General features: G+C 41.0%; 1 protein-coding gene and 1 pseudogene across 1 annotated transcript; both read left to right on the plus strand.

Annotated features, from left to right (window-relative positions):
• Positions 1-431: 431 nt before the first annotated feature.
• LOC124790709 lies at positions 432-549 on the plus strand (annotated as a pseudogene).
• Positions 550-21,406: 20,857 nt separating this feature from the next.
• On the plus strand, positions 21,407-191,890 carry LOC124789378 (sorting nexin-25). The gene is made up of 19 exons (XM_047256711.1): positions 21,407-21,767; positions 26,717-26,945; positions 27,031-27,194; positions 43,043-43,177; positions 43,250-43,419; positions 43,957-44,143; positions 62,561-62,690; positions 68,814-68,948; positions 72,485-72,694; positions 75,231-75,417; positions 109,466-109,602; positions 117,114-117,287; positions 124,903-125,042; positions 127,109-127,235; positions 156,459-156,592; positions 165,522-165,800; positions 188,399-188,542; positions 190,513-190,651; positions 191,628-191,890. Coding segments are annotated over exons 1-19 (2,877 nt in total). The 5' UTR covers positions 21,407-21,765; the 3' UTR covers positions 191,682-191,890.
• Positions 191,891-288,358: the final 96,468 nt, after the last annotated feature.

The raw sequence follows: 288,358 nt of genomic DNA on the forward strand, positions 1-288,358 counted from the left end.
AAGTAAAACACAAGAAAGTGCATCAGGAGGGCTGGGGCAATTTAGAGTCCATGGCGGAATCGGTTCTCAAACAGGCATTTGCCTTGGAAGGACAGAGTTCACATATGCACCGGTATTCCACATGCGTTTACTGCTTTGTTTGTGATGTCGAACGACAGCGCATGCAGGCCCGCCAGGAATATGATGAGAAAGAGCACATGTTTCGACAGGAATTTCACGGATGCTTTTGTTTCGGGATATTAGTGAAACATCCGGTCTGTCAGTCCCGGGATGAGAGTGGACACTTGTGTGTGGAGCCACTTCTCAGGCTCTCGCCGGTGCAACCTGACTCCTGACAGTACGTGCGGTGGCGTTCTGTGCAATCCAGTGGACAGGGGATGGCGGATGGTACGTGTTTCACTATCAAATGATTTTTAACTGTAATTACCTGTGGCAACGGCCTTGCCGCAGTGGATACACCGGTTCCCGTGAGATCACCGAAGTTAAGCGCTGTTGGGTGTAGTTGGCACTTGGATGGGTGACCATCCAGGACGCCGTGCGCTGTTGCCATTTTTCGTGGTGCGCTCAGCCTCGTGATGTCAATTGAGGAGCTACTCGACCGAATAGTAGCGGCTTCGGTCAAGAATGCCATAATAACGACTGGGAGAGTGGTGTGCTGACCTCACACTCCTCCTATCCGCATCCTCCATTGAGGATGACACGGCGGTCGGATGGTCCCGGTAGGCCACTCGTGGCCTGAAGACGGAGTAATTACCTGTGATGGGTGTTTCATGATGGTATTCCTTGCACGATCGGAATGAAAAAAAAGCGATCGATGTAATTACTTCTTACAAGGCGGGCATCTTCCCAAACAGCAGAAAATGATGAGCAAGAGAAATCCAAATCCTACAAAATGAATTTTTTTATAAATGAACACTGTTGTTGTGGTCTTCAGTCTAGGGCAGTTTGATCCAGCTCTCCATGCTACGCTATCCTGTTCAAGCCTCTTCATCTCTGAGTAACTACAGCAACATACATCCTTCTGAATCTGCTTAGTGTATTTATCTCTTGGTCTCCCTCTACGATTTCTACCCTCCACGCTTCCCTCCAATACCAAATTGGTGTTCCCTTGAAGCCTCAAAATGTGTCCTACCAACCGATCCCTTCTTCTAGTCAAGTTGTGCCAAAAATTCCTCTCCTCCCCAATTCTATTCAGTACCTCGTCAATAGTTACATGATCTACCCATCTAATCGCCAGCATTGTTCTGTAGCACCACATTTTGATAGCTTCTATTCTCTTTTTGTCTAAATTAGTTATCGACCATATTTCACTTCCATAAATGGCTACACTCCATAAAAATACTTTCAGAAAAGACTTCCTAATACTTAAATCTATACTTGATGTTAACAAATTTCTCTTCTTCAGAAACCCTTCCCTTGCCACAGGCAGCCTACATTTTATATCCTCCCTAATTCGACAGTCATCAGTTATTTTGCCTCCCAAATAGCAAAACTCATTTACTATTTTAAGTGTCTCATTTACTAATATAATTCCCCTAGCATCACCTGGTTTAATTCGACTACTTCCATTATCCTCGTTTTGCTAAAAATAAACGATATGCCCTTGAATTTCTTGTCTTGAGATCCTTCCTCTCCATCAATTTCCTGGTAGGGGTGGGGAGGGGGAGAGGGGAGGGGGAGAGGGGAGGGGTATGAATGGGGTTAATTAATTGTATGATTTAGTTAAGTAGTCAATCAAATTGATAGAGTGAGAAGTGGCTATTCCAATAACTCAGATCTGAAAGTGCACCATATTGCGAGGGGAGGGAAAGTGGCTTGGAGATTTGTTGAGTGGTTGGAAGGAGGGGGATGGGTGGGGGAACAATAGGTTAAGGATCTGTCAGTCTAAAGGAAATATTATCCCCAGGGGCTCATTATGTGTCAATTAAAAGAGAACAATACGCTTGCCCCTGAGTTCCTACTTGCGTCTGATGTAGGCAACTCACATTAACAAAATGCACTGATGCTCGCTTTGCCCTACTATTTACCGGGACAGTTAATGCTGTTGGTGGTTGATTCTGCAGTTATCGTCTGATAATGTCCATATGTGCTCGATTGGAGACAGACCTGTTCGTTGAGCAGGCCAAGGCAACATGTCAACTCAATGTAGAGCATGTTGAATTACAACAGCAGTATGAGAGCGAGCGTTATCCTGTTGGGAATATCTCTTGGAATGCTGTTCATGAATTGCAACACAACAGGTCAAATCAACAAACTGAAGTACAAATTTGCAGTCAGGGTGTGTGGGATAACCCACGAGGGTGCTGCTGCTGTCATACGAAATCCCACTCCGAACCTTACCTCCAGGTATATGTTCAGTTTGTCTAGCATGGAGGTAAGTTGGTTGCAGACCGCAACTGGTCTCCTTCTAACCAAAAACAACCATCACTGGCACCGAGGCAGAACCAGCTTTCATCAGAAAACACAACAGAATGCCGCCTTGTCCTTCAGTGACCCCTCGCTTGACACCATGAAGTCGCAAATGGTGATAGTTAGGGGTCAGTGGACTGTGCACTACAGGGCGTAACCGATTTATGACAGTTCATTGAGTCACTTTGGTGCCAGCTACTGCTCAAATTGCTGCTGAAGATGTAGTACAACGTGGCAGAGCCAAGCACTGAACACTACGGTCTCCCCTCCTGGCAGTGTCATGTGGCCATCTGGAAGCCAGTCTTCCTGTTACCATACACACTCGTGATCACCGTTGCCAGCGGTCATGTACAGTGTTAACATTTCTGCAAGTGTTTCTGCAATATCGCAAAAGGAACATCCAACTTCTCAGGGCCTTATTACATGAACTCGTTCAAACTCAGTGAAGTGTTGATAACGACGTCTTTGTTGCCTTAGAGGCATTCTTGACGAACATCACCTCACCACGTCCACTGGTGGTAATAAACGCTCATGACCATTACAGCGTGTATTTAATGTAAACCTGATTTGCATCCTCATATTAGCGCTACTATACTCAGTTCATCTTAAGAAAAACCTCATGTAAACATTACACTATGTATTCTTATGTTGTAAGACGTATGCTTTGCCGGCGATGGGCGAGGCATGACAGAATCTCTGATCAGAGAGTAGTTTATAGTTAGTTGTTGCTTGTCGCTAGTCTGCGCTTGTCTGCGCGAGTGGACAGTAGCGAGTGGGTAGTAGTGTGGAGTAGTCTGCGTGAGTCGGTGGGAGTCGGCATGCGTCGGCTGTGTGCTCTGCTCACGACTCTGGTCAGGACTCTGGAGGATGAGTATTGTTGTAGAAGGTAAAGAAGCAGCCTTGCGCATATTTAATAATGTGTGTTAATTGTAATTTAATTTGTTCAAAGAAATGCCCCAATAATAATTTTTATAATATAAAGCAACTCTTTTAAAGAAAAGCATTCATTTCAATTTAAAGAATTTCCAATGCATCATCATTGCATCCAAGAATTAAAAAAAAATATACGCCAGCATTGCACAAAGCTGTGTCGAAAAATTCCTATTTAAGAGCAGATATAATTGCAGTTTTATTGAGGTAAGAATTTTTGCTTTTGTTATTCAGAATACAGGGCCGAAGGTCAGCGCCGCTGTCCTCATAAAATTCATCAGGCTACAAACCTTTTTTTAATTATTTTTGGTGTTTAGGAATTTTTCTGTTTCGAACTTGACATTAAATGAGAAAAGAATTTTTGTGGTAACATTAAATGTGAATGCATTTCTGCACACAGACAATAAATCGGAGCCAATTTTGTTCAGAGGTTACAATATTTAAAATTCATTTAGTTATTATTCTTTGGGTAGGCTACACTTGGCTCACATTTTTATTTTTCATTTAACAATTCGTGTGGGGAGGTTACACTTGGCTCACATTTTCATTAACATTTTGTGTAGGGAGGTTGCACTTGGCGACATCCGGCCAGGATCGTATTTCTTTGTGAATCTTCTGAGAAGTAGTCATATATCTGCTCTTATTTACTTAAATGTAGTTTGCTTCTGGCCCAACGCATTTACTAATTTGTCACTCTTCATTTCACAGATCATCGGCAATTTGTTGCTCTTTGTTGTATTTGTGTTTGTTGCATTTTTGCATTGTGCTTGTTTCATTTGTGCTTAATTTTGTTTTGTGAAAAATGCCGCGAAAAACTGTTAACAGTACATCGCGATGTGTAATGAGTGAAATAACCGAGTCGAATAATTTGACCGATAGTACTTGCGACACGCAGTGTAGTGATGACAATTTACAGACAATCAGTACGTACCGACCGCTAGTAATGATTTTTATCCTAGTGATGAGCAAACAAATTCAATTGTGTCCTCTGTTAATTAAACGACAATTGATGACACGGGACGTTCTGTTACAATGAACGCTGCCCAGTTTGACACAACCGGTTTGCAAAGTTTACAGTAATGAACAGACAATTATTTCTAACGAAAATGAACAATGTACTCAAAGTACTACGGATTTATTTGATTCCGATTTTGTGACCAACATTACACATTTGATTGGCAAACCTTTTCAAGAATCACAGAATAACCAAATGGTTACACATAAAGTGACAAATGCAAATACACCATCGAACAGCACAGAGAATAGAGTGGGTAATTTTAGTTTGGATCAAATTATGGCATTGTTGCTACAAATTAATGAACGTAATAAAAAACAAGACGAAAATTCCAAACAACAGAATGAAAGACAAGAGAACAATTACAAACAACTTAATGAAAAACTAGATAACAATTCCAAACGACAGAATGAAAGACAAGACAACAATCACAAACAACTTAGTGAAAGCCTCAAACAACAAATTAATGAAATTAATGAAAAACTAGACAACAATTCCAGACAGCTTAGTGAACAGATTACAGCCGTTGCCGCGCAGTGTCATGATACTAAAGAACAATTACATGTGGAAATTGAGGCTTGTGCTAGGAAAAGTAGTGAAGAAATTAGATCTGTTGTTCAAGAATTAAGGGATATGCAAGCAGCCACAACAGAATCACTTAGACACGAAATTAGTGCAGTCGGTAAACAATGCTCAGAAAACACAACACAGTTACGCGAGGAGTTTAAATTAATGACAGCAGAACTTTCGCGCACACTGGATGCAAAAGTAGATGCGAAATTCGACCAACAGAACAGTCAAATTGACGAACGTTTTAATCACCACCTACAAAATAGTGAAACGCGTTACCGTAAATTTACACAGGAACAGAATAAAGTAAAGCGACAAGTCATGGAAACAATTACCGCACAGAGACAGGAAGATAAACGTAAATTGTTCACGAAAGCAAAAACATACGTAGACAACAATATTGCTACTGTATCAGACGAAATGAACACAATCAAACAGTTAAACACCGAATTGCGTGATGAAATTTCCGATCTTAAATCAAAAACAGACACGCACACAGTAGACTTTCAGACAGGGACCGACAGACTTGAACAATTAGAACTAATACAGGATCCCGATGTTATCAAAGCAGACGTTAAAAAATTGAACGAAACCACACGTAAAATACAAAAACAGATTAATGCTTGTGACACTAAAAACGATGATCAGGTAAAAATACTGACTGAAAAATATGATGAATTGGCCAGTCGTATTGACGTTATTGAAAGCAATAATGACAGCAAATCAGACGATACTTCACCTATTTCGTTTAATCAAACACCTGAATTCCAAAATCTACAGCAGACAATCAATGAGATAGATTCGTCCAATAATACTTTATGTAGAAAATTGTCAACTTTACAGCAAGAAGTGACAGAGATAAAAAATATTTCAGTTAATAACACGTCACAGCATATGGCACATTCCGAACGTTTCTCACACTCACACAGCCAGTATAATTTAGGTGATTTACAGAGAGTACGTGACTTAGATTCCGAACAGTCACAGACAAATAGATTCTCATACAATCGTGAACCTGTTCAGACATACAGAGACAATAATTTTGATTACAAACATTTTCTATCAGTGATAAAATTTAAAGTATTTAAAAATGACAGAACACAGATTCACCCCTTGGATTGGATACAACAATTTAGCTTTGCTTTTCCACCGACTTGGCCTGTAATGCACAGACTTGAATTTATTTGCAGTTTTTTGGAAGGCGAACCGGCAACTCGTATGAGACCGATCGCGAGACAATGCTACTCAGTAGAAGAATTTCAGAATGCTTTTCTGTCAGCGTATTGGTCGAAGACGACACAGCGCGGAATTAAGGATCAATTAATTAGCTTACCAAATTATGAGAACTCAAATTTTTCCACTGTCACGCAATTTTTTGAACACATGGTCCACCAAAACCAGTACTTAAGTGAACCATACATTGAATCTGCACTTATTCAATTATGCATTTCTAAATTACCACGATCATTAAGAGTGTCACTTTTAGCGGGTCAGCAGAAAGAAAATATTTCGGCATTCAGAGATCTGTTACAGCTTTTGGAAGTGCAGCAATCGGATTATTCCTTTATAAACAAAAATTTTTCATATAATAACCAAAGTCAACAAACATACAGAAATTACGATCAGCCACGCAATTTCAATAGTAAAGGTAACAGACGCTTCAGGAACGACAACCACTAGAACTTTAATAACAGACAAAATTTTAATTATCAGTATCGTCAAAATTATCAGCAACAGGAACCACATTTTGATAACAATAGAGGTTTTTCTCCGCAACAGCAACAAAACCAACCGGTTAGCATACCTAACCAACAATGTAATGCACAAGGTCAACCAAGCTTTAATGTTTCGCCGCGTACGCGTATAGCGTCGGCCCCAACAAATAGTAACGCACAGCAACAAGGAAATCAGTACGTTCAGAACACACTATTTCAATTTCTATCGCAATGCACCATATAGAAATGATTATCACGACAGACGTAAAAACAATGAGCACAATTTTCAGCGTACATTTAATAACAGTCGATCTTATCAGCAGCAAGAAGATCAGCAACAACATATTATCATGAATGAACCAGACAGTAGGTATCATCCAGAACGTAATACGTCTGGAAGAAATAACAGAACAGTTCAAATAGTCGAAATGCCACAGCATCCCCCTGAAAATAATAGCACATCAGATAGAATTTGACTAGATACTTTACAGGTCGCATCTTCCAGCAACGCAAGCACTACTTTTGACACACAGAATGTTGTTCATGAAAATGTTATTACTTTTGACGACATCCGAGACACTCTTTTGCAGGAAAAACCAGTTGTTCAAAAAACCATTTCACACCCTGTCATCGAAGTAAAAATAGGATCATCGAAATTTTCGACAGTAATCGATTCTGGATCACCTATGTCAGTTATAAATGAAGAAACTTTCAACGAGTGTAACAAAGAGAATACCTATCCTACGTTATCATTAGGCAAAACGAAAGTAAAAGGAGCAGTATCGAGTAAAGGAGTAGATGTAAAATTACAGACACATTTATCATTTTGTATTGCAGGTCATACATTTCACTCAAATTTTTGGATTACTCCCTTATTAACGACAGACATTATTTTAGGTACGAATTTTCTGGTACAACACAATGCCATTATTGACTTTCAAAATTCCTATTTAATGTTGAAGGATGAAAATGTACAACTGGCATTAGAATTTCAGCACTCTTTCTCTGCAGAAGAACAAACAATTAATCGTACAGAGGTCATTTCCGTATCACGGAACATAGACTGTAATTCGACATTGTTCACAGATACGTACGTACACAACCATAATACTCCAGACGAAGCCGACTATGACGTTATACAGATGATTTCTGATAAAGTTAAACAGAGCAGTGCAAATACAGACGACGAACGCACGCAACTACACAAAATTCTTTTACAGCAAGCTCCGGTTTTTGACAACGTTCCTGGTACTATGTCCGGTTTTATGTATGAATTTCAAGTTAAACAGCACGACACATTTAAAGCCAAGCATTATCGTATTCCGTATATTCATAGAGAACAAGTTAAGAAAGAATTGCAAGCTATGCTTGATCAAGGAATTATTGAACCGGCAGTTAGTCCGTACATAAACCCGCTCCATATTGTTAAGAAAAAGGATGGATCACTTCGTCTCGTACTTGATTCGCGTCACGTCAGTGACATTATTATTAACGAAACAGATCGCCCACAGACACTAGAAGAACTTCTACAAAAATTTCATGGTACTGCTATTTATTCCACATTAGATTTGAAATCGGGATTTTGGCAAATTCAGCTCCATCCGAACTGCAGAAAGTACACAGCATTTCTCTGTTTTGGTGACTGTTATCAATTTTGTAAATTGCCATTCGGTTTAACTATTTCTTCAGCAGCTTTTATTCGCGGTTTGAATAAAATAATTCCGACAGAACTTAAAGACAGAATCACAACGTACGTAGACGACATTATTATCGCAGAATCTAACTGGTCTGAACACAATCTGATTCTTGAACGACTGCTGCAAACTTTTCGTGCACAAGGACTCACGGTTAATCTCAGTAAATCGCACTTTGGTAAAACTTCTATAAAATTTCTTGGACATGTAATTTCAGCAGAGGGCATTACGCCTGATCCGGAAAAACTTCAAGCTTTGTGTGACATTACTGTTCCTACGACAAAGAAACAACTACGCAGTTTTTTGGGTTTAATTAACTTTTTTCGTAAATTTATTCATTACTCTGCTTTAGACACCCCTAGATTATGTCAATTGACAGGAAAAACACTATTTGGTCCTGGGATAGGCAAGCACATTCTGAATTTGTGAACCTGAAAGAAGCTTTGTTGAATGCACCAATTTTATCGCACCCACATCTTACCAGAAATTTTTCTATTACCACTGACATTTCTAACACCGCTTTAGGCGTACATATTTTTCAGAAAATTGAAGAAGATGGTTGTACAGTAATTAAAAACATCGCTTTTGCAAGTCGCATTCTGTCACCTGCTGAACGAAATTATTCTGTTACAGAACTTGAAACATTATGTGTTGTATGGGCTTTTACCAGATTTAGGCATTTTCTTTAAGGAAGACACACTACCGTTTACACAGACCATAGAGCGATACTGATTTTACTTTCCGCTAAATTTACACACGACAGATTAAGTAGATGGAAACTTTATTTGCAGGAATTTAATTTTACAATTGTTCGCATTCCCGGCACACAAAATATTGTAGCAGACGCACTATCCCATTCTCTCAGCAACAATCAGCAAGACATCGCAACCAACTTCTGGAGACCAAATTTCAGCGTCATGTACATTCAACAAGCTGCATTTGAAAATTTCATTTCGTCGTCATTACAAGACATAGCACAAGAGCAGAGTAAAGACAACGTGTGGAAAGAAATTAAACAACTTTGGCAAGATAAGAATAATGTTACCATTAGAAACCATTACACTGTACGCAATGACATTCTGTTTCGCCACTCTCATCCTGACAGCAACAATTGGTTACTATGCATTCCTGACGAACGTGTTAACAAATTAATCTGGTATATTCATTTAAGTTACGCACATTACGGAGCCAGAAAATGTTTTCTTATACTGAGACAGAACTGTTATTTTACCAACGTGGAGAAACGTATACGACGAGTTTTAGCGTCATGTAATATCTGCCAGAAAGCTAAATCAGACACGACTTCACATATTCCTCCATTACATCCCATTGTACCTGTTAAATTGAGACATATGGCCGCTGTAGACATTTTTGGTCCGATTCCCAGAACTAATAGAGGTTTTTGCTACATCTTTGTCGCTGTTGAGCTCCCTTCAAAATTTTTTACCTTCACTCCGTTACGCAAAGCTACTGCTAAAACTGTTTCGAAAGCATTTGTAAAACATTTTCTATTTCATGTAGGGCATGTGTTGAAAGTAATTTCCGACAATGGATCACAGTTTCGATCTGCTATATGGACACATATGTTACGAGCCAGAAACATTTTTCCGATCTATATATCCAGGTACCATACTTCTTCGAACCCTTGTGAACGATTAATGAAAGAAATTGGTAAACTGTGTAGAATGTACTGCCATAAAAAACATATTGAGTGGGACACACACATACTCTCATTCCAGGATGTAATTAATTCCATACCAAATGAATCTACTATGCTATCTCCGTCTGTTATACTGAAAACTGTTGAACCACCTAACAAAATTAAAGAATTAGTAATTTTTCCTACACCTCGTTGACTACGACACCATGAAATAATTGACATTGCACTGAACAACATCAAACGTGCCGCAGAGCGCCGGAGAAGACAGCAAAAACAGGTTTGTACACGCCGTGACTTTTACATTGGACAGAAGATATTTGTATGTACACACTATTTATCCAATAGAGGAAAAGGTAGGTGTAGTAAATTTGAGCTTTTATACGCAGGTCCATATCGAATTCACTGCATTCCTCACCCCAATGTAGTACACGTCGAAACTTTGAGAACCAGAAAAACCAAAGGGAACCACCACATGTCGAACATCAAACCTTTTATTGAATGAACATACTTTATGATTCATCACACTGTAATGCCATATCCTAATTTTTTTTATGACCGCTTATGCAATTATATTCACATGAACACCTACTGATGATTATCGTATTTTTTCTTGGCAAGTGCCCGGCAAGGTAAAGTTAGCAGGTCGCTCTTCTTGTCATTACACATCAGACCATGCATATTTTCCATTTTTTATGTATGTATGATTGTTTTCCTGTTTTGTTTATATGCACTATGAAATAGTTAAGACATAACAAGCACCAGTTGACTTTAACATTTTTGCCATATGATATCTCAACATCGTGACTACTTTACCTTTTTTTTTTTTTTTTTTTTTTTTGCTGCTACATTGTGATACACTGTGTACATTTTTACATCTGAACACTGTTGATGTATTTTGACATATTACGTTTTCTGTCATGCTATGCTGTATGCTCAATTATGTTACTATAAACTAGTTTTTATTTAATGGGTATATGCATTAAATGCAAGACATTAATCTTCGTTCATCTTTTTCAGAAAGAAATAACGTGTAAACGAAATAAATTAAACAAAAATGGGAATTTCACCTTCGGAATGAACGAAAGAAGATGCAATATCTCGTGTCGAAGAGTAAATGGATCAGAGTTAACAAGCATTAACAAGAATATACTATACATATCGTATGATAGCAGTCTTTGTTGTGGATTGGCCAGAGCGCCAACCCACAATGACTGGTAGCCGAAAGGGACGCGTTTAAGCTCACGCAGGCTGGCGTGAGGTCTGGAACAGGACAATGTCTTGAGACGAGCAAAAAAGGTACGTAGCTTCTGGAATACTTAACTTTAACCCATAATTGGTGAACATCGGTCTAACGGTACATGCATCACAAGATAAATAGCAAATGATAATGACGCCTTGCTAGGTCGTAGCAAATGACGTAGTATGCTAACTATCGTCTCGGCAATTGAGAGCGTAATATGTCAGTGAACCATCGCTAGCAAAGTCGGCTGTACAACTGGGAGGAGTGCTAGGACGTCTCTCTAGACCTGCCGTGTGGCGGCGCTCGGTCTGCAGTCACTGATAGTGGCGACACGCGGGTCCGACGTATACTAGCGGACCGCGGCCGATTTAAAGGCTACCACCTAGCAAGCGTGGTGTCGGGCGGTGACACCACAGTCTTAACTAATTTTTTCTTTCAGAATACGAGGCGATTGATGCAGGCTGTCAGACAGAACTACACATCTTAGTTTTAGTGATGAAATAAGCTAGAAATAAGGAATAGTTGTATAATGAGTAATGAAGTGACTTTTTTGCAGATGATAATGAATGGTGATGAATAATGATGAAGAGTATGCTACTATGGATAACGAAGTTTTTCTTTACAGGTGATGATAATAATGGAGTTATGATAATATGGATAATGAAGTTTTTCTTTGCAGATGAAAATAATGATAAAGTTTATATATTTACTGTTAGTTAAAGATGCTATGTAGTTATTTAAGTATTTGTTGCAGTTCGTTTTGACAGTATGTCTTATATCGCATCGTATGATGACTGAAGGTTTTGGAAAGGACAGCTAGAGAACTTATATTTTTTATACACATTTCACTACCTGTTAATTCGAAGTTCACTACTTTTCAGCATAATATGCGTTTCTTCTTTCAGTTTAATAATCCATTTTGTATATTTTTTGCAGGAGAAATTATTCATGAAATTAATGTGCTATAAGCAGTAGTTCATTAAACCTATATCATTTATGAATGTGATCACATATACTCTACTTATTTCATAATCTTGCTACAGCTGACTCATGACGAATGACGTTACACATCTTCATTTTCAGCAATAACTCAAAAGCATATATTGTTATTCCCCAGTAATTAATTATCGATCCCAACGCAATGCATTGCTAGCACAAAAAAAAAAATGCTTTGTAACTGGCCAATGAATGCCACTGATTACTGTAATAAGATGACCTATGATGCCAATGATTACTATAATTAGATTAATTATGTACAAATGCTATGCCAATAATTAACTCATTTTGAATGATGACTTCTGAGTAATGCATAAAAAAATGCTTTGTAGCTGGCCAATGGATGCCACTGATTACTGTAATAAGATGACCTATGATGCCAATGATTACTATAATTAGATTAGTTATGTACAAATGCTATGCCAATAATTAACTCATTTTGAATGATGACTTCTGAATAATGCATAAAAAATGCTTTGTAACTGGCCAATGAATGCCACTGATTACTGTAATAAGATGACCTATGATGCCAATGACTACTATAACTAAGTGAATTATGTTAATACTATGCCATTCATTAGCTCCTGTTTTAAATGATGACTTCTGATAGTTTGTAACTGGGCAATAAGTGCCAATGTTCTCTGTAAACAAATGATTAATGAACATTATTCTGTAATACTACATACATGGTACAGAAATGTTCAGTAACTGGGTGATGAGTGCCACCAATTACTCAAATCAGTTGTTAGACTAGTGTAATTCTCATTGAAGACTACTATGTGACTTAATGTCCTTTACCTTCTGACCTAATTACCAGAAATTACTGCAATATCCATTTGTCCTGTCTATCCTCAATGATCATGGAGCACTATGTTTGATTTTTGCACTAATTCTACGTTGGTGTACTTTACAAGAATGGTGTTGACACGACATGCTGTCCACCATCTTGAGCGATGGAAATGTTATTATGGTCCCACTGTTTGGTGTACCTAGTGTACTACCAAAATGATAGCATGGAATATTATTACGACATTTCAGTGTCTTAGCTACACTGATTAATACTTCAAGGAAAAGAACTACAGATTGTCTCATTTGGTGTTGTGCTTGTATAGAAAGATATGGACTAAAGTGCTACAACCATGACGCAATCCTTCCCATTCCTTTCCTAGTTCTTGTAAAATGGTAAACACTTATACAATGCATTTAAATTCTTGTAAAATGATAAAGACGTATACACTGCGTGTGCACTTCGTTTCACTTCATGATATGTTATGTAAAAATGTTAGAGAGTTTTACAGTGTGTGTGCACTTTATGCCATTTGTAATCATTACGTATACATTTTGTGATTCCCAGATATGTTCTGTACTACAGTGCGTGTGCACTTTCGTCATTTTGTCAACATGATTTGTATTCATTGCATATACATTTTTGTGATTTGCTGATATGTTCTGAACTACAGTGCGTGTGCACTTTTGTCATTTTTGTCATTTTTTAATATGATTTGCACTCATTGCCTATACAATTGTGATTTCCTGATATGTTCAGTACTACAGTGTGTGTGCACTTTATGCCATTTGTTAATATGTTTTGTACTCATTGTGTATATATTTTTTGTCATTGCCTGATATGTTCTGTACTCATTGCATGTGCACTATATTTTATTTCATGTTCTGCTCCTATATATATATATGTATATATTTTGTGATTGTCAACTTAGTTAATTAAGAAAAATTTGTTGCTCATGGCAAGTCCAATTGACTCACCATCGCTGCCAAATTTTTGCCCCCCCAGTGGAGGGTTATGTAAGACGTATGCTTTGCCGGCGATGGGCGAGGCATGACAGAATATCTGACCAGAGAGTAGTTTATAGTTAGTTGTTGCTTGTCGCTAGTCTGCGCTTGTCTGCGCGAGTCGACAGTAGCGAGTGGGTAGTAGTGTGGAGTAGTCTGCGTGAGTCGGTGGGAGTCAGCATGCATCGGCTGTGTGCTCTGCTCGCGACTCTGGTCAGGACTCTGGAGGATGAGTATTGTTGTAGAAGGTAAAGAAGCAGCCTTGCGCATATTTAATAATGTATGTTAATTGTAATTTAATTTGTTCAAAGAAATGCCCCAATAATAATTTTTATAATATAAAGCAACTCTTTTAAAGAAAAGCATTCATTTCAAGTTAAAGAATTTCCAATGCATAATCATTGCATCCAAGAATTTAAAAAAAATATACGCCAGCATTGCACAAAGCTGTGTCGAAAAATTCCTATTTAAGAGCAGATATAATTGCAGTTTTATTGAGGTAAGAATTTTTGCTTTTGTTATTCAGAATACAGGGCCGAAGGTCAGCGCCGCTGTCCTCATAAAATTCATCAGGTTACAAAACTTTTTTATTATTTTTGGTGTTTAGGAATTTTTCTGTTTCGAACTTGACATTAAATGAGAAAAGAATTTTTGTGGTCACATTAAATGTGAATGCATTTCTGCACACAGACAATAAATCGGAACCAATTTTGTTCAGAGGTTACAATATCTAAAATTCATTTAGTTATTATTCTTTGGGTAGGCTACACTTGGTTCACATTTTTATTTTTCATTTAACAATTCGTGTGGGGAGGTTACAACGTGTTTGCTGGAAGCTCATTGGATTTTGTTCCACATGGAGCAGAAGCCAGTCTGTCTCGAGTACAGTCAAGTACGATAATGAGGATACGTTTTATGCCGTGCGTTACATGTACATCGACTCAGAGATAATTCGGGACAACAGCTTTACTGACGCATTTAACTTGGAAAGCACTGGCCAGCCACCTGGTCCAAGTAACCTGCAGTGATGTGAACAGTTATAGTAAAGGTGTAAAAAGAGACGAGCAGAGAACAATAGAGTCTTGCATTCATTTAATTTTTGAACAGAAGGAAATAATGGTAAAAATCAGGCGATACGTTTCTTAGGTGATCTGAAGGAAAACATGCTTTCGATCTTAGCTAATGTAGTACTGTAATTAAAAACGAGAGACCAGAATGAGATTTTCACTCTGCAGCCGACTGTGCGCTGATATGAAACATACTGGCAGATTAAAACTGTGTGCTGGACCGAGACTCGAAATCGGGACCTTTGCCTTTCGCGGACAAGTGCTCTTCCAAGCACTTGCCTGCGAAAGGCAAAGGTCCCGAGTTCGAGTCTCGGTCCGGCACACAGTTTTAATCTGCCAGGAAGTTTCAAAAACGAGAGTGATGAAAATTCCTAGCTTGAACAAGGGTACTTTTTCTGCAGGAGTTATGTGCGACGTAAAAGGGCACTGCTGGGATTTCACCATGTAGTTAAATATTGAAGCTACTTAAGGCATTACAATCAGTCGTCTGGTAATCCCTGAACTTCTTCCATATTGGACTCCAGTACATTTCAGCACTCCTACGCTGATACCGAGGCGATCAACAACAGAATCCCAAGTTACTAAAAAGTCCACATTTCCTCCTCCTCCTGTTTTTATAGCGTGCTGTTCTGCATTTCGGCATCGTTCGGCGGTGACGTGTCATAAAGCTTCGTGCATTAGTTCCAGTAAGTTGGCAGCTTAAATGTCTTGTTATTTCTCGCAACGAATCCCTTAATTTGGCTCCAGATTAGTTCTATTGGGTTCAGATAGTTGTGGTCTGGTGACAACTAAAACTTCAGCTCTTGTACAATGAGCTCGACGCTTTGAAAATTGTTTTTGTGTTTCTACGACACTTATCACTCTGGCTTGGGTGAGACCAAAATTGGAAATTTGTGGTAGTTCTATGTGATCAAACTGCTGGGGTCATCGGTCCCTAGGCTTACACACTACTTAATCTAACTTAAACTAACTTACGCTAAGGATAACACACACACCCATGCCCAAGGAAGGACTCGAACCTCCAATGGGGGGAGCCGCGTGAACTGTGGCAAGGCACCTTAGACCACACGGCTACTCCGCACGGCGGATGAGACCACATCTGTCCTATAAAACACTAGGTATATTCAGACAGAGTATTTGATTTTTCATTTTTCTCCAAAAAAATTTAATTGTGTAAAGTTTTCTTAACTTCAAAATCTGTAACCATCTTTTACAAAATATCGATAATTAAGAATGTATATTTGCAATGAAAACCAGAATTCTGTGTGTGATATGAAATTAGAAACCAGAAGATGTGCATTTTTCTTTTAAAAATTGTTAAGTATGAGTTAATTACTACATATTGATATATTTCATGTTTAAATGATTTAGGTATTCAAAACAAACAAAATTGTTGAAGATAGAGGGTTTCGAAACAGTGCCCATCAAACAACGACTCAAGTGATTACACCAAGGATACAGTTATGTCTACATGTATTATATTCCTTACATCATGTTTCTCAATAAACATCAAAGGTCATTTTTCTCTGTAATTTTGTGAAAAACATTAAGAACAATTTGTTTCTAGCCATTAACAGTGCTCCGCAAGTGTGTGTCACTACGAAGCAGAAAACAGTGCCATCTATTTTCGCGCTACATATGAACAGTAGACAATCAGAGCACAAGTAGCGCTTACTGAGACTGTGACTGTACACGATTTTTAAAAATAAAAATTACTTAGCTAAAGTATGAATAAGAAAAACATCGATGGCTGTTAATACATCAGAATGTCTTAAAGTTTGATTCACAGTGACATAGTAATAAAATATCTAATACATAAGTTGGACCTACTTCCAAGAGCGGAACAACACCAGTGTTCCGGAACTACGGCTGCTGTCCAATCATCGCGTTTGTGTTTGTTTACATCAGATTTCTTCTTAAGATGAACGGAGTATAGCGCCTCTCTTATGCGACTGGCGTGAAATCTTTCAGATGCAGAAACACACTTGCTAGCTTTGGATTATGTCGCACCTCTCCTTCTTGGTGTTACAATTTTTTTCCATCAACGTATTTTTGCTTGTCAGAAAGGTTGTAGATGCTGATGTCGAAAACATGTTTTGTAGAAAAAAATTTTAAAGGAAAATAACAGATGATCTTGTAGTGCTAGGTTCACGAAATAATTGATCGTCAGTGTGTAAACTAGGACTAGCTAGACACTGCACTTTTTTTGAAACTTCAGTTGGTTCAATACGAAAGGATAACTTTTCAAATGTACTAAGAGTTCTATGTGTAGTGCTTGCATTTCAGGAATGCTGTGGACTCGTGGCATAAACGCTTCTGACATTTGAGCCTCTAAAATACGAACAAATTTCTCTAGCAGAGGGATTGGACAAAGTAAAGTTTATCGAACCTGTAAATAAATGTTTGACCTACGAAGAAGGTACTATAACATGACTACCACTTATTCAGTTTCATGTTTCAGCCAAACGACCACGTGAAATGTACATAGTGATGTGCTTATTCCCATAACATCTGTTTATTTTGATGGAAATAAATATATACCGACTTTCACTGATGATTATACCCGCTTTACAGTAGCTTATAGTCTTCAATCGAAGTATGAAGTGTTTCATTATTTCAAAGTATACTATGGAATGGGTACTGTCCTTTTTACCTAAAAATTCAAAGAAAACCCGATTTTGTGACTGATGTGAAATCTTTCAAATGTGGAAACACACCCTACTAGCTTTCGTTTATGTGGTGCCGCTGCCAACAAATAAAAGAGCCATTAGTAGTAAGCGGGTGTTCAAAGTAAAAAGTGATCCATCTGGAAATACTGGAAGGCAGTCATGTTTGGCAGTTAAAAATTGTGCTCAGGTGAAAGGATATGACTAGGAGGAGATATATGTTTCAGTAGGTTGATTCACAACATTGAGAATTTTCCTTGGTGTGGTGAAAGAATATGATTTGTTTATGGAACACACTTCGAAATCAGTTAGGGTCATAAGCGATATTGACAGACGTCTTTTTCATTACTTGTAGACATGCTTTAGCTTTAGCAGGAGGAATTTCAGCAATGCTGTGGTGCAGAAGGAAGCCAAATTTGAGTGAACTACATGTGTTTGGGTGTGTTGCACACTCCAAAGGAGCTATTGATAAGAAAGTCTGACACCAAGTCAATAAAACTTTTCCTCGCTGGATATTGTCCCAGTGAGTAGAGATTATGATGTCTCTAACAACACAAAATTGTATTTGGAAAAAATGGATCTTTTGATGAAGGTAAGTTTCTATTTCAAGGTGAAAGTAGTGATGATTCGATCTTGGAGACTTTTCAACTTGAAAGCACATCACAGAACACAGCAGGAGATCAAGAACATCAGAATGAAACTGTAGCATCGCGTTCTGTCTCTGCAAATGCGAGTGTACTGTGGTATATAAACACTCTGTGTGTCTAGTGTTTGTTATTATAGTTGCTCTTTGACGTGAGTGATATAGACCAGGGCTTCTCAACGTGTGGTCCGCAGACCCCTTAGGGGTCCGCCGGCTCTTTCTTATAGACGATTCTATGCCTGTCTTAACAGTTAATTGTTCAGCCTTCCAAGGTGACAACCTCTCCTTAATGTATGTGTTTTATGTGGAAATAAATGTTTGATTCTACCAGATACCATATATTTGGTGACCCCGACGATAACACAACACGACCGCGACGGCTTCAGCTTTCCGCACCGCATCGTAACGTGAACGTTCCTTACTTCCGCGTCAGCTGCGCCGAGGTCGTTCTCGCACGAAAATGGACAATCCACCAATCACCTTAGAGCCAGCTACAAGCATCATAGTTCACAGGGTTACAATTAAGCCCTAGGTGATCTGGCAACACAACCCGGTGTTGTGGTTTGCACAGCTTGAAAGACAGTTCGCCCTTGCACAAATATCAGCAGACGAAACGAAGTATAGCTACGCAGTCGCAGCACTAACAGAAGACTTACTTGTCGAGGTACAAGATATCCTTGCTGCACCACCCAACGCCGAACGGCATGCGTCAGTTAAGGACGCACTAGTGACGCGCCTATCACAATCGGAAGCTAAGCAACTAGAGATACTTTTACGGACTGAGGAGCTCGGCGAACGAACCCCATCACAACTTTTACGCTGTTTGCACACACTGGCAAGCAACACTGTGAGCGACGACGTGCTGCGCAATATTTGGTGTCCCGAATACCTTCTGACACTCAAAAAATTCTGACAGTGTGTGCGGGTGATTTAAATGCTCAGCGGACAGAATCGTCGACATGTATACCACAACAAAGGTGCCAACATTGACACCATGGCAAGAGAATACGTCTGCAGTGACACTATCAAAGTTCCAGATAGATGTGTTTTATGTGGAAATAAATTTTCAATTCTACCAGATACCACAAAACTAATTTGAAGGATACTGAACAAACTGTTGAAGGTAACTCAGACTTCAGAAGAAGTGAAGCCTCTGCAGAAAAGCAATAGAGTAACAACAACACCTAGATACTTGGAGGATTACGCAGTGTTAGCCTTGAATGAGAAGCATTTGTGGGAAACTTTCCTCAGAATTTTGAAGAAGTGAGGGGCTGGCGTGATGAAGAAGAATGGGCGAAAGAAATTAAGGAAGAACTGGACTCTCTGTCATCTAATGGATCTTGGATTTATGCACCACTTCCAGTAAATAAAAGAACCATCAGCAATAAATAAGAGTTCAAAATAAAAAGGATGCACCTGGAAATATTGAAAGGTATAAGGCAAGTTTAGTAGTTAAAGGTTGTACTCAGGTAAAAGGATAACTATGAGCTAAGATATTTTTCAGTTGTTTGACTCACAACACTATGAACTTTTCTTCGTGTGGTGAAAGAACGCGATTTCTCTATGGAACAGATGGATGTACAAAATGCATTCCTGCATGGAGAACTGACTGAAGAAATTTATATGAAATTTCCTCAATAAGTGATGATTAATGAAACACTTGTATGCAAACTCAATAAAGCTTTACATAGCTTAAAAGAGGTACCAAGAACTTGGAACTCAGTATTTGACTGTTTGATGAAGGATATTGGGTTTCGATGTCTCCAAACTGAAAGCACTGATGATTATAGTACTTATTTGGTAGTGCATGTAGATAATATTCTAATTGCTGGGAATCGTAAAAGCAAATTTTCTGATGTTGAAAACAAGGCAAAAGTAAAATTTCGAATATGAGAACTCTGAGAAGTAAATTATTTCTTGGAATAAATATATAGAGAATTGTGGCAAAATTTTTCCTAGTCAACGTTAAAAACTTGTTGAAAGGTTCAGCATGGAAGAATGTAAACCCTATAAACAGCTAATAAATGTCAAACCCAGTGGAGATGCTTGTGGTGACACAGCTGGAAATAGAACATACACAGAATTGATAGGTTGTTTATGTATGTGATGACAGCTACAAGACCAGACATAAGTACATTAGTTAACTATTTTGGTGGACATCAAAATAAACCAGCAGAAATCTACTGGAGATGTTTGAAATGAATTCTTCAGTATATTAAACAACACTTGTTGTTGGTCAGTGTGACAGAAAGGGAAATTCAAATGCTCTTTTATGCTATGTTGATTCAGACTGAGGAAATGAAGAAGACAGAAGCTACAACACGTTACAATCTCCAGGTTATTGGAAATATTGTTTGTTGGGCTACAAAGAGACAGACATATGTTCCACTATCTTCAACAGAATCATAATTATATTGATTTTATATATTGTTTACCTAAATACCTGGTAATTTCTAGCATTAACGTAATCAAAGTTTTTGGAAATATTGTTTGTGGCGTGCAAACAGACATGTGTTTCACTGTGTTCAGCAGAATCAGAATATGTTACTTTTCTATATCATTTATCTAAAAACCTGTTCATTTGTAGTATTAACAAGAATATTTATTAACAATATGTTTGGTTTGATTTTTTAATAATTTGATAAAAGGACTGTGAAATGCATATATACGTCATGTGTTACAGCTAATAAATCATGAGCGAGTGTCTTTCTCGTATCGATATTTCAATAAAATAAACACTTGACATGTCATCTGATGTTGGGTGTTAATTATTTGATGGCGAAAATTTGACCCTGTTTCCATCTCATGTCTTTCAATAAAGGCTGCCTTATCTGGAGTAGGATCATTTTGCTTTCCCGAGTAATGACAGAATATTCTTCTGTCGGCTATGCTACTCAGCAAATTCAGGGGACCTCTTCCAACGTGATTCTTCCACTTTTCGTTGACGATACAGTTTATCTCTGTTTAGAAGTTTGAATTTGACATTTGGGTCAAAGATGTTCATCGAAGTAACAAGTGTCTCTGAGTAACCTAGATACTTGCGAAGTGGAATTGTTGCGCGCTTGATGCAGCACTTGAATGTTGTTTATTAAATAGATTATGGAGATTCCCCTTATTTTTACCCCTGGAGTACTAAAAACGTTAAAAGATGCAGTACTGTGTTGTATTCTGTTATGTAGTAACCATTTGACATACTAATTCAATATTGTGCTTGGCAATGGGACCTTGTTGAGTTATACTTAAACCGGTGAAGTGAATGTCGTAATGGGTTCTGTACTAGCATATTTATATAGTAGGCCTGGATGGGTATACACTGTTAGAATTCTACATATGTAAAGTATTACATCAGCTTTCCGGCTGAGGAAACGCATGTAAGTGGTGGTACTGTTCAATGCCCAACTTTTTATTATATACGAAAGTTTTGAGGTGCAAAATTTTGCCAGCACGTTTTTCTGTAAAATGCGAAGTAAAGTGTTGTATGGTAGCAGGAAGCGAAGATTTTTTGTGGTGGTACTTAAGTGCTATGGCAATCGAAGCATTACTTTGAATATACAGTCAGGTGACAGCTCAAACTGCGGTGGTTTTCATAACGTGATTGTTTGTTTATCGTCTGATGTTACCTTTCGACAGTTTGCTTCCTATGTGACAGTCCTGATCCCACTTGTGATGATTTCATGCATTGTGTTCGCATTTGATGAAGGCCGGAGGGCGATAGTTTACGTACTCAATACACTTAACATTATGGTATTTCTTAACGACACAAGGACAACAACCATCATTATTAAAGAGGTGTGGAGGGATTTATTTCCTGTGGGCAAATTACGAAGACAGTTACAATGCTATGTGTATGTAACTGAGAAATTACTGATGTATTGGCCTTGTTGCATGAATTTTCTGTCAGCAGATACCAAATACAATTGGTTTTTGTGTGGTGTTACTTTGTGGAACTAGTCGAGTCGCTAAGCGGGTTTTTGTAGCAATGCTACATGGTATTGTATACTGTAGTGGTCCAGGTATTAGCATCATTGTAGGTTGTACAATTGCTATTAGGTATGTCAAATTAATGTGTGGTGTAAATTAAAAAGATAGTACACAGGCATTCTTACTCTTTTAGTTTGGTCGATTGTTCAACTTTTGAAGAAGAGTTGCTTCTTTTGCATTTTTAGAAATTCCTGTACAGAATAAAAATTGTGCTTTTATAAGGAATTCCTTTAGTTTGCTGTTAACTGGTAGCTCTGAAGCAATTTATTTCTTCTGGTGTCTTGTTCAGTATTATGTCACGATGGGTTACACTTTGCAAATAGCATGATGATCTGAAATACATTTGGTGGAAATCGGGTTGCCCTCTGAAACCATACTTGTGTGTGTCCTTGTTTTGCATTTAATAATCTATCTCGTAGTCTTACCCTAGTGAATCAGATTGTTTCAATGATAAACAAACACGAAAAATTTATAATGCTAAGATCAGGTAATTGAGGTTTATAAGTTACCCCTTTTAAGGCCACAAATGATCATCTATGATCTTTTTTTTTTCATTCTAAAGACATTGATGAGCAGAGTGGCATTTCACTTGAAAAATTTATTAGCAAAGCATTCAATAGAACTGTGCATAGTGTGCCTGCACTACTGTTTACTTGTTGAAACTTTCAGTAACCTCAGAGTTTACACCTTACCATACGGGTGTATCCTTTTTTCAGTCCCGTGTAACCCCTAGAAAGCAAAGGAAATAATAATAATAATAATTTAACAGTAATGGCTTCTATGCTTTCTGCTTTTAATCTTACATGGATATGTTTTTTCTTCTATTGGTGAGATTAGTTATAAAGTTGAGGTTACAATACTTTTAGCATTTAACTACAGTTTGTGTTTAATCATTCTGTAAGCACTGACTGTTTTTGCTGTTGAATGCAGATGTCGTGTGCTGGATGCAGAGAATCATACACTACTATCACCATTGAAGGGAACAGATTTTTTAGGTGCTCATATGTTCTACTAGGTCATCCACACAAATCAGAAAGAGTGATGGGCCCAGGATCGAGCCTCTAGGGCTTCATGTTTCATTGATAGCTTCTCTGAATAGAAACTCTGTCCAATTTTGTTGAAACATTTAACATATCTAAAGTGATACCTTCTGTCTGTGCTTTCCAAGATATGAGCGTAACCAGCTGTGTGCTACACCTCTCATATTGTGTAATTCTAATTTTTCAAGGAGGATTTTATGATGCAAGACATCAAAAGGCTTTAAAAGTTGTAGAAAAATTCCTGCAGAGAGGTCATGTTGGCCAAAAGATTTTCCAGCATGATCTAAATGCTCAAAAGATTGACCTGGAGTGGAACTTATCTACGTTCATACTACATGTGACTGACTTTGCCCTGTCTAATACACTTTTTATTATAGACACTAAAAACGCAAAGCCAGTTCAGAAAACCTATAGAGCCTATTACCTAAAAAAGTCTGACAAGTACTTTGGTCAAATTATTTACATGTATCATACAAAACTGTGAATACTTTGAAGTCTTACCTTGGTAATTTGCGGTCGTCTGATGGATAAGCTGACAGTTTTAGTCATTAATTGTTGTCCTCCCTTTGTCTTAAGTTCTGTTCAGTTTGAACCAACCCCATAGATGTACAGTTACATGAGACTAATTAGGTGAGTTGTGTAATTTTTCTTAATATGTGGTTCTGTACGTATCTTTTTCCCCAGAATGAATTTAGTGTTGGATTTTTCCAGATATTACAGTGTAAATAAATGCTGAGATGATTCCTTTGAAAAGATATGGCTAATGTCATGCCCAATTCTGCTTATACGCTCAGTCTAATGACCTTGATGTGAATATATAAAGCTCAGGTCTTCCTGCATTTTCTGAATACTTATTTTTAGTGGTAGAAATAAAGCATTCATAGGTAGCAATGGTGGAGTGAACATTGTTTCTGTAATACAAACATTGATAAGATAGGGTACAATGTCCTGGTTCTTACTACTTAGAAGCCATAAACATTGAAGACAGTGGAAAAGTGGCAGGTGTAACAATAATCTAAATTATTGAATATAAAATAAAGTTGTCCAACAGCATGATTTACCTTAATTCTGGAATCTGAAATGAGGCAGTGAAACAAATTTAAGAGGAAATCAATTTTTAAAATGGAAAGAAGTATCACAAAGATTTCTCTTTCAAACATTTTTGGATATGTCATCAGCTGCACTCTGTACTTTCAGAATCTAGTTTCAAGCTGAGCGAGTGAGGTGGACACGTGTGGTAGTTGAAATTTCATCAGGACTTGATTTATGGCTTATCAACTGAATGTCAGTGTCGTGTTGGGTGTTTTACTATTAGTTATCAACGTTTATTAGGAAAACTATAATTTTCTTTTTCTCCTTCCTCTTACTTATCTTCTGATATTTTATATAGATTGCATAACTTGAAGAACTTCTATTGTGGTTTTATATTGGTACACACATTTTAATCACAACAAAAAGGAAAATTGAAGCAAAAAGCTTAATCAAGACATTAAGAAATGGGAAAGTTTTCTCCAGTAGTTTTGCTGTAAATAGAGTACATAAAATATAGGCATTCAGAGAGAAAGATGCCCAACAAAGAGATGCAGGAAGGATAAGTGAGTAGGAAAGGGGAAAGGATAGGTTAGATAGAGCCAAAAAATTGGAAAGGATGGAACCTAATTTGTAATAGATAAAGTAAATGAGCATGGATCCAAAAGGTCAAAATTAAACATTATAGTGCAGTATATAAATAAATAACTTTATTTAGTATAGAGAGTTTTGAATTACAGTTATTGTTAATACCTCATTTCATTGACAACAATTTCTGATGAAGATGAGATGAAATGATTAGGACAGCACTAACACCCATTCTCCAAGCAAAGATAATCTCTGACCCAGCTGGGATTCAAACCCAGAGCCCTGTGATTTAGAGACATCAACACTAACCATTAGACCACAAGCTGCAGATGATTATCAGATTAAAAATATAAAAGCTCACATTAAACTGTAGATACGCATATGACTGAATGAGTGTCATTTCAAAGGTAGGAGGAAAATAATTCCACGTCTCCAATAGCATCATGCCTGTAGTAGATTTGGCGAGAGGAGAGCCCTGATAGTCAGCAGTGCTGTTGTCAGATTTAAACTGCAAAGCGCAAATGGCTGTAAGTGAAACAGTAGTCTTCTTTAGAGCTATGATAACAATGTGGTGTTGCCATAGAGACACACAAAATTGTGTTACATGACTCAGAGGTGTGAAGCAGCTGTGGAAAGCCCACTGCATCTTTCAGGTGTCTTTTCTTTCACGACTACTGTCTTAAATTACTGTAGTGTTCCAAGCAACCTTTAAATTGAGAACAGGTTTCATTCATAATTTGAGAATCATTTTGTTGAATGTTTTATCTTTGCAGAGATAATATAGTTTCCATTTACAGGGATAATAATGTTTTATATGTAACTATTGTTAGGTGAGACAAAGCTAATCTCTCTCTCTCTCTCTCTCTCTCTCTCTCTCTCTCTCTCTCTCTCTCTCTCTCTCTCTCTCTAATTAACTTCTGCATGGATGAGGGAAGGAAACAAAAAGATGTGGTGGACAGAGAGATGAGAAATTGTAGTTGGGTATAACAAAAAGGGAAAAAGCAGGACAATTTTGCATAGGATTGCAACTTGGGGGGGGGGGGGGGGGGGTGGACATCAAGATTGCCTCATTGAGAGGAGCTAAAGACGGAGATTGGTAGGCATGGAGAACTCAATTGTTAGGACCATTTAGCTGTTCAGATGCTGTTAAAAAAAATACTGTTGATTAGCTGTAAGTTTGACTGTAACTTATAACAGCAGTGTAAAGAAAAAGCATTGAACTGTACAGCATTTGACACCACAGTTAATCTGATTGGTCTTAGTTCAGGAAAAAAGTGTGTAGATGCAGAAACATTGTTTGTTTTTTCCACTGTGAACAAGTTCAAAAATTAGTCTTTCATTTTTTCAGTTAAAAAAAGTCACATCAATACTGTAGAATTTTCCCCACATTGTATGAAACACTGAGCCCATAATCTGTGTTTAACGTATTATAGGCTGAACATAAACACTTTGTACAAAAAAATGGGAGGTCGTATTATATTGTTAACATTTTAAAAGCCAAGCAATTGTGGCATGTTTTCAAGGTAATCCTCGGGCACTGAAATTGGGAACAGTGTTCTATAAGATTGTGTGTATATAAGTGATATGTTCATGATATTTACTGACTGTAATTGTGCTCTGCATTAGTCATTTTTTGTCAGTTTGTTTTTGTGTACTAAAGTTATCTTCCGTTTGTCTTACAGGAAGTATATTATGAAGCTTGCGTACCTGTCTCCATCAGCAGTTATTCTGTTCCTAGCTTTATTTTATCGTCCAGAATGGGTATTATTTCTGTTGTTTGTTGGTGCTGCAGTGGTAGTGATAACTTTTGCTATATCTGCTTTTATTGGTGCTCATCTCAAGTCTTTATCAAAAATCCAAAGAAAGCAAGTGAAGTCACAGGATCTTGAAGCTCTCAGAAATTTCTTTACAGTAAGTTGTCTCTCTTAAAATCTCAAAATTTGTGAAGGAGTGCTCTGCAGAAAGGAGCGATAAATACATAAATTTTTGTTTTCAGCAAGTGGATCCAAAGCCAGTAAAACCAAGACGCTTACCTGTTATTTTTGGGCGGATGATAGATGATGCGCTTCAACACTTGCTAGATTTGGTTTTGAGAGATTTCATTTGTAATGCCCTAAACAGTATTGGCTTAAGCACAGAGGAATTGTCACAAGAAATTAAGTAAGTTCATTCAGAATATTCCATTTATGTGTTTCTTTATACATTCAAAAGATTTATAACACTAAAGCCTCCCAGTGAAATTTATTATATGTTAGATAGTTAATAAAAAAATAAATAAATAAAACTCTGTTCAAGATACTGGCTGACTAATTTCAGTTTGGTAGGCTTTCAGTAATTTGGAAAAGGTGTTGAAGTATATGATGGTACTGGTAGAGCCTGATTTCACACATATTGTTGTCACACAAGCCAGTCTGAATAGTCGAAGTTTGCAGCAAAGCATGTTGGCTTTCAATCCACAACAATTAAAAGCAAGTTATAATACTGCAGAGTGGGTGCTAAATGTAATCAAGAGAGCTGCCACTGTGTGATACCATCGCAAACTTCCTTCGGTTCCTTTCTAAGTGACCCATGTTGTTGTTGTTGTGGTCTTCAGTCCTGAGACTGGTTTGATGCAGCTCTCCATGCTACTCTATCCTGTGCAAGCTTCTTCATCTCCCAGTACCTACTGCAACCTACATCCTTCTGAATCTGCTTAGTGTATTCATCTCTTGGTCTCCCTCTACGATTTTTACCCTCCACGGTGCCCTCCAATGCTAAATTTGTGATCCCTTGATGCCTCAGAACATGTCCTACCAACCGATCCCTTCTTCTAGTCAAGTTGTGCCACAAACGTCTCTTCTCTCCAATCCTATTCAATACCTCCTCATCAGTTACGTGATCTACCCACCTTATCTTCAGCATTCTTCTGTAGCACCACATTTCAAAAGCTTCTATTCTCTTCTTGTCCAAACTATTTATCGTCCATGTTTCACTTCCATACATGGCTACACTCCATACAAATACTTTCAGAAACGACTTCCTGACACTTAAATCTATATTCGATGTTAACAAATTTCTCTTCTTCAGAAACGATTTCCTTGCCATTGCCAGTCTACATTTTATATCCTCTCTACTTCGACCATCATCAGTTATTTTACTCCCTAAATAGCAAAACTCCTTTACTACTTTAAGTGTCTCATTTCCTAATCTAATTCCCTCAGCATCACCTGATTTAGTTTGACTACATTCCATTATCCTCGTTTTGCTTTTGTTGATGTTCATCTTATATCCTCCTAGCAAGACACTGTCCATTCCGTTCAACTGCTCTTCCAAGTCCTTTGCTGTCTCTGACAGAATTACAATGTCATCGGTGAACCTCAAAGTTTTTACTTCTTCTCCATGAATTTTAATACCTACTCCGAATTTTTCTTTTGTTTCCTTTCCTGCTTGCTCAATATACAGATTGAATAACATCGGGGACAGGCCACAACCCTGTCTCACTCCTTTCCCAACCACTGCTTCCCTTTCATGCCCCTCGACTCTTATAACTGCCATCTGGTTTCCGTACAAATTGTAAATAGCCTTTCGCTCCCTGTATTTTACCCCTGCCACCTTCAGAATTTGAAACAGAGTATTCCAGTTAACATTGTCAAAAGCTTTCTCTAAGTCAACAAATGCTAGAAACGTAGGTTTGCCTTTTCTTAATCTTTCTTCTAAGATAAGTCGTAAGGTCAGTATTGCCTCACGTGTTCCAACATTTCTACGGAATTCAAACTGATCTTCCCCGAGGTCGGCTTCTACCAGTTTTTCCATTCGTCTGTAAAGAATTCGCGTTAGTATTTTGCAGCTGTGAATTATTAAACTGATAGTTCGGTAATTTTCACATCTGTCAACACCTGCTTTCTTTGGGATTGGAATTATTATATTCTTCTTGAAGTCTGAGGGTATTTCGCCTGTCTCATACATCGTGCTCACCAGATGGTAGAGTTTTGTCAGGACTGGCTCTCCCGAGGCCATCAGTAGTTCTAATGGAATGTCGTCTACTTCCGGGGCCTTGTTTCGACTCAGGTCTTTCAGTGCTCTGTCAAACTCTTCACGCAGTATTTTATCTCCCATTTCGTCTTCATCTACATCCTCTTCCATTTCCATAATATTGTCCTCAAGTACATCGCTCTTGTATAGACCCTCTATATACTCCTTCCACCTTTCTGCCTTCCCTTCTTTGCTTAGAACTGGGTTGCCATCTGAGCTCTTGATATTAATACAAGTGGTTCTCTTCTCTCCAAAGGTCTCTTTAATTTTCCTGTAGGCAGTATCTATCTTACCCCTAGTGAGACAAGCCTCTACATCCTTACATTTGTCCTCTAGCCATCCCTGCTTAGCCATTTTGCACTTCCTGTCGATCTCATTTTTGAGACGTTTGTATTCCTTTTTGCCTGCTTCACTTACTGCATTTTTATGTTTTCTCCTTTCATCAATTAAATTCAATATTTCTTCTGTTACCCAAGGATTTCTATTAGCCCTCGTCTTTTTACCTACTTGATCGTCTGCTGCCTTCACTACTTCATCCCTCAGAGCTACCCATTCTTCTTCTACTGTATTTCTTTCCCCCATTCCTGCCAATTGTTCCCTTATGCTCTCCCTGAAACACTCTACAACCTCTGGTTCTTTCAGTTTATCCAGGTCCCATCTCCTTAAATTTCCACCTTTTTGCAGTTTCTTCAGTTTCAATCTGCAGTTCATAACCAATAGATTGTGGTCAGAATCCACATCTGCCCCAGGAAATGTCTTACAATTTAAAACCTGGTTCCTAAATCTCTGTCTTACCATTATATAATCTATCTGATACCTTTTAGTATCTCCAGGATTCTTCCAGGTATACAACCTTCTTTTATGATTCTTGAACCAAGTGTTAGCTATGATTAAGTTATGCTCTGTGCAAAATTCTACAAGGCGGCTTCCTCTTTCATTCCTTCCCCCCAATCCATATTCGCCTACTATGTTTCCTTCTCTCCCTTTTCCTACTGACGAATTCCAGTCACCCATGACTATTAAATTTTCGTCTCCCTTAACTACCTGAATAATTTCTTTTATCTCGTCATACATTTCATCTAGTTCTTCATCATCTGCAGAGCTAGTTGGCATATAAACTTGTACTACTGTAGTAGGCATGGGCTTTGTGTCTATCTTGGCCACAATAATGCGTTCACTATGCTGTTTGTAGTAGCTAACCCGCACTCCTATTTTTTTATTCATTATTAAACCTACTCCTGCATTACCCCTATTTGATTTTGTATTTATAACCCTGTAATCACCTGACCAAAAGTCTTGTTCCTCCTGCCACCAAACTTCACTAATTCCCACTATATCTAACTTTAACCTATCCATTTCCCTTTTTAAATTTTCTAACCTACCTGCCCGATTAAGGGATCCGACATTCCACGCTCCGATCCGTAGAACGCCAGTTTTCTTTCTCCTGATAACGACGTCCTCCTGAGTAGTCCCCGCCCGGAGATCCGAATGGGGGACTATTTTACCTCTGGAATATTTTACCCAGGAGGACGCCATCATCATTTAATCATACAGTAAAGCTGCATGTCCTCGGGAAAAATTACGGCTGTAGTTTCCCCTTGCTTTCAGCCGTTCGCAGTACCAGCACAGCAAGGCCGTTTTGGTTATTGCTACAAGGCCAGATCAGTCAATCATCCAGACTGTTGCCCCTGCAACTACTGAAAAGGCTGCTGCCCCTCTTCAGGAACCACATGTTTGTCTGGCCTCTCAACAGATACCCCTCCGTTGTGGTTGCACCTACGGTACGGCCATCTGTATTGCTGAGGCACGCAAGCCTCACCACCAACGGCAAGGCCCAAGCTTTTTATTTTTTTGCAAAAAAGGTACTGCTCACTTCAAGGAAAACTGGTTTGCAACACACAAGCAATTCATTTGTAAGAATTAGTCTATAAATTCCTAATTGTATAGCACTGTCACTCTTTGTATGTATTTGTAAATTCGGTCAAAAAATCCTTGACCTAGCAAAGGGAATCTGCCATGATCGTGTCGCTTACTATAGGTTACTGACAACACTTTGTGAAAGACTACACAACAATCGTATCAAGTACTGTAGATAAATGACAGAAGAACCTGTTAGAGAGTGACAAAAACATGCGTGACAATGCCACAAGCCAGGCATGTGCATGTAAATGTACTGGTAAGCAGGTACAGGATGCAACTTATGGATGGCTTAACCATATAGGTGCCTGCTTAATGAAACTGCATTTATATGGACATTCTTGTGCACAGAACTGCATGACCATTTCACGAGTGTACCGTGACTGTCGGGGATCCAGTAAAACATCAAATCGTTGACATCGATGCGGCCAGAAAAAGATCCTGGAAGAATGGGACCGACAACGACTGAAGAGAATCGTTCAACATGACAGAAGTGCAACACTTCTGCAAATTGCTGCAGATTTCAATATGTGACCATCAGCAAGTGTCAGCATGCTAACCATTCAATGAAACATCGTCAATATGGGCTTCCAGAGCCGAAGGTCCACTCGTGTACACTTACTGCATGACACAAGGCTTTACTCCTCGACTGGGCCCATCAACAATGACATTGGAGTGTTGTTGACTGAAAACATGTTGCCTGTCAGATGAGTCTTGTTTAAAATTGTATTGAGCCGATGGACGTTTACGGGTATGGAGACGACCTAATGAATCTATGGACCCTGCATGTCAGCAGGTGACTATTCAAGCTGGTGTAGGCTCTGTAATGGTGTGGGGCATGTGCAGTTGGAGTGATATGGGACCCCTGATATGTCTAGGTATGACTCTGACAGTTGAAACACACATAAGCATCCTGTCTGATCACCTTTTTCCATTAATGTCCATTGTGCATTCTGACAGACTTTCGAAATTCCAGCAGGACAAGGCAGCATCTCACACATCTAGTATTGCCAGAGTGGCTCCCCTGAGTTTAAACAATTCTGCTGACCACCAGACTCCCCAGACATGAACATTATTGAACATATCTGGGATGCCTTGCAACGTGCTGTTCAGAAGAGATCTCCACCACCTCATACACTTACGGATTTATGGACAGCCTTGCGGGATTCATGGTGTCACTTCCCTGCTGCACTACATCAGACATTAGTTGAGTCCATACCACATTGTGTTGTGGCACTTCTGCATGCTCGCAGTAGCCCTACACAATATTAGGCAGCTATACCAGTTTCTTTGGCTCTTCAGTGTATTTTCGTCCTGTCCTCTCAACTATTGATTGTCAACTTTTAAGTTCTTCCCTAAAAAAAATTTACCTGTGACATCAAATTTTTAAGCTACTAAATTTGCAACTGGGGAACACCATTCACAGTTATAAGAGCTTTGGCCTTTGTACGAGATGAGAAATTTAACTGTTTGCCACATCTAAGATATCTAAAATGCAGATCTCTGAAGGCAATAAAATACACTGAGGCATGTCACTGACAGGGCTTTGGATGCAGACAGCTATTCTACATTGTTGTTTTACAACACAGTTTGAAAGACATTTGCACTGATGGATGGAAGCAAGAAGAGATGATCAGTTGCTCGGCTGATTTTGTTAGCAATGGCCTTAGGATCCGCACTGTGAAGAAGCTGTCTGAGTCTGATGCTGAGCTATATGCAATCATGAAAGCACTGCAGATGGGCATATGTAAACAAAACAGTAACCTTTTTTTCATCTGTTGGAGCCCGTAAGTGCATTTCAAAGTCATCAACAAATGTATCCAACCAACAGAGTGGTCCATATAAGCCAGTAAATTTTCATGTTATGGTTTTGATGGAAGGAAATTTCATGTTGCTGCATTCTAAGGCATGTGGGAATGAGGAAGCTGGTATCCTAGCCAGAGGTGCTTCTGAGGAATCTCTTGGTGCAGCGTGCCATTCCATTTCCTAATCTGTTCAGGTAATAGTCATGAATGTGTAGAGAGGCAGTTTCAATAGATGCAGAACACCATGCAACCTGTAGTGAAGCCAACTACAAGGCCATGGGGAAATATCAATCTAGTCCCTCCGATGGAAAAGTGATGCAAGAATACCACTAAGAGTAGGAAACAAACAGCCCTGCAACTTAAGCTCACTTTGGAAAGACTCGCCAGTTTTAGTTGTTTGCTTTTGTCTTCCAATAAGAGTTCAGCAGTTTTGTTATCAACCTATTCTTTACTTTAGATAACAATGATATGTGTGTCAAAAAGTTTTAAGATTTTGTGTGTTATTTGGACTCCTGTTCAAACTGTTTGGTAGAATATTTTAGTGTGGATTAAGAATGGCTGATTAGTTGGAAATAATGAGCCATGGCTATGTGAACTATTAACAGTATGAAATCAAATGAAAAATCCAAGATTGAATAACAAGACTTAGTATTGTTATTCCATTCAAGATTTTCCATTGTTTGAATTATTATTTTACAATTTTGAAAAGCTGCAACTCTGTTTTTAATTTGAATTTTGACAAAGACTGAGGTTATTACTTACATATTGTTAAGAACCTTGATTGATGTGCATGTGTTTAAATCTTCACTGTGTTTTTCTATTGCGACCATCACTTTAGACTTCGAAACTTATTGACACAAACAGCTTCTGTAATGAGCTAATGTCAGATTAGTCCATGAATCAGCAGAAACAGTTCTTGGAGGAATATCTTCAGTCACAAAAGAAACTGTTTGGAGATTGCTCCAGTGTAGAAAGACGAGATCCTAGTGCCACTAGCTGGGTGACACATAATCATAAGCAAAGCCCCATTTAGGCAAGAGTGGTGGAAACATATTCAGCTTCCATCCCACTAAATACACTGTAAGCAGTAGGCACTGCTGAGTCCTCTTGTAGAGATGTTTGCAGTACAGCAAACAGAGACTGAGGCAGCCTGGCAGCCTTTTATTTGGCGTACTATGGATACCTGTGTGACTGGCCTGCAGTAGTGGCTGTGTTCCCACTAGAGGTGTGACTGTACACATATCAATGAATTTAGATTATTAATTTGTCCGATGGGTTACTAAATTTACTGTTCTGTCACACAAAAAAGGACAAATACACTCTCTTCTCTGAAATGCTGTTCTCTTCATCAACTGCGATGGACTTGGCTGCAAAATTGTGTACATACATGATCAAATCTAGTGTGGTTGTGATCATGTGTGCCAAGCAGCTGTGCCCAGTGAGTTTGTGCTCTTACAGCAGCTTGAGCTTTTGATTTTTGTGACAGACCATAACAATAGTGCCTACAGTGTTTTCTAGACAACACCCAAACTAGTTTGTATTTTTATTGTTTCTTTTCTGCACGTATCATACTTCTAGTAGTACAAAGGTACAATGCCTAGTCCTCCAGGGTGGTGGTTTGATTATTTGTTGTTGTGGTCTGCTTGTAGTTCCTCAGTCTCTGACTGCTTTGGTTAGTGCTTTTTGTGGTTTATATATCCTGCATGAAATGGATTAAAAATGTGGTTGTGTGCAGGCACAAGGTGAATCAATCTCTGTTTGGAAATGGCTAGAAACTCTCGGACCAGAATGCAACTTTTACATGGAATGGAAGCACCAATCTGGAGGGGGCAGAGAGAGGAAGGTATAGCAGTGTATGGGTGGTGGGAGAGGGGTGCACTGTTTGGCGGAGTGTCCAGAGACTAGACTTCCAACAGGCACAGGAAAAGATGGATGGGTGCCTTGGCAGATGGCAGCACACAAAAAGGATGAAGACAGGATTGGGGAGGAGGTGAATAGGACAGATGAGGTGGAAACTTGTGTGGGCGATGTGGGGACAGTATGTTACTGTAGATTGAGGCCTAGGTACTTACGGGAGCAGAGAATGTTTTTTGGGCGTAACTCCCATTTGTGCAGCTCAGAAAAGCTGGTGGTGGAGGGGAGGATCCAAATGACTCGGGTTGTGAAGCAGCCATTGAAATCAAGCATGTTTTGTTCAGCAGTATGTTGTCCCACAGGGTGGTCTACTTTGCTCATGGCCACAGTTTAGTGGTAGCCATTCACCCTGGTGGATAGCTGGTTGGTATTCATACCAGTATAAAAAGCTATGCAACTATTGCTGCAGAGCTACTATATCACATGGCTGCTTTTACAGGTGGCCTGGCCCCTGATGAAATAGGATAAACCTATGAAGGGCTGGAATAGGAAGTGCTGGGTTGATGAATTGGGCAGGTCTTGCACGTGGGTCTTCCACAGGGTTCTGATCCTTGTGGCAAAGGGTTGGGATTGGGAGTGGCATAGAGATGGACTAGGATGTTGTGGAGGTTGACTGGGCAACAGAGGGATGGGAAGGATCTCGGCTAGGATGTCCCTCATTTCAGGGCATGATGATAGTCAGTCAAAGCCCTGGGGAGGTATTGGGTGATGAAGGGGGTACTCATTTGTGACTGATTCTTGGTGATAATGGAAGGATTGGGGATGTGAGGGGAAATGGCACAGGAGATCTCTTTGCGGATTAGGTCTGGGGTAGTGACTGTCTGTGAAGGCCTTGGTGAGACCCCCAGAAAACTGGGCAAGGGAGTTCTTGTCACTGCAAATATGCCATCCATGGGTGACCAGGCAGGATGGAAGGGTGACAGCTGTAGAAATGTAAGTTATTTTTGATGCTTGGTTGTTTAATGTAGACAGAAGTGTGGATGAAACCATCAGAGAGAAGGAGGTTTGCATCGAGGAAGGTAGCATGCTGGGTTGAAGAGGACCAGTTGAAGTGGTTGGAAGAGAAGGTGTTGAGGTTGTGAAGGGATGAAGAGAGTGTGTCTTGACCTGAGTCCAGATCATGAAGATATCATTAACGAAAGTGAACCAGACTACGGGTTAATCATTTTGGGAGGCTAGGAAGGCTGCCTCTAGATGGCCCATAAACAGGTTGGCATAGGAGGGTGCCATGTGGGTGCCCATGGCTGCACCGTGGATTTGTTTGTATATGTTATGCATTAGGATAAAGTTAGTAAGGTGTGTGAGGAAAGAGATAGTGGGTTTGGAGTCTGAAGGATGTTGGCAAAAGGTAGTATTCAGTAGCAGTAAGACAATGGGCATGAGGGATTTTGGTGTATAAGGAGATGACATCAACAGTGGTGATTAGGGATCCAGGAGGTAAAGGGATGGGGATGGTGGAGAGCAATTGAAGGAAGTGGTCAATATCTTGGATGTGGAAGGCTAGATTATGAGCAGTTGGTTGGAGGTGTTGGTCAGTGAGTACCAAAATTCTTTCAGTGGCAGCACAATAAAAAGCCACAATGGGATGACCAGGATTGTTGGCGTTGTGGATTTTGGGGAGCATGTAGAAATTGGGTGTGCTAGATGTCATAGGAGTGAGGAGGGAAATGGATTCCAGGGAGAGGTTCTGGGAAGGGCCTAAGGCCCAAAGAAGGAATTGGAGGCTATGTTGGTCTCCTGTTATGGGATTACTTTGGCAAAGTACATAGGTGGAGGAGTCAGATAATTGGCAGAGGCTCGTGCCAGGTAGGCACTGCGATTCATAGCGGGGAAGATCTTTGACATCCCCTGTGTGATAACATGTTGCACAGTTGTCGTAGACTTGGATTCTTCAAACAAAAATAGAAAGTGAGCTGGTAAAGGCAGCCATCTTTGCTTCAACTGCTGCTGGTGCTTGTGGTGCGTTATTCTGTACTAGCATACTACGTGAATCAAAACGTGTGTGTGTGTGTGTGTGTGTGTGTGTGTGTGTGTGTGTGTGTGTGTGGCTACTAATAGTCCAAACCTTATGTTTCAATATCTCCTGTTTTTATGTAAGTGGAGCTTTATCTTCAGTAATTTTTTGAAGAGGCAATTGACTATTATAATATGTGACCATACTGGTGGAAACCCATCACAGGTCTTCAGACACCTTTCTCCTTTCTGACTTCTTTTACACTCACTGATTTTCATCCCTTGTTACACTCGCATCTGCAATCACTTTCTTTGATAGTTTGACAGTGTTTCGTTGAACACTAACCTTTTCAGGTATATGAGAGAAGATGCTGTTGGAACTACATATATTTTAATCACTTACTGCTTGTTCGCTGTTTTCCACATTTGACTTTGATTTTATTCAGTTCGTATTTCCAAATACAGCCAGTTTTAAAAAATGTTGGTGTCTTTTTTGATAAGTTCTTTATACATCATTTGAGTTGCTTGTAAATTATATTCTTTGTTTGGGTGGTTAGAGATTTGCTAGCAATATGACTTAAGAAATATAACAAACTTATATATTATCTTGTAGATAAACATTAGCTATAGTTTTTCTTGTTTTGCTTTTTTACCCATAGGGTCATTCCATGTCAAGTCACCCAGGCCTTGACACCAACCATGTCAGATTTTGATGAAACTTGGTACAATTACTTCTTTTGTCATCCTGAAAGCACTTGTAAAATTTTTTTGCTCTATCTCTTATAGTTTCTTTTTTTTATAAATTTTTAAAGTTTTTAGATTTGGCGTTGTTTCAGCAGTCGGAAATCGTAACTTAAACGTGTCCTCACAACTAAAAAAATTTGTATGTTAAAGAATACTCAATATATCAGTATGAAATTTTGGAATAAGTTTGTGTATTATATCTAAATGTTAAAAAAATTACCATAAAGATATATTAAAATCTTCCAAATGAAAAAAAAATTACAAGTAGTTGTTGGGTTTTTTTTTGTTTAGTTTTACAAAAACTGCAATATCTAGGGTCTCAGACCTGACAGAAAGCTCAAATTTGTTTTAAAATACTCTTAATTGTATAGGCTATTAGATAAAAGAAAAATTATGTTGGCCTTTTAACCTGTTCAATAGTTATCTAATTTTTTAAATAATATTAATTATATTTTAAAAATAAAAAGTACCAAGTGACTTAGACACCAAAAATAAGTTTTTGTCTTCTTGGAGTAACAATGTATGCTTGGATTTTGTTTTGTTAATCCTGTGTTTTGAAGTAAAAAATTATTACAGTGTTATATAGTGCTTGGATAGTATTTTATTAAGTTTATTCGAACGTTCAGTAAGTACTGTTACTTAGTTTACAGAGATTCTTTTCCAATATCCTATAAAAGTAACCAGAACAGTAATCAGACCAAAAGTGAAATCAGTGTGTCAGATATTCAAACCTGTAGCGTAGGGTTATTTAAAAAATCTGACTGTTTCCAAACAACCTACACACCTTCGAAAAAGTTACAACCGGTACCTGATTTGATTGAGGAAGAAAAAAAAAATGATCCACTTGCTATCTGGAATTAATCTGTGTGAATTTAAGAATATATGTTCACACCACAGCTACTACTTTTTAAATCTTTTTGAAAAGTATCAAACAACATGTGTAGACCCACTAAAAAAAAAACACAAAAAGCCCATCAAAAGTCGTTGAGAAATGTAGGCTTGGATCTTTCTAAACAATTACTGACAAAAAATAGTAGCATAAAACCTGGACAAAAGCTTTGCTCAACATGCCGTAACTTTTGTGAGGAAAAATTAAGAGTTGAAGTCAATGAAAGTGGAACAGATGATGAAGTCATGGTTGAATTAGAATCATTGGAATCCAGAAATGAATCCCTCGTACAAACAAACATTGGTCTTGATAACTTAGGTTTAACACCGATAAAGCTTCATGGCTTGTCAGAACAAAGTATAGGGTCTTATTTTAAAACGAAGGTTAGTAGTATTGAAAAGACTGCAAAAAAGGCGGTTTCAAAAGCATTAAAATATGATGCACCAAGTTCTGATGATGACGAAGAAGATACAAGTGTGGTTGAGAAAGCAAAGGATTTTGATGTAATGATTTCTCTTATGAAAGAGAAGATGTCATCTGTTGGAGGTCTAGAAAAATCCAGATTCTGACCTTGGCTCCAGATTCTTGGAGTCGAAATAAAGTGATGAAAGAATTTAATGTAAGTGAGTACATGGTGCGACAAGCTAGAAAGCTAAAATCTGAAAAGGGTATCTTGGAAACTCCTGGTCCAAAAAAAGGTAAATCTCTTTCTGAAAATACAGTAAGACTTGTAACAGATTTTTATGAAAAGGATGAAAGTTCCAGAGTGCTACCTGGAACAAAAGACAAAGTAAGTGTTCAAAAAAATGTGTACATGCAGAAAAGACTCATTTTGTGTAACTTGAGATAACTCTATTATTCTTTCAAATGGGATAATCCTGAGGTAGAAGTAGGATTTTCAAAATTTTGTTTCTTGAGACCTAAATGGTGTATCCTTGCTGGTGCTGCAGGCACACACACTGTATGTGTATGCAGTATCCACCAGAATGTTAAACTGTTATTGGACGCTATGAAAATTGAAGAATCTTATAAAGACCTAATTAAGATGCTTGTGTGCAACACGGAAAACCAAAACTGCATGCTACATCATTGTGACAGCTGTCCTGCAAATGCTGCACTAACTGAGTACTTAACTGAAAAACTAAGTGAAGATTATGATTTAGAAGAAGAAATTGTAATCAGTCAGTGGGTTAACACAGACAGGGCAGAAATGATCAAACGGTCTATCAGTGTTGAAGACTACATTTCTTTATTGGTTAGGTCATTGGAAAAGCTCACCCCGCACTCGTTTATAGCAAAATCGCAATCGGCAGCCTTTAAAAGATTGAAAGAAGACCCACCACCCAAAACAGCACTTATTGTGATGGATTTCAGTGAAAATTATTCCTTTGTTATACAAACTGAGATCCAAAGTTACCACTGGAATAGAGGTGGTTGTACTCTACACCCAGTTGGAGATTTCCTAGGAAATGAGGAAAACAATATTTTTGTTTCCAACCACTGTTTTATTAGTGATGACCAAGAACATGACACTGGTTTTGTTAACTTTGTACAAAAAGAAATTACAAAGTGGCTGTCATTACATCATACTGACATTGACTCAGTTCACTACTTTACAGATGGTTGTGCTGGGCAGTACAAAAATAGAAACAGTTTTAAAAATTTGACTGAACACTTGAGAGGCTTTAATTTGAAGGCCCAACACTCTTTTTTTGCAACAAGTCATGGGAAGTCAATTTGTGATGGCCTAGGAGGAACTATTAAAAGAATTTTAAGGAAAGCCAGTCTACAGCTTTCAGATGAAGAACAAATAATGACAGCAATCGATGTGTACAAGTTTTGTGAAAAAAATATTGAAAACATTCATTTTCACTTTATTGACAAAAAAGAAGCTGATTTGCTACAGTTAAAACTAGAAAAACGTTTTTTCAGCAACCCGAACCATTCCTGGAACAAGAAGTTTTCATAACTTCAAACCACTTCCAACAAACAACCTTGAAATTAGAAGGACTACAGATAGTGTAAAACCCTCCTTAGTCTTTTCTTTCCATTCTTCTTCTGATTGGGTTCGTGTTGAACAATGCAAATCATGATGGTAACTGGTACTTTGGACAGGTAAAAACAATATTCATTGATGAAGAAGATGCAGAAATTCTATTTCTACATCCTTCAGGACCAGCTGCATCATTTTATTGGCCTGAAAGAGAAGATTCTTGCATAGTGCCTTTGGAGCACATAGTCTGTGTAGTAGACGCACCTCAATCAAGCGGCACTGGAAGAATGTACTACTTCAAAAAAGACTGTATCAAAAGAACTGAAAGCTCTTGGATGAAGTGGAAAAACAGTTTGAATCAGCATTAATGTTTATTAAAAAGACAAAATTACTCAAAAAATTCAATGTTTCAGGCAATCAGTTGGGTTATACATAAGTGTTGTAAGAACACTATCTTTTTACATAATTCTAATGTAATCTACTATAATTAATAAACATGTTTAAAAGCCATCATTATTTTTGTTTTATCAAGTAGCCTATATGTTAAAGAGTAAATTAAAACAAATTTGAGCATTCTATCAGGTCTGAGACTCTAGATATTGCAATTCTTATAAAACAAAACATCCGTTAAAAAAAAGAAAAAAAATACATATATATATTTTTTTTCTTAGAAAATATTAATATATTTTAATAGTATCATTTTTATCTTCAAATATGTATAATAAATAAACTTGCTGCAAAAATTCATGATGTTATCTAAAAGAGTTTTTAAGATAAGCAATTTTAAAGTTTTGAATACAAATTAAATTTACCATTTCCAAAGGTTCGGAAAACGCAAAACATAAAAACTTTAAAAAATTATAAAAAAAACTATAAGAGATACAGCAAAAAAATTTGCAGGTGTTGTCAGGATGGTATTAGAACCATTTGAGCCAAATTTCATGAAAATCTAAGGAGGTGGGTGTAAAATTTATTTTTTATTGGGTGATTTGATATGGAATGACCCCATACATTCACAAATTATTTGAACGTTTTAGGGAAAACATATCTTTATCAGTGTAGCAGCTATGTCAAGTGGTGTGCCTGCCACTTGAGTATCTAGTGGCACACTAATGAGGATATGAGATACTTCGTTTGTTTTTTATGTACAATAAGAGAAAGGCAATCGTTCACCTGTAGTGGATCGATGCGTGGAGTACAGAAACATGTTACAGAAAACAGCACTCACACCAGCTTTCGAAAACAAGCTCTTTTTCTAGCTTTTGCCAGAACAGGCACCTCACATTTATATAACTGATTCGCCTTGATGGCAATGCATCTGCAACTTCAGTGTGGATGCATATTTATGTTCGACATCCAGTGGGAATATAAAAAATTGGCAAGCATGGAGGACATGGACAGGGACTGTGGATAGGTGGTACTAGGTGGAAATGTGAGTCAGTAGGGGAGTGCGCCGAGTTAGTCTGTGCATTTGTGATAAACACTGTTTCTGGTTGGCGCAGTGATTAACACAGCTGCATAGAACACGGGAGATCCCAGGTTCAGGTCCCGGTCCAGGATATATTTTCGCTCATTGCTGCTGATTCCGCCTGAAGTCCCGATGCATCTGATGTCATTAGTTTTTTCCCTTTCCTTTCCTTTTTCACCCCTCCACCTTCAGTGTACATTATACGTATCACAGTTGCAGATGCCTTGTGGTGTCTGACATGTCTGAATTCATATAAACAAAAAGGAGTGATAGGTTTTCAGCAAGTATAGATGCACAGCTACTATGTGGGGTTCAACAAAATTGGCTTAAAAGAGGTCTACCAACACTGATTCAGTAGGTCATTGGCTTCAGGTTACAGACATAAGGCAAAGATATAAAATATTGAACTGTGAAGAACAGGCAGTATTCATACGTTATTACTGTAACATTCATCTGCGTCTAACAAAAATAAATAGTTTCTGAGAATTTAACAAATAGTGCTATGTTGTGTTCTATATAATTATTTAAAATGTTTGCTACTTTGTATTTTTCACTCTTAATCATGTAAATTCTATCAATAAATCAACAAAATTTGTTTTACTAACTTACATGTTGTTAATGTCCGATCTCTCAAATGCCTGTTGTTGCAAATATGTGACATACCCGAATATAACTGACAGGTATAACATAGCTCAGATTCACCTTTATGTATTCTATAATGCTTCTTTACTGGTTACAAAATATGATTTTTGATTGTTTTTTAAGTATAAATTTATTCGGGTGTTGGCGGTTGAGGTGAATGCTGGAATGTTTCGTCTGAGTAGGTAATGCCCAGATCATTTTATAACCGAGCATTTCTGGTATCTACAAGATTGATGGTGCATTAATATATTACTTTCCTTCCTTCTAGACTTGTATGTGTGTACATTTATATTTCATAATTCAACAGACTGTTCCATTTAATTTATGGCTGTGATTTCTGTGCATTCATCATCATCGTAGTATTGAATGTTCAGTATCTAATTCAGTTAAATTTGAAATTTTTGAATTATTTTCAGGAGCCTTGTAAATTATAATTATTGTAGTTTTATGTTTTAATTAAGTTTGAGGAGCAGATCATGTTTTCTTTTTCCGAGCTCTCAGTTTAATATAATTCTTAGGAGAAAAAGGTCTGTTGTGCTCTACAGAATATGTTCAGTCTTTGTAAATGCTTATTGGCAGAAGTTATTGTCTCTAAGATAGAAAATGACCGAAAAAGAAAAGAAATATATCTACGCATTCTGTTCTAATCGAAAAACACCTTTCTCATTCTAGGGAGGATATGTGGAAAGTTGTGTCAAATCTCCAGGAGAGGATGTCTAAAGTTGATCCATCAAAGCTTGTTGCTGTAGACATAGTTTGTAAAGTGACAAAACACTTTGAAATGATACGAAAAGTACAAATTATGGAGTGAGTAACATTTCATCATTAAATATTACGCCTAAATATTTCAAGTTCGTTAAAGAAAATGGCATTTTTCAGAGATGAAGAGAAGGCTGCCTATCACTTACCTCCTCATGTGTTGTCGGTGGATAAAGAACGTGCCTTTTTACGAAAATTCACTGAGAATGCAATGGAATTGCTGTTTCCTCAGGGTTATACAGAAACACGAACCATCAAGCTGTTACTGAGAGAGCTAATTACCTGTAAAGGTACTATCTTAAATACATTTATGGCAATGTTGTAATGAATACTTGATGATTAACAATCTGTGGTACCATTGCTACCATATTTTCCCCTTGTTTTAAGTGGAATGTGTGACACTTTTGTAAATTACTGGTATAACACTAGATTAGACAATGACTTGGAACTGCAAAATTTCAAAATTAAATAATGGGAAATACTGCTTATTAATTTATCATTCCGAGTTTATTTTGCTGTCCAACTGTCAGAAGAAGAAAGGGTGTGGCTGCAGACATTCAACAAATGAGGATTATGATTAGTACATTTAACACTTGAAAGGACCAAAAATGATGATAAATATTCTAATAATAAAGCAGGACAATTTTTGAACTGTGAAGTTACCTATTTATATCTTCTGCTTTCATAACAGAGCAACAAATATTTTAGGCGCATGTTTTCTGTGATACCTGTTTTTCTTTTGCTCGTCGTAGTAGCTTTTGTTTTTTCATATTGTTGTTCATTTACAAAATTAGTCAGTTCATATTGTTACATATTTTGAATTGCAGTACTTCACCCAGCTATTGAAATTATCACAGACCCTGATTACATTAACCAAAGAATCCTCCTCTACATTCAACATCAAGCTCAGAAAGAGACAATTCGAAAAAAATCATATACCTATGCTCCAAGCTTTCAGGATTTCTTAAAAATGATTAAGGAAACGGATGACCCAGAAGTTTTGAAGCATATAAGGTAAAACATGTTATTTGTATAAAAATTTCAATGTTTTGAACAACAATTTTTTATTGAATAAGTTAAGTGACTGTCAGTGATGTTAGTAATGTTTTCGTTCTTGTACAGTGGATCTTTCATTGCGATCAGTTTTGTCTATATTGTGTGACGTATCAGTCTGCTGACTGAGAAGAATCTAATTTTTGCTCAGCACGTACCACAAACCTCCTTTAAATCCATACAAATCATAAAAATGTGTGTATGTATGTTTGTATGTTCCACATCTCCTAAACCACTGGACTGATTTCAACCAAACTTGGTACATATACCACTTGCTTTCAGAAAGAATCACTGTGGAATGCAAGAACCACCCACCTATCAATGGGGAGGGGGTGTGGGTGAAAAAGCAGTGTAGCCCACGATACATGAAAACCCGTACTTTAATCGTCCAGTATTTGAGAATGGTAGCACTTAGAGACTTCCAACAAATTTTACACACAATTTCAAATGTGTAAGAAACTTTTTCTTGCTGACGACCACCATAAGATGATGAAAGGCAAAAAGTTAATCGCCTAATACATTTTCACTGTTTTTGCAGTAAAACTGCCACATGAAGTGCAACTTTAAATTCATGACTTCTTTACTACTAATTGTATTTGTGACACATTTTGCAGGCAGTATTCACATATACCATAGAATGTACCAGAAAAGTTACATCATTGTACAATGCATAGTTCAGGAGATATGATGTCAAATACTGAGGGGCATGACAAACTGCCGCATCGTGCAAGATGCTTAAATTTATTTCATTGCTCTAACTGTATTTACAACACATTTCACAGACAGTAGACACATGTAACACTGGATATACGTGTAAAATTATGTCATTGTACTGCACATAGCTCAGGAGATATGATATCATAAAGATTGAGTTTCCTGAAAATGAAACTGCAGGGTGAAATTTGATAGACATGGAGGTGAAATATACATACATATATGTGTGAAGTTTGTTAAATATATGTGAAATCTACTCACATGTACATATGCAGGCAACACCATGGGTAAAGAGCCTATCCTTGACCCCTGGAACGATTTCATTCAAATATGGTGCACATGTTAATTACAGTCTTGAAAGAAATACTGTAGGTGTTAGAATTCCCTGCCTTTTTTTGGCGCAAGTGTGTGAACATGGAGAGACAGTGAGTTGGAGGGATGAGGAGATGGCACATAAAGGAAATGGGAGGAGATGAACAGAGAGGAGGAGATGGACAGAGAGATAGGGGAAGAGGAGATGGAGAGAGAGGAAGTTGACAAAGGGGGGAGATAGGTGGGGGAAAGGAAAAAATAGATGGAGGGGGGAGGAACAGATTGACAGGGATAAGGGGAAAGAGGAGATGGACAGGGAGAGGGTCAGGAGGAGATGAACAGAGTGTGGGGCTGGAGGAGATGAGAGTGGGGGATAGAGGTGACAGGCAGAGAGGGGGTGGAGGAGGTGGGCAGGGAGGAGGTGAAGAACGAGATGGACAGTGAGAAGAGGGAGGAGGAGATGAACAAATAGAAGATTGGAATAAATACGTGCGTAAACAACACCAGGTACTCAGCTATTTTCGAAGATAACTGGAGAAGAGGTGAATGAACAAGTGTCAACATACATTCCAAATTCCACTTCTTTACTTGGAGCAGTAATTAGCGGTTTATAGAGTTTGAACCAAACATTGCTTTAATCTATATTACAAAGCTACTAACCCAGAACCCAGTACCACTTTCAGGTTGCCTTTCTAGCGGCTTTTCAGGACAACGGAAATTTGATTTTCAGTACTTTGTGTGATTATTGACTGAAATTAAAATTTTAAAATGCTGTCATAATTTACGCATAAGGACGTATAATATTATGTTAAAAGTTTAACACAGTGAGATAAATATTACAGTTAGAAACTGTGTGTGTGTCTTGAGGAAGCATAACTGACGGCATGCAAATACTCGGACTTTATTCATTTGGTATTTTAGAATGCACTTAGTGACTTCCAGCAGATTTTAAACAAAATTTAAAACCTTTTCTAAACTTTTTAACTATTAACTGATTTGTAAAGTAATCAGACATTTGAAATTATTTTGTACATGGGATTTCAGTTCTTTCAAGAATCAGAGATTTACTGGTAAGAACCTAAGTGAATAGAATACCAGTAAACTAAAACATCCTGGCAATTAAAACTGTACCAGATGGGGTGCTCATACTACTAAAAAAAATAAAATCAAATCATGTTTCATTACCTGTCTCAAAAATTTATTGTGTATGTATCTCTTGACTTACAAAACGCTGTAGAGAATGTCTTGTATACGTTTTGACTGGAATACTAAGAAGAAAGGGTATGGCAGAGAATGACTCATTGACACCTCAAGGACTGTTTCTGCTTGATGTCCTTTCATGGTGAGGGTATACAGTAGAGATCAGAAACGGAGTGAGTATGAGTCCAGTGTTGAGGGATACATGCATTAGAAATCAAGGTGCCATTGTTGTGTCAGTGCAGTACTGGTTTTTCTCCTTCCCAGTATTGATGTGTCTGAGAATAGTGATGCTGTGGTTACATGCTACTCACCTATTTATTCCCTTACTATAGCATGCAGGAGTGTGTTGTCATTGGCATGTCTTGTGCAACAGCCGTGCACTTCTCTTGTTGCCATGTCGAGGTTTGAATCTTTTTCCCAAATTCAGGACAGTTTACGAGAGTGCATCTCACTAAATACTAATGCAGTTGTAATTGTGACAGAATCCTGAAACTGTTTTATTAAACAAGAAACAGAGAAAATGAGAGGTCAGTAACTTACTGCAAAGCCCATTCTGATTATAAATATGAACATCTAATTTCTTCTTTTATGTTGTTGCAAACCGACACGAGTTCGCATTGACAGTCAGTGGCCCTAAAAAAATACAGTATTCCATTGAAAAAGATCTATATTTCCTTAGTTATTGCAGTAGATAATGAAGTTATGTATATTAACACACATAGCTAAGAATAATCTTTTAAAACAACTTCTTTGGTTGTGCTAGGTAGAGTGCTATGTACAACATTAATGGAACAAGACTATTAATGTATACTAATAACTCAGTTCATGGCATAAGTTCATGGCTTGTAGAAAATAAACTAACGCTAAAGCACAGTAAGACTCAGTTTTTACAGCTTCTAATGCACAATTCAACAGAACCCGACATTTTAATTTCACAGAATGGGCATACGATTAGTTCAAATTTCTAGGTGTTCAGATAGATAGTAAACTGTCATGGAAAGCCCACTTTCAGGAACTTGCTGTTTTTATTATTCGAACGGTATCTGATGTAAGTGATCGTTCGACATGAAAATTAATCTACTTTGCTTGTTTTCATTTGCTTATGTCATATGGTATTATATTCTGGGGTAATTTTACCAACTCTCAAAGGTTATTTTTGGCTCAGAAGCAGGAAGTTCGGGCAATAAATAGTGTAAGTTCATGAATCTTTTGTTGACCCCTTCTAATGCTTTCGATGACAAGAAGTGATGTGGAGCTGGTTTGCTAAGTTCACATCTCTCTCACATCTGTTGACTTACTTGGTGTGCGCAGCCGATATTCTTCTCTGGATAGTCGGCCACTTCGATCTCCAAAAACTTCTTCTCCGAAGAATAAAGCTGGTTAAGGGAATCTGTCAAACACTCTTTCTCTCTCTCTCTCTCTCTCTCTCTCTCTCTCTCTCTCTCTCTCTATACTCATGAAATAAGTGGATACTCGAGAATATTTTTAGTTTAGTCTTGATATATTTCAACTTCCATAAAGAACAAATTCACCATTTCTCCCATAAATATTTGAAACTTGCAAGTCAACCGATCGGTCTCGCATTAGACTCGCCCCCCTGCCGGTTTGGGGGTAAGAATAGGCCCGCGGTATTCCTGCCTGTCGTAAAAGGCGACTAAAAGGAGTCTCACACGTTTCGGCCTTATGTGATGGTCCCCTGTCGGGTTTGACCTCCATATCTCAAAATTTTCCCAAAGAGTGAGCTGATTGGGGAAGGGCGTCTTACTTGGTGCATTGTGTCCATCTTGCGTTGAGAACTTCCGCTAGCTTATTTGTCGTTGCATTGCAGTCCTGCCTGCTCTCCATCTCTTGGACATGGGTACATTCCTGCGTGCACTTTCCGCCATGCGATGTGCAGTGCCACTTTCTGCACTGACGACAACCATGGACTACATGTCACCTAAAATCCAGCACCGTAGCCAGTCCGTTGTGGTGGGGCCACCATGTACCCTGTTGGTTGTAGCCCCCTGACAACACAGGGATCGGTCTACTGATGCCTGAGCCGTTAACTCCCCATGTATGCCAAGGAGTAGATGCTCATCTCCCTGGTGCATCAGGACTTCCGGCAATGGCCATCCTGCCAGGTGGCCCTTGGTCGGAGTAGGTGGCATCAGGGTGGATGACACGCAGTGAAGAGTGGCACATCATCTATTGCTGGTGGCCAGCCACCAGCAGTCTCTAAGCGTTTGAGGGCTCATTTTAAAGCTAATGTATATGACCCCAAATCGTTCCCCTCCCTTTCCACACCATGGGAGGAACAAAAGTGTATGAATGCCAGTGACATGTATTCGCCCCGGTATCTCGTCTGTACCAGAGCTGATGGTGAATCCTTTGTATCTGTGAAGCCTCAGTTCTTTGTATAGCATTTAGAGGACAAGTTCAGGGAGGTGGAGGGCTTGTCAAAAATGCGCTTTGGTTCAGTTCTCATCAAAACAGTGTCCTCTGCCCAGTCACGGAGGTTGCTCACTTGTGACAAGTTGGGGGATGTTTCAGTTAGCATCACGCCCCATAAGAGTCTCAACATGGTTCAGGGTATTATCTTCCGCAGGGATCTTCTTCTGCAGTCCGACGATGAACTACGTGCCAACCTAGAACGACGAGGTGTTCACTTCGTCCGGCGTGTCCATCGGGGTCCGAGGGATAATCAGGTAGCCACCGGTGCCTTCATCTTGGCCTTCGAGGGTGATGTCTTACCCGAAAAGGTTAAGGTGATGGTTTACCGTTGTGATGTGAAGCCATATATCCCTCCTTCGATGTGGTGTTTTAAATGCTGGAAGTTCGGGCACATGTCATCCCGCTGTACTTCTGGCATCACGTGTTGAGATTGTGGACGTCCTTCGCATCCCAGTACTCCATGTGCCCCGCCTCCTATCTGTGTTTACTGCGGAGAACACCATTCCCCCTGCTCGCTGGACTGTAGGATATTTCAGAAAGAAAGGAAGATAATGGAATATAAGACCCTGGACCGCCTGACCCACCCCGAGGCTAGGCGGAAATATGAGCGGCTACATTGCCGATGCCATCAACTTATGCCACTGCTTCAACACCGGTTTGATCCTCTCCCATGTCGTCACGTACAGTTGCCTCTCAGCTATGTCAGAATTCACCGGCCCCCTTGGTTGTGGGGGGCACTTCACTTCCTGTTGCTCCTGCTCCATCTACTTCAGGAGCAACACCACCCCAACCATCGGGGACATTAGTTACCCCTTCCCAGCCGGAGAAGCGTGAGACTTCTTCGGCTACTCTCGCCAGGAAGGGGTCCCTTGGGGCCCTCCCATCTGAGACTGACCCAGTGAGGCCCTCCCACAGACCCACCAAAGGCACAGTACGTGAAGCAGACAAAGAAAAAGGCTTCCAAGCATCCAGAAATTGCGGTGGAACCTGCCCCACTGCAACCTCCCAACTCTGCGTCTGAGGATGAGGTGGAGATTCTGGCGTCCGCTGAGGACCTGGATCTTGCCAGTCCCTCAGACATGATGGATAGCTGTTGCACAGGTAGTGACTCGGCAGCAGTGGAGGTCCAGGACGCATAATCTGCCTCCCCAGTCCCTTCATGCCTTTCTCAGCCATGGACAATATCATCCTCCAGTGGAACTGCAGCGGTTTCTTCCACCATCTAGCTGAGCTCCGACAATGTATCAGCCTTCACCCTTTCTTCTGCATTGCTCTTCAGGAAACTTGGTTTCCAGCATTGCGAACCCCCGCCCTCCGTGGCTATCGGGGTTATTATAAGAACCGGGCAGCTTATGAAAGGGTGTCTGGTGGCGTCTGCATCTATGTCCTTCACCCTCTTCATAGTGAGTCTGTCCCTCTGCAAACACCTTTAGAGGCTGTCACTGTTCGGGTGTGGACGCCACAGGCTGTTACCGTCTGCAGTCTTTACCTTCCAACGGATGGTGATGTCGCGCAGCATGTCCTGGCTGCGCTGATAGCCCAATTGCCGCCACCTTTCTTGTTACTGGGCGACTTCAACGCCCATAACCCTCTGTGGGTGGGTCAGTGGAAACAGGTCGAGGCGCCACTGTTGAGCATGTATTGGCACAGCTCGATCTTTCCATTTTAAATGATGGTGCCTTCACACATTTCAGTGTGGTGCATGGCACGTACTCCGCCATTGACCTTTCGATCTGCAGCCCTAGCCTCTTACATTCTGTCCAATGGAGTGTGCATGACGACCTGTGTGCTAGTGACCACTTTCCGATCTTTCTGTCACTGCCACAGCGTCAGTCTTCTGGGCGCCCTTGCAGATGGGCTATGAATAAGGCTGACTGGGACTTGTTGTCCTCCATTGTCGCTATTGAGCCTCTCTCTAATGACAACATTGATGCAGTGGTTCACTCGGTCACCACCGGCATCATTACTGCCGCAGAATCTGCCATTCCCCGTTCTTCTGGGTCCCCTCGGCGGAGGACTGTGCCTTGGTGGTCGCCTGCGATCGCCGAGGCGATTAAGAGATCGCCGGCGGGTGCTCCAGCATCACAAGTGGCATCCATCTTTAGAAAACCTCGTTGCATTTAAACAGCTCCGTGCGCGGGCCTGCCGCATCATTCGCCAACACAACCAGGAGTGCTGGGAGCGGTATGTGTCCTCCATGTCTCTCCATCGCAGGTCTGGGCCAAGATTTGACGCCTCTGTGGCTATTGGACCCCTGTCAGCGTCCCTGCGCTCTCAATGAATGCAGCAGTTTGTACTGACTCCGACATAATTGCCAACCGCTTGGCAGAGCATTTTGCTCTGAGTTCCGCTTCTGCAAATTACCCACTGGCCTTCCACTCCATTAAAGAGCGGATGGAACGTCGGAGCCTTTCATTTCGCACCCACCATCCTACAATGTTCCATTCAGTGAGTGGCAATTTCACAGTGCCCTAGCCGCTTGCCCTGATACCGCTCCGGGGCCAGATCACATCCACTGTCAGATGCTGAAATACCTTTCAGTGGACTGCAAGCGACGCCTCCTCGACCTTTACAACTGCCTCTGGGTCGAGGGTAAGTTTCCGTCGCAATGGCGAGAAAGCATTGTCATCTGGTGAGCCTGGAGTCCGCCATCCGTACAGCCATTGCCCGCCGTCAGCACCTCATCGCTGTCTTTTTTGACATGCAGAAGGCGTACGATACAACGTGGCGCCATCACATCCTCTGTACACTTCATGATTGGGGTCTTCGGGGTCCACTGCCAATTTTTATATGCAATTTTCTGTTGCATCGTACCTTCCGCGTGCAAGTCACAGCCTCCCATAGTTCCTCCCAAGTTCAGGAGAACAGCGTACCACAGGGATCAGTCTTAAGTGTCTGCCTGTTTTTAATTGCAATTAACGGGCTCGCTGCGGCAGTGGGAACGTCTGTGTCCGCTTTGTTGTATTCTGATGACTTCTGCCTCTACTATAGCTCCATTGGCATTGCAGCTGCTGAACGTCAGCTGCAGGGTGCTATCCGCGAGGCACATGGCTTCCAGTTTTCAGCTGCCAAGACCTGCATTATGCATTTCTGCTGGCGACGCACTGTTCACCCGGAGCCGCGGCTTTATCTTGACGGCGAACTTCTTGCTGTGGTGGAGTCACATAGGTTTTTGGGTGTGGTTTTTGATGCCCGGTTGACTTGGCTGCCTCATATTCGGCAGCTTAAACAGATGTGTTGGCGACATCTAAATGCTCTGTGATGCTTGAGCCACACCAGCTGGGGCGCCGACCGATCTACCCGTTTACCGTTCTACCAGGCGTTAATCCAGTCCCGTCTGGATTATGCGAGCCTGGCTTATGGTTCAGCATCCTCTTCGGCATTGCGGGTGCTGGACCCAATCCTTCACAGCGGGATACACCTTGCCACTGGTGCTTTCCGGACCAGTCCTGTGGACAGCATACTTGTGGAGGCTGGTGTCCCTCCACTGCGGTCACAGCGCCAACATTTGCTGGCCGCTTATGCTACGCATGTTTTTAGCTTGCCTGGGCATCCTAACTATCGTCTTCTATTCCCACAGTCGCTCGTCCATCTCCCAGAACGTTGGCCCCGGTCGGGTTGTATGATCGCGGTCTGCGTCAGAGAGCTTTTCTCCGGGCTTGGGGTTTTCCCTCTTCCACCTCCTTTCCGGGCCCCTCTGCATACACCCCCGTGGTGTGTGCCCTGCCCTTGCCTTCGGCTCGAATTGGCACAGGGCCCGAAGGACTCAGTCCCTCCAGAGGCCTTCCGCCGCCACTTTTATTCCATCCTAGCCATGTATGAGGGCTCTGGCGTTTTTTACACTGATGGTTCAATGGTTGCTGGTCGTGTCGGTTATGCTCTAACTCTAGGGGACCATTACGAACAACGATCCTTGCCGGCTGGCTGCAGCGTTTTCACTGCTGAGCTGGTTGCCATCTTTCGTGCTCTAGAGTATATCTGCTCCTGCTCAGGTGAGTCCTTCATTATCTGTAGCGACTCCCTGAGCAGTTTACAAGCTATCGACCAGTGTTTCCCTCGCTCTCGTTGGGTGGTGGCTGTCCAGGAGTCCCTCCATGCTCTTGCCCGTTGCGAATGCCCTGTGGTATTTGTGTTGACCGCAGGCCATGTTGGGATATCCAGCAATGAACATGTAGACCGCCTGGTGAAAGAGGCCACCAGTAAACCATCTCTGGACATTGGCCTCCTGGAGACTGATTTGCGGGCAGTCTCACGCCGCGCAGTTCTCACGCTGTGGGACCCTGAATGGCGCGATCTGACCACACGTAATAAACTCCGTGCTGTCAAGGAGACGACAGCTGTGTGACGATCATCCATGCGAGCCATTCGCAGGGACTCAGTCGTCCTTTGTCGGCTGCGCATTGGACACACCTGGCTGACGCATGGATATTTACTGAGCCGTGGGGACCCGCCTCTCTGTTGCTGTGGGGTGGTTTTGACGGTGGTGCACATTTTAATGTCCTGTCTGCTTTTAGCCGTGCTCAGGCAGACATTTGCGCTGCCTGATACGCTCCCTGCCCTTTTAACTGATGACCCTGCTATGGCAGGCTTTGTTTTGTGTTTTATTCGGGCAGGGGGCTGTTATCATTTGCTCTAAGTGTTTATCTTTATTTTGTGTTGAGTCTGGCTGTTGGCCTAAGGTTTTAGACTGAGTTTTTGATGTGTTTCTCGGTGGTTGGCTTTTCCTTTTTTTCTCTATGGTCTGCCAACCACTGTCACACTCTGTGTGATTTTAATTCACTTTGTCTGGTCTCTGTCTGTCTTTCTTGTCTTGTGTCGTCTGCAGTCTTTTCCATTGTCGTCTTTACTCTGTGTGGGTATTTTAAGTTTTGGGAAAAGGGATCGATGACCAGAGCAGTCTGGTCCCTTTAATCCCACAAACCAACCAACCCACATTAGACTCGATTAAATACATTTACAATAGTGTTGGTTTAACAACCAAGTAATTTATGAAGATATCTTGCTTTTAGTAAGTCCAACACATGATTTACTTAAAAGTCTAACCTCATTTCTTCATTTGTCCTTAACAATCATCACAATCACTAAACGCACAGAATAATATGTAAACTCTCCTTGTTCTTCTCTACACATACACTGAAGCTGTATGGATCATACAGCAGGTACTTGTCAGCCGCCGTTCGGCTGTTGCGTCCACAATTTGCTTGTGACTGTTTTTAGACCTGCATACACAAACGTGCAATGCGCAGTATGTTGGATTCATCTCTCTCACACTTCTATTTAAAATATCGTGTGTTCGAGACGGAGGAAGGCCAAGTGGTACTAGAATTTACGTGGAAATTCTCGAAGCACTACATATTCCCCCCTTCATATTGAACACAAGATATTTTGTATACAGTCATTACGTATGTACATTTATAGCACATATAACAAAAATTCATATTTCAACAGTATATTTTGTTCTTTTCATAACTGTGAATACCCCTTTTCTTATTGTTTAGCTATTCCTTATTTTTTTCATTTTACTTCAATTGTAAAACATGAACATTTCAATCAATGTTGGAGTTCATTTTCTTATATCTAGGAATCATGAGGACTAAACGATTAGTCTCCAATCATAAGCTTACTGATAGTCTACCTCCCTCCATGAAGATTAGAACAGAAAACAAACCAGACCTCCCTTGCAGTAGCAAACACCTTTCACTACTCTTGCAGACAACACAGGAAAACAGCCCTCTATCACTACCCGAGACATGAATAAGCCGGCAATTTCGCAATGAAAATGGCAAAATGATCTGCAGTTTCTGTTGCATAGACCTTTCTGGACTCAAAACATCAATTTTCTACCTTTATGTCACCGCTTATGTGACAATCATTTTTACTCGCCGTGCAATCCAAGTGCCTTCTGAACTTCGTCTCTCACTATCTGATGAAGAACACTTGTGAAATCAGTTGCTTCCTACATCACAGACATCGTTTGGAAGCTGTTCAAACTTCTTGCATGTAATTCTTTTTTGATGCATTGTCTCGATATACTGACACCATTTTTTGAAGTCACTTGCTGTCGAAACCTCCTTCAGGAGTAGGGCTTGATACATGTCCTCAGCTACACCCTTCATGAGACGTGCAACCTTATCTTCCTCCATCATTCTAGGATCCACTATTTTACACAGGTCCAAGACATCTTAAGGTAGGATGCTGTCGTTTCTCCTGGATGCTGTGCCCTGCACTGTAATTTATCTTCAGCCTTGCACTTCTGTCATTGTGTGTCGCCGAAATACTTGCGCAGTTCCGCCTGGAATACTTCCCAGCTTGTGAACTTCTCTTCATTGTTGTCATACCATTGGTTGGCAGTGCCCTCCAAGTAGAAAAATATGTTAGCAAAACACACGGTGTCATCCCATTTGTTAAATTTGGCTATACACTCATATACCTTCAGCCACTTGTTTGGATCTTGGCCATCATCACCAGAGAACCCGGAAGGATGTCTCATGTGGTGGCACACGGTTGCTGTCATCGTAATGACCTGTTCTTCTTCTGTGTCCGATAGATTGTGATCTGTTGAATATGGCTCGAATGCTGGTTTCTCACCACATAAACGGCAGCTCTGTCGTGGCCTGATGGGAACCACCGTGTCGTTGATAAAGTGCGCTATCACAAGTTCCAATACCCAGCGTTTCCACCAGAATAATGTAACGTAGAAGAAGGTGTAATTAGATGAATGACAAACACTAACTTCACTTAACGTAGATTTATTCAGCTCTTGCACATACAAGAGTGTGGAGCGAACTGCCTCCGGCTGGAACACATACGGTATATATACAGCTACAGAACGTTCCAGTACAATGATTCTTGCCCTTTGTGGATACTTCTAGAATGTCCTCGAACTGAATATATAAATTAAAATTATACAGTTCAGGTGAGTTTTGAACTCACAACCCTCCATGCAACAGTTTAGTATCATAACCACTACACCATGGTGCTACTCAGCTTCTTCTGCGGCAATGTATATTCCTTACTGTCATTTCTTGTTAACAGTATTAGCTTATTCCCAACAATAAGCAGCTTTCACTAAGTTAATACTTGGCAGAAATCAAACCTGCATTTGGATCAGAATTCCTTAACTGTTGTGCAGAAAGGTGTGTAGTATACTGTTGCATCCATTTTCAGTAAGCCACCACTAGAATTCGAAAATCTTAGCAGTAACCCATGCGCTTTCAAATCAAAACTGAAGAGTTTCCTCATGGGTGACTCCTTCTATTCAGTCGAGGAGTTCCTGAAATATTAATCTGATTCTTGTTGTATTGTTGATTGCATTTACTTAAACTTATGGCTTGCTTTTTTTCAGGTTCATAAACATTTTATTTTTATCTGTTATTATTTTTATATTGTAATTTCATCTACTGCAACGCTCCATGACCTTGGAGATTTGCTGCTCAATTTGATCCTATGGAACTAGACATGTAAATAAAAATTAACAGCGTATACATATCAACATTAGAATTAAGTCTCCCGTGCCACGGGGGTTCTGGGTGACTTTTCCGAACTCTACCCCTTTTCCTAACTGAGACATGCAGAATACCCTCAGATGTAAAGAAGACTGTAATAATTCCATTTCTTAAAAAGGCTGGTGCTGACATTTGAGTATTACTGGACTTTCAGTTTAATGGATCATGCTTGCAATATACTGATAAAAATTATTTACAAAAGAATGGGAAAGCTGGTAGAGGCTGACCTTGGGGAAGATCATTTTGGGTTTGAGAAATATGTTAGGAACTTGCAAAGCGATACTGTCCCTGTGACTATCTTGGAAGATAGTTTAAAGACTGGCAAACCTATGTTTAAAGCATTTGTAGATTTAGAGAAAACTTTTACAGTGTTGTCTGGGATACACTCTATGTAATTCTGAATGTGGGAGGTATGAAATACGGGGAGAGAAAAATATCTACAACCTGTACAGAAACCAGATGGCAGTTAGATGAGCTTAAAATCTTAAAGTGAAGCAGTTGTTTAGAAGGGATTGAGATAGGGCTGTAGCTTATTCTCGATGTTATTCAATATGTACGTTGAGCAAACAGTAAAGGAAACAAAAGAAAAATGTGGAGAAGAAATTAAATTTCAGGTAGTAAGGACAAGAAGTAGAAATGTTGTGGTTTGCCAGTAACTTTGTCATTGTGTCAGAGATAGCAAAGGACTTGAAAGAGCAGTTAAATGAAATGGTCGGTGTCTTGAAAAAAGATAGAAGATGAACATCAGCAAAAGTAAAACAAGCATAATGGTATTACGATATACTGATAATTTTTACATATGGACCGTCTGACTGCATCATCAGTGGCACACACACGCACACACACACACACACACCCACACACACACACACACACACACACACACACACACACACAAATACATACACGAACAGATGACAGGTACTTCAATAATTACACTCTAAAGTTTGGCAATAACATTTAATCTTTGGCAAAAACATCTGACAGTCGGCAACAGAAACCAAAACATTGCATCGAAACAAGTGTTCAGTGCATAGTGCTGTGAAATGTGGGTGGGTGGGGGGATCGCGAATTGGCATTTGTAAAAAGAAGAACAACACTAAAAATGCAACAGGAGCATAATATGTAGGAAATCATCCACACAACATGTAAGTACAGTTCAAAACATTACTACTTAATAGGAAATACCAACCACCAGAACTGTTTATAACCTATAGGTACAGTGACCAAAATGTAAATTAAATAGCAAACATGTGTACATATTCCAGGCCACTGATGAAGCCTTGCCAGAAAATAAAGGCGAAACGCGTATGACACTAAAATTATTTTATTCAGTTGCTGTCAGATGGTCTATAAGTAAAAATTATCAATATACCGCAATATTACACGCAACTGAGGAAGACAAGACTACAAAAGTTGAAGATGTCAAGTGTAATGGTATGTAGTGGACTTAAATTAGGCAGTGCTGAGGGAATTAGATTAGGACAAGACACTAAAGGCAGTAGATGAGTTTTGCCACTTAGGCAGTAAAATAACTATTGGCAAAGTAGAGCGGATATAAAATGTGGACTGGCAATGGCAAGAAAAACTTTTCTGTGGAAAAGAAATTTGTTAACATCAAATATAAATTTCAGTGGTAGGTAGTCTTTTCAGAAGATATTTGTCTGGAATATAGCCTAGTACAGAAGTGAATCATGAACGATACACAGTTCCAACAAGAAGGGAATAAATTCTTTAAAATGTAGTGCTATGAAAGAGTGCTGAAGATTGAATGGTAGATCAAATAACTGATGAAGAGTTAGTAATCAGATTGGAGAAGAAAGAAGTTTGTGGCACCACCTGACTAAAAGAAGTGATTGGTTGGTAGGACACTTCTGGAAGTTTGTGGCACCACCTGACTAAAAGAAGTGATTGGTTGGTAGGACACTTCTTGAGACACAAGGGTTGTTAGTTTTGTAATGGAGGTAAGTGTGAAGGCTGAAAATTGAAGAGGGAGATCAAGGCTCAAATACAGTAAGCAACTGCAAATAGATGTAGGTTGCAATATTTTTGCATAGATGAAGATTCTTGTACAGATGTACTAATGTGTACAGCTGGATCAAACGTCTTCAGACTGAATGTCACAACATTCTGCGTATTTCACTCTTACAGTCATGGCATTTCCTGTCTCTTGTTTGTCACGTGGATGTTCCACTCTTCTCTTACAAGTATGCTGATATCATAATTTGTTTCAAGTAGGTGGTAATTCTTAGTTACAAATGAAGCTATCTCTAAGACACATGTGCACGGACAGACAATATTCCCAATTCTTTGAAAACTGGCTTAATAATTACAGGTGGAGTAGATTGTAACATGAACTCCACTGTTCATTTTTTATGATAATATATTTTTTCTTGTGTTCTTCCCCTGAATTATACTCTCTCCAATCCTTTTTAGTACCTCCCCATACTGAATTATTTTTCTGATCTCATTATTTCTAATTTCTTCCATACTTACATCTCAAATGCCTCTAAATTCATTTTGTCCCTCTTCCTTACTGTCCATGTCTCTGCCCCAGACAAAACTACACTCTAGTCAAAACAGTTGATCAGTGTGTTTCTGGTTGTAGATTAAGTTTTTTTTTTACATTGTAGCCTTTCTTTCAAGTTAAATTCCCATTGCATTTCTGATTTTTGTACCTTGATGCGTCATGTTCTCCTAGACTAAGTTTTGAATTGTTTTACTGGCTCAGTTTTGCCCTGTCATTTTATTCTGTTTACCTTCCTGTTCTAAGTTAATTACTTAATTTCCTAAATGTTCTTCTCCTTTCTTGTGATGCTACGTTTCATGCTGTATTGTCCTTCATCTTCAGCCTTTCTGTGACAGTGATCAAAGTCAATTTAAAGAAGCTTAAACTTGTGAATTGTGAAATCTGTAAAATTCCAGGATGAAATAAATTGTTCATTCATATTGGCTTTTGTATATGATTGATAACTTCTTGAAATTTTTCAATTAGTGATAGAACAGATGTCTCAAAAATAATCTGCAGAATATTTGAATGTAGGCTCTCCCAATGTATACTTTTAGTGAAAACCTCTTGGGTGTCCTTCCAGGTGGCGATGTTAAAATACCATGACGTTTTCAGGGGTGTCATACTCATCATCTTCTCTTGAAGTTAAGATATATGCTGGTGCTGTAAGTCAGAGGTGTGGTCATCCTTGATGCTACCTTCTGCTATCGCTGATTTTTCTGTCTGTGCCTATCCCACATGCCTGATATGCTCCTCGAGCATGTGCCGCGTTTGTCCAATATACTGTTGACCACATTCACAGGTAATGCTGTATATTCCAGATCCATTCATTTTTAGTGGGTCTTTCACAGAGGCAAGACACTCTTTTGACTTCAGCAATTGTCAGGGGGTGGATTTTGTATTGAATTTTTTGAGTAGTCTCACAATTTTGGCTGACAGCAGCACCAGGTATGGGAGGAAAGTGAGTCTGTTGCCTTCTTCTTCCTCTTCCTGATTTCCAGCATCTTGTCTATTCTTCAATACCCTACTAATCTGCAGTTCACTGTGTGCATTTTTGTGGAATACTTCCTTCATGATTAGTTTGTCTGGGCGCCCTATGTACCTGGGTGGTCAGCACTGTGTGCTATTGCACTGGATGGTGGCAGCTCGTTTCATGCAGGGACAGGGCTGTGTGTGTGTATTCTTCCTATATACAGATTGGCCTAGTGTAGGGAAAGGGAGAAAACAGTTCACTTCTATTTCCATAGTGAAAGCAGTATTCTGATGGATGCTGTTAAGGTGTTCCAGAAACTTACCCAATGTCTGTGTGCCAAGCTCCCGTACCACAAAAGTATTGTTACACTTGCATTTCTAGTGAGTGGTTTGAAGAGCCACCTCCTCAAATTAGTGATAACAGCATGGCGTCAAGAAGGTCTGCACATTTGACTTCCAGAACACCAAGATGCTTTGCCAAACAACTGGCTTTTTGGAATGAGATTTTCACTCTGCTCTAGAGCACTTGCCCGCGAAAGACAAAGGTCCCGAGTTCGAGTCTCGGTCCGGCACACAGTTTTAATCTGCCAGGAAGTTTCATAACAACGCACACTCCGCTGCAGAGTGAAAATCTCATTCTGGAAACATCCCCCAGGCTGTGGCTACGCCATGTCTCCGCAATATCCTTTCTTTCAGGAGTGCTAGTTCTGCAAGGTTTGCAGGAGAGCTTCTGTTAAGTTTGGAAGGTAGGAGGTGAGGTACTGGCAGAAGTAAAGCTGTGAGGACGGGGTGTGAGACATGCTTGGGTAGCTCGGTGGTAGAGCACTTGCCCGCGAAAGGCAAAGGTCCCGACTTCAAGTCTCGGTCCGGCACACAGTTTTAATCTGCCAGGAAGTTTCAACTGGCTTTTTGGCCATCGCCATAAAGGAATCCATTGAAATATAGGTTGAAGACAATATTGTCAACAGAGATGAAAGATAACTAACAAGTGCAGCATGGGACCTGGCGCTAGTGGCAATACAATGAGAGTGCAACCAGCACCATCCAATGAACAAGACACAGCCATTCTGCCCACAAGGAGGTGCAACTGGAGCACGCACTACCCCCACCACTGCAGCCTCATCCCCCTCGCCACTCGCCTGCCAGATAGTGCACAGCTGCCCATAGCCATGTTGAGGGATGATACTCCACTAGTGCAAATATTGCAGCATCCACATATCTCAATACTTCGTCAGAAGATGGTAAGTATGACACTTGTTGAAATGTTGCTGCATTTAAACACTGCCACCTGGCTGGAAATCTGGGAGCTTTTGACAAAAAAATCCACAGAATCTTAAATAATGTAACCTGATGATAAAGAAGTTGGTTAGTCCATCTCCTACAGAACTGTGTAGCAGATGGAAATAAGATAATTTCCAAACCCTCTGGACATGTCAATGCAAAATGATCTCTATGAATGTCTTGTGTTTTAGTATGAAAAGTGTGAATATCCTGCTGGGATATTAGAAAGTGTTTCCTGGTCAGACCCCTGAAGTACATGAGGATCATTATGGAAGCTCTTAGAGGAACTGGATTTTCATTCATTGTCATGTTTACAAGAAAGAAATGAGACAGCATTATCTCGGCTAATCTGTTGTAGCAGTTTTCGGCCCAGTTTGACTATTTAGTTAACAGAAGGTAGTCCATTAACAGTTTGAAAGTGGATTTGAGTGTGGATCAGTAGCTTAATTAATTGCATTTGGCAGACAGGGAAGACTTCAGAAACTATAGGGAAATATCATTAGTGAGTGCAGCCTTTAAGACTTTATCACATTTATTGCGAAATCATTTGAAACTATATGCAGAAAAAATGATCAGGGAATATCAAAATGACTGTTTGAGAAATAGATCCACTACTGACGATATATTTGTAATTGGAACAGTAACCAGCTAATAAGTGCAGAGAGCCTCAAAAGAAATAAAGTTAAGGTTTTAGCATACACAGATGATATAGTACTCATTGGTATAAGAGAAATAGAAGTTAAAAAGTTAATTGTGGAACTCTTAGAAGAATAATTCAAATTTGGCTAAAAATAAATGATCAGAAAACAAAATGTGATAGTTAAAAGCATGTAGAGATGGCCAGAGTTGATTAATGTCTGAAAATCTGTTTAACAATGTTTAAGTGAACAGTAACTGTCTGTTCTACATGATTCAATGTCATCCTTATGTTTTTTTGGTGCCTGTGTCAGTTATAGATCCATGACATTCAATTACCGTTTTGTTCCAGGCTTTTTCATACTTGAAACATATAATATACTGTTGTTATAATAATTAGTTCCATATGTTTGAATTTGTTAGTATAGGCAGTGAGATGGATAATTTGCTCTGCTTTTACTATGAATGTATGATATTCATAAAATGTAGTGAACATCAGCTAAGAATACTAATTTCTCCAGTGCTTTCAGAAAACAAAATGAGTTCTTTCTGTTAAGACATTTTTTATTTATCCTTTGCTTATTGACTGCAAGCCAAACCGCATCAAGTTTCATTTATGTTTTTTAACTATACTTTAAATCACATAAAAAGTCCTCAGTGTTTGTGTAACAAAAAGTTTTTATTTATGTTATCATCATTCATGTGATTGCATCACCTGTAGAATAACGACATTCCGTAGTAACCAGAGATACTCTCTAAGATAGATTTCAGTTTGTTATTTAATAACTCCCTTGTCATTGTTGATTTATTTTTCAGATATAATATAGTAACTGAAATCATACAGGCAACCAAAATTCAGAGTTTGAAAAGCTCTACAAATTTGGCGCAAACTAAGGATATATTTGGCCACATTGGTAGTAAAATTGATCTTGGTCTAAAGTTACAGGTGAGTATTTTGTACTTTGTATTATTTTTTATTTCGATTATTATTATTGTGTGCTATATTATTGTTTGTGTGTGAAAAGTATGGGGAAAGCTGGGGGAAGGGTATTCCAGGTGGGACACATTTAGTGAGAAAAAAAGTAACAGATTGTGTGCTTTTCTTACGTTGATTATTAAGTACATTAGACTGGTAGTAAACACTGATAATATTCCTATAAAAGATGAATTTTGCTTTACAGTAGTGTTATAGAGTGTGTATAAATTTGCCAGGTTAAATCTCTGTGGAGGAACACAACAACTATCTGATTGATTTCCTCAACTTATTTCACACTGAAATTATGTGGGCTTAAAAGGGCACCATGCATGGTGTCTATAGGTATGCATTTACAAGTTATTTTGTGAGTTGTTTGTGAATTGCTAACATGACTCATTGGCTTGTTGTTTTCTTGACACAGTTTGCATATTTACAACATTGGATTGTTTAAATGTGCTATATTTGTTCTTTTTTATTCAGAATGTAATAACAAATTTTGTGTATGAATAGTTAAAGAGTACAGCAAAACATTGGTAGTTGGTTCCTTACATCCCCTTTCTCATCCAGAGTAACAAGTGATGATGATCTAAATGGATGACCTTATTTTAAGTGGGTGTATATCTACTGCTGTGTTTCTATGAGTCTATTATCAGGAGCCCTGCACCATAACAAGAAAAACATCTTCCTTGACATTGTAACATAATTCCAACATAATGGATGAAGTTGTACTATGGTTAAGCACTGGAGTTCTGTTTAGTAGGCTTGGAATTCAGCCCCGTCCAGTCATTATAATTTACATTTTCATATGATTTCCTTAAATCTGCTGTAGACAAAAGCCAGGGTACTTTCAACAAGACTAAGGCCAGTTCCTTCACATGTCTTCCAGTTGTGCTAGCGCTCCATTTCTGATGACATTAAAATGTTGAAGAAACTTTTAAAATTCATTCCTTCTTTGGTATATTCATGTTCAAAAGATGTCCGCATTCTGATCCTGTGCTGAATGCCATAACATTCCCTTTTTGATTCTTGTCCAATTTCTTTTCTATCAAAACTAATTCCTTGTCATTAATATTCTCACAGTCTGTGTGGTGTCAGACTTAAAAGACCACAATATGTGGACAGAAGAGGAGTTGACCTTATTTATTCTACAGTTGTCACTGTCCAAAAATTTGGTAAAAGTCTGAAAAAAACATTAAAAAACAAGTTTTATGCAACTTTGTTGTTGGGAGAAAAGGCTAAACAAATGTTAGTGAAAGATAAAAGAAAGATAACAGATGATTAACGCAAGAAAAATTTCAAACTTATGACAAAAGACCACAACAGGTAAACCTGAGGTAAAGATATACTGTAACAGCTAAGATTCCAGTTCCATTGTCTGGAAAGTGGTGTGTACGGTATTGATGTGTGTAAGATGAGTGACGAAAACTGGGAAGAAATAACAAGAGCAGCGATGAAAATAAGATATAAATAAAGACAAAAATAGAGTAAGGAATGGCTAGGAGTCAGCTTTGCATCAAACAAATGTTATGAGATAAGAAGATAAAGAATTCTAGCCACAGGAGTAAAAGAGATGAAATCAAATGGAAAGGAAGGAAGGAATATTTTGAAGAGAGCTAACAACAAGAAGCGAAAAAGCTATGTTGTTATTTGAGCATAATGGTAAATTACTTGTTGGGGTGCCAGTTGCTGTCTCTACTTGTAGATACTGGAAGCACTTAAGTATAGAGAGGGTGGTGAACACACAGCTGAGATGTGTGTAAATAAATGCACTTCGTCCCTGCTGCTACGTTCATCTACATCTACATCTACATCTATACTCTGCAAACCACTGTGAGGTGCATGGTAGTGGGTACGTCCCATTGCACCAGTTATTAGGGTTTCTGCCTGTTCCATTCACATATAGAGTGGAGGAAGAATGATTGTTTGAATACCTGTGTGCACACAGTACTTATTCTAATCTTTTCCTCATGAGCCCTATGTGAGCGATAGCTAGGTGGTTGCAGTATATTCCTTGAGTAATCATTTAAAGCTGGTTCCTGAAACTTTGTTAACAGACTTTCTCGGGATAGTTTTCGTCTATCTTCAAGAGTCTTCCAGTTCAGTTCCTTCAGTATCTCTGTGACACACTCCCATGGATTAAACAAATCCGGTGACCATTGGTGTTGCCCTTCTCTGTATATGTTTAATATCCCTTGTTAGTCCTGTCTGGCATGGTTCTCATACACTTGAGCAATATTCTAGAATGGCTTGCACGAGTGATATGTAAGCAATCTTTTTTGTCAACTGTTTGCACATTCCCAGTATTCTACTGATAAACTGAAGTCTACCACCTACTTTACCCATGACTGAACCTATGTGATTATTCCATTTCATATCCCTACAAAGTACTACACCCAGGTATTTGTATGAGTTGGTTGATTCCAACAGTGACTCATTGATATTGTAGTCATAGGATACTATGTTTTTTGTGAAGTGCACAATTTTACATTTCTGAACATTTAGAGCAAGTTACCGATCTCTGCACCATGTTGAAACCTTATCAAGATCTGACTGAATATTTATGTAATGATGAAAATAATCAATTACAGACAATATAATGTAAGTAAATAGATAAAAAAAACCACTCACCAAGTGATGGCACACACAAAAAGATTTAATTTTCGCAAGCTTTGGAACCAGAGGCTGCTTCTGGCAGAACAGTAGAAGGGGAAGGAAGAGGTGTGAAGGAAAAGGACTGGAGAGGTTTAGGGAAAAAGAGTACATTTCAGAAAAGTCACCCAGAACCCCGGGTCAGGAAAACTTACTGGATGGGATGAGAAGGAATTCCTTCTCATCCCATCGGGTTAAGTATGCCCTGACTCGGGGTTCTGGGTGGCTTTTCTGAACTGCACACCTTTCCCTTAACCTCTCCTGTCCTTTTCCTTTACTCTCCTTCCTTCCCTTTCAAATCTTCTGCCAGAAGAAGGATCCACTGGTTCCGAAAGCATGTAAAAGTTAGACCTTTATTTGTGTGTGTTCTCCTGGTGCCTCATGGTGAGTAGATTTTTTATCTATCCATTTGAATATATATGGAGCTTCTTTTAGATAGTACTTCATTTTAGATGACTCTTTCATCTGCAAAGGCATGATTTTACTGTTAATACTGTCTGCAAGATCATTAATATACAACATAAACAGCAAGGGTTCCAACACACTTCCCCAGGGGCACACGTGAAGTTACTTATATACCTGACAATGACACTCCATCCAAGATAACATGATGTGCCCTCCCTATCAAAAAGTCCTCAAGCCAGTCACAAATTTCCCTTGATCTCCCCCTACGGTTGTACTTGCGATAATAAGCATAGGTGAGTGAAACCCTTTTAGAAATCAAGAAATACTGCATCTACATGGTTGCCTTGATCCAACACTTTCAATATGTCATGTGAGGAAAAAAGTGTTGGATTTCAGATGATTGAGGTTTTTGAAATCCATGCTGGTTAGGCTTGAGGAAGTCATTCTGTTCAGTGTTCATCTCAGAGAATGTTGAACAGCAAGTTTTTGGATGTTATCCATGTAAACATCATGCATGTGGCCAATCATTTTTGATTTGAACTTAGTGGTTCTCATATCAGTTGAAAACTGGGTGAATTGAAGGCAACATTCACTCTCTCTCAGATTACTGTCAGTTTGATGTATCATCAAATGGGGAATTTGACCAAAATATTCAATAAACATTTTATGTTAAATAACTTCATACAGATGATGAAAATTATTATATTTTTCTTATTATATTTACTGTTAAAAACTTCTTAATTCCGGCAGTGGCTAAATGTACAGTTTTACTGAACCTCTATCTGAATCTTAATTGTTTTCAAGAGGACTGATTTACTTTAACTTTTTTAATGATCTAAAACTTATTTGTGTGACTGACGTAACACAACTCACATGTCTAGGTCTTAAGTATGTTGTGCATTGACCCTCCACAAAGACAACTAGAGCAACAGCAAAAGTTAATCTCCTGTTTATAGACACATAAGTAAAATTTTGCAAATTCTTGGTGGAGTGGAGATAAAATTGACCATATTTTCTCGAATGGTTCTTTTATGAACAAAAACTATTCACAATGTAGCAAGAATGTGAACTAATGAGTGCAGCAACAATGTTACACAATGTATGCAGCAAAGTTTCTCTATAACACTCTAATGGTGGAGTGAGGAAGTCATTGTTGCAAGTGTCTGTATGTTAACATGTGAATTTGTCACATAGGTTGCAATTCTGTTTGTTTCATCATACAAGTGAGATCGTAAGAGTTGTCAATGTGGAAAAGCCACATGTGTGTGGATGTAAGTTGGGTGAATTGAAGAACTATATTCTGGATGTTTTAGAACTCTGTCACGAAATTTTAAATGGGAAAACGAGCATTAACAAGGTTACCCGGGTGTATAAAATTTGCAAAAGGATCTGTTATGAATGGGATCCATAGTTGTTATGGTCGTTATGGTAAAGTAGATGGTTGATCAGTCAGTTTTTAGGCCTAAAGAAGAAGAGTGTGTGTTTCTTCAGAATTTCATAATGCAAGTTTGTGATCATATTGTTTTTGTCTTTAAACTTTTATCATGTCAGATTTATTTTTCTGTTGTTGATAAAGTTTCAGAACAATTAAAGTCACTCTGTAGTGATAAATAATTCCAATTATCACATAACAGAGAATTGGTCAACTTCACCCCCAGGAAGGGTGAAGTTAACTGAAGCAGTTTGTTTTTAAATTATACAATCTTCTTGAGCAAAAGGTAATAAAGACCAAAAAGTTTATTGCTACAGCTGTATACCCAGGCTTTGAAAGAAAAAGCAATATATTAATTTTATAGTTTAGAGAAATATTTAAGTTTGAAGATCAGGATTGATAGACTTCACCCCATTTGGTGGTATGCTTTGCCAGTTACAATGCTAGAGTGTGTAGTACAAGTAGTGAAATGAATTTAATAGTTCCATATTGGTTTGATATATTAGACAAGGATGCATATTTAAGGGTAATATTCAGACTACAGCTTCAGATATTAATCTGTCATTCAAGGTGAGTTTCAAATAATAATCGTCCACTGTCATGACAACAGCCCACATATCTTGTGACAAGATCCAGTGATGATTACCATCTTTAACTGAAACCAGTAACGAATGAAGAGTAGAGAATTTTTATACATGTAAAGCTGCTGTCTGAATATTATAACTGTTAACATTTGCAAAGCTCTCCTGTTTCTGAAAGAAAAATAGACAATTAGTGTTTGAGATATCCATATTCTTGAAATATGTCTTAAATGTTAGATGTACAGTGGCAGATAACCTTTCTACAATTTTCTGTTTAGCTCCTGTTGGGGCCTTGACTTAATTCTTTGTTTATTTTATGTTTTTTTCATTTCATATGTTCCTTTTTCAGCCAAAAATTAAAATGCTACAAATATTCAGGAAGCTCAGAATCAGACATGGTTTCTTTGTTTTCGAACTTTTTGCACCTTTAAGTCTTACTCCTTTGCTCCTAATAACTGCTAAGACAGTCTGTTTTCATCTCACGTAGTGTAATTCATCAATTTTTTTATTTTCATATTTTGCATGTATGAAATTTGTGTTGTCAATGCATTTCCAGTTGCAAAGTTTGATGGATTATGATTGTCATTAGAAGTAATCAATTTTGGAATAATGGCAATGACACACAAATATGTATGTGGTTTTCATTCTCTCTTTAGAGATTTTTTTGGGTTGTGGAAGAATTGCTTTCTCAAGAAAAAGGTATTAGTGCAGTTAGTATACAGTAAGAAAATACTGGTACCTAACTGCCATCAGTGCTAAAGTGATGCTTAGATAAATTAATACAATCTCAAGTATGCTGCATAATTTAATGATACCTGACAAGATGGTTTGAAATGTACCTCTTACATTACTAATTTAACAACTCTGGTTGCTTCCTAATATAGTGTTGGAACCACTGCTTTTATAATTGATGTACTATATTATAATACTTAACACAGATTCAACACAAATCTTAACAAATGCATTTATTATGAATAGCTCTATTGCTTGTTTCCATCAGTGTATTTTAGATTGTTTCTTTTTCAGGCAAGACAAATGAAGCGTTACATGAATCAACTAACTTATGCTAAAGCACAATGTGAGAAACGTTTAGTGAGCCTTGGCTGGACAGATTATGCTGTTGAAGAGGCAGTTGAAGCTGCAACTGTTGAAGCAAGAAAGGTAGATCTCAGAACTGTGCAGTTACTTTGCGTGACAGTCACACATGAGAGTAATAATGTGGTTTGGTGTGATCACTTGGAATATGTTGTATGCATAATTAATGGGAGCATCACATGCTGAAAAGATTGTTGGCATAAAGTGTTGCTAGACAGGTTTGACAGTCATGGTTTGAGGAATTGATATTAGGCTGAGGCTTTGGAAAAATGTCATAATACCTTTTACTGATTTTCCAGGTGAGAACAAGTCGCTTTTCTAGACAATGTTCTCTCAACGTTCATCATGTTGATACATAAGTATCTGTAATGAAGCCACAACATGCCTGTACTTACCTCAGCTCAGTATAGCCAATAGATACACAAAACAGAACAGAAAATTTACGTATCCTAGCTTTCAGAACTTTGTTCCTTCGTCAGGGAGGAGAGAGGTTCCCCTCTCTCCTCACTGATGAAGGAACAAAGTTGTGAAACTTAGGATACGTAAATTTTCTGTTCTATTTTGTGTATCTATCAACTGTACTGAGCTGAGGTAAGTGCTGGCCAGCCCCTCTATCTCTTTGTTAGTATTTGTTTCCCATCTTTATATGAGATTTTCCATTAATCATTTAGAAGCCACAACATGTAATTTTCAAAAGGCACAATGCCCAATGTTGTTAGAAATTCCCAAGGAACACAGAACTCCTAGTTTTCTGAACAGTATGATCCTTCCATAATGAATATTACACTCTGCAGAGAAGTGTGCACTGTTTCGAAACTTTGTAGCAGATTAAAACGGGATCAGGAAATTTCAAAACAATGCACACTTCTCCGAAGAGTGGGAGATTCATTCTGGAAACAACCACTGAGCTGTGGCAAAGTCACTTCTCTTTGATGTCCTTTCTTCCAGGAGTGCTAGTCCTGCAATATGTGTAGGAGAGCCTCTGGGAAATTTGGAAAGGAGGATAGAGGTACCTGCAAAAAATAAAGCTGTGAGCATGGGCCTTCAGTTGTGCCTGAAGAGCTTAGTACTAAGATCATTGCCTCCAAAAACCAGGTTTCTAGTTTTGACACCCTGTCTGGCACACAGTTCCTATCTGCCAGGAAATTTCAGTAGGTTCCTTATTCAGAGAGGACAGGGAAATTAGTTTAACTCCTCTCTCCTTCACGAAGATCATATACGGCCAACCTTTTTGTCTCTGCGATTTTAACAATTTCTTACATGCAGTTTTAATTTTTACATAACACACAATGTGTACCTTCGTTCCATGCTTTTATGTTATGCTTCATTGATCTAGTAATGTGGTTTCCACAATGTTGACAACTTTTCAGTTAAATTACTAGCAGATTACACACTTTGAAGTCATTTGATGAACCAAGTGTAAGTTGAATCAAGTGCAGACACCTTTCCATGAATGATATTAGCACTGGCATCACTTTTGGGTGCAATCCAGAATCTGTTGCATAGTTTATAATGAAGTGTGCCAATCTCAGTTTTCTACACTTTGAAGACATCAGTGTTCGTTCCTGATCAAGACTGTAGTAGCATGAATGTGTAGTTGTTTGTCAATTATCACTTGCTGCAGAACTAGCTATTTCAAGCAATATGTAGCTTTTGTTGTTTGATGATTTGAAAACTTTTACTGTAAATACCCTGAAGTGCTAAAGGAACTAGTATAGACATGCGTATTCAAATACAGAGATATGTAAATAGGATAAGGCCCTGCGGTCAGCAATGCCTATATATGACAACAAGTATCTGGCACAGTTGTTAGATTGGTTACTGCTGCTACAATGGCAAAATTTCAGTGAGTTTGAATGTGGTATTATAGTTGGCATGCGAGCAATGGGACACAGCATCTCCAAGGTAGCAATGAACTGAGGATTTTCCCATATGAACATTTCACAAGTGTACCACGAATATCAGGAATTTGGAAAAATATCAAATCTCTGACATCACTGTGGCTGGAGAAAGAGCCTGCAAGAATGGGACCAATGATGACTGAAGAGAATCATTCAGTGTGATGGAAGTGCAACCCTTCCGCAAATTGCTGCAGATTTCAATGCTGGGCCATCAACAAGTGTCAGCGTGCGAACCAATCGACGAAACATCAATAAGGGCTTTCGGAGCTGAAGGCCCACCCATGTATCCTTGATGACTGCTTGACACAAAGCTTTACGCCTCGCCTGGGCCCGTCAACACCGATGTTGGACTGTTGATAACTGGAAACATGTTGCCTGGTGGACGACTCCCATTTCAAATTGTATTGCGCGGATGGATGTGTACAGGCATGAAGACAACCTCATGTGTCCATGGACCCTGCACGTCAGCGGGGGACTATTCAGGCTGGTGGAGGTTCTGTAATGGTGTGGGGCATGTGCAGTTGGAGTGATGTGGGACCCCTGATACATTTAGATACGATTCTGACAGGTGACACTTACATAAGCATACTGTCTGATCACCTGCATCCATTAATGTCCATTGTGCATTCTGACGGACTTTGGAAATTTGAGCAGGACAGTGCAACACCTCACACATCCAGAATTGCCACAGAGTGGCTCTCCTAAATTTAAACAATTCCGCTGACCACCAGACTCCCCAGACATGAACATTATTGAGCATCTCTAGGGCCTTGCAACGTGCTGTTCAGAAGAGATCATCATACTCTTACGGATTTATGGACAGCCCTGCAGGATTCATGGTGTCTATTACCTCCAGCACTACTTCAGACATTAGTTGAGTCCATGTCACATCATGTTGCGGCACTTCTGCGTGCTTGCAGGTGCCCTGCATGATTTTGGGTAGATGTACCAGTTCCTTTGGCTCTTCATTATATTTCTGCTGAATGTACATGGTCTTAAAATACCTTGGACATTTAAAATATTGTAGTATTGTATGAAATCAGTCCAATTTCCTTGTGAGGAGATGTCATATTATTGATCACATGTTGGCACATTTTTAAATGACTCGTAGTAAGGCCCTTGTACTCAAGACATATTGTGAAATGTTGCAGAGCATGCATTTAGTGCTTGAAGAAAGGGTCTACATTTTTCGTGCAGATGCAGGAACAGAAACTGTAATTATAGAATTAGAACTGAAATTTGTTTACACAAGTGTAGGTTATGGCACTCTGTCGATGCACACAGTAATTTAATAAACACTATTTTATACAGTTAAACCTACTGAACAGTTATGTTTGATTAGAATATGTATTATTAGAAATCATAACTTGAAATTTCTTTCCTACTATTGGGTAAGCAAGTTAGAAGTAACATGTTTTTTGTATAATTTTTCTGTAGGCAGTTCTTACATCATGACTATGACATTTTATCATCAAATTTTTATAAATTTCAGTTTCTGGTCTCTGAAATTTGTGTTTTTATTACTGGAGGCCCCCATTTATTAATCTCAATTTATCTTAGTTTTATCATTTTCTTAGAAAACCATCCTTTTCTGCTCTGTTTACATTAGGCATTCCTTCACTTCTTTTTCTTTCTTACATGTTGGATTTGGTAATATATAGTCAGTGTGCTATTTGCACTTATCGGTTGTACTTTTTACAGATGTTGTCTTTACATGAAGTACTTGGCACTGTGGTGGGTAGAGAACATCTGATGCAGTACCTGGAACAAGTAGGTAGCAAGGCACTGCTTAGTTATTGGAATGCTGTTGAAGAACTACGGCAGGCAAAACGGAGTGACCTTCACCAGCTTGGTACTGAAATATTCTACACCTATATAAACACGCCATCACCAGAAATTCGAGTTGACAAGGTAGGATAGTAAACAGGCAACTTACATCACTGTTAAAAAAGCAGAATGAAGTTGTGCCCCCCCCCCCCCCCCCCAAAAGGCAGAAGCGCTGCATCATTGACAGTTACACAAACAAGAGGTACAGTGCTTTGCTTTGCTACCTTTCAGAATGAAATTCCTTTTTCATGCTTGTAGGATAAACATGTGCCCACGCTTGTCTCCTACAAGCTTGAGAAAGGAATTTCATTCTGAAAGATGGAAAAACGAAGCGCTAGACGTATTGTTTATGCACCTGTCAACGATGCAGCGCTTATGCCTTTTGGTGAGTTGTCTCCTTTATTCCTAAATATTTTTTCTAAAACTTTGTTCTTTTGCTGAAGAAGTAACATATGATTGTTTTCTGAACTTTAGCTCATTCAAGTAGATCTGTCAGTTTACTTACAGCCATTGAGTAATTTTTAGTTTATGTAACTTCTCATGATCTTTTGTATAACATCTGCAGTATTAACAATGAAAATAATTAATTATTGACAATATAGTGTAACTGGATAGATAAAAAAAATCTACTCACCATGTGATGGTAGGAGAACACTCACACAAAATGGTTTAACTTATGCAAGCTTTTGGAGCAAGTAGCTCCTTCTTCCGGCTGAAGAGCTGAAGGGGAAGGAAGAGGAATGAAGGAAAAGGACCAGAGAGGATTTAGGAAAGGAGCAGTAAATATTCCAGGAATGTTGTTAGGAGACAACTTTGATTGTTATTTTACAGTTCCTGTTACCATTTTTTAAATTGAGCAATGTTGCAAATGGTGGACTTTTCAGTTTAGATTTGTGTATGGAAAGATCATATGGGGAGAGATCTAATGACATAATGTATACATAAACGTCCATTAACTGCAGCTATGAATTTCAGACATGGTGTTTCAAAGTAGAAATATATAATGGTACACAGTAGAATATATTGTAGATTTACTTTTTCCATATTTCATACTGAATGTACAATTGGAAAGTCTATTGTTTCATTCATAGAAATAAACAAAATTATTTATCGCCACATACATGTTCCAGTATCATTAATGTGACCACCTGTCAAAAGCCTATATAACAAACTTTTGCAACACAGACGTGCAGGAAAAGTGTCACTGAGGTTATGGAAGGTGCCGACAGGGATGTGGAACCATGCCGACTCCAGTGTGCCATGGGCAGCTGGACTGGGTGTCAACTGGGTGTCACGGTTGAGGAATCACAGCATGAACAGCCTGAACGATGTGATCTCACAGATTCCCTATTGGATTTAAATCTAAGGTGTCTGTTAGCCATGGGACTATAGTAAACTCATCCTGGTGTTCCTTAAACTACGCTGTACACTGTGAGCTGTGTGACACCTTGCATTGTCTTCTTGGTAGATGTAGTGCTGTGGGAAAACAAACTGCATGTAGGGGTGGATCTGCTTCGCAAGGTTAGATGCATACTTGTGTTTGCCCATTGCGGCTTCCCGAATAATGAGATCACCCAGGGAATTCCACGGAAACATTTCCCAGCCCTTAATGTGCCCTCCTCTGGCCTGGACCCTTCCAACAATTGTTGCAGTGCCGTTCCCGCCCAAGGCCCTCTGTCAGATGGAACATGAAATGTGATTCATCTGAAAGGCCACTTGTTGCCACACGGATACCCAGCTGCGGTACTGGAATGCAACTTACAGCCTTCATCGCTGATGAACAGCAGTCAGCATGGGTGCATAAACCAGGCACCTGTTGCAAAGGCCGATACACACCAGCATTTGCTGTACAGTCATTGAGGAGACACTATTGGTAGCCCCTTAGTTCATTTGGGTGGTCAGTTGCTCAACAGTTGCATGCCTTCTTGCCCATATGCATCTCTGCACCCATCGTTCACCACTGTAATCTGTGGCCTGTGATGCACTACTGTTGCTTTGTTGCTGGGTTTGTATAGCACTGTTTTGCCATGCACACTATACTTAGCATGTGAACAGTTTACAAACCAACCATTTTGGAGGAGCTTCTACCCTTGGCCCGAAAGCCAATGACAGTGCCCTTTTGGATATCAAACAAATTGGTCTGTTTCTGCATCCCTCTGCCATGCTTTATATACCCTCCACTGCTAGTGCTGCCATTTGCTGCCTGTGAGTGGTTATTGCACGTTGGCATCAAACATAGGTGGCGGTCTTATTAGTACAACTGGACCTTGTAGTTGAAGGTTGTTATGTTTAAAGAACTGTTAATGTTGGGCTTCAGATCTCTGGAAAAATGATGTTAATTGCACTTGTTCAAGAAGTATGTTTACTTCAGTGCTGTGTAGAGCTCTCTAACATCTACTAATGGCAACAAAGTCACCGTACTTGAGAGAAAACCTTTACTAATATCAGTAAAATGTCATTACCGTTGAATCATCGGATGGTTCACACACTGTCCTGGGAAATGTATACTCCTTGTCAAGTTACATAATACTATTTGATGTGTCACATATTCTGCTTATAGTGGCTGGTATGTTCATTTTGTATTCTGTTCTTGTATTCATTATTTCTCAAATACTTTCAGCCAATCTTGAAGAGAATGGAGGCATTTCTCTTAGGTGATACAGGACCAGAAGTATTTTATGAGGTACAGGCTCAGATATTGGCCAACTTGGAAGAAAAAATATTCCCCTCATTTATTGTGAGTGATGTATATCCAAAAATGTTACTTGCTATGGAGAACCATGATGAAACAGATGAAGCAGTTGATGGTAAGTGCTTTCCTTATTGATTCCTTATTCAATGCAACTACTCTCACTTATGCAATATTGCTATTCTGTGTGTGTGTTTGGGTACCATTTTATATTAGGGTGCCATAGAGCAATGAAAAATAATTCTTGAAACAGTGATTGATTGCATTTGTACATGACTTCGTGGTTAGTTTCTTGAAGGCCGCCCCCCCCCCCCCCCCACCCCCACCCTCTCCTCCACAACCCATGGTCAGAGACTAACGAAGTGTCATTCAAAAGGAGTACAGTTTCTGATTGTTACTTTATTGTAGTTAATTTTGTTTTCCTTAATCAGTGCAGATAAAGGTGAAAATAGTTTATTCAGCGAAACCTAGGTGGTCAGATTTTATTTCAGGGATGTGCTAAAAGACAGTGCTGAATTAATCTTGAGAGGCAGTGTAATACTCTACTAGTCTAAACATTAAGATACGTTTCAAGCACACAATATTACAAAATCTCTTGCTCCTGCTTTGTAATGCATCCCTGTTTCAGGAATATCTACCCCTTAGTGCTCCACTTAATACTGTTGAAAAATAAATTTGTGTCGAAGACTGTTGTGGTGATAATGGAGTGTTTCGTTTAGGACATCTCATTAGCCCCAGAACTCTAAGACTGAGTCTGAGTAAACAAGCTTATTTGGTTGAGCTTTAAGGTGCTTTAATAGGTGTAGCCCTTTTGGAGATCGTACACCTTTCCTTTTCCACCTTGAAAACTGTTACATCCAACTAGTTTTGTGGCGATTAATAGTGAAAACAGATGTCTTGAGGACAGTTCGTGGTTTTTACATGCTTGGAGCAGGTCAGCTGGAAGAAAAAATCCAAAGATAACTGCGGATCCAGTCCTGAACCTTTGATTAATTATACAAGAGTTACACACTCAAGTCACCAGAGTACATGGTTGTGGACATAATGGGCAAATTGTAAATTGTTTTCTGATCCACTGAACAAGCTCAGGAATCTTCAGTGCACCAATTGTTTGCCAAAAGGAAATGAGAATAGTGTCAGAACCTAAACAATGAGAGTTACTGCCAGTGTGAGCCAAGACCTGCAATTAACTGTGCGTTGTGTCCTTAGTACCTACTTGCAGAGTTACATCAGTTCTGGTGAGATCCTTTTGGTGAACCCTGTGTTTCCTGCGGAAACTGCTATTTACCAATAGGAGCTCCGTAACCAGTTTAACATTGGAACTCCCAATAAATAGTGATTCCTTCTGCTCTTTTAGTTACCTGGATTTTAGAAAAGTATCAGTATCAACAGAAGTGTTCTTATAAGGAACAGTAGTTGTTATAAATAACAGATAGTGTCATACATTCATTTTTAAGATGGCCGGAGACAACTAAATGAGCATGCTTATAAACTTGATGCTGAATGTCATCAACTTGCAAAAGCACTCACACCCATACCTAAGTGGTTACTACCCTTGTTTACCTTTCACCCTAAAGTTCATGACATTGAAACTTGTGCTTTATAATCACAGCAATTCATTATCCAACTTCATGAGCCATTTCCTCTATGATGCCACAATACCCTGGTTTATGATATTCTTAATCTGTGATTTCACATAGACTTCAACTGTGAAGTTGACACTTTCCCCCTGTCAGATACAGGCGTCTTCCATAGCTCTTTCTTCAGTGTTATTGTATCCAGGACTGCATGGCCATGGATTTTTATATTTTTTCTTTATTCCCTTTTACTATTTTTGTAACTGAATTTCTTAACACATACCTCTTTCAAATAACTTCCGGGAATTCAGCCAGGTAACACTTTCAGCGACCGCCGAAAGTGTTACCTGGCTGAATTCCCGGAAGTTATTTGAAAGTTGTATATGCCAGGAGAAACTCAGGTCTCACATACCTCTTTCTCTTTCCGGTCGTATTAGCAGCATGACATATGATTCTAAAAGGCGAATGGTGCAAGGTGGTGGCTCAGTGCTTAGCACCCTATACTCACAAATGGAAAAGTGATGGTTCAAATCCCCATCTGCCCATCCTGACTTAGGTTTTCCTCAATTGCCCTAAATTGCTCCGCGCGAATGTCAGAATTGTTCCTTTGAAAAGGACACGGTTGATTTCTTTCGCCATCCATTCATAATCTGAGCTTGTCTCTGTGTCTTATGCACATGCTGTTGAAGGACGTTAAACTCTAATCTTCCTTCCTTCTAGAAGGAGAGGTATTTTTGTGAAGAGTCCATAGTGCTAGCTCAAGTTATGTATGTTGGTATATATGATTACAAACCCCAGAATCTCAGCAGCACAACGAAACTCTAGGCCTAGTGATGTGGTGCAATGGTCAATGCTAGTTTGCAATGAGGAGGAGAGTAGTTCAAATTCTTGGTGGTATATTTTTAGGTTTTATACCAAGTTAGCAATTTCAGTTTGTAAGCATTATTTTGATTTTTTATTTTATTTATTTATTTATTTATTTATTCATCCGTAGACAACTTGTGTTGTATGGATGTCGTCAACTGTATACATGGAATGAGTATATACATAATAGTACTTCTGGTAGTACATATTTCTATGGTGCAACTTAATCATTTGTACACGAAACAAATACAGACCAATCTTAGTTACAAATAAATATAAATTTACAAATGTATTCTTGCATGGATTACACAAAACAAATACATACCAATCATAATTAAAGATAAATATAAATTTACAAAGGTACTCTTGCATGAATTGAGGTGAACACATGTCATTTACAGTATTCTTTGACAGTATAGTAACATTTATTTGCTAAATAATTTTTTGCAGCTTTCCTAAAGGCATGTATTCCAGTTTCAGCTTTGATCTCCTCTGGAAGTCTATTATACATTTTTAATCCATTAAATAATAAACTATTTTGGGTTTTTGTTTTGTTTTTTCGTATGAGATGCAAATGGTGGCAGGATCTAGTCCAGTGTTGGTGTATAGATCTGTTTTGTGTGTACTGGTCAATGTGTTTCTTTATATATATCACAGTCTGAAAGATGTATTCACATGGTACTGTCAAGATTCCCATGGTTTTGAATAAATCAGTACAGTGAGCTCTCTTGCTGCTTTTTGTTATTATTCGTACTGCCCTCTTTTGCAGCTTGAAAATTGCTTGTATGTTCTGCACATTTGTACCCCAGAAGGTTATGCCATAACTAATTATTGAATGCACATATGCAAAGTATGTCGTCTTAGCACATGAACTATTACATACTGACATAATTATCCGGAGTGCATAGCAAGCAGTAGCAATTTTCTTTTCTAGTGCTGCAATATGGTCAGTCCAGTTAAGCTGTGAGTCAACATGCATACCTAGGAATTTTGTGTTTGTGACACAATCTATAAGTTCATCTTTAACTCTTAGGCCTATGCTATTATGTTTTTTATTTATGTGGAAATTAATACTGTTTGTTTTTTTAATATTGAGGGTTAATTTGTTGCTTACTACCCACTTGCATACATGATCGAGAGTTTCTTCAGCTTTGTCTCTCAATTTGTCTGGTGACTCGTCACTGATAAGGATGCTGCTATCATCTGCAAATAGTATTGCTTCCCCGTATTTCACACTCTGGGGAAAATCATTGATATATATTAGGAAGAGTATTGGCCCTAACACACTTCCCTGAGGGACTCCTATGTTAATATGTTCTGGTTTAGAAATGTGTTTTGTCAATCTGCTGAACTTCGTTTGTGAGATCTCTACACACTGTACCCTATTTTCCAAGTACGATTGAAACCAATTATTTACTGTTCCCCTTATTCCTAGTGCCTCCATTTTGTTTAGTAGTATTTTGTGGTCTACCGTGTCAAATGCTTTGCTAAGGTCAAGGAATATGCCTGTTACATGTTCACCTTCGTCAAGTGCTTGTAAGACAAAGTTTGTGAAGTGAGCTACTGCTGAACCTGTGCTTCTTCCTGGCCTGAAACCAAACTGTTCTTTACACAGTAGGTTGTACTTGTTTAGGAAATCCATTAGTCTCTTTTTCATTATATTTTCTATTACCTTGGAAAAGGATGAGAGTAATGAGATGGGCCTATAGTTTTCTATATTTTCTGGATCGCCTTTCTTAAATAGAGGCAGGACTTTTGCACATTTTAAGTATTCTGGGAAGCAGCCTGCAGTGAAAGATTCATTTATGATGTGTGCCAAAGGATGTTGTATGCTGTCAATGCAGTCCTTTAGTAAGCACACTGGCACTTCATCTAAACCTGATGATGTTTTATTCTTTAGATTCTTCACAACCATCCTTACTTCTTCTGTAGAAGTCGGTAACAGTAACATTGAGTTATCCATATAGTTCAATTTTTGTTCAGGCTGTTTTTTGCCAAACTTTTGCTGTAGCTTGGTAGCAACACTGCTGAAGTACTCATTTACAGTATTTACTAGTGTATTTGGGTTATGTATAATAGCACCATTATGTTTAATTTGAATGTTTACTGTTTTTAATTTATTACTGTTTGTTTCCTGTTTGGTAACAGTCCAGGCTGCTTTAATTTTATTTTCTGCCTTTTCTATAATACTGTCATTGTGGGCTTTTTTTGCATCTCGTAATACTCTTCTGTATATTCTTTTGTATGTGTGGTAGTAGTTTAAGAAACCAGGATCACTATGGTAGTTTTTTAACCTGTTCAGTTGTTTGAGTGTTGCAGAGGATTTCCTTATTCCTTTGGTCACCCAGGTATTTCTTTTGTGTGAGTGTACTGCAGTTTGCACCTTTGGGAATGCTTCATCAAATCTGAGTTTAAATAGTGACATGAATTTAGAAAATTTCTTATTTACACTAGTTTCAGCATACACATCTTCCCAAGTTATACTGTTTATTTGCTTGCCAAATTCTGATCTGTTTGGTTTGGAGAAAACCCTTCTGTATGTGTATGTTTTAGTTGTATTGTCTATATTTATGTTTAATTTTAGGATTTGACAGGAGTGATCAGAAAGGCCAAGGTTATCTACAATAATTTCACAACTTTCTTTATCTATGTCTGTGATGATGTGATCAATTGTTGATGATGAGTTTTTGGCTATCCTCGTGGCTCTGTTAACTAATGGTGATAACTTATAACAGCGCAATATATTCAAGAATGAGTTACAGAATCTATCTGGGTTTTGTGTGTTTATATTTAAGTCTCCACAAATGAGAACCTTCCCTTTAGGATTTGAAGCCATGTCTAGAATCTGGATTAGTTTTGCAGTGAAAGTATCTATATCACCTCTGGGTGAACGGTAAATACATATTATAGTTAACCTTTGTGCCTCATCTGTCTTGCTTATCTCTACGGCTGATATTTCTATATGTTTTTCCTCACTTACAGAATTAATATCATTTCTAATTTTATAGGCAATTCCTTGCTTAACATATATACATGATCCACCACCTCTAATGGTGGTTCTACTATAATGACATGCTAGTACATATGAGTTTAAATTTATTAATGTTATTTCAGTTCCTCTACACCAATGTTCAGTAATGCAAGTGACTGAACTGTTTAAAGTTTGTAGTTCCACTTCTAATTGTTGCACTTTGTTTCTGATAGATTGTATATTTTGATGAAAGACTGAGAAACGAGCACAGCTTACCTTGCCTGTATCTTTTGTTTGCATTTTGTTGACAGTGACTGATGCTTTGCGCCAGTTTGTCCCAGTTTTTTTCTCCTCTTGGTGCTGAACCATAAAAAATCCTCCTTTGGAGTGATGTACTTTCTTGTCCTCTGGCTCCTTCTGATGGGGTGTGGTTTAGCTGGTGGCTTCTCCATTGGTACTGTCGTTTCTGGTGCTACTGCTGTTGTTGGCTTTGCTGTTGTCTGTCCCACTGTTCCTGTGTCTCCTGTTCTTATTGTTGGTGGTGGTGGTGAAGGTTCTGCTGATGTCAGTTCTGCTGCTGACGAGATGACTGCCTTTGTTGATTTTTCTTGTACTGTGGAATGTTCTATTACTGATAGTGGTATAACAGCTGTTTTTGTGTTGAAGGTGTTTTGAAGTAGTTTTAATTCCTTCATTATCATGTTCGCCAGATATTCTTTCCCAATACTGTTTAAGTGTAGTCCATGTTGTGTATGGAATCTACGACCTATATTATTTATATTAACACATTTAACATTTTTAAAACGCCTACAGATTTTGGCAAACTGATAGTTGGCTTTTTGTATTTCTGTGTTTACACATGATTGGTTATCCAGATCGTGCCGATGTGGTGTATTCACGATTATCACATTTGTATGCGTGAGGTTCGTCAGACACTGTTTAAGATAACGTGTAGCATTTGCAGTTTCATTTTTATATATATCGTTTGAACCTCCGATGAGTATTACACAGTCTTTATCGTGTAGATTTTTAACCTCTCTAGATTCAGTCGTTTTTATTATTTCCGCTAGTGGGGCTCCCGGTTTTACTATGCTACACAAACTTTTATTAGTTTTCTCTTTGATTTTCTTTGCGAGTTAATTGTCTCCTTCTCTAAGATGTGGTCATTTAAGTGTTCACTGCCTATACTATAACTGTACTGCAAGCTACTGTTGTTGTTTTACCCCTGTTTACAGCAAAGTTTGAATTCCAGTATTTGTTAAGCTTTCTATTCACATTTGGTTTCCTACAGCTAAGCTGTTATTTTGTGAAATTCTTATCTCTCTCTGTTTTCTGCATCCGGTACACGAGGTGACTGATAAAGAGTTTAATGATATGACTGCTAGAACCTAAACCTTGTGTAAATTGAAACATCTATATCTAGTTTTAATGTTTCCTGATACCCATACTTGGCTTTCTCCTAAGCGATTCTCTCTCACCTGCAACTGTCAGTTAGGTTTTTTTATGTGCTATCATACAGTATCTAAATGCATTTGTTGACTGTATGATCATCAGAACCTGTGATGGCAAATGTTGCCATGCTGGACTCTTGCATATGTATATAAATCACGTTTACAACCTTTTACTTCAGAGCGCAGAGGTCATACATATAATTAAATTTCTATGATTAGCATCATGAATATGGCAGCACGTCACAAGATTAAAATCACTAAAACACATAATCATACTCAGGCTGTGACTGAACATCAGTTTTATAAACATTATCCTCAGCCCACACCCAGTTTGTTGGTATGAGTACCCATTCCTTTGGAGCGCTGTAGGTAGCGTAGTTCGTAAGCAGGTAATACACGACAATCTGTCGCGAACGGTACTGGTCTAGCACGACAGCCATCTAGTGGTAGAATGGGGGAAACTATGAAAATTAGTAGACACAATATTCGCGCACCAGAATAGACAGCAGTTCTAAACTGCCATCAATCCGCTCATGCGCGCTAGGGCACTAGGTTGTGATAAATCACACATGTGTAGAAGGGGGGGGGGGGGGGGGGGAAACCTCAGTGCTTTCTGCTTATTTGTTTATTGTTTGGTGGGTAGTATTTCAGTTTTTGTGTTGGGGATTTTCCGCCTTTTTTTCAGTAAATAGGTTTTCATAAATGCAGAAAAAAACTTTATTTACTAACTTTATGTGAAAGCATTTTTTCTTTAGATTACTTCGTATTATCAAAATGAAACGGAGCGAAGAGGCATTAAGCATCTTAATTCAGGCATACAACAGGGAAAGGTGTGTATATGACCTGCTGTATCATAATAAGGCACGTTGGCAATCGTTTCTTTCTGAGTAATATGCGTATAACGTTCCATGGTGATTTTCGATTTGTATCTTAATGCCTTAGCTTGTGAAAGTTCATGTTTGATTTTATAGCATCTCTTACTGTATTTCAGCATGCCAGAAAAGAAAAACTTGCAGTGATGGCAAGAAAGTCCGTGCAGTTTTGCCCAGTGCGACAGACAAGGACTGCAAAACTCTGAGTAGGCACGTTGCATTCCATTTTCCAAATTTCGAAAAAAAAAGACCTTTAAGTATTGGTCCTTTAAAATGTTGCAAATTGCAATGCATACACCCACAACTACATTTGAAATGGTAGGCTGTGCTATTCTGTGGCTGAAAGCCAGACACTTAAAAGATTCCCGAGTCACCAGGAAACATAATGTTACAACCAGCCTGCAACATAACAGGGCATGTACTGGTATTTCATCAATGATCTAGTTTGGTATGATCACAAAACATATAAATATACGAGGATTGGAACTTTAATAGTGGCAACTATTTATTTACAGATCGTACAAAATAGATACGTGTTTCAAAGTTTTACTGACCTTCAAAGTGGTCACCAGCATTGTGTATAACCCGTTGCCAGTTGTGTTGACAGTTCAATCAGCACAGTCTATTGCCCAACGAATTTGTAGCAGTTCTGAAGCGAATGCCATGAGTGTTTTCTTCAGTTTGCAAATTGAGTTGAACTCACAGGGGCTTAATCAGGGAAGTGCAGTAGGCGGTATAGCACTTAGCAGCCCTATCTGTCAAACAAATCAGTAGTAACTTGCACTTTATGTGCTTGAGCGTTGTCGTGCAAAATGATGGTCAGGTCCTGCAGAAAGTGTCATCACTTCTGTCTCTAAGCTGTTCATAGGTTGTGTTCCAATAATGAACAGCATAGAGACAGACGTGATGACACTTTCTGCAGGACCTGATCATCATTTTGCAGGACGATGCTCAAGAACGTACAGTTCAAGCTGTTGCTGATTTGTTTGACTGATGGGGCTGCTGAGTGCTAGACCACCTACTGCACTCCCCTAACTTAAGCCCTCATGAGTTCAACTCGATTTCTAAACTGAAGGAAACACTTTACGGCGTTCACTTCAGAACTGCCACAAATTCATGGGCAGTAGACTGCGCCGCTCGAACTGTCAACACAACTGGTGCTGCTAAGAGTATCCTACGACTTCCACATCATTGGCAGTGGGTTATACACAATGCTGGTGACTACTTTGAAGGTCAGTAAAACTTTGAAACACGCATCTATTTTGTATGAGCTGTAAATAAATAGTTGCCACTATTAAAGTTCCAACCCTTGTATAATTTAATTCTGACTTTCGAGGAGGTGGGATAGTCTCCCTCATAACTGTGTCACACTTGCTAATTCCATCTTCTGCCATAGACAGCAGCTTCTCGAAACAGGCCATGTCCATCCTCATGAAGTTCCGAAATCCTTGTGGATCTTTGGGTCTCAGTTCTTTCATGTTGTTGTTGTGGTCTTCAGTCCAGAGACTGGTTTGATGCAGCTCTACATGCTACTCTATCCTGTGCAAGCTTCTTGTCTCCCTCTATGAATTTTACCCTCCACGCTGTCCTCCAATACTAAATTGGTGATCTCTTGATGCCTCAGAATATGCCCTACCAACCGATCCCTTCTTCTATTCAAGATGCACCACAAATTTCTCTTCTCTCAATTCTATTCAATACCTCCTCATTAGTTATGTGATCTACCCATCTAATTTTCAGCATTCTTCTGTAGCACCACATTTCGAAAATTTCTATTCTCTTCTTGTCTAAACTATTTATCGCCCACGTTTCACTTCCACACATGGCTACACTCCATACAAATACTTTCAGAAACGACTTCCTGACACTTAAATCTATACTCGATGTTAACAAATTTCCCTTCTTCAGAAATGCTTTCCTTGCCATTGCCAGTCTACATTTTATATCCATCTACTTCGACCATCATCAGTTATTTTGCTCCCCAAATAGCAAAACTCCTTTACTACTTTAAGTGTCTCATTTCCTAATCTAATTCCCTCAGCATGACCAGACGTAATTCGGCTACATTCCATTATCCTCGTTTTGCTTTTGTTGATGTTCATCTTATATCCTCCTTTCAAGACACTGTCCATTCCGTTCAACTGCTCTTCCAAGTCCTTTGCTGTCTCTGACAGAATAACAATGTCATCGGCGAACCTCAAACTTTTTATTTTTTCCCCATGGATTTTAATACCTACTCTGAATTTTTCTTTTGTTTCCTTTACTGCTTGCTCTATATACAGATTGAATAACATCGGGGAGAGGCTACAACCCTGTCTCACTCCCTTCCCAACCAATGCTTCCCTTTCATGTCCCTTGACTCTTATAACTGCCATCTGGTTTCTGTACAAATTGTAAATAGCCTTTCGCTCCCTGTATTTTACCCCTGACACCTTCAGAATTTGAAAGAGTATTCCAGTTAACATTGTCAAAAGCTTTCTCTAAGTCAACAAATGCTAGAAACGTAGGTTTGCCTTTTCTTAATCTTTCTTCTAAGATAAGTCGTTGGGTCAGTATTGCCTCACGTGTTCCAACATTTCTACGGAATCCAAACTGATCTTCCCCGAGGTCCGCTTCTACCAGTTTTTCCATTCATCTGTAAAGAATTCGTGTTAGTATTTTGCAGCCGTGGCTTATTAAACTGATAGTTTGGTAATTTTCACATTTGTCAACACCTGTTTTCTTAGGGATTGGAATTATTATATTCTTCTTGAAGTCTGAGGGTATTCCGCCTGTCTCATACATCTTGCTCACCAGATGGTAGAGTTTTGTCATGACTGGCTCTCCCAAGGCTGTCGGTAGTTCTAATGGAGTGTTGTCTACTCCAGGGGCCTTGTTTTGACTTCGGTCTTTCAGAGCTCTGTCAAACTCTTCACCCGGTATCTTATCTCCCATTTCGTCTTCATCTACATTCTCTTCCATTTCTTTAATATTGTCCTCGAGAACATCGCCCTTGTATAGACGCTCTATATTCTCCTTCCACTTTTCTGCTTTCCCTTCTTTGCTTAGGACTGTGTTTCCATCTGAGCTCTTGATATTCATGCAAGTGATTCTCTTTTCTCCAAAGGTCTCTTTAATATCCCTGTAGGCAGTATCTATCTTAACCCTAGTGATATGCACCTCTACATCCTTATATTTGTCCTCTAGCTTGGCCATTTTGCACTTCCTGTCGATCTCATTTTTGAGACGTTTTGATTCCTTTTTGCCCGCTTCATTTACTGCATTTTTATATTTTCTCCTTTCATCAATTAAATTCAATCTCTCTTCTGTTACCCAAGGATTTATATTAGCGCTCATCTTTTTACCTACTTGATCCTCTGCTACCTTCGTTATTTCATCTCTCGAAGCTACCCATTCTTCTTCTACTGTATTTCTTTCCCCCATTCTTGTCAATCATTCCCTAATGCTCTCCCTGAAGCTCTCTACAACCTCTGGTTCTTTCAGTTTATCCAGGTCCCATCTCCTCAAATTCCTACTTTCTTGCAGTTTCTTCGGTTTTAATCTACAGTTCACAACCAATAAATTGTGGTCGGAGTCAACATATGCCCCTGGAAATGTCTTACAATTTAAAACCTGGTTCCTGAACCTCAGTCCTACCATTATATAATCTATCTGAGACCTTCCAGTATCGCCAGGATTCTTCCATGTATACAACCTCCTTTTATGATTCTTGAACCAAGTGTTACCTATGATTAAGTTATGCTCTGTGCAAAATTCTACCATGCGGCTTCCTCTTTCATTCCTTCCTCCCATTCCATATTCACCTACTGCGTTTCCTTCTCTTCCTTTTCCTACTATTGAGTTCCAGTCACCCAGGACTATTAAATTTTCGTCTCCCTTCACTATCTGAAAAATTTCTTTTATCTCATCATACATTTCATCAATCTCTTCGTCATCTGCTGAGCTAGTTGGCATATGAACTTGTACTACTGTGGTAGGCGTGGGCTTCGTATCTATCTTGGCCACAATAATGCAGTCACTATGCTGTTTGTAGTAGCTTACCCGCATTCCTATTTTCCTATTCATCTACATCTACATCTACATCTACATCTACATGCATACTCCGCAAGCCACCTGACGGTGTGTGGCGGAGGGTACCCTGAGTACCTCTATCGGTTCGCCCTTCTGTTCCAGTCTCGTATTGTTCGTGGAAAGAAGGATTGTCGGTATGCTTCTGTGTGGGCCCTTAATCTCTCTGATTTTATCCTCATGGTCTCTTCGCCAGATATACGTAGGAAGGAGCAATATACTGCTTGACTCTTCGGTGAAGGTATGTTCTCGAAATTTTAACAAAAGCCCATACCGAGCTACTGAGCGTCTCTCCTGCAGAGTCTTCCTCTGGAATTTATCTATCAACTCCGTAACGCTTTCGCGATTACTAAATGATCCTGTAACGAAGCGCGCTGCTCTCCGTTGGATCTTCTCTATCTCTTCTATCAACCCTATCTGGTACGGATCCCACACTGCTGAGCAGTATTCAAGCAGTGGGCAAACAAGCGTACTGTAACCTACTTCCTTTGTTTTCGGATTGCATTTCCTTAGGATTCTTCCAATGAATCTCAGTCTGGCATCTGCTTTACCTACGATCAACTTTATATGATCATTCCATTTTAAATCACTCCTAATGCGTACTCCCAGACAATTTATGGAATTAACAGCTTCCAGTTGCTGACCTGCTATTTTGTAGCTAAATGATAAGGGATCTATCTTTCTATTTATTCACAGCACATTACACTTGTCTACATTGAGATTCAATTGCCATTCCCTGCACCATACGTCAATTCGCTGCAGATCCTCCTGCATTTCAGTACAAGTTTTCATTGTTACAACCTCTCGATACACCACAGCATCATCTGCATAAAGCCTCTGTGAACTTCCGATGTCATCCACAAGGTCATTTATGTATATTGTGAATAGCAACGGTCCTATGACACTCCCCTGCAGCACACCTGAAATCACTCTTACTTCGGAAGACTTCTCTCCATTGAGAATGACATGCTGCGTTCTGTTATCTAGGAACTCTTCAATCCAATCACACAATTGGTCTGATAGTCCAGATGCTCTTACTTTGTTCATTAAACGACTGTGGGGAACTGTATCGAACGCCTTGCGGAAGTCAAGAAACACGGCATCTATCTGTGAACCCGTGTCTATGGCCCTCTGAGTCTCGTGGACGAATAGCGGGAGCTGGGTTTCACACAACCATCTTTTTAGAAACCCATGCTGATTCCTACAGAGTAGATTTCTAGTCTCCAGAAAAGTCATTATACTTGAACATAGTACGTGTTCCAAAATTCTACAACTGATCGACGTTAGAGGTATAGGTCTATAGCTGTGCACATCTGTTCGACGTCCCTTCTTGAAAATGGGGACGACCTCTGCCCTTTTCCAATCCTTTGGAATGCTACGCTCTTGTAGAGACCTATGGTACACCGCTGCAAGAAGGGGGGCAAGTTCCTTCGCGTACTCTGTGTAAAATCGAACTGGTATCCCATCAGGTCCAGCGGCCTTTCCTCTTTTGAGCAATTTTAATTGTTTCTCTATTCCTCTGTCATCTATTTCGATATCTACCATTTTGTCATCTTTACGACAATCTAGAGAAGGAACTACAGTGCAGTCTTCCTCTGTGAAACAGCTTTGGAAAAAGACATTTAGTATTTCGGCCTTTAGTCTGTCATCCTCTGTTTCAGTACCATTTTGGTCACAGAGTGTCTGGACATTTTGTTTTGATTCACCTACTGTTTTGACATAAGACCAAAATTTCTTAGGATTTTCTGCCAATTCAGTACATAGAACTTTACTTTCGAATTCATTGAACGCCTCTCGCATAGCCCTCCTCACACTACATTTCGCTTCGCGTAATTTTTGTTTGTCTGCAAGGTTTTGGCTATGTTTATGTTTGCTGTGAAGTTCCCTTTGCTTCCGCAGCAGTTTTCTAACTCGGTTGTTGTACCACGGTGGCTCTTTTCCATCTCTTACGATCTTGCTTGGCACATACTCATCTAACGCATATTGTATGATGGTTTTGAACTTTGTCCACTGATCCTCAACACTATCTGTACTTGAGACAAAACTTTTGTGTTGAGCCGTCAGGTACTCTGTAATTTGCTTTTTGTCACTTTTGCTAAACAGAAAAATCTTCCTACCTTTTTTAATATTTCTATTTACGGCTGAAATCATCGATGCCGTAACCACTTTATGATCGCTGATTCCCTGTTCTGCGTTAACTGTTTCAAATAGTTCGGGTCTGTTTGTCACCAGAATGTCTAATATGTTATCGCCACGAGTCGGTTCTCTGTTTAACTGCTCAAGGTAGTTTTCAGATAAAGCACTTAAAAAAATTTCACTGGATTCTTTGTCCCTGCCACCCGTTATGAATGTTTGAGTCTCCCAGTCTATATCCGGCAAATTAAAATCTCCACCCAGAACTATAACATGGTGGGGAAATCTACTCGAAATATTTTCCAAATTATCCTTCAGGTGCTCAGCCACAACAGCTGTTGAGCCAGGGGGCCTATAGAGACATCCAATTACCATGTCTGAGCCTGCTTTAACCGTGACCTTCACCCAAATCATTTCACATTTCGGATCTCCGTCAATTTCCTTCGATACTATTGCACTTCTTATCGCTATAAACACGCCTCCCCCTTCACTGTCCAGCCTGTCTCTGCGGTATACATTCCAATCTGAGTTTAGGATTTCATTACTGTTTACATCTGGTTTCAGCCAACTTTCTGTCCCTAGTACTATATGGGCGTTGTGACCGTTTGTTAACGAGAGCAGTTCTGGGACCTTTCTGTAGACGCTCCTGCAGTTTACTATTAGCACATTAATATTGTTATTCCCTGTTGCATTTTGCCTACTCCTACCTTGCCGCGTCTCAGGAGGCGTCTTGTCAGGCCTAGGGAGGGAATTCTCTAACCTAAAAAACCCACATGTGCACTCCACACGTACTCCGCTACCCTTGTAGCCACTTCCGGCGTGTAGTGCACGCCTGACCTATTCAGGGGGACCCTACATTTCTCCACCCGATAGCGGAGGCCAAGAAATTTGCTCCCCAGATCTCCGCAGAATTGTCTGAGCCTCTGGTTTAAGCCTTCCACTCGGCTCCAAACCAGAGGACCGTGATCGGTTCTGGGAACGATACTATAAATAGTTAGCTCTGATTCCACCCCACGAGCGAGGCTTTCCGCCTTCACCAATTCCGCAAACCGCCTGTATGAACTGAGGATGACCTCTGAACCTAGACAGCAGGAGTCATTGGTGCTGACATGAGCAACAATTTGCAGTCGGGTGCACCCAGTGCTCTCTATCGCCGCCAGCAGGGCCTCCTCCACATCTCGAATGAGACCCCCCGGCAAGCAGACAGAGTGAACACTGGCCTTCTTACCCGACCTTTCCGCTATTTCCCTAAGGGGCTCCATCACCCGCCTAACATTGGAGCTCCCAATAACTAATAAACCCCTCCCCCCGTGTGCCTGCTCAGACCTTGCCGAAGGAGCAGCTACATGTCCACTCACAGGGAGAGCGGGCGATGCCACACGGCCAGCCTCCACATTTACCCTCCGTCTCGTGCGCCGCGAACGCCGCTGAACCCGCCACTCCCCTTGGGGAGAGGGTGGCCCAACTGCACCCGGTACCCGCGAAGATGTCTCGACAGCAGGGACAGTGGGTGAAGCATGTAACACCTGGGGTTTACCATGCGACGCACCAGACTCCCCACTGCCGCTACACTCCGAGGCAGCAGCCTGAAGACGGCTGATCGCGGCCTTCAACACGCTCAGCTGTTCGCAAACAGTGGCCAGCTCCTCCTGCGTCCGTACACAGCAGTCACACATCCTATCCATCCTAAGGAATCAATTTACTGTAGAGAGTTAATCAACTTTTAACTAGACTGCTAATTCACTAAAGGCGGCTGATTGTTGACTAAACTGTGATTGCTAGCCACTTCTTGTAGAAAACAATGAAAATAGCACTACCTGTCTCTGGACTGTATTCAAAACAAACACTAGCACTACTGGCACTGTGGCTGACTAAAGGGACTCTCTCTGACTGTATTCAAAACACACACAAAATCTATGGAACACTATTACTAGCACTCGACAATTACAGCTTCCTAAAAGCAAAAACACTCGGAAGAAGAAGTGACAAGTAAGAAAAATACAGTTAACACTTAAATTAAGATAGCTCGCTGCACAGCAGACATGAAGCAGGCGGCAGTTACGACGACACTCAGTCTCAGCAATACTCCATATCTTCCAAGCCAAAAAGTTAGCATCTGGAAATGCTTCAAGGCCACCATAGTCTGCTTGATTGCCCCATACAACAGCAAGTGTAAGCCAGGTACTACCTCCAAACACTGCTTGTACATCACAGGTAAAGTTCAGATGGAGTCCACGAAAAACATTTGGACCTCCAATCAATTGCTGTTTATTAAACTGCCCAGCCAAGTCAATATCAATCGCCTTCAAACTGCAATACACAGGTACACTGCGCCAGCAGCGACGATGGTAACCACATCGCAGAGACATTGCTGTGGCACGTTAACACAAGTGAACATAGCAAGCCAACGCCCAGCGAGACACCCAGAGCTATGCGTCCGCACTCCTTGACGTTCGCAGAGCAAATGACACTCCGTGCTGCGGCGCAGCTGGACCCCAGTAGCACTTATCATTATTAAACCTACTCCTGCATTACCCTTATTTGATTTTGTATTTATAACCCTGTATTCACCTCACCGGAAGTCTTGTTCCTCCTGCCACCAAACTTCGCTAATTCCCACTGTATCTAACCTTAATCTATCAATTACCTTTTTTAAATTTTCTAACATACCTGCCCGATTAAGGGATCTGACATTCCACGCTCCAGTCCGTAGAACACCAGTTTTCTTTCTCCTGATAACAACGTCCTCCTGAGTAGTCCCCACCCGGAGATCTGAATGGGGGACTATTTTACCTCTGGAATATTTTACTCAAGAGGACGCCATCATCATTTAACCATACAGTAAAGCTGCATGCCCTCGGGAAAAATTACGGCTGTAGTTTCCCCTTGCTTTCAGCCGTTCGCAGTACCAGCACAGCAAGGCCGTTTTGGTTAGTTTTACAAGGCCAGATCAGTCAATCAGCCAGACTGTTGTCTCTACAACTACTGAAAAGGCTGCTGCGCCTCTTCAGGAACCACACATTTGTCTGGCCTCTCAACAGATACCCCTCCATTGTGGTTGCACCTATGGTACGGCTATCTGTATCACTGAGGCACGCAAGCCTCCCCACCAATGGCAAGGTCCATGGTTCATGGGGGGGAGTTCTTTCATAAGGAATATAATCCCCTACCTTCGTTCCTTCTTTTCATCTAGGGTCGAATTCGACAACATTTGGCTTTTTGTTTTTGTCATCGTTGTGCCCTAATCTGAAGATTTACTGTCACTGCCTGGGCAATAGCTCCAAAAACAAGTGGGTCCTCCATGTGCAAAATGTAAATTTAGGTATGCGGGTACCTGTACAACCAAGTGTCGTAATATAAAACTAACTGTTTAGTCAGTAATTCAGAACAGTAGTAACCTACATAATAGAATAGCAATTACTTAATAAATAATGATAAAAAACAATTTCTTATTAAGTAGGAATCTTGATCTCACGTAAATAATTGGAATGATGATGTTCCAATATGTCACACGATTCCCTTTGTGTTCTGTGCGGTAGAACGAACGACTTTATGGGATCAGACGGTTCTACTGGCATTTTGCACATTATTACCGTCCACTGCACACGTGCACCAGGTATATCCTGCGTTCATGCTGTAATAGGCCTCTGTGAACCAGCTTGTTGTTACAGATATGAACACTTGAGGCACTGGTGCATAGGTGTATGGTTTACGCACATCGTGTAATAGGGGCTTTACTGAGGCTTGGCAATCTGGCAGCTCTTTGGAGCTTAGTCTCAGCACATTTGTTCTTTATGAAGGGTGGTGATGGCTCAGGATATTGAAATAGAGGTTGCTGTGTATGGATTTTCTATATTTGTTATGGCCAAAGGACCCATCCCCCACACAGTCTCTCTGTCCATCTTCTCCTTCCCCCCTGTGTCCATCTCTCCCCCCCCCCCACCTGCCCCCATGCCCCCCCTCCCTCTCTGTCCCTCTACTCCTCTTCCCTTTCTCTGTCCGTCTCCTCCTCTTCCCTTTTTCAGTCCATTTCCCCCTTCCCCCTCTCTGTCTGTCCATCTCCTTCTTTCCCCTCTCTGTCTGTGTACCTTCTACTTCCTCCTGCTCTCTCCGAGTTATCACCATCACTCCAGTAGGAAGTTGATGGTTCTTACCTCCACAGTATTTCTTCTCAGATAGTCAGTAGTATGTGTAACAAATTTGTTTTAAATTAATCTAGGGATTTAAGAGGACTTTTTAACTGTTATTTGCACGTGGATGGACTTGTCTAGAAGTTGCATAGGTGACTTAGTTTTACATACGAACCCATCTCCAGAAACGATTCATTTCCAAGTTACAAGGAAAACAACAGCTACTCAGTCATGCACTAGAGATTTCTTACTCAATTCGCCTATTATGGAACGCTACCAATATTCATGGATGGTATGATGGCACAATGTCACGTGGTATCTTCTGTTTCCATCTGCCTTGTTTTCATGCTTCCTGTTATGCGTCAGTTGATGTTATGGTGACTAGTACTGCATTAACAGGATGCTTGAGTACACGTGCGTAGAGTACACCAATACATTTTTAATTTATGGTGAAGCTCGCTGTAATGGAAGAGGTGCTCAATGCGTGTACCATGAGTACTTTCCAAATCGGGTGACTCCATCTAATCCCAAGTTTGCAGATTAGAACAACAGCTGCGGCAAAGTGGGAAATTCACGAGCGATACAGCAAACTGTGGTGCTCCCAGAAAGCAGCACATTGTCATATTGGAAGAGGAAGTGCTTCATCAAGTTGAAGAGAACCCATCAATGAGTACTCCCGCCATTGCATGTGACTTGCATGTGTCTCACTTGTCTGTCTGGCATGTTCTGCATGCACAGCAGCTCCACCCACACAACCCTCAGAAAGTACGCATTATGCTCCCGGCAGATTTTGTGCCAAATGTCTATTTCTGTTCTTGGTTTTTACACCTTTGTGTGGATTTTACTCGATTTCCAAGGCGAATTTTGCTCACCAACAAAGCGCATTTCAACATGGAAGGTTTTCAGAAAGCTCAAAATGGCCGCATTTGGGATGAAGAAAACTACAGAGCCACATGCATGTGAAGATTTCATCACACATTTGGCATCCAAGTCTGTCCAGATATTTATGAGTGTTGTGTGACTGGACCATACAGCCTTGCTACCAGAAGCTCATGTGTTCCAGGTACTTGATATTCCTGCAACAAGTGCTGGCAGGACTTTTGGAAGATGTGCCATTGGATATTTGACATGAATCCAGGTTCAGCACGATGGCGCGGCATTACATTTTTCAGTTCACATCCGAAACCATACGAATGTAGTCTACAGGGACAGATGGATCCGTTGATGTGGACCACATGTTTGGCCACCAGTATCCCTAGATTTAAACTTTTCGGGATTTTTCTTGTGGAGTCACATGAAGAGTCTTGTTTAAGAGACCCCTGTCCAGTTGGAGGAAGATCTGGTTACATGGATCTGTGCTGCGGCAGAAATTATTAACCATACACCATGCATGGTGGACAGAATTTATGCAAAATTATTGTGCTGATCCACTCCGTGCACTGAACTTGTTGGTCATCATATCTAATAACTGTTGTAATATAACAGTAAATAGAGTGAAATCTCCATGTCTTGTTCTCCTTGCAACATGGAAATGAGCTGTTTCTGGACATGAGTTCCTGTGTGAAATTTGATCTAGTAAGTCTCCTCTTCACGCTCTAGAATCATGTAACATGAATTTTGAAGCACTATGTATTTATGTAGATACATTCAGCTGCATATGTGGATACTGCCTATGAAATGTGTTGCAAATAGTCAGTAGTAAAAAAGTAATAAATTAAAATGTCGTGCATGATGCAGCAGTTTTTCACTCATCTCAGTATTATACACCATATCTCCTGAACTGTGTTTCATACAATGATATATTTTTGTAGGTACATTCAGCACCATATGTAGATACTGTCTGTGAAATGTGTTGTATTTGAGTTTGCAGCAAAGATGTAGTAAATTTAAACATCATGCATGGTGAAGCAGTTTTTCATACTTCTCAGTGTTCTACATCCTATCTCCAGAACTACATGCCCTACAGTGATATAATTTTGCTGGTACATTCAGTGGTATTGTGAATGCTGTCTGCGAAATATGTTGCTAATACAATTAATAGTAAAGAAGTAATACATTAAATTGGCTTGCCTGGTATGATGATTTTATTGCATGAACAGCAGAAATTTAGTAACCAGTGAACTTTATCCTTTCATCATTTTGTGGGTGTTGTCTATGAGGAAAAAAAGTTTCAATACGAGAGAAGGAAAGTTGATACTCACCATATAGCAGAGATTCTGAGCCGCGATAGGCACAATAAAAAGATTCTCACAATCATAGCTTTCGGCCATTAAGGCCTTTGTCAGCAGTACACACACACACACACACACACACACACACACACACACACAAGCGCAACTTGCACACACATCTGCAGTCTCAGAGAGCTGAAACCACACTGGGAGCAGTAGCACCAGTGCATGATGGGAGTGGTGACTGGGTGGGGGTAAGGAGGAGGCTGGGGCGGGGAGGAGGAGGGATAGTATGGTGGGAGTGGCGGACAGTGAAGGGTTGCAGTTTAGACGGAGGGTAGGAGAGAAGGTGTGGAGGAGGGAGGGATTAAGTAGCAGAAAGGAGAGAAATAAAAATAAAAGAAATTAAAAGACAGGGTGTGGCTGTGAAGTGCTGGAATGGGAACAGGGAGGGGGCTGTATGGGTGAGGACAGTGACTAACGAAGGTTGAGGTCAGGAGGGTTATGGGAATGTAGGATCTATTGCAGGGAAAGTTCCCACCTGCCCAATTCAGAAAAGCTGGTGTTGGTGGGAAGGATCCATATGGCACAGGCTCTGAAGCACTCATTGAGATGAGGGGTATCATGTTTGGCAGCATGTTCAGCTACAGGGTGGTCCACTTGATTTTGGCCACAGTTGGTTGGTGGCCGTTCATGCGGACAGACAGCTTGTTGGTTGTCATGCCTACATAGAATGCAGCACAGTGGTTGCAGCTTAGCTTGTAGATCACATGACTGGTTTCACAGGTAGCCCTGCCTTTGCTGTGATAGGTAATGTTAGTGACCGGACTGGAGTAGATGGTGGTAGGAGGATGTATGGGACAGGTCTTGCATCTAGGTCTATTACAGGGGTATGAGCCATGAGGTAAGGGATTGGGAGCAGGGGTTGTGTAAGGATGGACGAGTATATTGTGTAGGTTCGGTGGACGGTGGAGTACCATGGTAGGAGGGGCGGGAAGGATAGTGGGTAGGACATTTCTCATTTCAGCGCACGACGAGAGGTAATCGAAACCCTGGCGGAGAATGTAATTCAGTTGTTTCAGTCCCGGATGGTACTGAGTTACGAGGGGAATGCTCCTCTGTGGCCGGACTGTGGGACTTTGGGAGGTGGTGCGAGACAGGAGTGATAAGGCACAGGAGATTTGTGTTTGTACAAGGATGGGAGGATAATTATGGTCATTGAAGGCTTCAGTGAGACCCTCGGTATATTCAGAGAGGGACTGCTCATCACTGCAGATGCGATGACCACGGGTGGCTTGGCTGTACGGAAGGGACTTTTTGGTATGAAATGGGTGGCAGTTGTCGAAGTGAAGGTATTGCTCGTGGTTAGTAGGTTTGATATGGACGGAGGTACTGATGTAGCCATCTCCGAGGCGGAGGTCAACATCTAGGAAGGTGGCTTGTTGGGTTGAGTAGGACCAGGTGAAGCAAATGGGGGAGAAGTTGTTGAGGTTCTGGAGGAATGTGAATAAGGTGTCCTCAGCTAATTGTTTGAAATTACGTGTGAAGTATATTGCAATAACTTACATTCTCAAATATTGGATGAATACGGTCTGGCTATTTGCACTTAGTGGACTATACTACTTTTTAACCCCCCCCCCCCCCTTTCCCTTTGATAGATGGACCGTTCTTACATCCACAGTGACTGTATCCAGACAGTAAGTGATATGGCTACTAAGTTTGGTTGAAATTAGTCCAGTGTTTTAAGAGATGTGAAACATATATGCATACATACATACATATGTACATCAATTTTTATAATATATATGGATTAAGGCTGTTTAGCTATTTTGAAGAAATGGTATTCTTCACTTCCATGTGGTGATACCACAAATTTATTGACCACATGTCAATAGAAAGACATTGGCTTGAACTCAAAGGATTCTAGTGGCTTTGTCAGAAGATGTTCCTTGCAAAGGTTTGCACAGCAGGTGAAAGCTGTTTATCTATTGATGCCGCTATGTTCAGAATATTTTCCGTAAATTAGGCAATAGATTTACATTAGTGAGTGCCTAGAGAATACATGAAAGATTTGTAGAAGTTTTCAACAAATAATTCCAAGGATTTTTAAAGTGGACCATTCAAAAGATACAGGTTACATAAAAACTGTCCATTCCGTTGCTAACACAGAACTATATTGGTTGAGGTGGTCTATGAATTAAGTGGAGATGTGAATGTGGTATTTGAACTTCCTTACATATTGGCTTAGATTGTTCGTCACACACATTACCAGCCTGAACTCTTCACACACATTCTCAGATTAACATAGATCTTGTTTAACGGTGGAAAATATTATGGCAAACTGATGGGTACTATCACCCATTATGGCACACCTGTAGACGTGTCTGGGGACGAAAGCATTAGAATCAGCTATGTTTATGCTAGTATGTTTCTACTGGTATGTGGGCTACACTTTTTCATTGTAGCTACATGTGACAAAAGAACTTTATAACTTCTTGGAGCATCAAACCTTGCAGCTTACCATTATTAATGATTTTTACTGAATACATCCCTGAGATGAAATTTAGCGATAGACATGATTGGATAATGCATGGCTCTATTTAGAATTGTGGCTTAATATAGTCTTAGGGTGAGTCATACATGTCTGCTTTCATGCCCAGCAGCTAAAGTCACTGCAAAAATAGTTGTAACCTTTGATCCTGCAGTCTAATTATCCAAGTCTTGACAAGTAATGCAAATTATTAATTAAAGCAAATTGAAATATAATAATGATAATAAAAATGACAAAAGGGTTATATTCTACTGAATAACGGATGGAGACAACATGAAAGCATTAAGACAAATGAACCAATTTACTCAGTTAGCGAAACGAATTTTTAAGAATGGTGGTCCTACAAAAAATCAGTTACACATGAAATAAATATAATAAGAATTATTCTAAAGTGCAGTTAAGCTTGCATAAATGTGTAATGAGAAGGGTAGCAGAATATGTAAATAACACTGGTATGTGAAAAACAAGAGTCCCATTCCATTAAACTAAAAACAACATATTTGCCACAAGTCCAGTATGGAAATAAATTAAAAAGTGAAATTTTGAATAGATTCTCATAGCCTGTTGTGTATTAATTTCAGAAATGCAACTGAAGTAAGCCAAAGTGTGATGCTGCACGTTCCAGCCAGCTCTTCGAGTTTAAGTCCCTTTTTGCTCCTGAAAAATCGATCACAGTTACAAGTCTGCAACTGCATTATGAGCTCACCAACATGTTACCACAAAACTGATCAATGTGAGCTGACTACCAGATGCAGAATAACCAGGAGTGTTTGCTCATTTGTGCTTTTGAGACCTCACTTTCCCAACCAAAATGTATAATGTATGTAAAGCTTAGAATTTGGACCATTATTTGATGCATAAATAAGCTACAGACTTGACAAACGGTTTAAATAAAAGCTCTCTTTCTTCCGGCCCCCTTCAGTCCAGACACAGTATTCTGTGTGTAAAAATGTAGGCGTAATTAAATTAAACGTAAGTTTCACACACATACACCTCTGGCAAATAACAAAGAAAAAAACTGGTCAGACATGTAAAACAGTGAAGTTGACCTGCTCAATAGATGTCTCTTTACTCTCTATTTAGTAGTGTACCAGATCTTACAAAAATTTTACCACTCTTAAATTGAGTGTTTTACTGGCTGAATTAAGTTTTAATTAAATAAACTAGAGATCAAATAATAAAACAAATACTGTGAAATCAAGTAATAACTTAGACAAACGTTACATGGTTAAGTAAGGGAAGTATAAGGGCTAATAGCGTGTGTTCGTTTGCTGTGTAACTGTGTAGAATATGTTGATCTTGACACAGTTACAATATTATAAAGATATAAAGTGTAATAACTCAATAAATAAAATAAGTGTTTAAATGTGTGGCTCTCAGGGATGATAGCCAGAGTCCTAAGCTATCATCCAGTGTCTTATTTGTTAAGACCACAGGAAGCATTCAGAAGTTATTAAACTTCTGCAGTTTTGTGATATATAATATTAATGTCTCAATGAATACACATCAGTGTTGTAGGTACGTTGATATGATTGGCTTTGTGACAGATTACTGTCAAATTACTATTGCATTTTTAAAAATTTCAAGGCAAGCATAGTCTGTCTCATTGGAAACACTTCCATCTTTGGGGCCAACTCCTTCATCCACATGCTGGTGTCAAAGCCAGGTTGTCTTGGTGTCAAAGCCAGGTTGTCCTCTCCTCACTCCATCAGACCCTGTTAAACCTACCTTCCATTCCTCTAACTCGCTTGCCGAGGAAGCTGCTCAGGCTGGGGGCAGCAGCTCATGGCTACCTGGATCAGCCCAGCTGCATGCCGTCACCTTGGCGAATATTTAAAACTCGCTGATTTCAATACGTTTAAGTAGTAAAAACTCTGTTCATCTTAATATAAAATTTACAACATAAATGCTTTAGGAGTAAGAGAGACCACTTGCCGAAACACAGAAGCATTGAGTTGTCGACAGGCACACACAAGAAAGAAACAAAGAAAGAAAACATGCTAGCTTTGAGAATGAATCCTTTCTTGAGCTAGAGTACACACACACACACACACACACACACACACACACACACACACACACACACACACAGGCACACGTGTGCGTCTGCAAACCCGTCTATGCCACCACGTAGTGCTGGCTGGACACACAATGCCAGGAGTACAGTTCGACAGGTGGAGTATGGAGGGCTGGGGGTCGTGTAAGCTGGGTTGGTAGAGGGAGAGACAAGTGGGAGGCAGGGAAAGAGGTTGAGAGTAGGTGGCTAGAGACTTGGAAGGAGGCAGCTGGTTTGCTGGGTTGGAATGCAGGAGGGAGGTTGGGCAGGTGCACAGGCTGAGCATGTGATGCAAGTGTGTTTGAACCAGTTGGGAGCAGAACACGATGAAGGTGATGTGGACACATGAATTGGTAGGGGGAACCATTATGTGGAGGGTGTGGGGACAATGGTTTACTGGGGATTAAGGCCAGGAGGGTTAAGGAGTGAAGGATTTGTTGCAAGGACAACTTGAATCTGTGTAGTTCATAAAAGCTGGTGGTGGAGGGAAGGATCCAGGTGGTCCTGGTTACGAAGCAACATTGAAATCAAACATGTTGTGCTCAGCTGCATGTTGCACCACTGGATGGTCAACTTTGTTCATGGCCTCAGTTTGGTGGTGCCATTCATTCTGTGGATGGCTGGTTGGTTGTCATATCATGTGAAAAGCTGTGCAGCAATTGCAGCAGAGTTTGTATTAGACATGTCTGCTGTCACAGTTGGGCCCGCCTCTGATAGGGAAGGATAAGCCTGTGACAGGACTGAAGTAAGAAGTGCTGGATGGGTGGATTGGGTGGGTCTTGCACCTGGGCCTTCCACAAGGTTATATTCCTTTTGGCAAGGAGTTGGGTGTTGAAGTGGCATAGGGATGGACTAGGTTGTTTTGTAGGCTGGATGGGTGATGGAACACCACCTTTAGGAGTAGTGGGAAGGATATAGGCTAGGATGTTCGTCATTGGGCTCATAAATAGCCATTCGGGTTGGTATGGGGAATTCGCATGATTGGTTGGGACTACTGTGTGGTAGCAGTGTCTGATTGATGCACTTGACAAAGCATGCAAAGAAGTATGGCCACCACTGGCAGCCTCCTTGGCAGATCACCAAAGTACATGCTGTGTTGGTGTCACCGTGATATAAACTGAGCCCATATGCCACTGTGACTGAACTGCGGACTTATAGGCAGGGGTAGTGATGTGGTACACATCATCCCCCATCCACCCCCCACCCCCACGTCCACCCTCACCCTTCAAATAATAGGGTCAAATCTATCTCTTCTTCGGCTGCTGCTGTGGTTAGTGGACAAAGTCCACCTCCATCCTGGTACCTGTGCCATCCCTACTGGGCTCTGCATCCATCGGTTCCGGTGGTGCCTGGGCATTGGCACTGGTAAGCTGCTGCAGTTCTGGAACTAAAATAGGGCTATAATTCCTGGAAAGAAGAAATCTATCTAATTGTCAGAGCTGATCCACATGTTTGCATCATGTATCTCCACCTGCAATGGATTGCCTGGGCGACACACCACTGTCCCTGGATACCATTCCTTCTTGCCATACCATACTACCGAATAGGAGACACTAGCATCAACCTTAAAATGCCATTCTTTGCTGTCTAATCTACTGGCAGCGGTGTTTCCCCGATGACCAGGAGTAATGAAGGTCAGTAAGGCCCTCAACGTCTGCTGTGCAGCTTCCGCACAGGAAATGCATCCTTTTGGGGAGAGCTTGTTTGTGTAAGAAGAGAGAAACATTAGTGAGGCATCTTACAATGTGAGCTTTTTCACTTGCGCCTTGAATGTCCCAGCCGAAGCTATCTGTGATCCCTTTCAATGATCCCTTTCAACTCTGGATAAAATAATGTGCTGCAAAGGTGCTGTGTCCCGTGAGCCATGCAGAAAGACACAAATTTTTGACTAGTGATTTGGGTGCCATTATCCAGTACAATACCTGTAGGGAGACACTCCATGGCAGAAATCTGTTTTAGTGCACAGGCCCTTAGGAACCCCCACGCAGTACTGCTCATCCTGATGACATAAGGGTAGCTTGTGTGGGCATCCACAAGAAGTAGCCAGTTAGCCCCCAGAAAAGGGTGCTAGGCCAAGGAGTATAGGATTTCAGAGGTGCCGCTTGGTACTTGTGACTGAGCATAAAGTTATGGAGCATGGACTCAATGTCCTTTTCCAATCCTTTCCAATAAACATATTGTCAAGCCATCCACTTCATAGTAATTAAATTATGCCCTGTTGGCATGTATGGAATATCTTTCAAGGTGGCTGACTGGAGTGTCATCAGAATGAGAAACACACACCTTGTCATCCAAATTGTGGACAATGAAGTACAGTTTATCATTTCCAAAAATATACAAGGTTTTGATGTTTTCATGTCTTCTTTGACTAAGGCCATTGTTTTGCATAAAATGCTTTACCTGTGAGATGACTCCATTTGCTGTGACAATGTCTGCTATGACTTTGGCATTGAATGGGAGGTCAGTTACTAACTGACTGGAGAGGACGTCGATCTTGAAACATATCTCTGACAGCGCATCAGAAGCTGCATTACTGCCTGCCAGCAGATGTGAAAGAAGGTCAGCATTGCTGTGGTTGGAGGATGTCTGATCTCAGTCTAATAGTTGTAAGCCGATAAGAAAAGCAACCAAAGTTGTAAATGTTGCATCTTGATGGGAACCTGTGCTGTTGGATGAGAATGAGTCACCAAGTGTTTGTGGTCTGTTTGGCACAGAAATTGACACCCATACACATAGTTGTGAAATTTCTTTATGGTAAAGATAAGGATGAGGGCTTCCTTCTCAGTTTGTTATTAGCCCTTTTGTGCCATATTCAGTGGTTCATAGGTAAATGTAATGGGCTTGTCTACTGTGCTCACCCTGTGTAAAAATACTGCCTTGATCCCAATGTCTGACTCATTGGCAGCCACTGTCAGTGGTTTCCTCAGTTTACAGGTGCTCAAGCAGACTCCAGTGAAGTTCCCTTCAAGTGCTTGAAAGCCCATTGATATTTTGGTGACCAGTCTCATCATTCACCTGTACTGAGCAATTTATGAAGCAGCACCATTACCGTGGCCACTGCTGGAATAAATTTCCTGTAGTATCTGATTTGGTCCAGGACAGACTGCAGTTGTTCGATGTTGGCATTGACTGGGAGCCGAGCAATGGCTTAGAGTTGTTTACTCATGGGACAGATTCCTTCCATTGAGAGAATGTGTCCCAGATACTCAATCTTGTGCTGGAAAAAAGATCACTTGTCCATGTTAACAGAGTGTCTGTCAGATGTGTAGCAACATCTCCAAGCTGAGAAACATGTTCTTTGGTAGTGCACATGAAGATTATGATGTCGTCTAAGTAGTTGGCAGTTCCTAGAACCTTCGGAAACAGATGCTCCAGCTACCATTTGAACAATGCCGCGACCAAATTGATACCAAAAGGAAGCCTCTTATATGGGGAGAGCCCAAAAGGTGCATTCTACACCACCACCACCACCACCACCACTAGTCCTGGTGAGACAGAAAGACGTCCAGGTCTTTCTACCTGTGACAGAAGCAGACTGTGGAGTTGGACTCTGCGACTGGTGATTATGGCGATGTAGCCATCTCTCTCAGTAGGAACTGTTGTCTGTAGCATGCAGGAAATTTACAGCAAACTTGTGCCAGGCGTCACTTTGCTGTAGTCAGGGAATCGAGTGCAAACATCATGCAAGCCATCGGTCTGTCTGACTGACTGCCTTACAGGCTGAACTGCCAGGATATTTATGGAGGGAACTAGTGGCTAATGTTCACCCAACATCATTTGTCATGACCACATCAGTGGTTGTGAAGGTGTCAGCAGTTTTCCTTCTGTCGTGCTTGCTTAACAGATTTTTGCTGTAGCCTAGAACTGTTTCGTAAAGGTCTTGGTACCGTTTGTTGCATTCACTTTAGCCTTTCTTTCGTCATGTAACGGAAGTGATGTGACCCTGTTTGGTTGCTCTGACCCACTACATTCTGCTGAAGTCTGCTGACGACGTATTTTGCCCTGACGCAATCTCGCTGGCGAAATGTTTTCATTGCAGCCACCATAATGTAGTGAGATAGCTTCGCTCTGGGACTTCGAAAAGTGTACCTGTTTTATTGCCCTGTACAAAGTTGGCATGCAACGCCATTGTTCCTGTTCATCTAGCCCTTTTAACAGCTTTTTGTGAGTAGCACTAATAGAATAAAAGAGGTTCAAGATTTGAATTGTGAGAAGAAGTTGGTGCACTATCTTGATTGAACTAAGTACAGATTAGTGCTCTCGGCCAAAAACTCAATAATGTAATCAGACAGGTCAGGAAAGTAAGTTACAGCAAGAAAAATCACACAAAAAGTTCCAGAGTTTGTGAATATTATGATCTCGAGGCCTGCTACGACCACTGACTACCTTGAAGTAAATGCTCTTAGTCAGCAAAATGTTGAATAATACACTGTGCTGTGTGCCCTAGAAGATTTGAAGTCCCTCACTGGTATGATCCATGATGATTTCCAGTGAAGTATGTCATAGTCAGGTGTTGCACTGCACCACTGTAGTGATTGGGTTCCGGAATACTACTACCAAATTAATTAGTACCACAGGCATGAACACTCATTTATTGCAACTCTCACAAACCGTATCATCCAGTTCAAGTTGAACACTAATAGAAATTTGTCCAGGCTGAGACTAAGTCTGATACACAATATAAACACTTCCCAGAAATAAACACTGTCCGGAGCTAAGTTCATTTCCAACGTCGCTGAGTGATAGTGGCAACAACCACTGCTATCTTGTAGACTGTTTACTGTAGACTGCTGATTCCTGATTGGTGGCTGCTTTCTTCATACTGCTGAACTGGACATAAACTACCACTAACTCACTTGGACGCGAGTCATATAGCCATGCGGATTGATAAGGGAAATTCGTGCGATTGCTGTGGCCACTGCGCGATGTCACATCCCACTCATTGGCTTCCCAGATGGAGTGATGTCATCCCTCCGCCTGATTGTGTGCCACTGCTTGCATCATCTGTGGAATACTGCTGAAGTACTTGCTCCTCTTGTAACGTGCCAGGCATTTTCCTCACCCGGGGCACCACATGTAACGTGCCAGGACACGACCTTATTTATTAGTGCCACTTAAAGTTCACGTCATAACCAGATGTACCGGTATTGAAACATTTCCTCACCCAGTAGATAGTGCGCAGTGTTCTCGACCTACCTTGCTTTGTTTATTCAATATTGTCTTCCCGGTAGCTGCGTCCGTCTCACCTAAATCACACTGAAATTAAGAAGCCAGGATCCTTGGTGAAGTTTTCCAAAATCAAAAGTCAAGATCGTATTCATTGTTGAACATTTATGCCAACCACAGTGCGATTTATTTGTTATCACTCGCACACACAATATTCATGTGACCAGGCCTCTTACACTTAATCGTCTCAATAGGTAGGTCAAAAACTTCCAGACTTTAAAAAAGTTCACAATTACAATTACCGAAAAAATTAACCAACTTGCCGCACTTCTGCTCCAAGAGAATCTGACCGAGAACTAACTGAGAACTGCACCAGCTCGTACCTTATGTAGACGAGCGCTTGAATATTTGACTATTTCTGTTAATATATTATAGTTTATAATTTCCCAGGGTTAAAATGATCCTTTCTAATTGGTTTTGAAATTAACTATTGGGTTTTATTATTTAAATAACATGAGTGAGCTGTATCAATTTAAATACGCAGAACTAACTTATGCATCCGCCGTGGGAATTCCCGACTTATAACCACGGCAGCCCTTTTGAACAATAATTTTTACATATTCAAATTTACTTAATTCTTAATTAATGCACTTACAAAGTTGAGACTGGAGTTATTTTACGTAGAAAAATAAAGGTAGCAAAAGTATCAAAACAGATCTCAGAATTATTTGGAAGTTTGGTCACAATTGGCACTGAAAGTCATACAGGCTACAGATTTTAAGTCTTAATATCTATTTAACTAATAGACTTTAGGTTAATTTAAATACTTTGCTGGAATCAGTAAAATTTAGGCTTTCTTTTGGATGCAGTCTTATAGCTGAATTTGATCTATTTGCTCACTTGAATTTTACTTAGTATGTATTGCACAATATACGTCATTGTTCATAACTTTTAATAGTATGCATTTCCAATAAAACTGATTATCTCATTACTTTCAGAATAGACATTAGAATGTACTGAAATAATAGATTTTACTAGGAGAATTTTATTTAAGCTATTTCTGAATTCTGTACTATGAGGCTGAAGGCCTCAGAATCTGTAGTCGGAATCTGAGTAGTGAAAATGAAAAAAATAAAAGTTCATTGCTTAACTAAGTTACTGAAGGAGTGTAAAACTGAAACAGGATAGCAGTGGGCAACCCTGCTTCGTTACACTCTGGCTTTGCCATGTGTAAGCCACACCCACACACTGCCCTGATGGAGGGGCAAGTTATCTGGCAGTGGTAGTGCTAATGATGCAATGCTGTCGACTAATATGACGTTAAACAGTGTGTCAGTACAGTTCCATTGGCAAATGAAACTGTTTCTCTGTGGAGATATAGTTGATTACATGTTGAACAGGCATTTTCTGGTGATCAAGTAACATAGTATTAGACTACTGATGTTAAAATTAGCTGGCAGTGTCCTCTAGCTGATATTAATCAATTTTCTAAACAGTTAATTAGAGGTTAGTATTCTATCTGGTGGTCTTAAACCTGGTTTACACCAGAGCGAACACAAACAAACATGTACAGTGAACAGATCATTCTCTGAATTGTAAATGGAAGGGAAGTAGATGCCATACAGTCAGATTCAGTTTGCTTTTGTGGGTGCTTCGTCATTTTCCACTGATAGTCAGTTTTTTAACAAGTCACCTTGGTGTGAACATCACAGAGAGAATCTGCTTTCACTGTTTGTGTGGACAATGGAGCCGTGCAAGAGAAAATAGTGTTGAAGAGCAGTAATCATAAAGTTTTATCACCTCATATATATAAACAAAGATGATGTGACTTACCAAATGAAAGTGCTGGCATGTCGATAGACACACAAACATACACACAAAATTGTGTTTGTGTTTGTTTGTGTGTCTATCGACATGCGAGCGCTTTCGTTTGGTAAGTCACATCATCTTTGTTTTTAGATATATTTTTCCCACGTGGAATGTTTCCCTCTGTTAACACACACACACACACACACACAAATTTCAAGCTTTCGCAACCCATGGTTGCTTCATCAGGAAAGAGGGAAGGAGAGGGAAATATGAAAGGATGTGGGTTTTAAGGGAGAGGGTAAGGAGTCATTCCAATCCCGGAAGCGGAAAGACTTACCTTAGGGGGGAAAAAGGGCGTGCGCACACACACACACACACACACACACATATCCATCCGCACACATACAGACACAAGCAGACACATGTAAAGGCCTTTACATATGTCTGCGTGTCTGTTATGTGCCGATGAATGTGTGTGTGTGTGTGTGTGTGTGTGAGTGAGTGAGTGAGTGAGTGAGTGAGTGAGTGTATACCTGTCCCTTTTTCCCCCCAAGGCAAGTCTTTCCGCTCCCGGGATTGGGATGACTCCTTACCCTCTCCCTTAAAACCCACATCCTTTTGTCTTTCCCTCTCCTTCCCTCTTTCCTGATGAAGCAATCATGGGTTGCGAAAGCTTGAAATTTGTGTGCGTGTTTGTGTTTGTTATTGTTTATATATTTTTTTTGTTTGCTTACAGTTACACATCTGCACTCCCAGTACGCATTGCTATCCCACAATGCTACTGTACCTTAGCATGCTGCCAGAGGAGCCAAAACAAGGTGGTGCACTCCATCGAAAACATGGAGTACTGTGTGATTACTCGTTTTTAACAGCAGTTGAAATGTAGCAGGTGTGAGAGGCCAATCCAGATGAGTTCCTTAGGCACCTAGATTGGCCTGACACAGCTGCAACACTTCTACTGCTGCTGAAAACAAATTATTGCATGGTACTCCACTTTATTAATGGGCTGGGCCATTTTGTTTTGGCACAGTGTGCTACAGTGTTGCGCCATTGTGGAATGGGGCTTGCAATATGTCCAGGGCTGCAGACAAGTATCTACAGACAGACAGACAGACAGACAAACAAACAAAATTAATTAAATCACTTTATTTATTCAGAATGACTGTTAAAACTTGGATTATCCCTTGTACATACATTACAAGTGCTTGTTGATCCAAGATCAGCTGCATAAAATGCAGGGAAAGAATAAAGAATGAATAGCAGGACATTCCTGAAACACTCGAAGATTGACATTGTTTGGGATTAATATGGTGTCAAATCGATTGTAGTTAATTCCTGGTTTGAAGGGGTTAAGTTCAATCAGATTTTTGATGTTGCACATAATAACTTTTTATGGAGTCTTTGTCATAATCTTCTCTTCTATCCTAAAGCATTTCTGTTGGCCAATGACTGCCCAGTCATTGACTGTACAAAATTTGAAAGAACTATTTGGCTTTGGTTTACAAGTCAGTTTACATGTTGACTGAGAATCATAGCAGAGTAATTAAGAATCTGTACATGCAGTCAGGAGGAACTGGGCTCAAATCTTTCTCCAGCCATCTAGACTTAAGATTATCTGTCATTCCTGTAGATTGATTAAGGCAAATGTTGTGATAACTCCTTTGGAAAATTTCCTACCCATACACGTTCCATCTCAACACGTCCTCTAGCTGTACCCATCCATCATCATTGGGACATTAACCCTAGTCATTCCTTTATTGCTTACAGACTGAGTAGCTATGAGGTGAAAACAATACCTTAGAGGAATCTATTGTTTAGTGTTAAGCCTAGAAATGTATTGGTGTCCTCTATCTTCAATCTTGAAAATTGAGTAAAACCTTTTGTACTAAATTATGGTGACATCAGAATTTTTAGTGAAACTAATCACCTTATTCAGCAGTCAGTCCTTATTTATTTTAGTGTTGTTTTGGTGCAAATGCCTCACTTTTTGAAAGTATTTCAAGACTGTTGGTGTATGCCTTTTTATCAGTTCAGAAAGTATGTTGCTGAGAAAGTAAGACATCTTTCTTGCTTCAAAAATGTGATTAATTTCCAGTGTAGGTGTGAGTTATGCAGTTTTCCGCATACAGCATTTAGGAAGAATAATGGGCTACATCTTTGTTTCTACCTCAGGTGCACATCCTGAGCCTAGTAAACTCACAATGGAAAGATAATACGACATGTGGTTGCAAATGTCTCATATTTGTTTTCCCTAATCTCTGTATGTCAAGTACTTCATAGAAAGTAGGTCTGCTACATGCTGCATAAGACATACTTTTGCATATAGGTAATTAAATGCATGTTTCAGCCTCACTTCTCGATTCAGATGATACAAGCGATGTGACAGACAGCATGGACAGTGGCACATTAGAGATTGCTGACCAGTCCAGCTATGCACGGAAAAAGATAGATGAAATACAACAGAAATTGAACAACAAAATGCAAGTATGTGAGAATGTTTTTGAAGTTGTTATGTAAAATGTAAAGTGGTCATCTGATTTTCCCCCTATGTTGTGTATCTGTAGTCATACTGAATTTCTCTGAGCATGTGTTGTTATGTTTTATCAACTGATGTAATTAATTAAGTATTGTGAAATGTGATATATTGTGCTTTTCCTATGGTATGCAGTATATCTGTATGTGTACATATCCAGTGACCTTAATGTCTTGTTTTTCCGATTAGGTGGCACTTCAGCTAACAAAAGATAAAGAAACAGTCTCGCTTGTACTTATTTAAAAAATAGTCATATGTTATAGCTTCCAGGGGACCACTAAGGCCAGGTTCAGCCACCTAATTGGAAATGTATTTCCTATCCTTTGTGCACACTGGCATTTTTATTTTGCGAAGTGTTCGGGTTGTGTATTTTGGTGTACCTGGGAAGTATGGGTGACTGTAATGGGGTGTGTATGTAGTGTGTTTTACCTGTCCAAATAGTGGCAGTACCCAGTGTTGCTTAAATTTGGTGATCTGACTTGGACCGGTCTATTCAAGACAAGGCTGTTGGCTACTTGTACTTACTTTTGTGTATATATGGATGTTTTTGTGTGGTGTTGTAAATTTTAGTTACATGTAGGCTTTGTGATTCTGAATAGAAAACACTAAAAGTTACATAGAAACAATTGATTGGAATTTTTTCATTTTTAACTTAAAACATACTGCCATCGTGTTCTACTGCTGGGGCTGACTACTGCTGGGGCTGACAGTTGGTAAACTCTGCAACTGCCTCATAAGATGAACATCAGACTCCCTTGAGTGATTTAATTGATGATAATAATAATAATAATAATAATAATAATGATGATAATAATAATAATAATAATAATAATATAAAAGAATAGGCCTCCGGCATGTTCTGCCAGTCGTAAAAGCCGACGAAAAGAACAAACCACTAATAGGGCTAACCCCAATCTTAGTGTGATTGGTTGGTTCAGGACAGAACTAATGAAGCCTCGGAGAAGCGCTGTCATGGTTGGGGACAACGCTTGAACCCTATGCCCGTCCACAGTGGTAACGGCACAGCTAGCCACACAGCAAATGATTTAAATCCAAATAGAGGTGTTTTGCAGGATATGCTTCCTGCAACCACTCTAGAAGGAAAACAAAGACAGAGGATGATATTGTCAGATGAAGTTAACCGACACCTCATGTTCTGTTATTACGAAGCAACAAACTTAGGAACCAACACAACTGGATACAGATCACAAGTATACACAACATTTATTACCAGATACCCAGAACTAAAATTTTTAACAGAACAATGGCTAGCTGATCAGATCTGTGTAATAATAAAAAATAACAGGATACCCCAGTCAGAATGAGAAAACATCAAACAAAAAGTACAACAAATACTGGAACAAAATAATGTGTAATCAGAAGAAGAAGAAGAAGAAGAAAATACAGTAATGGACTCAAACATCCCAGAGCAAACAAACAAAGAACAACACGCATCAATTAAACAATCAGAGGAAAACAAAATCTTAAGACAGCCACCAGAACAAGCACAAATAGAACATGAAGTGACACACATGTTAGATGTAGAAGAAAAATTTCAGTTGACATATATAGAATACAAAGACACAAATACAGACATTAGACCATTATTTCATAGACCACCAAATAACCCACAAGTCGAAACAACAACAACTATTAACACAATCATACACAACAAAAGAAATGAAAATACAACTATGGAAGAGTTACAAATACTGGTTTATGTAGGAGCACTCACTACACTAAATATACACACTAGGCAGAGATCAGAACCAACCAACACACAGAAGAAACCCACAAAACCAGCATGGCAACACAGGCTACATATCAGAATAGAAAAACTGAGAAAAGACATTGGACAGCTAACACAATTTATAAGAAATGAAATATCAGACAAAAAACGAAAAAGGTTAGGGAAAATCTCACAACAAGAAGCGATAGAGCAATTAGATGAAAAGAAGCAGAAATTACAAGCATTGGCCAGACGACTTAGAAGATGCAAAAAAAGTGAAAATAGAAGGAAACAAAACCAAACATTCAACACAAACCAAAAGAAATTTTACCAGACAATAGATAACACACACAATAAAATAGACAATCCACCAAATATAACAGACATGGAACACTTCTGGAGCAACATATAGTCAAACCCGGTACAACATAACAGACATGCACGGTGGATGCAAGCAGAAACAGACTCATACAAGATGATACCACAAATGCCTGAAGTGATAATTTTGCAACATGAAGTCACCCGAGCAATTAATTCTACGCACAATTGGAAAGCCCCTGGAAATGATAAAATAGCAAATTTCTGGCTAAAGAAGTTCACTTCAACACGTTCACATCTAACTAAATTATTTAACAATTACATTGCAGACCCATACACAGTCCCTGATACACTTACACAAGGAATAACTTATTTGAAACCTAATGGTCAAGCAGACACAGCAAACCCAGCAAAATATCGCCCCATAACATGCCTACCAACAATATCCAAAATATTAACTTCAGTCATTACACAGAAATTAATGACACATACAACACAGAACAAAATTATAAATGAAGAACAAAAAGGCTGCTGCAAAGGAGCACGAGGATGTAAAGAGAAACTGATAATAGATATAGAGGTGACATGTCAAGCTAAAACTAAACAAAGGTTGCTGTACTATGCATACATTGATTACCAAAAAGCTTTTGATAGTGTACCCCACTCATGGTTACTACAGATATTGGAAATATACAAGGTAGATTCTAAATTAAAACAGTTCCTAAACATAGTAATGAAAAATTGGAAAACCACACTTAATATCCAAACAATTTCAAATAATATCACATCACAGCCAATACAGATTAAGCGTGGAATATACCAAGGAGACTCATTAAGCCCTTTCTGGTTCTGCGTTGCCCTGAACCCACTATCCAACATGCTAAATAGTACAAATTATGGATATAATATTACTGGAACATACCCACACAAAATCACACAGTTGCTATACATGGATGATCTAAAACTACTGGCAGCAACAAATCAAAAACTCAACCAATTACTAAAGATAACAGAAGTATTCAGCAATGATATAAATATGGCTTTTGGAACAGACAAACGTAAGAAAAATAGCATAGTCAAGGGAAAACACACTAAACAAGATGATTACATATTGGATAACCACAGCGACTGCATAGAAGCGATGGAAAAAACAGATGCCTATAAATATCTAGGATACAGACAAAAAATAGGAATAGATAATACAAATATTAAAGAAGAACTAAAAGAAAAATATAGACAAAGACTAACAAAAATACTGAAAACAGAATTGACAGCAAGAAACAAGACAGAAGCTATAAATACTTATGCTATACCAATATTGACCTACTCATTTGGAGTAGTGAAATGGAGTAACACAGACCTAGAAGCCCTCAATACACTTACATGATCACAGTGCCACAAATATAGAATACATCACATACATTCAGCAACAGAAAGATTCACATTAAGCAGAAAGGACGGAGGAAGGGAATTTATCGACATAAAAAACGTACATTATGGACAGGTAGACAATTTAAGAAAATTCTTTATAGAACAAGCTGAAACTAGCAAAATACACAAAGCAATCACTCATATAAATACATCGGCTACACCCTTGCAATTTCATAACCACTTCTACAACCCTTTAGATCACATAACATCAACAGATACGAAGAAAGTAAATTGGAAAAAGAAAACACTACATGGCAGCACCCGTATCATCTAACACAGCCACACATCGATCAAGATGCATCCAAGACAGTTTGAGCAAATTGTTAGTTCATGTCCAACACATAGCTAAGAAAAGGCAATATATACAGTGAGATGGGAGGATTAATGATTGCAATTCAGGATCAAACAATAAACACCAGGTATTACAGCAAGCATATTATTAAAGATCCCAATACCACAACAGATAAATGTAGACTTCGCAAACAACAAATAGAAACAGTAGATCACATCACAAGCGGATGTAGAATACTAGCAAATACAGAATACACCAGAAGACATGACAATGTAGCAAAAATAATACATCAACAATTTGCCATACAACATAAACTAATAAAACAACACGTTCCCACATACAAGTATGCACCACAAAATGTACTGGAGAATGATGAATACAAATTATACTGGAACAGAACCATTATAACAGATAAAACAACACCACATAACCAACCTGACATCATACTCACCAATAAAAAGAAGAAATTAACACGACTAATCGAAATATCTATACCCAATACAAAAAATATACAGAAGAAAACAGGAGAAAAAATTGAAAAATACATCCATCTGGCTGAGGAAGTCAAGGACATGTGGCATCAGAATAAAGTTGACATTATACCAATTATACTATCAACTACAGGAGTCATACCACACAATATCCACCAGTACATCAACACAATACAGCTACATCCAAACGTATATACACGACTACAGAAATCTGTAATTATTGATACATGTTCAATTACCCGAAAGTTCCTAAATGCAATGTAACATATACCGTACCGTTAAAAGGGAGTCACGCTTGATCAAGGTCCGCGTCACTTTCCATTTTTAACCAGACATAATGTCTGAGAAAGGAAATAAATAATAATATTCCATGGACACCTAAAAAGGCTAGATGAAAACAGGATAACAAAAAGAATTTTTAACTTCTTTGACAGAAAACCCGAAACATCAGTGGCCTGGTTAAAAGAAGTGAAAGTAGATCTGAGAGAAATGGAAATAATGGAGGAAGAAATAGGAGAAAGAGAAAGATTCAGAGCAAAAGTAAAAGGTTTCAAGGGCTTCCAGGAGAAAACAAAGGAAAAGACAGGTGCAATACTGACAGAAGAAAGAAGAGAAAAACAAAGGGGAAGTATGAAAAATTACTGGAAAGAAAGAAAGGAAAAAAGAAAGAATACATAAATTATTTCATGTGGTCCTTAGGAGGCCAAACCAATTTAAAATTATTTGTGGGTTGGAAAAACAATAGTGAGTGATGGTGAGCATTTGCGATTTTGTAGTGTAGATAGCAGCCATCAAATACAGTTTGAATTAGTGACAACAAAGACATTCTTAGAAACGTCCAGGCAAATGTTATTTTTAATCAGCTCCAAATGTGGTATGGTGCCATGCCGGTGCCCATAGCTGTTCGCCTGATTTGTTTGTAGGCAACACCTTGAAGCCTATGGGCACTGTCCTAGGCCAACCTATTCATGGGCCATCTAGAGGAATTCTTCCTAAACACCCAGAATTCTAAACCCCTCACCTGGTTCATATTTATTGAGGACATTTTTGCGATCTGGATCAAGGTTGAGCACCCATCCACATTCCTCCAGAACCTCAACAGCTTCTCCTCCATTTGCCTCACCTGGTCGTACTCAACCCAACAAGCCGTCTTCCTAGATGTTTACCTCTACTTCAGAGATGGCTACATCAGTACCTCTGTGCATATCAAACCTACTGACCACCAACAATACCTCCACTTTGACAACTGCCACCTGATCCATACCAAGAAGTCCCTTCCATACAACCTAGCCACCTGTGGTCGTTGCATTTGCAGTGACAAGTGGTCCCTCTCGAAATATACCGAGTGTCTCACTGAAGCCTTCACAGACCGTAATTATCCTACCAACGTTGTACAAAAACAAATCTCCCGTGCCTTATCTTTCCTGTCTTCCACCACCTCCCCAAGTCTCACCATCTGGCCACAGAGTAACTCAGTACCACCCAGGGCTGGAGCAACCGTGTTTCGACTACCTCTGGGTTTTGTCTACTTCTGTTGCACCCTGAAATGAGAAATGTCCTACCCACTATCCTTCCCACCCCTCCCACAGTGGTATTCTGCCTTCCACCAAACCTACACAATATACTCATCCATCACTATACAACCTCCGCTCCCAAACCCTTACCTCATGGCTCATATCCCTGTAATAGACCTAGATGCAAGACATGTCCCCTACTCCAGTCTGGTAACAAACGGGTAACAAAAGGTTACAGGAACATAGGACATACTGTAGGGAGAGATCCGAACTGCACAATTCAGAAAAGCTAGTGTTGGTGGGAAGGATCAATATGGTGCAATCTGTGAAGTAGTCATGAAATGACATTTTCTGTAGTTTTCTATTGCATTAACATGTGCAATAAAAGTCACAAGCTAGCCATGTTCTGCCTTAGCATCATTGCCAAAATGCATCACTGCCAAACTGAACACCTGTGGAGAGTATGACAAATAGCTGAATAACATGATGTCACTGTCTGAGCTTAGATCCAAAACTATCACCTCCACCCTTATTTTCAGAACAAGATGGCAGAGAAAAGTTTTGTGACGTCTCTTGTAATGACAATAAATTTGCAGTCTTTAGATTGTGTGCTGATAAATTTCACCTGAACCAAAATTTATTCAGAAAAGCATCTGAGAGATTATTGCATTCCCTTTGTAATATATATCTCTTCTTTCCCTGCTGGCTTTTGTTGTAGTGTTCTTTAAAACCTCAGTTTGCCTCCACTTTTCTCCTGCTGTCTCAACCTTCTTTTGAGATTGAGGAGAGTACAGTCTGAAACTATCCATATCTTCTGTGTTTCTGTAGTACTTTAATGTCATACAATGTTGAATGAAATAAGAGACGCTAAGGCAATGACTATCAAATGGTCTCATATGCAGCATGCAATATAATATAGTAGATGGGGCGTGTGTTGTGCAAGACAATAAAAAGGCTGCTCTGGTATTGTTTGAAATCACTGCAATGTTTGTGTACGGCACCAGGCACTTATTTATGAAGCCAGTCTCATTTGTTTATTTGACCTTGGATTATTTTTTTGGGATATGACTTTTTGGAGACTACTTTGGTTATGATTTGGCTCTCAATTCACTTTTTGAGTATTTCATTAGGAAATACTGCCTGGTTTGGTATTCTGGTCTCTGTAGCACCATAACTTTCTGCAACTCCGTTGCCTCTTAAATGCTTACAAATATGTGCAAGTCCATTGCCAGCACATTATTTCACACTTTCTGTAGAGTAAGAATGGAATTGCAGCTGGTATTTACTCTGACAAGTGAACTTTTATCCAATCTTTAACGTGTCTCGTGGTTAGTGTCTCGTTTTTACAAAAATAAATTTGTTTTGAAACATGATTTTCTTACGTGTTATGTGGTTATAGATTCATTGCACTTTTTATCTGTAATATGAGAGTAAGAAAAAAATTAAAAGTCTTAAGATCGGCTTAAGAACAGTGTATTTCTTAACAAATGGTTTGGGTATAGGTCTCATAGTCTCTGGAAACTAGGCATAAGTGAGGGTGGCAGAGAAATGGGGGGATATATTGTTCAGAAAGGGAGTTAACTATAAGCCAACTCAGGTTGTTACATTGACTTTATCATCCACTTATACTTGATTTAATTCATAACTGAAAGGAATTGTGATTATAGTGTCATAATGAAATTTTCAGGCACTGGAAGCTTTGCGATCATCTCTGAAACCTGAATCAAAAGTGCTGGCTACTCTGGAATCTGAAGTAGAGAGCTTACAGGGAGAGAAACGGCAGCTGGAGGCCCATCTGTCACGAACAGAGGCATGGAGTGAGCACCTTGGCAGGTGGCGGGCTGTTGTTCAGTCTGCAGAGGTATGACCAGTATTTACTATTTATGTATTCAGTGTTTGTGGTTTATAATTTCAGGTTTTAAACATTTAGGATGTTTATCAAACAAAAATTTGTTTGCACAAAATTCGTAGTGATAGTCTTGGAGGAACAAGGTAGCAATTCAAACTATGTTTGTATACTGAAGACTTAATCAGGACAGTGAGAAATTTAGGATCAAAAGATAGTCAGCCAAGGAGATTCCATATCACCAAAAATATTCTAAGCAGTTGTAAATATGCTATAATCATCATCATCAGTTTTCTGCTATATTAAGTCCTTTGTGTCTCCATTCCATGCGATCCATTGCTTCCTTCTTAATGACAGTGCATGTGCTGCTGTCCATCACATGGATCTGAACTCTCTTCCTCTGTCACCCCCTCATTCCTTTCACATTTCCTTCTAAAACTTTTTTATAAGCTCCTCCTTTATTCTTAATGTATGTCCAGTCCAGCTTTGTTTCCTTCTTTTTGTTACATGTAGTAATTGTCTTTGCTCTTTCACACTTCTCAGTAACTCTCCATTTATCATTCTACCCATCCAACTTATTCTTTCCATCCTTTGCCATGTCCGCATTTCAAAAGCCTCCAGCTTTGCTCTATCTTGCTTCCTCAGTGTTCACATTTCAGCACCATACAAGACACTCTGTACAAAACATTATAATAGCCTTTTCTGTAAATTTTTGTCCACATTGCTGCAAGAAAATTCTCCTTTTGTTATGAAATGAGTCTTTCGCCATTGCTATTCTGGTTTTAATTCCCATGTTGCTCTTCCAGTCCGTTTCTTTCCTGCTTCTGAGATATTTAAAGCTTTGCACATGTTCTAATACTTCTCCATTCAGCATTATCTTTACCTTTTTATTTCCTCCCAGTGCCATTACTTTTGTTTTCTTTGAATTTATTTTCATTCCATAAATCTTTCCTTTAGCTTCAGTGGTATCCATTATATCCTGAAATTCTTTATACCTGTTGGTAAAACTAAATTGTTATTCAGCCAGACACTCTTCCATTACCTTTTCCTGTCTCTTACTAATGATTCTTAACATAATTTTCATTGCATGTGAGATGAAGCTAATTGTCCTGTGCTCACTGCATTTCTTGGTTCCCTGTTTCTTTGGTATTGGCATCATTACTATTGTCAGACAGTTCTCTGGCCATTCACCCCTCTCGTATAGCTTGTTACGTAACCTCGATATTTCTCTTAAACCTTGTTGGTTCAAAAATTTTAGTATTTATTCTGGTATTTTATACGTACCTACTGCCTTCCTGTTTTTCATTGCAGTCATTATATTCTTCACTTCTGTTATGATTGTTGGTCCTTTCTGATCATCATTTACACTGAACACAGATTCAGGTTCCAGATTTTTTGGTTTGTGATCGGCATCATATAGTTCTTTTAATAGTCTTACCATTTGTATGGGATGTCATCATTATCTTTGTACACAACATTTTCGTCTTTACTGAGAATTTCTATAGTAGCATCTCCTGGTTTGTTTTGATCCCATGTTGTAGGCTTCATTCTGTCATACAGTGAATCCTATCTTCCCTTCCTTTTCAGTACTTCAGTTCAGTCACACTCCTCTTTTAGTCGTTTTTCCTAGCTTGTTCTGTATCTCTACAAAGTTCATCATTCAGGCTTCATTGCTTTTTTTGTGCATCTTAGTTGTTTTTATTTTTTTAATTTTCTTCTATCCTCTATTTTTGAAATCATTTCCTGTGGAATCCATGGCTTTTTTGCACTTCTCCTGTTCACATATCCTATTCTTTTCTGCCCTGCTTCTATGATTCCTTCTTTCAAAATATTTCAATACTCATTGATATTGTCAGGGGTTTCTTTGTCGTGTAATGCATTACGTAAGTTCTATCGATAACAAATCCGTAATGCTTTCTCTCCCAGATCTTATCTTCTGTAGGTCCCACTTTTTCACCATGGCAGTCTTCTTCAGTTCTTTCATTTTTATTTCTATATCTGCCATAAGCAAATTGTGGTTGGTATTAATGTCTGCACTGCATAATGTGTGCACTTCATTGATTTCATTTTTGTACCTTTCTTCCACCAGCATAAAATCAGTATGGTTTTTATATTTATTCCCATGTGATTCCCAGTTGTAGAGCCTCCTCCTATGGTTTTTGAACCATGCATTTGTCATTATTACCAGCTGCCTTTACCTGCAGAAGTCAATATGCCGTTCATTTCTGTTGTTCCTCCTGCCTACTATGAATTCCTCCTTCCCTCCTCCCACAATGGCATTCCAATTGCTCACTACTAATCCTTGATTCTCATCCATTCCTTTCTCTATAGTGTTGAATGTTCCCTCTATGTGTCGGCCATCATGTTCTGAAGTTGAGACACACACACACACACACACACACACACACACACACACCTGTAACCTTATCACTTGTGTAGTGTATATTTTTTACACAATTAGCCAGTTCCTTGGTAATGTAACAAACCAGAATTATTTTTAAGATGCCCTCTTCCATGTGAACAATACAAGAAATTTGGAGAGTTTAATGTTCCCCTCTTGTGGATTAAAACTGTTTTCCCATACTTCATGGTGTATGCCCGGGAAATTCCATCACATATTAAATGGGAGAAACTTCCACAACAAACATTTGGTACTGATAAAAATAAACTTACAGGACATCCTTATGCATGAATACTATTATTCATGAAAATAGTTGGTAAGTGACAATATTCTGAAGAAGATGGCCTAGTGGTGAGACATTGGACTCTAATTTGAGAGGTAAAAATTCAAATCCCTATTCAGCCATCCTGTTTTAGGGTTTTTATGGCTACCTCAATTTGCTTAAGGTAAATGCTAGGACAGTTCTTTTGAAAAGGACATGGCCAGTTTCCTTCCATTGTGGATCTAATGATCTTAGCCTTCATGAGACATTAAACTGTAATCTTCAGTCCTGCCATAACTGATGATAGCACTAACTTTGGCGAACAGTGTGGAAAATTTGTGCTGGTAGTTGTGAAACACAGATTAATGCAGGTATTTAAGGTTATGGATAATGTGTGTGAGTTATATTAACTTAAGTTTGAAAATACTGTAAATTATCACATTATGCGGTTTGGTCTTTGGGCTTGACATGTCACATGTTTCTTAAGAGAATGATTTCAATTTTTACCTGATGAAACCATAAAATTCTGAGTACGACATTTAGTCATCATATGGGAATCCATGAACCTACTTCATGTTGCAGTGGAATGATTTAGAAGCAATAAGTATGCACACTCACGCACGAGTGTACACTCTGATGACAAAAGGCACCTACTATAAAAGGTAGTCATAAAGTTTGTCACCTTAAAAAATAAAGCTTTGTAATTTTTTTGTTTTTATTTATTTATTTTAGAGTGGTCCTGGACACATTGAGACCCCACACCACAGTACAATAGCACCCTGCTAGAGGAGCCAAAACAAAATGGCACAGCCCATTAATGAAGTGAAATATTGTACAGCAATTGTTTTTAAGCAGCGGTGGAAATGTTGCCTCTAAAGAAATCAGCTGGGTTGCCTTGACACAGGTGCATCATTTTCTGTGCTGCGGAAAGTAAATTTTTGTATTATATTACAATTTATCAGTGGGCTGCACCATTTTGTTTGTGGCTTATCTAGCAGTGTGCTGCAGCACTCTGGTGTGGGGATTTCGAGGTTTACCAGGACGGCAGACATTTACTTGCAAACAAAATTTGTTATGAAACTTCATTTGTCTGCAGTAATAATTAAAACTTTAGAACAACTACTTGTAGCAGTTGAAACATCAATATTTACAGGACACTGAGACTCAGCCACACAGCCAGAATAATTCTGCTGAAAATAGATATAAATGTATTTAGTATCGGCGTTTGCAGAAGAGTTTTCACTCACTAGCTGCTGAAACAGAAACATCTAATAAAGGGGTGGTGGACACACATTTAACAATTGATTGCATTTCTAATGTTTATTTTTTTATATTTGTGTTTATATTTAAATCATTTATTGGCTGAAGATAGGGACTAGGAAAATGGAGTTGAACAAGGTGACAATTATTGAACTGTATGAAATAAAATCGTCATAACTTCTGAATGGTTTGTGTTCAAACATTCAAACTGCACAGTTGACCATGCGGCATGATGGGAATTAGTATGCATGTGTGCGTGCGCCTTTTTGTTGTCGGCCATTTGCATGTTAATATGTCAGGCTTGGTGCATTTGGGGGACTGAGAATCTGCATTTCACGATCAAGAAGTCTCATCATCCTCAACAGGTGGCTGTATGTTGTGTAATGTCCAGTCACAGAATAATCGGTGCATTATTCCTTGATGGTATGGTTACTGCCAAATGGTATGTGAAGGTTTTGGAAGATGATTCATCCTCATTATCCAAAGTGACCCTGATTGTGAGAAGGAGTGGTTCATGCAAGATGGAGCTTGACCCCATCGAAGCAGGAGTGTGTTTGATGTCCAGGAGAAGTACTTTGGAGACCGTAGTTTGGCTCTGAGGTACCCAGAGGCCACTGGCATGGGCCACTATATTTTCCAGATCTGAACACATGCGACTCATTTTGTGGGGCTATATTAAAGAGAAGATGTACAGCAGTAACCCCAAAACCATTGCTGATCTGAAAATGACAATTTAGGAGGTCATCAGTAGCATTGATGATCGATGTTCCGACATTTCAGCAGGTCATGCAGAATTTTGCTATTCGTCTTTGCTACATCGTTGCTAAGGGTGGTAGGCATATCGAACATGTCATCACCTAAATCTGAATATCTGTAGTGATGTTTACATGTTGGATAAATTCTGTACGAGCTGTAGTTTGTAACTAATTTACATTTTTTTTCATATGCGAGGGTCACTCAAAAAAAAAAAAAAAAAAAAAAAAAAAAAAATAAAAAAAAAATTGCACACTATTTTAGTAAAAATACAGTTTTTATTCTGCATGTGTGAAAGTTTTACAGTGTGTAGATACATCCTTCCCGCTTGTTTTCAAACTTATTTTAACATGTTCCCGTGAGTGGCACCGTCACAGCATGTCTTCAAGATGGCTGCTACACTTGACGTTCATCAGAAGCAACGTGCTGTCATAGAATTCCTGTGCTGTGAAAACCAGACAGTGGGAAACATCCACAAAAGGTTGAAAAAGGTGTATGGAGATGCTGCTGTCAATCGCAGTACAGTTAGTCGGTGGGCAAGCAGGTTACGTGATGAAAGCGGGCAAGGTAATATTGAGGATTATCCTCGCAGCGGCAGGCCTCGTACTGCACACACTCCAGACAATGTGCAGAGAGTTAACGAATTGGTGACTGCTGACAGACGCATCATAGTGAACTAATTGTCATGCTACGTTAGGATAGGGGAAGGAAGTGTTTGCAGAATACTGAATGTGTTGATGTTAAAAAAGGTTTGTGTCAGGTGGGTTCCCAGGATGTTGACAGTGGCTCACAAAGAAACAAGAAAAACGGTATGCAGCGAACTTTTGAGACAGTACAAGGATGGTGGAGATGAATTTCTTGGAAGAATTGTGACAGGTGATGAAACATGCCTCCATCGTTTTTCACCGGGGACGCAGAGACAATCAGTGGAGTGGCATCATGCAAATTCACCCAAGGAAAACAAATTGAAAACCACACCTTCTGCTGGAAAAGTTATGGCTACAGTGTTTTTCGATTCCGAAGGACTCTTTCTTGTGGACATCATACCAAGTGGAACCACCATAAATTCTGATGAATATGTGACGACACTGAAGAAACTCCAAGCTGGACTGAGTCGTGTTTGACCACATCGGCAAAAGCAGGATGTTTTGCTGTTGCACGACAATGCACGGCCACATGCCAGTCAAAAAACCATGGAAGCGATCACAAAACTCAGATTGACAACAGGGAAACACCCGCCTTGCAGTCCTGACTTGGCTCCATGTGACTATCATCTCTTTGGGAAACTGAAAGACTCTCTTCGTGGAACAAGGTTAGAAGATGATGACTCCCTTGTGCACAGTGCCAAACAGTGGCTCCAACAGGTTGGTCCAGAATTTTACCGTGCGAGTATACAGGCACTCGTTCCAAGATGGTGTAAGGCGGTTGAGAGGGATGGAAATTATGTGGAGAAATGAAAATATTGTTCCTAAAGGATGTATCTGCACACTGTAAAACTTTCAAACATGTAGAATAAAAGATGGATTTAAAAAAAAAATAGTGTGCATTTCTTTTGGCTTTTTAAAGTGTAAGTAGCAAATTTACTATATGCAACAATACATCAATTTTTAGGAAGAGTATATAAGTCCTGCAAGAAGTCGTGGGAGGAGGAGGGGGAGGGGGGAGAATCTAGTATGATGTGAGATCTTGAGTGGCACTGTGTGATGCAATAAATTATATACCTGAAACAATCACTGACTTTTCATGTCATTTGAGAACCGTGGTGTCCTCTGACCAGTCCTCACCTAAGAAACTTACAGTAGTCATCTGCAGCGAAGTATCAAAATGAAAATAAGTTCTGGTCAATGTATATTCTTTCGAACAAACTGAGTCACACCCACCCAACCTTAAGAACATTTATTTCATCTACTATGGACAAGATGTTTACTTGGAATTATTTTCTTTTGACAACATTTATCCCCAGCAGTGTGGTTAGATCACACTAACTGTAAGAGTATTGTAAGGAGATTTTACAACAGTATCTTGCTCATACCTAATGTATCACCCTGATCATTGCCACATGCGCTGTACTTTTCTCCTTTCATTGCGCAAGACATTACCTATACTTATTCAGCAGTAGTACCAGTAGCTTCGCCTCCGTCTGCCCTTTCCCAAACTTTACTCTCCTGATATTCTCTTTCAAAAGAATGAAATTAAAGTTGCCAAGTGCAAGATTTAGATGGCTATGTGTAATCAACAGATTGAGATTAACATAAAAGATTCTTCTACAGTGCTATGAATTTATTGTGGAATATGGTAACTATTATATTGTCTTAAATGGATTATGTTTAAAATGAATGCATATTATTACGCATTTTTATTACTGTTTTAGTTAGGAAACTTTAGGACTCCACTTTGAAGATCAATAAGTGTGTTGGACTTCTTTATGATGTCAGCAATTAATACTTTCTATTCATTTTTGTTTGTACAAATATGTAAAAAATGTTAAGATTGAGCTTGTTTTAGAATTTTATACAGGGTGGTCAGAAACAGTCTGAAAAGCTTGTACGGGTGTTACAGGGGAGGTTGTGCTGAGGAATAACTTGTAAGAAAAAAATTTGATATATTGCATCATTCCCGAGTTATTTAGCATTGAAATTAGCCAATGAGGTCATTAAGTGCACAAATTCAAGCACTTGCATGTGCTAAATTGCCATAATAAACAGACATCTGTGGGCCTGTGAGCTACCACTTGTTCAGATGGATATTGTGCCTTTTTCAGAAACAGCGCAACATATGAATTTTTTTCTTAACATTTATTTCTCAATCCAACCTGCCCAGCAACACTCTTACAAGCTTTTCAGACTGCTTCTGATCATCCTGTATTTTTACCTCTATGTAATATAGCTAGTACTGATAGTCACATATTATATAAACATTCTCAACAAAATGTGAATTTAATTTTCTTTTCTAAGCTTTCAGAAGACCGTGAATGCCCACAGTTTGTGCTGGTGGTTCATGTTATGGAAGATGAGAGTGACTGTGATGCAGTATCAACAGGCTGGGTAGTCCTGCGAAAACTTAATGATTTCCAGGATCTCCACAAAAAACTATGGTACATAATTTTTAAGCATTCGCATCATTGTGACTCTGTAGGAGAATTAGTAATTTAAATGAGAAACAGATGTGTGGTAATTTTGTTATCAGGCTTCCACTAGAATAACTGACTTCATTGCTCTGGAGGATGTGATTTTTTGTTGTTAATTTAGTTGTATTTTCAGATGAAGTTCTTAGAAACACTTTGAAATATGGAGAACTAAAATACTGTGTAGTGTAAGGAAATCAAATAAGAAAAGGAGGCAATAAAAAAACTTTGAAACAACAATATGTAGAAAGAGGTGTGAAATGCAATTGTAGCTATTACAGTTATCTGGTTATCGTGAAGCAACACAGATACCAATTTCTATTTTAAATTTGTTTTAGGTGCTAATCAGAACAGACCAGATTACTCTAATTGACGACAGATTTACCAGCAGTTGCAGAACATTAGAAGGCTTGCCAATTAAGTGTTATGTGAAAATTATCTCTCTGATTTGTGTGAAACATTCTGCTGAATCAGATCTGAGTAAAATCATAAAGACTCACAGGCTATTTTAATATGTTGTTAAAGAAGTTTATTAGCAATCAGCAAATGGTGTTGGCCCTAAGTTGTGTGTTACTTCAATAATGTTTGATGAAACTGAAATCTTGTCCCATGCTTCTACATGCTGGGATTCTGTTTTTAAAGAAGAGTAGAAATTAGAGTGTGCGAGAACAACTTCAAACAGGGCAATGGATATAATCCTAGTGGTGCATGGAAGTGAGCTCTCAGTGAAGAGAAGCCACAGAGAAATGTGCTGAATTGCTTACAGTTTTAGAAGAGGTGTGGTGCCACCAGTGCAGACATGGACACAACATCTGGTAGCATAACATAATGATGATGTATGCAGACCAGTCATAAGCTAATGATTTTTTTCTTTTTCTGGAACCACAGTGATGTACAATTTTTGAAGAAATATTTTCACCATTTGACTATATATACTGTGTTTATTTCACTATCTAGAGTTCAGCCTTAGACCATTTTCAAGTGTTCCAAAGCCAAAAATCGTCCCAACTTGTGTGAAACACTAAAACACACATCTTTTTATATAAACCAGTTGTCCCATAAGTAAATGTGATACATAAAAAGTCTGTGAACCAGTGTGTCTAATGAATGTAGTGAAGCTGTGATGTAAATTTGATGTCCAAAACATAGGTGTAAGCCTCACTTCACTCTATCCAAACATTAGGTAATACGGTTGTAAGTGAAACAATTGTCAAAGACCGTACAGGGACATCACAGTCTGCTCCATGTAATGTGTGAGAAGTATCACAGATTACTTGGGGCAGATTCTGGTGTGTCTATAATGATCTTTGCTGATCATTTCACTTGTGATCATGTTATCTGATGTTTAGAATCAGTGAAGAGAAGCTTACACCAGTATTTTGGACATCTAATTTACATCACAGCTTAACTACATTCACCAGACATGCAAGTTTACAGCCTTTTATGTATTTGAGTTATGAGACAACTGGTTTATAAAACATGATATGAATTTTTTGGGGATGACTTGTGTTTCACAGAAAACAGACGATTTTTGATGCTGTAGAACTTGAAAATGGCATAAGGCTGAAATCCCAATAGTGAAATAAACATGTTCTATACAGTCAGATGGTGGAAATATCCTTCCAGTCACAAGCTGTCTATGTCCTTTAAATGGTCACCAAAACAGCATCCATGACAGTCCGTTGTTCCTGTTGAAGGCAGTGAAGGATTTTGTCAAAAGCTCAAGATTTATTCAGATTTGATGCAGCAAGAAAATCAAGATTGTTTTATGCAAAGATATCATCAAGAGAAACTTCAGTTTGAGTCTCATACCTCTTTTGATATATCTGCACGATAATCATCATTAATAGCTAATGAAAGAGTAATAAAGTTAACTGCTGTTTCTTGTTGACCTGCAGTATGTAATAACTGAAATACTAAAATTCATAATTGATACTACTTTGTGATAAGAATGATCTCTAAAAGATATATTTTCTAAATTTTTCTGAGATTTTTAAAAAATTAGAGCCACAAATGTTTCTGTTTATCTTTTACAGCCAGCTCAGTTCAGATGTTAAGCAACTTGAACTTCCTTCCCAATCTTTGACGTTTCTCAGGTTTGGAAAAACATCAGTGAAGAATGCTCTTGAGAAAGCAAGACAACAGATACAGAAATATTTGAAGGTAAGTGTGAAGTTTCCATAGAAACTTTAGTATAGAAAGATATAACAGTTAGCAGTTACATATTACTGCCATTGTTTTATTGACCGCAACTTTACATTTTATGACAGCATAAATAATTTCTGTTGCACTGTTCTACTCATCCTCACCTTGTCGTTGTCATCCTCCTCCTCCAACTTTTATTTATCCAGCTGGAGGCAATATATATTGTACGGATGTTGTACAAATGTACATGTAATTTTATGGGAAACCATTTCAAGGAAATGGTACAAACAAAAATGCACATGAAAATGTACAAACAAAATACTACAAGGTCATAAAATAGTTAGTACTGTATATACATGTATGCTTATGGCATTATAAATGCATAATGTTTCCTGTAAGGCATTACTTATGTCCTCCATAAGCAGCAAGTCCGTATGTACATTACAATAAATCAGTAAAGGTTTTATATCACACAACAGCTGTCCATTAGATATGTAAATATAACAACAAGTCTATGGGCAGAAGACAGTATTTTCAGTTTTAAGGAATATAAACATCACCAGAGAATGTTTATTGGCCTACATAGTCATACAATGAGTAAAAACATGGAGCAGAAGTTTTTAAAATTCTGCTTTAAATTTGTTTTCGTCTTCTAACTTTATGATGTTGACTGGCAGTCTGTTGTAAAGTTTTGTACCAGTATGGCTCGAATGACTTTATGTGTTTGTTCTTTTTTGGTTGCTAAATATGGAGTGCTGAGCTGTGTCAGGCATTGTACTTAAGGAAGTTGGCATTTGTCCAAAAAATCTACAAGGTGGGACCTAACACCAGATCAGGATTTACGTATTGATTTATTTTTCCAAATTTTGTATAATTGGTGTTATTTGCATTTAATGTCAACCTGTTTGTATTGAACAAAGAATGGGCTTTCTTTAGGGCTTGATCAGTAGTTGTTTGCAGCAGATGCTTTGGTGCACTTGTTATTGCACTAGTATCATCTGCGAACAGTATGGCCTTGGCTGCACTGTCTGAGGTGTGAATGTCATTTATGTAGACAAGAAACAGTATGGGACCTAGAACACTGCTTTGTGGTACTTCTGTTTCCACTTTTTTTTTTAATCTGATACTAAATTTATTTTGTCTTTGGAATAAATTGACGTAAGTCCTACAATCTGTGTTTTGTTGTGTAGGTATGAGCCAAATCACGTTTTCCCTTTCCCATGGGTACCTAATACTTCCAATTTTCTAAATAATGCAGTGATTGATAGTATCAAATGCTTGGACAGATGTAAATTTACTGATATGATGCTGTTGTCTTTTCCTAGATTTTTGATTATTTGTTCCATGTAGCATGTGACTGCTGTTTTTGTATTTTTGCTTGTCTGGAAGATACGCTGATTTCTGTTTAGCGTCTTACAGTTATTTAGATATTTGTTGATTCTTTGCTTCATTAATTTTTCTAATGTTTTTGGAGAATCCTGAAAGAAGTGATGTTGGCTGATGGTTTTCTGCTTTATACCTGTTATTTTTAAATAATGGCTTATCTTTTAGGATTTTCAAACACTCCTTCACAAAATGATAAGTTGGCCATGTATGCCAACAGCCTTGCAATATCTGTAGCTGTGACTGCTATGATACAGACCAGTATCTCAACAACTCCTGCCGACATTTTAGGCTTTAAGCTTTTTAACACTTCCATGTTCATTTGTTGTTGGCTGTACCCCCATTCTACAAGAAGCTTTTGAAAATTCTGGTTTTCTTTGTTTGGAAATTTTGAGCTCAATGAAGGAGCCACATTTATGAAATAATTGTTGATATAATTTAGCAAATCCTTTTTTTTAATACTGACATTTTCTACATTTTTGAGGATGATAGCCTGGTCTTCACATCTCTTCCCTCTTCAGTCTTCACAGTACCCCATATAACTTTTGATTTATTTTCAGGCTGTCTTATTAACCTCTCATTGCTCATAAATGTTGCATTAGCAGTTACTTTGCAATACACTCTCTTGTAATTCCTCATATATTCTAGGAACAATGTGTTCATGCATGTCTTCATTTTAGAAATTAATATATTTAGAGTTCCACAAGAGGTTTTGATGCTAGCTGTAATAGAATAACCTGGCTTTGTATTGCCATGTGACCTGATTCTTGACAGCTTCTGCTGAGGATGAAATGTAACAATATTATGATAAAGATAGTTGCTACTGACTAACTTGTATCTCATCCTACAAAGCCCCCCCCCCCCCCCCCCCCCGCCCGACTCCTCATAGGCTCTAGTCCAGTTTGCACGTACTATTCACCTAATCTAGTCACATCTGCCACCCTCTTCTTCACACTTATCCATCTACAGACCTGCAACCCACATTACAGTCTTTTTATTTATTTTTTTCTTCAATTTCATTCTGTCTTCAAGCCAATTCAGTTGGTTTTCACCTTTCACTATTGGCCTGCTCCCTCAGATTTCATTGTGTTTCCCCTTACTTAATCTGTTTTATACTTTTTGTTATTTTTCCCATCTGTTTTGGCATATTTTTGTGAATTTTTTCAGATGTATTTCTACATTATTTACATATTTTTACACATTTTTGTCCTCCGCCATGGATCCTTGCTCCCTCCGTCTGGGTCAATATAGAAAAGTTTCCTTATCCCTAACCAGAACCCATCTTACATACTGTTCCTGTGTTACTGCTTGGCTCATGGAATCCCCCCAAATGGCCTTACCATGAGATTCCACCAATTCTTAACCCTTACCAACATAGTCCTGCAAAACCATATCAATCAGGCCCAAACCTCCATGCAGTATTGCCTCTCCATCAATAAAATTCTCTTGCTATGCTATTCCAGATTTCTGGATCTCACATCACACATTGAAACTCTTGCCCCCACAGGAATTAGAGCAACATGCATAATGCCATCTCAAAAAAAACTCTCGACCCCAACTTGGTGTAAGACTGTCCATCACCTCTACAACAACCTCCAAACCCCCCCACATCCCCTCATAGCTGACAGACCCTGCCTTGGAGACCTGTTACATTTACCCCACCCTCAAAAACTCACTCCCACCACCACACAGAATTCAGAACCTAAACAGGTCCAAAACACAATGCTGAACCTTTCCTCCAAAAGCCTTAGCCCTGCAGAAGTATCTGTTCTTTCCAAAGGCCTCACCTTTTGCCCCACTCCCAAATTCAGTCATGCCGTACTTGTTAAAGACCTTCTCCTGATCCCTACAGTGGAAACACTTTTTTGCCACCAATTCTACCAATTGGACTCAACCAAAGACTGATGTTCCACCCTGCCTGACTCAGTTCGCTCCTCTGTGCAACTGTAATCCACCCACATTGCCCCCACTGCTCCCAAATCGCCCCCTGTTAACTTTCTAGAATTTCTTAACCTTGAACCTAGCCTCACAATCATTCCCCAAATCCCTCAAAATGCAAACTAACCTTACATCCACAGAAAGAACCACATTCACACCTAAAAACTGATCCTGACCTTATAATCCTACTTTCTGACAAAGGTTCCACCACTGTTGTTTTGAACTGTAAGGATTACCTGGCAGAGTAACTCCACCAGCTGTCAGATTCATCAACCTACAAACCATGTCCCAATGACACCATTCCAAAAATTCAGCAGCATCTCCAGTCTCTTCTCAGATCCAAAGGCTGATCCCAGAACTTCTCCCCAGAGTCCATCTCTCTCCTCATTCCTACCACTTCCTGCACTCCTACCTTTTACATGCTTCCTAAAGTCCAACAACCCAGGAAACCCCATTGCAGCCAGTTACTGTGCCCCCCCCCCCCCCCCCCCCCCCTGCCGGGGGAATCTCTGCTCTTGTAGACCAACATCTTCAGCTTATTACCCACAACCTACCCTGCTGTATAAAAGATACCAACCATTTCCTCCTCTGACTGTACACAGTTCCTGTTCCTTTGTCACATGATGCCCTGCTCTTCACCATTGATGCCACCTACTTTCATGCTAACATCCCTAATGCCGATAGCCTTACTGCTATTGAGCACTACCTTCCCCAACACCTGACTGATTCCAAACATAAAATCTCCTTCCTAGTTGCCATGATCAACTATGTCCTTCCTCATAATTACTTCTCCTTTGAAGACATTACCAACAAACAAATCCAAGTTATGGCTATGGGCACCCGCATAGCACTATCCTATGCTAACCTTTTCATGGGCCATCTACAGGAATCCTTCCTAAAAACTCAGAATCCCAAACCCCTCACCTGGTTCAGATTCATTGATGACATCTTCGTGATCTGGATCAAGGGGAGGACATCCTATCCACATTCCCCCAGAACTTCAACACCTTCTCCCCCATTTGCTTCACCTGGTCCTCCTCAACCCAGCAAGCCAACTTCCTCGATGTTGACCTCCACTTCAAAGATGGCTACATTAGTACCTCTGTCCGCATCAAACATACCAACCACCAGCAATACCCCCATTTAGACAGTTGCCACCCATTCCATACCAAGAAGTCCCTTCTATACAGCCTACCCATCCATGATTGTCGCATCTGTAGTGATGAAATATACCGAGATTCTCACTGAAGCCTTCACAGGCTGTAATTACCCCCCCCCCCCCCCCCCCCCCCCCCCCCCCCGCCTAGTACAAAAACAGAGCTCTTGTGCCTTATCTCTCCTGTCATCCACCACCTCCCAAAGTCCCCAGATGGGCATTCCCCTCATCAGTCAGTACCACCCAGGACTGGAGCAACTGAATCATGTTCTCCACCAAGGTTTCGACTACCTCTCGTTATGCTCTGAAATGAGAAATGTCCTACTCACTATCTCCCACCCCTTCTACAATGGTATTCCGCTGCCCACTGAACCTACACATTATCCTCCCTACATAACCCCTGCTCCCAACCCCTTGCCCCATGGCTCATGTCCCTGTAATAGACCTACATGCAGGACTTGTCCCATACATCCTCGAACCACCACCTGCTCCAGTCCAGTCAACTATTCCATCACAGGCAGGGCTACCTATGAACCAGTCATGTGATCTACAAATTAAGCTGAAACTACTGTGCTGCATTCTACACAGACAAGACAATCCACTAGCTGACTGTCCACGTGAATGGCCACTGACAAACCATGGCCAAGGAACAACTGGATCAACCCATTATTGAGCATGGCAACTAATACAATGTTCTCATTCCAAAGTCAGCTTTACAGCCTGTGCCATTTGGATCCTTCCCACCAGTACCAGCTTTTCTGAATTGCGTGGGTTGGAACTCTCCCTGCAATATATCCTATGTTCCTGTAACTCTCCTGGCCTCAACCTTCGATAGTCATTCTCCTTACCCATCCAGTCTCTTCCCTGTTCCCATTCCAACATTACACGGCCCTCTAGCCCACTGATGCATCCATATTCATTTTACTTCTCTCCTTGCCCGCTCCCCCCTCCCCCCCCCCCCCCCCCTTGCCCTCTGTCTAACCTACTGACTGAGCAGCACTTTACCATCCAGCAACCCTACCCTTATGTCCCTCCCCCTCTCCATCCCAGCCTCCACCTTATCCCCAGCATTCGGGTGATTCTCTCCTCATGCACTACTGCTCTCAGTCTGGCCTCAGCAGTGAGAGGCTCACTTTCTAACAGTCTTTTTGCTGTGCGTATCTGCGACTCAGCATCTTCGCTTTATATTTCTGTAGAAAAATTTGGTTTGTATACATGAAGTATGCTTTTTTCCTTTCAGTGGTATTGGAGGAATTTTAAGGATGAGTGATGTGGTCCGATAATTCCAAATCAGTATTTGGTACTTCTACTTCTGTAGACCCCACATTTGAAAACATATTATCTATTAGACTGTTTAATGTAGTTTGGTAGATAAAGAAAGAGGAAAAAAATGTAACCAACCAGCGTAGTTCAAAAGCAGATACCCTGGGCCATCACCTCCAATCCTGGGTCTTGAATCTATAATCAGGTAATTTGACATGCCTATGAGTTCCAAAAATCAAACCCTGAAATGAGTTCCATTCTGCCAGACATTCCGCCCACCACACCTAGAATGGTTTTTCGTCACCCTCTGCGACATCCCTGTCAGACCGTATGCTCTGTCTGCACACATTTCCCTACCCTGTGGCTCATACCCCTGTGAGCATCCCTACTGCAAGACTTGCCCTGTGCACCCTCCTACCACAACCTATACCAGCTCTGTAACTGGCAGAGCATATACTATCAAAGGGAGAGCCACCTGTGAAATGACCAATGTCTTGTACCTGCTGTTGTGTGAACACTGTTCAGGTTTTTACATTGGCATGACTACCATCAAGTTATGAGTTAGAATGGACATAGGCAGAGGGTGTGTACTGGTAGCACACAATATCCTGATGCAGAGCATGTTCTACAACACCATTTTCTCAGAACTCCACTTGTGGGAAATAGCATTACAGCATGTTTTTGGTTCTCACCACCCATCTGGCCTTAATATGTTAATTTCTTCAGTCTCTGTATTCCTTTCTTCACCTCTGTTTAGTTTATCTTTTATTTTCTGACCTGTCTTCCACCCCCCCCCCCCCCCCCCCACCCTCCCCACCCCACTCACACCCCCTCCACTTCTGCCATATACAAAGCACTTAGCTTTCCAGTCTTATTAACTCATGCATGATGTTTTGTCAGTAATCTCTATATTGCATTTTGCCCTATCTTCCACTATTAACACATTCCACACTGCTGTGTATGCACCTCGATTGTGCAGGTGCACTGGCAATTTTCAAGCCACAAGCCACTTTATAATGAACATGAACAATAACTAATGGCCTCAGAGGCCCATGTGTAGCATCAGAAACTCCGTATTTTATAGATTAGGAAATATGTAAGCTTATATATATGCTTACATCGGCAGAGGTGTGCAAGTATTCCCAAAAACTGAGAAACCTTCACCTGGAAAAAATTTTTACATTTCCTAACATTGTTTCTGGTGTTTATAATAAGAAGAATTTGGTTCACAGGAGGTTTTTTACTTAATATTTTATGTTATAAAATGATTATATATATATATTATACATAATTCTCTTTTAAGTGGTAATCCTGAAAGCACTGAGGTACACAGTCCTACATTGCAGTCTTTGCACTGCCATCTGCTTTCTTTTCTTATCCGTTTGGCAGTCTCTTTTCTTCCCTTTGTCAGACCAAACTTTGCAATGATGCATAGTATTTACTTCGTTGGCACTGGGAGGTACTTTTTCTGGAAAGTGATGACCAAAATTTCTGCCCAGGCTAGTGCTTGGTGTTGGTTCTAAAGATTGAAAGTCTCCTCCTGTTGCTACCAGTTTCAACTAACTTTTTTTATGAAGTCCACAGGAGAGATTTTCTGTTTACTGAAGTCTTTGTACAAAATTAAACTGTTCATGATAGACATTACAAAAACACGAAAGAGAAGTTTTTTCCACCACTTCATTATTTTTTATGTGGATGGGTAGTTACTGTACAGCTGATCCACATGATCTACGCTAGTCTTGTTCATATTGTAGACAACTACAACGTCTGGGTTCATTACTATTGTAATATCACCTTTTTACATACTGGAACGTCTTAAGCAGTAGCCTGATGTTATGTGGATAGACAGTATACATAATGCTTATTTTTCCACTTCAGCACTAGAATGGGCCCATTCCTCAAAAATATCATTTCATTTTGCTTCAGTTTCTTTGTTCTGAAGCTTAATGGTAAGCTGTTTTTCATTGCAGTTCCAACAGCTAATGTATTTTTCTTCCACATCATCTTCAGTGGATGTCACTGGTGTAATATCTGTCCATCTAAATACAGTGGCCCTGATGTGAAGAACAAGGTCTGTCTACTATGCTGGAATACGGTTGTCAGTCCTCCCTGCTGATCCTGTGTAAATATTGCAGTTCAGGACATAGCCTGTTGCAGCGTCAAAGAGTGCACAAAGATTTGTACAATATTTATTGGGTTTATTTTTCATGTAAACACTAAAGCCAACACGTCCACAAAATGGACAAGTAGCTTCATCTATAGACAGATTTTCTTACGGTATGTATTTGAATCTACATTTGTTGACAAAGTCGAACACGGGTCTAATTTTATGAAGAGGATGGTGGTTTTCCTCTCCTTTTCTTAAGTACGTTGAGTTGTCAGTGGCATGCAGCATGAACGTAGTACTGGAAAACCTATCACGGTGTGTATCCTTTACAAATTCTCTGTATACATTAGCAACAAAATTGAGAAAAAAATAAAAACTATTACCTGATTCATCACTTGAAACACTTTCTCACTCGTAATTACTGTCGTCGTCACTGACATCAATATCAGAGTCATTTTCTCCAAATAAAATGTCCAGAACTTCACTTTGCCAGAGGCCTCTAGCTGTAATTTTCACTCAAAACACTCATACACAATTGCAAATTTACAGTTGCATGCCAAGTGAAATTGTCGTCAAAGGACCAATCACTATTGACAGATATTCTACTTGTGCAACTGATACACAGAACCCATCAACTGCTGCTGCATGTAGTGGACAAAATATGAACTACTGCAGTTATCTTGCAGCTGCCAGCCATGTGTACATGGTGATAAACACCTTTCAGCATCCACAGAAGCAGTGCCCGTACGTGATACACAGTACCAAAACATGCAAGCTGTATGGCGTACAGGCATAGCGGTGAATGTATTAAGCTCTCAAGTTTTCAAATCTCATCTGGTGCAGTCCCCAGCAACCAGTCTTTCCTTCTCATCTCATTAAGTAAGTCTCCCCTAAACTGAGGTTCTGGGCGACTTATCCAAACTCTCCCCATTTCCTAAACCTCACCAGTCCTTTTCCTCACCCCCCCCCCCCCTCTTCCTTCCCCTCCAACCCTTTGCCAGAAGAAGGAGCCACTGGCTCCAAAAGCTTGCAAATTTTGATACCCTTATTTGTGTGTTTTCCTGCTGCTGCTGCTTGGTGACTAGATTTTTTAATCTATCTAATTACATTATATTTCAAAAATTGATTATTTTTGTTGATCTGTCAGACTGTTTGTATTACAGTTATTGTTGTTTTGTGTATATGCGAAAGTAGGTTGAAACTACATAATAGTTTTAGGAATAGATCTTTCAGCATACTTCCATTCATAAGATTTGTGTTAAGTCCCCACATACAACTACAGTGGTTCTTTCAGTAAATAGAATGTTAAGCAGCATTTCTAATTGATGACTTTGTCTGTATCCCCAGTAAGTGGTCTGTATTGACTGTGATTATGACCTTTCACTGCATTTAATTCAGCTGTGCAGTTGCTGCTTCAGAATGATTTTCCACCCTCAGTGATTCGACTAACACCTTTTTATATCTGATACCTGATTTGGTAAAGATATATACATCTCAGTTTTTGGCAGTTTTTGTATAATATTTAACTTGGCAACTTAGATGGATGAATGTTAATGCTACTTAGTTCAAAATGTCTGCACTAGTGCTCTGTAATCCACTTGCAGTCAGTTTTTGCACCATTCATTACTACCTCAAGTTCTAATGATTTATTTCTAAGGCATTGAATGTTTAAGCTTAAAATGTGAGGTGATTAGGATGAGAACTAGTTAAAGTTGTGTTTATGATTTTTAATGTTGTATCCCTCCCTCTGTCCTGAGATTCTGGAGGACGACAGTTTTTCTGCACCTTGTAGATTGGTGGGGAGTTGTGTGCTACAGCTGTTGGTGCTGTTGCTAACGTTATTAATGCTGCCATTTCTGTTGCTGCTGTTGTTGTTGATGGTGGTGCTATTTCAGATACTTCAGACATTGGTTCTGGCACTAGTGCTGCACTTCCTTGTGAACTGCTACTATCTAGGATGTTTGCTTGTGTTGACAGAACATCACATTTGCTGGTAGTGGTAATGCTCCATTTTCAGGAGATTGCACACCAGATTTTCGAGATAAAATGTAGCTCTTGGCCTTGAGGACCTTTGAAGCATCACAATTTACTTTTGTTTTCATATTTACTATTTCTAAAATATTTGGTATTAAACAAAGTTTTTTCCATAATCTATTTAGATCAAATCTATCTCTAGTATGAAATCTCTCTCCCAGTTTGTTTATATCTACAAAAGTTATATTTTCAAATCACCTGCAAATATTTTTTATGTTACTATTTGCACTTTCTACTTCTTTGCTAACACAGGCTCATTCTACCAGATTGTAATTATGTAGAGCTGAAAATATGATGACGTTAGTAATTTTTAGTTTCTATAATCTTCTTTTACATGAGAGCACTAAATCTTTATTTTTTGTTTCTTGTCATATTTGTTCTCATCAGGAAAACAAAAATGTCTTTATCACATAATGTGGAGATTTTTTATGCTTCTTATTGATGTTCCTGTACAACATTTTGCACCTGTTTTCGCTGTGGAATTTACCTTTGCATTGCTTTTATTACTAAAAGCAGGAGCAGTGCTTCACCCTTAGCTATCTCCATGTATTTAATTTTAATACTGGTAATTGATTTGGAGCTAAAAAATGTAGGCCTACAAAATCAAACAATACAAAATCCAGAGTGGAATAATGACAATGTTACGAAAAAGGGTAGATTGCTACTCACCATATAGTGGAGATGCCAAGTCACAAATATGCACAACAGGAAGACTGTCAAACAAGTAAGCTTTTGGCCAAAAAGACCTTCATCAGAATTAGATAGTCTTCCACTATATGGTGAGTAGTAATTTATCCTTTTCATAATATTGTTAAATTTAGGCCTACCACTGCTATGAATAGCGTCTTGTTTTGCACTGTTTGTTTCATATCTTACAAACCAGTTAGTCATTGGAACAGCATAAGCTCAGCAAATTTTTATTTACCACATTAAAGTTGTATTTTGTATTTTTGCGCATCAACAAATTTTCTTGTCCTGGCGTACATTGTCCTTTAGCTTTTCATGTGGCTCACAAGAACTGCATACTGCCTTCCATCATTTGTTGTGGAAAGTACTCGAAATAAGTTGTCATGCACAGAACTTACATTACTTTTGCAATTTATTGCTTCTGAATTTTTTGTTTGTGACTGTTGAACTTCACTTTTGTCCACCTTTCTGAAATGCTCAAACTATTGTCCAGAAAACTTAATGTGTTTTGTCAACTTTTTCTGTCTTGAAGTTTCATGGTATCCATTTTCAGATCACTAAACACAAACTGTAAACTACTGATGTGTTCATTTAGCTTGGTAGTTTTGTCCTTATAGTTATCACGCATTTTCTTTTTTGCAGCAAAATTCACATTTTAATGGATAGGCACACTTCGAACTTTTACCTTAGACACCTGTATGTTGTACTCTTTGTCAGTGTTTGCATGTTTTCATGCAGCCTTTTAAGGAATGGTGCATTGGTAGAAACCGAGGAAGAGTTCCCACTATTGCACCCTGTGAGCTGTCTTTTCTGCAATGCTAACAAGAATATTGAATAAACTACCAGTGGCTTACGGTCTGTAATTAACTTAAATTTAGTATTGTGTGAGTACAATGGACCATTTACAAATGAGGAATGAAAACAAAGGATGAATGCATGTTAATGGAATGTATCTGGGCCATCTTCATTTGGCTGATGAAATTGTGCTAGAAACTTCAGCAACAATTATAAGAACTTAATAGGACAAATTTGAAAGTAGGCCTGAAAATCTATTGCAGTGAGACTAAAATAATGTCAAGGTTCATGTTGTAGAAAACTTCTTGTAGAATCTAAATACTGTAGGATTAAAGGAGAGCACTTAGAATTAAAGGAGAGCACTCACCAAAAGGCAGAAGCATTGAGTCATTGATAGGCACATGCAAAAGAAGGAAAACCTGCTAGCTTTCGGACTTATCCTTTGACAAACCAGAATGCACAAACACACACTCATACACATGCATACATGTGTCTGTGCTCCTACATGAGGCTGGCTAGGCTGACAGTGCCATTGTTATTTGCCAGCAGATGGGCTGGTTGTGGTTGAGTAGTGTTGGGTGGGATAATTAGAGCAAGAGGGAGGTAAGGAGAGGAACTGGGTGGGGGTGGGTGGCTAGTCGCTCAGAAGAAGAGCGATTGGTGGCTAGGAATGCGGGAGGGATGGTTGGCTGGTATAGTAATAGCGACTGGTGGGAAGCAGCACACACTGAAGGCTATGTAGGGACATGAGTTGGAAGGGTATGATAGGATGGAGGAAGGGGGAGGCTGTTGGGTGGAGGGTGTGAGGACAGTGGGTCACCTGACATTGAGGCCGGGACAATTATGGGAGCAGAAGATGTGTTGTAAGGATAATTCCCGTCTGCGTAGTTCAGAGAAAGCGATGGTGGAGGGGAAGGATCCAGATGGCTTGGATTGTGAAGCAGCCATTGAAACTGAGCATGTTGTCCTCTGCTGTGTGTTGTGCCATCGGACAGGCAATTTTGTTCTTGACAACAGTTTGCTGGAGGCCATTCATTCTGGTGGACAGCTAGTTGGTAGTCATACCAACATAAAAGGTTGTGTATTGTTTGGAGCTGAGTTGGTATAGGATGTACTGCTTTCACAGGTTGCTTGGCCTCAGATGGGGCAGTATAAGCCTGTGACAGGACTGGAGTTGGAGGAGCTGGGTGATTGGATGGGCAGGTCTTGCACCTTGGTCTGCCACAGAGATATGATTACCATGGCAAGGAGTTGGGAATGAGACTGGCTTAGTGACGGACTAGGATGACATGTATTTTGGGTGGGTGACAGAATACCTTTTTAGGAGGGATCTTTGGTAGGATGTGCCACATTTCAGGGCAGGAGGAGAGATAATCGAAAGCGTGGCAAAGGCAGTATGCTGGGGGAGCAGTCCTTTTTAACTGATTCTCGCAGTGGTGGGATAATTGGGCAGTATGGTGAAGGCCTCACAAAGGCCTTTGCAGACCGGCAATTAACCCCCCTCCCCCTCCTCTCACATTCACACAAGCAAGCACACCTCATGCACATGTGCTTGCTTGTACGGATATATGTGTGTTTGTTTTCCTTTCTGAAGAAGGCTTTGGCTGAGAGCTCAAATGTGTAACAGTCTCTTCGATGTGTGGGTCTGTGACTTGATATGTCATCTTTACTGTAAGTAAAGTTCCACATCATTACGAAGTGTCGTATTCATGATCTGTGGAACAAGTACTAATCTAATCTAATCTCTAATCAGGATAAACTGGGTTGCCAGTGAACCGATATCTGTTAGGAACAGACTAATTTTTTCACATGGTTTATGCAGCCTGGTGTGGTGTAAAGTAGAGTTGTTGTTGCTGTTGATGGGTTTTTGTGGCAATGTGTATGGGAAGCAAAACAGGGAGCTCACTCATGTTGTTGGTGATCAAGGAAACAAATCAGCAAGATGGAAGTGTTTGACAGTTCCTAAGAGAAAGCACTGTAGATTGGCTGCACTGTGCCCTTTCTAACAATGGTGCTTTGTAACAGCATTTAGGCATTGTACTCTCTGCATGGCTGGTGCTGGAGGGACTTAGAAGGCCTCTGTTGCACAGATGAGAGTGAGCTCAGACTTAATCCATCTCAGAAAGTTAACAGCTGTTGAGTCTGAAGTTTATGAATGTGTATGACCTCTGCTTGCTGATGCATTTGTGTATGAGATCTTTCAGTACAAAAGCTTGAGCCTTCTTCGAATGAGCAGTCTGCCTATCTCAGTACTTCATCACTAACTTACCCGTGTAGGATGTCACACTTCTGTGAGTTGGCATGTAGTGCTACGGAAGTCTGAAAAATGATGTTATGCTTGGAGGTTAGACCTCGAACAGCTGCCACGACTTACAGAAATGATCTCATTCCTTCTGCAACTGATGGAAAAGTAATTTAGAAACCACTGCATGAATTTGTTTACAGAAGTATTTCATAAGTGATTCACTTATTTCTGAGAGCTTAGAGAATTGAAGTTGGCTAATGGGATAAGTTTTTGTAACAATTGATAAGTCTCTGGAGCTGACCATGAATCAAAGTGCACATTTTGGTTTTAAGAATCAGAGATTGTCAAATCTGCATCATGCCACTACAGCTGTTTGATGCATGAATCCCATGTTACTGAAGGATAGTAATGCTGTTGAATGGTCGGCCAAAGGTGTTGATGTCGCAGGAACTGTTCATAGAATTGTTGCAGTTGCCGCTAGATGCACTCAGATATTTTGCACCAATCTGTCACCTGTGTTTTATCTGCACTTCTAATTTATTAATTGAACTTGATAATTAATTGAAGAATGGTAGGGTACAAATTGTAGTCGAGATAGCCCAGTCCTCAGAGACAATACACAAGTCATTCCTAATGTAATCCACTCCGAGCCAAGTTGACAGCTAAGGTAATTCGCCAGCAAGTACATTGTCCCTTCACTAAGTAGCCAAACTATAACCAAAATAACATATAAGTAGGCATAAATGTGATGCAGTCGTAACTTGTAGAGAGCAGCAATTTGGCAATAAATATGCGCAACTGCAAGAGCATCTCCAGACTTGGACTCATGTACTGCTCCAAGCTAGAACTCCTCTCACATGATATGCAATATGCTTTAATATTGATGGCTGTGATGCGGCAGTTGTTGCAGTACCCAAAGAACAACTACTGCTTCCAGTTTCATTGATATCTTGTGTAATTTTTGCTACCACATTCACCAGACACCAAGCATTAGATAGTGACACTGAAGCAAACAGATTTTAAATGTTTCTTTGTAGAATTACATTCCAGATAATTTTCACTTGATTGTAAAGTTCAGCTGTATTTAGTGCAGGGCAAACGTCATGTGCAGAATGCCAACCAACATTATCCCAGAGATGTTCAGTTGGTGAGATGTTTATTGAATGGTGGGTCAGTGAAGAAGTATATACATCATGCAGAGGGAAAGTCTTGAGCATTATTTACGGTATGTGGATGAGCATTATTCTATTTGAATGAAATTGTGAGGAATGCATTAAAAGAAAGTATGTCTTTGGTCTCCAAATCTTTCTCAGCCCAGTGGTGGCTTTTGAGAGAACCTGTAAATTGGAACAACAGGTGTTGCTCTCGACACTCAGACATACTGCAGGCCCCAACATGGCAGCTATTCACACAAAATAAAACAAGGTAATGCCTTCATTCATTGGCGAAGATAATTTGTGCCAGTTCATTCTCCATGATGTGTCGACTGGTCCATTGTTGAAGTTGTCATCAGTTTATTGTCATGGGTATCCTTCACAAAAGGAAATGTGTGCATGTCATGGCTTACGTTGGATTGCTGCATGGGCACATGTGAAACAGTTCTCTTGGATTGCAGCAACTAATGAGCTATAGGTCTAAACATTGTTCTGCTATATGGTTGTGATGTTTTTTCTATTATGTGCTGTTATCTGAGTCTCCTACATGCAGGTTGACAAAATATCTAACAGATAAGATTGGCCTCTTAGATCATCTATCAATATAGTCAAAGATATACAATCATTTTTTGAATAACAATAGGATGACCGTAGAGTTGGTGTCTTTGTGTACTAAGTTGCCAGTAGCAGACATATTAGATCTTTGGCTGCCCATTTGACACCTGGCATTATCAAATTTGTGAAATACATTTTGATGATCACCTACTTTCTGCACAGTAGGCAATAATTGTAAAATTAACCATGGGCTCCCTATTTATCACGAAAGTTTTTAACTTTTTCATGGAAGGTGGCGACATACACACTTAAATCTGCTACCTTAGTGTACCCTGTTCCTGTTGATACGGGATGACACATTTTAATTCAGTTTTCACAGAATGGACCACTACATTAGTTTTTGAACTAAATGAATTCCATGCATCCAGACATCTGATTTACAATGCAAGTAGAAAAGTAAAGGAAGTTGTTGTTTGTGGATATGATGGTTAAATGACAATTGAATGATTGGCTGTGTATAAAACTGACACAAAGAGGTCATTACCTAAGTAAATACAGTTTCCACGACCCAGCACAGAATAATTATGTCGTGAGCACTTCAATACATAAAGCTCAGATGATTTCAGGTCATGACTACCTGGAATCTGAATTAAAACAATTAAGGCTGAGTTCAGTACTTCATGCAAGATAGCACATTTCCTAAGCACATACGGCTTTAGGCTAGTGTTCTGTCCACTACTGAATATTTCGGTGCCAATACATACAATAGTTCGCAATGGTCATCGCTACCTGGCAGAGTTGTAAAAAATGCAGGAATCTAGATGCAGGTAATTTGCACTGACCACTCAGAACTCTATCTGCTCTGTGTTCAATGGAGTGATACCCCAATCAACAAGTCTCGTGACACAGTTAGGAAAGGGGGAATGGCATTTGATGTGGTATTGACCGATGCTTGAAGATGTCCCTATAAAGATGAAATGGATGTATTCCACAGAGTTCATAGGAGTAGAGTCTGAAAGGATATCCCTCTCCCAGGGATTACAGCTTTATTGTTAAAGTAGAATCAGCCATCTTAAAATGAAAATGTAGCTTCTTGTTGCTCATCACTGTCCACAGTAACAGTTGAGGCCCACAGTTGTGTGGCGGGTAGGGGGAGCCAGAATGGGTAGAGGAAGATAGGCTAGGAGCAACAACAGAAGTTTAATGTTGTGACATATGACACACCTATCATTCAAAGCAGAAACTTGAGTGTTTAGTTGCTTTTTCCAGACTATGTATCCAATGACTGATTATGAAATGGAGTTATTGCAAATTTACATTGTCATGAAGCACTGGAATGACAATGTATAGTGATGGCCTGAATTTGTGCAACAGTTCATAGTCTTTGAATTCCCTGCTGACTTTTATGTAAATGTAGTTAGGAAGAAAGATAAACCAGAAATTCTAGCCCCCCTTCTCCTCTTGCAGTTGCAGACAAAGTAAGTACCATTTGGAGAGTGTTGCGCCAGTTATGTGCCATGCCATCCTATTGTGTGCTATTACCTTGTTATTGAGACTAAGCGTGATGTATAAGTCAACTTACCCAGCAATGATGTATGTTTCTTTCCAGCCATCTTTCATCAGACATTATGCAGCAGTAATATTCTACAAAGTAGTATTATTTTAAACAGTGTTTTTCTGTTTATTAGAGGCAAGATAAGTTTCTCTAAAGTTGAACCTCTAATTTTAACTAATAAAAAGTTAGTATAAACATAATTTTTTTTACCCTTGAAACTTAATGCCTTTTATTCTAAACAAAGAGGCCCATTTAATTCAAAATTTATTGGAATACAGAAAAAGTTCCACACTGCATCACTCATTTAGATATGTTTTTACCAGACTTTAAATATTTCATGATGTTATGAAATAATAGGGAGATATCCTTAACTGTCTGTTCCCTCATTTTTCTGTGTTGTGGATGTAATGTTTGCTGCCAGAACAAGATTATCGCACGCTTGAGTACATACATTCTGTGGTCAGCATAACACTTTTGGGGGAGTCAACCTATTTATTTATTGTAATCAAATATTGAACAGAGTCCAAGAATTTTTTTTCAATTTTCAGAAATAAGGTTGGGAAACACACTTCTGCAGCTTATGAAGACATGTAGGAAACCATGCAAAGAGTTAGATAATCATTTTTGGAGGCTCATAGAGGACCTACAGTGTGGTATCACACACTTTCCTCAAAAGAGAACATTTGTGACTCACTGGTGGAGTAAACAGAATAAATTAGTTGTTTGGGAGCAAATAATTCAGTTGCTGTGTTCATATTTCCACTCAATAGCAGAAGGATTGAAGGGGAAGGAAGGGGATGAAGGAAAAGGACTGGAGAGATTTAGGAAAAGGGGTAGAGTTTGGAAAAATCAACCATAACCCTAGATCAGATGAGACTTACTGGACAGGATGAAAAGGAAAAACTGATTGTTGGGGTTGCACTAGAGGAGATATGAAAATATGAGAGCTTAAAGGTGGAAGACAGGGTTATATGCAAGACAGAGGTTACTACTAAAACATAATGCATGAGTTAATAAGAGTGAAAAGCTATGTGGATTGTATGTAATTGGGGTGAGAGGGGGCTGACAAAAAAAGACAGCTCAAAAAATGAAAGATGTACAAAACTAAAGCGAAGCGAAGAAAGGAGTAGTTGCTATGAAGAAATTCTGAGACTGAAGAAACTAATGTAAATTAAGCCCAGGTGGGTTTCGACAACCAAGGACATGTTTTTAGCACTAATTCCCACATGCAGAGTTCTGAGAAACTAGTTTCTGATGGAAAAATCCAGATGGCACACATGGTGAAACAGGCACCAAGGTCACAGCTGTCGTAGAGCATGCTGTGCAACAAGATATCGTGTGTTGCAAGCATACACCCTCTGTCTTTGCCCATTCATCCTAACTGATAACTTGGTGGTAGTCATGCTGATATAAAAAGACGAACAGTGTTTTACACAACAGCTGGTAAATGACATGTGTCATTTCACAGGTGGCTCTCCCTTTGATAGTATATGTTTTGCTAGTTACAGGGCTGGTATAGGTGTTGGTTGGCGGGTGCAAAGGGCAAGTCTTGAAATGGAGACAGTCCCAGTGGCAGGAGCCACAGCGTAGGGAGATTGGTGGAGAAAGAGCATGGCATCTGACAAGGATATTATGGAGATTGGGGGGGGGGGGGGGGTGACAAAAAGCTGTTCTGGTTGTGATAGGAAAAATCTCAGACAGAATGGTCCTCATTCCAAGGCATGATTTTAGGAAGTCATGGCCTTTTTGAAGTAGTTGATTAATGCGTTCAAGACCAAGATAATACTGAGTGACAAGTTTTGTGCTCAGAAGTTATTGTTTTGGAGGAATCAGCAGTAACAGCACTGGATGTGATGGCCCAGGAAATTGCTTTTGAACTGGGCTGGTGTGGTAATTATGTCCAGTGAAGCATGAGGTGAGAATAGTGGTGCATTGCTGTAAAGAGTCTGCATCCAAACAAATGTGTTTGCCTCAAATGCCAAGGTTGTAAGGGAGGGAACATTTGATATGGAAAGGATGGCAACTTTCAAAATATAAGTACTGTTATTTGTTAGTAGGTTTAATGTGGACAGAAGTGTGTAGCTGGCCTGCAGTGAGTATGACATCAACTTCAAGGAAAGTGGCATGGGATTCGGAATAGGACCATGTGAAGTTTAATTGGGAGACTGTATTTGGAGGTTCCAGGAATTTTAACAGGTCAGCGTCACTGTGAGTCCATATCTACATCTACATCTGCAGCTACATAGATACTTCGCAAGCCACCATGCAGTGCATGGCAGAGGGTAACCTATACCAATACGTGTCATTTCCTTTCCTGTTCCATTCACAAATAGAGTGAGAGAAAAACAACTGTATGCCTACATACATACATATTGTCGCAGAAGAAGCTGAGTAGCATAGTCTCTGTAGTGTAGTGATTCCAGGCGGAACTGCGCAAGTATTGTGGCAACACACAACGACAGAAGTTCAAGGCTGTTGCATGGAGGGTCATTAATTTAAAACTCACCTGAACTGTAAAATTTTAATTTCTATATTCGGTTCAAGTACATTCTAGAAGTATCCACAAATGGCAAGAATCATTGTACTGGAATGTTCTGTAGTTGTATACATACCGTATGTGTTCTGGCCGGAGGCAGTTCGCTCCGTGCTCTTGTATGTGCAGCTGCTGAATAAACCGTCTTTAAGTGAAGTTAGTGTTTGTCATTGATCTACTTACACCTTCTTCTATGTGACATTATTCTGGTGGAGACGCTGGGTATTGGAACTTGTATTACCGCACATTGACGACACAGTGGCTCCCATCAGGCCACGACAGAGCCGCCGTTTAAGTGGCGAGAAACCCGAGTTCCAGTCATATTCAACAGATCGCAATCTGTCGGAGACAGAAGAAGAAGAGGACGTTACGATGACAGCAACTGTGTGCCACCACATGAGACATCCTTCCGGGTTCTCTTGTGACGATGGCCAAGATCCAAACAAGTCGCTGAAGGTATATGGGTGTATAGACAGATTTAACAAATGGGATGACACGTGTGTTTGGCTAATGTATTTTTTTACATAGTGGATCCTAGAATAAAGGAGGAAGATACGGTTGCACATCTCATGAAGGGTGTTACTGAGGACATGTCTCAAGCCCTACTCCTGAAGGATGTTTTGACCGCAGATGACTTCATGAAATGGTGCCAGTATATCGAGACAATGCATGAAAAAAGAATTACATACAAGAAATTTAAACACCTTAAAAACATTGTATTGATGTCTGTGATGGAGGAAGAAACTGATTTCATGAGTGTTCTTCATCAGATAGTGAGAGAGGAAGTTCGGAAGGCACTTGGATTGCATTGTGAGCAAAAAACCGAGACACTTCAAGAGGTCATAAGGGAGGAAATGGAACAGACATTGAACCCAATCTCTCCTCTTTCATTTCCCTTTAAAATGGTAAAAAAGTCAAGACCCAGGCGAAGTTACATTCCTACAATGCCACATGAGGAACCTGTTTGGACACCAAGGAAGACTGACGTCTGAGGACCCAGAATAACCAACCAGTATGTTTCCACTGCAGACAACTGGGACATGTGGTGCGCTATAGTCAATCAAGGCGGCGGATATTTGATGACGAGTGCGCCAGAAGACAGCAGAACGATCTTAGCCGACACAAACTCTGGGACAAAGAAGGTGAACAAGAAGACGTAGGCCACCATCGCCGCAAGCTAGCCACTGGAGAGGACGCTCCCCAACACGCTAGTCAAGGTCTCCATCGCCGTTTAGAAGCTCCAGCCGATCACCTAGCCGCTGCAACCTGGAAAAGTAAAGGGTGCGACCTTCCTTGGAGGAGAGGCCACCAGAGAGAAAAATCTTCCGCCGTCGATCACTACAAAAATGAAAGGAAACTATGTCAATATCCTCATGGATGGCTTACCAGCCCAAGCTCTTGGGGACTCTGGAGCATCATATTCAGTCATTTCGGAGAAGTGCCATCGCCAGTTGCAGAAAACCGTATTTGTCGATATCAAAACATCTCTGCTGAAGGTCGCTAATGTGAAATATGTAAAACCTGCAGGAAGATGTGTCATTCATGTGGGTATAAGTGGCCATACACAGCCATTAGAATTTATCATCTTACAAGAGTGTAGTCATGACATCATTCTCGGATGGGACTTTTTGAAAGCTTCTCAAGCAATTATAAATTGTGATCGCACGAAGAGTATACTAGGCGAGATGAGATACTGTGGACGTGAAGCTTCACATCCAATTGTGTGGAGACCATGTGTGCTGAATGAAGTGATTATTCGTGCAGTCAGTGCATTGACCCATGGATCCTGTAGTGGAATGTAAGAGAAGCATGCCACTGAAGAATTACAGGGTCATCCCAGCCTCTGTCGTCATTTTTAAGAATGGATTCGGCAAATTCGGGATAGTTAACTGTCGCCGAGAACCACAGATCCTTCCAAGATGCATGTGTGTAGCAAATGCTCAGCCATTAATTGCAGAACAGCTGAGCATCGTAGAGACCTCCCATGCCGAGTCTGTGGGTGAAATTAGCGCTGCCACTACGAGACAAGGTCTTCTAGCTCGACAATCACCAAATCTCACTAAGGAACAACAGAAGAAGCTACTTGCCATTCTTCAAAAGTTCTCTGAATGCTTCAGTCCACAGGTGAAGAGCAAATGAGACAAATCGACAGTGAAGTTACTGGATTAGCACTGGAGACCATCAACCAATAAGCCAGAGATCATACCGTGTGTCAGCAACAGAACTTCGAATAATTTGCAATGAGGTAGAGAAAATGATGCCTTCGCAGAGCCTGTGGTTGTCACCAGTGGTCCTCACTAGGAAGAAGGTTGGTTGGTTGGTTGGTTTGGGGAAGGAGACCAGACAGCGTGGTCATCGGTCTCATCGGATTAGGGAAGGATGGGGAAGGAAGTCGGCTGTGCCCTTTCAGAGGAACCATCCCGGCATTTGCCTGGAGTGATTTAGGGAAATCACGGAAAACCTAAATCAGGATGGCCGGACGCGGGATTGAACCGTCGTCCTTCCGAATGCGAGTCCAGTGTGTAACCACTGCGCCACCTCGCTCGGCTCACTAGGAAGAAGGATGACAGTTGGTGCTTTTATCTTGATTACAGGAAGCTTAACAAGATAAATAAAAAGGACGTTTACCCTCTTCCACAAATTGATGATAAACTAGATTGTCTGAAGTGGGCTAAGTTTTTCTCAGTCATGGACATGTACTCGGAATACTGGCAGATTGAAGTAGATGAGGCTGATCGTGAGAAAGCTGCATTCATCCCCCCTGAGGGCCTGTATGAGTTTAAGGTAATGCCATTTGGTTTGTGTATGCACCAGCAACTTTTGAACGGATGATGGATAATGTTCTAAGTCACCTGAAGTGGACAATGTGTCTTTGTTATTTAGATGAAATTATAATGTTCTCAGAGACATTTGATGAATGCATAAAAAGACTGAGGGCCGTTCTTAAGTATCTCCAACAAGGCGGACTGAAACTTAATCCAAGAAAGTGTCTCTTTGGAGCAAAAGAAATCAAAATACTTGGACACCTTGTGTCAAACTAAGGTGTGTGGCCAGACCCAGAAAAGGTGAGATCTATAATGGAATTTCCTATTCCTAAAAGTATTAGAGATGTGAGAAGCTTCCTCGGATTATGTTTTCATTACCATTGTTTTATCAAAGACTTTTGTATCAAAGCCAAGCCACTCCAAGAGTTTTTAAAATCTGATGCTAAATTTATCTGGGGTGGTGCTCAACAAGATTCTTTCGATGTGCTGTAAAAAGCTCTGATGACTGACCCGTACTTGGTCTGTATGATGAGAGAGAACCCACAGAACTATACACAGATGCCATGGGTATGGGATCGGTGTTGTTCTATACTTCTAGGACACTTACAAAAGCCAAGAGAAACTACTCAACTACAGTAAGAGAATGTCTTGCTGTGATCTGGGCCATGTGTGAATTTCGACAGCATCTCTATGGAAGGCCATTCACAGTTGTTACAAACCATCATTCACTTTGCTGGTTGACATGTCTTAAGGATCCAACAGGACAACTCACCAGGTGGGCACTACGTCTTCAAGAGTATGACATTACCACAGTGTACAGACATGGAAGAAAACGCCAAGATGTTGACTGTCTCTCAAGGAACCCTGTGCAAGACCATCAAGACTTTGATGAAGATAGTGACTGTCTTGCTTCACTCCAGGACATCTCTGCTGAGCAGAAGAAGGACGCCAAGCATATCTCAAATTATGCTTGCCTTAAATTGGTCAAAAGATGTGAAAGGACAATTTAAGGTAGTTAACGGATTGCTTTTCAAGAAAAACATTGATCCGTCTGGAAAGAGCTGACTACCAGTGATTCCTAAAAACATGCGTTTATATGTTCTACAGAAATTCCGTGACACAACTGAGGTCAGACATTTAGGATTTATTAAGACATATGATAGGATCCGCAAGAGATTTTTCTGGCCTGATTTATTTAGGAGTGTCCACTATGTGTTGCACTGTCGAGAGTGCCAGAGGAGAGAAGCAGTTCCTCAGAAACCACCTGGCCAACTCATACCAGTTCCACCAGCCGAAACACCTTTCCAGTGCGTTGGGATTGACCTCCTCGGACAATTTCCAACGTCTGCTAGTGGCAATAGACGGATTATTGTTTGCACTGATTATCTGACACGCTATGCCATTACAAAATCTGTGAAAACAGCTGAAGTATTCAAGGTAGCCAAACTCATCGTAGAAGACATTGTATTAAAACATGGTGCCCCAAGGTCGTTAATTACAGATCGAGGGAAAGTTTTTCAATCGAATCTTGTGACAGAGATAAACCATCGGTGCAACAGTACTCATCACATGACGACTGCCTGCCATCCGCAAACTCATGGGCTTACTGAACGCCTTAATAAGACCTTGGCCGACATGCTATCAGTGTTTGTCAATGTTGAGCAGAGCAACTGGGATGAGGTGCTACCTTTCGTGACATTTGCCTACAACACCGCCAAACAAGACACCACAGGATTTACACCATTTCTCCTGGTGCATGGGCGTGAGGTGACGATGATGATATACGCTGTGTTTCCATTACATCCTGATGATGTGGACGACGACTATATCGACCAGGTGTTAACGAGGGCTGAGGAAGCTCAGCAGTTAGCTCGACTCCGCACGCTGCAGGCTCAAGAAAATGATCGTCGAAGGTACGACACGAGCCAGCGCCCTGTTGTTTACCAGCCTTGTGACCTTGTCTGGAACTTCACTCCTGTTCAGAAGGTTGGTATCTCTGAGAAGATCCTCAGGTGCTACTTTGGACCTTATAAGGTTATAAGACAGTTATCTGATGTTACTTATGAAGTTGAAGATTTCGACCCTGACACAAGACAATGAAAGATTAGAGATATGGTCCATGTCCTTCTAATGAAGCCCTAAAGGATCCTGCAACCGAGGGTAAATTCGAAGCTCCAACCACAAGCGGAAAGGTGACGAAGAACGTAGTGGCAAGGGAAGTTCTAAGAAGATCACCGCCAGGGTGAACATCAGTCATTGGGAGTCGGAGTATGCAGGGCCGATGACTTGTTCCCGGACTAGGGGGACGTAACACCGAGATGCTGTTCTCTCAAGGAGGGAGCAATGTCGCAGAAGAAGCTGAGTAGCACAGTCACTGTAGTGTAGTGGTTATGATATTAGACTGTTGCATGGAGGGTCGTGAGTTTTAAACTCACCTGAACTGTAAAATTTTAATTTCTATATTGGGTTTGAGTACATTCTAGAAGTATACACAAATAGCAAGAATCATGGTACTGGAATGTTCTGTAGCTGTATATATACCATATGTGTTGTGGCCGGAGGCAGTTTGCTCCACACTTTCGTATGTGCAAGTGTTGAATAAACCTTAGTTAAGTGAAGTTAGTGTTCGTTATTCATCTACTTACACCTTCTTCTACTTGACAATATGACTAGAGTTTTCTCGGGTTTTCTGCCAAGATTTTTTGCTAAGGTGTGACAGTAGTTGTTGTATGCTTCACACACAGGTCTTTTCACAGTCACAAGAATTTCTACTTACATTTGCTTATCATCATTTATGTGTTTCCTTTTGAGCCAAGAGTGCAACAGCCTCTGTTTCCTAAGCATTCACTGAATTTCATTACTAAACCGTGGTGGATCTTTGTCATCCTTTATCCACTTACTAGGCACATACCTCTCCAGGCCACAATTCACAATAAACTTTACCCTTAATTCCTTTACACCCATCCTACTGGAACTAAGGGATGCCAGTTAACTAAGTGAGATGTTAATAACTTCTTCTCTGCTCTACCTAGCAGAAACACTCTCCTAGCCTTCTTGGCTGATTTATTAACTTTTTAATCATAGTTGCTATAATGACATCATTATTGCTAATTTCTGTTTCTATACTGACATTGTTGATAAGGTCTGGCCTATTTGTAGCTACATGGTCTAAGATTTTTCCATTGCATCTGGGCTCCTGAGCTAGCTGCTCAAGACAATTTTCAGAAAACATGTTCAAAAGTATTTCGCATGACTGACCCACATTGAATCCATAGATGTTCCAGTCTACACTCAGCAGGTTAAAGTCACCTCCAACTAGTATTGCCTGATCTGGGTGTTTACGTGCTATTGACTGTCGATAATCTTTGAATGACTAGAACTGTCACAGCAGAATTGGGTGCCCGGTGAAAACATCCAACAATTAACTTGCTGAAGATGTCATCAATGTATCTAAAACAAACCAGGGGCTGAAGGCTTATGGATGACAGGAAAGCCCCCTCCAAGCAACCCATGAAAAGGTTGGCATAGGAAGGAGCCATCCTGGTTCCTGTGGCCGTACCCCTGATCTGTTTGTATGTCTGCCACTCGAAGGTGAAGCAGTTTTTCGTAAGTATAAAGTTCATTAAGGTGAGCAGGAAGGATGTCGTTTTTTGACCTGCCTATTTTTTGCTGTCTCCCTTCCACCTCTGTTACATACAATGCACAATTTTGGCTCTTATTAACTCTTGCACAATGTTTCAGCAGTAACGTCTGTCTTGCATATAACCCTATCTTCCATCTTTAAGATCTCAGGTTTTCAAATCTCATCCAGTGCAGTCCCCAACAATCAGTCTTTCCTTCTCATCCCGTTTGGTAAGTCCCCCATGACCCAGGGTTCTGGCTGACTTTTCCAGACTCTACCCATTTTCCTAAACCTCTCGAGTTCATTTCCTTCACCCCTCTCCCGTCCTCTTCAACCCTTCTGCCAGAAGAAGGAGCCACCAGCTCGAAAGCTTGCGTATGTGAAACATTTTTTTATATGTGCAATCTCCTGCTTTTCCTTGTTTCAGTATTTTTACATATTAATCCATAAAGGACTACAGACTCACATTACGTATGAGTAGAACAGTATCTTGTGTACCAACTTTGTGTGAATTTTAGAGGTATTTGATTTAGTTCCAAATGTCATTTGGTGATAGCTCCTTTTAAGAGCTAAACTTTAATACAAGGTATTAATTGAAACTGAAATCAGTATTTTCCATTCAAAGTATGTCACTCGATACTTCAATCTAGACACTAATATATAGAGAGACGTGTTTGAGTATAACTTCCATGACACATCAGTGAGACATCGAGGTAAATGAAATTTTTGCAGTGTTGTTTATGGATCAAGGATTACCTCAGTAGGTTTACCAGTTGTTGAAAATCTCTGATTAGTTAAAAGTGGTAGATGAACTGAAGGGATCTGCAGTAGAAAGTACTAATCCTGAATTTAGTAATGATTAGTCTGATAACATTTTCAAAAGCACCACATGCTGCAATGTAGTAGTTTCATATTTACCATTAGGAATACTGTCTCATACGTAAATTCTTTCTGTATCTATGTTCTTGTCTCTGAATGTAATCAAAGCTGTACTCTACAATAACTCAAAATACACTCTTGTGGGCTGCCAATTTATTCTTCTGATCCCTTCAATTAATGTTTCAATACAGAAGGCTAGTTTTATCAGCTAGTGACAGTGACAAAGATACACTAGTTTAGAATTTATTATTCATTTGCTTTTTATGCAACCCACAATTTTATATCCATTCCAAAAACATTTGTTTATCTGATATGCTCAGCAAACACAAATGCTCAGCAAATAAAAACATGTATCTTGTTGTTTACTGTTTCACCATAAAAGGAATCCGTAATGTGATATTATTATTAAATAAAGCAAATCATAAGTGTGCTGCATAGAAAATATGACACTGAAATGCTGGCGGTATTTTGACTGTGTTAAAACTAATACATGCTATAATCTGCACCAGCTGTGCTGTCTTGAACAGTAGCATAGTTGGTAAAGGCAGACCAAGTGTTGCAGAGCAGTCTTGTGTGTGAGGCACAACATTTGAATCCAGGGCAAGGATTCCATTTATTTTTTATGTCTGTTTAGTTGTTAACACACACATTGTACAAGAAATATCTTCTTTCCTTGCAAATTGTGTGTGAATGAAAGTGTTTGTGGCCCTAAGAATAACAGATTTGTTAGCAAGCCTGACAAATACAGAACAGAAATAATGGGAACAAAACTGCACTGACAGTGTTTATTATGTAAACAAATGCTCTAAGCGACAGCCATTTAGGTTTATGTACATCTGGGCCTGCTGCTGAATAGATCTTGTTGCCCGCCAAAGCATTCCTGGTGTTATTGATATGCAGGTTTCTGTGATGAATTGCTGGAGGTGGCCGGGATTTTCGGGTGCTTGAGTATAAACTATTTGTTTCAAATGGGAATAAGTCTAATGGTTTAAATCCATGATCTGGCAGACCAAGCGATGCATCCTCTTATTCCTATCAATTTTCCTGGAAGTTCCTCATTCACGTCATTATGAATGAGTGAAGTTGAATGTGGCAGAGCATCATCATGTTCAAACCACACTATTAAACGACCTTGCAATGGCACATTCTCCAGCAGCAGTGGGAGTTCCTGACACAGGAAGTGCAGGTAGTATGTGTCTCTCAAGTGGTTCTCAAAGAACTGATCTGGTAAGGTGGTCACCCAAGATTCCATACCAAACATTCACTGCCCATTGTACTTGATAGGGTGCCTGTCGCACCCAGTGAGGCTTGTCAATAGTCCAGTAGTGTATGTTGGGGCGATTGGTGGCCCCTTTATTGTGGAACCGCAGTTCATCTGAGGACAAGATGCGCGATAGGAGTGCTGCATCATTTTCCAGATTTCCTAATAGCTAGTGAAAAAATTCATTCACGCTTCAAAATCTTAACTGCGGAGCTTTTGGTGTAGCTGTAGATGGTATGGGTGATATTTGTGTGAATGCAATACTTGCCATATGGATGACTAGCTGGTGTTCAGCTGTTGTCAGTTGCCCTTGTACTCATGAGTGGGTTAGTATGAGCTGTATCCAGAATGGCATCTTCATTTTCACTAAATTTTACTGTCCTCCCTCGTACAGGTGGTACTTTTTGAATCATGCTTGTTGTCCTTGTGTGTCTTTCAACATTGTGGAATGTCTTTGCAGTTGGGTATTGCCTGTCTGGAGGATACTGTTCCTGATACAGACGTAGTGCCTCAAAACACATTTTTCTTGCTTCAACATAAATAATGAGCTTGTCAGTGTATTCCTCTGTGGGAAACATGATGACTGACAGCAGATATTACATTCAGGCCTTGCTGTGTGTGCAGGGCACAATATCAATAACAGCACCGTTTTCCTGTCTGAATATGGCAAACATTGATGTGTGCTTATGTATTAACACATCTACTGATGCAAACATTTTTGAGCGCTGCAGGATTCAAGTCATTGATAACACGTTTCGTTGATTGCTTGCCTAACCCCTAACCTTGTGAGCTATGCTACACTGCTAGGAACGTGCTTGTATTATAAATAGATTAGAGACATACAGTGCAGTGTTTAATACACTATGTACATCAATGTTACCTCATTTTAAGTGTTAATTGCACTCTTTGTTTCACCGAACATGTTAACATAGTTACAGCATGATGTATTAACGTAGTTACATTGTAGCCAGATCTAGATAAATGTGTTAAAGGATTTATATTTTTGTGAACAGACTATACCATCTGTCAGATATATTCAGAATCATTTGCAGGATGGGCCTACTGGACATTGGTACCATTCAGCAGGCTAGCAGGGGAATATCGACCTTATGACGTCTTCACATGTTTTTGGGCTGCATCAGACAATTTCGATAGGGGCAACTGAATCGCCCTTTATATACGTTTTTGAGGCTTATTCAGTTGCTGCCTTACATTGTAAAATTTCTTTGTACCCTATTAAAATTGACTCTGGATTATTGGTGTTGCCACAGAGAATGTAAGTATAATCTTTCATTTTATTATTTTATAGTTTGTCCTCGAGGATGACAGACTCAACCAGAGTGAGGCACTATATGCGTTCCTAAGCCCCAGCTCTGAACATCTAAAGCATATCGCACCATCTCCAAGAAGATCAAAATTTTCTCTTTCTACATTGTTCAAAATGTAAGTAGTATGGACATTTTGTAAGTTGAATTATTGCATTGGGACAGTGGAGGAAATGTACATTTGACGTGATCTTTGCGGGGGATGACTAGACGGCCAACTTGATTTATTTATATATCAGTGGTTTTATGTTCAAAAGATACAATCAATAACTTTCTTTTATTCACAACATGTTCAACAGCCAAAAGTAAAAAGACATGAAAAGAAAAATCTTCATTCTCATTCCTGTACTGTATGAGGTAATTCTCATTCAAAAGTTTTCCGTCCAAGCTGTGGTCACCTAATTATTAGTACTTCTTCACTATTATTCCCGTTAAAAATATTTAGCTGTCTTTTTTTGCCATTACTTTTACGGATGACTGATTTATCAGATATTTCTCCTTACTGCTTAAATCGTTCGTCTAAATAATTGGCCTCTGTATCGGAAGGTTTAAACACCCCCATGCCTAACTGCCAGTTTAGTTATGTCTGTGTAGCTGTCCAAATTACCGTTAGTATATCATTATTGGCTTCATTTTTTTAAAGTCTGTGCAATGCTGAAGATATGTAATAGCCTCCAAACAGTCCACTTTATATTTCTTTTGAGGAAAATAACCTGTAACTGAACCATTGATCAATAATACATATCTTCTAATTCATGCTGTTATTTGTTCACAGGTAATCGTTTGTTGATACTTCTATACAAGTGTAATTCAGTCATTTGTTCATTCACACACGTTCAGTGAAAGCCATCATGAAGGAGAGCCTTTGGGGACGTAGGAAATGTCTGTCTCAGTACTCTTTTGATCACAGGAAATTACTATGTACTGCCACCTGTACCGTTGAGATAATAGTATGGTGTACTCCTGATTATTGATGGTAATGTGGGGAAGAAGATGCATCAACAATCGAAAAATATGAATAATTGAGATATTTTCAAACTCGTATTCTTTGTTCAAAAGTTTATCCAAATTCTGTGTATAGGTGCCATAGGCATATTTATTTCTTAAAATAGTCTGTGATGGTGTTCTGCTTTTGAAGGAAGTTGACTTCTTTTGCATGGCATTTAGAACTTTTCTTCCAGCAATAATGTCATTTAACTGAAACCCCCTTCTGGCCCATATAAGCTAGAAGAATATCGGCGCATTGCAGTGCGGTACAATGACTGACTGAAGTCACTGTCTTCCTTCCCACTTTTACATGAAGTCTTCTTTGTTTGTTGTGAAGCAGCTGTCACAATTTTGGCATCACTCCTGTACTGGAAGCCGGGTTCACATGCATCAGTCTGCAGCCACTATTTAAATTTTCTTCATCAACATCTTCAAACCCATTTAAACCCATTTCCAGATTCACTATTTGTACATTTCTCCTTGATCGAACTTGTGTTAGTGGCTTGACTTCTTTCCAGGCATCAGAAATCCTATGTATGGCATCTAGAATTGTCAACTTCTTCCAGAATGCCACAAAATCATCCTCATCAACTAGCTTTCTCACTAGACCAGCACGGTAGCACCATTTTACCAATGCAATTATGCCTTCGTCCTTTTGCTGTATAATGGCACTCAGGTTAGGAGGTAAAAGCTTAGTTATGATGAGACCACCATCAGATACGAGAATCGTCTCATAGGGATGTGAAAGGGGTGTTATCAAGCAATAGAACAGCCATCTGTGGCAATCTTTTGTCCTGTAGAAATCACTGAACATGCAGTACAAAATGTGTGTGGAATCAGTTTTTGAAAATTTCACTGTGCATCCATGCTCCTTTTTGATTGTAATAATAAACAGGTAGGTTGTCAGTTTCGATATCATTGAACGCTCAGAGGTGTTTTGATTTGACAGTCACTAGTAGTTTCACTTTATGGTTCCCAGAAGCATTAGTGGTGCGCAAAATTGTAATGTGTTCTTTAGACAACTTACATCCAGGAACACAAACTTCAGTCTCAAAAACAGGGTTCTGATTCATAGACATTTCCAATACAGACTGCATTATTAATTTGGTATGTTTTGAAATTCTCTTCTACCACAAATTTATGGAACTCTTCCTGGAAGGAAGCAGCTGCCGCAACATTTGAACTAAGCACAGCAAGCTCACGAATCATCTGGTGTGTGTGAATCAGGTTGGCTCACCCTCATGAGGCATTAAATTTTCCTTTTAACCCTAGAGCTTCATGAAAAAATTTAGCTTTTTTGGTACACATTGTGGCCTCTAACAATGATATATTCTCCTCATTTTTTGCTAAACCATTGCAAAACAACAGCATCTAATTCTTCAAATATAGATCTTTTCATGCAGATGGTCCAGAACTAGAATTGTGTTTCTTGACAAAATTCTGTATTTTATGCTTATTCTTTTTAATGTCACAAGCTGTCTGCATTTCCATTTTCAAACTGTTCAATTAATTTTAATTTTTGTTTTAATGTCAACACATTTTTCTTTTGTTTCTCCATCAAAGCTTTTGCAAATTTCTTTTAACTTGATTTGTTGACACTTACATGCTGATTAATATCAGAATGTATGCGCACATGAATAATTGCTAGACCAGATAATCCACACATGAATAATCGGGAGTGCATTGGAAATATGCATTTTCAGTTCATCTGTTATTATAAGCTATCTGTCTTGAGCTGACTGCAATGTAATTAAAAAGAATTACACTATATGCATTTTGCTTTTATTTACAAAGCATCTCCTGTGGTATTCTGTAAATTGGATACACACATTGGTACATTTATTTGATTCTTTTAGGTTAAAAACAGCGTTTTCTTTATGAAGTTGGTTTGTAAGCTACTTACGGCGTTTCTTTACGTAGTCTGCACCTTCCCCTCTTGCTAGCTGTGGTTGATGTCGGCAGGTTGCATTTCACATCTGCAGTTTTTGGCATTTTACGTTATTTCCTGCACTGCACTATTTATAATTGACTTTCTTAACTGTTTTTCATTCATTATTGGTACAGTGTTTATGCTTATTCATTTGTTTTTGTTCATGTTGTGAGTGTTGGCTACCTATGCAACAATTGTGTGTGTGTGTGTGTGTGTGTGTGTGTGTGTGTGTGAGAGAGAGAGAGAGAGAGAGAGAGAGAGAGAGAGTGAAGTTGTCTTGTATGTAGACAGAGCTGTGAGAGGGGTGTTTTTTCAAGGGGGGTGAGGGGAATGACAGGGATGGCCTGGACAGTGATTATGGAACAGAACTGGGAGGAAATGGTAGTGGTAAATGGAGCCTGTGGTTACATTTGTGCTTTTAATGTTATATTAAGTGGTCAGTAATTTTAAAGAGTGTGTGGTTTGCCAAGTTGATCTGATCATTTATGAGTTGTTTCTTTTCTGTTATGGTTTTTTGGATGTCTTAGTTTTCTTGTAAGGTGAGGAAGTGTTTTTTTGTTGTTGTTTATCCTTATGATTTCCCTGTCTGTGTCTCTGGTTGCAATTTTATGTTGGTGTTGTTGTAAGTGTTCTGCAGAAGTTGAATGATTTGTCCTGTACTTCCATGCTCTTGTGTGTTCTTTGTATCTGGTGTCAAATGTCCTCCTGGTTTAACCTATGTATCTTCCATCACATGTATTGCGTTTCAGTTGGTATATTCCTTATTTCTGATAAAGATCAGTTTTTCCTATTGGTTTTGGGAAGTATTTCTGAATTGAGTTGTTGGTTTGGTGTGCTATTTTTATCCCTTGTTTTTTTGAATATATTGAGTATCCTGTTTGTGTATTTGTGGTTGCATGTCATTGTGTATCATCTATTACTTTCTTTTTCTTTCACACTTTTTGTGTTGTTTCTATTCTTGTATTTTGTGTATTTGTTTGTGTATGATTTTGTCCTTTTGTTGGTGACAGTAGGGTGTTTGTTCTTTTCTGTTTCTTGATTTTCTTGTTAAGCTTTGTTACTAAGTTCTCTTTTTGTTTCCATTGTTTGTGGCTATTTGTATGATAGTAATCATTTCTTTTTTGTAGTTGTCTGTATCTAATGGTACTGTGTTTAGTCTATGGAGTATGTATCTAAGTGCTGCTTGGTTTTGAGAATTGGGGTGTTGTGGTGTCTCGTGTATAATTGAGTCTGTTGTTGTCGCTTTTTGGTATATGTCAAATGTGGGTTTGTTGTTTTGAATCTTTCTGGTGCTGTCCAAGAAATTTAACTGTCTATTTTTCTCTTCTTCTATTGTAAAATGTATCTTATCATGAACAGAATTTATGTCTGTGTGTTTTGTTTGGTTCGTCTATCAGGCCCAAGATATCATCCATATATCTATTCCAGTATAGGATCTTTTACCTATTTGGTGCTATTTTGTTAAATATAATCTGTTCTACATGGTTCATAAATATGTTTGCTATGGTTCCGTACACTGGAGATCCCATTGGTAATCCTTCCCTTTGTAAATAGAATTCATTATTGAACTGAAAATAATTCTTTTCTGTTGTTAGCTGTAGAAGCTTTACTGTTTCTTTGATGTATTCATGCGGAAGTGTACTGTGTGTCGTAAGATTGTGTTATATGATGTTTATTGTTTCAGTTATTGGTATATTGGAATACATATTCTCTACATCAAATGACAGGAGGGTGCCTGTGTCTGGAACTTGTATGTCTTTTATGTACTGAATCAATTGTGTGGTGTTTCTTATAGTTCTATCTTCTTGTAATTTGTACTTTTGTAATAAGATTTTCAACATGTATCTCGCAAGTGGGTAAGTGGTAGCATTTCTATAATTCATAATAGCTATGACGGGGAGATCTTTCTTATGTAGCTTTGGTTGGCATCGGAACTAAAGTGCACTGGGATTTGTTTGTATCAGTTTTCCTTTTTTTATTGTTTTGTGTTTTATGTTTAATGTCTTGTAGAGTGTTTCTCAGCCTCATTTGGAATCTGTTTGTTGGATCTGATTTTAATTGTATAATTTTATTTTTTGTGATGGACCCTTGTGTCTTACTGGTTGACCACTTGATATAACATTAGAAGTACAAATATAACCACAGGCTCCATTTACCACTACCATTTGCTCCCAGATCTGTCTCATAATCACTGTCCAGGCCATCCCTGTTGTTCCTGTTCAGTGTCAGATACAAGTACAATGTAATTCTTTACTTTGATTAACATCTTTGTGAGTTGAGTGGTAGGGGCTGGGTGTCAACTAGTTGCAGCTGTTTCTTAAGCTCCATGTCCTTGCTGTGTTGTTTGTTCTGCAGGCACAAGCAGCAGTATTTTGCTGGGTGGCATGAGCTCCAAATGGTGTGAGGAGGCCAAGCAAGCAAGGCATCATAGAGCATTTCTTTCTTTTTAGTGTGTGTGCAATAGTAGATTGCGTGAGCACATAGCAAGTTGTCTATGAACCGGCATCTCCACTGCTCACCTAGACATCTGCCAATCATGAAGTTAGCATAATCAAAGTTAAATTATGATACATATTTGTTCTGGTAATGTATGTCTAAAAGATTCGCAGTATTTTAGCCATTTCCAAATTTAAACTCAATGCTTTGAGAGTAAAGTAATGTTCTTGTCACTTTTATTCCATATGAAGATGACAGGGTTTACTCTTTAAACATTAGTTTAAATTTTAAACAGAAACAGTCTCTTAAATGTTAATTCTTCCATTGAGGGGACATTTGTAATAACTTTGACTTAAAATATCATAGATCTGCGTTGAAATTTTCGTTTTCTGTAACAACATATTCCACAGAGAAAATTTTGTACAGTATGACAATGCATGAGCACAGCAGACACTAATAAAGAAAGGAGGCCACACACTGTGACTCGAGAACAAGATTCTGAAGAAATAGGAGCTTGACAGGATCCACAATTCCTGTCATCTGAGCTGTAAAGCTGAATTTTCAGCACATGTTGTTGTTGTTGTTGTTGGTGGTGGTGGTGGTGGTGGTGGTGGTTAGTGTTGTCTTTAGTCAGAGGACTGGTTTGAAGTAGCTCTCCATGCTGCTCTATTGTGTACAAGCCTATTCATCTCTGAATAACAACTGGAACATGCATCCATTTGAATCTGTGTACTGTTATCATCTTTTTCAGTCTCCCACTACAATTTTTACTCCAATGCTTCCCTCCAATACTAAATTGAATTTGTGCTGTCAACTGATCGCTTCTTTTAGTGAAGTTGTGCCACAGCTCTCCCAATTCTATTCATTGCCTCCTCATTAGTTACATGATCTACTTAGCTAATCTTCAGCATTCTTCTGTACCACCACATTTTCAAAGCTTCTGTTCTCTTCTTGTCTGAACTCCTTTAATGTTTTACTTCCATACTAGGGTACACTTAATACAAATATTTTCAGAAAAGACTACCTAACACTTAAATTTATGTTTGATGTTAATAAATTTCTCTTCCTCGGAAGCACTTTTTTCCATTGTTAGTATACATTTTATATCCTCCCTACTTTGCCCATCATCAGTTACTTTACTGCTGGAATAGCAAAACTCCTCTGGTACTTTTAGTCACTCAGTTTGTAATGTAATTCCATTGGCATTGCCTGATTTAATTTCACTACATCCCGTTACCCCTGTTTTGCTTTTGTTGATGTTCATTTTATTTACTACTTTCAAGACAATGTCCATTATGTTCAGCAGCTCTTTCAAGTCCTTTGCTGTCTCTGACAGAATTACAGTGTTGTCAGCAAACTTCAAAGTTTTTATTTCTTCAACTTGTACTTGAATAATTGCCGTCTGGTTTCCGTACAAGTTGTAAGTGACCTTTCACTCCCTGTGTTTTACTCCTGCTGTCTTCAGAGTTTCAAAGAATGTATTCCAGTCAACATTACCAAAAGCTTTCTCTAAGTCTAAAAATGCTATAAATGCAAGTTGGCCTTGCATTCACCTATCTTCTAAGAGAAGTTGTAGTGCCAGTACTACCTTGCATTTAGCTACTTTTTTCTGAAACACAAACCGATCTACAATGAGGCCAGTTCCTAGCGCTTCTATCATTCTTCGATAAATAATTCATGTCAGTATTTTGCAGCCAAAAGTTTTTAAACAGATAATTTGATAAAATTTACACCTGTCGGCACTTGCTTTATTTGGAGTTGGAATTATTACATTCTTTTTGAAGTCTGAGTATTTCACCTGTCTTGGAAGTCGTTTCTGAAAGTATTTGTAGTGTAGCCTTGTATGGAAGCGAAATGTGAACGATAAATAGTTTAGTCAAGAAGAGAATAGAAGCTTTCGAAATGTGGTGTTACAGAAGAATGCTGCAGATTAGATGGGTAGATCACATAACTAATGAGGAGGTATTGAATAGAATTGGAGAGAAAAGGAGTTTGTGGCACAACTTGACTAGAAGAAGGGATTGGTTGCCAGGGCATATTCTGAGACATCAAGGGATCACCAATTTAGTATTGGAGGGAAGCGTGGAGGGTAAAAATCATAGAGGGAAAGCAAGAGATGAATACACTAAACAGATTCAGAAGGATGTAGGTTGCAGTAGGTACTGGGAGATGAAGAAGCTTGCACAGGAGAGAGTAGCATGGAGAGCTGCATCAAACCAGTTTCTGGACTGAAGACCACAACAACAACAATACCTCTTACATATTGGGTGGAATAATTTTGTTATGGCTGGCTCTCCCAAGGCTATCAGTAGTTCTGAGGAAATGTCATCTACTCCAGGGGCCAAGTTCCGGCACAGGTGTTCAGTGCTCTGTTGAATTTTTCCCCTTTGCAGCTGCTCTGTACACTCCTTCTGCCATTCAGCTTTCCCTTCTTTGCTTAATACTGGTTTACAGTCTGAGCTCTTGATATTTGTGCAGCTGCTTCTCTTTTCTCCAAAGATTTCTTTCATTTTCCTGTACATGATATCTATCTTTCCCGTAGCTATACACGCTTCGGCCTTGCATTTGCCTTCTAGCCATTTCTGCTTAGCATTTTGCACTTTCTGTCAATTTCATTTTTTTGACATCCATATTTCCTTTTGCCTGATTGATTTGCCTTCTACATGACAAAAGCACAAAGCAGTACATACGAGGGTTGGAACTTAAATAGTGGCAACTAATTATTCACAACTGATACAAAAGAGTTACATGTTTGCACCTGTTACTACCCTTCAAAGTAGTCACCAGCATTGTGTAGGACCCATTGCCAGCAATGTGGAAGGTGAAGTATACCGTTAGCAGAGCCTGTTCTGTTGATGGTGCAAGTGGAGCGGTCTACAGTTATGGTGATTCTCTTGTACGACTGTGATGGTGTTATCCTGATGCATTACGTTCCTCCACGGCAGATCGTCAATGCACAGTATTACTGTTTGTGTTTGGAGCATCACCTGCAACCAGCTTTGTGAAAGAAGCAGGACACTTTCTGTGCATCCCACCCACCATTTTGCATGACAATGCGCAGGCACATACAGCGCAAGCTGTGGCTGCTTTGTTCGGTCGATGAGAGTAGGAAGTACTGTACCACCCACCATACTCCCCGGACTTAAGTTCTTGTGACTTTGATTTGATTCCGAAGATGAAGGATCCACATCGTGGCATTCGCTTCAGAACTGTTCCAGAGATTCAACAGGCAGTAGACTGCTCCATTCGCATCAACAACAGAACAGGTTCTGGTAATGGTATACTGTGCCTTCCATATCACTGGCAATGGGTTGTTCACAACGCTGGTGACTATTTTGAAGGATAGTAACAGGTGCAAATATGTAACTCTTTTGTATCGGTTGTGAATAAATAGTTGCCACTATTTAAGTTCCAACCCTCATACTGTTCTGTGCATCCAATGCACTTCATCTGTTCCCTGTGTTTTCTACACACACACACACACACACACACACACACACACACACACACACACACACACACACACACAGAAAACAACTAGTGGGACCAATTACCTGGCTATTTTAGCTAATAATATTATTTTTGTTATCTTCTGGACTGTGTAAATGATCTAGGATTACTACTGAAAAATACATAGTGCATTTTCTGAGGGTTATAATGTTTTGGATGTGTTATTTCTGTCATGTGTTTACAGTGGTTCAGATCATAGCCCTGAAACTACTCCAGCTTCTGGTGGAACAGGACGTGAGAGTGGTGATGAAGAAGTGACACTGCTTTTAGATAATGATGTAGGAAATGGACAGCCCAATCGTGGAGTTGGCCCATTGGCTATAGGAGACACAGCAGCTCTAGACGGAATTGCTGAACCACTCTACAGACTACTTGAGGAGTTATTTGACCCTGGAATGTTTCGCTGGCTACGCAAGACACTTATAATGTTTGTACAAATTACTTACAACAAATCCATTAATAGGTAAGTACTGCTTCAAGAATAGTACTGTTATAATGATCAGATTGAGAAAATATGTGTTTCATCAAACGTGAGGCAATACTGACCTTACGACTTATCTTAGAAGAAAGATTAAGGAAAGGCAAACCTACGTTTCTAGCATTTGTAGACTTAGAGAAAGCTTTTGACAATGTTGACTGGAATACTCTCTTTCAAATTCTAAAGGTGGCAGGGGTAAAATACAGGGAGCGAAAGGCTATTTACAATTTGTACAGAAACCAGATGGCAGTTATAAGAGTCGAGGGACATGAAAGGGAAGCAGTGGTTGGGAAGGGAGTAAGACAGGGTTGTAGCCTCTCCCCGATGTTGTTCAATCTGTATATTGAGCAAGCAGTAAAGGAAACAAAAGAAAAATTCGGAGTAGGTATTAAAATTCATGGAGAAGAAATAAAAACTTTGAGGTTCGCCGATGACATTGTAATTCTGTCAGAGACAGCAAAGGACTTGGAAGAGCAGTTGAATGGAATGGGCAGTGTCTTGAAAGGAGGATATAAGATGAACATCAACAAAAGCAAAACAAGGATAATGGAATGTAGTCTTAATTAAGTCGGGTGATGCTGAGGGAATTAGATTAGGAAATGAGACACTTAAAGTAGTAAAGGAGTTTTGCTATTTGGGGAGCAAAATAACTGATGATGGTCGAAGTAGAGAGGATATAAAATGTAGACTGGCAATGGCAAGGAAAGCGTTTCTGAAGAAGAGAAATTTGTTAACATCCAGTATTGATTTAAGTGTCAGGAAGTCATTTCTGAAAGTATTCGTATGGAGTGTAGCCATGTATGGAAGTGAAACATGGACGATAAATAGTTTGGACAAGAAGAGAATAGAAGCTTTCGAAATGTGGTGCTACAGAAGAATGCTGAAGATTAGATGGGTAGATCACATAACTAATGAGGAAGTATTGAATAGGATTGGGGAGAAGAGAAGTTTGTGGCACAACTTGACCAGAAGAAGGGATCGGTTGGTAGGACATGTTCTGAAGCATCAAGGGATCACCAATTTAGTATTGGAGGGCAGTGTGGAGGGTAAAAATCGTAGAGAGAGACCAAGAGATGAATACACTAAGCAGATTCAGAAGGATTTAGGTTGCAGTAGGTACTGGGAGATGAAAAAGCTTGCACAGGATAGAGTAGCATGGAGAGCTGCATCAAACCAGTCTCAGGACTGAAGACCACAACAACAACAACATCAAATTAAAGTTAATCTCAAGCTTTCAAGGACCATAATGTTGTTCTCATCACCAGGGAATAAAATACAACTACTAGTAAATGTCTCATGGTGATTTTTGTATATGTAATGTACTTTGAACCTGTTTGTAGTCTTGCCAATTGGTGAACAGAAATGGCTTCTTGAAAATGCTAGATCAAGGTCGAGCAATGAGTTGTGGCTCGATTTGACTAAAGACTAGTAATAATGACTGTAATGGGAGTGAGGAAACTACCACCAGTTGTAACTCACAACATAAGAAACATAAGAGAACACCTCCAAAACAAATATATTTGATGACGTCACAGGACAGTAGTTCACAATGGGTATAATGTATGGTGTAGCCATGTGATAAGACAGATACAGTGAAGTTGTAGCTAGCGTAGTAAATAGTATGATGAACAAGAGCAGATTGAGGGTGATTGCCGGGTGGTGATCGTATTTGTCGATGGCTTGTCACAGATGGTGCTGGGAGGCACATGTGTAGCAATCATGCATGGTCGTCTGGGTGCGGTGTCTCCCCCTGGAAGCCTTGCTTTTACAATAGTGGACGCAGAGTGACTGTTGCATTGTATGTGCCAGTCGTGTGATGACAGCCGATTTCAGAGATGTTGTCTGGTGCCCAATGTCTAGGTGGCAGTCCAGTGTGTTACCACATCCCTTCTTCTATGGGGAAATGGTGAGCCTCGTCTCAGCAAGTTCACACCATGTGGCTGAGCGCCTGGGTAGCATTCCGAACCAGGATGACATCTTCAGAAGCACTGGATGAACCCTCTGGTTTTACCAGCTCCCAGTCAGAGCAGGAGGGATCAGACGGCCGGAAGATCCCCACCTGGTGAGAGCCTTGGTGGCTCCAACCCTGGTAGCAGAGGTGACTTCATGGGTACATTGGGACCTGGCATTGAAGGGAGCTGCAGTGGTGAGGGTGGTGCCAGCGGGGCCTGATCTCCCAACACCTGGTTCACCTCCGGCAGCCTGTAAACAGAGGGAGATGAGGGTGTAGCCAAAATTGGCACACAGGGCTTAGAACCAGAGTGCAGGAATAGCTCTTGAGGAAGTGGGAAGATAGCAGAGTGTCCGGTAGAAGAGAAACAAAAGGTGCCATTGCCATTATGTGTGTCCACCGGAGGGCTCAGAGGCAGTAGTGGTTGGGTCCCATGCCACAGACAGAGCTGATATTGATGGTGTGTCACTGTGCAGTGACCTGTTGCCAGTGTAAACACTTGGCATCTCAGCTGTTGCTGGATGACCGTTGGGATCCATTTGCCCTGGTGTCTGAAGCCCGGCACCCAAACCCGAGTGCCTGACCAGAAGGGTGGTGACAGCACTGTGGATGGCACCACAGGCGCTGGCAGCATGAGATGGAGAAGTTTTCAGGGATGATGGCCATGGAGGAGTTCCACTGGACTCTTTTCCCCTATTGGTGTTGACCTGTAAGAGCGTGGGCATTCCATTTCTTTGTATGTGTTTTAAAAGTTTGCACGAGTCTTTTGGCCTCACCTTTCAATTGGGGGTGAAAAGGCAGAGACAACAGGTATTGAATGCCAGTTTTGTGACAGAGCTCAATGAAAACGTGGAAGTGGAACGGAGGTCCATCATCTGACACCAGTGTGAGAGGATATCCTTCAATAGCGAAAGTTCTGCTGACCCCTGTGACCATAGCCTCTGCACTCATGGACTGGTAGTTGATCACATGTAGAAAGTTGGAGTACCCATTGAGGACAATCAGCCAGGTAGAACCAGAAAGTGGCCTGAGAAGTTGACATGAACCTGCTCCCATTGGTGTGAGAACATTGGCCAAGGTGGAAAGCTGCTTGTTATGAGAACAAGTTCTTCGATCTGCTGGTATATGTATGGTCAGTGCACTTCGTGCCTGGCTAGCAGTTTAGTTTGCGACTTGACCCAGTGAACTTGATGCAAGAGCTTTTAGATTGTGAGCACAGTGGTTCTGATGGGACTGCCCAGGGAAACCATTGATCCATGGTTACTAAGGTAAGTCCACCGACCAGGACTAGCTAGAGACAGAGATGGAAGTAATGTGACAATGGGTTATTGTGCCAACTGGTAATGCAGTCTGTCCAGCCTAGCTACTTGTACGGCCGTACCTGCTGTAAGATGCTACCCTTGGCCATGGCTATGGTGTCATGGGTCCCCTTGATAGGAAAAGAGTCCACCACCTGTTGAGTGTCTTTGTCCAACTGGAAGCACAAGATCTTGCCTTGGTCGAACTTCAGGCCAGAGCCCATTGGGAGACTTGGGAAGCAGGACAAAGTATTCGCGTTGTCATGTTGAGTGGTATTGTAAAAATGAATTTTGTAATTGTACCTGCAGAAAAACAGCCCACTGGTGGGTTGTCCACTTAGGTAGCTTTGCTGCAGGACCAAAGAGGGAGATCAATGGCGTATGATCCTTAATGAGGTAAAACTGTTCCATATAGGAATACTTGAAATTTATTCAGCACAAAGATGATCATGAGAGCCTCCTTTTTTTATTTTTTTTTATTTTATTCGCAAATACCTGTTCTGTATGGCATTGACTGTTCCTGATGCAAATGCATGTCTCTATGTGCTAGGGTGGCCCCCAGACCCTGTTCAGAGGCATTCACTGCCACCACTAGCTATTTGCTCATGTGAAATTGACAAGGCACAATGCCGGTAGGAGGGCCTGCTTCAGTGCCTTGAATGCCTGTTGACTTGACTCAGCCACACAAAAGGTATGTTCTTCTTCCGCAGGCTGTTGTGCAAATGTGCAATCAATGTTGTGCCCAGGATAAATTTTCCGTAATGAAGTCACTTTTCCCAAGAAGGACTGGAGCTCCTTTAAATTTGTGGGGTGAGGAAGTGTGATGATGGCTTCAGCCAGTTTTTGTGTGGCCTTAATACCTTCACAAGAAATGATATGTCCTAGTTATTCTACTGACAACTGAAAAAAGAGAGATTTTACAAGATTTTATTTGAGGGCCTGGAACAGCTGCAGCAAGTTTCCTAACTTTTCTTCCATTGTGACCCCCATCACCACAATGTCATCTAGGTAATTTATGCAACCCGGAAAATCCTGCAGCAGTTTCCCGAGGAACTGTTGAAAGACTATTGTGGCACTGGCCACTGTGAAAACTAAATGCCTGAAATGAAATAATCCTTGCAGCATGTTGACTACTAGGACTTTCTGCAATCCCTCATCCTGCAGTAGTTGTAAGCAAGCTTGACAGAGATCAACTGTAGAAAAATACCTGCCTTCTGTGAGCGCAGAGAAAAGCTCATCTGGTGTCAGGATGGGAATTGAATGGGAACTGACCATAACCTTAGTCTTAGTTTCCACAGTAACCAAAGGTGTAATCCATTGCTTGCTTGCAGACGCGAGTTCAGTGATGTCCAAGGCTGTCAGTTTATCTAGCTCATACATGGCAGCATTTCACAGGGCAAGGGACATGGATTTTGCATGGAAGAAGCAAGGGGATGCCGATATCTTTAATGCAGTGTGTGCTATTAAGGTCTTCACTTTTCCCTGATCCCCAGAGAAAATGTCAGGGTACTCCTTATTGACGGTTTCCAAGTCCCAAAACTGTATTTATTCCAAGACCAGGTGAACCAAGTCATTGATTACATATCCAAAAGCTGAAAAAGCAGCAAGACCAAATAGATTCTCTGCATCCATGCTGTGAACCAAAAGCATGGTGAGGCGTCATACGGCATTTTTGTACATCGCCGTGGTTGTGAGCTATACTTTGAGTGGAATGTGCTGTTTATTATATGGCACTAAGCGACAAGCTGTGGATTCAAGAGGTGGGCGCCCAGCTGGAGTCATGTTTGAGTGTTTAACAGGAATGCTGAAGCACCAGTGTCAACTTGTTTGTTGCACAAAGTGAGCAAACAGTTTATTAGGTGACACCACGATGCTGTGACAGTTCAACAGATTCACATTAATGTCCATTAGTTCCTGTCAAGGTGCGTATTTTTTGTCCAGAGGGTGGCAGGGAGGCACGAGTTGCCCTTCCTTCTGGGATGCTTCACAGTGTACCTACCTGTTGGGGCAGTAGTCTCTGACGTGTTCGTAAACAATCTGGCCACAATGGAAAGAAGTTCAGTCAGGGGGCTAAAGCTTCTTTCCTTGGTTATGAGACGGAGCCGTAGTTTGGCAGTGTTTGCACTCTGCTGTTACCACATTTGCTGTGTAGGCAAAGTTGAATTTCTCTCCTGGGTCTGACATGATGGCTGTCACCTCACTCCAGAATTTTAATAAATGGCCTGCGGGTTGCGAAACTTCGACCTCCTTATCTGGAACTGTCTGTATGGTTGCATCTGTAATCATCTCCTCCGCATATGATTATTTGTTTACTGGAGTTACAAAATGACATTTCCTACTAAGTCCCTGAGGTTCAGACACTCATGTGCAGTATGACTGATCAGGCTGTTTAGGGCACTTACAAAATTCCAGATGGGTTGCAGTAACATGGCAATGTTGTTGAAAGTATCTGTTTAACAGAACATGCATTTCATCAAAGGTCAGATTCACTGGTTCTCTGAGAAGGGTCAGTTTTTGCAAAAGCTGGTATATACTGGGTGAGATACATGACGGGAAAAGTTATTTCACAATAGCTGGATCCGTTATCTGGAATGCGGGAAAGTGCTGCCAGACTCATTTTCTCGTATGCTTCCCACTCTTCTGCTGTCTTGTTGTAAGGCAGAAAAGGTATTGGATTTGTAGTTGACCGCTGGGAGAGTAATGTAGACAACAAATCTTCCTGACATTTCTGTCCCTCTAAATGCTATTGTAGAAATTACTGTAGCATGACTTCCATTGGTATACCCGGAGTGATAGCCTATTGTGCAGTCTCCATGATTACGTAACGGACATGGAAAATGCCCACAAATCTCACCATTTATGTTGTAATTCACGATGTAAAAAACTCTAGACAAATCCTCCAGAACAAGAGTATTTAATGAGCTCACAGGACAGTAGTTCACAATGGATACAATGTATGGTGTAAGCCACCTGGAAACAGAGGTACAGTACAGTTCTATCAAGCATAGTAAATAGCATGATGAGCTAGAGCAGACTGGGGATGATAGTCAGATGGTGATTGTATACATGTATGGAGTGTCACAGGTGGTACTGGGAGACATTGGCTGGTTTACAACGTCTAGGTGGTAGCCCAGTGGGGGTTCCGAGGGTTCTTGTTGACTTTCTTGTTGGTGGGATTGAAATTTGCCAATTGGAATCTTGTCCTGAAGTCAACCTTCTCTTGAACTAATCAATTACTAGTGGAATAAGTACAGAGGAGTACACTTCACAAAAACAATGAATTTATGAATCGGATATCCAGATTTAGTAAAGCTTTTTAAATTGTTTGATTACGTACGTGCTATTCAAAGTCTGAGTAACAACATCCACTTCTTCTGTGTTTGACATGATCTCACAGTAGCTCTTAATTCTTGGAAGCCCAATACCACAAAAATTCTCACAGGAGGAACTCCATAGCATAGCACTCGGCATTATAGACTCAGAGGCATATGTTTGTGGTGATGTAAGCACATCATATGGCAATCTTGTGTCACCACACAATGTCCCTGGAGCATCTCAAACATTAAAGAATGCACAAACCAAACATAGAAAAGTATTAAATATATAAGTAACTCATTTCAACAAGTCCTGTGTGTCACTTAACACAATTACTCAGTTGTTTAAAATGTCAAGCATTCTACCTATCCATTCCAAAATTATAAAATAACTCTATATCCTTAAAGGGTTACCATACTACCAGTGTATCATACAGGATTACTGTGTTTTCTTTGCCACTATTCTTGTATTACCAGTGTCCTGATCTACACTGTGCTGAGTACATAGTTGTTATGTCTGGTAAAATTAGTAGCATGAACAAGGTTCTTTGTCTTACCAGACAATATTCTGCATATACAGGGTGACACAGGAAAATGGGAACATTTCCACAATACAATAAAACTAGAAGTGACAAAGGAAATAAATTGCATTCATAGTAATTGAAACCTTACAACTTTGCCATTTACGAAACATTTATGGCATTTATCAATTTCTAAATATTACATCCTTTGGATGGCATCCTCCTGTACTCATACATTCCTGAAATCTGCTGTTGAGATTCCTCATTGACCACTGCAACCTCTCAGCTGGGATACTGTGCATTGCATCTCGAATTCTCTGTTTTAACTCATCCAGGGTTCTTGGTCGTGTCATGTAGACTTTGCTCTTGAGGTAGCCCCATAAGAAAAAATCACAAACAGATAAATCTGGCGATCTAGAGTGCCAGGGAATGTTGCCAAATCATGAGATCACATGCTTGCCAAACAGTTCTTGCACATGCACCACTGACCGCTGTGCAGTTTGTGATGTCGCTCCATCCTGCTGAAACCAGGCTTCTTGGACGTTTGGAAAGTTGTTCAATGCAGGTGTAACGAAACTTCATAACATCTACTCACAACGATCCGCATTGACAGTTATTGTGCATCCCTGTTCATTTGCAAAAAAATACGGTCTGATAATCCCATGTGATGAAACACCATACCATATTGTCAGTTTACTAGCGTATATAGGCCGTTCATGAACGTCATTAGGATTAGTGTTGACCCAGTAATGGTAGTTATGTTTATTCGCATAACCTGTGAGTTGAAAATGTGCCTCATCTGATATCCACAACTTGTTTAGAAATTCATTGTCATTGTTTATTTTTGTTGTCATTTGTTGACAGAATTGTAATTGTAACCGATAATCATTGTCCTTCAGTTTTTGCACCATCTGTAGTTTGTAAGGATGAAATTTTACATCAAGATGAAGAATTCTGTGAACACTCTCTCGGGACATTCCAACCACTGCTGCTTGCTTATGAATTGAGTACCATGGGCTCCATGAGACAAACTTGCATACAACATCAATGTTCGCTGGAGAACGCACACTTCTTGGTTGTCCTGTTGGTTTTTTCGTGAGGGCAGATCCAGTCTCTTCAAAGTTATTAATCCAACATTTTATCACATTTTTCGATGGACTGGCATCATGATGTCCTAAATTATAAAAACATTGAAACTCCCTCTGCGCCGCTACCAAATTATCATTGTTTTTATAAAACATTTTTATGGCTAATGCATGCTGTTGTGCATTCCACTGATCCATTATTACTGAAATGGCGGACTGTTTACTAGTTAACTGTCACATACCCACAGTGCTGCCACCTGCCCATGACTGCCACTACTCATTTCAAACATTCCCGTTATTCTGTGTCATGCTGTATCTGTGAGGCTATTTTATGCAGTAGCTAACTTTTACAGGTTGCCTTTAGTGATGATAGTGATCCACAAAGCTTATATTAACAAATAATTTATCCAACAAGAATCCTGCAAGGGAATCTGAAGATGACATCATCTTTAGTTAAATGTAATGTATGTTCAATTGGATAATTTGATTGATAGATCAGTGTTTACCCCATTTTCCCGTAATGTTTATCTGTTTCTGCTGAATACCTGCATAAGAAGTGGGTGATGCAGAACAGCATTCTTGTTGCTATCATTCTCCATGTGCTTCCTTTTGTTTCATCTGATATACATGGCACATTTAATTTTATTGAACTTCTGGCAATTTCTCCTAACAATTTGTCAAAATACATTACCAGTATCCAAATCAGCCTTAAAGTGTATGAAGTAGGGTACCTAGAGTACTAGAAATAGTTTCATGTATCAGAATGATGTTCTGTCCAGTGGATCCCAATCATCCCAGGGATATCAAAATCTATTTTCCATTTCTTGAGCTGCATTCCGCAGTTTTTGTTTGGAAAGGCCTTTTATGAGGTACATGACCCCAGTTGTTGAGCTCATGGTTCCCAATGGAATCCAACCCCCGATCTCTATTGCATGAAGTTCCCTATGCAATGTTCACTTGGGAACTTGTTGATATGGAGCTGCATTCAATGACAGCAATGATCTCAGTTTCATTTTGAAGATGATTGTCATTGACAGAATGTGATACTTGTCTCTGGTCCCTGTTGTTTAGGGTCCTTTTATGACCAGTGTTCTTACACTGTGTTAAATGGCTACAAGAGACACATCATTCTTTGTGGACATGTTGGACATGCCATATTGATACACTAATAAGTTAGGCAACTTCATTGAAGGTACTGCCTTGAACGTTTCAACATTGACCAGTTGCACTGATTCCTCACAACTGATTGCCACATGCATACCAGTTCAACTGCCCATGATGATGTCAGTGGTGAAGAGTCACATGACCACTTGGCACTCGTTCTGCACCATCTAAAGAGCTCCATAGCGAACAGTGTGCTCCTTTAATGGGATGACTAATATTTTGTCTCATGAGCTTAATATTGTACAATCGCCCAGCCTTGTATATATAGACACGCACACACACACACACACACACACACACACACACACACACACACACACACACACAAAATTCAAGCTTTCGCAACAAATGGTTGCTTCATCAGGAAAGAGGGAAGGAGAGGGAAAGACGAAAGGATGTGGGTTTTAAGGGAGAGGGTAAGGAGTCATTCCAATCCCGGGAGCGGAAAGACTTACCTTAGGGGGAAAAAAGGACAGGTATACACTCGCGCACGCGCGCGCGCGCGCACACACACACACACACACACACACACACACACACACACACACACACAGACACAAGCAGCCATTTGTAAAGGCAAGGAGTTTGGGCAGAGATGTCAGTCGAGGCGGAAGTACAGAGGCAAAGATGTTGTTGAAAGGCAGGTGAGGTATGAGCGGCGGCAAATTGAAATTAGCGGAGATTGAGGCCTGGCGGATAACGAGAAGAGAGGATATACTGAAGGGCAAGTTCCCATCTCCGGAGTTCTGGCAGGTTGGTGTTAGTGAGAAGAATCCAGATAACCCGGATGGTGTAACACTGTGCCAATATGTGCTGGCCGTGCACCAAGGCATGTTTAGCCACAGGGTGATCCTCATTACCAACAAACACTGTCTGCCTGTGTCCATTCATGCGAATGGAGAGTTTGTTGCTGGTCATTCCCGCATAGAAAGCTTCACAGTGTAGGCAGGTCAGTTGGTAAATCACGTGGGTGCTTTCTTCTTCCTAAAATTCACAAACCCAACCATCCCGGCTGTCCCATTGTAGCTGGCTACCAAGCCCCCACAGAACGTATCTCTACCTATGTAGATCAACACCTTCAACCCATTACATGCAGTCTCCTATCCTTCATCAAAGACACCAACCACTTTCTCGAATGCCTGGAATCCCTACCCAGTCTGTTACACCTGGAAACCATCCTTGTAACCATTGATGCCACTTCCTTATACACAAATATTCCGCACGTCCAGGGCCTCGCTGCGATGGAGCACTTCCTTTCACGCCGATCACCTGCCACCCTACCAAAAACCTCTTTCCTCATTACCTTAGCCAGCTTCATCCTGACCCACAACTTCTTCACTTTCGAAGGCCAGACATACCAACAATTAAAGGGAACAGCCATGGGTACCAGGATGGCCCCCTCGTACACCAACCTATTCATGGGTCGCTTAGAGGAAGCCTTCTTGGTTACCCAGGCCTGCCAACCCAAAGTTTGGTACAGATTTATTGATGACATCTTCATGATCTGGACCCACAGTGAAGAAGAACTCCATAATTTCCTCTCCAACCTCAACTCCTTTGGTTCCATCAGACTCACCTGGTCCTACTCCAAATCCCATGCCACTTTCCTTGACATCGACCTCCACCTGTCCAATGGCCAGCTTCACACGTCTGTCCACATCAAACCCACCAACAAGCAACAGTACCTCCATTATGACAGCTGCCACCCATTCCACATCAAATGGTCCTTGCCCTACAGCCTAGGTCTTCGTGGCAAACGAATCTGCTCCAGTCTGGAATCCCTGAACCATTACACCAACAACCTGAAAACAGCTTTCGCATCCCGCAACTACCCTCCCGACCTGGTACAGAAGCAAATAACCAGAGCCACTTCCTCATCTCCTCAAACCCAGAACCACCCACGGAAGAACCCCAAAAGTGCCCCACTTGCGACAGGATACTTTCCGTGACTGGATCAGACTCTGAATGTGGCTCTCCAGCAGGGATACGACTTCCTCAAATCCTGCCCTGAAATGAGATCCATCCTTCATGAAATCCTCCCCACTCCACCAAGAGTGTCTTTCCGCCGTCCACCTAACCTTCGTGACCTCTTAGTTCATCCCTATGAAATCCCCAAACCACCTTCCCTACCCTCTGGCTCCTACCCTTGTAACCGCCCCCGGTGTAAAACCTGTCCCATGCATCCTTCCACCATCACCTACTCCAGTCCTGTAACCCAGAAGGTGTACACGATCAAAGGCAGAGCCACGTGTGAAAGCACCCACGTGATTTACCAACTGACCTGCCTACACTGTGAAGCTTTCTATGTGGGAGTGACCAGGAACAAACTGTCCATTTGCATGAATGGACACAGGCAGACAGTGTTCGTTGGTAATGAGGATCACCCTGTGGCTAAACATGCCTTGGTGCACGGCCAGCACATCTTGGCACAGTGTTACACCGTCCGGGTTATCTGGATACTTCCCACTAACACCAACCTGTCAGAACTCCGGAGTTGGGAACTTGCCCTTCAGTATATCCTCTCTTCTCGTTATCCGCCAGGCCTCAATCTCCGCTAATTTCAATTTGCCACCGCTCATACCTCACCTGTCTTTCAACAACATCTTTGCCTCCGTACTTCCGCCTCGACTGCCATCTCTGCCCAAACTCCTTGCCTTTACAAATGGCTGCTTGTGTCTGTGTATGTGCGGATGGATGTGTGTGTGTGTGTGTGTGTGTGTGTGTGTGTGTGTGTGTGTGTGTGTGTGCGCGCGCGGGCGCGCGCGTATACCTGTCCTTTTTTCCCCCTAAGGTAAGTCTTTCCACTCCCGGGATTGGAATGACTCCTTACCCTCTCCCTTAAAACCCACATCCTTTTGTCTTTCCCTCTCCTTCCCTCTTTCCTGATGAAGCAACCGTTTGTTGCGAAAGCTTGAATTTCGTGTGTATGTTTGTGTTTGTTTGTGTGTCTATCGACCTGCCAGCACTTTCGTTCAGTAAGTCACATCATCTTTCTTTTTAGATATATTTTTCCCACATAGAATGTTTCCCTCTATTAAAAGTATATAATTTTACCTTACATCAATGTGTTTAATATTTTGCATTTCAGCACATTCCTGTATGGCCACAGTGACTGCTGCAGTCCCCCCAGATACAAACTTTTTTGACTTCTCTGTGTGGGTCCTGCTTATTAGATGGAGGGACTGTCTGTTTCAGAAAGACTGTCATCGATTTTAAAACCATTATTGTCAATGTTGGAACCAGATTCATCAAGCACCCTCAGGATTTCTTCATCAGTCAAACTCTCCCTCATTTTATGACCAACTTTTGTGATCAAGACAGCTATGGAAGCAGACAACAGCCACCAATGTGCAGGAACTGATCACACCTCTGCTATGTTTTTCAAATATGTTGCACTTTGTGGAAGGAGGAACATCCATTTAGCAGCTCTCCAAAGTACTAAAAGAGTGAACAGTGGACTTCAAGCCATCACTGCTCAGAAATAATGCATCGTGAAGTAAAAATCAGGAAAGCCATGCTCAGAAATTCTTCAAGTTTTGAGTGTTAGGGAAATCACAACGTGCCCATAATTTCTTTGGACAGTGACCAGATTGTGGTAAATATCTTTCCTATGTTTATACCAGTCGTATCTGAGAAATAATTTTCACACACACACACACACACACACACACACACTAATATATGTTTATATTTTAAAGCTCCTTATTGCTGTTTTAGTCTGTATGTTGAGGCTAATCTCAGGAACTACACTAGGGATTTCTGTAAGGTTTCCACAAATAGTTAGCCAGATTGACAAGGAAGGTTTGTGTATATAATTAATGTTTATTAAATTGGCTCAACTATTATGAATGAAAGTCCCCATCACTGTGAAAATGAAGCCACTGCTATCTGTCACTGAGTACTAGCTGAACATCCATACGTATTATTGATGTGTGGCAGTGGGTGCTCATACCAGTGTTATGTGGCAGAGGGTGCTTCGTACCCATGTGTGGTAGAGGGTGCTTTGTACAAATGCTGTGGGGCAGAGAGTGCTTCTTACCAATTAAATGGCTGAAGGTGCTTCGTGGAATGTAGTTTGTGCTGAGCTGGCACTGGAGTGGTTATAGCTCCTGCCAGACTTTGTTGCAGTTGTACATACCACATGTATTGATGCTGAAGTCGGGCATTTGGCAAGTAGCCATAGCTAACACCAAAGTGACACTGCAGTCAGGCATGCTGGATGGTGTGATAGCTTGCAGTTCATATCGTCGCCCCAAAATGTCACACCAAATGTCAAATATGGAACAGGTAACATTTGTGCCTCATGAGAACTTTGCGAGCGTGCACTGATTAAATCATTTAAGTTATATGGAAGTGATGATCAGTTATGTAATGCTGTTCACTGAAATTTAATCATACCTCTACGCATTGACCCATAATTAAAATTACCGATGTACCATACAAGGCAATAGGGCTGGTGTCATATCAATATCTGCTGCCTTACTCCTCTTTGCCTTATAACAAAACTGTTTCTGTTATAATCTGTTCATTTTTGAAAATAAACGTTTTGAGATGCAAATTCTGCTGTGACAGGCTTGAAAAAGACAGTTTGACAATTAAAGTATCTACATAAGGGGGGAAAAGTTAGTGAAAGTGAACTACACTGATGGCCACCGTAAATGCAACACCAAGAAAGACAAGAGGTAGCACAACAAAATTTATTTTGTAGATAACATGTTGACCAAGTATCAATTGATTACGTTTACAGACGTCTGTGACATGTGGTTCCTGCCAGAATCAGTAGCCAGAGTAGCCGCCATTGTTGGAGATCACCGCTGCCACACGTCTCGGCATTGAGTCAAAGAGATGTTGGATGTGTTCCTGGGGTACAGCAGCCCAAGCAGCTTCCACACGTTGCCAAAGATCATCTGGTGTGGCAGCTGGGGATGTAATCTGGGTCACTCGTTGAGCAACCATGGACCACATGTTTTCTATCGGCGAAAGATCCGGAGAGCGAGCCGGCCAGGGAAGCAATTCAATCTGGTTATTGACGAAGAACCTTTGGACAATGCGTGCCACGTGTGGTCGCGCATTATCCTGTTGAAATATGGCTGTGGCCGAGCCCTGAAGGTAAGGAAGGACAACTGGCTCCAGCACCTCGGATATGTAGCGCCGGCTATTTAAAGTACGGGCAATGCGTACTAGAGGCATGCGAGAGTAATATCCAATACCGCCCCATACCATAATACCCGGTGCAAGACCAGTGTGGCGGTGCATAATGCAGCTGTCCAGCATCTTCTCTCCACGGTGTCTCCACACTCGAATCCGACCATCGTGGTGCTGCACACAGAAGCGTGCCTCGTCAGTAAAGACAACGTCATTCCATTCTGCCGTCCACATCCGTCTGGCATCACACCATTGGCGACGGAGACGTCTGTGGTTCTGCGTCAATGGTAGACGAAGCAATGGACGTCTTGCGGACAGACCACTCTGCTGTAAACGGCGTCGAATGGTACGCGCAGACAGTGGATGATGTGTTACAGACGCAATGTGCTGTGCTATGGTTCGGGATGTCACTGAGCGATCCGTCACTGCCATGTGCACAATTTGCCTATCAGCACGTGCAGTGGTGCACCGAGGTGAATGCGATCGACCACGTCGGTCCGTCGTACCCTCCTGCATCCAACGGTCACATATCCGCATTACAGTTGTTTGGTTTCGTCCAACACGACTAGCGATTTCTCTGTATGATAATCCACAATCTCGGTAAGCCACTATCCTTACTCTGTTGAACTCGGATACTTGATCAAATGATGTTCGCTATTGTCTACGAGGCATAACTGATCGTCTTGTGAAACAACCACAAGGTAAACACACGTGCCGAACGTACACTCGTCGGAATCACCAAGCCTTAAATGGTGCTATTAGGTGGCGCCACAGGCGCGCGTGATGTGCGTCTGCGCTGATATCCTAATCAGTTGCATATCTCATCGCTGCAAACCCATGGTGTAAATTTCACTTGATTCAGATGCTTCCTTCAGGGGGTTGCATTTACGGTGGCCAGCAGTGTATTTTGTAGTGATTGTTCTTGCTCTATTAATTTTGAGATGAAAGACTTTGAGGCAGTGCTTAACCACTCACTTTCAACAAAATGTAAGTGTAACTTTGATATTAAATGTGGACTGCAGAAGTTATATTTAGAACTCTTAGATAAAATGCAACTTTCAAGTTTGGTAGGTGTGCGAACAGTACAGGTATTAAGTACCAACCATTGTTCAATCACTACTGAATTGATCTGAACAGTGAAATCATTGATTTTCAATTACTGTGTGAATTCATCAGACGATATATATATATATATATATGTGTGTGTGTGTGTGTGTGTGTGTGTGTGTGTGTGTGTGTGTGTGTGTTCAGGAACACTATAAGGGATCATCATTTAATATATATATATATATATATTTTAAATGATGATCCCTTATAGTGTTCCTGCATTTTTCTTTCATCTAAGAAAATGAGATACCCAATAACTGATGAACTGGCACTGTATTTGTAGGAACATTTGTTAAAAGAAGCATCTTCATCATATTAAACATTGTGTTTCAATGAAACTACCAGTGTTAAATATAAAAAAGAATTACAAACAACCTTTACGTTTTGACCAGAGAGTAGGTATTGAATAACAGTGGGTCATCTAAGAACTTTCTTTACCAGCAAAGCAGATAGTGAAACATTACATCAGAAATTATGTGAAGTATTTTCTGAAGCCGACTTGTCCACAAATAATGTTGTAAGGTGGGGTCAGATGGACCTAATGTCAATAAAAAATGTTTAGGTTTTTAGATAGTGATATCCAGGAGACCCAAGGCAGATAATTTATACACATTGGAACTTCCAACATTTGTACAATGCATAATATCTGTGTAAAGCCTTGGGGTATTTATGTGTAGAAGCATCCGAATTTCTGGCCAATATGTACAGTTATTTTTACAGTTTGCTGGGAAGAATTTGAAGGAATTCAGTCTAACATTTCATGTCAAGTTTTCAGGCATACAACCACAAGGTGACTTACTTTAGGACCTTCAGCCAATGGGATTTTGTAACAGTGGGATGGTAGTCAGTATTATTTTCTTAAGCATATACTCATAGAAACGAATTCTGCTACTCTTCAGTCCAAATCTTCCAATCCCATTTGACTGCCCTAGACAAACCTTCAATGAAAGTGGAACTTCATTTCATTATTTCAGTTGCAGAACTATTCACTAACTTCACATAGTGTTTTCTAAACTGAACACCTTTGATTCAGATGTTGCATACAGACTTAGAAAATTTATTTCAAACCTTTTTGGCTCATGTTTTGAATGTTTCCGCTTTGAGAAAAATTGAGAGTATTTTTCAAGTTCTTCATAATGAACACTACATTGGATAATCTACTTCCTTTCAAATGACTAGCTGTTAGAAGACAGGTAATCAAAGAGCATAGTAAACTGGAAGACAAGTTGTGGCTTCTAAAGAACGCCGAAAAACATTACATTGCAGCTTGTAACCATGTAATGAAAAAGATGGGCTTATCAAGTGTACCACTGAAAATTTTTGAGTTTATAGACGCCAGAAAAAGAATGAAGAGCAGAAGCTGCAACCGCATGAGGCTGCAAAAATGATACCATTCAATGTGTGGCAAGATTACTTATTAGACGAGTGGAAGGCTCTACAGTTTTGAAAAGATGACACAGCTTTATAAAACAAAGGTATTGACAGTTACTGACAGCAGTACTTCTCAAACAGAGACTCATCACCCATAAAGTGAAAGTATCCAAATGTTTCAAAACAATTTTAAAGGCAGCAAAATTATCCCAGGGTATGCTTGAATCATGAAAGTAGAAGAAACAGTGAAAGAAAGAAAGGTGGGAACCATTCACATAAATCTTGAGAAAAGAAAACCTAGTATCGTTACTTCAATTTTAGAGTTCTGTGCCTCAGTCTGTAAAAATGGAATCCTTATAGGATCATTTTGTTGTCCATCTGTCTGTCTGTGTGACTATTAAGAACCCTTTTTCTCAGGAACAAATAGACTTATCAAGTACAAATTTATATCATGAATCAAGGTCTATGGTTGCTTGAAGATTTAAAGATTTTAAGCTTCTAAGTTAGTACAATCAAAAGATACAGCCAATTGTGTCACACATTTTGAGGCTCAAAAACTCTCTCATCAAAACCTATAGCGTGCTTCCTATTGACCTAGAATCATGAAATTTGTTAGGAAGCTGGTTTCACAGAGCGGGTAAAGGGAAAGATCCAAAATTTTTAGTTTGTAATTATATAACACACAAAAAAGATTGCTTTTGTCATTTGTTATCTGATTTCCATTGTGAAACTGAAACATAGTCAGTCAAGATTTGTCAGTATTGATGTTGATAACAGGCAAAAATCATCAATATGCTTGATTCCTAGAATGATTAAACAGTCTCTATACATGACTAAGTTTGTATGGAACCCTCAGTGTGAGTCCTTGCATCTGCACAGTTTTATTTGCTACCTGTATCAAGAAGTAGTAATCCAGTTTTGAAGTACAGAATGTCATTTGTTGTAAAAATGTCATGTAAGATTTTCTATGTGAATTAAGATTACCAATTTTCGAATTACCAAACCCTAATTACCAATGTACCTGCATATATTAATAAATTTGTATGAAGGGAAAAAAAGGCCATACCTATCTAGGATCATAAAAGGGAAATTTTCTTTGGTGTTATCTGGCCTTCTGGATAGAGTATTATCAAAAACTGAAAGACTTCATTTGTGCCGTATCTATTAATGAAGTAACCACCTTTTCAAATATTTTTTCACCTTTTTCTCAAGTACCACCGTGGCTCCTCATCCTGTATATGCCACAGTATGCCATTAATAACATCACTCTGGAACCTTAGACTGTCATAACGTGGCACGAATAATTAACCCGAGAATACATTAATGAGCGCAGCCACCCAATGACGATGACAGATTCTTAATCATCTTGCTACACAGTGCTAAACCAAATGCGCATGTCAAGCAACAATCAACATTACTCTCAAATGCTGGAATAGCTGAACCATCTGAGTCAGCAGCAATATGACACGTACTCTGCAGTGACACCAATCAAGGAGCTTATAAAAAGTTCACAAGATGTAACTAGCAAATATTCTAACATGGGGGGTACAGGATCCTCACACATCCCTGGACCTCAGAAATTTGACAACATGAACTTTCAGGAGGAATTAATCAAAAGGGAAGGGTACCAATAAGTATGAGGTACATTCAAATGAAATCTGGTCAGTGCGTCTACCTTTGCCTTACAAGTAAGGTGTCACCATGTAACTGCAGATATGGGGGCGCCATCTGTTGGTAGAGAGACTTGACTCGTGCACACAATATGATGTTGCATAGCACCAGTGTGGTTTCACGCCGAAGAGAATGTGGTCTCACAAGTTATCGTCCACTACCGAACATGCAGGCTAGTAAGCAGGAACAACGAGGAGTGATTAAATTTTTTGGCAGCGGAAGGGAGTTGGAGGCCGTGAAATGTATCAGCGGATGAAGACTGTGTCCGGTGAGTACAGTCTGAGTCATTCAAGAGGTGCAGAATGGTGCAAATGATTCCTTGATGAGCATGAGTCACTGGAAGACGATGCTTGTCCTGGGCAGGCTCATCGTGTCATCACACCAGAAATGGTTGCAGAAGTGAATGCTTTAGTCTTCGACAGCCGCAGAATCACTATGGACGAGATCTGTCAGTTACTGGGTATTAGCGTGGGCAGTGGACAACAAAGTCAAATCCAGGCCTGGATCCGACAGCGGCCTACTAGCTTCGTCAAGGATGGAATCGACTGGCTAGTGTCGCAAGGAGATAAATGTGCCAATAGTTTTAGCAACTATTTTTGAGTATGTGTACTGTGTGTAACTACATTTCTGAGTTAGTAAAATCATTACTGTTACTTTACACTATTGACTGGGTTTCATTTGAATGCTCCGTATAGGAAAGAAGCCACAGCCAAATATTACATGATGCTAAATTAACAGCCAAATTGATTATATACTTATTACAAATGTCACTACATGAAAACATGACATCAAAAGACATGTACAAAATGGTATCTCTGAAAAAATCTCCAAAATATGATGCCGAAGGAAATGTAAGTTGAGAAATGACGAAAAATACAATTATGTACAGAATTTGTTCATCATCTAGAACTGCAGTAATTAATATGAAGTTAATTATTAATTAATAGGATTGTTTTAGTAGAAATGTTGTAAACTGTCTCTTCACAAAAACAAATGCTTTATTAAACTTGTAAGAAATGTCATTTACGTGATGTAATTAACAAAATGAGTAAGAGATGTATCTGAAATTAACCCTTTGTCTACTAACTGCAATGTAGCATAGAATTTTCTTTTCTGCAATTTGATTTTTAATGTCTTTCACAGAAGGAGTTAATAATATTTAAATCAGCATGATCGTCTTTCTTTAAACAGAATTCATTACATTTAGAAAATTATATCCTCAGAGAAGTACAGTTTATTATCAAAGTCATGTAGCAAAACCAATCATGCCATGCATGAAAAGCACACACCAGAGTCATTATCTTTCATAATTAATTACATATAGGTTAACTGTTAGTCAGGTTAGAAATGAAGGAAGAAAATTATTAAGAGTCAGAGATAAATTTGTGGCACACGTTTTACATAAGTAAATGTATGTTTGCACATAAATACCTCAACATTTTGTGTATCTAGATGTAAATGTATTTAATCTTGCGTTATTTAATTTGAAATGCTCGCTTCACTTGTGAGTAATCTGCTTTGTAAAAACCCTACCCGGCAAGTAATTCATCACATGTAATTGAAGGCATGTGGTATTGCCATGCCTCATATTTATCTGTTGATAAACAACCTGCTTTCATGTTTCTCGCAGAGGGTCAATATGGTGCATCTTGCTCTGCACAATGCTGATTGGAAGTACTGCTTGGCAGAAGAACACAAACTCCTTGGATCATGTAAAGTGATGTCAAGTTTCTCCCACATGCCACCTTTTTGCATAGGCGATGACATAGCATTATGCATTGGCATTGTCTGAACAGAAAGAAGACACATGGCAGAATCAGTCCAAAAGTGAAACTGCCTTTGCCCATGCTGTTGAACATGTTGTAACTAATCACATGCAAAAAATAATTTGAAACAGTGCAACAACTCACTTACGAAAATACTAATGAATTTCTACACAAGTTAGTTTTAAAAGACGTCATGAGTTGTTATCACTCAACAGTAAGCGTGAAGTTTCTTCCTCTTCCCTTTCAAGTCAGTATTTCTGCAATTAGCATACAGTCCTACTCTTTCTCTTCTTTTCACACTGTTTTTTGATCTACTGTTCAACCTGAATTTCTCCTCCACAATTGTTGCTGATTTCCAATCATGATCCTTGGGCTTTCTCATTGTAGCTTAGTAAATTATGTATGTTGTTCTGCTGGTCCATGGGTAAATACTCACTTGAGAATACAGTGTTGATATCTGCAGATACCATAACATTTTCCATGCCAAATTTTCCTGCTATGTTGTCACCAACATACATTTGCAGTGCACAAATACTGCACAAATACCGATCTCATCTGCCTCATCAGGAATCTGTGAACATGAAATTTTAAATTGTTCATCAGTAGCAACTGTGTCGATCATTACGTTGGAGTAGCAGTTATCATCGTAGCTTTCTTGCATCACCAAACCAATATCCTCTTGTGTCAAATTTTGGTCAATGTCTGCATTGCACTTACATTTGACCATGATAAATTGATCCCTCTCATTAATGTTATTGTACAGCAGAAATGAACTTGATATCAGAATTGTTTTAGACACATGACCTTTGCGTATCAAGAATGGCATAATGAATGAAATTAATTGAGACTGAACTTCAGCCACCTCATCTTCTGTCTATTCACTGTGTTGTTTACAATACTGAGTATGCTCACAATGTTCAGTTTTTGTCAGTCTTATAAGCTTTTTTTTTTTCCAGTCCATGGATAGCTCTTGTAAGTCACTATGAATGTCTATTACTTTTTGATTCAACATTGTGTTTGAATATACTCTCAATTGCTGACTGAACTGCTGATTATCTGCTCTTGGTTTTTGATTATCTTCCTCCAAGAGTTACTTAGTATCATATAGTTTTCTTTAATAAAATAATGGTTATTTGCCTTCAAATCTGCAGTCAGTTTTCATAATAATTGCATTAATGCTGCCTCCCTTCATACATTATCAAGATGATTGTTGTCAGTCACTGCATCTTGTGATCCAATGTCTAAATACAAATTTCAACTTGCCTCCACAATTTGAATTATGTTAATTAGTCCCAATTCATTAATAAATCTATGTCAGTCCAATGTTGTTTAAAAAATCAAGGTGGCACTGAGAATTCCAAATTTCCTCGCTGTTAGTTGATGTGGCAATAGGGCTTTGGATCGAAGATTGTTAGAGGATGCGATGTCTTAGTCACCAGTCTCCATATACAAGTGCACTGTCAAGGCTGCTGTTTCATATCAGTAGCTGCTGCTTCACTCCTTTATGTACTTCCTTTTTGATAACAATTATTAGTGGATCACACGCCATATGATGTATTACCGAAGTTGTTATTAGTTTCAAAACAATTTTAACTACAGTCAGTTTTAGCAACATCCCGTATGCCACAGTACAACATTTAATCACTTCACACTGAAACCTTAAGAGCTTCGAAACGTGGCATGTATAATTAGCCCAAGAATACATTAATGAACATAGCTACCAAACAACAATGACAGACTCTGACCACCTCACTATACAGTGCTACGGCATGCGCATGCAAGAAGCACCAGTCACCAGATCAGAAAGTATTGACAGTGGGTAAAGATTAAAATACCGTATATGGCTAAACTGGTGGTAGCTGCAGTAATACAACACATACTCTGTAGTGATAGTAATCAATAATCTTACAAAAAATTTTACAAGATAATAGCAAACATTATCACGTGGGAGGATGTGGCATCCTTACAGCCAGACAAGATGTCTAGCCATAGATACTTTGCTAGTTAGTAGTTACTTAGTGCTACTGGACTTTTATTTTCTATTACTTTTTCACAACATTATGTTGCAAAAATGATCTTTTAGGATTTGCATATCTTTTCATAGCTTTAAGAATTGTAACATGGTGTAGGAAAAGGGGAAAAAAAAGACAGTTGTGCAGTGGTTATCATAGAAATTGGCATTTGTTTCAGGCAGGTGTGTGAAACAGTGACATGGTTGTTTTCTGAATCAATGGTTTATTACTACATTCAGATTATCAGTAAAGCATGGTGGCCTAATGACAAACTCATTGCTCCTTCATCACCAAAAACAGAAGAGCAAAAACTGGAAACAAGGTAGGTGATCCCTGTTTTTCTGAATGAAGATTTGTCCAGATTTCATTTAAATAAGAAACTCATGACTATAGAAAATGGTGCAAAATATTATTTGTATTGAATTGCTTTTCATTTTATTCTTGCTGACAGTGAAGCATAATTGTTTTTAAGTAACTGGTATTTATTTTTCTAATTCTCATAAGTCATGAATTTCAGTCTGAAGGAAAATTAAATCCCAACAAAGTCTTGAATAAACACAGTATTACCGAGCGAGGTGGTGCGGTGGTTAGCATACTGGACTCTCATTGGAGGACGACGGTTCCATTCCGCATCCGGCCATTCTGATTTAGGTTTTCTGTGATTTTCCTAAATCGCTTCAAGCAAATGCTGGGATGGTTCCTTTGAAAGGACAAGGCCAACTTCCTTCCCCATCCTTCCCTAATCTGATGAGACCGATGACCTCGTAGTTTGGTCTCTTCCCCCCCCCCCCCCCCCCCCCCCAAATCAACCCAACCCAACCTAAACACAGTATTAGATCAGAAACAGAAGAGATGTTCAAACAAAAAGACATGTGTTGCAGTTTCGCCAATATGCATTTCTTCAGTTGTACCTAATCAGCTGGAAGGCCTCTCTTTAGGTAAGTGTTCTTAAAGAAAAGCACTGATGATTTTTTACAGCTGTAAGCAAGGTGGTCAGCAGATTGTGTTACATCTTGTATTGGTTTACAGTTGTTGTTTGCCGTGTATCTGAACAGCTACGTAAAAGAGACCTTCCACCTGATCATGATGTAGCTGTTGAAACCCATGACATACTGTAATATTTTTGTTCAAATTAGCAGCCACAATAATCAAAATACAGTGTTGCGCGTCCTCCACTTGCCCCTAAAGGTGTATTGATAAGAAATATAATTGAATTAAAACTAACACAAATAGTGCAAGCACTGGACAAGGTTGGTGTTGGGAAGGAAAGTGTCTCTGGCATTGCTAATTGAATCATCCTGACAGTCGCTTAAAATGATTTAGAGATACAAAAGAAAACGTTAGGATTGACATGTGTGATTTGAACTGAAGGCCCATAGAATAAGAGCTGTGTATGTCAAACACAATTACCCTTGAAATTCATTAGCCCATTGTATTTTGCGAGCAAACTAGTTGTATTAGAAGGCATAGACTGCAAACTGTTAGAAAAATGATTGTTTTAGACTTTCCACAATTCAATTTTATAACTAGCTATTTGCATAATAATGTTATTGCAATAGATGTACCATAGGATTTGAATGATGATGCATATGGACCAGACAAAGCATTTTGTTATTTCTTTTTCATCACAAATTTGATATCTATTTTATGTACCATGAAAAGAGCCATTTGTTGTGGAGTAAACAATAAAATTGTCTCTGTCATGGAAATGCAAGGGAATGCTGAAAAATAAAGCCTCCGAATTTTTATATGAAAACTCTTAAAGCTTTTTAAATAAAACAAACCCTATTAACTTTTTACAGCTTTGTTCTTCATGTCTACATATTTGCAGCCCCCTGCCACTAGAGGGCTTCAACTTGTAGCTTGTAACATGGCAGTGTGTAACAGTGTCAGTATGTGAAAAACAGCGGGCTGTAATCGAGTTTCAAATTTGAAAAGTTTGTCCACACATGAAGCACCTCTCCTTCAGCATTTTGATAGTGATTAAGCCGTGCAAGCAGAGGTGAGGTTGCAGCTCCATCGTCAAACTGTCTCTTGTTGTGAGAATGTGTTCTTTACCATGGTGACTGTGTTGAGAAATAAATATGTAGGCTGGAAGAATAAAGGTATAAAGTTTGTTTTATTTAAATGTTTTAAGAGTTTTCACATAAAAGATTCAGAGGAAGTACTTTTCAGCATATCTTTATAATTTCTGCAGTGCCAGTCATAAAAAACAATAAATGCAACACATCAATTTGCTACATGTGGCATCAATAGTGTGTGGTAACATACTTAACTATTTTCTTATGTTAGATCTGCAGCGCGGGAGGAGCTTTTGAACAATATTCCAGATTTCCTTAGTACGTTAGTTGGGCAACAGTGTGCACAAAGAGGAATGTCAAGAGTTTTTGAAGCACTGCAGGACCAACGGCTCAACAAAAAACTCTTTTACGTATGTAATCCTTTGTTTTCTTATTTTTTTTTCATTTACTTATCACTGTTCATATTTAATTTTCAATTCAGACAGTATTCTCCCATATATGGTAAAATTACAAAATACATATGTAACAGAAATTTGGTAGGAATGAAACGAGTTGATGAAAGGGCAGCAAGGAGAGACGAGAGACAAGAAATTATTGAATGATTAAGAAGAAAGATCTCCTACTTTCAATTTTTATGTTAAGTATGAGCCATATTTGAAAAGAAAGATCCATTAGCTTATATTTAAATAATAGACAGCTGAACAAAGTTGCACAGTTGAAGTGCCATCTATTTGTTGTTTCCAGAGCCACAGAAGTCATTGTTTTGATTCAGTAGTTGTTTTAACTGAGGATGAAAGCAGACAAAATTGCCTTCAAAAATCATTGTTCCCATGAGCTGTACAAGTTGTACTGTGATTTTTGTGTGAAAAAGATTTATAGGTGCTCCCATTCATTAGTTGTGCCTAGTTTATGAACTTACAGTAATGAGTTAGACAATAGTGTCAAAGATGACAAATGTTCTTGGTGAAGAGCAAAGTGGCAGGCCCCATATCCAAAACAAAAATGTCATGCAATGGACAGAAGAATACACTCTGGTAAACAATTGACAATTGCTGCTCTGGAAGATGAATTTATTCATTGTGGATGCACCACTATTTGCACAGTTGTTATGTAACAGATTTGATATTGCAAGTTGTGTACCGAAAATTTATACATTCTCTCTCTCTCTCTCTCTCTCTCTCTCTCTCTCTCTAACTAACTATTGAAAATCTTGTTAGTGACATTAATATCAGTTTATTTTTGTGTCTGATGAGTACTTTTCTGTTTAGTCTGTGGCTCTTGTATAACAGTTAGTATGTTATGACCAAATTACCTAATTTCTTTTATAAATTTTACTTTCTTGTAAAGTGAGTGTCATCTCTTAATTATCTGTAATTTTTTTTTCAGGACATTTTTGAGGTAGTTGTGCATGAACTATGCCCAGAGTGGAAGCAACAGTAACATATGTGGAGCCCAAAAGAGAAATGAAGTTTTAAAACATTTTATTTACATTCCTATGTGCCATGACAGGGATTTTATGTGTATTTATGTCTAGATAGTGGAAAAGATATTTTTATTATACAAATAATTTATTGAACTATGCTGCCAAAGAACACTAGTGAGTGTTTTATGTACAATAAATTATTATTGTTACATTTATTGAATGTTAATATTATGTTTGTTTTCTTTGTTATTGAAAACTGTCAATCCTTATCCTAGTTATCAGCAGTTGTCACCATCACCATCCTCATCAGAAAAATATGAGCCTACCTGTCTATCTTGTGACAACTGTTTAATGTATATTTACTTTAGAGAAAAGTGTAAATTGGAGAGGATCGTTAAGGTTAACAAATGTTAGGAGAAAGACAAGAGCGACAATTATTTGGGCCTTTTTGCGGTTTGGTGTATTATTGTTTAGTTTTATCCCTTCATTTGTTGAAGAGCTGTGCCTATCAGCTGCCAGGCACTGTGACAAAATTAGACTTTGTTATCCTGTGTGGTGTATAGTGGACAAGTTTTCATTCAGTGATTCCTTCACTGTGTTTCAAAGATCCCAGCAAGGAGGAGAATCTTCAGGTATGTGAAACGAGCCAAGGTATATGTTAACACGAGACAGACATCATATAAATGCAACCTGTGTTCAATAAACCATGGCTATACTGCTTAATGCTCTTCACTTCTATGCCGTTTAAATTTATACGAGTTGTTTCTGTAAGAACATGCAAAAATTTAACAGATCATAGAGGATGCTTCATTGAACAGTTTGAGGTACCTTGGCTTGGAGAACCCAGCTTAAGGAGATAATAGGAATAAAATCACATTACTGTGTACTTTTTTATTACATTACGAAAGCGCTGGCAGGTCGATAGACACACAAACAAACACAAACATACACACAAAATTCAAGCTTTCGCAACAAACTGTTGCCTCATCAGGAAAGAGGGAAGGAGAGGGAAAGATGAAAGGATGTGGGTTTTAAGGGAGAGGGTAAGGAGTCATTCCAATCCCGGGGGCGGAAAGACTTACCTTAGGGGGAAAAAAGGACGGGTATACACTCGCGCACACACACACACACACACACACACACACACACACACACACACACACACACACACACATATCCATCCACACATATACAGACACAAGCAGACAAATATGTCTGTATATGTGTGGATGGATATGTGTGTGTGTGTGTGTGTGTGTGTGTGTGTGTGTGTGTGTGTGTGCGAGTGTATACCCGTCCTTTTTTCCCCCTAAGGTAAGTCTTTCCGCTCCCGGGATTGGAATGACTCCTTACCCTCTCCCTTAAAACCCACATCCTTTCGTCTTTCCCTCTCCTTCCCTCTTTCCTGATGAGGCAACAGTTTGTTGCGAAAGTTTGAATTTTGTGTGTGTGTTTGTGTTTGTGTGTCTATCGACCTGCCAGCGCTTTCGTTTGGTAAGTCACATCATCTTTGTTTTTAGATATATTTTTCCCACGTGGAATGTTTCCCTCTATTATAATTTTTATTACATTAGTTACATTTAACTGTAAATACCACCATTGACACAATGAATGTACCATGTGTACTGTATCTTACAAAATGTGCTGAAACGGGCGGCCATCAACCTCAATGCAAGCATGACATAGGTGAACAAGATTCTGATTCATCCTCCTCTTCAAAATCTGATGTGTGAGTGGTTCTCATCTTGCCAGATCCCTCGTATTTTCTTTCCAATGAATCAGTCTCCTGCATTCATTGATTGATAGAAATAAACACTCGTCATGATGGATGATGCCTGTTAGGAAATCGTTCCCTGTACAACCTTTCATCACCGAGAGCATTGCAACGTACTTCCCCATACACAAGGTGTAGGTCAGTGAGTTTTGCGAAATTGTACTGGTACTAGTCCAACATATTGTACTGTATATCTCTCAATAGCACTGAGTAATGAATGGGTCTGTTGTTGATTCATAGCATGTTCTGTCATGGGACAATGTAAATACGATACAGCAGAGCCACCTTATGGACAAGTAAAGTGTACAAAATCAGGCTTGTCCTCCTTGTTTCCTTGCAGGAAATAATGATTGTACATGTAAATAAACAGCACAGTACTTCTAAACTTGTATGCATGTTAGTTGTAAATAAGCAGGAAAACAGTAATGCTAGACAAAGTGGTAGACAAGTTTGCTTCCATATCTCTTTAAGGTGGTTGCTCCAATCCCAGGTTCCCTACCTCAAATTGTTCAGTGGAGCATTCTCTATGCCCTGTTATATTTTTGCACCTTCTTACAGAAACACCCTGTAGAAAGAAAGCTGCTACTTTGGAAAAAGCCGCTGCCTCCTCAGTTATCCCATACAGGGTGTAACTAAATTCCCTTTACAGGCTTTGAGGACATAAAGTGTGGACCAAGATGGTTACATTTAGCACAGGAACTCATGTCCAGAAACATAATGTTTTCCCTGCTACATGCAAAATATTACAACACATCTTGCTTTCTGACTCCTGCTGCGTGTTGCCTGGGCCCACTTACAAGTACGGCTCAATGCCATGGCCACTGGTATCAACATAGTTATGGTACCTCCATACCATGTTCCAGTACACATGATTACCCTTGTCCTCCAGCATCCACTGCAGCCATAACCAGTGCCTGAAAGTCTTTCTCAGATGCCACATGGGTCTCATAAACCAACAATTTCATGTGACCCCACAGGTAGTAGACTAGCAGCTTCGAGTCAGGACGACATGCAGACCAAGCAATTGGGCCATGTGACCTATACACTGTTGCCCATGTCATTTGTTCAGAAGATCTTGGAGTGTACGTGATAAATGAGGTGGCATGCCATTGTGCTGGAACAACACCTTTTTATGCACTTGCAGTGGCGCATCTTCCGAAAGCCCATGCCGTACACCACCAAGGAATTGCCAGTATGCTGCACCCATGAGATGTTGTGGAAGAAGGTATGACCCAATCAGACATTCATCCAAGAACCCTGCCCAGATGTTCAGAATGTATCATACCTGAAACCCATAGGGGTGCGCAGCATGCAAGTTTTTATCAGCGTACACATAACTGCTGTGGGAATTGACGGTACCTTCCCTAGTGAACTTGGCTTCCTCTGTGCAAAGGATCCACCAAGGGAAGTTGGGCTTGTCCATGCAATGGCACAAGAACCACATGCAGAATTGGCCTTGTGATGTAAAGTCCTGTGGCTGCATTGTCTATACCTTCTGGGGGTGGTACGGGTGTAGCTGCTGCTCATGCAGAACATGTCAGACAATTTGGTGATCCGTATTTAGTTAGGTTTCTGGTACTTATTGTCATGTCTTCTTCAACTTCATGGAGTACAGCCTTGTCAAACTTGGGTGTGCAGCACCGCTATGGAGCAAGACTGTCAGTCTTGCTGGTGATGAAAGTGCCTGCCTGTTTCCAAGGCCTTCTGGTACAGCATAGCAAAGAGGGAATGTGAAGCTGTCTTGCAATGTGGAAATCACTCCACATACAACTGACGAGCTGCCTCACATTGAACCGAGGTTTACTGTTCAGTAACATCACGTTGGAGTATAGTGCACGCCTTTCTGCCCAGGAGTCAAGGAAGTGCGACCCAAATACAGGTTGGATTTTTGCTTAGTATTAACTGAGTGAAAGATGCTAATTCTTGGAAATAAAGTGTACATGCAGCTTGCATTCTGTACTGTACAGTAATCAGTGCTTTTTTTCTAAACAAAAGTTTGAGGGTACTCGAACATTGGATATAATGCAGCGAAAATTACTTATAACTGAATCATGGGATACCACCCGTCTGCTTTTAGCCATGATATCACCAACATGTCAAACTACAAAAAAATGGTATCGGACTCTTCAGTTGACTTTACAGCTCAAATGAAGCAGGTGATGCCGAGAAACACCCAAACATACAAGAGAATGTGTTATCGAACACTTCAGTTTACATCACCTCAAATTAAGCATGCGATTCCCATGAACCCCTGAACAATATAAGAAAATGGTATCGTACACTTCAATTGACCTATAATACACCTCAAATGAAACAGGTGAGTCCAATCAACCCTCCTACATACAAAACAATAGAAGGAAATATTACCGAATACATATTTTAACCTATATAACACCACTAAAAGACACAATACAACAAAACCATCCACACCTATCAACAACAACAATAGAAACTACACTAAAAAAATCTTTTGTAACCTTGTTTGGCTCCCGAAATGGCATAAAGATCAACAAAACAAAGACAGCAATGAATCATGAAGGATCATGGTAGCGGGACCGTAGAGACGTCTACCGATAGCTCGGCGTTTGAGCGTATGCATATCCAAAACTTCCTGGCAGATTAAAACTGTGTGCCGGACTGAGGGTATGCATCTCATGACTTTCAGCTCCTTAATTTTCCTTACCTCATTGCAAACCTCACACTCACAGCTCCACATTGGGTGATCCCCAGAGCAGTTCATACATGTCAGAGGAAGTGTACAAGATACAAGAATTGCCTGATTCGTGAGCTTAGCCTCCACAATTTCCACACGTAGCCATCCCATAGGGGTACACCCAGATCTTTGACATTTGAAGCATCGCATTCGGTTAGGACCAAACAGGTGAACCTTAAGATGGACATAGCCTGCAAGGATGCGTTCAGGTGATTCTGGGGTACTAAACACTAGAATATGTGCTGCAGATTTTTTCGGTGTGCCACTGACTCTCCTCATATAGTTCTGCGCCCCTGTGATGCTTTAATCATTCAGGAAACTGACCATTCCTAAAGGAAAAATTAAAAGTGTGACTAAGTACATGATTAACATCTGCAGTGCAGTACTTAAATTTTTCTGCTAGATACTCCCATCATATCATGAGAGTCCTTAGTCTTCAGTGATTTAATTATTGATTCAGTCTCCCCTTGTCAGTATTATAGAGGAGTATTTCAGATATCAGTCTAGGAGTGGCATTTTCCAAGGGAGTTATATGATTTCCTGCAGAAACTAAGTTTTTATTTAATTCAGCAGCAACGTTCAGAATGTGATTGTTAAATACTGTACATATATTTGACTTATCAGTATCAGAGACATTTTTACTGTGTAATGACTTTATATCGTTGACCTAGTGCTACTGACCAGATAGCTCCTTCACAATTGACCATATAGCTTTAATTTTGCCATGTGGATTAGCTATTCTATTTGCATACCACAAACTCTTTGCCTTCATAATAACAATTTTAAGCACCTTACAGTATTGTCTGTAATGGGCTACTGTCGCTCACTTGTGACTACTTCTAACATTTTCATATAATTGCCACTTTGTTTAACACGATATCCTTAATCCCACTAGTCAGCCACTCCGGGGGTGTCTTTTACTGAATTATTTTCTGGGTGAGTGCACTTGATGTTAACAAAGAATGCTGTGTAATGCAGATAACCATACATCTTGCAAAAGCCTTTTCAAGAATCTTGGAATTCTTAATTCACTTACCAATAAATTTATTCCTTAATTGTTTTTGTTGGTGATGATAAAAATCAGTTTAGGATGAACTCTGATTTACACATTCACAATAAAGGACACAAAGATAATTTTCTTGTAGATGTTGCCTCCTTGTGGGAAGTGGTGGGAAGGTATTCAACAATCTTCCATCTGATTTTAAGTTTTCTTGAAAAAGGAAAATTTTGAATATCTCTTGGGTATTCAACACCTTCTGCATGACAGCACTTGGCTGAAAATCTGAGGAACTTTCAAAAAGCTGCTGTCTAACATAAAGCAATAAACTGGGAAACCCTATCAACGCAAATAAATTTTTTAAAAAAACTCATTAGCCACTCTTTCTACAAATTATGTGAATATCCAATTTTAAGGGCTGAAAAGTGATGTCATCTACATGGCAAGCAGCAGCGTTTGTTGTAAAGCTGCATGCCAAGTACTAATATACAGTAAATAGGGGGTCAGCATTCACAGATGTGACAATACATTTTCTTTCTGCAATACCATTGTTATTAAATAAATATTAAGTTACTGGCAGCACATAATGACCAGCTATACAGGGTTTAACTAAATTTCTTTTATGGACATTGACGACTTGTAGTGGAGACCAAGACGGTTAAGTTTAGCATAGGAATCGACGTCGAGAAATGTATCATTTTCTCTCTACACACAAAATACCACAACACACATTCAAATCTCCTGCATTTTCAGTGGCACTAGGATATTATGTATATCATTTACCAATAACAAGATATTCTGTTCCCCCATCTACAGGTTTGTGTACATACCATCCAGTTGAGTTTGTGATCTGCCCACAGAGGTTTGTACCTGCAGTTGGGCTGGTGATCTCTGTTTAAACTGTATTACTGTCAGTGTTTTTCTGGGGGAATGCTAGGGGTGTGTACCCCTAAACTTTTTCGTCGACAAAGTAATTTTTTTACGACATTGAGAACTTGGAAGTGTGCCAAAGATTTATTTCACAGACATAAATATTTTATTTCACTTTTTCGTGTTGGTAATTGCAATACGAACAATGCCAGCGCAGTTTTTGGTGGGAAAAGCGATGTCATTGACTGTTTCAAGCATTTTGAAGCTGCGGCAACCATTCTCGACAACTGAAACGCTGGCAGCCAGTTCGACAAGCATGTAGTGCCCTCGCCCGCTAATAGTGGGCGATGGTAGTGCTAAACGGATATGCATACGGAATGAGATTTTCACTCTGCAGCGGAGTGTGCGCTGATATGAAACTTCCTGGCAGATAAAACTGTGTGTCCGACCGAGACTCGAACTCGGGACCTTTGCCTTTTGCGGACAAGTGCTCTACCATCTGAGCTACCGAAGCACGACTCACGCGCGGTACTAAGCCATGTCTCCGCAGTCTCAGAGAAGACTACATGTGTCGATTTTAACTGTGCTGCTGCAGTTTTAATCAACTAGTGCTCACAATGGCGGACAATACTTTACGTTTTCAGGGAATAGTGCGCTTTTTGGGTTTCTCATTTGACTCGAAATTAACTTGGCTTCCGCAAGTGAAAGATCTACAAACAAAGTGCTTCCTGTTGTTGAATATTTTGAGATGCCTTAGAGGAAAAGCATGGGCAGCTGATAGGTCCCACCTCCCGCAGTTTTATAGGGCATTTGTTTGGTGACGTTTAGATTATGGCAGTGTGGTCTATGGATCAGCCTGTATTTTTGGAGCAGCCCATTCAGAGTTTGTGCAGACACGGATTCAGCAAAGTATCCCTGTGGCTTGAAAGACACTGAAAATCTCAGTCACCTCAGTCATTGGCATTTAGTGCAGGGGTCCAACCCATCTTTGAATAGCTATTCACGAATCAGCCCCATGTGACTGAACTATTCTGGATACATGCTACTAACTGTCTGAATGATCTGGATATATCAGACCTCCGAATACACAGTCAGGGATGGAACACATTGCTGCCATAGTGTCTTCAGAGGCCCAAACTGATTTTAAGCTTTTTGTGATACAATAAAAGTTGACTTCAGATTACATTTTTACAATTTTGTTTTCTTCCATTTTAAGTATGCACCACAGTTTCAGTGTTTATACAGACAGATTCCTGTCACAGATTGTCCTCAGTTTTTCCCCTGCTTTCGCTGATAGGGTTTTCAAAGTGCTTCTTCTGGTACAATTTACAAATTATGATGTGGAGTTAAATGGCATTATGATAGCACTGGAGAGGATTCAAATACATCACTGTAGAAGGTTTAATGCCTGTTCCAACTCGATTAGTGCACTACAAGCTCTTCACCAAATGTACCTAGTAGACCAGTTGATTCAGCTCACTCATGATTCCTTATAGTGGCTCCAACACCATGGAAAGGAGGTGGCTTTTGCTGGGTACCTGGCCACATCTGGATACAGGGAAATGACATGGTTGACAAAGCAGCGAAGGAAGCATGTTGGGATGGTGTTGTCCATCAGTGTCCCATCTTGCTGCAAACTGTCATCTCATTTTCTGACAGATGCATCATGCATCAGTGGGAGACTGAATGGTTGCAGGAGACAGAAAACAAACTGTGGTCGCTGAAATCAACCGCACAAACATGGAAGACTTCATGTCAACCTCACCACTGGAAGGAGGTTCTGCTTACCAGGCTGGGCACTGGCCGTAGCCCTTTGCCACATGGGGGGATCCACTACTGTGAGGTTTGTGATGTGTTACTTTCAGATCAGCATATTTTGGCAACAAGTGTCCTATATACTAGTATTCGGACAGCCCTCAGTCTCGATGGAGATCTGCCCACCATCCTCGCCGATACTGATTCCAGTGTTAGAAGAGTGATGAAATTTCGTGAACTGTCAGGCCTCATCACTAAATTGGTGGGAAGGAAGGCAGACTTTAATGCATAATCAACTCCTCTGCTTTTGGGGATAGCCTTCGTCTCCACCCATGAGACTGGCATGCTGGCTTTAGTCAGGTTGCTGATGAGCTTGATGTTGAGTGCCCTCACCTCAAATCATCATCATCATCATCATCGTTATCTGAATGATTAAAGTACTCAGTAGTAAAGCTGTGTTTAAAAAAGAGAGAAAAGGGTAGTATAGACAATTTTAGACTTATTTCTCCGTAATCAGTGTTTGCTAAAGTTATTGAAAAGGCTGTGTGTGTAAGGATAATTGATTGTTTTATTTCACATAATTTGCTATCAGATGTACAATTTGGTTTTAGCAGTGGTTTAACAACAGAAAATGCTATATTCCATTTCTCTGTGAGATACTAGATGGAGTAAACAAAAGATTTCAAATGCTAAACATCTTTTTTGATTTAACTAAGGCGTTTGATTGTTTTTTTTTTTCACAAAATATTTCTCCAGTAGTTGGACCATTATGGATTACGAGAAGTAGATCACAATTGCTTCACCTCTTACTTACGGCAAAAGATCGTTCTCCACAGTACTGAGAATGGCTAAGATGCACTATCATGATGTGGGATCCGAGCATGGTTCAATGTGGGTTGCCCCAGGGGTCAGTGCTAGGGTCTCTCCTGTTCCTTGTTTATATAAATGATATGCCCTCTAGTATTAAAAGGGATTCTAAAATATCTCTGTTTGCTCATGACACTAGCTTGGTAGTGAAGGATGTTGTGTGCAATGTTGGCACTGTTTCAAATAGTTCAGTTCAAGATATAAGTTCATGGCTTGTAGAAAATAAACTAATGATAAATCACAGTAAGACTTAGTTATGATTAGTGAAACTGAACAGTTGAAATTTCTAGGTGTTCAGATAAATAGTAAACTGTCATGGAAAGTCCACATTTGGGTTCTTGTTCGAAGACTTAATGCTTCCACTTTTACTATTAGATAGGTATCTGAAGTAAGTGATAGTTTAACATGAAAAATAGTCTACTTTGCATATTTTCATTCACTTTTGACACATGGTAATATATTTTAGGTTGACTCTTCCCATTCTCAAATGGCATTTTTGGCTCAGAAATGGGTGGTTTGGGCAATAAGTGGTGTAAGTTTGTGAATGACTTGTCGACCCATGTTCAATAGTCTGGATGTTCTGACATTGGCTTCTCAATATATATATATATTCTTGATTGTCATTTCTTGTTACCAATATCACCTTATTTCCAAGAATTAGCATTTTTCACTCAGTTAATACTAGGCAAAAATCCAACCTGCATTTGGGTCGCACTTCCTCGAGTCCTGTGCAGAAAGGCATGCAGTATACTGCTGCATCTATTTTCAGTAAGCTACCACAAGAATTCAAAAATCTTAGCAGTAATCAATGCGCTTTCAGATCCAAACTGAAAAGTTTCCTCATGATTCGCTCCTTCTGTTCTGTCGAGGAGTTCCTTTAAAAATTAAGCTGATTTCTGTGTTATATTGTTGTCTGCATTTACACAAACTAATGGCTTGTCATTTTTTGGATTCATAAAAATTTTACTTTATGTGTCATTACTTTTCTGTTGTAATTTCATGTACTGACATGTTCCATGACCTTGAAGATTTGCTCCTCAGTTTGGTCCTATGGAACTAGATACGTAAAATAAAATGAAAAAATGGGAAGTGAAACTATGAAATGTAAGCCAACACTCTCATCTTCAGGCGAACACAATGGGAGATGCTTCTAACGGTACAACACCGCTGAATGGAGCTTCTCGATTAGATTATCATTGTGGTGACTCCATTGTAACTTGTTATCTAACTGGCCCCTAAGGAATTTTATCAGTGTATTTCATTTGGTATATGGCCATTAATGTCTAATTTTGGTACTAACAGGCCATTATTGCTGATTTGAATTTGCATAATATGAGCCTTCATGAGATTAAGACTTTAAAACTGTTCGCTGAATGTGTCTACTGGTTGTTCACAGCCATCATCTGAATCATGTCTGCTGAGGCTGAGCAGAGATGCATGAGGAGAATGCTTGTGTCGTCAGCAGACATTCAATTTTTGAATTGCCATTTACGTAGGTTAGAAATAAGGTTCTTATGTCGCTCTGCTTGTTATGTTCAGCCATTCTAAGGCTAGTTTCATGTCTGTGACACAGTCTGTTAATGAGGCCCTCTGCTTTCTGTTGCAAAGGTAAGACTCCATCCATGCCATAACATTTAAGTTTTCCAAGTAGAATTTTCTGACCCCTGATAAAGTCGCAGAATATACCAATATGATAATTTTGCTTGTTTAGCTCTGATAGTACTTCATTTGCAACGTCTTGTGTTGTTTTCTCCTTGGCCAATGCTTTATCAAAATGAAATGCAGTGTACTTTTCCAGTTCGTTTGAACATAATTTAATTAATGAGGATTTAACAGTCGTCGTCTTTACCTTGTAGTTTCTTGACTGTTACCATGCCTGTGACGATGAAAGACTTTGTCTCCTCCTTGCTTGATTATTGAGTAAGTGAATGTAATATTGCCACTTTTTCTTCTTCTCTTTAATACCTCATGAACACCTTTCATGTTTATGCTCCATATACTGTCTGTCAACATATACAACATCAACTAGATAATTTCAAACTTCTGTCAAATTAAAATGCTCAACATGAAACCTCTACATGAAAGTCTATCCAAGAATAAATGAATCTGAATCATATTTCATTTGTTTGAGTAAACAGCATGACTCTTGTCAGTAGACCACTTTCTCAAACACTTTTGACAAGGTTGGCAGGTGAGAGAGAGGTCTATAGTTAGACGTGGTTTGTTTATCACCAGGTTGTAGATGGATTTCAGCATAGTATATGCGTCATGAAATGTGTTCCAAGTCATTGAGTGATTCCAGAGATAGCTGAAACTTACATAACCACAATCTAGCATGGAACTGAATTCCTATGCTTCGTCTTGTCCTTGAAGAAATAGGGTCACATATAGATACTGTTAGGGATTGTGTGGCATATATGAGATCATTATGAAAGAGTTTACTTCTGTTTGCAAACAACTGGAAACTGCAAGGCCACTGTCTACCGGCTTCATATGACTACTCTGTATTGTGCTGGTGAAGGAGTGGCAGGGTGGTCTGCTGTTGTCAACATACTGCAAAGCTGATACTGGCAAAGCTTCACTGTCACGCTGTAAAACTGTACAGATTGTGTAAAAGTACGTGAAGTGATGTACCAACTGGCCATCAATGGCAGCAGACAGAAGGACACTAACATAAAAAGCTGCTCATCCTGTCGCAAGCAAGCACCCAGTTTTACTCTAGAAATAGTGATGTAGCATCCAGAAAACCATCTGAAGATGAACATGAAAAGATTCGAAAACCAGTTTATGGAATAATAAATAACTATTAAAAAAGTGACTGGTTGCAGTTTTATGTATTTACATTCAGTTAACAGTCATGGGTTCTAAAATATCCATAATGCATAAACATAAACTGCGAAGCTTGTTGACTACTCTGTTTGCTGTCTCTGCCCATGGAGAACCTAGGTCTGACACCAAGTGGTAATGGACTAGTGGCTGGTAAGGCATTAGCTCATATGTAGCTGTTTCACAAAGAAGGTTGTATATGCTAATGGATGAAAGGCTGTCCCCATACCTCTAACGAATAGATTTCAGGTGTTGCCTCCTGCTGATAATGAGACAGAGTCAGCAGGCACTGACTCTCTTGCTTGGACAGTGGCCTATTCTCTGTCGAAACCAGGGCACTCGTAGAGGGAAAGACAGCGCTGTTAGTGGTAGGCAGTTTCCAATGGTATGTACATCATGGTGTCTCTCAGGGAAATAGCTTCATGAGAGGGAAATGAATGAAATGTGCACTTGGCACTTATTCAACGAGGAGTTCTCCTTGAGGTGGAAAAGGCTATTGCCGGAGCAGTTGAGAACACAGATGGCATTCAGTTGCAGATAATCATCTGTGTTGGCACCAATAACAACTGTCACGTAAGACCATTCTCAACTCTTACTGGAGACGTGTAGAAGTGGTGAAAGTGGCTAGCCTCACGTACAGATGTTGGTTTTCAACGTTGTTCCAAGGACTGAAACGCCCCTCTGGTGTGGAGCCAAGGAGAGGGTCTAAACAAGAAGCTTTGTCAGTTCTGTGATGAGCTTGGCTGTAGATTTCTTGGCCTGTGTAAGACAGTAGACTTGTTGTCACCCTGGGTAGGTCAGGTGTGCACAATACACCAAAAACAGCCACTTGGGTGGCAGAGTAGGCATGGAATGCACATGTTTTTGTTTTAAATGGTTGAAATTCTGAGACCCCCAGTAGAAAAACCAGCAACAGGTATGCTAGGTATTTCATCATTGGATATCAAATGCGAAGAGTGAATGTTACAGAAATGGTTGGGGAGCTTAAATGGGAATCCTCGGAAGGTAGACGAGGTAGTTCACATGAAAATTTGTTGAGGAAATGTAGAGAACGTGTATTTGGAGATTACTGTATGACTGTGAAGCAGCCACCAACATAGCTCTCACCCAGAGATCATGAGAAAAATATAAGCTATATTAGGATGTGTACTGAAGCATATAGACATTTTTCCCCTCACTGTTCAGTGGCTATAGGAGTATTTATGAGGATGTGAATATTGGTGTAGATCTAAGGGAAATCTTAAAGTCAGCATCAAATTTTAACATTGTGTTAGAAACACTTCTTAGCCAACAGAATTACAACTTTTTAGTGGCCCAATGAGTGAGTTGCATTTTTGAAAAAATGTCTGTTAATGATGCATGGAATGTGTGTACTAGTAAATCCAATGCTTCTATAGTCCTTTTTTTACTAGATGCATTGAGTGCTATCATTGTGAGGAAATAATCATTGAATTTGGTGGCCAGTCATTCAAAGTGTCACAATTTCTGCCATATCTATTTTCTAGGGGCCCTATTTGATTTGAGTCACTATTTTCAGTTTTTTAAACAATGTACCAAGTAGTTTTTGCGTAATCTTGGAGTTGTTTTAGCACAATACATGAGTTTGAGTTTTCCGTTACAGACTAGATGATTTTGCAATAGTGGTGGACATGACGTTTCAAATCTCAGCTGCAGCCTTTTCTGTTTCTAGCCCAATATACTTTTGTCTCAGGAGTTATCCATCCTTATCCATGCTTCTTTTCAATTTTGGTCTTATTTGTTTTAGGAGAAAACACGACTTAAAGTGCTGAAGGAATATGTTGACAGTCCTATCTGCAATTTACTATCTTAGATCTTTAGACTTCTTCCATTATGTCCTGTATGATGCAGTGGTCAGTATTGTCCCACGCCTAAACTACCTTCAATATTATGAAACGGAATCGCCATATAGCAGAGATGCTGAGTTGCAGATAGGCCCAACAAAAAGACTGTCACAAATAAGCTTTCAGCCAACAAGGCCTTCATCAAAAATAGATGACACACACACACACACACACACACACACACACACACACACACACACACACACACACAGAGAGAGAGAGAGAGAGAGAGAGAGAGAGAGAGAGAGAGAGAGAGAGATGCAAATGCAACTCACCCACACATGGCTACAGTCTTTGGCAGTTTGTGGCTTCAGTTGCCAGAGTGTGTCGTCATGTACGTGTGAGTTGCGTTTGCATGAGTGTGTGTATGTGTGTCTGTCATGTATTTGTGATGAAGGCTTTGCTGGCTGAAAGCTTATTTGTGACAGGTTTTTTGTTGTGTCTGTCTGTGACTCAGCATCTCTGCTATATAGTGAGTAGCAACGTTTATTTTCATAATATTGTTAATTCCATCCTGGATTTTCCATTGTTAAAATTTACCTTCATTTATTTTTATTTTGTTGTTCAGCTAAGTCAATCCTTACAAGGTGTATAACCTGTTTAATCTTAAAATGAGAAATATAATTTTAGCACTGTTTCCTTTGTCAGTTGAAGCCTGTGACTTTCTTCAATTCTTTATTCCAGTGGTGAGGTAGTCTGCCTTGTGATCATTGTCTTTTTCTGGGACATCACTCTCCTACTGCCACTGTCCATCTTCCATGATTTTTTCATCCGATATGTCCTGCCCATTTCCAGTTTAGAGCTTTTATCTTTCCACAACATCCTGAATTCCTGTTACTGCTCATATGTCTTCATTTCTTAGTGGAATTTAGGAGTGACCTTTCCGTAGTTCTCTGAGCTATTTGTAGTTTTCTTTTGAAAAAGTTGTGTAAGATCCAAATTTCACAGCCATATGTTAATAAGAGGAAGAACACCCTGTTCAAAAAAAATTTTTTAAGCTTGCTGGCATATTAGGTTTAAAAATTGTTGCCTTTCTTCCATAAGCCCTCCAACCTAGCTTGATTCAGCAAAAAATTTCATGTTTTAAGACTCCTTGTACACTGATGTGGCAAAAGTCATGGGATACCTCCTGATATCACGTCGGACCTCCTGTTGCCTGGCATAGCGCAACAAATTGGTGTGGCATGGACTCGACAAGTCGTCGGAAGTACCCTGCAGAAAAACTGAGCCATGCTGCCTCTGTAGGCGTCTGTAGTTACAGAAATGTTGCTGGTACAGGATTTTGATCTCTCAGTTATGTGTTAAGTTTGTGTGCTTTATGTTGAGCGGTCTGCATGGCTAAATCATTCATTTGAATTGTCCAGAATGTTTTCTTCAAACAAATCATGAACAATTGTGGTCCCGTGCCATGGCTCATTGTCACCCATAAAAAGTCCATAATTGTTTGGGAACATGAAGTCCATGAATGGCTACAAATGGTCTCCAAGTAGCCGAACATAACATTTCCAGTCAGTGATCGGTCCAGTTGGACTCCCACTCTATTATGGAGACACCACTAACTTACACAGTGCCTTGTTGACTACTTGAGGCCATGGCTTTGTAGGGTCTGCAACACACTAAAACCCACCATCAGCTCTTACCAACTGAAACTGGGGACCCATCTGACCAGGCCACAATTTTCCAGAAGTCTAGTGTCCAATCAATATTATCATGAGCCCAGAAGAGGCGCTGCAGATGATCCTGTGCTGTTAGCAAAGGCACTTGCTTCAGTTGACTGCTGCCATAGCTCACTAACGCCAAATTTTGCTCCATTATCCTAATGGACACATTTATTGTAGATATCACATTGATTTCTGTGGTCATTTCATGCCGTGTCGCTTGTCTATTAGCACTGACAACTCAATGCAAACACTGCTGCCTCCAGTCGTTAAGTGAAGCTCATTGACCACCTCATTGTCCATGGTGAGAGTTAATGCTAGAAAACTGGTATTCTCAGCATCTTCTTGATGCTGTGGATGTAGGAATATTGAATTCCCTAACAATTTCCAAAATGCAATGTCCCATCAGTCTAGCTCCAACTACCATTCCTGATTCAACATTCAAGGTCTGTTTATCCCCTTTGTGTAGCCATAATCATGTTGGAAAACTTTATACATGAATCACTTGATTACAAAAGACAGCTCTGCCAGTGCAGTGCCCTTTCAGACCTTGTGTACGCTATACTACCGCGATCTGTGTACATGTGCATATCGCTATCTCTATCCATCACCTTAGTGTATATCAATTGATGATCCACAAATAAACACATTTATTGATATTTTACAGACAGTTGTTGTTCAGTATTGTATTGTATTGTTCAGTATTATTTGTCTTCCAGTTACCCACTTGTGCAAAGTACTTTTTTTGTTGTTGACAGATTTATCATAAGGCCTACTTTTCGCAACTGTCTGATAAACCTGTTATAGAGGATTGCAATTCTGCCATAGACTAGGAGTACTACATCTTCTGCAGATTTCAATTTAATGAGTTTAATCTAATTCCCCTTTCCTTCTAAACAGTTTTGGACATAGCCATCTCAAGGCTGCTATACGTAGTTTTTGGGAACATTTGGTTGCCATGCTTTACTCATCTTCGAATGGAAAATTCCGTCATATGTTTTCCTGTGGCGAAAGAAGCTGTCAAGGTATCGCAGAAGTTTATGTTCTGTATCTGTTCTGCCTCTTTGCAGCCAATATGTTGCCCCACGGTACTTAATAATCATACCTACTGGGTAATACTAAACACCGTACACAGTGCCTCCACTGACTTGTTGCCAAAAGACTTAAGTAGCTTATGTCCAAGCCGGCCGCTGTGACCGAGCAGCTCTAGGCGCTTCAGTCTGGACCCGTGCTGCTGCTACAGTCGCAGGTTCGAATCCTGCCTCGGGCATGGATGTGTGTGATGTCCTTAGGTTGGTTAGGTTTAAGTAGTTCTAAGTCTAGGGGACTGATGAGCTCAGATGTTAAGTCCCATAGTGCTCAGAGCCATAGCTCATGTCCATGCATCACCACCAACCTCCATGATGTTAGCGATACTGCAGAGTTGATGTGTCCATATGAAGGTAGCAAAACATAGTGTTGTTTTGAAGGGAGCACTAATTATAGTATTGGGTAATCTGTTCAAATCGTTCAAATGGCTCTGAGCACTATGGGACTTACCTGCTGAGGTCATCAGTCCCCTAGAACTTAGAGCTACTTAAACTTTACTAACCTATGGACATCACACACATCCATGCCCGAGGCAGGATTCGAACCTGCGACTGTAGCGGTCGCGCGCTTCCAGACTGTAGCGCCTAGAACCGCTCGGCCACTCCAGCAGGCGGGTAATCTGTACTTTAGTATTATACCAGTTAAACACTTTCCGTTGGGGCACTTAAAATGAGTCTTCCTTGAAGGCAAGTCACACCGCATTTACTAATCTTCAAAGTTAATTTGTTCACCTGAATTTTTCTGAGCTGTCAGTCATGTCATTACGTATTTTTCATGAGGAACAGTGCGCTTGCTTCATACAGCTACCACTTCTACAGGTCGCTTTTTCTCATTCATGCTGCTACCTTGCTGTGGTATTGTAGGATCTCAGATGCTGACAAGTGAGTAATGAAACAAATCCAGTAGGTCAGTTTCGCTGTACCTGACAGTCGTGCCCGTATGGACCAAGTAGAGTAGTTGCCATAAACATTAAGATACATATTGTGTAAACTTTAATTTTTTTTTTGAAAAATTGCTCTATTTATAATTTATTTGCTACAATGATACATTTAATTTGTAAACGTTTTTCGTCATTATACGTAGTTAATTTATGAAATATGTTTCCGCGCGGGATTAGCCGAGCGGTCTCGGGCGCTGCAGTCATGGACTGTGCGGCTAGTCCCGGCGGAGGTTCGAGTCCTCCCTCGGGCATGTGTGTGTATGTTTGTCCTTAGGATAATTTAGTGTGTAAGCTTAGGGACTGATAACCTTAGCAGTTAAGTCCCATAAGATTTTACACACATTTGAACATTTGAAATACGTTTTCAATAACGATTCATTTTCATTAAACCTGCTTATAAGATTATAAAATTTGCTAAATTAGTGTAGAAAAAAATTGCAGAAAGGTATCTAGTTGTCGGGCGAAGGGTAGGTTCTACTTTGGCAGTTCTGTTCAGGGGTTCAGGATCACTCAGTATGGCTCTTGGGTGCTACAGGAACATTGGACATCGTGTAAAGCATAACTTTGATCTCGCGAAAATGAAGCCATTTTGCCGTCTTAGTTGAGAGAAGATTTCAGACAGAGAGCAGCAGCTTTTTTTTCTGCTAACGGCGATCGACGTAGGCCACCTGTGACTGGTGACAGGGCCAAGAGAGGGCGGCCCATGCGCCGGCTGTATCGATCTCTAGAGGCCGAGGACCGAATGAAGGCGGTCGCCTGGCGGAATCTGCCCTATCCAGTTTTCTGTAAAACGCAGCACAGAAAATATGTCACTGTGATACTAACTGCCAACGAAACGGGTAACTTTGCTGCAGAGTCACACACGAGTATGAGCTCACCAGATGATGTGGAAACGTCTAATTGTACTAGCAGTGGTTAAGAAACGCAGTTAACACTTAGCAGCAGAAAGATTTATGAAAGCCTACCATGCGTCATTTAAGTCAGTACTTAGACATATACTTCTGTAGTAATTCGGTGATTCGCAGTTAACACTTAGCAGCAGAAAGATTTATGAAAGCCTACCATGCGTCATTAAGTCAGTACTTAGACATATACTTCTGTAGTAATTCGGTGAAATCTGCGATAGCAGACAGCTGTGTACTTCTTTTCCAAATAACTATTACTTGTGTTAGAAGCTCTGTAAGGAAACTACAGAAAAGCTGCAAAAATAATAAGCAATTCGTTCTTCACCACATGGGGTGGTCCACGTGTGGTTCACTGGACTTCGTTGTAGTCATACAGTCACTGATTGCGTTTTTCAGTGTTTAAATGTGGATATCAAATAGATAAATAAATAAATAAACTCATATGATAGTGACCATCTGGTGTGTTCCACGGCTGCGGAGGCGAATGAGATTCAGTAAAACTTACGACACTGTTGGACAAGTTTTGTGGCAAGAGATGGACTGCGAAGACAGTTAAAACGTATCAAATGAATGTTATGCAACATCATGCACCAACAAGACTATGTCGGCAAGCGAGGTTTCAGTGATTACTCTAAGATGGCCAAAATCCAAATTAGTTTTGGAGGCGCCATGTCACAGTCGATAGGTGAAACTACAACACGTCTTACTTGATTGCAGAGAACAAAGTATTGGATACCCTTTTCCAGACAGAGTGAAAATGTACACCCACAGGAAAATGTATGCCGATAGTTTATTGGAATTTGCAAGCTGTGGTATTTTCGACTACCAGGAAAAAGGAGACACTGTCTCAGCCATCTACTGAGAAAAGTTCACAAACGACTGAATAGAAGCTAGCTTCATTGAACTAAGAAGGATACATTGATTAATCAAAACATTATACGCTTAATAGCGTGTTGGTCCACTTTTGGAACGCAAAACAGCAGCCATGCATATCTTGGATTCGACAAGTCCCTAATAACTTTCACGAGGTATGCACAATGTTCGCAATTCGAACAGTTTCTGGCTCCTGACAAGCGTCCCAGATGTGTGCCATTGAGTTCAGATCAGAGAAATTTAGCGGCCAAGACAACAACGCGATTTCAATACAGTGCTTTTCAAACCACTGTAACACGATTATGGCCTTGTGACGCGGACAGTCATTCTGCTGGGAGACTACTGTCTCTGACGGGGAAGACAACAAGAAGGTGGTGGTTCGCAATGATGTTCACGTATACCGGAGGTGTCATCGTGTCTTCGATAACTACTGCTCAGCCGAATGTATCACACAGCACAATAATGCCCGCATCAAACTGCGTCCGTTGTGCGGAGCATGTTTCGCCTGGATGACGGCGTTTGCGGACGAGACTATCGACCTCGTCTATAAAGAGAAACGTGGTTTATTCGATTAGGCGACATGTTTCCATTGATCCACGGTCCAGTCTCGATCGACTGGTGCCGTCTGCCGTCGTAATTGATAACGTCATCGGGTGAACTAAAGAATAGTTACAAGTTCCATAGATCATTTGAGCGATTTGTTTATCGAGCGAGGTGACGCAGTGGTTAGGTTACTGGACTCGCATTCGGGAGGACGACGGTTCAATCCCGCGTCCGGCCATCCTGATTTAGGTATTCCGTGATTTCCCTAAATCGCTCCAGGCAAATGCCGGGATGGTTCCTTTGAAAGGGCACGGCCGACTTCCTTCCCCGTCCTTCCCTAATCCGATGAGACCGATGACCTCGCAGTTTGGTCTTTTCCCCCAAACAACCCAACCCAACCAGTTTATCGAAATAATGTGGAACGAATCAGTTCACAGGATGTATATGCTTGTATACATGTTTAGTGCTCTAACGTTAATAACATTAGTCCTATTCATGCAGTTACTAAAAGCTAGTCTTGCTTTCTTTTTCCCTTTTTTCATTTATTTTAAACGTGATACCTGTTTTTAAATAGAATTTCCTCCATGGAACAGGGGTTGTCCTGGAGACATGATATTAAGTTAGATTTAAAACTTGCTTTGCTACCTGTTAGACATTTTATGCTATTGCGCAAATGATGAAAAATTGTTCTTGTTGCTTATTAAATTGCTTTCCGACCACTGATACCACGTGGTCCTGGGTTCGAATCCAGGCCGGGTCGGGGATTTTATTCGCCCGGGGACTGGGTGTTTGCGTTGTCCTCATCACTTCGTCATCATTCGGAAGGGTAGCGAGACTGGACCTGTACGGGCACTGATAACCGCGCCGTTGAGCGCCCCAAAAACAAAATATCATCATCATCAACCTTTAACAATGGTTAACAAAAGCCATTCTTTCCTCTAGTGTTGTAGGCGTGGCCATCACTATTTTTCTCAAGTTGTGATAGATTACTTATGATGAATTTCATTAGCGAATACTTGTACTGTGATGGCGCAGCTAAAATGGCTAACTCCTTGAAGTAGGCCTACCTACATGACGACCGCGCCTGAACAACCGCTATTATTCTAATGGCTCGATTTTGTGCAGTCAATGCTTTGCTTCTAAGTGATGAGTTACCCGGGAAATCTATTCCGTAAGACATTATTGAGTGTAAAAATGGCTCAAATGTCTCTGAGCACTATGGGAGTCAACATCTGAGGTCATCAGTCACCTAGACTTTGAACTACTTAAACCTAACTAACCTAAGGACATCACACACATCCATGCCCGAGGTAGGATTCGAACCAGCGACCGTAGCAGGAGCGCGGTTACGGACGGAAGCGCCTAGAACCGCTCGGCCACATCGGCCGGCTATTGAGTGGAAATATGCAAAATATGTCACGAAATTGATTCATTTGTGTCAAGACCAGCAGTTACATGAAGAGTAAAAATAACTGAATTTGTTTGAGAAGATCAGTTATCTGCTTATTCCAGTTCAAGTTTTCATTGGTATGTACATCCAGAAATTTTGAACATTCTACCCTATTTACTGACTCCTGTTCAATTGTTGGTATGATCTATTTGTTGTACAAAACTGAATATAGTGTGTTTTTCTCAAAATGAAGGCAGAGTACATTTTCAGAAAACCACTTAATAATTCTTTGAAAAATATAATTAATAATCTGTTCTGTTGTCTTCTCTCTAGTGTTGTCTGCAAAAAATAGCGATTCTGCTTGTTGAATGTTGAATGGAAACTCATTCATATAAGGAAACAGGAGTGGCCCCAAAATTGAACCTTGTAGGACATCGTTTGTGGTTTCTCCCTGGTTATTAAAATTTTCTACCTTTCCAACAGTGTTTGAATTATCCAGCACAACATTTTGCAATTTGTCTGTTAAGTTTGATAACAACCAGTTGTGTAAAGCCATCAGTTCCACAAAATTTATGTTTTTCTGAGAGTGCAGCGGACCAGCTACGCCGTTTGCGAGACACCCGTTCCCCAGCGTCGCTCCATAACAGTCTGCCTTTTGCCAAAGTCATTTGCGTCAGTGATAATCTTCATTTAAAACCCGTATCATCTCTGGAATGTGTCCTCGTTAAATTGTGCTCCGCTTATGTGCTTTCACAACCGAGTTATATGGACGCAACGCCACCAGGCGACGTTCAGTCTCAGTAGTCAGTGGTCTTCATTGTAACAGAAAATTCACGGGCCTCTGTGGCCGAGCGGTTCTAGGCGCTTCAGTCCGGAACCACGCTGCTGCTACGGTCGCAGGTTCGAATCCTGCCTCGGGCATGGATGTGTGTGACGTGCTTAGGTTAATTAGGTTTAAGTAGTTCTAAGTTTAGGGGACTGATGACCTCAGATGTTCAGTCCCATAATGCTTAGAGCCAATAGAAAATTTGTCGAATTGGTATCAGTTACCCATCCAGCTGTTTTTCAGATTTGGCCTCATGCAACTGCTTTTTCTGTACTAGAGGTTCGTTTCCGTATGGTTTTAAACAGCATTAACTTATTCCTTGAGGTCTATAGCTTTGTTTAAAGCAATTACCAGGGGCTGTTTCACACGTAACTTGACTTCTACGGCACATCACTGACAAGTACAGCATGTAATGGCTGCAACTATTCTAGCTTCGACAGCTACATTCACGGAAAAAAGAGCAACATCAAGAAGGAGTTGTGAGACATAAACGAAAGTTGGTATGTGTGTTTCTACATGTAACAAATGGTGTCTACTCAAATTTCGAGACAGTCGCATAAGAGTGGGGCTATGAAGATGCAAATAAGGTTTCATTTAAATTACGCTGTAACGGTCGTAAGCGTTAGTTAACTTTGAGATTGAACATGGTGAGATAATATTAATCACCAATGTCCTTAAAGCGACAAAGACACCATTATCGCCACCTCCCTGAGTCTGAACGAGGTCATGTAATGCGGGTAAATGTATCCACTGTGCATAATTGGTGGCAATGGTAGTGACGAGAATGTATGGTCGCAAGATGACCGAGCTCCAGACGGCCACGTGGAACTACCGAGATGTAAGACCATTATGTTCGGCGTGTGGCTCTGGCGCATCATACTGCATCTGAAGCAGCAATCTGAGATGTAGTTGGCATCTCAGTGACACAACGAACTGATACAAATCGGTTACTTTAAGGAAGATCTAAGCCAGACGCACTTATGAGCCAAACCACCGCCATTTGCGACTTTAGCGGTGTCAAGCGAGAGCTCGTTGGAGGGTGGGGTGGACGTCTGTTCCGTTTTCTGGTGAAAGCTGGTTCTGCCTCAGTGCCAGTGATGTCTGTATGCCGGTTAGGAGGAGGCCAGCTGAGGGCACGCAACCAGCCTGTTGCATGCTATACACAATGGGCCTTCACCTGGATTCCTGGTCTGGAGTGTGATTTCGTATGACCGCAGAAGCAAGTCTAATGGTTATCCCACGCATCCTGATTGCAAATTTGTATGTCAATCAGATGATTCGACATGTTGTGCTGGCGATCACGAACAGCATTCGTGGAGTATTTTTCCAACAGGATAACGCTCGCCCATATACCGCTGCTGTAACCCAACATGCTCTACAGTGTATCGATTACCATATCCGTCTCCAATCGAGCACGTATGGGATATCATCAGACGATAGCTCCGGTTTCATGTTGACCGACAAAGTGCAACAGGCATGTAACACCAACCCACAAACTGATATCTGGCATACGAGGTGCAACAATAAAGTAATGAGACTGATGTGAAAAAAAATGTTGCTTACCGTTTTAGTCAAGTTTAGTATTGTCTCCTTCAAAGTAGTTCCCTTCTGATTGCACACACTTTTTCCAGCGCTTCCACCATTGATGGTAACATTTCTGGAACTCATCTTCTGTATTATCCTCCAAGACCCTCGTCACAGCTTTTTGGACATCTTGTGTTGTTTGAGAACGGTGTCCTTTGACCGCCGTTTTAACTCTTGGAAATAGAAAAGAGTCGCACAGAGTGATATCTGGTGAATAAGGTGGCTGTGGTAGTACTGAAATTTCTTTTGAGGTTAAAAATTGCTATACTGACAGAGCAGTATGGGATGGCGCATTGCCGTGATGCAGATCTCATAAGAAGATCTTCAGTTATTATTAGATGAACCGTTTCTCGATTGATGTTCAGTTCTTTGCAATCATTTTCACGGATAATCTTCGATCAGATCGTACGAGTTCACGCACCCTGGCCAAGTTGACATCCATCCGTGAGATTGATGGTCGTCCACTGCGGTCTTCGTCGTCAACATTCGTTCTGCCTTCATTACCGTAAGTTGTCGTCGCCTTTTCACCCAGTTTAGCGCAAAAAGAAATGGCATACCTTTGCGCAATATTATGCGGTTCCATTTCCGTGACGAGAGACACAAACAGCTGTTAACTTATTACAGCACATATCACGACTGAACAGTTCCATCGATGTGCCGCTTGGACTAGAAGCAGCTTATAGACCAAGGTCAAAGATACTGTGCCTTCGCAAGCATGCAGGATTGCTACATCTTGCAAAAAAAAATCAGTCTCATTACTTTATGGTTGCATCTTGTATGCACAACACAATGCATGCATGTATGCGTGCTTCCATGGAACATTCTGGCCGTTACATCGGTTATACATGTACCAGCATTTCAGATTTGCAATGGCTTAACTATCACTTACATTAACCAGTGATCTTGCAATGTTAATCACTTAAATACGAGGGTAATCCGAAAAGTAAGGTCTCCTATTGTTTTATAAGTACATAGACCTGGTTATTACTACAATGGTTTACATTAGTTTACAACTGGAACATTTAGCTATTTTTCGACATAATCACCATTTCTGTCGATGCATTTTTGTAGACGCTGTGGCAGTTTTTGTATGCTCATGTCATACCAGCTCGCAGCCATGTTTACTGTAATGTCACAGCGGGCAAGTGCAATAATGTCGTGGTCAGGTTGTGCGACCACAAAGATAAATGCACGGTGTTTGTTGTCTACCTCATCTTCTGCAGCCGCCGCTGTTATACGTGGCGCCAGCTTCGCCGCGAGAAACGCCGCAACTAGCATTGGCATAACGGGCACCGACTATAATCCTCCCGCTGATTACGTGCCCACCAATCATGTGGAAGTATTTCGCAGCCGGCCGGTTAAATGGTTCAAATGGCTCTGAGCACTATGGGACTCAACTGCTGTGGTCATTAGTCCCCTAGAACTTAGAACTAGTTAAACCTAACCAACCTAAGGACATCACAAACATCCATGCCCGAGGCAGGATTCGAACCTGCGACCGTAGCGGTCTTGCGGTTCCAGACTGCAGCGCCTTTAACCGCACGGCCACTTCGGCCGGCCCGGCCGGTTAGAAAGGACGCCACCTGGGCGACCAGGGTCAGTTTGCACCGGCAGTCGCTCCGGGCCGAGCGCCAACTGCCATTGCCAGTCCCTCAGTTGGACCTCCCATTGCCCCGCGCTGCCGTTCACTCAAAGTCCGTCCAAGTCTTCACTCCGTGTCCCGTCCGAGTCCTCCGCATCGACCGCCGATGTCTCCGCTCCGAGCCGGTCGAAGAGTCTTCGCTCTGCGCCTCGTTCGTGTCCTCCATACCGCCCGCCGACGCTTACACTCCGAGTCGCATCCAAGCCGCCGCTCCGCGTCTCTTCCGAGTTCTCCATTCTGAGCCCGAGATCTGTGCGCAAGTCATCGTCTCTCCCTCCTCCTCTGGCAGCGTCGTCGGTCAGTCTGAGGAATCCGGCCTTCCGCAGCAGGCACGTCTACCTCCGAGCTCTCTCCTCACCGGGACCTTTCTCCTGGACCGTCCTAGGGGCCTATCATTCTTCACTGATATCGCCACACCGACGTCGCCCCCGTGAGAAGTCTTCTACTGCCACGTCAGTCACTATCGTTGAATTGAACCTGTAAATAATTAAATTATATATATTATTCAGTTTTTTAATAATTTTTATTGAACTGAATTGAGATGGTTGGAAATATTTAAAAATCAGTGAATATATTTAAACCATGATAAGGTGGCATCCGACAAATACTTTGAGAATTTCGTCGCCGTAAGAAGAAGGTTCGTGGGCCACATTATTTCTGAGCTAAAATGAGATAAATACTGAAAATACAGTTTACATATAATGTTGAAATATTAGGATCATGGATTAAACAAATAATGAAATCACAGTAGCGTTAATCATAACTATAATTACTGAAGTGCACTATGCTACTTACATTGGGAATACAACATTAATCACTAGTGATATGTTGATTATCCGCACGTCGGTATGTCGTCCGTGCGTAGTTTAAATAGTTTAAATTAGAGCGGCCAGTCTGACGCGTGAGGCTCTCCCTCGACTCCATTCCAGAACAGATAACAGAAGAAGTAATTAACAAATGACTAGACATCCTTTCTGTGTTTCACCAGCGATCACTTGCGACCGCGCACAAAATAACTTGCATTGGCTTTCACACTTTATTAAACCAGGTTTTCTGATTAAAAAAATAGATTTACATGCTATGGCTAAAAATGTGCCTTTAAAAACACCAGTAACGTATACTCAAGTTCGATGACTGTTTTGTTGTAGTCAGTGAGTACAAATAAAGTTCATTTCTTTTTTGCTACCTGGGACTCATTATTTGACGTGGCTCCGTTGACCACGACACAAAACAAGCTAACGTCAACAACTGTACGGGACAAATAAAAGGTGACGAAATAAACAGAGAATACAAGGGAATTGATCCGGTAATTCAATATGTAAAGGGAGATAAGAATCTAACAATCGTGGGGTATTAGCGTGCTATAGTAGACGAAGCAGTATAATTCACATTTACACGAGAATATGGGTATGGCAGTAGGAATGAGATAGGAGAAAGACTCCTCGAGCTCTGCAATAAACTCCAGCTAGTCATAGTAAAGTAGACACTCGTACAATTCAAAAATCGCCCAAGGGGGAGCCGTACTTGGAAAAGGCCAAGAGAGGCCAGAAGATACCATCTAATTATATCACGATAAGACACTGATCCTGAAATTTGATATTAGGTTATAAGGCATAGCCAGTAGAGGATACAGACTAAGGTCACAATTTAGTAATAATGAAGAGTAGTCTGAAGGTTAAGAGAAATGTGGGGGAAGAAGTAGACAAGGAAGTGGGATAGCGAGACATTGAGAAATGGTGATGCTATAAGTTATCTGAGAGTGCAAGTACTGCGGTAGTGAATGCCAAAGTAAGTATGCAGCTGACGAGGAAACATCTCCCGTAAAACGGATTATTACAGAAGTTGTATGGACAAATATGTGTAGAAGGAAGACAATTGTGAAGACATTGTGGGTAACAAAAGTGACAGTTCGATCAGTAAACTAAAGAAGGAGATACAAAAGTGTTAAGGGAAAAAGGAATACAGAAATATGAGACACTTACAGATGGACTGACTAGGAGGTGCAAGGAAGCTAAAACGAAATAAGTACAGGAAAATGTGAAGAAAAGGAAACTGTTATGAGGAAAGATTCAGCAAATAGGAAAGTCAAAATAACTCTCGGGGAATTTAAAAGAAAAGCAACAACATTATGTGTTCAAAAGGGCATATAACTGTTAAACGCAGGGGAAACAGCGGGTCGGTGGAAAAGGTCACTGACGGCCTCTGCGAGGGAGAGCCACTGCCTGCTGACATGGTGGAACGGGGAAACGGGTGCCGGTTTGGTAGGCGTAGAGGATCAAGTATTAGAGTCGGAGTTTGAAAGAATTTTGGAATGATTGGGATGAGGCTGAAGGGGCAAAAACACTCCTTTGGATTTTCTAAAATCATAGAGGGAAGTGGCAATGAAAGTGTGCAGAAAGTAAAAGACTGTATGCATTCTGGGATCTTTCGGAAGAATATCATCCAGTTGATCCAGAAAACAGCAATGTTCCACTGAGGCAATTCACGATTCATATTATAACCTCTTAAAATTTCCTAATCACTTGCACTAGCACGACGGACAGTCTCGAAAATTGTTTCAATCAGTGACAGCCGACTTCAGATACGGAATGTTTTCTTGGAGGGATGGCAGCGTGCTGATGTGAGGTTTAATTTCTCGTGTCGTCCTCATTGACCTTCCTGGATGTTACGGCTGCAGTATCTTTCTTTGTGCATCAGATCGAATCATACCTTGGTGCTGCTCTAGGATGCTCCCTCCTTAATGACTGATGACCATCACCCACTGCACCTTCGCAGAGTGCACAGTCCTACAACGTAAGCTCCAGAGTGCTCTAATTTTATTCACAAACTCGAATACGGGCCGTGACCGTTCGGTCCTCGCTCGTGACCGGCTTTACTGGGGAGAGATATTGTGATTGAGCACTCCAAGGCAACATGGCGACACTCTGTAGAGCATGTTGGGTTATAACACCCATATGTGCGCGAGCGTTATCCTGTTGGAAAACACCCGCTGGAATGCTGTTCACGAATGGTAGCACATTAGGTCGAATCACCAAACTGACGTACAGATTTGCAGTCAGGGTGCGTGGGATAATCATGAGAGTGCTCTTGCTGTCATACGAATTCGTACCACAGACCATAACTCCAGGTATAGGTCCACAGTGTCTAGAACGCAGCAGGTTGGTTGCAGGCCTTCAACTGGCCTCCTCCTAAACAACACACGGCCATCACTGGTATCGAAGCAGAACCAGCTTTCATCAGAAAAGACAACAGGTCTCCACCCTGCCCTCCAATGAGCTCTCGCTTGGCACCAATGGAGTCACAAATGACGGTGTTTTGGGGCCAGTTCTTACATTCACAGTATTTTTTTCCAGAGATTGAGTAATATGTGTACCAATTTTAATTGAAATTAATCCAAGGCGTCTGGCTCGGAGATTTCATTCGAGTAACCGATTTGTAAGAATTCATTGTGTCACTGTGACGCCAATTGCTGCTCAGATTGCTGCTGTAGATGCATTACGACTCGCCAGAGACATAGACTGATCACGGAAGTGTCAAAAAATGTTCAAATGTGTGTGAAATCTTATGGGATTTCACTGCTAAGGTCATCAGTCCCTAAGCTTACACACTACTTAACCTAAAGTATCCTAAGGACAAACACACACACCGATGCCCGAGGGAGGACTCGAACCTCCGCCGGGACCAGCCGCACGGAAGTGTCACTTGGCCATCCGGAGGCCGGTCAACTTGCGCCCACACATTCTCGTGACAACTTCTGCAAGCGATCATGTACAGTGGCTATATTCCTGCCAAGTCTTTCTGTAATATCGCAGAAGGTACACATCCAGCTTCTCGTAGCCCCATTACATGACCTCGCTCAAACTCAGTGATGTGTTGATAATGGCTTCTATATCACCTTAAAGGCATTCTTGACAAACGTCAACTCACAACGTCCAATCTCAAAGGTAACTAATGCTTACGGTCGTTATAGAGTGTTGTTGATATTGTGGTCTTCAGTCCAGAGACTGGTTTGATGCAGCTCTCCATGCTACTCTATCCTGTGCAAGCTTCTTCATCTCCCAGTACCTACTGCAACCTACATCCTTCTGAATCTGTTTAGTGTATTCATCTCTTGGTCTCCCTCTACGATTTTTACCCTTCACGCTGCCCTCCAATACTAAATTGGTGATCCCTTGATGTCTCAGAACATCTCCTATCAACCGATCCCTTCTTCTAGTCAAGGTGTGCGACAAATTTCTCTTGTCCCTAATTCTATTCAGTACCTCCTCATTAGTTATGTGATCTACCCTTCTAATCTTCAGCATTCTTCTGTAGCACCACATTTCGAAAGCTTCTTTTCTCTTCTTGTCCAAACTATTTATCGTCCACGTTTCACTACCATACATGGCCACACTCCATGCAAATACTTTCAGAAACGACTTCCTGACACTTAAATCTATACTCGATGTTAACAAATTTCTCTTCTTCAGAAACGCTTTCCTTGCCATTGCCAGTCTACATTTTACATCCTCTCTACTTCGATGATTGTACGATGTACTATGATGATTGTATCGACATCAGTAGTGTGAGACGTTGGATTTTACGAGCCCGTAACGAAAGAAGTGTTGGTGCTAACCGCAACGTGTATGACAGAGCTCGAAATGCATGACCGGGTACGGCAACGCTAGACTCATCGGATTCGGGTTGATGAACTCATCAGAGAAAATCGCCAGCTAACACAGACACAGCTGTCATGTGTGACATATCATGAGAGTGTGTACAGAAAACTTCGTACGTGGTGGGTGCCTCGAAAGTTAAAAATAAATAAATAAAGGTTCAAATGGCTCTGAGCACTGGGACTTAATATCTGAGGTCATCAGTCCCCTAGAACTTAGAATTACTTAAACCTAACTAACCTGAGGACATTACACACATCCTTGCCCGAGGCAGGATTCTAACCTGCGACCGTAGCATCGCGCGGTTCCGGACTGAAGCGCCTAGAACCGCTCGGCCACCGCGGCCTGTCTCGAAAGTTCACTCCTCACATGAAACAGAGGGAACTGGACATCTGTCAACAACTTTCCTTGCATGAGGGTGAGGGGTTCCTTAACAAAAATTGACAGGTGAAGAAAGCTTAGTCCAACTTTTTGACTCCGAAAACAAGAGAGCATCGGTGGAGCTCCGTCACAGAGGACCACCGACACCAAAATAAAGTTCAAGAGCATGTCACCAGCAAGCTCACAGTGTTCTGGGATGTGGTACATTTGGAATTCATGTTGATGGCACCACAAGGTACTGCGAGACCCGGAGAAAACCGAAAGCACGAATCAGAAGAGTTCGTCTACACATGAAGCATCCTCTCCTCCAGCATGACAATGTCAGACCACACACGAGCGCTACGACATATGCAACCCGAGTGCCTGGGTTCACTGTCATCGATCATCCTCCATTGAGACCCGACTTGGCTGCATCCGATTTTCACCTGTTTCCAAAACTTAAAGAACACCTTCGGGGACTTCACATTGATGGTGATGAAGTGGTGCAACTAGAGGTGAGGTTGTGGCTCTGTCAACAAACTGAAACATTTTACATTGACGGTATCAGCGGCGTGGTCCCTCGTTGGAACAAATTTCTTCGTCGACACTGTGACTATGTTGACAAATAAGTACGCACACATGAAGAATAAAGATATAAAATGTTAATAGAGTTTGTTTCATTTAAAAAGCTTTAATCGATTTCACATTAAAATATTTGGAGGCATTACTTTTCGGCACGTATGAAAATGTTCTTCAGCTCTCGCACATCATCACACGGATCATTCATCACACCTGTGACAGTTCCTGCGAAATATTATGCATCGATGACTTCAAATCCAAGAATTCCACACTACACATTAAAAACCCACCTCCTTTGACGATCGACATGACATACCCGCGTAGTGTTTTCTGTGAACCCCTTAATGCATCTTATTGTAACCGTAAAGCTTCCCCCACGACTCATATGAAACGTCCCATACCACCTTTTAGGAAGCACTGAATTGCATGACAGAATTATATATATATATATATATATATATATATATATATATATATAATCATTCTGTCCTATTTGATAAAAAAAACTTGATATTCATTGCCAAAGGCGTGTGGAATGTTCTGGAAGAACGTGTGTTGTCATAATTATCTGTGGATTGTTGTCGTTGATAAAATTATGTACATATACTAAATTAAGAAACTAATCAAGAAATTGGAGTAATAAGTCCTTAGCAATACATAACTAGAGACTGCAGAGGTGTTGGCATGGAAAATCAATGCTTCTAATTAACAAAATGGTAATCTAAAAATCCGGTAACAAAAGAACACACTATCTTGAGAAACAGCTTAAAAGTTATTACCAAGCGATGTTTTTTCATTGTTATTTATTTTTATGTCTTCCTCTGTAATTAATTCTTTGTAATTAAATTTCTAATTACCTCTCCAATTGTTTACATCTCACAGTTTTCCAATTTCCAGAATTTGAGGCCTTATTCGTGCATCCTATGTATTTAATCGGATAAAGCGCGAGCTCTGTACTACCATTACATGTTAGTAACCAATTCCAAACTGCAATTAATTACGTAACTAAAATAATACGAGAGACATTATTGTAATTAAAGTTCAGAATGATTTTCTTTTGGAAAACTAAAGATATTACTATAAAAGATTGTCATTCAATATTTTATACCTTATTCGGCTGTAACATCAGTTTCTTTACGTTTTGTAAATTTTAATTGTAACATCAAAATTGTACAAAATTAATAATGCTTTATTTTGGAAGTTATTATTAAAATTCTGCATAAAGCGATGCGGTGAGGCTGGGAGTTAGTTGTTATGACTGTGGTTGTTATTTAGTGAGTCAGTTTTGAAGTAACTTTTGGAAGTCAAAGAGATTAGTGAAATCTGTCCTTGTTTTGTTTACATGACGAGTGTGCAGTTCGGACGTCAATTAATGTCAATAAATTTTGTGAAGCCTGAAAATTTCCCGAGGCATTTTGGGGAAAACAGGTGGACGGTTTCAAGTACTTAGGATGCATATTCTCACAGGATGGCAACATAGTGAAAGAACTGGAAGCGAGGTGTAGCAAAGCTAATGCAGTGAGCGCTCAGCTACGATCTACTCTCTTCTGCAAGAAGGAAGTCAGTACCAAGACTACGTTATCTGTGCACCGTTCAATCTTTCGACCAACTTTGTTGTATGGGAGCGAAAGCTGGGTGGATTCAGGTTACCTTATCAATAAGGTTGAGGTTCGGATATGAAAGTAGCTAGGATGATTGCAGGTACTAGTAGATGGGAACAATGGCAGGAGGGTTCCACAATGAGGAAATCAAAGAAAAACTGGGAATGAACTCTATAGATGTAGCAGTCAGGGCGAACAGGCTTAGATGTTGGGGTCATCTTACACGCATGGGAGAAGCATGGTTACCCAAGAGACTCATGGGTTCAGCAGTAGAGGGAGATGTCGGGCTAGACCAAGGAGAAGGTACCTGGATTCGGTTAAGAATGATTTTGAAGTAATAGGCTCAACATCAGAAGAGGCACCAATCTTCGCACTGAATAGGGGATCATGGAGGAATTTTATAAGGGGGACTATGCTCCAGACTGAACGCTGAAAAGCATAATCAGTCTTAAATGATGATGATGATGAAAATTTCCCATTCATTCATGAATGGACCAGGCAGAAGAAACTTGAGTAATATTCAACATGAATCGTTACATTATGATGGTTCAGTGCACCATAATTTCTGAACATGGATTCATCACAGAACATAACTGCCATGAAATATTACGGCGGGAAAGTCGATGTGGTCATAAAGAACATAACACTTCGTAAGTCCGTCCAGGGTGCATTTATACACAGTCAGTTCACAGAAAGTAACCCTCCGATTGAAATCGTTCCCTTGCAGCTCTAGTGCCACTGGCAGGTGATACATGTGAAACGTGTAACCGTGTGCTATTCGCCACGCAGATGTAAGCAACTGGAGCAACTTCTCGTAAGCTAACATGAGGATTGTGGTGTATTGCAGGTGAAACAATCACTTCCATACGCTCAGTTCTCACTGCCCTTCGTCTGTCACCTCCGTACCTTCTCAAACTTGTTTCTCGGGTCGTTTTTCAGCACGTAAAAACGTGCAGAGTGATGGAATTCTTCAGTCAGCATATCTCAAGGCATAAGCCGTGGCAGCTCATTGACATCGTGTCGGTATTCTCAGAGAACAGCAACATGTCAACGTGCTCGTTTATTCCACGTCAGTATTGGTTGCAGCCCGCACTTCGTTTGTTTTTTGTACACGGCAGTGTAAGGATACATGCTACAGCCTAATAGTACATGGCTTCAAACAGAGAATCGAGAAATTTTGTCACTCCGTGAAACCAACAACTCCATGTAATACGATGTGTTGAACGGTTTTAGCTCCCTAACTAAAACTGGTAGAAATTTAATTTAAATTGATTTGTACACAATTGGTTTAAATACATCAGTTACATAATATAAAAAAAAATTTGTTTAAATATTAAAGCTCGTTACTGTAATCCTCTGGAAAATAATTAAGTGAATTGACGTACATAACTCTGCAGAAAGAGAAATATTTCTTGAGTTTGTCTCTCTAAATAAATCTTCATTTCACTTATTATCGTGTAAGTCACAAAGAAACACACCTTATCTGAAATACTCTGTATATACGCGGTGAGTTAGCTGAGACAGGCCACCAGAAATATATCCTTTTGATTGATTCAAATATGAGTCCTTGGTGAAACATTGTACATTTCAGCTAAATAAGCTAAACACTTATTAAGCCTTGTTTCACAAACTTCGTTATTATTGTACGAGCTAGGTTTCGGCTTATAATCCCATTTTGTAGTTCATAACTTATCCCGAAGATTGCAACTAAACAAAGGTGAATATGTCAACTTCTTAATCTATCGATTATGCATGTAAACTGTAAAGATTATGTCTGTTGACAGTTTTGACACAGTTACATTGGTTTTCTGCAATGTACATTAGGACATCATTTACAATAACCGTCGATAACATACACTGTAGTAGAACTAAGTACACAGGAATTTATGTGATTATTTATTTATGAATGAAGGCATCCAGGTTTCTTCTCCTATGTAGAGCTTATAACATCGTCTAAAAGGGGCGAATAATTGAATCGATCCTGCTCATTCAGTAGAAAAGTGCAGATACAGACATCTGTTCCTTAATTTCTGATTGAATGAGCTTAGCACACTTTCCCTCTGAATGTTAAGACTTATAGATCTCTTACGTATTTTTGGTATTTGGTTAAGCAATGATCGGCAAAGGATATATCTGGCTTCTTTAATCTCTAGCACCTATGATGTTCTTTGAGGCTAGCACAGATTGACCTCTCAGGCTGTCTCGTATAGCGGCACTGACACTCTTTGCACATAATCTTACAAATCCCACTATTCATGATGGGCGGTTGTTTATCTTTTGAATTGAAGAAACAAGTTCTTAGTGTCTGGGAGGCAAAGAAAGACATAGAGAAACCCTTTGTCTTTAAAATGTTGCTTGTCCTATTCGAAATCCTTACGTGTTATAAAAATCTGTGTGTGTGGATGTTTGTTCCACATCTCCTCCTAAAACACTGGACCGTTTTCAAACAAACTTGGTACACATATCCCTTACTGCCACGCAACAATCATTGTGGGGGATAAGAAGCACCTACTATCGTAGCTCAGGAGATATGATGTCATAAATACTGTGATGCGTGAAAAACTACCGCCTCATACATGACGTATAAATGTATTATTTCTTTGCTACTTACTCTGTTCGCAACATATTTCGCAGACAGTATCCACGTATGCCACTGAATATACGAACAGAAATTTATCAATTTACGAGACATAGTTCAAGAAATATGACGTTATAAATGCTGAGTTGCATGAAAAAATGTGTTATCATGCATGATATTTTAATACATTCATCCTTTACTATGAAGACACTCCTGCACTCGAGACAAGGAAATTTCTGACACGCGGCAGCGCTGTTGATTGCGTTCAACTCATCATTATCTTCGTTTCCCCCCTATCCAATATGTGGTCGGGTTGGGGTATCAATGGTACTTCGTCACTCTACTCGGTCTTTCCACCATTCTTCTTCCACAATTTGGTTCCATAGCAGATTAAACTCATTTTTATTGTATCAATCCATCTTTTTCTCGGTCTTCCTCTTGGCCTTTTGCCCTCAATCTTGAACTCCATCATTTTTGTTGGTATTTTTCTCTCTCCCATCCTCTTCACATTCCCAAACCCTCTTAATCTATTCTTTTCAATTTTTTCAGTCAACTTCTCCACTCCAATTTCCTTCCTAACATCTTCATTTTTCACTCTGTCTCTCCTCGTCTTCCCTAGCATAGTTCTCAGAAACTTCATTTCGCTGGATTGTATCCTACTCTCCTCTCTTCTAGTCATAATCCAAGTGTCGGAGCCGTAAATTAGTATGGGTGTGAAGTAAGTCTTGTGTTTTCAACTGCGAAGCGCAAAGGGCTGTCGGCGGAAATATTACGTAGCCGTCTATGGAGCTATGAAGAGGCGTTGCCATAGAGACGTTTGCAAATCTGCGTTGTAGCCATGCGGAGCAGCTGCACCCAGCGTACAGAAACTGTCCGGAATCATCTCACATCGAGTCCATTGCAGGGGTACAGGGTTCGGTTCTAATAAAAATAGTTTTGCCTGTAAAAGGTAGGCTGCGCCATTTAAATTTCGGTCTATATACGTTGTTCCCTGGGTAAAGTAGGGATCTGGATTGATTCTTCGATTTTTTCTATTGGGAATGTTGTCAATAATATTGGATTCAAACTCATTATATGGAGCGATTGTTTCTGTGGTATTAATTTATTCCTCATGACTTCTTGGAAAAGAGCGAGATATTAATGTTGTGGTTGCTGTTTCCTCTCTGTGTTCGCTCCGTAGCTGAGTGGATCGTGTGGTGGATGCTGCATGTTTGTAGGCATTTGGATGTTGAGAGGAAGCTAGAATGAATGTGTCAGTAAAGGAGTCTTTCTGGCAGATTTTAAATTTGTGGTTCCTTTTTCCTCCCAATGTCCGCCACCGTGGGTGAGTGGTTAACGCGACTGATTGCCATGCGGCGGGGACCCGTGTTCGATTCCGGAAACCGCCAGGAATTTTTTTTTTTCTTGGTAGGAGGTCTGGTACGGTGTGCACTCAGGGTCGTGAGACCGGCTGAAGAGCTACTCGACCGATTAGTAGCAGTTCCAAGAAGAACTCCTGATATTTTTAAAAATATCGGGAATCCAATACATTCATATTTAAAAAGCATCACTAACGGCTATTGATGTATCGAAGAAGACCTTTGACATATCGATATATCGATTGTAAGGTAACGGCTTACCTGCCTAAAGATAAATCGGCTCCACGTTGTAAATATACTGCCAGTTTTAGAGCTGTATACTTAAGTATTGATTTATTATTAGATATTCTGTACATCAACAAGCTAGCAGGCTGCCTACACCTCTTAGAGCAAGAATTGAAAGGAAAATGATGCTCGTTCACGCATGGCGATAACCACTTTACCAACAATGGTAACTGGATGTGAGTGGCAGAATAAGAAGTGTCTGATGGGTCCGTCGTTCGTTTTCGTCACTTATCGGATTGGTCTGGAACACTTCATGTTGACTTTCCTGTTTTTTCATTTCTGCCAACGCCAGCGACCTAACAGTTGTAATGTCAAAATTACGTGGTGATGCTAAACGTTGCAGTTTCTGTTGGTAGCGCCGATTACGTCAGCATTTCCCCCTCTCACGTCTCCGCATTCCGTAAATATCAGTTTTGTTCATCATTTTCAGCAACTGTTTTTGAATAATGCCGATATGAAGTAATAACACACTAGTTGCATTATTTTTTTTATTATTATTAACGCAACTGGTGTGCTATTTCTTCAGAGTTGAAATCTTGTTATTCCGTTCACACTGCCATCTCGGTGCAGTCGGACTCCTCTTTTTGTGCCACATATACTTGCTTCACACAGTCGAAGAGGAAGATTGGACGTGATGAAAACTCAAAATGTAGGAAGATTCCTTCACACAGTGAAAGTAAAATTATATTCTACAACAGTTTCAAAAGAAGAGCTTCAAATACTGTCCGAAAGTTGTGGAAAAGATATAATATAAAAAAAAAAATCGCACTTGGTAGTGTCACAATGATATCGATAAAGGCGTCATATAACTAAATTTCTGGGAAATTTATCGATATCTCGATATTTTATAAACAACCCTAGCTGCAAGGTCAAGAAACCAAACAGCGAAGGGGGGAGCGGTGTGGTTGACCACGTGAAACTCCATACCATACCCAGTGACGCCATTGGCAGGAGGCTGGTACAGCGGTCTGTCGGGCCCTATTTGCCCGTCTAGGGCAGAACCCGGAATGTCGCACTACTTTATATTCTATCATCAAGTTGATGTCTAGTAAATTTGATGGCGGAACTTCCTAACTTCATACCGACCCTTGTGTCAGAATGTCAATGGTTCATATTTTCCAAGTAGTTCTGGAGGTGTCGAATGGAACCATAACACATAGTGCCAACACAAAACATGTTTTGCCAGCCAGATCAAATGAATTTGCAATTGCGAATAAGGACTGCCATCAGCTGTAGAATGGAATGACGACAATGAAAATTCGTGCCGGACCGGGACTCTAAACCAAATTTCCCGCTTATCGGGAGGGGTTGCCTTACCATTTGACTACCAGTACACGACTCCCGTGCAGAACCAAACTTCCATACATCGTCAGCCATGCATTTGACGTGTTTCGTAACGGCTGTGATCGACGCAGTGCCTGTTCATTATCGTATGTTTTCCAGTGGTCACTCCCTCCTCGCATGCCCCCTCGGGTCCGTGTCTACGTCTACATCTACAAGATTACTCAGAAATTCACGATTAAGTGCCTGGCGGAGGGTTTATCGAACCACCTTCACGCTGTTTCTCGATCATTTCACTCTTGAATAGCGCGCAGGAAGATCGAACACTTAATTTTTTCTGTGAGAGGTCTGGTTATTGCTATTTCATTATAATGATCATTCCTTCTCATGTAGGTAGGCGCCAGCAAAAAAAATTTCTCGCTCTGAGGAGAGAGCCGCGCGGGCTGGCCGCGTGGTTTAAGGCGTCTTGCCACAGTTCGCGCGGTTCCGCTGTCGGAGGTTCGAGTCCTCCCACGCGCATGGGTGTGTGTGTTGTCCTTAGCGTAAGTTAAAGTTAGATTAAGTAGTGCGTAGGCCTAGGGACCGATGACCTCAATAGTTTTGTTCCATAGGAACTTACCACAAATTTCCAGAAATCCTGAGGAGAGAGCTGGTAATTTGAAATTTCATGAGAAGATCCTGCCGCAACGAAAAACGTTTTTGTTTTAGTGACTGACAACCCCATTCGCGTATCATATCCGTGGCACTCTCTCACCCATTTCGCGATAGTATAAAACGAGCTGCCCTTCTTTGAACTTTTTCGATGTTCTCCGTCGATCCTACCTGATAGGGGTCCCACATCGCACAACAATACTCCAGAAGAGGACGTAACAAGCGTAGTGCAGACAGTCTCTTTAGCATATATCTTGAATTTTCTCGGCGTTCTGCGAATAAATCGTAGCCTCTGGTTTGCTGTACCCACAACATAATCGGTGTGATCGTTCCAACTCAAGTTATTCGTAATTGTAATCCCTATGTATTTAGCTGAATTTACAGCCTTTAGATTTGTGTGATTTATAGTATAAGTGAAATTTAACGGATTCCTTTTGGCACTCACGTGAACGGCTTCGCCCTTTTCATCATTTTGAATCAGTTGCCACTTTTCGCGTCATACGAAAAGAAAAAAAAATTGTTTTGCAGATTGTTTTGGCCACGGGAAGACTTTTTTAGGACGGTAAACGGCAGCATCACCTGAAAACATTCTAAGAGGATTGCTCAGATTGTCTCCTAAATCGTTTATGTAGATCAGGAACAGCAGAGGGCCTACTGTTGCCTCACAGGTATTACTACTGCCAGATACCACTTTTGTTTTATTGGATGGCTTTCCGACAACCTCTGTTGTGAAGGCAGTGAACACGCCTTCTGTGTCTGCGGACAGAGAGTGCACGTAGACGGCGGCGGCGACGTCCACAAGGAGCAGCTAGCAACCAGCAGCTGCCCCCCCCCCCCACCTTCCCCTCCTAAGTGAATTACAGGCTGCGCAAACAGCGCACCCCGCCCTGCCGTGGCCTGCGTAAACATAATTTAATCCAGCGCTCGAATACGCCGCTCTTTAATTTTTTGTTGTTGTCCACGGGGCGCATTAACGTACGGGCACAGTTCGGGTTGGGAGGGTGGTTTGGGGGGGGGGGGGGGGGGGGGAGAGAGAGGCGGAGAAGTGAAGCTGGACAGGCGAGCACAGGGGCGCTGACAGATGAGACAAATGCGTTCTGATTTATGATCTCTCGTGTACAGATTCGTGCTCTCGCATCACCTCATCCGTGCTATCGAAAACATATCCACCGGAGCGTGCAGTTCTAACATTCTAGAAGCGAGGTACCGACACCTTGCCACAGGTTACCATTAGAGGGAACATACTGCGGTAGTTTACCAGGACAACTTACAAAGCATCAATTACTAATGTTCTGCTTTACTGAAGAGTAAGTTTTAAATCGCCCCACAACAAAGTCGACCATGGTCTCAACAAAGGAAGAAAAGGAAATTTAGATTCAAAAAATATTCAAATGTATGTGAAATATTATGGGACTTAACTGCTAAGGTCATCAGTCCCTAAGCTTACACACTACTTAATCTAAATTATCCTAAGGACAAACACACACACACCCATGCCCGAGGGAGGACTCGAACCTCCGCCGGCACCAGCCACACAGTCCATGACTGCAGCATCTTAGACCGCTGGAAATTTAGTTTATTCAAATGAAGCATACACTCATTAGGTCGCCGACTTTGGTCATCCTAACCTCGTTTCTAGTATGTAATTAATGCTGCTCCAGTACGATGCGCTTCTCAAGCATTTTTGAGAAATCGAGGATTATATTTACGAGTCTGTTGAGCACCTAGCGAGAGCGCCTCGGCCGTCGAGTGGCGGTGTTCGCCCAACCCTCTAAGGCTGAGAGTCACGTACTTTTTATCCCCCTCATCTTCCACCATCTCTTACACCGCTACAACGAATCATGTTCTTTCAGAGAAGAATGATAGCAACAAAGGGAATCTGGAAGACAGCTGAAAAGGAGAACGCAAAATTCTAAGAAGATTACAGATGCTGTTTGAGACCTTCCCGATGTGCTGTCTGCTTCATTGATTCACCGGCGTCGCATCGGGTAACGATGTGGAAGCTGCAAAATATTTCTACACTACTGGTCATTAAAATAGCTACACCAAGAAGAAATGCAGATGATAAACGGGTATTCATTGGACAAATATATTATACTAGAACTGACATGTGATTACATCTTCACGCAATTTGGGTGCATAGATCCTGAGAAGTCAGTACCCAGACCAACCACCTCTGGCCGTAATAACAGCCTTGATACGCCTGGGCATTGAGTCAAACAGAGCTTGGATGGCGTGTACAGGTACAGCTGCCCATGTAGGTTGAACACTCATCAAGAGTAGTGACTGGCGTATTGTGACGATCCAGTTGCTCGGCCACCATTGACCAGACGTTTTCAGTTAGTGAGAGATCTCGAGAATGTGCTGCCCAGGGCAGCAGTCGAACATTTTCTGTATCCAGAAAGGCCCGTACAGGACATGCAACATTCGCTCGTGCATTATCCTGCTGAAATGTAGGGTTTCGCTGGGATCGAATGAAGGGTGGAGCTACGGGTCGTAACACATCTGAAATGTAACGTCCACTGTTCAAAGTGCCGTCAATGCGAACAAGAGGTGACTGAGACGTGTAACCAATGGCACCCCATACCATCACGCCGGGCGATACGCCAGTATGGCGATGACGAATACACGCTTCCAATGTGCATTCACCGCGATGTCGCCAAACACGGATGCGACCATCATGAGGCTGTAAATAGAACCTGGATTCATCCGAAAAAATGACGTTTTGCCATTCGTGCACCCAGATTCGTCGTTGAGTACACCATCGCAGGCGTTCCTGCCTGTGATGCAGCGTCAAGGGTAACCGCAGCCATGGTCTCCGAGCTGATAGTCCATGCTGCTGCAAACGCCGTCGAACTGTTCGTGCAGATGGTTGTTGTCCTGGAAACGGCCTCATCTGTTGACTCAGGGATCGAGACGTGGTTGCACGATCCGTTACAGCCATGCGGATCAGATGCCTGTCATCTCGACTGCTAGTGATACGAGGCCGTTGGGATCCAGCACGGCGTTCCGTATTACCCTCCTAAACCTACCGATTCCATATTCTGGTAACAGTCATTGGATCTCGACCAACGCGAGCATCAATTCGCGATACGATAAACCGCAATTGCGATAGGCTACAATCCGTCCTTTACCAAAGTCTGAAACGTGATGGTACGCATTTCTCCTCCTTACACGAGTCATCACAATAACGTTTCACCAGGCAACGCCGGTCAACTGCTGTTTGTGCATGAGAAATCGGTTGGAAACTTTCCTCATGTCAGCACTTTGTAGGTGTCGCCACCGGCGCCAACCTTGTGTGAATGCTCTGAAAAGCTAATCATTTGCATATCACAGCGTCTTCTTCCTGCCGGCTAAATTTCGCGTATGTAGCACGTCATCTTCGTGGTGTAGCTATTGTAATGGGCAGTAGTGTACTAGGCAGCTGATCGTCATCTTCAGGTGCTTACCGACAAGTTGCTGCTCTGCCCGAGCGCACGCAGGACCGCTATTTGCGCCCGCGCTTTTCCCACGTCGCTAATGCGAAGACCGTGGTCTCTTTCTCCGGCAGGGGGCATTGGAAGTCGCCGTGCTCTATGATTCATCTACGATGACGTTTAGCCCCACCCCTTGGCGCCTGTGTCTTTCTAGGGAGTCGCGTATATATTGACGAGCCACTGCAGCAACATCCAGATTACGTCACATATCGATGGGCATCCCTCAAGGCTCTGTATCGTCTCCTATCCATCTTCATCTTCTCTTCACGTGTCAGGCACTTATACTTTCTTGCCTTTAAGGGAAGTCTCTCACTCTCCATTCTTTGTAGCTGTTCATCCCATTTTCTTCTGTAATCTCGAATTTTATAATTGAGGTTAAAGATTTGCAGTTCTTCCCTAATATCTTGATTTCTTAGCCTCTCTTCTCTTGTGCAACCTTTAACACCTCTAAGGAATTTCATTTTTTGTGCCTGAATCCGACTTTCTTGCTACTTGGTAATCACCCATGTCTCACTTCCATAGATCAGTGTGGGAACTGCAACAGTTTTGTAAAATTTAATTTGAGTGTCTTTTCTAGTTTTGAATTTACTAAGCTTAACTTCAATATATCTGCTATAGCCATTTGTCATTTCACATCCGAGGTAACTGAAATGGTTTACTTGCTCTAAAATCTTCTGATGTATCACTATTTTTGTTCTGATTGGTTCTTTCCCCATGAATTGTCTCAGTTTTTTCTGTTGAAATCTCCATGTTAAATTTTGCACTTATTTGTTTTAGCAAGTGGATTCCTTTCTGAAGGTCATCTTCCTTATCTGCTAGGATCACTGCATCATCAGAATATAGCAAATTATTGGTAGACTGTTCCTATCTAGGTAGATCCCTTTCTGAAATTCTGATTTCTATATATGTATTATTTCATTAATGTAGATGTTGAACAAAGTTGGAGAGATGCAGCAGCCTTGTCGTACCCCTTTGTTAGTTGGTACCTCATTAGTTGTTTTACCATTGAGATCTAGAGTGATATTTGTGTCGTGATACAAACTTTTTATCGCATTTACTAGATGCTTTGGATACCCGCGATTCGTCATTATTTCCCAAAGTTTCTGTCTATTGACATTGCCAAAAGCTTTTTTAAAGTCAATAAAAGCAATGTGTGTTTCTTTATTATACTCTCTCCGTTTTTCTATTATTTGCTGTAGAATAAAAACTGCAACTATTGTGGAGCGTCCTTTCATAAAACCCATTTGTTCCTCATGCTGTACTGATTCTGCCATGTTTTTAGGTCTTGTATTTAAAATCTTAGCATACACCTTGTATGCTGAGTCCAGTAAACTTATTCCTCTGTAATTACTGCATAGGCTTTTATCTCCTTTTCTTAAAAATTGACATCACTCTAGCTGTTTTCCAGTCTTTGGGAATACTCTTCTTCTTCCAACATTCATTGAAGAGATGTAGCAGTAGTAGGTGCAGCATCTTTCTTCCATATTTTAATAATTCAGCATTAATGTCATCTTTTCCTGTTGCTTTTCTGTTCTTAATTGATGTTAGTGCAGATGTTAATTCGTCAGACTGTATTTCATCTAATCCTTTCTCACCAAGTTGTTCAATTTCAGTTTCTTGTGCTGTATGATCATACCACAATTCGTTGTAATGATTTATCCACTGTTCTTCTTCAATACCATTTATTTGTATCTTCTCTCTTTCTGTTGTCTTCCGTGGATATCATGTTCGATATTAGAAATAAACCTACCCCAGTGTTCTTGATGTGCTTTCCTTACTACACATTTAGCGTTATTTCTTTTCTCCTCAGAGTATTGTTTGTTCTCAGTAGTGGGGTAGCTTAAGTGTTTTATATATGCATCCTGTTTTTCTTTGACAGCATTCATTATATCTCACCCCAACCAAATTTTTAGGCCTTTTCTTTTCCGTATTCTTTTCTTTTTACCAAGAGCTTCTTCTACTACTCGCATACAGTATTCTTCAGAGTCTGCCATTCTTCTTCTATATTGTCTTTATTTTGTAAGTTTGCTAGTTCTTCATTTAATCACCTTTGGTACAGGTGTCTGATACTGTCTTCTTCAAGCAAGTATACCTTTTTAACATTTATGTTGGCGATATACCAGTCCTCCCACACTGCCACCTGCCGCAATACGCCGATGATACGGCGCTCTATACCACCGGCCGCAACACAGACCAGCTCATTGCTTGCCTCCAGAGGCAGGTGGACGCAACAGAGACCTGGTGTCGTTCCAACAAGATCGCCTTCAATGCCGCCAAAATTACGGCAGTCTACTTCACTAAACGGCACCTCATCCTCCACCACAATATCACTATTGCAGGCGTCCAGGTCCCATGCTCCTCCCCTCACGAGGGTAGTTACCCTCCACGAGGAAACGGGCATGGCCAGTCTCAAGACGTCCATGGGAGAGAAGGCAGGGCGTGTCTATGCCAAAACAGAATCCCTACGCGACACGGTCGCTGGCTTACAAAATATTGGCACAACGCCTCCTCGGCACTATTACCGACACCTTGTTCTTCTCACCATCCTCGAGGACTCCGATTCTGACTGTGGCTAACGATAGCACTGTTGCGACCACTAATGAAGCGTTAGTGTTGACCACTCGATGAGTATCGACCATCGTAAACCACCATGTTGCTCCGTAATGTCGTTCATAGTTAGTTAATACACACACCAAAAAAAGTTTTGCATCAACCCGGTTCCATGAACTGCTAAAGATAGACGTTGACTGTGGATATTTTATCACAGACACAGTCCCTCTGGCTGTTCAGAGATGTCATTAAATCCGCCCAAAGATGTTAACAACCATGCATGAGCAGCGCCAGTTAGACGGAGAGGGTCCGACAGCCGATCAGTTCCGGTCATTCCACCAGGAAGGAGGTACACGGCTCGTGTTGTCTGTAGTTCAACCATGCCTAGACGGTCAATATCGCGGTTCGATCGCGTCCGCATTGTTACTTTGTCCCAGAAAGGGTTTTCAACAAGGGAAGTGTCCAGGCGTCTTTGAGTGAACCAAAGCGATGTTTTTCGGACATGGAGGAGATACAGAGAGACAGGAACTGTCGATGACATGCTTCGGTCAGGCTGTCCAAGAGTCACTACTGCAGTGGATGGCCACTACCTACGGATTATGCCTCGGAGGAACCCTGACAACAACGCCACCATGTTGAATAATGCTTTTCGTGCAGCCACAGGACGTGTTACGACCCAAACTGTGCGCAATAGGCTGCATGATGTACAACTCCACTCCCGACGTCCATGGCGAGGTCCACATTTACAACTACGACACCATGCAGCGCGGTACAGATGGACCCAACAACATGATGAATGGACCGCTCAGGATCGGCATCACGTTCTCTTCACTGATGAGTGCCGCATATGCCTTCAGCCAGACAATCGTCGGAGACGTGTTTGGAGGCAACCCGGTCAGGTAGAACGCCTTAGACACACTGTCCAGCGAGTGCAGCACGGTGGAGTTTTCCTGATGTTTTGGAGTGGCATTATGTGGGGCCGACGTACACCGCTGGTGGTCATGGAAGGCGCCGTAACGGCTGTACGATACGTGAATGCTATCCTCCGACTGATAGTGCAACCATATCGGCAACATATTGGCGATGCATTCGTCTTCATGAACGACAATTCGCGCTGCCAAGGTGCACATCTTGTGAATGACGTCCTTCAGGATAACGATATTGCTCGACTAGAGTAGCAAGCATGTTCTCCAGACATGAACCCTATCGAACATGCCTGGGATGGATTGAAAAGGGCTGTTTATGGACAACATGACCCACCAGCCACTCAGAGGGATTTACGCCGAATCACCGTTGAGGAGTGGGACAGTCTGGACCGACAGTACCTCGATGAACTTCTGGATAGTATGCCACGAGGAATACAGGCATGCATCAATGCAAGAGGACGTACTACTGGGTATTAGAGGTACCGGTGTGTACAGCAATCTGGACCCCACCTCTGAAGGTCTCACTGTATGGTGGTACAACATGCTGTGTGTGGTTTTCATGAGTAATAAAAAGGGCGGAAATGATGTTTATGTTGATCTCTATTCCAATTTTCTGTACAGGTTCCGGAACTTTCGGAACCGAGGTGATGCAAAACTTGTTTTGGTGTTTGTATTTGCCTGCCATCTGAACGTCCACCGTCGGAGGGTGGTATGCGATTTCAAGTCCCATTGCCAAACCTTCAATGTGCACTTCAGTGATGTCTTTGGAATGACATCATTGTCGAATGGAACAGTTTTACTGTCGACCAAGACAGTAAGACCTTGAGCCACCGGTGAAGCTGTATTGCAACCTCCCACTAAAAAAAAGCAACACGTTAGTAAGCACTTGAAGATGACGAGCAGCTGACTCGTTGAACTACTGTGCAGCTTCCACAGGATTATCCGACACGACGCCCGTGAACCAATGCAGCAAAAATACAGGAGTTGGAAAAAAAATTTGGAAGCACCCCGAGATATGCGTGCTGGAACATAAATGCAGATGCTAGTTAAGTCTCCAGATTGCGCTGCTGCATTTCAACACAGACGACACCTGTGGAAAGTCCTCTGTTCGTCGCAAGTGCCAGCCGTGTCAGAACAGTATTCTGCGTGGTTGTGAGTACATTATATCTGAGCTAGCTGACTTCGAAAGTGAGCAAGTTGTCGGTGCTCGTATGGCGGGAACTTCCGTGCCAAAGGTATCCGAAGTGTTCGGTGTTTCAAGAAGTACCGTGTCGAAGATTGAAACCATATACAGGGAAAGCGGAAAAATGTCATCCGCTTAAGTACAACGTGGACGAAAGTGTGTATTGAATGATCGTGACGGACGGTCACTGAAGAGGACTGGGACGAAAAATAAGAGAATGACAGCTGAAAAAGTCACTGCAGAGCTGAGTGTCTTTTGCGCGAACCCTGTGAGCACCAAAACAACACGAAGTTAGCGCCAGAGGCGGGGAATTACAGGGTGAATTGGAATTCCAAAAACAGTCACCAGTGATGGAAATGCCCGTGACAGGGAAACGTGGCGTCCAAGCCATAAAACCTAGAAGAAATTTATTTGGTCGGTCGAGTCTTGTTTCACATTTTTTCCAATTTCTGGTCGAGTTTACATCCCAAGGCTGAATTCGGTGGTGATTTGGGGACCTATATCGTGGTATTCTACGAGCCGTATGGGTACTCTGCAAGTCGCATTATGTCAGATCAGGTCCATCCCATGATACAATGTTTGTTCCCCAATGTTTATGCTGTCTTTCAAGAAGACAGGACTTCTGTTCACACAGCTCACATCATCCAGGACTGGTTTTGCGAGCACTAGGGTGAATTGTCGAGTGTTCCCTGGCCACCACAGTCACCATATCTCAGTACTATTGAGCCTTTGCCGTTTTAAGAGAAGGGTGTATGATCGCTATCTACCTCCACCATCGTTACCTGAACTTGCCACTATCTAGTAGGAAGAATGGTATATGATGATCTTGAAAACTATGCAAGGCCTGTATCAACCCATTCCAAGACGACTGGAGACTGCTTTGAATGCCAACTCCACATTAGGCATGATAGCGTGTTGTGTTTTCGGTGTTTTAGATTTTTGTCAACCCCTTGTACTCGGTCCCAAGTAAGAGAAGAGGCATGCTGGCTACAATGCCGACACGGTAGCTAAGCGTGTTCAGTCAGAGGGCTGGTTGCCCTCTGTAATAAAAAGAGAGAGTAAAGGAATGAACGATGAACTTGAATGGGTCTCATGTGACGACCGCCGAGACCAAATGACAGGAATAATAACGAACAAAAATAAAGAAAAAATCCAGAAATAATCCCCAAAAGTATCGAATCTCGCGGCAGACATCAGAACTAGAAAATTGAAATGTAATGGGTTTATCCACAGACACTCAACAACAAGACGTACTCACAAAATTGCGACCTATATAGAATAACTCAAAACCATACTCTGGTTCCAGCAGCACGTCAAAAGGGATATAACAGTTATAAGCCGAAAAGATATTTTCAACGGGAAGTCATAAGGTCAAGAAATTAGTTGAGAAATGCAGCCAGAGAATGAAGTCATCAAGACCTGAATACAAGAAAGACATACAGAAAATAAGTTTCCATGTGTGACAGATTAGGAATGGGACATGGGCAGAGAAGGTCTAACAAGTGAGAAAGACATAATGTTGATTTTATTATTAACCGCCGCTTACACAGGTTTTACTATATGAACAGTGAAGACGTCGACGAGATGCTGAACAGCGCCAGATTTGCACCTGGTGGCAAAAATTGGAACTAATTTTTTTCCAGCATAAATCAGTTCCGCATTAATGCGTTAGCATATCCACCACGTTTCTATCGAATTTTCTCATTTTGTGGAAACCGAAGGAGTAATCTGTTTTACTTCCAAAAACATTCAACAACCTAGATCGCATAAATGTTTCTTTATTTTAGACTACCAGTTTCGACAGATGTCATACGTAAAAAGAACACCTTCCACAAGAAAAAGATTTATTTAATACCTGAAGATAACGGCAAAGTCTGTCGGAATAGGCCGATAAAAATAAAGAACTATATATGCGTGTAGGCTGTTGAATATTTTTAGCTATCACGCTTCGCTGCCACACGATGATTACAGCACACACTGGACCTGTGGAGACTGATCTGACAAATTGACTATGGTCCGGGAGATAGCTCAACAATTCATTGCAACTGTAATTTGGTAATAAATGAACTTTCGACAAGAATCCTGTGCTCACTCTTCCTGTTACGCAGCTATGAAAATTTATGGCGTAAATAGCACTGGCGTTGTCTCCTTCACAGGCAACGCTCTGAAGCCAGGTGCAACATTTTATTTTGCAATAAAGCGGTGAAGTTTTCCTCTTCGTCGTTGCTTACTCCTTGCGTCTTCTCCATAAAGGGAAATTACGGGAAATGCTCAGTAGTCCTTTCGAGCGCTTCACAGGGAGGCTTAACGAGTTTACAGTCTCCGGATATTAGCTCCACCTGCCCTTGACACTTCTGTGAAAAGCGTTTTTATTTGCTTGCCCTGTTCTCGTCGGCGAACGACGCAGGGCACAGCGGGAAGCCGAACTGCAGGGATGCGACAGGAAACCTGTTCCATCTACCGGTGCCTCGTCTCCGTAAACCCAGTCTGGAACACTGGCAGAAAAGCTTACTCACAAAGTGCGCGTCAAAGAAGTGCGCATGATTAAGAAATATAGGCTGAGCCTCAACTCTATGTACAATTATCAATATATATTTTACAAAAGCTATAGAACTTAAAAATTTGTGCTTTGTGACAAATGAGAGAATAAATCAAAAGGTTTTTGTTAAGATATTCATAAACTTCAATTGGTGCGCCGCTGTCGCTCGAAGAATGTCTAATTGATATTCGATTTCACGCCATACGCTTGTATGACACCGCAACAGAATCTGTACCACGTCTTTGTGCGAGCCCCACAAAAGGAAAGTTAAAGGCGTTACGTCTGCTGATATTGCATGTCAGGCAGTGGGACCATCAATTGCAATCTACCCGTCAGGAAATATTTCATTACGAAAATTTCTACCACGCAATCCCCAATGTGTTGGTGCACCATGTCGCAAAATTACATCCGGCTGCAAGTTTCTGAGTTGCGGTTCTGCAAACTGTTCTAGCATGTCTAAGTGGATATTAACTTTTACTGATTTTTCGACAAAACAAAAATGGTCAATGACTCTGCTGTTCATTAAACGGCAAAAAACATTCGTTTTAGGGGAAACCCTAACGTGATCTACAGCAACGTGTGGACTCTCCGAATCGCAAATCCTCACACTGTTGTTGTTAGCTTTACATGTGGAAAGTAGCCTCATCTGAAAAACAAGTTCTTTGAAGATACTCATTGCTAATGTCGATTCGTGCCAATTTCTCAGTCGTAAAAGCTGCTCGACAAGTTTCATCATCTTGCTGTAACGCCTGTCTTATCTGGACCCTACATGCATGCAGGTGCCAATGTGTTATGGAGAATAATTCGCACTGTGGTTCTAGCAATCCATAATTCACGAGATGCGCGTCGAGTAGATTTGGAAGCACTTCGTATGAACGCCTGTTCCACAGCTCCGACATTTTGTTCAGCGATCGAAGGCCGCCCTGTTCGCGGAAAATCCAACACATTGTCGGCCTGTTTAAACTCCACGTGCACGCAACAATACTCTTGCTGCTTCTCGTCTGTATGTCTTTCGAAAATCTGCTGCACAGTAATTGGAGATTTTGTCTCGTGATACGATAGAACAAACCGCGCCTTCTCCTCACGTGGCGTCGTTTTACAACAGGGACTGTAGTGGTCTCTACTCAGCTTCTACCTGCAACAAAGATATGCAAATAAATTTGATGAATTAGTCTTCTATTTGTCACAAATCCCAAATTTGTAATTTATACACTTTTGCAAAATAAATGTTGCTAACTAGTCTTTTCCCCATGGTTTTGCCTGCATACGCGTTTGATACACATACTGAACACAACTTCTCCTCACCCTCTCTGTGTCCACCTCTTCCTCTCTCTGTCTGTCCACCTCACCCTCCCACCTTTATCTATCTGTCTCTTCCTCCCCACTCTCCCTCTCTCTTCGTCTCCTCCTCCACCTTTGTCCACTTCCTCTATCCCCTCTCTCTGACCGTATCTTCACCCATCCTTCTAAACGTATCGTCATTCCTCTCTCTCTTTCCATCTCCACCTCCCCATATTCCTTTCTCACCTGCCCACCGCCCTCTAACCTTCGACCTGCTTCATGCCTCTCAGCCTGCTCCCATCTCAGTATCGATTTCCTTCTCCCTCTCGTTTTGTCCACCCCTTCCTCGATCCATCTCAAGCTGTCCACCACCGTGTTCATCGAAGCACGTAGCACGTGCAATGCAGTTCAATAAAGTTTACTGATATACTCCCACAACACACCTGTCTTGTGGGGCAGGCTGCACATCAGGTGCTTGAATATCATTTGTTTGCTATGATACACAGACCGCCATGCAAAGCATGTTGATAAAGCAGGCTGATACTATTCCAACACATCTGTCATGCAGGGCAGCCTACATGTTGGGGCCTGGTAAACACTTTCTTGCCTTTGACTTGTTAGTTGCCCTGCAATATGGGTTGATTGAGCAGGATGGCACTGTTCCCGTGCAACATATATATCATGCACAGCAGAGCAGCCTATATGCCAGGGGCTGAGAATTACCTTTTCGTCCACATCTCCATTCCTATTGGAGCTAGGAGGTTATAAACCACAAAGAGCTGATAATTGAGAGGTCTACTATTTATGTGCCAAATTTAGTTGAAATTGAGCCAGAGTTATATGCATATAACTACATGCTTGGACATTGCAGTATGCTGTCTTGTGATTAACCTTTGCCTCTAATTGTAACCCTCTTGACACCCCTCTTGACACAAAGTTACCGGAATACAGGGAGGGCCTAAAATTTCTGTACAATTTGTTATATAAAGAAGTTAAAGAATTTCTCAAAGATACACATAAACAACTGGGAACTCTCATGGACTTCACGAATCGTTCTCTAGTGGATGTGTGGTAACGACGTGGCGTTCTATCTTATGGTAGTTCAAGAACTTAATTGCCAGTCTACCCTACTTCAAAGAAAGAGTCGGGCGGAATCTGGAAGAGGCCTTGCTGGTAGCTAAAGGGCCGCTCTTCAACTCTTCAGTGCAGTCTAGCCAACAAAATTGAAGAGGCTGTTCAGGGAAATTGTCTGAGGATTGCGTTATAAGGGACCTGTAATCCTCTATAGATCGTTACGAGTTATGACTTATTTGGTTTGTTACCCCAGTTACCGTCAATCCTGTGAAAATATCTCCACAACAGAGAAAACCAGAAGAACCACAGAGAAATGCAGCAAAACACGGACGACCGAGCGAGGTGGCGCAGTGGTTAGCACACTGGACTCGGATTCGGGAGGACGACGGTTCAATCCCGTCTCCGGCCATCCTGATTTAGGTTTTCCGTGATTTCCCTAAATCACTTCAGGCAAATGCCGGGATGGTTCCTTTGACAGGGCACGGCCGATTTCCTTCCCCATCCTTCCCTAACCCGAGCTTGCGCTTCGTCTCTAATGACCTCGTTGTCGACGGGACATTAAACACTAATTTCCTCCTCCTCCTTCAAAACACGGACGAAACATGAATACTTTTATCGTAGTGTGTTCGGTCAATGTAAAGTGCAGTTTGTAACAAAAACAGAACTGTTTCCTTACAGGTATTGTTCAAAACGTTGACCACCATGCTCATTGGAGAGACCACAACAACACTTCATCGTCTATAAGCCGCGCTCAAGTATCCCGGGTGTTTAGCATATGATAGTGTGTCCATAATGAAAGTTTCAATTTCAAAGCTCTGTAGAAAGAGAATCTCTACTCAGAATGACATCAAATTTGAACAGCGGGGTTTTTTTTCCCCGTAGATTGTGCTGTAGGCGTTTTAACGTAAATGGGATCGGCTGCAAATGGCAGATGGATCGCAATTTGGCGGCTATGTTTGGGTAATATTCGGTGTGCATGACTGCACGAGTTCTGCAGTCAACAGTTACGTCACTGTTAGTCGTATCACATCAGATGGGAAAATACGTTTTTAATTGTTGTGAGGCCAAAAACAGCATAAAAAGCAAAATGACTTCGGTTTCTGATCATCGTGAGACTGGCGCTAGTCGTGTACAATACGCTGTCTACCGTTTTTGTCCCATGGTGAAATTTATAAACAACACGTTGCACAACAGATCGGAGTGTCTTGGTGGTCACGTTCAGAGGGCGTTTTACAGCGCGTGCCATTAATTCAGCTACGTTCATAATTGGAGCACAGACACGCAACATCTTTCAGGTAACCCCACATCCAGAAGTCACACAGACTAAGATCAGGTGATCTCAAGGCCAGGGTGTGGGGAAAGGACGGCTGATAATTCTAGCGTTTCCGAATTGCCTCTGCAGTACCCGCTTTACTAACTGTGCAATGCATGGAGGAGCGCTATCTTGCATAAAAATGATCATACCCACACATCCGCGCAGTTGAAGAGTTGGAATGACGTTGGTGTGAAACTCTCATAAGGTTCCCTAGTGGCGGTACAGGTAACAGGAGCCGCAGGACTCATCGAAGCTGCTGACTCGTACAGACAGACAGGAGGTACAGACAGACAGGAGGTACAGACAGACAGGGTACAGACAGACAGGAGGTTCACCCACTGGATAGTGGCTATGGAACTCATTTCAGTCGCCCACAATACGCCGCAGATTGGATATTTCTAGACTGCACTATGGCCTCAGTAGCTACCTCCAGAAATGAGGTCTCTGGGACACGCTCGTGTGGTGGCCCTCATCTCGGAATTTTTTTTTTTTTCACCTTCTAGAATCGTCTGTAGCACAACATCACAGGTGCTTCGAATGTCTTCTGTTCAGGTTTTTCCACAGTCAGTTTTTCACTGTCATACAGTGATGTGCTCCAAACATACATTCTCAGAAATTTCTTCCTCAAATTAAGGTACATGTTTGGTACTACTAGATTTCTCTTGGCCAGGAATGCCCTTATTGCCAGTGCTAGTTTGCGTTTCACGACCTCCTTGCTCCGTCCATAACGAGTTGTTTTGCTGCCTAGGTAACAGAATTCCTTAACTTCGTCCAATTCGTGTCCTCCAATAGTGATGTCAAGTGTTATCTGTTCTCATTTCTGCTACTTCTCATTGTAAGGAACGTGTGAGAACTCTCCTTTACATTGAGAACAATATAGTCAACGCTATTCTTTGCATTGTGTAAGAACACAGATATCGATAGTAACAATCTGAGGGCGAAACACGGGAGCGCGTTTCTAAGCATTGTTGTGAGACGAGGCCTGTCTGCGAGAGTGGAAGTGGTAGCGTCGGTCGAGAGCTGGGAGACGGATGCTGCCCTCACGTCGGTGATGGCAGATCTTACCACGCTCGGGGCCTGATTTCATTTATGTAGCCAGGAGAGATTTAGATGGCTTAACTGTGCTTGAAGATGTAATTCAAGGTGAGATTCGCGAGCATAGCGCAAAAGCAACGGCAGGGTTAGGCTCACGATTGTTAATCCGAGTTTGCAGTAATCCCATGTTTTGCTTGTCAGTTAAAGAAGCATCCTTATCCTCCAAATAATAATAAGTATTCTCCACATCTAAATAATATGCTGCGGTTATTAAATGTTAACGTAACTTTGAAATTGAAAAAAATTGATAATCTGGCTCTCAGCCATTATTGATACTTATGTCATTGTAACTGTCATTGTCTATTATTGGTTATGGGTTATGACGATTCTGAACTTTTAAACAGACTCAATTTATGAAATTCCTTCTCACAAGTTATTTGTTTTCTATTAGTGATTGTATAACAATTCATTTTGGCAGGAATCCCAGGAATCCCTTTTGATTAAATTCATTCTTAGCAACAATAAGCTTTAGCCGCCGTTGCTGCTGCGAATTGCTGTAAACCACATGGAAAGAGGCAGCCATCTAAAGAGGTGAGAGCAAAACTTTAGGGCCAAAACAGAGACACTGACACACCACAACATGTCATGTACTGTAATCCAGTAAATTCTGTATCACTTGTAAATTCTGATTCAAATACGCAGTTAGATAGTTTATCCAAATGTTAGTTTTAAGTTTTTCATGTAACGATCTGTTGAGCGTTTAAATGACAGTGAAACTGACACTCAGACAACATGCACACAGTGTTATGCAGGTTAGATTTCGATTACTGATAGCTCAGGTTGCTTATCGAGTCCATTTTCACAGACGAACTAAGACATATATTTGTTGTAGCCACGTTACATATTTGGTGTAAATACGTTACATCATTTCTTCCATCTTTCTTCGATTTACACTCAACCCATATTCTGTGCCCAGTAGATTGTTCATTCCGAATCTTATCATAGATAACCTTTCACCCTGAATGTTAATCCTGCTCTTCAACTTTTCTTTTATTCCCATCATTGCTTCTTCGATGACTGAACAGTAGGGGCGAACGATTACATCCCTGTCTTACACCCTTTTTAATTCGAACACTTCGTTATTGGTCTTCCAATCTTATTGTCCCCTCTTGGTTCTTGTACATATTGTACGTTACTCCTCTTTCCCTATAGATTACCCATATTTTTCTCTTAAGTTCGAACATCTTTCACCAATTCACATTGTCTAACGCGTTTTCCGGATCGACAAATCCTATGTCCGTGTCTTGATTTTTCTTCAGACATGCTTCCATTATCAACTGCAACGTCAGAACTGCCTCTCTGGCGCGTTCACCTTCCCTAAAGCCAAACTGATCGTCTTCTCACGGATCCTCAATTTTATTTTCAATTCTTCTGTATATTATTCTTGTCAGCAGCTTGGATGTATGAGCTGTTAACCTAACGGTGCGATAATAATAGCTCTTTTTGGCTCTTTCTATCTTCGGAATTGCGTGAATGATGTTTTTCTGAATATCTGATGGTGTATCGCCATCTCATACATTCCCTACACCCAACGAATAGTCGTTTTTTTTCAATTTCTCCAATAATTTCAAAAATTCCGATGGAATCTTATCTATTCCTCTCTATCTTATTAGATCTTAAGTCATCCAAAACTATTTTAATATCTAATACAGAATTCCGTATGTCATCCCTGTCGACTTCTGTTTCTTCTTCCTTCAGGCCATCAGAGAAGTCCTCCCATCTCATACAGGCCTTCAATGAACCCTTTACACCTATTTACTCTGTACTCTGCATTTAACAGTGTAATTCCCATTGCACTTTTAATGCTATCGCCCTTGCTTTTAATTTAATCGACGGTTGTTTTGATTTTTCTATATGATGAGTCAGTCCTTTCGACAGTCATTTCTTTTTCTATCTCTGCACATTTTTCATGCAGCCATTTTGCCTTAGCTTCCCTGCACTTCGTACTTTTTTATTTAAATCTATAGCCTCAGAGAACTTCAAGCGTTTCTCTTCATTCCTCAGTACTTCCATATTCCACTTCTTTGCAAACTGATTTTTCCTGATTAGCTTCTTCAACTGCAGCCTACTCTTCATTATAACTAAATTGTGACCTGTGCCTATATCTGCTCCTGGGTACGATTTACAATCCAGTATCTGATTTCGGAATCTCTGCTTGACCATGAAGTAATCTAACTGAAATCTTTCCGTATCTCCCAGCCTTTTCCAAATATACCTCCTCCTCTTGTGATTCCTGAGCATAGTTAACATATTGATATGCGCGTTAAATGTTGAGCCCCGATCTAACTGAGTTTTGTTTTAAGGCATAAACTCCTGTATATAACAGTTATTTTACGGAGTATGGATTATGGAGTTCTTAGCGTATTCTAAAGTGTTAATTTGGAATTGGGACTGGGCCAAAATATCCTTATTTGGGGTAGGGTTGGATGGAAATTAATAGCCACGGGTACAAGTCTGTTCGATAAGAACTGTAATCTTCTATCATGGTCAACGCTAATATTGTTTGTTTTTTAGATGACCAGAGACATTTTCTTTATAACCAGTAACAGAGTGGCCAGTATGGAGCTTACGTGTCGACGTCTTGTATCCTGTGGATGCATACTCTGTCTGAGTAATTACCTACGCTACTCATGGGTTCAAATGGCTCTGAGCACTATGGGACTTAATATCTGAGGTCATCAGTCCCCTAGAACTTAGAACTACTTAAACCTAACTAACGTAAGGACATCACACACATCTATGCCCGAGGCAAGATTCGAACCTGCGACCGTAGCGGTCGTGTTTTTCCAGACTGAAGAGCCTAGAACAGGCCTACTCATGGGGTAACTGCATTTACGTAAATTGTTTCTCTCTATTCCATGACATATGAAATGTGAAGGATAAACGCCCTCCCCTGTCGACATGTGGTGTGTATAAAATTCCATGTACCTGTGGTAAAGTTTACATTGGTACTACCAAAAGAAGCGTAAACACGCGACTGAAAGAGCATAAAAGTCTTTGTCGACTTGGAAAAATAGAAAAGTCAGCTGTAGCGGAACATGCTCTTCAACCAGGCAACCACCAAGTGAAGTTTTCGGATACCGAAGTTTTATCTACAACGTTAAATTACTATCCACGGCTTTATAGAGAAGCTATCGAAATTTATAAACATCACGATAATTTTAATAGGAAAGAGGAGGCTATGAAACTTAGCGATATATGGACAGTGGCTCTACAAAATTGCTAACAATTTTTATCTTTGACAAGGTGGTAATCGATAGTCAACCTTATCTTTGCTATGGATTATCACTGCTCATCACGTGTCACCTGAACCACGCCCCCCTTTCTCACAATATATAAGTCGCTCTCAGACACCCGACCAGTCAGTAGGCAAGACTCAACGGAGCAGCGCCTCTGAGGAAGTCCAGCGCAGTCCTGGACGAAACGTAAGGAGCAGAAAAGTTCTTGGACCACGACCTCACATCCCGGAAAGTATCTCAACAGCCATATAAGCTTCGTTCCATAAAATATTTTGTTTTTAAAATTTTATGTGTTTAAGTAATGAATGTCTGCGTTGTCGTTCTGCGCTTCAGTAACACAGATCTCGCTACACTTCACCCTAAGGTACAACTTAAGCGTTGCCTCTCAGCATTTTTATCTTAGGTCCGCTTCGAAATTGTCGTAATTCAGTTGTGTCCGATTCCAGAGGTTGAAAATACCGCCGCAGTTGTAAGGTTCTTTTATTTAGAATACGACTGGTTTCGGGCTCCTATACACCAATCTTCCGGTGTCGTAACTAGCTGTTGGCACACCGCGTCTTGTACTCGTTCACCGCAGCGCCCGGGGTCACAGCACCACGTTACTACACCTGAAGATGGGCGTATAAGAGCCCGAAACCGGTCGTGTTCTAGATAAGAGAAACTTACAACTGTAGCGGTATTTGAAACCTCTGGTATAATGCTCAGTTGCAGATGTTCCTCCGGCAGGATTGTTTGTGTATTCGATTCGTATTTCTTATACATTAAATTGAGAATAAACTTGGAAACTGGCGAAGAACTCTCCGTTTTTTTTCCGGCAATGTACTTTACGTCTGGTAGCGATATGATGCCATTGTAAAAAAGGGCATCAAAGAATATAGAAGGCAAAGTGCTCTAACAAGGGAACCTCCCCATCGCACCCCCCTCAGATTTAGTTATAAGTTGGCACAGTGGATAGGCCTTGAAAAACTGAACACAGATCAATCGAGAAAACAAGAAGAAGTTGTGTGGAACTATGAAAAAAATTAGCAAAATATACAAACTGAGTAGACCATGCGCAAGATAGGCAACATCAAGGATAGTGTGAACTCAGGAGCGCCGTGGTCCCGTGGTTAGCGTGAGCAGCTACAGAACGAGAGGTCCTTGGTTCAAGTATTCCCTCGAGTTAAAAGTTTAATTTTTTTTTCAGACAATTATTATCTGTCCGTCCGTTCGTCCGATGCGAGGTAACTGCGCCGTAGTATGGGGACGCTACACCTAAACAAACATCGAAACACACGACGTCAGTCGACTACAGCGCACGGAAACCTAAATCGGGCAAGGTAGAAGAATCTTTTTATCCATTCGCCAAGTGTACAAGCTAGGTGGGTCGACAACATATTCCTGTCATGTGACGCACATGCCGTCACCAGTGTCGTATAGAATATATCAGACGTGTTTTCCTGTGGAGGAATCGGTTGAACTATGACCTTGCGTTGAAATGTTTTAGGTTCCCATTGGAGAGGCACATCCTTTCGTCTACTAATCGCACGGTTTTGTGGTGCGGTCGCAAAACACAGACACTAAACTTATTACAGTGAACAGAGACGTCAATGAACGAACGGACAGCTCATAACTTTGCGAAAATAATGAAAGTAAACTTTTCACTTGAGGGAAAACTTGAACCAAGGACCTCTCGTTCCGCAGCTGCTCACGCTAATCATGGGACCACTGCGCTCCTGCGTTCACACTCTCCTTGATGTTGCCTATCTTGCGCATGGACTACACAGTTTGTATATTTTGCTTATTTTTTTCATAGTTCCACACAACTTCTTGCTGTTTTCTCGATTGATCTGTGGTCAGTTTTTCAAGGCCTATCCACTGTGCCAACTTATAACTAAATCTGAGGGGGCTGCGATGGGGAGGTTCCCTTGTAAGTAAATGCAATAGGAGATACTCTCTTATAAGTAAAGAAACTGCAAGAATACTCTGGCTGAATGTCGTGGAGTAGGCCGCCAATGCTTCTTCACAGAACCGACCCTCTTGCTGCGCTTCGCATTTCCATTTTCCACCCTTCCCTATTTTCCCCTCTCGCGAGGAAGGGTGAAGAAGACGGAAGGGTGAAAAATTCCGCTGTAAATGTCGTGGGGGCGAACTGAGTGCCCCGACGGGGGCGGGGGCTGGGGTGGGTGTAGATGCGGGGGCGGGAAGGCTGAGGGGTGGCTTGGCGGCGCGGCTTGTAATATCGGCTGCCATATTGAAAACATACCTCGCTACGCAGGGCTGGAAACCGCTGCGCGTTAAAAAACCCGCCCGCAGGGAGCGGCTGCTGTGGTCCGACCGAATTACCACTCGCCGGACGGCGGCGCGTACTGTTTATTGAATCAGACGGCTCGCCGGCGGCCGCGCGAACGACCTCAAATGTTATCCCGCGCAGTCAGCCGATTACGGCGCAAAACTGCGTCGCCCCGGCCGCCAGAAATACGGTTATCGTGGCCACCAGCCCGACCGGCGCATGTTTAGTGCGAGAACGGCGCGTTTTTAAACTTTTTTTCCGCTTTTGGGCCCCCACACCCCCTTCGCTCAGCACGGTGTAATCGCGGAGGTATATTTTTCTAAACAGTTTTAATGCGAGAGGGAAAAACCGAAATTGGAAATAAATTGACTACAGATATCGTGTAGCTTGCAATGTAATTCTGGCGGACGAGCAATTTCGTTAACATGGAACGAGATATGGCATATTTTTTGCAGAAACGTTGTCCGCGCCAGAATTACAAAAGTCGATACTGGTGGCGCGAGCGGGATTGACTGCATCGTGTGTAAGGGAGGTAGCAAGCGTACTCGCTCTGCGTAAAGCCGTATTTTTGATGCCCGTCGACGGAGGGTGAGATTTTGTGGGTGTTACGCCATCAGTTCACATTGCGTTTGTCCATTACTTCACCTTCACTTGCAGCTAAGTACTTAATGGGAGTAGGACGTCAAACGGGCCGACTTGGAGCAGGAGAGGCACCACAGGACTTTTTAATTTCCACTGTCTATACTTTTACAAATAAATTCATAAAACATTAACAGCATATTCAGGAAGGATTCAGGATTCATACTCATAGCAGTGGAAGCTCAAAAACGTAACAAAACACATTTTTTTACATGTGAAATTTCATCATTTTTTCACTTAGTACTGGCTGCATTTGTTGCTATAGGTACACTTTTCTTCCTAAGTAAGAGAGATTCTTCGATGACTTTTGCACAGCATACAAACCATAGTTGCAGGTGAATGAAACTCTAGAAGTTATTTAATTTATGAAAAAATGAATGAACTGTAACATTTTAAACTTCATGTTTAGAAAAAATTTAAGTTTTATAGTTAATTATCTCAATTTTTTCCACAGTTTTTTAATATATTTGGAAAATTCTAGAGTTTCATACACCTGTAACTACTGTTTGTATGCTATGAAAAATTCATCGAAGAATCTCTCTTACTTAGGAAGATAAGTGTACCTATAGCAACAAATGCAGCCAGTAGCAAGTGAAAAAATGATGAAATTTCACATGTAAAAAAAGATATTTTGCTACGTTTTTGAACTTCCACTGCGATGAGTGTGAGTCCTCAATCCTTCCTGGTCATGGTGACAAAGTTTTATGAGTTTATTTGTAAAAGTATAGACAGTAGAAATTAAAATGTCCTGTGGTGACTCTCCTGCTCCAAGTCGGCCCGTTTGACGTCCTACCCCCCTTAATAGAGTGAGATTACTGTCTCTCTGGGTATGTCTTGCTTCGCCCATTACAGACCATTGGTGTTGCATGAACCACATCTTGTCGAAATAAGGTTGAAATGGTTCAAATGGCTCTGAGCGCTATGGGACTTAACTTCTGAGGTCATCAGTCCCATACAACTTAGAACTACTTAAACCTAACTTACCTAAGGACATCACACACATCCATGCCCGAGGCAGTATTCGAACCTGCGACCGTAGCGGTCGTGCGGTTCCAGACTGTAGCACCTAGAACCGCTCGGCCACACCAGCCGACTCGAAATAAGGGCCCCTTTGGATAATGGGGATGAAATCATCTTCCAAAACATTCACGTACCGTTCGGCAGTCACCGTGCCATCAAGGAATATCGCACTGATTATTCCGTGACTGGACATTGCACACCACACAGTCACCTGTTGAGGTGAAGTGACTTCTCGATCGCGAAATACGGATTCTCAGTCCCGCAAATGCGCCAATTTTGCTTATTGACGGACCCATCCAAACGAAAGTGGGCTTCGTCGCTAAACCAAACCATAGTATTTCGCATCATACCCCGCGTCCAACCGTGAAGTTTGAGCGTCCTAACGCAAACCGTTCAGAAGTTATGACGGTTTTATTTCATATACACTCCTGGAAATGGAAAAAAGAACACATTGACACCGGTGTGTCAGACCCACCATACTTGCTCCGGACACTGCGAGAGGGCTGTACAAGCAATGATGACACGCACGGCACAGCGGACACACCAGGAACCGCGGTGTTGGCCGTGGAATGGCGCTAGCTGCGCAGCATTTGTGCACCGCCGCCGTCAGTGTCAGCCAGTTTGCCGTGGCACACGGAGCTCCATCGCAGTCTTTAACAATGGTAGCATGCCGCGACAGCGTGGACGTGAACCGTATGTGCAGTTGACGGACTTTGAGCGAGGGCGTATAGTGGGCATGCGGGAGGCCGGGTGGACGTACCGGCGAATTGCTCAACACGTGGGGCGTGAGGTCTCCACAGTACATCGATGTTGTCGCCAGTGGTCGGCGGAAGGTGCACGTGCCCGTCGACCTGGGACCGGACCGCAGCGACGCACGGATGCACGCCAAGACCGTAGGATCCTACGCAGTGCCGTAGGGGACCGCACCGCCACTTCCCAGCAAATTAGGGACACTGTTGCTCCAGGAGTATCGGCGAGGACCATTCGCAACCGTCTCCATGAAGCTGGGCTACGGTCCCGCACACCGTTAGGCCGTCTTCCGCTCACGCCCCAACATCATGCAGCCCGCCTCCAGTGGTGTCGCGACAGGCGTGAATGGAGGGACGAATGGAGACGTGTCGTCTTCAGCGATGAGAGTCGCTTCTGCCTTGGTGCCAATGATGGTCGTATGCGTGTTTGGCGCCGTGCAGGTGAGCGCCACAATCAGGACTGCATACGACCGAGGCACACAGGGCCAACACCCGGCATCATGGTGTGGGGAGCGATCTCCTACACTGGCCGTACACCACTGGTGATCGTCGAGGGGACACTGAATAGTGCACGGTACATCCAAACCGTCATCGAACCCATCGTTCTACCATTCCTAGACCGGCAAGGGAACTTGCTGTTCCAACAGGACAATGCACGTCCGCATGTATCCCGTGCCACCCAACGTGCTCTAGAAGGTGTAAGTCAACTACCCTGGCCAGCAAGATCTCCGGATCTGTCCCCCATTGAGCATGTTTGGGACTGGATGAAGCGTCGTCTCACGCGGTCTGCACGTCCAGCACGAACGCTGGTCCAACTGAGGCGCCAGGTGGAAATGGCATGGCAAGGCGTTCCACAGGACTACATCCAGCATCTCTACGATCGTCTCCATGGGAGAATAGCAGCCTGCATTGCTGCGAAAGATGGATATACACTGTACTAGTGCCGACATTGTGCATGCTCTGTTGCCTGTGTCTATGTACCTGTGGTTCTGTCAGTGTGATCATGTGATGTATCTGACCCCAGGAATGTGCCAATAAAGTTTCCCCTTCCTGGGACAATGAATTCACGGTGTTCTTATTTCAATTTCCAGGAGTGTAGTTTAATAGTTGTGAACCTGTACAAGCAACATTACAGTATGTGATGGAGCGTACTTTTGATATAACTATCATTTCCCCGTTTCCTGTTCTATTTGCGAATGGTAAGCGTTGAGTTGGTGCAGGAGTTCGTAGAGTTTTTCCACGAATTTAATAAAAACAAGAGATACACGTGACAGAGACTAAAGTCACTATTTACAACAGTCTGCCAACGTTGGGACTACTTATCGATTCCGCGACTGGAGAAATCACGTGGTTTTAAGACGGAGAACTCGTCGAGCCACGTTCGGAGCGCATTTTCATCCGGACAGAAAGTTCCTTGGAGGTTGTTTGAGGAAAAGATGAAATTCTGATGGCGCAAGATCAGGTGAATAAGGCGGGTGCATAATGACTTCCCAACCCAACTCCTGTGTAGTGTTTTATGTCAGTCCAACAGAATGCGAGCGGGTATTATCGTGGAGCAGCTCCCGTCACGCAATTTTCCTGGTCGTCTTTCTTGGATTGCATCTGAAAGGCGTCTCAGTTGTTGAAAATGAATGTCAACAGTGGTGATTACACCCCGCGGAAGCAGTTCGTAGTACACTACTGACCATTAAAATTGCTACACCACGAAGATGACGTGCTAAAGACGCGAAATTTAACCGACAGGAAGAAGATGCTGTGATATGCAGATGATTAGCTTTTCAGAGCATTCACACAAGGTTGGCGCCGGTGGCGACACCTACAACGTGCTGACATGAGGAATGTTTCCAACCGATTTCTCATACACAAACAACTATTGATCGGCGTTGCCTGGTGAAACGTTTTTGTGATGCCTCGTGTAAGGAGGAGAAATGCGTACCATCACGTTTCCGACTTTGATGAAGTGGGGGATTGTAGCCTATCGCGATGGCGGTTTATCGTATCGTGACACTGCTGCTCGCGTTGGTCGAGATCCAATGACTGTTAGCAGAATATGGAATCGGTGGGTTCAGGTGGGTAATACGGAACGCCGTGCTGGATCCCAACGGACTTGTATCACTAGCAGTCGAGATGACAGACATCTTATCCGCATGGCTGCAACGGATCGTGCAGCCACGTCTCGATCCCTGAGTCAACAGATGGGGACGTTTGCAAGACAACAACCATCTGCACGAACAGTTCGACGACGTTTGCAGCAGCATGGACTATCAGCTCGGAGACCATGGCTGCGGTTACCCTTCACGCTGCATCACAGACAGGAGCGCATGCGATGGTGTACTCAAGGACGAACCTGGGTGCACGAAAGGCAAAACGTCATTTTTTCGGATGAATCCAGGTTCTGTTTACAGCATCATGATGGTCGCATCCGTGTTTGGCGACATCGCGGTGAACGCACTTTGGAAGCGTGTATTCTTCATCGCTATACTGGCGTATCACCCAGCGTGATGGTATGGGGTGCCATTGGTTACACGTGTCGGTCACCTCTTGTTCGCATTGACAGCACTCTGAACAGTGGACGTTACATTTCAGATGTGTTACGACCCGTGGCTCTACCGTTCGTTCGATCCCTGAGAAACCCTACCTTTCAGCAGGATAATGCACGACCGCATGTTGCAGGTCCTGTACGGTCCTTTCTGGACACAGAAAATGTTCGACTGCTGCCCTGGTCAGCACAATCTCTAGATCTCTCACCAATTGAAAACGTCTTGTCAATGGTGGCCGAGCAACTGGCTCGTTACAATACTGTGGTATCGTGCTGAATCTGCATGGGCAGCTGTACCTGTACACGCCATCCAAGCTCTGTTTGACTCAATGCCCAGGCGTATCAAGGCCGTTATTACGCCCCGAGGTGGTTGTTCTGGGTACTGATTTCTCAGGATCTATGCACCCAAATTGCGTGAAAATGTAATCACATGTCAGTTCTAGTATAATACAGGGTGATTCAACTTTAAAAATGTGTATTTAATGAAAGAAACATAATATAACCTTCTGTTATATATCATTACAAAGAGTATTTAAAAAGGTTTTTTTTCACTCAATAACAAGTTCAGAGGTGTTCAATATGGCCCCCTCCAGACACTCGACCAATATCAACCCGATACTCCAACTCGTTCCACACTCTCTGTAGCATATCAGGCGTAACAGTTTGGATAGCTGCTGTTATTTCTCGTTTCAAATCATCAATGGTGGCTGGGAGAGGTGGCCGAAACACCATATCCTTAACATACCCCCATAAGAAAAAATCGCAGGGGGTAAGATCAGGGCTTCTTGGAGGCCAGTGATGAAGTGCTCTGTCACGGGCTGCCTGGCGGCCGATCCATCGCCTCGGGTAGTTGACGTAAACTGTTTATACCAACGTTTAATACACCACCTATCAGGAGGTTTAACACCATACTTCGTTCGAAATGCACGCTGAACAACTGTCGTCGATTCACTTCTGCCGTACTCAGTAACACAAAAAGCTTTCTGTTGAGCGGTCGCCATCTTAGCATCAACTGACGCTGACGCCTAGTCAACAGCGCCTCAAGCGAACAAATGTACAACTAAATGAAACTTTATAGCTCTCTTAATTCGCCGACAGATAGTGCTTAGCTCTGCCTTTTGTCGTTGCAGAGTTTTAAATTCCTAAAGTTGTGGTATTCTTTTTGAATCACCCTGTATATTCGTCCAGTGAATACCTGTTTATCATGTGCATTTCTTCTTGGTGTAGCAATTTTAATGGTCAGTAGTGTACAATACACCGTTGCTGTTCCACTAGATGCAGAACATTATTTTTCGTGGGTGCGCGCAAGTCTTTGTACAGGGAGTTGCTGCTTCGTTTGGGTTCAACCATTCCTTTCCTTATCTTATGTTAGCATAAAGATACCATTTCTCGTCACCAGTAACGAAACAGGATAGAAATGGTCGGTGTTGTTCACGAGCCAATTGATGACGAGCAAGTAGATTTTTGTTAGTTCGGCTTACAGTATGCGGTACCCATACACCCGATTTTTGAGCCTTCCCCATTGCATGCAAATCTCGCACGATGGTGGAATGATCGCAATTCATCACATTTGGCAGTTACCAAGTATAATGACGTGGATCATTGTGGATTAATGCGTTTAAACGATCTTCATCAAACCGTGAAGGTCCGTAGAGAGTAAATATCAAAAAGATCCTTCTTAAAACGAAGAACCATTTTCTTTCACGTGCTCTGTCCAGTAGCATTATTCCCACACACAGCGGAAGTGTTTGTGCCTGCCTCCGCTGCTGTCACCCCTCTATTGAACTCAAGCAGAAGAATGTCTCGGAAATGTTCCGATTTCTCCACTCGGTACTCCATTTTGTTGCATCCACAGCTTCACTCACTGTCTCCAAATGACAAAATGACAATATGTAAGCTCAAACAGCAACGGCGAACTACAAATAAAAAATGATAATCGATAAATAAACCCCTAGTAACCGGAATACCAACAAGCAAAACGAAAACCCTACGAACCTACGCACAAAGTTAATAGTAAGATTTGACTGTTGGTAAATCTCCAATCTCCAAATGAGCTCATACTTTTCTGATTTTCACGAGACATACAGTGGGTGAAATAGACAGTTCAACACCACTAAGCACCAGCCCGATGCTTATCAAACTTTGTGAAGGTGTTCATCACACAAGGGGTTTTGAATGATTAAACACTCATTCCATTCAAAACTGATGTCCAACATATACATCAGTATGAAGTGCGGCCCCCAAAAACGCGAATACACTCTTGTATTAGTTGTGTCACATTAACGCAAACAGCCTCCGAATCTCATGTTGAAGTATCTCTTGCCACGTCCGAAACATTTGCGCTCATGAAGATTGCTGACTGGAGGCTCATATGAAAGTATTCGTCTTTCCATCGGATTCCAGACATGGTTATCGTGCTGAAGTGTACCATTTGTCATCCCTGTCGCGAAGGGATGTCAACAAGAGTTACCATTCTTGGCATATACTGAAGTGCATACGCTACACGATGACATTCTCCTGTTCTGAAAATACTGAAGATAAGCTCACATGCTAACATAAAAAATGGTTCAAATGGCTCTAAGCACTATGGGATTTAACATCTGAGGTCATCAGTCCCCTAGACTTAGAACTAATTAAACCTAACTAACCTAAGAACATCAACACATCCATGCCCAGGCAGAATTCGAACCTGCGACCGTAGCGGTCGCGCTGTTCCGGACTGAAGCGCCTAGAACCGCTCGGCCACAGCTGCCGGCAGCTCACATAAAGATGAAATTTTAGTCAACGTAGCGGAAGGCATGGAACGACTGAAGCATCATTTTGTTAGAGTTCGATCAACGTGTTTACGCCGTAATACATTCCACTTCCGTCAGTTTATGTGGGAGATAGCAGTATTGTTGTGCAACGTTTTTGGAACGCATGCTCTTCGAGTTTCAACAGTACACCATTCTGTGATACACAACGCATACGCATCCCCAGCAGCCCCTGGAACTGTAGTTTGGTGATCCTCTCCATAACGCTCATTAAACAAACTGTGACGAAATGCGTTGCTCTTCCTCGAATCTTCTCGCATCTGCTGTATTAGTCATGCTTGGTAAGAATCCCAAACTGACGAGCGATACACAATAATCAGTCGAATGAATGCCTTGCAAGGCCTTCTGTGAATGAATAATATTTCCTTGGGAGTCTTACACTCAATATCACTATGTAATCTGCTTTTGCTGCAACTAGTTTTATCTGCGGGCTTTACTTTAGGTCACTCCGGACGAATATTTTACGGTATTACTGTAGTTACTATTTCCACTGATTAGGCGCTTATAGTGAGTACGAAGAGTAATGGGTCTTTGCGCCTACATATACGTTACATTCATTTATGTTGAGGGTGTCGAGGTGCGGATGGAATACCGCGGTGCAAACGAATTTCATGATACGCGTCTGATGAAGCACCTGACTGGCTAAACGCCCCACTGTTACGTCAACATGTGGCAAGACTCCGGTAACGACTCCTCGACTTACGAGGAGAACACTGAAAGTGCGCCGGCCGGAGTTGCCCAGCGGTTCTAGGCGCTACAGTCTGGAACCGCGTGACCGCTACGGTCGCAGCTTCGAATCCTGCCTCGAGCATGGATGTGTGTGATGTCCTTAGGTTAGTTAGGTTTAAGTAGTTCTAAGTTCTAGGGGACTGATGACCTCAGCAGTTAAGGCCCATAGTGCTCAGAGCCATTTGAACCATTTGTACTGAAAGTGCCATGATCTGATTTTCCAGAAACTTTGCTCAACGGAAGACAGTTCAAAACAAGAGATGCTCGACCGTTGCACGAATGTTTTCGAATGTATATTGAAATAATGTGTTACTTATTCTTTTAATAATTTTGTGTCTGGTAAATCAACTTTAAAAAAATGAAGGTGAAAATTATTTTAATTGTTTTCGGGGAAATTTCTATAGTGTATCTTGATTCATAATAAATTGCAAACGCCAATTTTCGGTAAAGTCATTTGTTATGCATGATCTGCTGCGAAATTACTGCCAACGTTTGAAATCTCCAGCAGTATTAACGACATTTCTCTACCTAACGATATTCATACGAAGAAATTTCCCTGTGACAAGCCGACCTTTGCTCGATGCTCGTGGTGTTTGGAATTTCTTTGTTTCGAATGTTCCCACGGTGGATATCATCCAGGGGCCTGTACCGAATCTTCCTGAAGAATAGACACAAGACTAAAATATAAAAATTAAAAGAGAATTGTTACAAAAATGATATATAAGACTATGGAAACTTAAAAAGATTGTAACCGCTGAAAATAACATACACACATATGTTGTTTAATAGATGTGTAACAGTTGTTGTGAAACTCAGTTGTAAGTTTACAATTATTATAACGTCCTTGTGTCCCCTAACTTGATAAGAAACATGAGTGTGGGGTAGCCCTCTACAGATACGGGTAGATACATGAAAATTTGGAAATTTGTGGTAAGATCCTATTGGACCAAACTGCTGAGGTCGTCGACTGCTAAGCTCACACACTACTTCATCTAACTTAAGCTACCTTACGCTAAGAACAACACACACACCCATGCCCGAGGGAGGACTCGAATCGCTGACGGAGGGAGCCGCGCGAACCGCGATTCGCCCTAGACCGGGCCGCTACCCCGCGCGGCGAGTAAATACACGAAAAAAAAGTCGAGTTTCGAATACGGCGCGCAAAAGTGAGTGGCTGCAACACTAGCCAATGCGCCATCACTTCGCTTGAGCTTAGCGTCCGCTAAAAAGTACCTACAGTACGCCGAAAACTTTCACCGTCGTTTTTTCAGAAACGGTCGAGTACCTACGGATAAGCCGAGACACGTGTCCGCGTGTTTTGATTCTTCTTCCTCAGTGCGACGTTTCTGGGAAACAGGGTTACCGCACCTTCCGTGTTTTCCTCCTCAGCATTGCGACAGTCGACTGTGCATGACATCGTCGCTAGCCAACAAAACATCTCGGCGCAAGGATGCTAGTAACACTTAAGTTCGATGGCGTACTAGTAGCCAAGGGACCAGCGAAGAGTTCGGCGACAAAGTATGTCGAGTCTGATAGCCTCCACCAGCTTGCAACTGGGCATGCTCCTCAGGGTCCAACGTTCGACTTCGCTGGGTACCCATGGAATCCATTGGTGCCTTTGTTTAGCTACCGCCAGCTGCGCTAACACGGAGAACACGGCAAGTGCCATACTCTCATATTCCAGAAACGTCGCTCAGCGGAAGAGGAATCAAAGTAGCCGGCCGGAGTGGCCGAGCGGTTCTATGCGCTACAGTCTGGAACCGGCCGACCCCTACGGTGGCAGGTTCGAATCCTGCCTCGGGCATGGATGTGTGTGATGTCCTTAGGTTAGTTAGGTTTAAGGACTTCTCAGTTCTAGGGGACTGATGGCCTCAGACGTTAAGTCCCATAGTGCTCAGAGCCATTTGAACCAAACTATGCGAACACGTGTCTAGGCTTATCCGTAGATACTTGATCGTTTCTGGGAACATGACGATCAAAGTCTTTGAATTAATTTAGTTGCCTTTCCGCGGGCGGTACTGTCAGCCGAATTGTTAGGACAGTGGCTAGTGTCGCTAACTCTCACTTCTGCGTCCCTTGTTCGAAACTCAGTTATTGGTCTTTTTTATTTTATTTTTTTAATTTTTCTGGCCATGTCCAAAGATCACCACGAGTATCGCGCATGGCAGATTTTACCACTGTGACATTTCTTCCTATGAATCTCACTCGGGGAGAAACCTCATTAACGCTGCTGAAGATTTCACGCGTTGGCAATAATTTCGCGGCAAATCACGCATAACGGATTACTTTTCCGAAAAATGGCGTTTGTAACTGATTACAAATCAAAGTTCGCTGTAGGAATTTCTCCTAAAACAATTTTAAATAATTTTCTCACTCATTTATTATTTTTTAAATTCGTTCACCGAACGTACAATTAGCAGACAAATAAGGACAACGTTATTCCAATATACACCAGAAAACATGGATAGATTAATGAGAAACAAAAATAAAAATAATAATCAGCTTCCAAACACTGTGTCAGCGCTTCTGTTCAAATGTTTACTCGCTAAGAGACACACAGCTTTGATCATCGTTTCCTTAGAAACGGTCGAGCATCTACGGATAAGCCGAGACACGTGCTCGCTTATTTTAACCCATTTTCCACTGTACGAAGTTTTTGGTAAATCAAGTTATACTTCCCGTGTTCTCCCCGCAGGCGCAGTCGCTACTGCCTGCAAGACCCCTGCACTGGCCTCAGCTGGCCGTCGTCGCCGCCTGACGTCAGCACGCTGTCTTAGCAGTAATTGGGCTCCGCTGCACCGATACGAACAGGAGGTGAAGCGACGCCAGGTTTATAGTCACTGGACGCCCCAATTCGATGTAGCAATCACGTTTTCGTAGACTCTGTCTTGCTGCGGCCGCCCTCTATTGTGAAGGATTTCTGTGTGCCTTGCCCCGCCTATCGAAACCAGCTATGTCATCCTCACAGACCTGCAGAACGGAACCCCAGCCCTACATAGCGATAGTATCACAGCGCAACCACTACGAGAGTAACTGCCATTCCCTGCACCAAGCATCCGACAATGAAAAAGTAGAATGAGATTTTCACTCTGCAGCGGAGTGAGCGCTGATATGAAATTTCCTGGCAGATTGAAACCGTGTGCCGGACAGAGGCACGAACTCGGGACCTTTGCCTTTCACGGGCAAGTACTCTACCGACTCTTTTTTTGTTGATATCATTTTGTTCGTTATTGTTCGTTCTGTTTGTTCGGGGAGGGTGTCCCATGACGCTTGTTCAGGTTCATCGTTGATCCATTGACTTAGTATTTTTTTATTTTTATTTATTTATTTATTTTTTTATTACAGAGGGCAGCTAACCTTCAGACCGAACACGCTGAGCTACCGTGCCGTCTCAACTGAGCTACCCAAGCACGACTCACGATCCATCCTCACAGCTTCAGTTCTATCAGTACCTCGTCTCCTACCTTCCAAATATTCACAGAAGCTCTCCTGCGAACCTAGCAGAACTAGCGCTCCTGGACGAAAGGATATTGCGGAGATATGGCTTAGCCACAGCCTGGAGGATTTTTACAGAATGAGATTTTCACTCTGCATCGGAGTGTGCACTGATATGAGCACTAGTTCTGCTAGGTTCGCAGGAGAGGGTTGGGGTTGGGTTGTTTGGGGGGGGGGGGGAGGAGACCAGACAGCGAGGTTATCGGTCTCATCGGATTAGGGAAGGATGAGGAAGGAAGTCGGCCGTGCCCTTTCAAAGGAACCATCCTGGCATTTACCTGGAGCGATTTAGGGAAATCACGGAAACCCTGAATCAAGAAGGCCGGATGCGGGATTGAACCGGCGTCCTCCCGAATGCGAGTCCAGTGTGCTAGCCACTGCGCCACCTCGCTCGGTCGGTTCACAGAGGAGTTTCTGTGAAGCTTGAAAGGTAAGAGACGAAGTACTGGCAGAATTGAAGCTGTGAGGACGGATCAAGAGTCTGAAACGTCCCCTTTGAACAATTATATACGTGACTGTGCTTAAACTGACACACAATATTTTTTAGCGCAACGCAATCTGACTTTCAAAAATCCCTACAAAAGAATGGCACTGACTAACATTAACCTATACCTTTCACAAATCACTTACCTCACCAAAAATCTTCGTTACTCGAACTACTGCAATACAGCGAGCGCCACTACTGCCAGCTAAATAAAAGATTCAAACTACTGAAGGCACTAACTACTAATAGGCATAGTTAGCAAATGAAAGATTTTGATAGAAAACAAACAATGTATTTACATCAATAGTGTTCAAAAGTCATAATGTATATAGCAGTTCAAGACTTCCAGTCTTACAAATTTCAAAACTCCGCCATCTCTCTCCCCACATCCACCACTGCTGGCGGCTCACCTCCAACTGCGCAACGCTACGTGCTGTTAACATCCAGCTGCCCAACACTACAATGGCAGACAACAATGCAAACTAGCCACAGACTGCACACAGCACAGCCAGTGATTTTCATACAGAGCGCTACGTGGCGTTACCAATATAAGAACCTAAACAGCCTACTTCGATAGCCCCCATGCTCCCCACAAAAAATTTTACAAATTTTTTTGGGCACTGGCCAATACATGTTTGTTAAAATTTTTTTCACAATTACAATAACAAAGAAATCAAATACACACACTTATTGATACAATGATGGTCAAAAGCTAAAATTTTCTCACAGTCCATAAAGATAGTCCTGATCATCCATCACAGTAAAATTGCAGTGTTTTTTTTTCTCAAAGCCTGAGCAGTAAAAGAAAATGCACACGAAAGTAGTGGATTTCCATGCAATCTTGAAGAAGTAGTGTTGTCCTTCCAACGGAAAGACAGTGCTGACTCTTGACATGCAGACAGGTATTGGTCCACAACAGAGCAAACCCACAGCAGAGTCATTCGAAGTTTTGAAGAATATTGGTAGGTAGGTCATCACAGAGTAGACCCACTGTGGTCCTGGTAGAGATTACGGTATTGGTGGGCCACCAGAGATGCAGACCCACTGTAGTCCTGGTAGAGATTGTGGTATTGATGGGCCACCAGAGGTGCAGACCCACTGCAGTCCTTGTAGAAATAATGGTACTGGTGAGTCAGCAAAGGTGTAGACCCACTGTAGTCCTTGTAGAAATAATGGTATTGGTGGGTCATCAAAGATGCAGACCCACTGTAGTCCTCGTAGAGACGGCCAGCAGCCATCTGTTGCGACTGTACAGGTGCACAATCACCATTGAAGAGTCTTGCAGAGAATATAGCAAGCCCATAAATCACCACTTGTGCACTCACAAAGTTTTTGGAATTGTCCTTAGAACCAGCAATGCTGTTATCCCGTCCCTTGCTGAATTATTAACTCATGTCCAAACACTATCAGTCCCTACTTCTCACATATTGTCCATATACTATGACCAACAGAAACGTGTGCAATGAAATGTAACTTACAAGCTACTTAATTTGATGAACTGGTGTCAATTACAATTTTATAACATACGAATACAATAACAAAGGGAAAAAATACATCATTAAAGAACATAACAATACAAATAACATTTGTAGTACAGGCCTTACAAAAGAATCGAAATATCATATACATCAGTGTTACAGAAATTATGACATAGTACATACATAAAAGATCAGAATAACTTTCGAAACATCAGCTTCACACATGGGCATTAAAACAGAACAGAATTAATAATGTCTAACATCTTTACAAAGTACATAACATATTATTAATGCAAATTATATTTGAGGATAACAGTATTCCTCATCATAGTTCATGTAGCTGAGTATTAGAAAAATTCTACAACATAAGTCTTATCAGATAAACATATAAATACAGGAAGAACATAAATACACAAGGGTACACAAACACATAGTGGGATAACACAAGGAATGGACAGGGTTTGTTTTACTGCAGTATTTTGCAAACAAAACTTTCTTTTCTTCTCGGAGATCTCCCTTCGTTCTTCATCATTTCCAAAAAGTCCTATCTATACCTGCTTTCTGTACTTTTCTTGTATAACCTCTCAGTGCATTTCTTCAAATTCATCGCAACTCATTCTCTTATAGGCTACCCCCTCTTAAGCTAACTTAAATCTACTGAGCTCAGATGTATAAACTAAGGGACGAGGCAATGCAGCAGCATAAAACAATTAATACAAACAGCAATGAAAAAAATGGAAATTGTCAAAGCAAGCTGCAGTAAATCTAAATTACCAAGCAATGCAACATTACAACTAATATGAGCGAATGTGCAGCAACAAGAAAAATAAATCAGTAGTAAAACTAGCTTAACAGAGTAATACAAAGTGAAATTTAGTAGCACTATGCCTGGCAAACAGCCGCAGCAAATGCAATAACTTATATCTAAACATGAGAAAGCTAGAGCAGAAAAAATATTACAGGAAAAATGGCCATATTTAATACCTATGTCACATCTTAACACTAGAGTAATGCATCACTGTAACTTGCTCTAGCAGACAAGTTACCAAGTCACTGACAAAAATGATGTATGCAATTCGTGTCAAGTGGAAATGTCTTTTTGTGCTCCCTCATTTTTTTGGAGTACATCCATCATAATGTTATTTTTTACTGGATCTGTAGGCATAAAATATTTATATTGGTACACCTATAAAATTTTATTTTAACCAATGCTGCAGTGCAGCTAGAAACTAGATATTAAACAAAATAGGCAAAGCAAGGCGTGAAACGTCATTCAATAGCCATATGGCATTTCATAATGCAGTAAACAATCTTTCAACTAGCAAGACAATAGACACGAAATGTTTCTCATCATTTCATTTCAGTAAATATCATAAATTAAGAACTCTACAGTGTAATCATGTTTTCAAGTTTGAGGGTGTCGTATTTACGATGCTTTCTACAAAGGAATGTCAATAGTGAGGATAATGGCCTCTTTTTTTTTTTTTTTCTCCACCTGTGCCTCTGAAAGGCACACACTAATGGCTTTTTTCCAGGCGTCTGTCGCGCAGCTGGGTGCCCACGACGCATTACGTGAAGGTGGTTACTTAACTTTCTTACCAAAATATTTACGACAGCAGTTTCTGCTACAGTGACAGTCTCATATAAAAATATTTCACAGGTCAAGAATTTGCGTTACAAATCTCTAGAAACAAAATCCTATTGATACACCAGTGTCCAAAAAATTTTCGTCAGCATTGTAATACATTCACGCATTTACATACATTTCATAACTCTTAAAGTACGATTCTTGGTTTCCAACAACCTTTTTCACAAACCAGAGTCCCTAACCACTACTCATTATTCCTTACCTTATTCGTCGACACTTCTTCAATATTTCATCATAACAGATACGTAGCATAATCAAATAACTCATATAGCATCAGCTTATTGATCATAAACATACCTCAACAGCATAATACACATCATCGTCGTAAAAATAACATCATAACACCTCAGTCAAATCTTAAAATCGTCATAGCTTCCTCCAATAATTTCAAAACCTAAAAAAAATTCTTTGCTCATGTCAAAAGTGTCATCCGCCTCAAACGTACTTTAAAAATCGTGATCCCATACCAAATATATCATTCAAAGTTCTCATAATATCACAATGGGTCCGAAAAAATATGAACAGTTCACAAAGTACAGACAAAATACAATTTCGTAAGTGTGAAGTTACCCAACTGTGTAATTGTGTAAACATGTGTCACTGATGTAGTAAAAAACATGTTTATCTCTCAGTTAAATGATCAGATAGCTGTGTAATTTGTGTGTTAGAGAAATATGGTACCGATGTGTAAAGTTGTATAAGCAAATACCATATTAGCTAGGGCTCCTTGTGCTTGCCAAACACATGGTACACAAAGTAGGCATGTACCACCTGAGGATTAATGTAATTATACCCTCAGGTGTTACAGATTACAGCAATGGAATGAAATGTATCATGGAAAACCTTTGTATCATTGTACTTCAAATATCTTTAAAAATAAATGTTTTACCGAGTGAGGTGGCGCAGTGGTTAGACACTGGACTCGCATTCGGGAGGATGACGGTTCAATCCCACGTCCGGCCATCCTGATTTAGGTTTTCCGTGATTTCCCTACATCACTCCAGGGAAATGCCGGGATGGTTCCTCTGAAAGGGCACGGCCGACTTCCTTCCCCATCCTTCCCTAATCCGATGAGACCGATGACCACGCAGTCAGGTCTCCTTCTCCAAAACAACCAACCAACCAATAAATGTTTTAAGTACAAAATTAATAACTCAAATACGTGTACTGTAGCACTAAACTGTGCGCCATGTTGTAAGATAATCTCTGTGGAAGTCTCGTAGTTATCGTCCTCCGAAAGCTAAGTTCTGCAGAAGTCAATGTACTTACCTCATGATAAACAAAAGTGAAATGCTTTGCGTATAGATATCTTAGTTATTACGCTTATAGTTGTGATGAAGAAAGTAGTGTGCTGTAACGTATTATTGTGCTATGGAAAAGGCTGTCTCCTTGTAGCTATACAACAAAAGTTACTACTAAAACATGTTTTACTTTCCAGAATAATACAGAAAAACTGTGCAGATATAAAACAGAACCACTGCAAAAGCAACATTGTAAATTGTCACTCATTAGTAACGTCGTGATATAATTGTGTAGCTGTCACATAAACTAACCACTGTGTCATCTGGTATCTCACAGAAAGTACTTTAAATCCAGAATGTATCTTCAAGTAAACCAAAATGTTGCATTAAAATCTCATTAGCAGTACCAGCATATGTCCTAAGTATGTAAGCCTGATAGTCGTTACGTAATCGTGCAACTAACAAGCAAGAATGTACAAATACAACACTGTGTCGTCTGTTCACTATAACAATGCATTCGTAATTTCTGTTTAAAAATGTTCCCTAGGTTCTAGACTGGATATTTAACTTCAAACATTGTTGCATGTTAACAGTTTCTTAAGTCTGACAAAGCATACTAGAAATGTGAAGTGAAAAGTTTTATGGCAAAGACAAAGTTAAAAAGCAGATTATCTTTCAATAAATGGTTTTACATGTGAAATGTAGTGTAATCCTTTACACTTCCTAGTGCGCAGAGTTTCAACTTCAAAGCAATTATCATGTTGTAGACGTCGGTAAGGAGTGCTAAAATTTTTCTCAAGGTTAGCGTCTATGTTATTTTTCTCTGAGCCAGGCGGCGCAGGTGGCTGCCTGCGGTGCGAGTCATTGTCTGCCTCTTTGTTGGCGCGCGTCGTTATTAGGATTAGGAGACCTAACTTCTACAAATTCACCTTTTCGAGAGGGTCCTGCCCTGTTTGAAACCCGCCAGTTCTGATGAAATTCAGGTCTGTCGTTACGATGATATCGTCTGTCGTCATGTCGGTAGATTCCATAGTTTCTTTCTAGTCGGTCATGTGGTGGAGAATTTCTCCTAGAATCGTAACTGCGCGCTGAACTGTTGCGTCTGAAGTTATTCTGTCTCCCTTGATAATAATTATTTTGGTTCCCATATTGTCTGTTTCTCTGATTGTCTCTGTGATAGTCATACGGGTGGTGTCTGTTTTGGTTACGATTTACGTTGTAAGAATAGCCTTGTCGTGTCCAGTTATTATTTCTTTCATCGCGGAATTGTGACGGATGTGACCTGTAATTGTTGTGCTCCTGTTTTCGCATTCCGCGATTGTCAGTGTCAATTTCCAGTTCTTGTAAGAGTCCCTGAAAAGCTTCAATGTCGTCTTTGCAACGTCCTGCCAAGATAATATGTCGTAAATGCTCAGGCAATTTGATTAAGCAAATGCGGATAAGTTCTGAGGGGCTGTAAGGGTCCGACAGGTACTGATTCTTGTGCAACATGTCTTCAAAATATTTCACAAGACTGGAAAATTCAGATTGTTCGAAATGTTTCATCATTATGATGCCATGTTTTACTCGGTCTTGTGTGGCTTGAGACCAATATGCTGAGAGGAAGGCTTGGTAAAATTCTCCTTCACTGTGGCAATCGTGAATGACCGATCACATTCTTACAGCTGGTTCATTCTCTAAGTAGCCACACATAAATTCTAATCTGCGTTCTAATGACCAGTTGGGAGGAAAACAATGAGAGAATTGATGAAGCCACGCTTGTGGATGAATGTCGCCAGAATTCTTAAATGTTTTGAATTTATGTGTAGTAATGAACAGCTTATAGTCAAAATCATCATGTCGGCGAGTCGCATGTCGGTCATTGTTACGTCGTTTCGGCGGTTCCATCTCAAAATTCGATGTACCTTGCCAATTTCTTTCATAGTTTCCGAAGTGCCCTGTGTTATTATTTTGTGGCTGTTCCGTATTTCTATGTCCCTCTTCCCGTATTGGAGCGCGAATGTCCTCTGAAATACGTAATTCTTGTATTACCTGTGTCAGCTGATCTTGTACTTCCCGGATTTCTCTTTGGTGTTGCGTATTAATTTGATTCTGATTTTGTTTGAATTTCCTAATTTGTTCGCACTACCGGTTTTGTGTCATTCAGATTATCATCTACCTTCCTAGATAAGTTATTTAGCTGATCCGAAAGTTCAACTACTTTCTCTGATAATGAACTAATTTCCTCCATGTGTCTTTCTAAACCAATTTTCAGAGTATCTACTGCGTCCTTTAAGTTTTCTTGAGTTTTTGCAAGTTGCGTAACCGAATCGGTAGATGCAACTGAGTCAATTTTAGCTTGCAAGGTCTCATGATTTTCATTAACAATAGTCTGCAGTTCTTTTATGGCTGCTTCGTGATTCTGTAATGCATTTTCATGCCGCGAAAAAATAGGTTGAAAATTCTCACAAATCTCTGTTTTTACGTCATTACAGACTTTTTGACATTTCGATTCAATGTTATGTAACTCAGTAGTTAAATCTTCACGTGTTTGTTCAAGTGTGGTGTCTAACTTTTGAAGCTTTTGCTGTGTTTGTCTCTGATTTTGTTCCATTGTGTCTAACTTTTGATGATTTTGTTCCATTGTGTCTAACTTTTGAAGATTTTGTTCCATTATGCCTAACTTTTGAAGCTTTTGTCCCATTTGTTGCATTAATTGTAATAACAATGCACTGGTGTCTGAAACATGTTCCTCAGTGCTATTCGGCAATGCATTTGAACCGGCAATATTCGCAGTTTGAAAAGCAGAAAATGTGTCTTGACTTATATGAGAAAACGGTGAGGACGCAAAACCTGAATCTACAGTATTTGCAAGATTGTGTCCTGTCATTTCGGATTCCTGAGGCGAGCTGTTGCCGACCGATCAATCGATAATGCTTCCCTGTTCACTAATTGTTTCACTGTCTGCACCATTGTTTGCAGCCCGCTCCATTTCCCTATGCACAATTACCAAATTACTACTTTGAACATTAGTTAATTCATTACTCGGTGGCGCTAACACACTGCTTTCGTCTTCACTGTCATTTCTCAGTTTACTTTGGAGCCTAGTATTACATTTTTCACACGCCATTATTGTCACAATATTTCACACGATAACACAGAAAAGCACAATTTGAAGAGCAAAAATAAGAGAACACATTAACGTAGCACTGAAAATAATATCTCGTTAATTGCAAGCGCAGCTGCGAAATACTTGCTGCAAATCTACATGCATGCCACAACTGTCTTACTGTACAACAATGAAAAACTACAACTACAAAGGAAATTCTCTCTATAATTACGCGCTAGCAATAAACAAAAGCTACACTAATTACACAAACTACAAGAAAAAATCAGATGATTCCAGTGAGATAATCTCGGCTAAGGGTCGACATATGAAACGTCCCCTTTGAACAATTATATACGTGACTGTGCTTAAACTGACACACAATATTTTTTAGCGCAACGCAATCTGACTTTCAAAAATCCCTACAAAAGAATGGCACTGACTAACATTAACCTATACCTTTCACAAATCACTTACCTCACCAAAAATGTTCGTTACTCGAACTACTGCAATACAGCGAGCGCCACTACTGCCAGCTAAATAAAAGATTCAAACTACTGAAGGCACTAACTACTAATAGGCATAGTTAGCAAATGAAAGATTTTGACAGAGAACAAATAATGTATTTACCTCAATAGTGTTCAAAAGTCATAATGTATATAGCAGTTCAAGACATCCAGTCTTAATATATAGCAGTTCAAGACATCCAGTCTTACAAATTTCAAAACTCCACCATCTCTCTCCCCACATCCACCACTGCTGGCGGCTCACCTCCAACTGCGCAACACTAGGCGCTGTTAACATCCAGCTGCCCAACACTACAATGGCAGACAACAATGCAAACTAGCCACAGACTGCACACAGCACAGCCAGTGATTTTCATACAGAGCGCTACGTGACGTTACCAATATAAGAACCTAAACAGCCTACTTACAAGTCGTGCTTTGGTAACTCAGTCGGTAGAGCACTTGCTCGCGAAAGGCAAAGGTGACGAGTTCGAGTCTCCGTCCGGCACACAGTTTTAATACGCCAGGAAGTTTCAATGAAAAAGTAATTTCGGGAATACTCCAGGGGTATGCTATAGGAGGGCCGTTATTGGCCACTGATAAATTATCTGGCGGATAACATCGGAAGCACTATGAGTATATTTGAGAATGAGATCGTTGCAATGTCAGAAAACTGCATAATTCCTGTCTTAAAGACTGGAAAATTTTGTCAACTGAGCTAGAAAACTGCATGCCAATATCCTGCTCTTGTCTTGAGCGAAGTCTTTGAGCGAATGTTGCTGACTCGCTTTATTCACGTTGTGGAGCCAGCTCTGATGCAAGATCATGAAGGTTTCAGACCAGTAAAATGCTGTACATTCTCTGGTCCTCAATCTGACACAGTTTACTGAGGATGCCCATGAAACCTGAAAATTACACGACTAGATTTTATTGATCTGACGGCTGCTTATGACAATTTCAATAACAAAAGATTCTGTTTTCATCAAATTTATTAAAAATTTGTTCCAAAACAGGAGATTCTCTGTGGACCTCCAGAGTCGGCGTAGTCGATGTAGAAATCAAAGAAATGGCTTAGCATAAGGAAGTGCTTTTTCACTGTAGTTATTCAGCATCTATACCAATGATCAAGCACTTCTGGCGAACGCAAGCAGTTTCTTTCAGGCCGATGATCTGGCACCAGCGAGTCAAGCGAAATCTTTTGATGATGTTGAATCCCACCTGACAGACGCTTTGAGAGAGTTGAGTGTTTTTTATTCTAACAATCATTTTCGTCCAAACCCAGCTAAAACCCTACTGAGGGCGTTTCATCTTAGGCGCAATGAGGCATGCCGCAAACTCAACACCACGTGTCAAGCGATACAATCAGCAAATACGGCCCATCCAAAATATCTGGGAGTCACTCAGGGCCGTACTCTGACGTACAAGGAGTATGAGAATGGAGGTGGAACCCTTAAATAATATTCTCTGCAAGATCACTGGTAGTACGTGGGGCCCTCGACCACAAGTCCTGAGAGCGACATGTTACAGTGCTGGAGAGTGTGCTTGCCCAGTCCGCTACAAACCTACCCACGCAAATGAAGTTGACAAGGCACTAAACGAAACGTCTAGGATTATTACAGGATGTTTGAAACCTAAGCCACTTGTAAAACTCAAGTAGCTCGCAGGCATGATGGTCAGGTCCTGCAGAAAGTGTCATCACTTCTGTCTCTATGCTGTTCATTTTTGGAACGCAACCTACGACCAGCTTAGAGACAGAAGTGATGACGCTTTCTGCAGGACCTGACCATCATTTCGCAGGACAATACCGAAGCACGTACAGTGCAAGCTGTTACTGATTTGTTTGGCTGATGGGGCTGCTAAGTGCTGTACCACCTACTGCACTCCCGTGACTTAAGCCCTCATGAGTTCAACTCGATTTCTAAACTTCATGGCATTCACTTCAGAACTGCTACAAATTCGTCGGGCAATAAACCGCGCCGCTCGATCTGTCACAACTGGCGCTGCTAAGAGTATCCTACGACTTTCACATCGCTGGCAACAGGTTATACATAATGCTGGTGACTACTCTGAAGGTCAGTAAAACTCTGAAACACGTATCTATTTTGTATGAGCTGTAAATAAATAATTGCCACTATTAAAGTTCCAACCCTCGTATAATTCTGTCCCTTCCGACGTGAGTTCTGTCAATAATGGTTACAGGGTGTTTCTTTCTCAATATTTCTCGCTGGAGACGAAGATGGGTCTTCATCCATACTCGACAATGCACTATGAAGTGTATGGCGATGGGTACTGACCATTGTAACACAGATTAGGATATTTTCCCGTTGCATTCACGTACGGAGCATCGGAAGAATGACTTTAAATCTTCTGGAATTTAAACACAACAATACTCCGACACAGAGTGGAAATTAATTCTGGAAAATATCCCACTGGCTGCGGTTTAGCTATTTTTACGTAATATTTCTTCTAGGAGAGTTAGTCCCGTGGGGTGTGCAGAACTTCGATGGTGATTGAAAGGTGGAAGAGAGGAACTGACGGAAGTAAAGCTGTGAGTGCTCTTGCGAATCGTGCCTGGACAGAGCATTTGCCCGCGGACGTTAAAGGTTCTAGGTTCGAACCCTGGTCCGGCATATAGTTTTAATCTGCCACGAAGTTTCAAACCAGCGAACACTCTGATGCAGAATCAAAATAATGTGTTGTCAGAAGAGAAAAAGTAACACTAGAATGGGTCAGTCAGGACAAAGCAGTGACTTCTATCGTGAATTAGTCATTGGATGCCACCTGAGTAACAAATCAATCAGACCCATTTCAGTTCTTCTGAAGCTGTTGATAATGTAATTGTGAAGCAGAAAGGCGATGGAACAACTACTTATACCAAGACCAGGTGGACTTGATATACTAACGGCCAGAGATCGCCGAGCACTGCAGAGAGTGATTGTACCAAATCGCCTGAAATCAGGGGAAGAAATCACTCGTGAGGTCCAAAGTGCTACCAATAGTCCAGGTAGCACAATGACTGAGCCTAGGGCGCTAAAAGGAATGGGGTGCAGTGGTAGATCAGCTCATCATAATCAACTTGAATTCTATAGTCAATGCAAAACGACGGTTGAGGTGATGAAAATAGCGACGCCACTGGACACTGAGAGACTGGGGTCGAGTGATTTTGATTGGTGAATCACGCTATACCCTGTGACAAACCGGTAGAATGGTAGGGGTTTGGAGAATGCCTTGGGAACTTTTCCCTTCATGTGTAGTGTCAACAGTGAAGTATGGGGGACGTGGTGTTACGGTGTGGGGGTGTTCTTCGTGGTTGGAGTGTGGCCCCCTTCTTGTACTTAATAAAACGCTAAGTGAGGGAGGAAATGAACACAGCAGCGCGGGGTAGCCGCGTGATCTAGGCGTCTTCTCACTGTTCGCGCGGCTCCTCCCGTCGGAGGTTCGAGTCCTCTCCATCGGGTATGGGTGTGTGTGTGTGTTGTCCTTAGAGTAAGTTAGGTTAAGTCAGATTAAGTAGTGTGTAAGCTTAGGTACCGATGACCTCAGCAGTTTGGTCCCATAAAACTTACCACAAATTTCCAATTTCCAAAATGAGCACATTTTCCAGCATGTTGTAGAGAAATAGTGCAGAGACGATGACTGTTTGTATCAGCATCACAATTGACCCTGTCACAAAGCAACACGTGTGAGGCAATGGTTTGTGGACAATGGAATGGCCTGCACAGATCCTGACTAGACCCAAAGGAATACGCTTGACATGAGTTAGAACTTCGACTTCGCTCCAACCCCAGAGTTCACAATCAGTACCTTCTTTTGCTTAGGCTCTTGAAGAAGAATAAGCTACCATTCTTCCACACTCATTCAGACACCTTACTAAAAGTGTCCCCAACACACTGCAAGTCGTCATAAAGCGAAGAGTGGACACATATCGTATTAATGTCAGTTAACAAGTGTCCAGATACTTTTGATCAGATTATGTCATGTAGTAAGTGCTCAAGAATCTTGAAGCTGTATCCATGGAATTCGGTTGTTATGAAGTTTTATGGTCAAATGGTACTGTCTACACAAGATTCCGTGTGACATGTTATTAGGGAGTTTGAAAAAATTAAACTGCTACACCATGATACACGAGTTCGATATTTATCAACCTTTGTGGAGATAATGACATAACGGGTATGAAATGATTAAACCTTCTTTCCATTGGCAACGTCAAACAGGAACTTCAGCGTGAGGTATGAGCCCCTCCCCCTTCATGGGCATGCATTGTGATGAACCCAGTTTTGATAGAAATGGAGGACTGTATATTAATTGTCAAGGCTGAATTGAGTGAAATCTCTTTACTTCTTGAAACAGTTCCAAATTGTAAAAAGATCAAACTCTGCAGGATGGCGGGCACCCGCTGGATGATAGGAAGATGGGAGGCGTCCTCTCGGGCCTGCTGACGGAATTCTGAATCTGAGGGAGGCATCCCGCAGGACAGGCTGGTGAGACTTGGCCCTGGCCGAAACTGCAACGCCCCGCGGCAGGACCCCAGAAACTACTACCTCAATTACTACTTTCGTCGTGGAAGTGACATACTACAGACTAAATATCTGGCGCCAAACACAACAAGAACAACAACAGAAACAACAAAAGTTGACATCCCTTTAACATAAACGTAAGGGCTTAAAATAGAGTAAGTTGGTGAATATTATTCAACCTGCCCTTTAAAAAAAATGGTTCAAATGGCTCTGAGCACTATGGGACTCAACTGCTGTGGTCATAAGTCCCCTAGAACTTAGAACTACTTAAACCTAACTAACCTAAGGACAGCACACAACACCCAGCCATCACGAGGCAGAGAAAATCCCTGACCCCGCCGGGAATCGAACCCGGGAACCCGGGCGTGGTAAGCGAGAACGCTGCCGCACGACCACGAGATGCGGCAACCTGCCCTTTGAATAGTACGAGTACGTCCCTTAAGGCCTCTGGTATGCAATGCGAATACTAGGAACCCAATAACGTAACACTACTATATGATTAGGTATCACTGGCATCAAGGGCAGCAGGCGACTTAAAAACCAGGGCTTAATTTTATGAATCCAATTACTTATATTGCAGGAGAAGCAGAGCTAAAGCTTTAGTAACAAAACTTTTAAAATTCTCTATACTTTAAACAAGGCTCATGGCTGGCCAAGCTCATAACTGCGCTGATCAAATACAAATAAGTTACTGCCAAACAGGCAGCCCAGTACGCCTACAGAATCGCAGAATCAGTTATAGATGCATATAAACTTAACCATAACTGGACATGGCCGCGCAAGCAAGGCGAAACACCGGACAGGCTTTAGTACAACTGACTCTATGGCGCTGTGCAGAACAAGTCAAGTAAAACTGTGCGACCGTACTGGGATTAGTACTTAAGGTCTACATCTACATCTACATTTATACTCCGCAAGCCACCCAACGGTGTGTGGCGGAGGGCACTTTACGTGCCGCTGTCATTACCTCCCTTTCCTGTTCCAGTCGCGTATGGTTCGCGGGAAGAACGACTGCCGGAAAGTCTCCGTGCGCGCTCGAATCTCCCTAATTTTACATTCGTGATCTCCTCGGGAGGTATATGTAGGGGGAAGCAATATATTCGATACCTCATCCGGAAACGCATCCTCTCGAAACCTGGACAGCAAGCTACACCGCGATGCAGAGCGCCTCTCTTGCAGTCTGCCACTTGAGTTTGCTAAACATCTCCGTAACGCTATGACGCTTACCAAATAACCCTGTGACGAAACGCGCCACTCCTCTTTGGATCTTCTCTATCTCCTCCGTCAACCCGATCTGGTACGGATCCCACACTGATGAGCAATACTCAAGTATAGGTCGAACGAGTGTTTTGTAAGCCACCTCCTTTGTTGATGAAGTACATTTTCTAAGGACTCTCCCAATGAATCTCAACCTGGTACCCGCCTTACCAACAATTAATTTTATATGATCATTTCACTTCAAATCGTTCCGCAAGCATACTCTCAGATATTTTACAGAAGTGACTGCTACCAGTGTTTGTTCCGCTATCATATAATCATACAATAAAGGATCCTTTTTTTCTATGTATTCGCAATACATTACATTTGTCTGTGTTAAGGATCAGTTGCCACTCCCTGCACTAAGTGCCTATCCGCTGCAGATCTTCCTGCATTTCGCTACAATTTTCTAGTGCTGCAACTTCTCTGTATACTACAGCATCATCCGTGAAAAGCCGCATGGAGCTTCCGACACTATCTACTAGGTCACCCATGATAAGAATAACTAACTACAGTGGTACACTACTTCATTATTCTACACGAGCGAAGCGCCCCACTTTACACAAACGTGCTCCGTAATAACAATCACCACAAAAGGAGAAAAAACGACACTATGAAGACCTTTAAAATCAACTCAAAGAAACTAATACCAATGACATAGAATACAGCTGATTTCACAACGCCGTGCACCGGTGGGAGCAGTCTCACCGTGCAACCACACACCACATGGACGCGTCAGTGTTCCACACTCCAAGTTTGACTTTTGGAAACAATACGATGGTGGCAGCCCACCAATTCTTCCCTTTTGATTAATCTGATAACAACAACAAGACAGAGAAAATAGACGCGAATCACGCTCTTGAAAGGTGACCACTAACTCAGTAACCGTGACTTCCAACACTTTACCGTGGCTGGTATGCGTTATAAGACTCCTTTGCAAATAATAGACTTAAAAGTTGTTGTAGCCAGTCCGTACAGTAATAGACAACGACAGCACCACACAACTTCATGACGGCGGCGTGCTATATCGGCGTTTTCTTCTTACAACTTGAAGTAAACTTTTTGAGTCGTTTTTTACCGAATTAAGGCACTGTTAACCACCTTGCTGACAACGGTGAGGTTATATACAAAAGAGAGTTGGTTCAAATGGCTCTGAGCACTATGGAACATCTGAGGTCATCAGTCCCCTAGAACTTAGAACTACTTAAACCTAACTAACCTAAGGACATCACACGCATCCATGCCCGAGGCAGCATTCGAACCTGCGACAGTAGCGGTTGCGCGGTTCCAGATTGAAGCGCCTAGAACCGCTCGGCCACTCCGGCCGGCTACAGCAGAGAGTGAGCGACCACTGGATAACCACCACTCTTGGCTACAAATTACGCGCGCTTGTATCCTGACTATGGACAATGCGGTAACCAGAAACGGCGAGCAACAGCGTTATGACTCCACATATAACGACGTGCATACAAGGGAACCTCCCCATCGCACCCACCTCAGATTTAGTTATAAGATGGCACAGTGGATAGGCCTTGAAAAACTGATCACAGATCAATCGAGAAAACAGCAAGAAGTTGTGTGGAACTATGAAAAAAGTAAGCAAATATACCAGCTGAGTAGTCCATGGGGAAGATAGGCAACATCAGGGATACTGTGTGTTCAAGCGCGCAGTGGTCCCGTGGTTAGCGTGAGCAGCAGTGGAACGAGAGGTCCTTGGTTCAAGTCTTCCCTCAAGTGAAAAGTTTACTTTCTTCATTTTCGAAAAGTTATGATCTGTCCGTTCGTTCATTGACGTCTCTGTTCACTGTAATACGTTTAGTGTGTGTGTTTTGCGACGCACCGCAAATGCGTGCTATTAGTAGACGAAAGGACGAGCCTCTCCAATGGGAACCGAAAACATTTGATCGCAAGGTCATAGGTAAACCGATTCCTCCACATGAAAACAAGTCTGATATATTCTATACGACACTGGTGACGGCATTTGCGTCACATGACAGGAATATGTTGTCGACCCACCTAACTTGTACACTTGGCGAATGGGTAAAAAGATTCTTCTACCTTGCCCGATTTAGGTTTTCTTGTGGATGTGATAATCACTCCCAAAAAAGTGATGAAAACATAAGAGTTTGACACATAAACTGCAACAAATGAGTGCAACAGTTTCACAGTCGCACAGTTTTCCCTGCGCTCAGTCAAAACATATGTTTTTAACGTTTTCAAATTTTTCCGTATGTAGACCGTCAAATCCTGCATATGTTCAAGCAAATCTGAACATGTCCTAGAATTTGGAGAGCGAAGTTGATTATGTGTGAGTGCTTGAACTTTGATAATTGACACACGATCACGTAAACAATACTGCTCTGTGTACCTGTACAGTTTCGCAAAATCATAGAATCTTTTCACAAAGTATTTCACTTGCCGAAAACCAAACATCTAACGGTTGCACAAGAGGTGTACAACCTGGAGGAATGGTAATCACGTCTACTCCCACAGTTAAAATTGTATAATGCCTGATCCTTCTGTCCTGTATAGCTGTCAAGGAGTAAGGCAAAATCTTTGTCCGCGTAAGGAGCAATCACACGTTCATTAAAGTCTTTCACTAGTCTTTTCTCCATTTTTCATGACGCACTGCAATTCACAATGACATTCGGCGGACAGATAATAACTGTCTGAAAATAAAAAGTTTAACTTTTACTCGAGGGAAGACTTGAACAAAGGACATCTCATTCCGCAGCTGCTCACGCTAACCACGAGACCACGGCGCTCCCGAGCTCAAATTATCACTGATGTTGCCTATCTTTCGCATGGACTACTCAGTTTGTATATTTTGCTTATTTTTTTCATAGTTCCGCACAACTTCTTCCTGTTTTCTCGATTTATCTGTGTTCAGTTTTTCAAGGCCTATCCACTGTGCCAGCTTATAACTAAATCTGAGGGGGGTGCGATGGGGAGGTTCCCTTGTTAGTAACACCAGACCACAGAGTTTTTTACCAGACAACAGACGTGCTATCGAAATCCGCAACCCTGGCCAACAACAACTCTGCCTCGTTGCCTTAGCGCCCCTACCCATCGCTGTGCTTGTAAACACAGGCGGTTAGCAACTGAGAGACGGCCCTCGCGTGTACCACACCTCGCGCGAGAGCGACCGCATCGCTGCCCGTCTACGTAGGTTGTCAAACACCCGTGGGTACAGAGGTACTACGCAATGTGGCGCGAATTCCAAGTTACCGGCCGACGAGACCAACCGGCACAGTGGCATGGAAGCATCCTCTGAATACCGCTGTAAGAAATTTGTTGCCAATCCAACATATGCTGTATCAGTTCATGAATAAAAGTGGTTGAAGGCTGGTCAGAAAATGCATGTCTTCCCATCGCATGCCAAACAAGGCCAAGGAGTGACAAATAAGGGCACTGGGCTAGCCAGTCCATGATTTGACCACTTCTGATGATATCTGAGATCTGAAGTGCAGTGTGTGTGTGTGTGTGTGTGTGTGTGTGTGTGTGTGTGTGTGTGTGTGTGTTTGTGTTTGTGTGTGTGTGCGTGTGTGTGTGTGTGTGTGTGTGTGTGTGTGTGTGTGTGTGTGTGCGTGCGTGCGTGTGTGGAAGGCGGGGGGGGGGGTGCCTGCTTTTTTTTCTTTCTCTTTTTTTTTCTTTTTTTGTTATGTTTTTGAGTCATCAGTCATCTGATTGGTCTTTTTTTTCTTTTTTTTGTTATGTTTTTGAGTCATCAGTCATCTGATTGATTTGAAGCGACCCACCACGAATTTCTTTTGTGTGTCAACCTTTTCATCTCAGAGTAACGGTTACAATCTACGTCTTTAGTTATTTGCTAGCTGTAATCCAATCTCTATCTTCCTCTACAGTTTTTACCCTCTAGAGCTCCGTCTAGTACCACGGAAGTTATTCCCCAATGTCTTTACAGGTGTTCTACCGTCCCGTCCCTTCTTCTTATCAATTCTTTCCGTATGTTCCTTTCCTCGTTGGGCCGGCCGTAGTTGCCGAGCGGCTCTGGGCACTACAGTCTGTAACCGCGCGACCGCTACGGTCGCAGGTTCAAATCCTGCCTCGGGCATGGATGTGTGTCATGTCGTTAGGTTAGTTAGGTTTAAGTAGTTCTAAGTTCTAGGGGGCTGATGACCTCAGAAGTTAAGTCCCATAGTGCTCAGAGCCAATTGAACCATTTTTTTCCTCGTTGATTCTGCGGAGAACCTCCTCATTCCTTACCTTATCAGTCCGCTTAGTTTTCAACGGTCTTCTGCAGCACCACATTCAAATGCTTTGATTCGCTTCTGTTCCGAATCTCACAGTCTTTGTTTCACTACCATACACTGCTGTGATTCAGACGTACTTTCTCAGAAATTTCTTCCTCAAATTAAGGCCTATGTTTGATATTAGTAGACTTCTGATGACTTTTTGCCCGTGGTAGTCTGCCTGATGTCCTCCTTCGGCGTCTGTCATTGTTTATTTTTCTGCCTACTTAGAAGAATTCCTTTAATTCATCTACTTCGTGACCATCAATCCTGATTTTAAGTTTTTCGTCGTTCTCATTTCTGCTCCTCATTACTTTCGTCTTGATTCGATTTCTCTCAATCCATATTCTGTACTCGTTTGACTGTTCATTCTACTCAGCAGATCCTGTAATTCTTCCTCACTTTCACTGAGGATAGCTATGTCATCAGTGAATCTTATCGTTGATATACTTTCACCTTGCATTTTAATCCCATATTTGAACCTTTCTTTTATTTTCGTCATTGCTTCTTCGAGTTGCATATTGAAGAGTAGGGGTGAAATCTACATCCCTGTTTTACACCCTTTTTAATCCGAGCACTTCGTTGTTTGTTTCCAGTCTTACTGTTCCTTTGTTCTTGTACTTGTTGTATACTACCATTCTTTCCGTATAAGTTACTCCTATTTTTCTCAAAATTTCGAACGTTTTTCACCGTTTTAAACGTCTAACCCTTTTTCCAGGTCGACAAATCCAATGAACGTGTCTCGATTTTTCTTCAGTTTTGCTTCCTTATCAACCGCATCACCAGAACTGCCTCTCCATGGCTTTACCTTTCCTAAAGCCAAACTGATCGTCATCTAACACATCCTCAGTTTTCTTTTCAATGCATTATCCTCCTAAAATATGCCATTTGGAGCCGTGGTCATGAAGAGTATGGCAACAGGGTCTACCATCCTCGCTATATACTTGCGAGCATTGGCCCTCACTGTAGTAGTTGCCAGGTCAGTCTCGGGACCACGATTCCAGTGTGAGAGGCTGGGTCTCGAGCTGCTTCCTACGTATTTTCGCCGGGTCGTCGATCTAACTGCGTCGAACAGAAGCGAGACTCATCACTAACACCAAATTATGGCACTCAGTGTCCCTGTTGTCTCTGGTTCTACACAACGCAAGTTTCAGTTGTCTGTGGTAAGGTGTCAGGGCTAAACGACGGTTGGCAACTCGAGATATCAACTCAGCTTCCAATAATCTGTTTCCAAAACTTCCTATTGACACTGTGCCTGTAATCCCTGCTCAGATTTTAGCTCTTGTCATCCATCTACTCGTTAGAGCCAGTAGAACACTACTACGATCACGTCTCGGTGATGTCCTTCCGCCGGCCGGTGTGGCCGTGCGGTTAAAGGCGCTTCAGTCTAGAACCGCGTGACCGCTACGGTCGCAGGTTCGAATCCTCCCTCGGGCATGGATGTGTGTGATGTCCTTCGGTTAGTTAGGTTTAATTAGTTCTAAGTTCTAGGCGACTGATGACCTCAGAAGTTAAGTCGCATAATGCTCAGAGCCATTTGAACCATTTGATGTCCTTCCGGAAGGATCCATGCCTGCTCTTGCCACACTGTTGCCCTGAGTCCTTCTGGTCACCATTCATTCTGCAGTCACTGTACTACAGACAGTTGACTCTGTGGTTTGTAAGTGTGATACTCCCATGTTCCTCGCTGATTCGGCCTTTCATAACGTCCGAAAGATGGCGATAAACAACAAGTGCACGTCGTCTGGATGCACAGTGTTGCGATCTCGACTTGACAAGTTCCAGTAACGTTAGAGACATCCACTAGGCATTATGTACGCACACCGTTCTCCATGTGTAGGAAGGGCATTTTTCTGTTCTGAAAAAAAAAGACTGAAAATAAGGTCACGTAAAAAAATTCAGTCAACTTATCCCACAGGAAAGAAAATACGGCAATGTGTTCATGGTGTAAAACTTTCCATTGCTGTCAGTGTATTTGAACAGTTGCAGTAATCTGAGGTAGCACGTTAAACTGTGATTTTTTAACGGCCAGAGACCAACACTGAAGCGCCAAAGAAACTACACTCCTGGAAATTGAAATAAGAACACCGTGAATTCATTGTCCCAGGAAGGGGAAACTTTATTGACACATTCCTGGGGTCAGATACATCACATGAGCACACTGACAGAACCACAGGCACATAGACACAGGCAACAGACCATGCACAATGTCGGCACTAGTACAGTGTATATCCACCTTTCGCAGCAATGCAGGCTGCTATTCTCCCATGGAGACGATCGTAGAGATGCTGGATGTAGTCCTGTGGAACGGCTTGCCATGCCATTTCCACCTGGCGCCTCAGTAGGACCAGCGTTCGTGCTGGACGTGCAGACCGCGTGAGACGACGCTTCATCCAGTCCCAAACATGCTCAATGGGGGACAGATCCGGAGATCTTGCTGGCCAGGGTAGTTGACTTACACCTTCTAGAGCACGTTGGGTGGCACGGGATACATGCGGACGTGCATTGTCCTGTTTGAACAGCAAGTTCCCTTGCCGGTCTAGGAATGGTAGAACGATGGGTTCGATGACGGTTTGGATGTACCGTGCACTATTCAGTGTCCCCTCGACGATCACCAGTGGTGTACGGCCAGTGTAGGAGATCGCTCCCCACACCATGATGCCGGGTGTTTGCCCTGTGTGCCTCGGTCGTATGCAGTCCTGATTGTGGCGCTCACCTGCACGGCGCCAAACACGCATACGACCATCATTGGCACCAAGGCAGAAGCGACTCTCATCGCTGAAGACGACACGTCTCCATTCGTCCCTTCATTCACGCCTGTCGCGACACCACTGGAGGCGGGCTGCACGATGTTGGGGCGTGAGCGGAAGACGGCCTAACGGTGTGCGGGACCGTAGCCCAGCTTCATGGAGACGGTTGCGAATGGTCCTCGCCGATACCCCAGGAGCAACAGTGTCCCTAATTTGCTGGGAAGTGGCGGTGCGGTCCCCTACGGCACTGCGTAGGATCCTACGGTCTTGGCGTGCATCCGTGCGTCGCTGCGGTCCGGTCCCAGGTCGACGGGCACGTGCACCTTCCGCCGACCACTGGCGACAACATCGATGTACTGTGGAGACCTCACGCCCCACGTGTTGAGCAATTCGGCGGTACGTCCACCCGGCCTCCCGCATGCCCACTATACGCCCTCGCTCAAAGTCCGTCAACTGCACATACGATTCACGTCCACGCTGTCGCGGCATGCTACCAGTGTTAAAGACTGCGATGGAGCTCCGTATGCCACGGCAAACTGGCTGACACTGACGGCGGCGGTGCACAAATGCTGCGCAGCTGGCGCCATTCGACGGCCAACACCGCGGTTCCTGGTGTGTCCGCCGTGCCGTGCGTTTGATCATTGCTTGTACAGCCCTCTCGCAGTGTCCGGAGCAAGTATGGTGGGTCTGACACACCGGTGTCAATGTGTTCTTTTTCCATTTCCAGGAGTGTATTATAGGCATACGTATTCAAATATAGAGATATGCAAACAGACAGAATACGACCCTGCGGCCGACGACGTCTATGTAAGACAACAAGTGTCTGGCGAAGTTGTTATATCGGTTACTGCTGGTACAATGGCAGGTTATCAAGATGTAAGTGAGTTTGAACGTGGTATTATAGTCAGCGCACGAGCGGTGGGACACAGCATCTCCGAGGTAGCGATGAAGTGGGAATTTTCCCGTATGACCACTTCATGAGTGTGTCGTGAATATCAGGAATCTGGTGAAACAATAAATCTCCGACATCGCTTCGGCCGCAAAAAGATCCTACAAGAACGGGACCAACGGCGACTGAAGAGAATCGATCCAACGTGACAGAAGTGCAACCCTTTCGTAAATTGCTGAAGATTTCAATGCTGGGGCATCAACAAGTCTTAGCGCAGCAACTATTCAAAGAAACATCGATATGGGCTTTCGAAGCCGAAGGCCCACTCGTGCACCCTTGATGACCACACGACACAAGGCTTTCCGCCTCGCCTGGGCCCGTCAACATCGACATTGGACTGTTGATGACTGGAAACATGTTGCCTGGTCGGACGAGTCTTGTTTCAAATTGTATCGAGCGGATTGACATGCACGGGTATGGACAGGTAGGGGTATGGAGACAATCCCATGAATCCATGAACCCTGCATGTCAGCAGGGGACTGTTCAGGCTGATGGAGGCTCCGTAATGGTGTGGGGCGTGTGCAGTTGGAGTGAATGGGACACCTGATACGTCTAGATTCGACTCTGACGGGTGACACGTACGTAAGCATCCTGTCTGATCACCCACATCCATTCATGTCTACTGTGCGTTCCGACGTGCTTGGGCAATTCGAGCAGGACAATGCAACACACCACACGTCCAGATACGGTCGCAGGTTCGAATCCTGCCTCGGGCATGGATGTGTGTGATGTCCATAGGTTAGTTAGGTTTAAGTAGTTCTAAGTTCTAGGGGACTGATGACCTCAGCAGTTAAGTCCCATAGTGCTCAGAGCCATTTTTGAACCACACGTCCAGAATTGCCACAGAGTGTCTCCAGGAAAACTATTCTGAGTTTATACACTTCCACTGGCCAGAAGTGAACATTATAGAGCGTGGATGCCTTGCAACGTGATATTGAGAAGAGATCGCCACCCCCTCGTACTCTTATGGGTTTATTGACAGCCCTGCAGGATTGGCTCTCAGCACTATGGGACTTAACATCTATGGTCATCAGTCCCCTAGAGCTTAGAACTACTTACACCTAACTAACCTAAGGACATCACACAACACCCAGTCATCACGAGGCAGAGAAAATCCCTGACCCCGCCGGGAATCGAACCCGGGAACCCGGGCGCGGGAAGCCCCTGCAGGATTCATGGTGTCAATTCCCTCCAGCACTACTTTAGACATTAGTCGAGTCCATACCACGTCGTGTTGCGGTACGTCTCGTGTTCGCGGGGACCCTACCCGATATTAGGCAGATTTACCAGTTTCTTTGGCTCTTTAATGTATATTCGTAACATCGGTTTGCTGCATAATTCTGGAACGTATTTTCGGTTCAAATGTATTGAAGTTCTTTGAGACATAAGAGCTTCTGCCCACAGATCAGCACGGTTTTAGAAAGCAGCGCTCGCACGAAACTCAGCTCGTCCTTTTTAAAATGATATACTGCGAAGTATGGATGAAGGGCACGAAGCAGATTGATTCCATTTTCCTTGATTTCTGGAGAGCGTTTGACAAGATCCCCTACTGCAGGCTGTTGACGAATGTAGGAGCATACGGAAGAGGTTGCCAAATATGTGTGTGTCTCGATGACTTCTGAGGTAACGGGACCTAGTACGTTGTCCTCGATGGCGAGTGTTCATCAGGGGCAAGTGTGCCGTCAGGAGTCACCCGGGGAAGTGTGATAGGACCGCTGTCATTCTCTGTATACATAAATGATCCGACGGACAGGATGAGCACAATCTGCGGTTGTTTGCGGATGATAATCTGGCCTACGGGAAGGCGTCGTTGTGTGACTGTAGGAGGATAAATGTTGACTTAGATCAAATTTCTAGTTGGCGTTATGAATTTCAGCTAGCTATAAATGTAGAAAAAGGTAAGTTATTACAGATGAGTAAGAAAAACAATTCAGTTATGTTCAAATACAGAATTAGTAGTGTACTACTTGACACAGTCACGTCGTATAATATCTGGGCATAGCATTGCAAAGCGAAATGAAATGGAACTAGAATGTGAAAATTGGAATAGGGAAGGTGAATGGTCGACTTCGGTTTATTCGGAGAATTTTGGGAAAGTAAGGTTAGTCTGTAAATGAGATTGCAGGTAGGACACTAGTGCGACCTAGTCTTGAGTACTGCTCGAGTGTCTGCGATTCACATCAGGTCGGATTAAAGGCAGACAACGAAGCAATTCAGAGGCAGACTCCTAGGTTTTGCTATCAGTAGGTTCGATCAACACGCAAATTTTACAGAGATGGTTGGGGAGCTCGCATGGGAATCCCTGTAGAGGGAACGCTTGAGAAAATTTAGCGAACGCGCATCTGAAACTAACTGCACAACAATCCTACTGCCACCAACGTAAATTTTGCTTAAGGACTTAGGAGACAAGACAGCGCTCGAACGGATTCATGAAGATAGACGTTTTTCCATTGCTCTATTTGCGAGTGTAACAGGAAGGGAAATGATTAGTAGTGGTACAAAGTATACTCCGCCACGCACTGTACTATGGTTTGCGGAGTGTGCATGTGGACGTAGATGTAGATGTTCCCAAGAAAGATCGCCAAGATCATCCATGCCACCGACGGCTGGGTCTTGATGCACAGAATACAGGTTAGGCTCATTAGAGGCATCAAAGCGCCACAGCTTCGTCTTGAGTCGGTGCTGTGCTGCTGGCCGTGCGAAAGTGTGTAATAAGACTCTGGACTCGGGCGGAGGAAGCGTATAAATCTCTGTTGGATTTTGTTTTCCTAAATAATTTAAGGCGATTGCCCGGACTGTTTCCTAATCAAGAAAATGGCCGGTTACCTCCCCCACTATTGCCCATCCGTGGCATGTGCAGCCTCTGTAATGTCGAAGATAAACTCTGATATTTTCTGTTTTTTTACTCACGTTGTACCCGCCGCCTTTTAATAGCCAACGTGGCGACGCTACTGTGAAGCCAACGAAACATAACAGCAGAAGAAGCAAAGGCGTCTATGAAAAGCAGCGGCGAAGCTGCTGTGAGAGGTTAGCACGCCAAGAGACGCGACTTTTTTAGCTGAAGACCACTGAGAAGACATTTCGAATTCATCAGTAAGGTGCTGACAATGCCTGTGCGACAGCGTTTCCGGAT

This window comes from Schistocerca piceifrons, chromosome 3 (assembly GCF_021461385.2).
Source record: "Schistocerca piceifrons isolate TAMUIC-IGC-003096 chromosome 3, iqSchPice1.1, whole genome shotgun sequence".
NCBI lineage: Eukaryota > Metazoa > Arthropoda > Insecta > Orthoptera > Acrididae > Schistocerca > Schistocerca piceifrons.

Excerpts from the sequence above, each read along its gene's own strand:
- LOC124789378 (XM_047256711.1), top strand. Across the intron at positions 188,543-190,512 it reads GAGCAAAAACTGGAAACAAG|ATCTGCAGCGCGGGAGGAGC; the intron begins GTAGGTGATCCC and ends TTCTTATGTTAG. Across the intron at positions 190,652-191,627 it reads TCAACAAAAAACTCTTTTAC|GACATTTTTGAGGTAGTTGT; the intron begins GTATGTAATCCT and ends TTTTTTTTTCAG.